The sequence below is a fragment of the Sphaeramia orbicularis genome, chromosome 11 (genome assembly GCF_902148855.1).
Source record: "Sphaeramia orbicularis chromosome 11, fSphaOr1.1, whole genome shotgun sequence".
In the NCBI taxonomy this organism is placed as follows: domain Eukaryota; kingdom Metazoa; phylum Chordata; class Actinopteri; order Kurtiformes; family Apogonidae; genus Sphaeramia; species Sphaeramia orbicularis.
Window position 1 is genome coordinate 46,666,209 of NC_043967.1, and position 288,358 is coordinate 46,954,566.

General features: G+C 36.4%; 13 protein-coding genes, 1 long non-coding RNA gene and 1 other non-coding gene across 35 annotated transcripts; 7 read left to right on the plus strand and 8 right to left on the minus strand.

The window, feature by feature from the left end:
- Nucleotides 1–1,057: 1,057 nt before the first annotated feature.
- On the plus strand, nt 1,058–4,063 carry s100s (S100 calcium binding protein S). Of its 3 annotated transcripts, none has more exons than XM_030147562.1 (4): nt 1,058–1,109; nt 2,462–2,508; nt 2,852–3,005; nt 3,261–4,063. In XM_030147562.1, the coding sequence occupies exons 2-4, from the start codon at nt 2,495–2,497 to the stop codon at nt 3,444–3,446; spliced, it is 354 nt and encodes a 117-aa protein (XP_030003422.1). In that variant the 5' UTR covers nt 1,058–1,109; nt 2,462–2,494; the 3' UTR covers nt 3,447–4,063. The 3 variants fall into 3 exon arrangements, with proteins under 3 accessions (XP_030003422.1, XP_030003423.1, XP_030003426.1); XM_030147566.1 differs by having other exon boundaries at nt 1,093–1,109; nt 2,462–2,512; XM_030147563.1 differs by lacking the exon at nt 2,462–2,508 and having other exon boundaries at nt 1,062–1,109.
- Nucleotides 4,064–19,188: 15,125 nt separating this feature from the next.
- Nucleotides 19,189–36,500, minus strand: LOC115428428 (SH2 domain-containing adapter protein E). Its single transcript, XM_030147471.1, has 6 exons — nt 35,517–36,500; nt 32,423–32,549; nt 28,603–28,839; nt 27,808–28,024; nt 22,417–22,536; nt 19,189–19,845 (listed from the first exon to the last, which is right to left on the minus strand). The coding sequence occupies exons 1-6, from the start codon at nt 36,018–36,020 to the stop codon at nt 19,662–19,664; spliced, it is 1,389 nt and encodes a 462-aa protein (XP_030003331.1). The 5' UTR covers nt 36,021–36,500; the 3' UTR covers nt 19,189–19,661.
- A 2,226-nt stretch (nt 36,501–38,726) lies between these two features.
- pygo2 (pygopus homolog 2 (Drosophila)) lies at nt 38,727–45,018 on the plus strand. Of its 2 annotated transcripts, XM_030147469.1 has the most exons (4): nt 38,727–38,915; nt 39,680–39,743; nt 40,357–40,409; nt 41,627–45,018. In XM_030147469.1, the coding sequence occupies exons 2-4, from the start codon at nt 39,692–39,694 to the stop codon at nt 43,301–43,303; spliced, it is 1,782 nt and encodes a 593-aa protein (XP_030003329.1). In that variant the 5' UTR covers nt 38,727–38,915; nt 39,680–39,691; the 3' UTR covers nt 43,304–45,018. The 2 variants fall into 2 exon arrangements, with proteins under 2 accessions (XP_030003329.1, XP_030003330.1); XM_030147470.1 differs by lacking the exon at nt 39,680–39,743.
- A 2,584-nt stretch (nt 45,019–47,602) lies between these two features.
- Nucleotides 47,603–118,333, plus strand: cgnb (cingulin b). 5 transcript variants are annotated; one of them, XM_030147384.1, is made up of 21 exons: nt 47,603–47,755; nt 58,689–59,804; nt 61,974–62,068; nt 62,165–62,231; nt 68,776–68,873; nt 69,010–69,142; nt 71,719–71,931; nt 84,853–85,001; nt 87,238–87,264; nt 89,750–89,867; nt 90,160–90,372; nt 91,342–91,437; nt 95,321–95,578; nt 99,787–99,957; nt 103,414–103,575; nt 103,768–103,857; nt 103,955–104,038; nt 108,510–108,628; nt 108,721–108,829; nt 112,187–112,350; nt 116,942–118,333. In XM_030147384.1, exons 2-21 carry the CDS (start codon nt 58,698–58,700, stop codon nt 117,066–117,068), a joined length of 3,600 nt encoding a protein of 1,199 aa, XP_030003244.1. In that variant the 5' UTR covers nt 47,603–47,755; nt 58,689–58,697; the 3' UTR covers nt 117,069–118,333. The 5 variants fall into 5 exon arrangements, with proteins under 5 accessions (XP_030003244.1, XP_030003247.1, XP_030003248.1 ...); XM_030147386.1 differs by lacking the exon at nt 47,603–47,755 and adding an exon at nt 48,185–48,287; XM_030147385.1 differs by lacking the exon at nt 47,603–47,755 and adding an exon at nt 48,203–48,322.
- A 7,889-nt stretch (nt 118,334–126,222) lies between these two features.
- tuft1b (tuftelin 1b) lies at nt 126,223–169,962 on the plus strand. Of its 4 annotated transcripts, none has more exons than XM_030147649.1 (13): nt 126,223–126,493; nt 129,025–129,072; nt 152,834–152,911; nt 152,995–153,093; nt 153,171–153,257; nt 153,390–153,458; nt 155,125–155,214; nt 157,484–157,594; nt 161,466–161,689; nt 166,074–166,179; nt 166,485–166,568; nt 168,746–168,840; nt 168,934–169,962. In XM_030147649.1, the coding sequence occupies exons 1-13, from the start codon at nt 126,383–126,385 to the stop codon at nt 169,004–169,006; spliced, it is 1,275 nt and encodes a 424-aa protein (XP_030003509.1). In that variant the 5' UTR covers nt 126,223–126,382; the 3' UTR covers nt 169,007–169,962. The 4 variants fall into 4 exon arrangements, with proteins under 4 accessions (XP_030003509.1, XP_030003510.1, XP_030003511.1 ...); XM_030147650.1 differs by having other exon boundaries at nt 129,028–129,072; XM_030147651.1 differs by lacking the exon at nt 129,025–129,072 and having other exon boundaries at nt 126,224–126,493.
- Nucleotides 169,963–170,094: 132 nt separating this feature from the next.
- Nucleotides 170,095–174,575, minus strand: LOC115428731 (uncharacterized protein C1orf43 homolog). Its single transcript, XM_030147925.1, has 7 exons — nt 174,205–174,575; nt 174,001–174,102; nt 173,038–173,146; nt 172,870–172,923; nt 172,589–172,755; nt 172,393–172,451; nt 170,095–170,792 (listed from the first exon to the last, which is right to left on the minus strand). Exons 1-7 carry the CDS (start codon nt 174,265–174,267, stop codon nt 170,585–170,587), a joined length of 762 nt encoding a protein of 253 aa, XP_030003785.1. The 5' UTR covers nt 174,268–174,575; the 3' UTR covers nt 170,095–170,584.
- A 681-nt stretch (nt 174,576–175,256) lies between these two features.
- ubap2l (ubiquitin associated protein 2-like) lies at nt 175,257–202,431 on the plus strand. 9 transcript variants are annotated; one of them, XM_030146824.1, is made up of 30 exons: nt 175,257–175,353; nt 176,711–176,848; nt 177,153–177,230; nt 178,011–178,121; nt 179,077–179,251; nt 180,069–180,170; nt 180,348–180,393; nt 182,583–182,627; nt 183,252–183,358; nt 183,646–183,705; nt 183,812–183,864; nt 184,004–184,089; nt 185,272–185,452; nt 185,627–185,822; nt 186,039–186,376; nt 188,118–188,290; nt 188,550–188,670; nt 189,316–189,391; nt 189,514–189,706; nt 190,180–190,246; nt 190,511–190,838; nt 192,166–192,254; nt 192,352–192,405; nt 192,521–192,602; nt 193,507–193,724; nt 193,865–193,970; nt 195,944–196,069; nt 198,745–198,812; nt 198,994–199,188; nt 201,000–202,431. In XM_030146824.1, exons 2-30 carry the CDS (start codon nt 176,753–176,755, stop codon nt 201,093–201,095), a joined length of 3,666 nt encoding a protein of 1,221 aa, XP_030002684.1. In that variant the 5' UTR covers nt 175,257–175,353; nt 176,711–176,752; the 3' UTR covers nt 201,096–202,431. The 9 variants fall into 9 exon arrangements, with proteins under 9 accessions (XP_030002684.1, XP_030002683.1, XP_030002685.1 ...); XM_030146823.1 differs by lacking the exon at nt 175,257–175,353 and adding an exon at nt 175,360–175,536; XM_030146825.1 differs by lacking the exon at nt 175,257–175,353 and adding an exon at nt 175,360–175,536 and having other exon boundaries at nt 188,580–188,670.
- Nucleotides 202,432–204,150: 1,719 nt separating this feature from the next.
- hax1 (HCLS1 associated protein X-1) lies at nt 204,151–211,787 on the plus strand. The gene is made up of 7 exons (XM_030146833.1): nt 204,151–204,315; nt 205,195–205,451; nt 208,199–208,425; nt 208,510–208,573; nt 208,682–208,815; nt 210,275–210,395; nt 211,354–211,787. The coding sequence occupies exons 1-7, from the start codon at nt 204,251–204,253 to the stop codon at nt 211,425–211,427; spliced, it is 942 nt and encodes a 313-aa protein (XP_030002693.1). The 5' UTR covers nt 204,151–204,250; the 3' UTR covers nt 211,428–211,787.
- A 3,630-nt stretch (nt 211,788–215,417) lies between these two features.
- On the plus strand, nt 215,418–229,118 carry aqp10b (aquaporin 10b). Its single transcript, XM_030148235.1, has 6 exons — nt 215,418–215,551; nt 222,068–222,194; nt 222,270–222,407; nt 224,542–224,660; nt 227,180–227,397; nt 228,838–229,118. The coding sequence occupies exons 1-6, from the start codon at nt 215,435–215,437 to the stop codon at nt 229,037–229,039; spliced, it is 921 nt and encodes a 306-aa protein (XP_030004095.1). The 5' UTR covers nt 215,418–215,434; the 3' UTR covers nt 229,040–229,118.
- Nucleotides 229,119–231,201: 2,083 nt separating this feature from the next.
- znf687b (zinc finger protein 687b) lies at nt 231,202–246,895 on the minus strand. Of its 2 annotated transcripts, none has more exons than XM_030148231.1 (10): nt 246,804–246,895; nt 243,725–246,079; nt 242,729–242,991; nt 242,444–242,628; nt 239,956–240,132; nt 239,706–239,868; nt 236,768–237,112; nt 236,556–236,656; nt 235,181–235,268; nt 231,202–233,172 (listed from the first exon to the last, which is right to left on the minus strand). In XM_030148231.1, exons 2-10 carry the CDS (start codon nt 246,063–246,065, stop codon nt 232,561–232,563), a joined length of 4,275 nt encoding a protein of 1,424 aa, XP_030004091.1. In that variant the 5' UTR covers nt 246,066–246,079; nt 246,804–246,895; the 3' UTR covers nt 231,202–232,560. The 2 variants fall into 2 exon arrangements, with proteins under 2 accessions (XP_030004091.1, XP_030004090.1); XM_030148230.1 differs by having other exon boundaries at nt 242,729–243,024.
- LOC115428991 (small nucleolar RNA SNORA13) lies at nt 239,506–239,640 on the minus strand. The gene has a single exon (XR_003936720.1). It is a non-coding gene; the product is annotated as a small nucleolar RNA SNORA13 (small nucleolar RNA).
- A 219-nt stretch (nt 246,896–247,114) lies between the features above and the next one.
- Nucleotides 247,115–250,738, minus strand: psmd4a (proteasome 26S subunit ubiquitin receptor, non-ATPase 4a). Its single transcript, XM_030148234.1, has 10 exons — nt 250,659–250,738; nt 249,964–250,104; nt 249,734–249,848; nt 249,560–249,646; nt 249,366–249,434; nt 249,037–249,252; nt 248,789–248,897; nt 248,570–248,701; nt 248,405–248,457; nt 247,115–247,731 (listed from the first exon to the last, which is right to left on the minus strand). The coding sequence occupies exons 1-10, from the start codon at nt 250,682–250,684 to the stop codon at nt 247,561–247,563; spliced, it is 1,119 nt and encodes a 372-aa protein (XP_030004094.1). The 5' UTR covers nt 250,685–250,738; the 3' UTR covers nt 247,115–247,560.
- A 2,921-nt stretch (nt 250,739–253,659) lies between these two features.
- Nucleotides 253,660–255,948, minus strand: LOC115428963 (uncharacterized). The gene is made up of 2 exons (XR_003936711.1): nt 254,800–255,948; nt 253,660–254,229 (listed from the first exon to the last, which is right to left on the minus strand). It is a non-coding gene; the product is annotated as an uncharacterized LOC115428963 (long non-coding RNA).
- Nucleotides 255,949–256,969: 1,021 nt separating this feature from the next.
- Nucleotides 256,970–271,953, minus strand: LOC115428960 (phosphatidylinositol 4-phosphate 5-kinase type-1 alpha-like). Of its 2 annotated transcripts, XM_030148232.1 has the most exons (16): nt 271,820–271,928; nt 270,312–270,353; nt 270,082–270,116; nt 269,781–269,867; nt 266,855–266,985; nt 266,604–266,721; nt 266,190–266,342; nt 263,724–264,023; nt 263,427–263,620; nt 263,201–263,284; nt 261,336–261,384; nt 261,159–261,243; nt 260,227–260,343; nt 259,925–260,072; nt 258,495–258,582; nt 256,970–258,407 (listed from the first exon to the last, which is right to left on the minus strand). In XM_030148232.1, exons 1-16 carry the CDS (start codon nt 271,866–271,868, stop codon nt 258,402–258,404), a joined length of 1,686 nt encoding a protein of 561 aa, XP_030004092.1. In that variant the 5' UTR covers nt 271,869–271,928; the 3' UTR covers nt 256,970–258,401. The 2 variants fall into 2 exon arrangements, with proteins under 2 accessions (XP_030004092.1, XP_030004093.1); XM_030148233.1 differs by lacking the exon at nt 270,312–270,353 and having other exon boundaries at nt 271,820–271,953.
- A 2,338-nt stretch (nt 271,954–274,291) lies between these two features.
- ecm1a (extracellular matrix protein 1a) lies at nt 274,292–276,483 on the minus strand. The gene is made up of 3 exons (XM_030147852.1): nt 276,363–276,483; nt 276,028–276,284; nt 274,292–274,748 (listed from the first exon to the last, which is right to left on the minus strand). The coding sequence occupies exons 1-3, from the start codon at nt 276,433–276,435 to the stop codon at nt 274,545–274,547; spliced, it is 534 nt and encodes a 177-aa protein (XP_030003712.1). The 5' UTR covers nt 276,436–276,483; the 3' UTR covers nt 274,292–274,544.
- Between the last annotated feature and the right edge of the window lie 11,875 nt (nt 276,484–288,358).

Consider the following 288,358-nt stretch of genomic DNA (forward strand, 5'->3'; position numbering starts at 1 on the left):
TAAAAGGTGCTATATGTTCGCAAAATAATAAAAATATCTCTGGTTTTTGACTTCACACATTTTTGCAGAGTTGTTTTAGCCTATATTCAAGAAATCTAATGTAATAGTCCTTCAATTGGAATAATAGGTTTGTTTTTCAGCATCAAACCAAACTTTTATGTTACTGTCACTGAGAAAAGTTTGTTTTTTTGTTGTCAGTCATTTAAATGCACCTTATTTCCTTATTCAAAGTGTAAACCAAACATTTCATGTGTCTTATTCTGACTCACATTTGCACACAAAAAATAGCCTTACATGTCACATTTATGACAAAAAAAATACAGTAAAGCAATTTTTATTATAAAGTTAATTATTCTATTTGCTGTATACGGCTGACTTTCATGAATAGTCTTTCCTGAAGATAGATATCCTCCTGAGACCCAGCAATGTATTTTTGTTCTCTGCAGTGGAGAAAAGTTTCACAGTTTTTCTTTAAAATGCTGTCTATTGCAAAGGGCATTCCATTAAAAAATAAATAAATAAATAAAAATTATTTTTTAAAAAATGTATCTGGAAAAAACTGTTGCATTATGTAGTTCCCATCAAGACAATTGTTTAATGTAAAAAAAAGCCCAAATTTTCACTGAAAATGGGTAAATTGTGTATTTTCAAGAATTTTTTTTTTTAAATCCTCCATTTACAAAAAAAAAGCACTAAAATGAATAAATACTGGAGTGAAATTATTAAAAATGTGTTGTCAGAACTGTTTAAAACTAAACTGATCTGGAAATAAAAGGTCAAAATGTTAAATAAAAATGAATTGAAAGGAGAACGTGCAGTGTTGTATATGTGTGTGTTTTGTTGTGTTTTTTCTTGTGAGTTTTTGTTTTTCTGTATACGTATGCTGAAAGGAGAACAGGAGAGAAAGCACCTGCAAAGAGAGAGGGGAGGATAGAGATACAGAGGCAGCATCTACGTAAGTGGGGGAAGTTGTTTGGGGTGGGGGTGGGGGTGGAGGGGGAGGACAGGTGATATTTAAGCCACTGGCAACTCTCTCCCCATCCATCTTTGCCTTGGCTCTGTCCCCTGCATCTCTTCAAAGACAAAGGAGGCCCTCCATCAACACTCAGGTAAGACAGACAGCTTGGAGCGCTTTCTTTGCTGTACTTTCTCCTCTTTATCTGATGATGGTTTTCTTTTAAAAGTAAATCAAGGAATGTATTTTCTCAGTTGTGCCGCAGCTGAGAAGAATATAAGAGTGACATAATAAACTTTAAAGGACTGGGACTTTGGGAGGACTCTGACAGACTGAGTTCAATGTTTTTGGAGAAACTATTTTGTTTTTTTTGTTTTTTTTTTTGTGGATTTTCACTGGAAAAGGGCATTGGAGTAAGATGCTCACAAAGAATACATGTTTAATATGTGCAATCAAGTGGTATTTGTCATGTCATATCGATGAATAATAAATGCTTTTATTGTAAAATGAAAATGTAAGGATTGACGGACAGTAATTATTGGCGTCGATTACAAGAAATCAGTGACAATGAAAGCATTATTTAGTCATTTCGTAGTATTAGTTAAATAATTTCATTAGTCTTTTGCAATCAAACCTCAGAAAAGCCAGTTTAAAGGTCAATCAGTGATCGATCAGTGGGTCATAAACATTCTGTCTGTATTCAGATTGTATTGTCATTTGCATTATTACCATACTCAATATTGTGTTACTGATGACATTTTGGTCTCCATGGTTTCCTATTGTATTGTGTCAGTCAATGAGACAGATGACCCCTATAGATTTTCCATTTAGCCAGCTTTGGTGTCCACTCCACTCCTCTTTTGTCTCTACACCCTACAACTCTGACCTCTCTAGGACAATGCTCTGCACATGAGCACGAGAGCCAATAATCATTGACTGACATTAGTATTCCTGTCTCCTTCTGTGATCAGTAGCACTTTATAAATCATGCACAGCAAGAGTGATAGCCAGGGCACATTGTTTTACGCATTAAGGATTTTTTTTTTTCCTTCCCAGACTTTCTGTCTTTGAATGAAAGGGCCTTAAACTTTACACTTGAGTTTCAAAGTTCAGTGACCGTCTGGCTAAGTGAGCGTAGAAATGAATGAGCTCATCTGTATACACAGTATGTGTGCACAAGTTGGTGTTTATGCCGCCACCTCAGGTTACTCGCCCCCAGACAAGTTTTGTATTTCACTTCTAGTTTCTATTTGAATGATAAGGCTGTTGTTACACAATCAACAGACACAGGACATGTTTTACACTGAGGCTTTTCACCAAAAGCACCAAGTGTTAGATGGGTTGCCAGTTCAACTTAACACAAGGACCCTTAAAGCAGCTCAAATGTCTGTTTGCAGAGACTGAATGAACGTACAGTTGTCTAGGTTTTTACATGCTGAGAAATGGAGTCTTTCACCGTAAAACTCTGCATAATTGACAGTGACTTCTGTGTCTGTGTGTGCACAGTCTCTCCACGAGCCCATCACAAGGAGTTCCAAGATGCCGGACACAATGTGTGTAAGATTGTTCGAATGCTTTTCCAAAGATTTTTTCCATCTTTTCATCCCAACCTCTGAAATGTAAAACCCAGTAAGGTCACACACGCACTGTCTAGAATACCAAAATTAGGGTCAACAATAGCCTCTGCTCTACACGTAGAGTGTTATTTGACCCCTTCTTTAGAAATGGGAAAACCTCTCTCCTGTTGTTTCCTACTGTCCATCCGTCTGCCTGTCCATCTATCACTTTGTCTTTGAGGTGGCTTCACCCTTGATTGCTATGTGACCGCACATGCAACTGGGGCTGGAGAGGGCATTTTGTAGCAGAACCTGACCTTTTGACTTGACATATTTGCAGCATGTCCAAGGAGCCCACTTCCAACTTGGAGAGCGCCATGCAGATGCTCATAAAGACCTTCCACAAGTACTCGGGGAAGGAGGGCGACAAGTACACGCTGAGCAGGGGTGAACTGAAGGAGCTGTTACTAGAGGAGCTGGGAAGTTACTTAGGGGTAAGAGAAGTGTGCAAAGACACAAATATGTGGTTTTACACAGTAACACACCAGTGCAGTTTGCAAATATGCACTGATGCTCTGAGACACAAGTGAAGGTATGCACTCACATAGTCCCACACAAGTACAGACAGGCCTCTGCACTGATGTATGCCCACACTCACATAACAGAGGACACATTCTTAACGCTCTCTCTCTCTCTCTCTCTCTCTCTCTCTCTCTCTCTCTCTCTCTCTCTGTATTCCCCGCTAACAGAGCTCCAAAGATAATGAAGCAGTTGAGAAGGTGATGAACGACTTGGACGCCAACAACGACGGGGAGGTGGACTTCACTGAGTTCATCATTCTGATGGGTGCTCTCACGGTCGCCTGCAACGACTTCTTCCTGGAGTACAAAACAGATGAAAAACCCACAGGCGAGTCGGCGGAGAAGAAAGATTGAATCAGTGCAAGAGAGGAGGGAGAATAGTGGGAGGGAAAGATGGAAAGAGGGAAGGAGGAGGGAAAATAACTGTAAATCAATGGAGATAGGGACAGTTTTGCAACAGATTTTTGTCTTATGCAATTTGTAAGCGCTCTAACTACACATGACTGGATGGCTGAGGGAAGAGTTCCAGCAGGGAGTTTGTGGGTCCACGAAATGTGGGACATTCAGCACAAGTAGTGTTTTCTCTCTGCAACTGTTTTTCATACCACAGCATATCCGGAACTAGTTGCACTGCTCTCAGAACAGTGACTGACTACGCATACACAACAGGGTATATTCAACTTTTATCTTCTTCTAACTCAAAATTCAACACATTTGACAGGTTCTGGTATGTTCTGAATGAGGCACTGGAAGGGAAGGTAGTGTTTTGCGGAATGCACAACAGGATGTTTGAGAATTTCTTGCATATGAGTAATGTCAACATATATTAAGTTACAGATGATCATATTATTGTATGTACTCAGTGTTGAAGATGAGAATATAATGTATCCCTTTTCTTGCACCTATTTTGTAATCTATTTTGGTAATAACCAATGCATTCTTCAAATTATTAAACATGGCATTTAACCAACTATTAACTGTGATCTGTTTGGTTTCAAATACTTTAAAATCCCCCATGCTGCACAAGTATGACTACCTCATTGGCTTATGGGGCTTAAATTTCTGCACCTGGAACTCCAGTTGAATGGTGCAGAGAGAAACAATGTCAGCAACCTGCGAGTGTGAGTTATTGTTTGAGTGTCCATGTCCGTGTCTTTGTGTGTGTGTGTGTGTGTGTGTGAGTGTGTGTGTTGGGGATTCCCACAGAGTAAACTGCTCCAGCTCACACATCCTGCCAACAATATCCTGCAAGTCTTGTTCCACTAGATATAAGCTGACCCAGATGTTTGACTTGGATCTGCATGGAAACCGTCTTCAAAAGCAAGAGACAGAGGGAGGAGAAAGAAAAAAGAAAAAAAAAAAGAGAAGGAAAGAGGGTGTGAGGAAAGACAAAGTGTGTTTGCATGCATGTGTGCCTCCGTGTGTGTTTGTGAATGAGAAACGGACAGAGAATTCAATTTATGGAGTACATCAGTCAAGTATGTAAGTTGGAGAGCAGTGGTATAATCACAGAGGAATGTTCAAGCTGCTGTGACTGTGAGCGTAGTAGCTGTGGCTCAGTGTCTCCACGCAGACACACGCAAGTAAATCAACACGTCTCTTCCACCTCATTGGCTTTTACAGCTGCTCATCAGTTTTCAAGTAGAAGAGGAAGAGGCGCTAAACAGACAAAGCATACGTCGGATCATTTCTACCAAAAAGCGTTTTCCACACCTCTGTGCTTCAACACTCATGAACTCTCCTTTTCTCACCTGCAGCAAAATTAACAAAACTGATTATAGGTCAGTCAGAGGCTATGGGCGTGGTCCAGCCTATCTGCTTTCATTCCTCTGCGCTCCATGTTCACCAAAAGCATCTTTTTGATTGGGTGGTTTGAATGTTTGAGCTCGCTCTATGTACACAGCTTGCAGATAGGTAAACAATTCAAAACAAAACACAGCCCGTGACTGTTAACCCATCGTGGCCTAAAGGGAAACAATCAACTGATGCATCTTTTAACCGCCTCGATTACCTGCCTTTTCATGTCAGAGAGTTCATGATTTCATCAGGCTGGACAAAAGATATTAAGTAAAACACTGCAAACATGCAACAACATGTGAGGATAAATGCTGTTAGGTTGCATTTGTTACACATAATGTTGTTTTTTAATTTGCTAATTCAGGTTTTATGCACAAGTCTTTCCTAAATTCTTATTTAATATGCTAAGAAGAACTGGTTCATTAGTGGGCGAGGTCAAGGGGGGTCACAGATGGACCGCCCACTACTTTTTGAATCAGACAAGTTTTAAGACAAAGATTACACATAATTACAAAGGTCTACATGCCATCTTAACATCCTCAAAGGGCAAAATATAGTTTCAATTTTTTTTAAATGAAAGATAAAAAAAAAAACCTCCGTCACAGATGGACAAAAAAATTAACATCTATTTTTTGCGAGAATTACAAAGTTCTCAAAAGTGAAGTTCCTCTGTCATTTTCATCCTAAAACGTATTCAGTGTAACCTTAAACCCTCAATTTTACAAACTAATAATTGGTTAGAGGGAAAAAAAAGCAAAAAAAACATTGTCACAGCATGGACAACAAAAGTAGATATCAAATCAAACATTTCTTATGCAAATTATCGATATCATATACTTTTTTTTAGTACACTATTTACAACATACAAATAATATTAGCATTATATTCAAATGTATTGTGCATAGATATGTGCATTCATTTATTTTAAATACTGTGTGTTTGGAATATGACATAAATAATGTAATAGTCAAATATCAATTTGGAATAAATGCAGTTTGTTTATCAGAGTTTATACAATGAACCCAGAATGACTGCCAAAAACGTCACTTTCCAAACATTCACATTCATAAAACAATTTTTTAAAAAATTTTCTTAAGTTTTTTTCTCATTGCAAAATTCATTTTCCTGAAAATATAAGTAATTACCTGCCCAAAAGTATAAGTTTGGTGTAGATTATTGTAATTGAACTTTTTTGACCAGATGTTAACCTTCCCTTGACTTCCCCCTAAAGTCATATTCAACACAAAAGAGCTACACAAGCAAAAAATAAAAGTACGTATTAAACATCTTTGTTGTACATATGACACTGCAAACATGCAACAACATGTGAGGATAAATACTGTTAAGTTGCATTTGTTGCTCATAATGTTGCCTTTCCGTTTGCTAATTCAGGTTTTATGCACAAGAACAGACAATGGAAAAGTCAGTCTTTCCAAAATTACTATGCAATATGCAAAGAGGAAACTGGTTCATTAGTGTCATATTCAACACAAAAGCATAACCCAAGCAAAAATTAAAAATGCACAGTAAACATCTTTCCTGTTCACATGACACTGCAAATGTGCAACAACATGTGAGGATAAATACTGTTAAGTTGCATTTGTTCATTCATTGCTAATTCAGGTTTGATGCACAAGAACAGACAAATGGAAAAGTCAGTCTTTCCTTTAATGTATTTAATAATGCTAAGAACTGGCTTATTAGTATCATATTCAACACAAAAGAGCAACACAAGCAAAAAATAAATGTGCACCGTAAACATCTTTGCTGTACATATGGCAGACACGCATTATCTGCTGGGAGATAAATGACGTCTGCATCTTTTTAGCAGTGTTTGTGCACATGCAGGAATCTGTTTAACACACTTTTGGCCATGATGAAGGCTCAAATATTTGTGTATATTAAAATTCATAAAGTGCTTATACGACACTTTCCATTTTCCAACACCTTGCAGAAACAAATGTAATGTAAAGCAGTTCTAGATAAATCCCCATATTTAGTATATAGTATAATAAGGTCGGGCTTTTGTTGTAACAGGTTGGGGAAGGTGACGATTCATTAAAGTCAGTAGATTAAAGATATACCTTGTATTAGCATAAAAAACCTGATTTATTTAGCGCAAGACTGAAGGATTTAATCAGATCTGGAGACTTTTTTTGGCATTTCTAAGAGGGCTTATCTGCATAAAAGATGAGGACATGACTGTTAGGACTCCTCTGTCATGCTGTGATGTATTTAGTTGCAGCCTTTAAATAATTAACATCGGTAAATATAATTGTAAAAATGTGGCAATAGGTGAACATAGTTTGAAGTGATGTTAAATTTTATCGCATTGTTACCTCTGGTTTCATCGTAACCTCCCTGATTGAAATGGTGTGGTTAAAATAAGTAACATATGTGCCAGTATAGTGCAGTATAATTCAAAGGCTCCACAAACTGCAGCCTCCAAAATGAGCACACAGTTACATCAACAACTTCATAAATTAATGAACACAAATACTGAAGATTACAAACTTCACAAGGGTTTGGAAATGTATTCAGCTGCACTAGTTAATTTGGTGTTGCAAGTAAACCGACAACTGAGTGTAGGTCCAGTGTCCTTCTGAAAAATGTAAAAGGGTTAAAAGTGAACTCAGTGAACTTTAGAGAGGTATGTGCAAGAACACTTTATATCCTTCTGCAGCCCCTGACAAAATTAAACATTCATTGTGCCAAAAATTATTGTCAAAAGAGCTTAATATGATAAGAAAAGCACCAGTGAAGCTCAAAGATGTATATAGTGATCATTTGTGTTGTGCATATGACAGATATGCATAAGATCTACAGACAGATAAAAAAAAAAAAAAAATACTGACTGATTTTCAACCTTTAATGGCTTTGTGGAAGCACTACAAACAGTTGTAGTACTTGCTTTTGTGCATAGGTGTGATAAGTGCAATATGTAAGATTTGTTTGCGCTCATGTGACGTTTGTGTTGGACTCGTTGTGCTGGGATCCGGTTGGTTGTTGGCGTAAATGGACTCTGTTTCTAAGATAACAGTAGCTAGTGTTGCAGACTGTTGATGCTTCAGAGAAACAGAGAAGAAATCTAACCTGAGTTCGCTACATAGAAATGAGTGTAGAGCTTGTTATCGTAGATTTCGGCACCTGAGATACTGCAAATTTTTAAGGTATATTACAATCTGGTCACACATTGAAAATAAATAAAGCTATTAATACGTGTATTAATGTGTTATCTGCACATATTGTAGCTTACAGGTGCAAATATTTGATTGGATTAAAGTCCATGAGGTGGCTTTTTTTTTTGTATTTCTTAACATTCTGGGTGGGATTAAATAAGTTCTACTTCCTCCCACTCCTTTTTGAATGTGCAGATGAAGTCATGTATATGTATAAGTTTTGGTTTTTTTGTTTTCTTTCATGACTTCTTACGAACAGTTTTATTTCTAAGGACTAAGTAAGATCACTTTTTCTTGTTGCATATTCGAAATAAACTAATAAATAAATAAATAAATAAATAAATAAATAATTCTAAAAGAGTCGGTGAGCTCAGTGAACCTTATTGAGTCAGACATCTGCAATGAGTTCTGCACAACACCAGTTATTTAACTCTCAGTCAAGGAGCCTTTTCAGCCCCGCTGTGACAAACAGAGGTTTCAGGATGTCCCGCAGACAGTATCTAAAAGCCCTCCTGCCCTTACCAGGTGAGTCGATTCAAATTAAAGGCAAGAGTCCATTCTCGTGGATCACACATGGCAGATGCTGCAACATGCTGCAACAGTAAGCCAGTCCATGTCACTGGCACTCAGTCTGATGTGTCCGATAAGGACGGCAGGAACACTTCGGTTACCAACAGAGCAGGTCAAGCGACACCCAGATGTCAAGCTACCATCTATCAGGTAGTCAAGCAGCGATCATGTCAAGACGTCATGAAAGCCTGAGAGGGTCAGTGATTGCATGAGAGTAGGGTAGCATGCATGTGAGAACGAAATGAAATTATTCATTCAAGTATACTGTAGCATAGGTGGCTTCAGGTCTATATCATCTGATGATTAATTCCTTCAGGTGTAGAATTTGAGAAGGCCCGCTTTCCTCATGTTCATGAAATCCATCTTGATAGAAGACCGCAGGGAAACCTTATGGCTACAGCGCACTGCCAGAGAGCAGTCAGCACACATATGAATTACCAGGCTTTCTTAATTCATAAAGATCAAGCTTTAAGTCACCTGCACTGTCACCTGATTCAGAAGGGCAACAAACAGAGGTTCATATAGGAGAGAGAGGCAGTAAAGGAGAGAGAGGCAGTAAAGGAGAGAGAGACTGCATAGGCCAAAAAACAGGGGTGTCAAACTCATTTTGGTTCAGGGGCCATATTTGGCCCAATTTGCTCTCAGACCAGTAAAATAATGACGTAATAACCTATAAATAATGACAAATCCAAGTTTTTCTTTTTGTTTTAGTACAAAAAACCCCCAATTAAATCATAAAAATATTTACATTTTACAAAAAAAAAAAAGAAATTTCATTTGAAAAATTAGTGCAATTTTAACAATATTATGCCTCGACTTATTATTTATTTTTTTCCAGCTATATTTATTGAACATTTTCAATGAACATGACAGACATATCAATTCGTAGCAGTCAATGCACAATCAAAAGTGACATATCTGACTGTCAGCACCCATCCCCCCCCCCCCCACCCAACCCACAGGCCAAAAAAAACCCCCCAAAAACAAACAAACAAAAAAAAATAAATAAATAAATAAATAAATAAATAAAAATTAATTAATTTAATTTAATTTAATTTAATTTAATTTAAAAATAAGGAAAAGCATAAAAGAAAATCAAAAACAGAAACCATAAATAATGATAAAGGAACTCAAATCATAAAAGTAAAAAATTAGTATAGTACACAGAAATAAGAGAAGAAAGGAAAAGACTACACATAATTTCTCATTCCCTCTTTTCCTCTCCTTTCCCCTCTTTCTCAGTAATCCTTAATCATCTATATTCTGAGGAAAATTTAAAGAATTGAAATACCGTAAAAATGGATCCAAAGTGGTATGAAATAATTTAATTGAGCCTCTAAGAGAAAATCTCAACTGTTCAACCTTAAGATTGTAAAGCACCTCACATACCCACCGGACATGTGAAGGGGGATGGGAGACCTTCCAATTAAGTAGAATCAACCTTCGGGCTAAGAGTGTGGTAAATGCTATAGCCCGTTTCAGCAGTTCGACTTATTATTTATACATGTACATTTACACACAGTGTTACATAAACATTTGGTAACAGGCAAAAATATTGTTAAAATTTTGGAGTTTGGAGCTAAAATTTGAACAATTTCTGCAATATTCCATCTCTTATTATTATATTAACACAACTCCAGATCACAGTGGATCCATAAATGCACCAAACATTTAGTAACAGGCAGAATACTGTTAAAATTACACATTTCGGGTTGTTCATCTTTGTTTTTAATTTATGTATTTATTTGCATTTTATTGTGAAAGAATAGTTTTGTAAATGTAAATATTTTCATAGTGTAATGTTGTTTTTTTTTCACTTCAATTTTGTCACATAATTTTTCCACAAAGAAAATTTGTCATTGTCATTATTTATGGGTTATTGTGTTGTTATTTTTACCGTAGATCACATTGGTCTGAATGTGGAACCTGAACTAAAATGATTTGGACAACCTGGACTGTTCAGGTTCATTTTTGCACTTTCATCCTGCGGGCCGGAATGAGACCTTTGGCGGGCCAGATTTAGCCCCCGCGCCGCATGTTTGACACCTGTGCCAAAAAAAATTAGAATTCTTGCTCATAGCAGCTGACTTTCATATACAGGGTGGGGAAGCAAAATTTACAATGAACAATTAGTTGTTTTTTCTCAGCAGGTACTACGTCAATTGTTTTGAAACCAAACATAATTGATGTCATAATCATACCTAACACTATTATCCATACCTTTTCACAAACTTTTGCCCATATGAGTAATCAGGAAAGCAAACGTCAAAGAGTGTGTGATTTGCTGAATGCACTCGTCACACCAAAGGAGATTTCAAAAATAGTTGGAGTGTCCATAAAGACTGTTTATAATGGAAAGAAGAGAATGACTATGAGCAAAACTATTACGAGAAAGTCTGGAAGATACTATTAAAGAAGAATGGGAGAAGGTTGTCACCCCAATATTTGAGGAACACTTGCGCAAGTTTCAGGAAGCGTGTGAAGGCAGTTATTGAGAAAGAAGGAGGACACATAGAATAAAAACATTTTCTATGATGTAAATTTTCTTGTGGCAAATAAATTCTCATGACTTTCAATAAACTAATTGGTCATACACTGTCTTTTAATCCCTGCCTCAAAATATTGTAAATTTGCTTCCCCACCCTGTATACATTTTTGGGTGTGTGTAGACCAAAACACACTGGAATACTCTGTCTGTACACTGTTGAAAACTAACAGAAGAGGGGGAGAGAACAAGGACAGGGAATAGAGAGGAGAGGAGAGAGACAGAGAGAAAGAGAGAAAGGGAGGGTGAGAGCGGTAGAGAGAAAGAAGATGGTGGAGAGACAGTTTTTCAGTACAAAAAGTCACCATTCAATTGTTACCAGTTCATTAAACTATGGGTTTACATTCATTGTACAAGGACGTTTACAGCCCCCTTTCTCTCTCCATCCTGTCATCCATCCTCTGTCCTTGTGCTCTCCCCCCTCTTCTGTTAGTTTTCAACAGTGTACAGACAGAGTATTCCAGTGTGTTTTGGCCTACACACACATACACACCCGTAAATGTATATGTAAAAGTCCCTCTGAAGCAGGGGTCTCAAACATGTTGCCAAGGGGCCAAGGTTCCAATGCAGACCGTGGAATGAAACTGCAAAGTCCAAAAATTCCACAGTCAAGGCTGAGGTTCCACATACAGACCGATATGATCTACAGTAAAATAATAGCATAATAACCTACAAAAACTTACATATTTTCTTCTGGTTTGATGTGGGAAAAAAAATTACACTAAGCCTCTAAATAATGACAACTTCAATTTTTTGTCTTTGTTTTTAGTACAAAAATAACATTAAATATATGAAAATATTACATTCACAAACTATCCTGAAACATAAATGTGAATAACCTGAACAAATGTGAACAACCTGAAATGTCTAAAGAAAAGCACTAATAAAGTAGTACTTTTAACATTTCCTTCCCTGTACTCAGTATTTAGTGTCTTTGTAGATCCGATCCATAATGTACTGTAGAATGGATAAGTTGAGGCATAATATTGTTAAATTTCACTTATTTTTTCTTGAGAAAATTTCTTTTTTTCAGGTTATTCAGCATCATTTTTGTTTGATACTCTATAAAAGTAAGTATTTTTTAAAATGTAATGGGTTTTTTTTTTTTGCACTAAACAAAGACAACAATTTGGAGTTGTCATTATTTATAGGTTATGATGTTATATTCTACTGGTCCGGCCCGCTGCGATCAAATCAGACTGAATGTGGCCCCTGAAAGAAAATGAGTTTTGAGAACCCCTGCTCTGTATTACGGTGGCCCAGAGGCGCAACAGCCCCAAGAATTATCCATGTAAGAAAAAAAAGAACCGCCCAAAAAAATTATCATATAAGAAAAAAAAGAACAGCCCAAAAAATTATCTACTATAAGAAAAAAACAGAACAGCCCAAAAAATTATCCACCATAAGAGAAAAAACACAACAGCCTAAAAAATTATCCATGAGCCCAAGAAATTATCCACTATAAGAAAAAAAGAGAACAGCCCAAAAAAAGTATCCACTATATAAGAAAGAGAACGCCCTAAAAATTATCCACTATATATTTTAGAATAACTTTATTTTTAGCGCACCGAACTCCACTTCTGTGGGGTTTCTTTGTTAGCATTAGCCACTTAGCTGAAGGCCTTAAAATTTTCAGCCTATGCTTTTATTTTTTGTGGTGGCCTTAATTTTAAAGCAAGCAGTTTGGGTAAACAGTGCCCCCGGAATTGAAAAGGTGGATGTTTTTTTTTTTGTTTTTTTTTTTTTGGTGGATAATTTTTTGGGCTGTTCTCTTTTTTTTCTTAATTGATATTTTTGGGCTGTTCTTTTTTTTTTTTTTTTCTTATGGTGAATAATTTTTTGGGCCGTTCTCTTTTTTTTTCTTATAGTGGATAATTTTTTGGGCTGTTCTCTCTTTTTTTTTCTTATAGTGGATAATTTTTTGGGCTGTTCTCTTTTTTTTCTTATAGTGGATAATTTGTTGGGCTGTTCTCTTTTTTTTCTTATGGTGGATAATTTTTTGGGCTGTTCTCTTTTTTTTCTTATAGTGGATAGTTTTTTGGGCTGTTCTCTTTTTTTTTCTTATAGTGGATAGTTTTTTTGGGCTGTTTCTCTCTTTTTTTCTTATAGTGGATCATTTTTTTGGGCCGTTGTCTCTTTTTTTTTCTTATAGTGGATCATTTTTTGGGCCGTTCTCTCTTGTTTTCTTATAGTGGATAATTTTTTGGGCCGTTGCTCTCTTTTTTTTCTTATAGTGGATAATTTTTTGGGCGTTCTCTCTTCTTTTTTCTTATAGAGGATAATTTTAGGGCTGTTCTCTTTTTTTTTCTTATGGTGGATCATTTTTTGGGCTAGTGGATAGTTTTTTGGGCTGTCTCTCCTGCTTTTTCTTAGAGTGGATCATTTTTTTGGGCCGTTCTCTCTTTTTTTCTTATAGTGGATCATTTTTTGGGCCGTTCTCTCTTTGTTTTCTTATAGTGGATAATTTTGGGCCGTTCTCCTCTTTTTTTTTTTTCTATAGTGGATAATTTTTTGGCTGTTCTCTCTTTTTTTTCTAATAGTGGATAATTCTTTGGGCTGCTCTCTTTTTTTCCTTATAATGGATCATTTTTTGGGCTGTTCTCTCTTTGTTTTCTTATAGTGGATCATTTTTTGGACCGTTCTCTCTTTTTTTCCTTATAATGGATCATTTTTTGGGCTGTTCTCTCTTTGTTTTCTTATAGTGGATCATTTTTTGGACCGTTCTCTCTTTTTTTCCTTATAATGGATCATTTTTTGGGCTGTTCTCTCTCTTTTTTTTTCTTATAGTGGATAATTCTTTGGGCTGCTCTCTTTTTGTCCTTATAATGGATCATTTTTTGGGCTGTTCTCTCTTTTTTTCTTTTATAGTGGATCATTTTTTGAGCCATTCTCTCTTTTTTTCCTTATAATGGATCATTTTTTGGGCTGTTCTCTCTTTGTTTTCTTATAGTGGATCATTTTTTGGACCGTTCTCTCTTTTTTTCCTTATAATGGATCATTTTTTGGGCTGTTCTCTCTTTGTTTTTCTTATAGTGGATCATTTTTGGACCGTTCTCTCTTTTTTTCCTTATAATGGATCATTTTTTGGGCTGTTCTCCTCTTTTTTTTTTTATAGTGGATAATTCTTTGGGCTGCTCTCTTTTTGTCCTTATAATGGATCATTTTTTGGGCTGTTCTCTCTTTTTTTTCTTTTATAGTGGATCATTTTTTGAGCCATTCTCTCTTTTTTTTCCTTATAATGGATCATTTTTTGGCCTGTTGCACCTCTGGGCCCACCCTACTGTAGTATTCCGAGACAGATTCAACAGATATGAAGAAGAATTCCAGTGTCTCTTGGCCTAAACGTCCTCTCATAGTTCATCCATGAGATAAGGCAGAGCAGGTGAAAAGATTGAAAGTTATCTCTGGTTTTAGGGTAATGAAACACAACCTGTGGGGCACTTGCCTACGTAAATTAAAGCACAAACTCTTGGCACCGAATAGAAGCAAACAGTGATAGTGTCCTCCCCGAGACTGGAGGAGAAGCAGGTGACAGACAGATATCAGCCTCGGATAACACCGACGAGCGAGGAAGGTAAAGGAGAGGGGCTGGAGATGCGAAAGAAAAGGAGGGAAAGAGAGAGGGATGGTGTCAATTGCTCTTTTTTCCCCCTTCACATTAAGTGTCCTTGACATGGGTGTAATGATACTACTCTTACTCTTTGTCTGTTTTTAGTGGCGCATTTACCTAGGATCGACACAAGCGGCTGGGGTGCTCATTGCAGGTACGTAAGCTGTTTGTCCTCAACATGATCCTCAGCTAAAACCTAATCTGGCCTGTAGACCTTTTCCCCCCCTAACCTTTTGGCTTCAATCTGGCATAATAATCAGCCCCTTTTAGCAAAATGGAGTACTAAACCTCCAGACTAATTACCCAAACACTTAAAGCCGCAATCAAGCTTTCACAGTTAAAGATTTATTATGTTCGAAAAACTGCCCTCATTCAGTCGTTGGGGTGTCTGTGGGGAGGCCGGTTGCGGTTGTTGGAGGACGCTTTGACGCTTTGATCACGTCTTCTCACAGCGGACGACTCCGACGTGTAGCGCCGTTTTGTGTTGTTGGAAGTGATTTATCGGGATCAAAGTAAAGCTCACAGGAGATCTTCTAGCATTGACATTCAGGACCTTTTTATTCCAGTCAGTTTCAACGCAACATCCATAACGGTTTCCCACATATCAAAAGACAACAGAGAAAAATGTATAGCAGGTGTGTCTCTTTGTATAACATCTGCTGCAGCCAAAAAATACAAAGTGGATTCCCCCTTAAATCTTTGGAGAGATTCAGACATGGCACGCCTCCAGAATCATACATCTCAAAAGTAGAACATGAGTTGGCCAAAGTTTTCCCAGCATATTACACAAATATTTTGGTTACATTTTGATTACACACATAAAAAATAAGATTTGACAGTAAATAGAATATTGGTCTCTTTCTTTCTGTCTGTTAGCACCAGTGGGCATTAAACTTTGAGGGGAAAAGAGCATCTGAATAAACAATGTTAAAAGGAGGGAGGTTACGACAAACTGACATTAACCCTTTCATGCATACTGGTCACTACAGTGGACAGCTGTTCAAAGTTGATCTCTTGTATATTTGTGGATTTTGTTGTTTTAGTTCCATATCAACCGACACAGTGGACGTTTATGCATCATCCCATACAGTACACTGTAATTTATACCATTACTATTCATACCTTCCTGTTCTTGATAAACCTGATCTGCAGGAAGATATTTGAGTGTAAATCAATTGCTATTAAGTAAGTAAAGCTTTATTTATATAGCACTTTCTAAAACAACATGTTGCAACAGTGCTTCACATAAAGGAGAGATAGATCAAATTAAATCAAATTAATTTTAAGCCAATTTACAGAAACCAAACAGACTTTAATTAACCCTTTCACGCATGAATTATGAGAACCTTAGTTGAGGGTTTGTTTTTTTTTTTTGAGTGTTTTTATTCCTCCTTAGGCATGAAAAAAACAATGAGAATGAGGTTTTTTTTTTTCATAGATTTACAAAAATGTCCACTCAGCTCCATCATGAATTTTATTCTTGAAGCAAAGAAACATATATTTAAAACCCAATATCATAAAGTGATATGAAATCAGTGAAATGAAACCATGTTTAATGCAGTTAATCTGATGTTTTCTCACATTTTAACATATTCTAATACTAGTTATCACTCACTTCATGGAGATAATATGTAAAAAATAACAATTAACAATTGATTTCCACTCAAGAACCAATCAACAACAGCAAAGTTAGAGTAATGGTATGAATTGCAGTTTATGAGATGATGCATAAGTGTCCACTGTGTTGGCTGATATGGAACTAAAACAACTAAACCCATGAATAAACAAGAGAACAGATGGAGAATAACTGTCCACTGGAGTGACCACTATGCATGAAAGGGTTAACAGGGATTTTTTAAACTTTTTTTTTTTGGCATATCTGATTGAGTAATAACTAGTGTTATCCTCCTGAGACCTAGGAAAGGAAAAGTTTTGGCTTTTTTACATTGAATAATTGTCTTGATTGGAAACAGCATGATGCAACGCTTTTTACAGATAGATTTTTTTTTTATCATTTATGGAATGTCCTTTGCAGTGGACAGCATTTTGTTTTGTTTTTTTGTTTTTTTTTAATAACAAAGCTGTAAAACTCTTGTCCCCTACAGAAGACAAAAATGCATTGCTGGCTCTCAGGAGGTTCTAGTACAGGGGTGTCAAACATGTGGCCCGAGGGCCAAAACCGGCCCGCCAAAGGGTCCAATCCGGCCTGTGGGATGAATTAGTGAAATACAAAAATTACACTGAAGATATTAACAGTCAAGGATGTAAAAATAAATTTAGCTCAATTCCATCTAAAGTGGGTCAGACCAGTAAAATACTATCATAATAAAGTATAAATAATGAAAACCACATATTTTTCTCTTTGTTTTAGTGTAAAAAAAGTAAAATTACACAAAAATGTTAACATTTACAGACTAGCCTTTTATAAAAAATGTGAAAAACCTGAACAAATATGAACCTGAAATATCTTAAGAGATTTAAGAGTAATTGTACCAATTACCAGTCTGTTATTAAATGTTTTGTGTATTTGTAGATCCACTGTGATCTGTACGTTGTAATGAACATGTAAAAATGAGAAGCTGAGGCCAAATAATGGCATAAACTGTTAAAATTACACTTTTTCTCTTAATAAATTTCATTTTGATCATGGTTCATGTTTTTCCATATTTTTTTAAAAGATAGTTTGTAGATGTAAACATTTTGATAATATAATCTTACTTTTTTCACTCTAAAACATAGAAATTAGACATACAAATTTTGGAATTGATATTATTTATGTATTATTATGTTATTATTTTAATGATCTGGCCCACTTCAGGTCATAACGGGCTTTATGTGACCCATGAACTAACATGAGTTTGACAACCCTGCTCTAGTATGTTAAAATGTGAGAACAGATTAACAGCATTTAAAAAATGTATTTCATAGTTTTCACACAGTATGTCAGTAAATGCATGGCGTCCAGCTGACCGGACATTTTTGTAACCCCATGAAAAATAAGCTCATTAAAAAAAAAAAAAAAAAAAAAATCAATCACATTGCTTTTTTCATGCCTAAAGAGGAATAAAAACACTCAGGAAAAAAAAAAATCTTGACTAAGGTTCTCATAACTCATGCATGAAAGGGTTAAACTAAAAATTGCTAGAAATGTCTTTATAGTTGTTATTTTTTAGGGCCATTTACTTGAAATGTCCCTCATTCATGAACCTAAATAAGTTTAACAAAAGCTTTTGTTTCCTTCCCACAAAAAACAATACTTTGCAGGATGTTTTAACAATCATTTCCCCCCAAATTGTTATAGTTTTCAAGTTGAAAATGAGCATTTAATTCACTTCAACAGAGTCAGTTCTTGTCATAAAAAGGCACTTACTATTGTCAAGCTTTTGCTCCTTTAAGCACATTGCATCAGGGTGAATCACTCGATGCTTCACAGTGCAGATAATTCAACAGAAACAACACCCTCATTCACAGTAAATCAGAGGAAATCCTCAAGGGACACTGGTAACGGAAAATGAACAAGAGAATAAGCGTTTAACAGAGGTCTGCCACAAAAATACAGATGAGAAAGATGGCTTTGAAGTGGAATGATTTGCTGCATGCACTGATTTTTTTGACAACTATTAACTTTATAGGACGAATAAAGTTCTTAGTGTTAGCCAGTCGGTGCAGTGTACCAGCACGTCCACCAGAGGGGGAGAAAATCCACAACTAAAAGTCACATCAAAGGTACTTCTGCTTCATTCTAGACCAAGGGTGTCGAACTCATTTTAGTTCAGGGGCCACATTCAGCCCAATATAATCTCCAGTGGGCCGGACCAGTAAAATAATAACAGTGAAAAAAGTAAAATTATATTATGAAAATGTTTACATCTACAACATTTCCTTAAAAATCTGAATAACATGAACAACCTGAAATGTCTTAAGAGAAACAAGTGCAATTTTACCAGTATTCTGCTTCAGTTTATCAGTTTTTCATTTACACATGTGCATTACAACTTACACACAACATTTAGTAACAGGCAGAATATTGGTCAAACTGCATGCACTTCTCCTAAGACATTTCAGGTTGTTCATATTTGTTCAGGTTATTCACATTTTTGTAAAAGGATAGTTTGTTAATATAAACATTTTCATGTACTTTTACTTTTTTTTTTATACTAAAACAAAGATAAAATCTGCTGTTTTCATTATTGATAATATTTTAACATGATAATATTTTACTGGTCTGACCCAATTGAGATCTAATTGTTCTGTATGTGGAACCTGAATTAAAATGATCTGTACACCATTGATTGTTAATATTTTCAGTGTATTTCATCCTACGGGCCGGATTGGACCCTTTGGCAGGTTGGATTTGGCCCCTAGGCCTTATGTTTGACACCTGTGCTTTAGATCAATAAAAAATAAACAATTAAAAAAAAACACATATAGAGTAAGCTTTAGAGTCACTTTGGATATCCATAATACCAAAACTGCATGTGAGTTGCATTCCAAATCCAAAAGAAGTCACATTTAATCGTTAAAAGTGCCTAAAGATGAGCTTCCCCCACATTCACATGTAAAACAGCAAGTCGAGATATTTTGCATCAAGTCAAAATAAAGAAAACAATCCAAGCGCTCCCAAAACTCAGAATGAGCTGCAAACGACTCTTAATGATGAATAAAAACAAAGATACGACATAACTTTGGATCCCAGGAACACATAATAATAATAATAATTAAAAAAAAGCTGCTGAAAATGGCACAGTTCGTCGTCGTATAAGCGTAGCACACACTGAGGTTATTTAATCAGTACTGGTGATATACGCATCTGTGCAGACCCAGAGGTGTGTGTTTGTTTAGTACACTAGGACGGAGCTGGGGTGGAGTCAGTAGATGCGAGGCACAGGGTGCAGCAGCGTCATGTGCTCGGCGCCGTTGAAAGGCAGGCGCTGAGTGCAGTAGTGGTGCACCACCTCTGGGATGCTGGGGAACACACAGCTGCTCTGGTCCAGGGTGAAGCCGTTCTCTTTGGTCTGAGCTACGATGATGTGAACACAGCCCTGGCTTGTTCTGAATCACAAAGAAAAGAAGGAAAAAGAGAACATTTAAGACAACATCCAAATCTGTTACACACGGAACGCAAAATATATACAGTTTTTTGTGGTCAGCGACGACAGATTCAGCAGTTTTAAAGCACTGTATCCATATAAGGAGCAAAATAAGTTAAATTACATGCATCACATACTGTGCATTGGGTTCAAAATGCACCTAAATATTGTGATGATCATGATTATAATGATGAATTACTCAAATTAAAGAATCACAACTACAATAGGCATCTTTACTGATATACTTACATGGACATTTATATTATATTATTATGATATTATCCTGTGATCCTCAAAAAAGTGTTGAAAATGGATAGATGAATGTTATATATGGTTGTGGAAAAAATTATTAGATTACCCTTTGTTTTCGTCAATTTCTTGTTCATTTTAATGCCTGATACAACTAAAGGTACATTTGTTTGGACAAATATAATGATAACAACAAAAATAGCTCATAAGAGTTTAACCCTTTCATACATGAATTATAAGAACTTTAATCAAGATTTTTTTTCCTGAGTGTTTTTATTCCTCTTTAGGCATAAAAAAAACAAAAACAAAGCGATTTAATTTTTTTTATGAACCTTACCCTTTTGAACCTTAGTTATAAAACTGTCCATTCAGCTGGACACCATACGTTTAATTTTAGAAGCAAAGAAACATGTATTTACTGATATACTGTGTGAAAAACATTTTCAATGCTGCTAATCTGATGTTTTCTCACATTTTAACATACTGTAATACTAGTTACTACTCACTTCATGGAGATAATATGCAAAAAAAGATAACTTTTTGTTTAAAAAAAAAAACCAAAAAACGTTAATAACAGTCTACTAACAATTAGAAATTTTTTACAATCAAACATGTTACTCCAGATCAGGTTTATGAATAACAGCAAAGTTACGGTAATGATATGAATGTCAGTGTATGGGATGGTGCGTAAGTGTCCACTGTGTTGGTTGATATGGAACTAAAACAACCAAAGCCTTGAATATACAAAAGAACATCTTTGAACAGCTGTCCACTGTCGTGACCACTATGCATGAAAGGGTTAATTTCAGAGCTGATATCTAGCCATTTTCCATGTTTTCTTGATAATAACCAAAATCACGCAAACAGGATTTAATGAGTGACTGACTCACAAACAGAGCCAATGTTCTCTATGATGAAAGAACATGTCACATCTGCTTTTAACCCATAAAGACCCAGTGTTACTTTTGTGGCAGTTTGCAAATGGATTTTTCTCTCTATTTAACATTTCTTAAGTGATTTATCACCATTTATGATAATATTTTCCTCTTTATTTTGCATTTTTTCAGTGAAAATCATGTATTTCCCAATATTTAATTCACTGATCATATAGATGTTCATAAAAGCACAGTTAAAGTTAAGGGCTATTATATCAAAAACAGAGAAAACTGATGAAAAAGTGACTTTTTGAGTCTAATCTATCATGAACTGAACATAAACCAAATGTCTCCATCCACTGACATTGATCCAACTCCATGTTGAATCAATGCTGAAGAAGATGACGGTGTTTCCATGGTAACTACAAAGCCTCTGAACATCCAAACGGGTCATATGTGATGACCGTGAAAAGATGACAAGCTGCATTTTACACCAATTATTAACATGTATTGATAGGATTAGTAAATCAGTAGGTATTAAACAGTTAAATCAGTAGATGGTTTTGTTCATCAGTGGCCTTTTGGGTCTTTATGGGATTGATTGATTGATTGATTGATTGATTGATTGATTGATTGATGTATTTATTTCGAACATGAATGTCAAACAGAAGAAAATAAACAAAACACTTAAACATAAGGCATATAATACATATTCGAAAAGGAGTGAGAAGAAGTACAACTTATAAACTCCCACCCCTTCTCCTTATATAATTTATAACAATAATAACCTTCCTCGTCTAATCATATCTATACACTATGCCATAATTTGACTGATACTTACTAGTAAATAATTAGGTTTCTGGCTTTATATTATTATGAACAAATATAATATAATTTACATAAGCACATAATACAATAACACGTATATGTAAATACATATTCATACACAGATCTATACACACATATACACCTACATATATACACACACACATACACACCTATACATACATTTACACACACTTATACATCTTTATCACACCCAGTGATCCCCAAGTCCTCCCTCATCCCTGTACCTCTGAAAAATTGTGTCTTTGTACCTCTTTTTTAATTTTTTCATGCTCTTTCATGCTTGGACATTGCATTGCATGGGTTAATATGTAATAAAGGTCAGAGGCATAAAGCTATAAAGTATGCCATGCCTAAACCATACAAACAATGCAAGGTATAATACAAGTTTTTTTTTGTAAATTAATAATCACATGCAACCCTTGAATATTGCTACTATTCTATATTTCCTCTGATTATTTCCTAGATGGTTGATTTACATGTTAAACTCTCTTAAACACTACATCATTAAAGACTATTTCAGCCTTCGAGACTCAGCTGACGCACTTTCAGATTACACTCACTTGAGGGCGATGGAGTACTTGCTGTTGTCCGATTCGCTGTTCCTCACCAGGAAGCTGGCTTCTTTACAGGACTGCAGCTGAAACTCCGCCTCCTGCCGAGTCACACAGCCATGGTACCAGCTGAGAGAGAGAGAGAGAGAGAGAGAGAGAGAGAGAGAGAGAGAGAGAGAGAGAGAGAGAGAGAGAGAGGGAGCAGTACATTTCATCTGTTATTGATCAAATGTGGAGCGTCAACTTAAACAAACCCTTTGGAAATGAACCTCACTATTACATAACGCCACAAATGTTTCAAAAATTCTGGGCTAAAGTTGATTGCGAGACTTAGAAACACATGCACGCACACACACTGTAGAAGAGTTGACATGCTGAACAGATTACACACATGCTTTTATTAAGTATTAAATATTTAGAATGTATGTTTGCACAAGGGAATCCCAACACTGATCATCATGGTCTGTGAGTCACTTTGTTTCTCATGAAAGTTTTTGGAGATTTGGAAATTAAAACAAAGCTTTACACTGACTGAACAGGACTCATTATCTTTATGTTCTGCATATTCACTGCTGTATAAAGTGTAATATATGTTTCCTTTTTTATTGTTTTTTCATCTTGGAAGACAGATCTTTCCCTCCTGAGTTGTCTCCCACTTTTTTCCATTAGAGTCAGTATGAAATCTTTAGTGAAGTGACAGATTGCAGTGATTTGCCTTCCACTCACCCTCCTCTACGGTGGCCGCTAAAACACAAAAGCACCAGATTAAAACTAGGATTTGCTTTGGTTTTTAACCCATAAAGACCCAAACATCCACCGGTGACACAAACCATCTACTGATTTAACCCTCCGGTATCCAGGTGCGCCTTTTAGGCACACTTTGCACTTCATGTTAAAAAACTTCATATTATTTTTCACAATTTAAATAAGGTCAGAATTCAAAAGTTGCTCTTTTTTGCATGATCTTTAAAATTCTGGCCACCAATTAAGATTTGCACATTGTAAACAAAAGAAAATTACAAGACTGGCAACTGTCTCCCAAGTGTGCCTAAAATGCACTATTTCTTCCATTTGATCTGTATGATTAGGGCTGACCTTGATTTACAAAAATAAAATCAAATTAGAGCAGAAAAATAAATCAGTACTTAATATTTAATGGCTTGATTTATAGGTGTGCATTTTACGCACACTTGGTGACAGATGCTAGTATTTTTGAACATTTGACCTAGCACCAAAAATAATCATGCAAATTAACCAATGTTGGAGTTAATCACTGACATATGCCAGGATGCAAAAATCAAATAATATGTGATCCACTTCTTATGTAGTATATTGAAAAAAAATATTTTTTTTGTGTGTTTTTTTGCACCTAAAAAATGGTTTGTTTACATTACAAACAAAGGGTTAAAGGGTTAAAAAAAAACCTGACAATTATTGAGTATTTGGTATTTTTATTTATGGCTCAAGTTGATGAAATAGAAAAAAGTGTAAAAGAATTAAAAACAAACTGTATGACAAATTTCTGGACATTATTCCACAAGTGTGCCAAAAAGGCACACTTGGTGTTCAGTAAGGGCCTTGCTAGACAGGATACCAGAGGGTTAACTGTTTAATACTTGTTAATCCACTAATCTTTTCAATACATGGTAATAATTGGTGTAAAATACAGTTTGTCATCTTTTCATGGTCATCAGATATGAGCCATTTGGACGTTCAGAGGCTCCATAGTTACCGCAGAAACACCATCATCTTCTACAACATTGATTCAGAAGTAAAACCCATGGAGTTGGATCAGTCACAGTGGATGGAGATGCATGTTTTTACATTCAGTTATGAATATCTTTGCTGAAAAAGTCATGTTTTCCTAATTTTTCTCTGTTTTGACATAATTAACTTTGAATTTAATCTGAGTTTTCATGAACATCTATATCTGTGAATTAAATATAGAACTAGAAAGTCATGATGATCACCACCAAAATGTAATCATTTGTTCTTTGTATCAGTGTCAACATTTCCTGAAAATTTCATGAAAATCCGTCCATAACTTTTTGAGACAGACCTACAAACAGACAAACAGACAAAGCCCAACGAAAACATAACCTCCACCATTCCTTGGCGGAGGTAAAAATACACGATTTACACCAAAAAATGCCAGATAAAGACTATAACATTCTTAAAAAAAAAAAAATGGTGATAAATCAGTAAAGAAAGGTAGAAATAGAGAAAAAAATCATTTGGGAACTGCCACAACAGTAGCACCGGGTCTTTATGGGTTAAATGAATAATAACTTAAACACTATAATAGATCATGATAATGCAAAAGCATAGATTCCATCTGCTATAAAACAGAAAAAGAAGAAAATAAAGTTTGTTTTAATCTACTATAGAATCATTTTCAGGTGATTTTACACCAATGAAAACACACTTATGCACATTATGTTCCATTTCTATATCTAGGGTATATTCTGCCTTTGCTGTTGGTAGCCAGGATAGACTCAGACCCTGCAGGAAAATGGATGGATGCATATTCTATTTATGTCATCACATCCTCCTAAATCTGTCCACTGGAGATGTCTGTCTGTGAACATTGCTCTAATACATTTACAGACATATTGGGTGCATCATATTCTGAACCACTTTTCCTTGACCTCACGATGTTTTCAATTGAGTTCAAGAAAAGATGGAGAATTAATAAGGATACTGTGGTGCTGAGGGAATTCCACTGCACTTAAACTCACTGACTGAGATGTGGGTCACCCTGGTCAAAGTGCAATGGTCCAGTGTTCTGCAGAGGGACTATAAAAAGCACAAATTGGATACTTCCTCTTGTCCATTCTCACTGTGTTGTTTATGCAGGATGTAAACATGGACAATGTGGTAAAAATGTGACCTTCATTACCAAGGCTGGAACTGAAGTAGGCTTAAATAAAGGCTAAAACTGCACTACCCATCAGCCAGACTCATCCTACTGCCCACATGTTTGTCAAAATGAACCCTGAATCAGCACAGTTGTACCAAAAAAAGGAAATGTATGCAAAGTACACATGAAGCTATAAATTATGTCTATGAATCTACTGTTATCCCATCGTCTGCCTGCTTTTGTGATAACAATTTAACCCAGAAATACACTTAATCGACTGCATTTTTCTGTCTGCTGAAGATCCAGTTTAGAGTTCACTGTTTATTACCCGAAGGGGAGGAAAGGGGTGGGGTTTTGGTTCAGTTTGTTTCTTTGTTTGTTTGTTAACACTCTAGCAGCACTACTATCGGTTAAATTCATATCAAATTTAGTTTATAGATTGCCAGTGACCCAGAATAGAACTGATTACATTTTGGGAAAAATAGGTCAAAGGTCAAATTTTTTTAATGAATTTTTTAAATCTTTTTTTCCCATTTAATTATAATCGGTGAAATTTCACGTCTGTAGCAGTAAAACTATTGGTTGAATTCATACCAAATTGGGTTTATAGATTGCCAGTGAACCAGAAAAGATGTGGTTACATTTTGGGAAAAGTAGGTCAAAGTTCACATTTTTATGAACTTTTATGTATTTTTTCAGTCTTCTGTTATAATGGGTGAAATTTCAAATGTCTATAAAAACATCAATTTTGTTTCAATTTACTTCAAACTTGGCACATATATAGAGGAAATTGATATGCTGACATCAGCACATGCATAGACATGATGACATCAGCTGGAGCGATGCCAAAATAAGCTACAATATGTGGAAGGGGCAGGGTTTGTTGTGCCTGACACCACATGTTTAGTTTGGTTTTATGGAAAAACCGTCATCTTCTACAACATTGATTCACCAGTAAAACCCATGGAGTCAGATCAATGACAGTGGATGGAGACACATGGTTTTATGTTCAGTTAATGACAGATTTTACGGAAAAAGTCACTATGTGTTCAGTTTTCATTGTTTCTGATAAAATAAGCTGTGAATTTACTCTGAGCTTTAACCCTCTAAAACCTGAACCATTAAATCATTGACAGAAAATTCCAGTTCTTTGAAACTGGAGCTTTTATTGGTCCTTCTGAACAGCCCCCCAAATTTTTTTTCAAATACCAATTTCCATGTATCAGTTTCAGTTTTGTATCATATTTGACACTCACTGCTCAAATATTATTATTTTTGAATAAACAAACAAAAACATAATGTAACACAAACATGTCTAACAATTTGGTAATTTCTTTTCAAAATTGTCGCAGTTCTGCCTCCTTCTACACTACAATCATGTAGTGTCACTGGAAAGGCCTCTGGTGGATGAATTTGTCCCCCCTGGTGGATTATCTGTGTATTGCATGTATCTAATTGTATACATCAGGTTTTTCAAGAAAAAAAATATCACACTGATCATGTAGAGCACAGGTGTCAAACATGTCAAGGGGCCAAATCCGGCCTGCCAAAGGGTCCAATTTGGCCCATAGGATGAATCTGTGACATGCAAAAATTACACTGAAGATATCAATCAATAGTGTAAAAATCATTTTATTTCAGGTTCCATATATACACATATAAACCAATTAGATCTTAAATGGGTCATAATAACCTATAAATAATGACAACTGCAGATTTTATCTTAGTTTTAGAGCAAAAAAACTTAAATTACATGAAAATGTTTACATTAACAAATTATCTGTAATTTGTAATCCTTTTACAAAAAAAGTGAATAACCTGAAGAAAAATGAATGTGAAATGTCTTGACAAAAGCAAATGCAATATTATTAATATTATACCTGCTACTAAATGTTTTGTGTATTTGTAATTGTAATGTAAGTTGTAATGTATACGTGTAAATGATAAACTAATAAACTGATGCAGAATATTATTAAAACTGCACTTGTTTTTCTTAAGACATTTCAAGTTGTCCACATTATTCAGTTTTTTAAGGAAAAGATGTAGATATAAACATCATCATAAAGTCTTTTTACTTTTTTCACTGGTATTATTTTACTGGTCTGGCCCACTTGAGATCATATTGGGGTGAATGTGGCCCCTGAACTGAAATGAGTTTGACACCCCTGATGTAGAGGGTTTCAAAACTCATGTATCAAATATGATACGTTTGGTGTTATAGGGTTAATTAACGTCTACATGATCAAGTGAATTAAATATAGGAAAATACATGATTCACACTGAAAAAAACTCAAACTGAAGAGGATAATAGTACAATAAATAGTGATGAATCACTTAAGAAATAAAATAAACATAGAGAAAAATTAATTTGGGAACTGCCACTAAAGTAGCACTGGGTCTTTATGGGTTAGTGTGAACTTGCTGATAACAGTCCTTGGAAATTTGGAAATCAGTCAGCTGACAGAACCAGATTATTTCTTAGTTATGAGAATTACAAATAAAGTCGCTGAGTCATTTCGCCTCGTCTCCGCTGGACTCACCTCTGTTTCTCCAGGGGGAGGGTGGGGTTGACGCAGCAGGCCTCGCTTTCAGGGCTGGAAGATGACGACAAGGAGGAAGAAGAGGATTTCAGGATCTTCTGAGTCCAACTTTTTTGCCTCAGATGCTGATGCTGAGCTGGCGGATGCTGCGGCTGCCTGGTGAGTGTGAGGTGGGGTGTTTCATCTTTGGCTGGGCGTTCAGGGCTGTCAAACTGCGCTGGAGGGATGAGGAGTGGCACCAAGACATGAATGTATGTAAATAAATGTCAAGAAACAGCTGACACTGTGCCAGAGCTTGAAGTGAGTGCTTGAAACCTTCAGTACATATGAAACAAGAACTTTGATGTTTCATGCAAGATCTTCTTCAGCATGCTGTTGGTATATGCAGTGTATAAAATATAAATGTAAGAGCATGCCTGAGTTATTTTTTGAACAAATATTTTCCATATCGATCCAAGACGCAGTGTTGGCACTTCACTGGTTCCAACTTCAGAAAAGCTCTAATTTTTTCCACCATCCAATCAGAATATAATCCAAGCCAGGGATTTGTTTCCATTCCAATTAGTTTGTGTTTCTTATGAGACGAGGAGCAGAGGAAAAAGTTAAAAATAGAACCTTTGTGAAATTCTGTCTGAGAGATGCAAACATTTCTCATTTGACACTTTTACTTTTTATCCCCTGACATCAACCAGCCCTAAGCTTATTTTCTGGCATCTCTGCATCGGGGAGGTTTGAATGCTTTTTATTTTATTTATTTTTTTTTTTAGGCAGTGCAACAAATTCAGACGGGCGTACCTGAGAGAGTTTTGACGATACGCTCCTTCTTCCACTCCCAAGGTAGTTCGTACTCGGTCGCAGGTCGAAGGTCAAGCTCCGGTCGTGTAACAGCTGTCTTGTCACTGTTGCTGTTTCCCTCATACGGGACGTCGTAGATCTGTAAGGGGGCCAGCGGAACATCCTCCGTCGTTCCCTCGCCCCCCTCCATCAGAACACACACCTTCAGCAGGTCCTTAGAGCCCCGACGTCGGATCTCTGTGGTCCAAAACAAGAGGCGGTTACAAAGATTTCAACTGACTCAGCTTCAAACCACTACTATATGTGGATGTTTGAGCTTTAATAATGGTACACACATAGTTTCCAAAAGCTGATAAAGCATTCAAAGACTATTGTCAGGCTGTAAAATCCAATAACCATAACTCGGTGGTTTCCAACCTTTTTTGTCTCATGACCCCATTTTAAAATCACAAATTTTTGCCGACCCCAGACATTCAAAACAGAGACTTTTTTTTGCTAAAATTAATTTGTTTTTGATCATGTAATACTTTGCTATTCTATGTTGCAAATAAATGTTAATTGTAGATGACATTTAGTCTATATAATGTATATTATTCTGGATGGAGGCAGAAAAACCAGGTGTAGATTACTGCAGAAAGTGAGAATTTGATTTTCCTTGGTCAGGATATGTATAGTCAGTCCAGCTTGGATTTACAAGGCTGACAATTAATACTGAACAAACAAGAACTCAAACTATGAATTATGAAAGAGCTGCAGCATCTGAAACCGACCACAATGAACATTTGACAGATAAACAGAACCACAGTGCTTCAGTTTCAGCTTCACAGTTTGTCATGTCTTTTATGTATTGGAATTATCTCTCTCAGCTCACCATATATTTTTATTCGTAAGTTTTTATTTTTTATTTTTATCAATTATGAGAAATTTCAGGCGACCCCATTTGCATTCCAGAAGACCCCACGTGGGGTCCCGACCCCAAGGTTGAAAAACACTGCCATAACTAGTCATGTGCAATAATGTGAAATTTGTTAAATGTGGATCTTGGTCAGGTATCCCTCGAAAAAGAAATTTTATTGCAAGGGACTTAGTGGTTAAATAAAGGTTAAGTAAGTTTGGGTGACTGGAGGTCAGTTATGGACACTTTTGTAATTCTGTTTATTTTACCCCTGTGCATTTAAAGGGGTGATATTTTGCTTTTTTTTTTAAAAATGGAATTATGCATTTTAAAACATTTCCCTGTGGTCTCCATAAACTGTAAATGCTCTGCTTGGGTCTGAATTCTTCATTAATTCAACTCCACAGGTCCATCTTCAACCCTATTTCTCAGTAATGACACCAGAAAGGTTGTTTTGAGCGCTAGCCCTTTAAATGCAAATTAGACACTGCATGCCCCGCCCCCTCCAGGTTTTTGGCGCTGTGCTGCTCTGTCCCGTTCAACCAACAACTGAACATTTTAGGAAATCGGCTCGAAGTTTGGACATATTTTCAGTTTTTATTACAACCGCTGCTGCTGATAAATAGTTATGTCATACTCAGAGAAATTTTCGTCAGAGGTCTTGACCTTATATGTGCAAATGTCATGACATAACTGGTTATAGCCGTAACAAATTAAGCAGGAATTAAAAGAGGTTGTAGAAATTCACTAAATTTTTTGCCAAAACGAATATAAAGATAGCTTTGCAGCACCTGGTGAGTTCAAATTCAAACTTTATGAACTATTAGGGTCCAAATACACAAAGAAATGAACCAAAGACTAATAAAAATGGGTTTAGCAAAATATGACCCCTTTAAATTTTCATAACTGACTCAATTCTGGTGTAGCCTAACTTTACCTTTTGGCTTCTTTTATTTCTCTTCTACCATGTTGTTTAGTAAGTTGTGTAATATTATTCAGAATTTAGTGTGTTACATAATTATTTCATTGTCAGTCCCACCACTTTATTATCTTACACAGTATGTTAGGGCCTCACAACTGATCAAATCGTAGTTATATTCACAATATTAGCCTATGCAATTATATAATCGACTGAAATTTAAAGGTCCAAATTTAGGAAGCTCCAGGGTGATTTACTGCAGAGATCACTAAAATAACCACCGTCTCTGTTGTATGATAAAGAAATTAAAAAAGAAGAAAGAAATGAAAGTTGTGACTTTTTTTTGTACTTTTTATGCTAGTTTTAATTTCTATGTTTGAACTGACAAATACATGACAATATATAATATAATAATGATAATGAGTGATCTATACAATGTCTTTGATAACTAACTCTTTCACTTTTAACTCAGTGTGAGAGGTTGGCTCTTATTGTTTTAATGTACAATCACTTTTATTGTTTTTATTGATTCTTTTATGTGTTTTATTTGTTTTTATATCTGTGAACAGCATTTGGGCCAAGTGTGTTGTTTTAAAGTGCTTTACAAATAAAGTTGACTTGAACTGATAAATGCAAATACAATAAAATTGCAGTACTGCCCTTAATAATCACAATTTTTCACTAAATTGCACTGCCCGGAGTATAGTATCATACACATATAGTATGTGTTTGTGTAACATTTGAGCAGTTTATTCACAATCCTGAGCCTTTTTCATCTGTCATTATTTACACTGTAGAACATATGAGTGACAGTAGGAAGTAGATGGTAAAGTTGATCTGTAATATCCTGCCATGTTAGTGTTTATTACATAATATTATTATTATTGTGAAGGTAAACTGGTGCCTTCTTGACACCACAGCTCACAAAGTCTGGAGAACACAACCCACCAAGAAATAGTTACACTTCTTTCCCTTGTTTCTATTCTCACGTTCAACATGTATTGGATTTAACGTTTCATATTTTTTACATCATTGTGCACATCACTCGTTTTCCACATAAAAATAAGGCTTTAAATCATCAAAAACTATTTAAACTGAAATAACTGTCAAGTCACAAACTCTGTGCTTGTGGTAAAATGAAAATGTTTCCCGTATCAGACGATGAGTCACAGTACAACTGGTGTAAACTGACATGTCTGACGGAAATAACAGATCTGATTGTGACTTCTGTCAGCTGCTTTATTGAATTTTAATAACAACAGACTGAATGAAAGCTGCTCCGCTCTATAGTCCTGATTAATGAGTCACACTGACATCAGATCCTTGTTGACTTCCTCTGCATGATTAAAGCCTCATAAATCGACTTAGTCACATCATGGTTTCCTCTGTCGACTTCTCTGCAGGAGGTCTGGAAGTAACGCAAGCACTGACTGAAATAAAACCTGCTCTAGAACACCGCAGTAAAACATTTTCACGTTCACAGCAGGCTATTGTGTTACCCTTTCAGTTAAAACAATGGAGTGATGGAATGAAAGGTCAGGAGAACATGTGATTGGACAACTGACCACCAGTCTTCCTGGTGGATGCTGGGAAGTTTTGATAAATGGTCAAACAGGTCCATATAGGGGGTTCCACAGCGTTGTGTCTGAGAGAGGGGGGAGGCACTGAGGGGCAACTTCCTTTACGGAGAATAGTACCAGGAAACAGAGACAGGAAAGAGGAAGCAGGGCCAGGAAACTGCACCCATTGTCCCAACGCAACACAGTTGCTGTGGCAACCCCATGGGGTACAGAGAGCACTGGGGAGCGAGTTCATGTTCTCACTCCTGTCCTGGAGAGACTGAAAATGTGAATCCTGTCATTCATACAGGGTTAGGTAGTAAAACACAGCTGTGAAGATTCAGCAGACGGTGTGTGAGTGAAATGTCACCTGTGTTAAGTCATTATCTGACGGCGTTTATACTGACATTTATCGGCATCACGTGAATCCACAGATGAAAGTCTTACCAGTGATCATCTGCTGGGCATCGTAAGGCTCCATGTAACCGTCGTTCTCCCCAACCCGCTCTGCTTCCCTCTGCTCTCTGGTCTTTTGAGCATCGAAAGGATCTGCATAATCCTCAAGTATGATCACCTAGACCAAGGAAAGAGAGAAATGATAGCACTGTTGTAGTTTTATGTACTTATTTATAGTTTTTAGTGTTTTTTTTTATTTATTTTTTTATTGTTTTTACGATTCTATGTGCAGCTCTTTGGAAATGTTCTTGTTGTTTAAATGTGCTATATAAATGAAGTGGATTGAATTGGAAATCAGTATTTGACTTATGCACATTAAGAACTAGAACACGGTTTGTCAGAGAAGCACCAAATAGTGTTGAGAATATTGCTTTCCAAGTTTATAGTAGGTCATTTTTTTTAATAAAGCACGTTCTAAAAATGATAACGCAAGGAAATAAGTAATAGTAGTAAATAAGGAGTAGTATAGATATGCATACATTAATATGCCATTTATATGTATATCAAAAGCAAGATGGCAGTCACTTAGGTCCACATATGCAGATAGGAGTCACATGTATCTAGAGCTGCAACAAATGATTCATTTCAATATCAATCTGCTAATAACTGGCAGAACAAATCAATTTCTTATTTAGTCTCTAAAATGCCACAAAATCATGAAAATATCACCAGTTGTTTCCTAAAGTCTTCAAGTGTCTTGTTTGATCAAAAGCCTAAACATACTCACAATAGTGTCTAAGAGAAGTAAAGAAACCAGAAAATACTCAAATTTAAAGTCTGAAATGTAGAATTTACATAAAAAACATTAAAAGACTGGTTGTGAAAATAGCTGACAACCAAATAATGTATCACTCTATATGCAACAGGTTTTAAAAAAGTACCAGACACCACAATTTACATTTTGTGTAAAGAAGCCATCTTTGTTTTAAAGACCATCCCTTTATTATTTATATGTGTGTTAACACCTCCTTTCCTTGTCATCTTATCAGTGCTGTATAATTTAGTGCTCATTTAACAGACACAGCACAAGCCAAGAGACAATAGTAAGTCATAAAATGAAGTTGTCTCTCTCTCAAACCACTTCCAGTCATGCTCCCTTGCCAAAGAAATTCTGGCATTTATTGGTGTTTGAAAAAAAAAAAAATGAAAAAAAAACAGTAGCAGATGCTTCACAGGCAGAAGTGCCTTCAAGGTGTTAAAGAAAGGGTTAGTAGGGCAGAAACAAACAAATGGATCCACATTAAGACTTTGTTCATGCTGAAATCTGAACCATGGTCAAGTCTAATGTTATACCTTCACCCCCTGGAGACTTAACATTTATATACTTTATTAACTGATAAACTTAAAACTGGGACAAAGGACTAACATATTTGACCAATCAAACTCTGTGGCTTCTGCAAACATTAATTTGAAAGAGATTTACTCCCTTCTGAAACATAAAACCGCTGTTTTATTCTTCCTGTCTTTTATCTGTCTTTTTTCTCACCACCTCTCCACTATCACCTCCCTCATGTCTCTATCTTTCTCCTGTTTTTCAAAGCCAGGCTGGAGGGGACTTGGGTTAGCGCCTGAGTGTCAAATAACATGATGCTTTTTATAACATGATAACCTTCACCAGGGGGCCCGAATCTAGTGAAAGAGAGGGATGAGGGAGGTGGAGGGGAACAGTGAGCCAGATTACATACACAAGAGGAAAGCAAGGCCTCTTGTCTGACCACAGCTTTGTATTCAAGGTGGAGAAGGTGGGTGTAAGGGTGAGGGGTGGAGAGGAAGAGACGGAGAGATAGGAAGACAGACTAGGAGCAGTGGACACAATGGGTAGCAGAGACAAAAGAGGGGGAGAAAATGAAACAATATCAATTTTCAGAGCTTGGACTGGATCCTGGCTACTTCATTGTCAGCAGTATTGATGACACCTTACGTTATTTTACCGTAGTAGAGCATGTCGTACTACTAGAATAGAAAATATTGAGGCCAGTTACTCATATAAAGCAGAATATTATTTAGAAAAAAGTCATATATTCATAAATTGAGAGCATTTCAATAAAAAGCACTTGCAAATCTCCAGGCTATGACCCCTGTGTGTGTTATATCATCACATCTTGTACAGTTGTATTATATTACCACATGTAATAACACCTATTTAACAGTTATAGGCCATGTGAAGTTGAGCTACACTAGATTTATCCTGTAATGAACTTGTGCATCGCAAAAGTAACTACGTGCAGAACAGTAAAGATTATATTTATAGGGAATTTAGTGCAATATAAAGCAGTATTAAATAGAAATACAAATACTCGTGGTTGCAGTTGATAATTTTTCTTATACTTTGTCATCACTGAATCTGTCCATAAAAGAAAATCAAGCAATTGTTGATGTTTATTCTTAGAAAAACACATTAATAAAGTGATTTACAGACTCCTACTTCTAACATTTTAAAGCTTAAGTCATGAATTTATGTTAAATGGAATGCAGAATTATGATTTGGTGAGACAGATTTAACATTATACAGCTGAAACTTGTGATTTGTAGTTGTATAGACAGGTTTTTGTGTGTATATCCTCTTGAGACCCTGCATTTTTGTCCTCTGTAGGGGACAGGAGTTTCACAGCTTTACTTAGAAAAAAAAATCCTGTCCACTGCAAAATCGATATTCAATAAAAACAACTATTGATGTTTAGTCTTAGAAAAGCCCATTTATAAAGTGATTTACAGACTCCTTCTAACATTTTAAAGCTTAAGTCATGGATTTATGTTAAATAGAATGCAGAATTATGATTTGCTGCCTCAGATTTAACATTATACAGCTGAAACTTGTGATTTCTAGTTGCATAGACAGGTTTTTATGTGTATATCCTCCTGAGACCCTGCATTTTTGTCCTCTGTAGGGGACAGGAGTTTCACAGCTTTACTTAGAAAAAAAAAAATCCTGTCCTCTGCAAAAAAGATATTCAATAAAAACAATTGTTGCATTATACTTTTTCCAATCAAGACAATTATTTAATGTAAAAAAAATAATAATAATAAGCCAAAACATTTACTTTTCTGGATCTGAGGAGGATATAAAGCTGAAATTGTAACTCACTGTTTCTGTTTTGCACTGGCTTGGCTTTTCTGCTTCAGGTACCACTTGGTTGTTGATGGTACCGCTGTTGAAGTTGTGGTTTTTGTCCTGTTTGTCCACTCGGATCAGCCTGTTGATGTAAGCATTGGCAGAGGAGGAGATCTTCATGTGTCTGTGCTGCTCCTCAAACACCGTCTCCGCTTTGGAGTTTTTGCGACTTTTCCCTGCAGACAACAGGTTGTCCCACACCTTCCCATCCTTGGTCGGAGATCCTCCACCGTTCCTGCTCAGATCCGCAGCTGAGTTCTTTCGGTTCCTTCCGGATAGGAGAGACCCGACTCCTCCACCTCCAGCCGGACTGTCAGAGGATGAGTTCTTTCTAGTTTTGGAGACTGTTTTAGTACCGATGCTGGCCACCAGTCCGGCTCTACTGGGTCTTTGCTGTGACCCGGATTCAGAGGCGGATCGGATCCTGTCGGTACCATTTTTCAGGTTGATGGGGAACTCCTTGAACCACTTTGCCATTGTAACTCAGATGGAAACCAGTAAACCTCTGTGGCTGCTCCGACACCTTTTAGCGCCATACACCAGGGCCCCAGAGACGCACCTTTAGAAATCACAGCCTTTTCTGACAAAAGACTTCCGCTGCTTTATTCTGAGATAGAGCCTGTGTAGACGACAGGATCTCCACTGTTCACTTTAAAGCATGTCATAAATACTCCAAGACAAACAAAAGTCCACTCAATGAAGTCACACAAAATGTTTGTAGGTAATAAACTTACAGGTTGCATGCCAATTTATAAGAAAAAACAAAACAAAACAAAAAAAAAGACTCCTGCTTTATCCCATTTGTGATCCCCTTACACCTGTTTCTTGTGATTGTTTAAAAGTTTATCCCCTTTGGATAAAGAAATGTCTTCTGACAGGGAACACCCGACCAAAAGGGAAGTTTTTCTTGTTTCTGATTCGTGGTCCCATTCCCAGAGACGCTGGACTGGACTTCACCATCCACTGTCGCAAAGAGGATCCTGACTGCGTCTGTAGTAGAGGGGAGGAGGAGGAGGAGGAGGGGGGTGGGGGGGTATGAAGTTGAGAATGGGCAGGCAAGGGAGGGTGGGTGGGCGGTGATAATAATATGTTAATAATCAGACTGTGGTGGAATAATAATTCTGACAGCTCAGTTTTCTGATTTTAAGCCAAGCACTCCAGTAAAAAGGAAAAAAGATCACATGGCTTCATATGCATAATTAACCCTTTCATGCAAACTGGTCACTACAGTGGACAGTTATTCTCCAGCTGTTCTCTTGTATATTCATGGGTTTTCTTTTTTTAGTTCTATATCAGTTAACACAGTGAACTGTAAGCCCGAAAGTTGTGTTTACTAAAATGCTTTAATTACAATGTACTTAAATGATTTAAGTTTAATGACATTACTGTAAAATGTTTGGTATATTCTACTAATTTGTAGACATAGTTGAAAGTACGAAAAAGTTTAAGTTGAATGGATTTAAATCACTAAGTTTTAGTCATGACCACACCTTTTTATCTGTGCATTGCATTGTGGGTATTGGGCATGTCATTGAAAATGTGTTATTTTTATGTGCAGGGGTTCAGCAGGGTTGTGGTGTCAGTGTTAATTTTGACTTAATGTGTGTATGTATGTCAGTGTTTATTGGCCTAATTTGTGTTTGTTTTTGTATTTTTGTAGAGCTGCACCATGAGTCAGAGCCATTGGAAGAACAATAGATTTACTGTTCATCCTAAATCAAGATGAATTGCATGAAATTTAGAGGCTTTGTTGATTAAAAGCCCTACTTGTATTGGCAAACACCATAAAGCTAAAGTGACCAAGTTCCATCTGTGTTACAACATAAGTTTCAATTATTAAATAAAGCACTTTGTATTGCAAAAGATCTTACTGTAAATCAACTTGGAATTGAGTAAAATAAACTGATATTAAGTCTTATGACTATACAAAGCAATTGACATTGCAACAAATTGTAAGTTAAAGAAACTCGGCATTTAGTGTGTTGTACTTAAAATAGCAATTCCATTCAAGTCAAGCATTTAAGTTTAATACACTCAAGTTTTCGTTACTCATTCAATTTTTTAAGGCAACGAGTTACCTGAGATTTTTTGAGTAAACTCAACTATCTGGTCTTACAGTGTGGACACTTATGCACCATCCCATACACTACAATTCATACAATTACTGTATCTGTGCTGTTCTTGATAAACCTGATCAGCACTAACATGTTTTAGTGTAAATCAATTGTCAGTTCTTATTAGACTGTAATTAACAGTTTTCTTAATTAAAAAGTTGGGGTTTTTTTGTGGCATTTTATCTCCATGAAGTAAGTAATAACAAGTATTAGACTATGTTAAAATGTGAGAAAACAACAGATTAGTTTCATTAAAAAAAAAACTGCATTTCATAGTTTTCACACAGTATATCACTTTCTGATATAGCATTTTAAATAGATGTTTCTTTGGTTCAAAAATTAAACACATGGTGTCTGGCTAAAAGGACATTTTTGTAACACCATTAAAAATAAGTTCATTTAGAAAATTTCAATCACATTGTTTTTTTCATGCCTAAAGAGGAATAAAAACACACAGGGTAAAAAAAAATCTTGACTAAGGTCCTCATAATTCATGCATCAAAGGGTTAATATAACAATATATGTCATAAATAAACATTCACAGACCAACCAAGCTGGATTTTGATGAAAGCAGCAGACACCCTCTAAAATATGGGTTCACACTTTTATTCTAACGCCTTTATAATGACCATGTTTACAGCAGCATCCGCCCGTCATACGACACTTCTTATTGGTGATCGACTTGAATCAAAGCTGACAGTTGTATTAACAATTTGTTGTCGGATTTTAATTCAATATTAATCATATGTCACTTGATAATGTGCTTAATTGGCTGGTTAATTAATGTCTACACCCGCTTAACTGTAGGGGAAATATTGGAAAGTGGTCCGCTCTGAGCTGCTCCATAACAGCAGTGGAAGGTAAAATGATAAATATACTGATGAAATAAAACTACAAATGAATTAATTATAACCAGCATACGTGTACCAAGTATACAATATTAGTATTTCAGTGATAAAATACAACGTTATTTCAATTTTCACTTGCAACACGATCTTAAAAATCGTTAAAGATTTTTACAGACACCCCCGTTTTTCACTTCAGATGTAACCTTCCATGCTGCGCGATACTCCTGCTAGTCCCTCTTTGTCCGGTTGCGATAGAAGGCCATGATAATTATGGCAAAATTTGCGTTTTTGAATGAATTATAGATGAATGGTGGATCAACAAGCATACACCGTGTGAGGACTGGTTTGCTGGCAATGACACACCAGAGAGTTTCAATTTAAAGGACAGCACAGCAAGCAACGGAGAAAGGGTACAGTTTGCTTCCAAGACAGTCTGCAAGATGGCTAGCTATCTTCAGTGGCATGCTAACGTTAGCTAACAAGCTAATGTTAGCATAGTAAACAACAGCTTTCAAAACGTGATCGGTTGCTTTTCTCTTATCCATGCTGTGATATATTAAATTAAGTGCACATTTCCAGAATTGAATGTGTGGAGATAAACCACAGTTTCGAGTGTCTGTTGAATTGTTGCGGCTTGTGGGTGAAATCTCAACGCTGCTATCTAGCCACATTGAGTAACGTGGCTAGCTAGTTAGCAGAGGTAGTAACTAGCTTGTGTTAGCTAGCTGGTCGAGAACTTAGCTACACACATCTGTAAGTGATCATTTTAGAAAGGGAGGGAGGGGTGCTCTGCAACTTGCTTGTACTGGCAGTCAAGCCAGGTAGCAAGCAACCAGTTTCACCTAGCTAGTAAAAGCTGGCTTACAACAAACTTCTGCTAAATAACGTGAACCAACGCATTTTATCTGACGTTATTTGGTGACCAAATCCCGGCGTGACAGACACCGTGGGGAAAGATTTGCAGCTGGAAAGGAGTTTGCAGACCTGGGCCGGTGATTTTAATACAATTTAGCTACCAATACGCGTTAGTTACTGCAGTGATGCAAACTATTTTAGAGTGATTAACATGACCTGAAGGCAGATACCACCTCCTCGGCTTAGAGCCTTCAAGACGTCGTCATTTTTAACTTTTTTTTTCTTGCATATGAACGGTGATATGCCACTTCACCGACAGTCATATTAGCTAATGGCTGCCGAATCGGGGAGACTACTGGCGGGACAAGGAAAACGAAGCAAAGGTAGGAATTATTTTCACCCATCTCCCAATCAGATCGGAATCATCCATTACTGCGCTGCAATGGGCTGCACTGGTGCTGTTAGCAAATCCCTTCTCGCCTCCCCCATATGTAAACTTCACGACTGTCTCCGGTGGTGGCTGTTTCTCACAGACTGGATCTGTGAAAGGGGTTCATGTCTATCTTGCTATCAATGTACCTTCAACTACGTTTCCTCGTTCTCATGTCTTCGTCTTTTCCTGTCTCCCTCATTGACCTTACCTCTTCTGCCTCTGTTTGCGGCCTCTCTCCCTCTCGCCTGGGTCATTTGGTCTGCCTGGGTCATTTGCGATTCAAGGCTTCATAACCTTGGTGATGATAACGCCTGGATGTTCAGCATCTTGTCCTCATGCCAGTCTATGTCCCATCATTGACTCCATCTCAACTGTTGGACTTGAAAAAGAGGCCCTAGGTCTAAAAGCTGCTCCACTCTGTCACTAAGGGGTATTGGCCAATCCAAATGTAATGATGTACTTAATTGGTGGTGAACCAAAATAAGTGAAAGAGGAGTAATAGTGTGGCTAATCATATATTTTTTTACCTTTCTATCCTTTCCCTCTGTTTGTCATTATTTCAGCTTCACAGATGAAGAGCCCAGAAAAGAAGAAGGCGAGGAAATCCACGACTCAGGTAATGTTTACAAATCTGCTCCATCTTCTGTCGGTGTCAGTGGTCGATCAGTGTGTAATTAATTATCAATAAGACCAGTAATCAATATTGAAACCCAGTGTACATAAGCGGTAAAAAATTAAAATGCTGTCAAATTTGAGAATAAATCCAACACTGAAGTTTGATTTTAAAAAAAGTCTTTAATAAAATAAGCATAATACCCAAATTTTCAACAGTACCAAGTGTCAATTTTGTTGCTGTAGAAGTGATGCCAGGAAGGCTGCCTTGTTTCTTCTCTCTGTACAGTAGAGGCAGATAGATTCTTAACGGTGATTGTCATGACAACAGTCACACCCCCAACCCCTCCACCCATGAAAATCATCTTGATAAGCAAGATTTTCTAAAGCCAGAAACATTGTCAAGAAGTGTTTGTTCTCAGAGCACTTGAATTGTCATATATGAAAGCTTATGGAATTATGGTGCAATAATTCCGAAGGTCTTGCCTTGTAAAGATTTCAATACAGTGGAAACTGCTCAGTGATCAACCACTAATGGATGGAAAAACCAGGGACAGAAATCATTCCTATGCAAATAACTTCCTCATACTAACAAAGTTGTCCATTTCCAGTATGCAGTTTAGGTCTTTTATACCGAAGGCATGTGCTGTATGCACTTTCATGAAATTTTTTCTGAACGAAAAATGATAGAACAAATTAGGGCCTGTGAAGCTGACCTCATTAAGTAGACTGATAATATATGGTGACATGATGCCCTTGTGCTGTGGTGAAAAGACAAAAGAGACAGAGAACACTTTCCATAGCCTTTGTGTATGTAAGAAGCTGCTAAAGGCTAATTAGAGTAATTGCTTTGCTCATGTCACATTCTCTGAACCATGAGCATCTGTGTGAAAAACCCCTGCCACATAATTTAGAGTTGGAGATACTGGATGTGTTTTTTTCATATTTACGACAGCATATATGAGTAATGTAACAGGATCCAAAATGTGTGTCAATGTATGTTTTTATCTGCCAGACTTGGAAACACCATGTTCAGTAACAAAAGGTGTTGTTTATAAAAAAAAAAAAAAAAAATCATCTGCTTGCAGTGACCAGTTTTATTTAGCAACTGGAACTGGTTTCCACATTACTGCTAGTATGAACATTTAAATGGTTTGTTCACATAAAAAGGAGCAAATTAAAATAAATCCAATGCTTTTTTTTCCCACTCATGTATTTCAGGCAGCAGGGTTTTCCCATCTCACTGAGTTTGCACCCCCTCCTACTCCCATGGTGGACCACCTGGTTGCGTCCAACCCCTTTGACGATGACTTTGGACCCCCATCTCGACCTGCTGGAGCAGGCGGACCAGGTGGTGCTCCATTTCTTTCCAGTCCAGGAGCAGGTGGCGGAGGTGGGTATGGAGGCGGAGGCAGGATGGGCGGAGGTATGGGTTTTATGGGAGGACCAGGGGGACCAGGTGGTGGCCAGCCTGGACGACGACCGCCATTTGGTCCTCCATCCAATGCTGGACCTCACCACCAGCTAGGTTTTGGAGGAATGCCTGGCTTTGGGGGTGGTGGTGGGGGTGGTGGTGGGGGAGGTGGAGGAGGAGGTGGTGGTGGATTTCCCCCTGGTGGTCCCTCCCAGTTCAATATGCCACCAAACTTTAGTCCACCCATGCATCCAGGGCCAGGATTCAATCCCATGTTGTCCCCCGGAGGTATGGGAGGTCCTGGAGGAGGGGGGCCACCCCACCCTAGATTTGGCATGCCTCCGCAACAACAACATGGACAAGGGGGACACCCCTTTAATAGCCCCCCATTACCTGGAGGTGGAGGGCCCAGAGGTCCCTCTCATGGTCCCATGAACTCCATGGGCGGCATGGGTCCTGGTATGAACATGATGGGTAGTATGGGTGGAGGCCCCGGAGGCAACATGGTTGGAGGATTACCAGGCATGCCCCCTCAAGGACAGTTCCCTCCCTCACAGGATGGTTCCTACCCTGGCCCCAGTCCTCCAGGACCTGGGAATGAGGAAGGAAAGAACTTTGGAGGAGCGGGGTCACAGCCTGGGCCTCAACAGCAGCAGCAACAGCAACAACAGCAGCTTAACTTAAACCCCAACGGCCCCCCTCCTAATAACACCACTCCTGGGCCTCCTTCCAACTCCGGCCCACCACAGCCTGGCGGTGGCTTCCCAGGTCATCCTGATGTCCAACAGCCCAACGCCAGTACACCCGGTCAGCCTCCCTCAGCACCGCCACAGCCTAACCCCAACTCCTCTCCAACCGGTCCACTGAATGGATCAGGACAACCTCCACATCCACCTCCCAGTCAGCTACAGCCCCCTAGCAATACAAACACCCCTAATTCTAATAACTCTAGCCAACAGCAGCAGCAACAGTCCACTCCACCCAACTCCACACCCGGCTCCACCCCCTACAACCAGCAGAACAACACTCCTGGCAGCAGTGGGCCCATGCCAAACGCTGCCCCCAATTCAAGTCAGAACAACATGACCAACAACAACGGGGGAAATACTCCTGGCAGCAACCCCAATCCCCCGTCTAACTCCACCTCTACCCCAAACACCCAGTCTCCGCTGCCCCCTGGTCCCGCCGCCCCCTCGACCGGACCCGGATCAGGTCCGGGGAAACTCGGCGGTCCGGGGATGGTCTTTCCTTGTGGCCTCTGTATGGCAGAGGTGCACGACGACCAGGACGCCATCCTGTGCGAAGCATCGTGCCAACGCTGGTTCCACCGTGACTGCACAGGCCTGACGGAGCCGGCGTACGGGCTGCTGACTCGAGAGAGCGCTGCCGTCTGGGCCTGTGACTTCTGCATCAAGACCAAGGACATCCAGGCTGTGTTTGTGCGCCAGGGATTAGGCCAGCTGGTGGCAGCTAATGAAAGCTGAGGAGTCGGCGACAAAGGAGCAGTATGGAGGTGCAACGTGTAAGGACGAACAGAGACAGTGTTTGGTCTGATCTGATTTATCTCAATGACCTGTGCGTCACGTCTGCTTCTCGCCCAACTTTCTCTTGACTAGCCCTTTACTTATTCACTACACAGAGAAATACACTCATTGACCTTCATGCTTATATACAGCACTTTGAGTGACTCTAGGCAAATTATTTTCTTCCCCCATATAGGAGTCAAATCATGATGAATGTTTAACTACACAATCCTTCAGACATCTAGCCTGCCAACCAGCAAAGCACTGACACCAACACACTACCTCACACAGTTTGTGACTGACTGGCATCGAAGCTCTCGCACTGACTGGCTGTGATCGACCTGCCGTACTCATGCGCCACATGAGTGTGATGATATTTTAGACGCATACACACTCACAAGAGGCAGGTTAATAAATCACTGTAGGTATGTTCAAATATGTCCCTGATGTTTGATACAGTGAGCCAATGTCAATGTAGTTTCACAGTTACATTAAACCCTACATGATCGATTAGTGCTTATAAGTTTAAAAAAAAAAATAAATAAAAATATTATGAGTGCCTAAAAAAAAAAGAAAAAAGTAAAAGGGCCTTGGATTTGATTTATTATGGCATTATTTTCCACCAGATTTTCCATGAGAGTGCTTAATGTCAGCACAGGCCTGTCATTTTTAGACTTTTTAATCACAAGCAAATAAGATGAAATGGACAAATAAAACAGCATATTGTGTAAAATCTCACTCTCAATGATATTGTGAAACAGTGTTAACTGGGGAAGTCTTTAACTAATTCCTGCATCTACACACATGCCTACATAACGGTACACACATTTTGACTCTGCTTGTTGTATAATTTTGACCCACTGCTGATTAATCCAAAGGAAACCCCGGCCGAGACACAAACACACACCTCACAGACAGAATTAACCATCAGTAGTTGTAAATATTAGGACAAATCATTTGTCTGGTATTCCATCATTTGTGAACATGCCGCAGAATCGACCAATGAACAAAAGAATGAGTTGGACTTCTGTGTCTTGGTTGTATACAGTAAGACGTTTTGGTTTTTATACAGTACATTTAAGTCAAGCGTTTCTTTTTATCTCTGCAGTACTCATGAATTGTGAAAACAGTGCTTTTGGATGGTGTTGGCATAGCAAGTAGTGACATCATGTCATATCAGATGTGCATAGTCCTTTTTCTGAAAAAAGAGGGGAGGGGGGTGCATGTGAACCAATGCAGTAACTGTCTGATCTGTTTATGTTTATATTCTGGCCCCTGCAACAGGCCTTGAAGTAGACCAAATAACTAAAGAGCGAAAATGCCCATTTTTCACATTTCTGTCATGGTATAAGGTGTTAAAACTATTCTTCCTTCTCTCTTTCCTTATTTTTTTCTTTATTCAGTGTCCAAGTTGCCTTTCTTTTCTTTCTCTCAGCTGTTCCTTTTTATTTTGTACTGGTATTTGTGGCGTGCTCTTGCTCCACTTTGGCGCCTCCTGGTGGAACCTGGAGGAGCCAGGAGTCCCACACCAGGTGGGGAAGGGAAAGGTACTGAACTTCGAAGTAAAAACAGATTTTTTTTGTACTTGTCCATGTCTGTTTTTATTCCTTTTTTAAAAATTTTTATTTGTTTGCTAACCGTTGTATTAAAATAAGGGTTGGACCCAGTAAAACTGATACCAATGTAATTGTTTTGTATCACAATCTGCAGAATTTTAGTCATAATCTAAACCTGTGGGAACTTTCCAGTTAAGGACATACTTTATATTTACAAATGAATTACCTTGTTTTGCAAAGCTTTTATCAGTTGAAAATAACGCAACACGTAATTTAACGAAAGTATATGTCAAAATAAGAACACTTAAAAAGTAATACAATTTTTAAAAAGAAAATCCATATTTTAGTCTTGTAGAAATGCAGAAGCTTAATCAGAAAAGAAGCCACGAAACAATATACTGTAAAACGTTTGTAACATTAAGTCAAAGTCCATAATTGTGTTTAGGAGAAACTCAGAAGTAAGTCTCGACTTCTGAAATACTTTGTGTTTTTTCTCAGAAAAGCTGGACAAATCAAGTATTTGTGGCCTGACATAACTATAGAAAACACATTCATTCAGAAATATAAATATTGTAGATATTGATATATAGATTAAACTAATAAGATATTTTTTATAAAAAGGCAAAGTCAAATTTGAAAAACTTTTAGTACCAAAAATTGCAACTCTTCACACAGTTTTAACAAAACAGAAAAATAAGAATATAACAAATTACTAAAAACTAAATGCCAAACTATTGTCATTCAGGGAAGCACATACCAGCAAATAGGCAAAGAGTTCAACTAATATACTGTTTACAATCTGTGGCAATAAGTTAACCTTGGTTATGGTGAAAGAAAATTCAGAAATGTATCTTTTCTTTCAGATAGAGGCGGTTTGGTGAGAATTGAAGCCAAATTTCTTTCAGTGTTATGATCAATTTATGATTTGAGTTCATTTGTAATTGCATGAACTGATTCCAAAACATGATTCAAACACACACTGCTTTAATCTCTTATCTGACAGGGGAAATACATTCAATATTCGCTCATATTAACAGTAATATACAGTATCATAACAGTAGCAAGAAATAAGTTGTATTCTGAATTTTTATTGAACAGGAAAACTTCAGGAATAATGTTTGATTTTACAATTTTGACAGTTTTCATCGAATCTTGACTCATCAAACGAATCTGATTCATCTATACTTTCAGAAAACTGGAAGAAAAATGTTTATATGAGCAAATATTGAAGATTATTTGTGGCTTAAATTTGTATGAAACATTTACATTTTTCAGATACATAGATATTTGTGGAGTAAATAAATCAGGGCGTTTGGCATAAAAATACAAAGCAAAAAAGAAAAGTGGAAGTTGCATCTATTTTTTTTTTCAAGTGATATTTCTTGATTTTACTGAGGTAAACCTGTAAAGCAAAGGCACAGTTTAGATAAATAAATCCTGAAATGACCCTGCAGAATAAGAAAAATCTGCATTATAATCTGCATGTTTCATTATTTCATTTAACCCTTTCATGCACAAATTATGAGAACCTTAATCAAAATTTTTTCCTGAGTGTTTTTATTTCTCTTTAGGCATGAAAAAAACAATGTGATTGAAAATTTTCTTCTGAAAAAAAAAAAAAAAAAAATCAAAAAAACATAAAAGAATGAAAAAAAAATTCTTATGAACCTATTTTTCATGAAGTTGCAAAAATGTCCACTCAGTTGGACACCACACGTTTAATTTTTGACGGACAGAAACATGTATTTACTGATAAATTGTGTGAAAACTATGGGGAGGACTTCTGATTCTAGGGGTTTATGCTCAGGAGAGATCTACATAATGTTACCAATTCATGTCAGAAAACATATGTAGTGTCTTAAAACTTTAACCCTTTCATGCATACTGGTCACTACAGTGGACAGCTATTCTACAGCTGTTCTCTTGTATATTCATGGATTTTGTTGTTTTTTTGTTTTTGTTTTTTTTTTAAACATATCTTTATTAAAAATTTAAGACACTATATATCTTTTCTGACATGAATTGGTAACATTATGTAGATCTCTCCTGAGTATAAACCCCCAGAATTACAAGCCCTCCCCATAGTTTTCACACAATTTATCAGTAAATACATGTTTCTGTCCGTCAAAAATTAAACATGTGGTGTCCAGCTGAGTGGACATTTTTGCAACTTCATGAAAAATAGGTTCATAAGAATTTTTTTTTTTAATGGATTTTTTTTTTTTTTTTTTAATTTTTATTTTATTTATTTCTCAGAAGAAAATTTTTAATCGCATTGTTTTTTTCATGCCTAAAGAGGAATAAAAACACTCAGGAAAAAATTTAGGTTAAGGTTCTCATAATTTGTGCATGAAAGGGTTAATAAAGCTATGTGTATAAAAAAAAATAAAAATAAAAAAATCCATGAATATACAAAAAAACAGCTGTAGAATAGCTGTCCAGAGTGACCAGTATGCATGAAAGGGTTCATCTGCGTGACTTCAAACACGGACACTACAAACCTAAACCGCACAGGGGACTATTTTTCAACTGATGGAGAATGAATTCCCTATAAAACCTTTCTGAAAATGGGTCACTCTTGCCTCTTTACCCGTGGGTACTGAGTAGAAACCGAGCCCACGGCAGGCACCGCCCATCGGGGAGCCGCCCACCAATGGAGTGGGTGCTGAGGCGGGACGTGGACGATCCGATCCGATCCACTGGCAACAGGTTGCATCGGTGAGAGAGAGCAGGAGAGAGAGAGCGGCGGAGAATTTCCCAGATGTCCTCAGTCCAGTAGTACCATCCTGACATCCCACGGAACCACTGTGGTTTGAGGAGTGACGCAGGACGCACGAACATCCACGGGATTGAGCAGGTGTAGTATGAGCAGTCCTCCTGGTGTGGGTGTTTACGCAGCTGCTGCATGTTTACTGTGGGTTTAGTTGGGTTGGAACCGGAGTGCGTACAGGGAAAGTACCGGACCAACACCGGGAGCGCGCATTTTTATTATAGTCCATTTATTTGTAGGCGCGCGGATGGACACCTGTGGCTTTGGGGTTGGATTTGGCAGCCGTGTTTTTACGCACAGCTTTTCCTGCTCGCGTTAATGACCCAAAGCAGCCTTCAGTTGTGCGCTCTCATGCTTATACCCACAGGTTTCGGATCCAGCTCTGTGTGCAGTCCGCCTTCGCCTATAATTGGATGTGACTGCGGTGCGTAAAGAGGATATGAGGGGTTATTAGAGCAGGTAGGCTGCAAACAGGAGGCGATGGTGTCTTCCTGGTGAGGCAGGTGCGTCGGTTGTTTATCTAGAGGCTGCACTTTGTGTGGCTTTATCCTGGGTCTCACTGGCTCATGTAAACAAACCCGGTGGTTTCGACGCGCACCGATACTGCCTTACCGGATAGGTGGGTGTGACGCAATTAATCCACGGAGCGGACAGGTGCTTACTCTAATGGTTTTGTCTTCTTTAAACTCTCTATAGTTGACAAATTGATAGGACTTGGATGCGATACGTGATACTATTTACGCGTCAAGCTGTGTAAATATCCACCGCTGCCAAGAAACTCCACTGTGAATGGTTCTGAATGACCTAAGACACAGGTGTCAAACATGTGGCACGGGGGCCAAATCCGGCCCGTAGGATGTATTTGTGAAATGCAAAAAATGACACTGAAGGTATTAACAATCAATAGTGTAAAAATCATTTTAATTCAGGTTCCACATACAGACACATACAGTCCAGTTAGGTTAAAAATGGGTCAGACCAGTAAAATATTATCAGAACTAGAAGCACTCGGAGAGCGCAGACCTCCGCCAAGGCTGATCAGTGCCCCCCCCCCCCCCCCCCCCCCCCATCACCACCAAAATTTAGTCATTTCTTCCTTATCCCATTTCCAACAAACCCTGAAAATTTCATCCAAATCTGTCCATAACTTTTTGAGTTATGTTGCACACTAACAGACAGACAGACAAACAAACAAACAAACAAACAAACCCTGGCAAAAACATAACCTCCTTGGCGGAGGTAATAATAACCTATAAATAAGGAAAACCCCCAATTTTGTCTTTGTTTTTTTTGGTGTAAAAAAGTAAAATTACATGGAAATGTTTACATTACCAAACTATACTTTTATTAAAAAAAAAAAAAAAAAAGTAGGACCAATGGCCCTGTAGCTTACCAGCCAAATTAAAAGCTTTGGGAAATGTATCCAGATGCCATTTATTACACCCAGTTCTGTGTATTTATTCAATTACAGAAATAGCCCATGTTTTGGTCATATTCCAATCAGATCTGTAAAAAATTCCAATTCCAACTTGATATCATTGATACTGATTTATTGGATCAATCCACTTCCTATCTGTTATAATGGGAAAATTTTCAAAGTGGTACCAAATCCAGAATCGGATCTAGATGGAAATAATTTGAATACCTTGTGTTGACATCATTGTACAGAAGCTGTATAACAAGTTTAAAGTCAATCAGAACTGGAGTTTGGGAGAAGAAGACGATAGAAATGTTTTCCCCATAAGAGCCCATGTTAAATTTTCCGTAAGTTCCCGGATCCAGAAGAAGATCCTGATCAGCATGTGGACATTATGTTTAGGTCATCTCCCCATCAGGGCTGGACTGTAGAAATTTACACTGGATATCATTTATATTTACTGAGTTATTGCATCGATCCACTTCCTATCGCTTATAATGGGGACATTTTTCAAAGTCACACCAAATCTAGAATCAGATCCGGATCCAAATAATTTCACTAACTTTTGTTGACATCATAAAGAAGCTGTATACCAAGTTTGAAGTCAATCGGAATTGTAGTTTCAAAGAAGACGATTGAAATTTTTGTAACGGACGACAGATGACGACAATAGCTAACAGCCTGTTGACCGGTAAGCTAAAAATGTGAATAAACTGAACAAATATGAACAAACAGAAATGTCTTAAGAAAAGTAAATGCAATTTTACCAATATTCTGCCTGTTACTAAATGTTTTGTGCGATTGTAATGAACGTGTAAATGAAAAACTGATAAACTGAGGCAGAATATCGTTAAAATTGCACTTGTTTTTCTTAAGACAATTCAAGTTGTTCATGTTATTCGGATTTTTAAGGAAACTTTGTAGATGTAAACCTGATCATAATATAATTTTACATTTTTCACTGTTCCACTTGGGATCAAATTGGGCTGAATGTGGCCCCCGAACTAAAATGAGTTTGACACCCCTGACCTAAGATAACCCTGATCCTGGGCAGTTTACAATTTACAGCTCTGATGAGAAGGAGCTGATGTTTATCTGCTTTCTCTTATATTTAAAATAAATTGCTCCAGAAATAGTCCTGACCTAAAACTTGTCCTTGGGGCCACTCTTCCACTTCTCTTTGAGGTATAAACACGTGCTTTAATGCTTTAATGAGGGAAAACTGTTGTAATGTGTGTGCTGTTTTCCACTGAACAACCTGCCTTTATCTCAGCCTCATTCATCCTTCCACAGAGGTAGTGTGGGTTTTATAACGTATAAAGAAATACCTCTGATTTAAGATGATAACTGCATTTATACATTATGATTTTGTTTACTATGATAAAAAAACAAAACAAAGCAAAACTAGATGTTACACATGTTATCAGTCTTGTACAATATCACTAATATATCCTCTAAAGCTGCAACAAAGGGTGATATTTAACTCATAAAAATAAAAAAAAATACAAAAAAAACATTTACTGATCTAAACTGTTTAATAACTTCCAAACCTCTAAATCTATCAACACGTTGAAATAATTGGTGTAAAATGTAGTTTGTCTCTTTTCATGGTCATCAGATATGACCCATTTGGACGTACAGAGGCTCTGTAGTTACCGTGGAAACACCGTCATCTTCTACAACATTGATTCACCAGTAAAACCCATGGAGTTGGATCAATGACAGTGGATGGAGATGGTTGTTTTTACATTCAGTTATTGATATCTTTGCTGAAATAGTCATTTTTTCTTCAATTTTCTCTGTTTCTGATAGAACAACCTTTGAATTTACTCAGACTATTTATGAAAATCTACATGATCAATAAATTAAATATCAGGAAATACATGATTGTCACTTAAGAATGCAAAATACTGAGCATAATATTAGAACAAATGGTGATACATCACTTAAGAAAAGTTAAAAATAGAGAAAAAATATTTGAGGAATGAGAGATTGGACTGAAAAAGACACCGTTTCTTTAGTTTTTTCTGTTTTTGGTATAATAACCCTCAACTTTAATCTGAGCTTTAACCCATAAAGACCCAGAGTGACTTTTGTGACAGTTCCAAAATATTTTTTTCTCTATATTTAACCTGTTTTTAGTGATTTATCACCATTTATTTATAATATTACTCTCTGTGTGTGTATGTGGGTTTTTTAAAAAAAATGAAAATCATATATTTTCTCATATTTAGTTCACTGATCATGTAGATGTTCATAAAAACTCAGATTAAAGTTGAGGGTTATTATATCAAAAACTGAGAGAACTGAAAAAAAAAGTGACTTTTTCAGAAAAATCTATCATTAACTGAACATAAACCAGGTATTTCCATCCACTGTCATTGATCCAATTCCATGAGTTTTACTGGTGAATCAATGTTGTAGAAGATGATGGTGTTTCCACGGTAACTACGGAGCCTCTGAACATCCAAATGGCTCATATCTGATGACCATGAAAAGATGAAAAACTACATTTTCACCAATTATTGACATGTATTGATAGGATTAATGGATCAACAGTTTAAATTATAAGATGGTTTTGGTCAACAGTAGATGTTTTTGTCTTCATGGGTTAATGAACACCTACATGATAGTGAATTAAATATAAGGAAAATACATGATTTACACTGAAAAATGCGAAATACAGAGGATAATATTACCATAAATGGTGATAAATCATTTCAGAAAGGAAAAACATATTTGGGAACTGACACAAAAGTAGCTGTGGGTCGTTATGGGTTAATATCAGTCTTTTGTTGGAAATTCCCTAGAGATGTTTCACTTACAAATATGAAAACAGAAACTTAATCTGAAGATGGAACCAGTGAAAGTTTGAGGCACTTTTCCTGACATTTCTAAGTTTTTTTTTTGTATGATATTACCAGCACTGACACTGATTCTCAAGCAGCAGAATCAAAGAAATTCAGCTCCGTGATCTGTTATCCAAAAGGCAGTGTAAAGTATGGGGGGAAAGCATGAGGATCGGACATGTGGTGCGAAACCAAGACGGGTGCAGGAACAGGGCCAGAGAAAATGAGACGCCACGGGTGAGGAGAAAGGGAAGAGTGACGGCGGATCGGCCCGTTTGGTGACATTCCTGTCTCTGTTGACACAGCCATTCCTTGTGACACAGACACAGGGACCATGAGAGGAGCTGAACCAGTTGTCGCCCAGTAGTCCTCGGCCACTGGTTCCTGAACTTGTACGACAACTGGGCCTTTGTTCAGATCTGTATTTACCAAAGGAACATATTTACACCTGGGAGCCAACGATCAGTGGTGAGAACTGAGCACCATGACAACAGGATGTTATCTTCTTTTTATAACCAGAGCCAGAAAACCAGAAAAAACACGATGCATGAATATCAAGTCCTGCCAGTTTAACCTTCTGATCATAGTTTTGATGTTTGGACAGAATCATTCATAACTCTGCGTGCTATTTTTAGTCTCCAGATTGTCTTCTATTAATAAATCTCTTCATTTTTTTATTTATTATATACAGTTTTCAGCATGTGCAGGTTTTTCCAGTTGATGTTGCCCCAGTTCTCAGTTTCCTCTTAATCTGTTCGTATTATACAAATGTAAACCACGAGCAAAGCTGAGTTTAGAGGCAACGGCTGGAATCCTAAGAATGTTTTTGAAAAAGACAAAGGCTGACTTTGATTCGCTAATCTAACCTCATTACTAGTCCAGGCGATGTGCGTTACATTATAACCAGTGTGTGGTCAGAGCTGGTTACTTTTTAATTCCTCAGGGGCACATCTGTACATCCTGCACAACCCCAGAAAAGCAAAACATCACAGCAGCGTATGGGTAACATATGCATAAGCAATAATGAGAATGTGTGTTAAGAAGCTGTTATTTGATCATATGCAGTGAAAAAAGTGTTTTTATGATGAATTCAAGTGAGTATTTTAACCCATAAAGGCCTAGTGCTACTTTTGTGTCCATTTCCAAATGAAATTTTCCATTTTTAAGTGATTTATCACTATTTATTATGATGTTATCCTCTATTTTTTTGGGGTGGTTTCAGTAAAAATCAGGTGTTTTCCTGTATTTAATTGACTGATCATGTAGATGTGCATAAAAGTTGAGTTATTATATCAGAAACAGAGAAAACTGAAGAAAAAGTGACTTTTTCAGCAAAGAAATCAAAAACTGAACATAAACTATGCCTCTCCATCCACTGTATTTTGCTTTTTTGGGTGTAAATCACGTATTTTCGTATATTTAATTCACAGATCGTGTAGATGTTCATGTAAACTCTGAGTAAATTCAAAGTTAATTATGAAAAAACATTTAAAAAACTTATTTTTTCAGCAAAGATGTTGCTAACTGAATGTCAAACCAAGTGTCTCCATTCACTGTCATTAATCCAACTCCATGGGTTTTACTGGTGAATCAATGTTGTAGAAGATGACGGTGTTTCCATGGTAACTACGGAGCCTCTGAACGTCCAAATGGGTCATATCTGATGACCATGAAAAGATGACAAACTGTATTTTACACCAATTATTTACATACTATATATTGATAGGATTAGTGCAGGGGTATCGAATTCATTTTCTTCCAGGGGCCACATTCAGCCCAATTTAATCTGAAGTGGGCTGGACCAGTAAAATAATAGCATGATAACCAATAAATAATGACAACTCCAAATGTTTTTAGTGCAAAAAATGACATTCAATTATGCCAAATTTACATTTACAAACAATCCAAACGAAAAGGATGTGAATAACCTGAAAAAAATGAAATTTGTTAAGAAATATAAGTACAAGTTTATCAATATTATGCCTCGACTTGTCATTTCTGCATGTGCATTACATATGAGATCTACAAAGGCACAAAACATTTAGTCACAGGCAGAATATTGTTAAAATTGCTCTTAATGTTCTTTAGACATTTCAGGTTGTTCATATTCGTTCAGGTTATTCACATTTTATTGTTAAAGGATAATTTGTTAATATAAACATTTTCATAATTTAATGTTTTTTAACTAAATCAAAGAGAAAAAATTGGTGTTGTCATTATTTATAGATTATTATGATATTATTTTTGAGTTTCATGCCCTAACTTCCACTTTGCAAATTCATCTCATGGGTCAGATTGGAACCTTTGGTTTTGGCCCCCGGGCCGCATGTTTGAGACCTGTGGATTAGTAGATCAACATGTATTCAACAGTTTAGATCAGTGTCCTGTTTGCTTTTTGGTTTTTTTGTACAGTTTATTTATATTTAACAAGGAATTCCCTTGAGATAAAATCTTGAGGAAGACCTGACCAAGAGACACGTCAGTACAAATACAAATGAACTAACAGAGTATAAAACTTACATACAGTTAAGACAACTTACATACAGTTGTTCTGTCTTTTTAAACTATTCTTTTCTTTTGTTTTTTGTTTTTTTAATTTATTCTTCTGTACAGCACTTTGGTCCGCTGCGGTTGTTTTAAAGTGCTTTACAAATAAAGTTGGATTGGATTTTAGATCAGTAGATGCTTTTGGTGCCATTTTGGCTCTTTATGGGTTAATGCTAATCAGATGGAGGAGGCTGCGAGCATGCACTGCTGCATTTCTGTGTGTGTGCATGCATTCGCTTGCATTGCATTAGTGCGTGTGCACATGCATTTGCCTGAGTCGGTGTGCTCGCCTGCACAGCTCAAAGTAAACAGTCTACGCCTGAGCGATTGGCCTCTGAAGTCTGGTGACTGGGAGACTCTGGCGAAGGCAGAGAGCGAGAAGGGGAGGCCCATTCCTGACATAGCCCCTAGTGTTTAATGCTCCACAGAGCCGGGACAAAAGGAGGAGTATTTCCCCCTCACATAGTGTCCATCACCACGTTCAGTTTCAGAGGACACGAGCAGGACATACTTAATTTATAACATATTACATGACATCGTGGCTGTTTAATTTTAAAACAGCAATAATGATTCGCTCCCATTGAAAGTGTAAGTGTGTATTCTATAGTCGACATGACAACAAACAAGAGTATTGCATTTATATCCAAAGCCTCTTACAGCTCTTTCATCTGCGCCTTTTAATTCAATAAATATGAACAATTAGTCACACTATGGCAGTGGCTGACACTGTTTTCATTACAGTAAACGTGGGTGTTGTAGTTTATTTTGGGTTGATCCAACAAACAGCGCTCTGGTGTCATAAATACTCACCAGTGCAAAATATCTGCAGCAGAAATTAGTCCCAAGAAATGAATTACTTATCCTGTGATACAATAAAATACTTCAGACCTGTAGAAAAGAAGTTTAGCTGATTCTTCGATTAGTTTAGTGAAAATAAAATCAGTAGGTTTGTTTCTCTGGGTCAAAATCCAAAAGATTTACACTGCAAAAATCAAAATCCTACCGAGTGTATTTTTGTCATTTCTAGTCAAAATGTCTCATCACACTTAAAATAAGACATAATCACCTAAAGAGTAACTTTTCAGTGAGATATAAGAACTTATTTTTAGACAATAGATCTTGAAAATCTTATTTCAAGAAATCTTACCAAGATAATTTTTACTTATTCCATTGGCAGATTTTTTTTTTGCTTGAATTAAGCAAAAGATCTTCAATTAAGCAAAAAAAAAAAAAAAAATCTGCCAATGACAAGAGAAAATTATCTTGGTAAGATTTCTTGAAATAAGATTTTCAAGATCTATTGTCTAAAAATAAGTTCTTATGTCTCACTGAAAAGTTCCTCTTCAGGTGATTATGTCTTATTTTAAGTGTGATGAGATATTTTGACCAGAAATGAAAAAAATACACTTGGTAAGATTTGGATTTTTGCAGTGTGTAGATTTATTATGTCTTATTTAGATATTATTTAGATATTTTACTTACTACTGACCCATTTGCCTTTCAGGTTCATATTAAAATAAAAGGTAAATGCCCAAATTAATACCAAAACCTTAAGAAAATAGGATGTTTTGAGTTGTTTTCTGACAATACGTCCAAAAAAGTGTGGACCTGATCTGTTTTTTCTAATGAACTGCAGTCTGTTCACCCAATTCATTATTTATTCTATGAAAATTAAATCCATCTAGCAGGTCTCTCAAACAAAATAAGAGGAAAAAACTTGATTATCCACTGTTTGAGACTTTATACATTGGATAAAACAAAAATTAATTTGTGTTCATCTCCTCACAGTTCCCGTAAGTCAAAGTTTTTAAGTAAAATCAAACTTGACTGAAATGAATATGAAGAACATAAGAGTCGAACAAAAATAATTTCCTTTTTTAATTTCTACTTATCTTCTCGCTTATCGGCCCCGTAGTAAATAAGGCTTTTCTCACACACTAACTTATATTCCCACTGTGTTTTTTCCTGCCCCCTGAACACACCCTCTGCAAAAGTAGGTCTGAACCTGCACAAAGAGGTTCCTTAGTGTCCTAGTGGCATATTTGGCATGACATGAATACAGCATGTTCTGGTTCAGGAAGAATTCAGCCAAGATGACAGCTTCATCAAGATATACCAGCGTTCTGACATTTTAGCCGAGTCAGAGTGACTCCACCTGTGAAGAAGTAGGTAATTCACAGAGAAAAAAACAGAACAGAAAAACAGAAAAACACAAAGATAATAGGATTTAAGAGGGTGTGACTAAGGTTTAACTGAGCCTATGTGTTTAGGAGGTAATCTACCAACAAGAGGCAGAAACAAACCAGAAAAACAGAGAAGATACAAAACAAAACAGGGTAAGATGACCAGATAGTACGGGGTCAGTCAGAATTTACAAATAACTGGTGATGCTTTTTCCTGTGAATTAGCCTGAACACCCTCTGGTGATGAAAAACATCTACTGATCTAACATGTTTAATGACTTTTCATCCACTAATCCTGTCAATATATGTAAATAAATCAGGTAAAATACAGTTTCAGATAACCCATGTAGACATCATAGATTAACCAGTAAAACTCATGTAGTTTGGTAAATGCCAGTGTTTGTAGATGTTTATTTTTATTTTCAGTTAATGATATATTTTGATGAAAAAGTCAATTTTTCTTCAGTTTTCTCTGTTTTGATAGAATAGCCTTCGACGTTTTTATGAACAGCTACATGATCAGTAAATGAAATGTAGGAAAATACTTGATTTTTACTGAAAAATGCAGAGGATAATATGATCAAAGGTGATAAGTCACTTTAAAAATGGTTAGATATTGTGAGAATAAATGTATTTGGAAGTTGCTCCAAAAATAGTTTAAAAATAGTCTTTAATTTAATTTAATGTAATTTTTTTTTTTATCTTTGTTTCGAACATGTAGACAGTGAAATCAAAACAAAACCAACCAACAAAATATCAGTAATGATGCATAAAAGGTTGATAAGTAAACAAGAGTTAAAATTAATAATGCGACCATATTGCCCAGACCAGGGGTGTCAAACTCCTTTTAGTTCAGGGGCCACATACAACCCAACATGAGCTCAGGTGGTTTAAGCCAGTAAAATAATAGTGTTAATAGGCTATAAATAATGAGAACTCCAAATTTTTCTCTTTTAGTGCAAAAATGTATAACTAAATTATGAAAATGTTGTCATTTACAAACTGTTCTTTCACCAAAAATTTAAATAACCTAAACTAGAAAAGCACTCAGACCTCCGCCAAGACAGATCTGCCCCCCCAATCACCACCAAAATTTAATCATTTGTTCCTTGTGCCAGTATCAACATTTCCTGAAAATTTCATGAAAATCCGTCCTTAACTTTTTGAGGTGTCTTGCTAACTAACCAACCAACAAACAAACAAACAAACAAACAAACAAACCCTGGCAAAAACATAACCTCCTTGGCGAAGGTAACCAGATAGAAACACATATAAACCAGCCAACCAATGAAAAATGTGGCGTAAATGGGATTTTCAATGTTAAATTGAAATGTCCACAGAGTCCACATTCCACAGTGGATGTGAACAATTTTGTGCCAGATACAAGATATTGTTCTAAGCTACAGGTGGATCAAATTGGAGGCTAATCGGAGTCGTCTTGAATTTTTATGAATTTTTAAAAATTGCTCAATGATGAGAGATAGGAAAATTTGAGATTGTGTGACCTTGCTGTGACCTTGAACTTTGGCCTACTTGGCTCAAAATTTAATGGGTTGGTCCCAGGGTCTAGGCCTATCTGTGGGTACAATTTGGTAAAGATGGTTGGAATAGTTTTCCTGTAAAGTTGCTAACAAACAAACAAACAAAGCAAAGTGATCACAGTACTTCCTAGCGGAGGTAAAAACCTGAACATTTTTAAGAAAATTTAGTGCAATTTTGACAATATTATACGTCAACTTATCATTTTTACATTTATACATTACAAATCACAGTGGATACAAAGGCACAAAACAGTAAAAGGCATAATGCAATTTTTTTTAGTTTGGATCTAAAATGAGTTTGACACTGTTAGTATCTTCAGTGTACTTTATTCATTCCGTGGGCCAGACTGGAGCTGGTTTTGGCCCGCGGGCCTTATGTTTCACACCTAGTAAACAAGTCGGCCTACATGTTTGTGTACTCATAACTTGTTCCGGTGAATCAGCACATTTTAATTTCTGCTTTTCCTCCTCCCTTTTTTCCAGGAAGTAAACATGAGCAGCCTCTCCACTGACAGGAAGCCGCTGGTAGACTACGGCGTCCAGATCCGCTTCATCAAAGACCTCCACGACACGGGTGGAGGTTACCCCGATAAGTCCAAAGGAAACGCCAGCACGCCTCCTGCTTCCAGTAAATATGGCGTGGCAGTGCGGGTGCAGGGCATCTCTGGGCAGCCTTATGTGGTCCTAAAAGACGGCGAGAAAGGTGACTCATACGGCGTTCAGCTAAACACCCCCACCCCCAGCTCAGGACCCCCCTCACCTTTTAACAGTCTCCCCAAAACCAAAGAACCGGCTGAATTTGCAAACCCCTACAGTCCTAGTGTGAGCGCAGTTCATTCACCTGTTCCCCCAGCAGAGGATGAAGATGGGGAGATCTTTGGGAGTCCCCTTAAGAGACCCCCAGGGGACGGTCAGGCAGGAACGCACGGGGAGGAGGAGGTTGTGGTGGGGAGGCACGTGGAGAGGACCAAGGCTGAACCCCAAGTCAAAGCCGGTAAAGACAGAGACCGGACCAGTAAGGAGGAGTACAATGAAGCAGGGCTGAAACCGGTCAAGTTTAATGGGGTGGGACCAAAAGGGGTCAAGCAGAGCAGCTCGGGTTACACAGGGTCTCAGGGGCCGTATGGGACTAAACAGAACGCAGACCCCCCCCCAAAGCCGTTTCCAGATCCTCCAGTGTCAGCCGGGGGGGAGCCTGCCCCTGCCATCGACACCAACTCCCTGGCTCCCATCAACAAGCTTATCAGCAAGTTCAACAGCGGGACCCCGGGCAGCGCCCCGCAGACCAGGGGCCGCACCGGGGCCAGGCAGCGGCTCCGCTTCGACGAGCGCAGGCGGTCCCGAAGCCTCGACGCTAGAAAAGAGGTCCAGCCCGAGGTTACCCCTCCCACTCGTACTTCTCCAACCCTGAACCCGTACGCCGCACCGCTGTCCTCTTCCTCTGATGGCCTGGTGTCGTCTGCTTCCACAAGTGGCAGCCTGGGAAGGAGCCCTGCATCTGTTGCCAAGGTGACGGCGCTGGAGGCCCCCAAGCCCAGCTTTAAGTCACCAGGGAAGTTCGTTGCTAAGGACACTCCTCCAGCTGTGGCCAAAAAGCCTGTAAGTAGCTTCAGATCCATATTCAGGTATTAATGTTGGTTTTGTGCAGTGGTGGAGGAAGAAAAGTAGGAATACTGCAGAGTAAAAATACCACTTATATTCTAAGATATGGACATTTTAGTGGTGGAGGAAGAAAAGTAGGAATACTACAGAGTAAAAATACTACTTATATTCTAAGATATGGACATTTTAGTGGTGGAGGAAGAAAAGTAGGAATACTACAGAGTAAAAATACCACTTATATTCTAAGAGATGGACATTTTAGTGGTGGAGGAAGAAAAGTAGGAATACTACAGAGTAAAAATACCACTTATATTCTAAGATATGGACATTTTAGTGGTGGAGGAAGAAAAGTAGGAATACTGCAGCGTAAAAATACTACTTACATTCTAAGATATGTACGTATTAGTGGTGAAGGAAGTACTCAGATGTGTTACACAAGTAAAAGTAGTAATATCACAGTGGAAAAATTCTCCTTACATGACAAAAAAAATCAATGATTTTAGTCGTGGATGAAGTGGTCATATTTGTTACACAAGTAAAATTAAGAATACTTTATTGTAAAAATACTATTTGCATCCTAAAATATGTACATTTTACATTTTAGTAAAAAATTGAGAATACTACAGCATAAAAATACTACTTACATTTTAAGATATGAACATTTCATTGGTGGAGGAAGTACTCAGATGTGTTACACAAGTAAAAGTAGTCATATCACAATGTAAAAATTTGCCTTACATGATAAAAAAACAGATATTTTAGTTGTGGATAAAGTGTACAGATCTGTTACACAAGTAAAATTAGGACTACTTTATTGTAAAAATACTATTTGCATCCAAAAACATGTACATTTTACATTTTAGTGCAAAATTAAGAACGCTACGGTGTAAAAATACTACATAGATTCTAAGATATGAACATTTCAGTGGTGGAGGAAGTACTCAGATGTGTTACACAAGTAAAAGTAATAATATCACATTGTAAAATTCTCCTTACATGACAAAAAATCAATGATTTTAGTTGTGGATGAAGTATTCAGATCTGTTACACAAGTAAAATTAGGAATATTTTAATGCAAAGATACTCTTTATATAATAAGATTTGAGCATTTCAGTGGTGGAGGAAGTACTCAGATGTGTTACACAAATAAAAATAGTAATATCACAGTGTAAAAATTCTCTTTTAATAAAAAAAAAAAAAAATCAATTGTTTTAGTTGTGGATGAAGTATTCAGATGTGTTGCACAAGTAAAATTAGGAATACTTTAGTGTAAAAATACTACTTGTATCCTAAAATATGAACATTTCAGTGGTGGAGGAAGTACTCAGATGTGTTAAACAAGTAAAACTACTAATGGATAAAGTGTACAGATCCGTTACACAAGTAAAATTAAGAATACTTTATTGTAAAAATACTTTTTGCATCCTAAAATATGTACATTTTACATTTTAGTGCAAAAATAAGAATGCTACAGTGTAAAAATACCACTTATAATCTAAGGAATGTACATTTCAGTGGTGGAGGAAGTACTCAGATGTGTTACACAAGTAAAAGTAGTAATATCACAGTGTAAAAATTCTCCTTACATGATAAAAATGAATATTTTAGTTGTGGATGAAGTGTTCATACTTGTTATACAAGTAAAATTAGGAATATTTTAGTGCAAAGATACTCCTTCCATAATAAAACATGAACATTTTAGTGGTGGATGGAGTATTCAGATCTGTAACACAAGTAAAAGTAGGAATGTCAGTGTAAAAATTATCCTCGCATAATAAAAAAAATTATATTTTAGTTGCGGATAAAGTGTTCAGATCTGTTACACAAGTAAAAATATGAATACTTTATTGTAAAAATACTACTTGCATCCTAGAATATGAACATTTCAGTGGTGAATGAAGTACTCAGATCTATTACACAAGCAAAATTAAGAATACTACGGTGTAAAAATACTCCTTACATTTTAAAATATTTGATCAATTGACAATTATGTGAATCTGCAAAATAACTATTAAATAAAAGGATTAAAAAGTACAACATCTGTCTCCAAAATGGGGTGGAGTAGAAGTGTAAAATAACCAAACTGTAAAGTACATAAGTGACGTACTAATACTATAAAACTGCACTTAAGAAAAGTACTTTAACCTTGTTGTTCTGTGTTTGAAGGAGATGCTACCAAGAAGCAAAAGTCTGAGTAAAGAGATACTTGGTGGAGAAGAAGCCCAGGTTAAACAAGATCTATTCAACATCCCCAAAGACAGGTAAATAAACAAAAACATGATGAGCATGAAGATTCAATGCCTTTTAATGTCTACTATAGTGTATTTTAATTACAATATCTGCCATTTCTCCATCAGCACCAGTGAAAATGAAGCATCCCTCAAACAGAAGGTCATGGTCTATGAATCTGCCAGAGGGTCTAAGGTATGTCTACATCACTTTTATCTACTACATACTTATGTGGAAAGGTGAAGACATGACTAATTTTATCATTTCTGTATGTGTTTGAGTAAAATAAAACTTCTCGTTGCTATAGAAACAACATTTCTCCTAACTTTCAAATAAAAATATCATCATTTGTTTGCATGTATTCACAAAAAAAGAATGACAAAATAACTGAAAACACCTTGAACAATGCATTTTAATCACATCTGTCATGCATCTTGACACGTTCTCCATCATTTTTCACATTGTGGAGTATTTTTATGCCAAAAAATGCAAACCGCTTGGCTTTGTTTGACTGTTTTTGACCATCCGTCTTCCTCTTGATCACATTCCAGAGGTTTTCAATGGGATTCAGGTCTGGGAAGTTGGACAGGTCTGTTTGGTTTTTCCAGAAAATACAGCATTTGAGAAGAAGATGGTTTTGTGTTCTGGCTGGAAACAAAGTATATCTGAATTAGCGTGAAAGTTGAGGATTTAGAGACAGTATGTGTGACAAAAAAATCTGAACTACAAGCTGTACTCTTATGCCTCGTTGTTAAATGGCAAGAGGCTCAAATCTGTTTAATTTTAGGATTTTCTAGTGGTGCTCACTGCGTTAAAGAACCTCAAGTGTGCACCAATTGAAAAATTAGAAGTGAAATGCTGATAGCACCACTTGACTAAAAGCAGAAATGCAACGGTAATAATTTGTGGTTGAACAACACTGTGGAATGAAAAGAACAGAACATTTGAATAGTGGAGCTCTAAATAGTTCCAGAATGTTTCAGACCGTCTCTTTTCTTGTGGTTGTGACACTTTCCTGTTCTGGAACCAACATTAATCGCCATCATGTTTGGGTTGAATCTCCTTGGTATCACATTTCATAAATATCTGGGCAAAATCAGTCTCCTGTTCATCACTTACATCATGTCCTCAACTTTATCATAATTTGTTGTTCTACAGTTGAACAGAAAATGTTGCACACATGAAGTTGTTAATTCTACAGGATGGAATGAGTTCTCCAATTGTGGGTTTTGTGAAAATTCCAGCTCAGATATCCACAGCATCTGCATTTTATCAGTTACAGTTTATAAAATTAAACCACTGGTGTGAAATGCTACAAATGGTGATACATGACTCTGAATCCTGAGGTGCTGAAGAAATAGCGGATTTAGGTAAAATCAGTTTTGTTTTGGGTTTTTTTCAGGTAGTAAAACCATTTCTGACCAGTGTTATTAACTATTCAGTTAGTGCAAACATTCAGAATTATTTTCTTATGAAAATTATTGGTGTGGTGTAACTATAGGCAACAGAAACCACATAAGAACTTAATTCCACAGCTGTCAAACGTAAGGGTTTGCCCCTTAAAAGACTGATATTTTCCTTTTTTAAATTAAATTATGTATTTTAAAACATTTCCCTGTGGTCTGCATAAACTGTAAATGCTCTGCTTGGGTCTGAATTCTTCATTAATTCAACTCCACAGGTCCATCTTCAACCCTATTTCTGAGTAATGACACCAGAAAGGTCGTTTTTGAGCGCTGGCCCTTTAAATGCAAATGAGCCACTTCAGGCCCCGCCCCCTCCAGGTTGTTGGCTGTGCTGCTCTGTCCCGTTCAACCAACAAACTGAACATTTTAGGTAATCAGCTCAAAGTTTGGTCATATTTTCAGTTTTTACAACTGCTGCTGCTGACAAACAATTATGGCGTACTCAGAGAGATGTTCGTCGGAAGTCTTGACCTTATATGTGCAAATATCATGACGCAACTAGTTATAAAACCTAAAAAATGAAGCAGGAATTAAAACAGGTTGTAGAAATCCACTTGATTTTTGCTGGAATGAATATAAAGATAGTTCTGCAGCATCTGGAGGGTTCAAATTTAAACTTTATGAACATTTTTTTTTTTTTTTTAATCATTTTATATTGTTTTAATTTCATGCCTGTACTTATTATTGCTTCCCTGCTGTAATGCTTTTAATGTTTTAGGGAAAGCACTTTGAATTGCTATATAAAAAATAAACCTGCCTTGCCTATTAGAGTCCCCAAATACACAAATAAATGTACCAGGAGACTAATAAAAGTGGGTTTAGCAAAATATGACCCCTTTAAAGTCAGTAAAGCATGGATAAATAATGAAAAAGATAAAGTTACGTTATGTATTTCTTTAACAAATTACACATAACATGAGTTGATTGGATTGTTTTACTAAAGACAGTCAAAAGAAAAGACTGTCAACAGATCAGACAACAAAAACATGCGTATACCGATGCAGAGTTCTAGATAAAATCAATGAGTAGCGTAAAAACAAATAAAAGGACCCACCAGGAGAGCACATTTAGTGACACCAGTTTAGATAAGAGCAGAGAAGAGAAGGGCCTGGAGCTGTTCTTATAGAAGTATAAAACAAATCAGCTAAAATTTGCTTAGAGGTCTTATTTATGTCTTTGTGCATAAGAAATCAATAGAAGTGAATCCCCAAAGGAACTTTGTGTTGGTAAATGCAAGTTATATAAATTTTACAGGATTTCAGTTCTGTTGCAACATGTTGATGCTCATATGAACTTTCTCCATCCAACTTCCATCCAACTTTCTCATGTTTTCAGCTCAAAAATGTTCAATTTCATCACAATTAATGCTATATTTTCGTGTCACAAATGGCCAAGTTATATTTTAACTGAATTTACCTGAAAAACAAATATTCTATTCTTTTAGATTCCCCAGTTTTTCTTACAAGACTAAATACTACATATCACATGTTTTATTTTTACAGGTTCAATATGGAGTATGGTGCTGATCCATCCTGCTTATGTTACGCCAATACATATATTAAGAATGTCACACGTCACTTTTTAAATTAACAGTTTTCTAATAATAAGCATTTTTATAGAGAAATAACAAGTCCATATTGTTATTTACTCTTTAGTATGATGATAAACTATACAATAAACAATTCTGATCCTGGTTTTTGCACAGGGATCATTAGTGGAAACAGTGACATGGCTGCCGAGCATCAGTATGATGGGATCTGGAACAACCATGTCACATCCGTCCACTGACACATTTTGTGTTTTTGTGTCAGCTGTTATTGTTTTAGATCCACAATACTAACATTTATGAATAAGAGGATAATTAGCAATAGTAAGTATATAAGTTTATTACTAATCAAGTACTGGTACTGACCAGAGCATCATGGGTAATGTCACATTCGTCCACCAGCAAAAGTTTTCACATACACGTGCTATTCCAAATCCAATATTTCTGAAAATATAGCTTCCACTGTCAAATAATATTAGTAGTCTGTGCACAAATGTATTAGCATTATTTCAACACAGTTCTATGCATTTCTTACAACTTGTTTTTTTTTTTTTTTTTGACAAAAATGGCCACTCATTTGACCCCCTAAGTGAATTTTAGCCGAAATTCACTTAAAGATCCTGTAAATAACCCCTGAAATGATTTTCATGGTGTTTTGGGGTCAGCGCTCTGGTCAAACAAAAGGCTGTGGTGTGTGGTTTACCAGGTAGGGGGTCTTCTTCTCAGCAGAGCAGTTCTTATAATGAAACTAACAGATGGTTGGCAGCTGATCCTCTTTTCTCCTTTCTGAGGATGTGAAGTTTCTATTTCATTCTCTTTGTCTCGGAGGATCCTCTTTTGGCAGACCAAAAAACGTGAAAATTAAGGGGCATGCTGTCAGTTTTGGAGCCGCCTCTGCTCCTTTGACACCTTATTAAAACGGCCTGTGTTGTTCTTAATAGAGAACTGACACATCACTTCCTTTAAATTTGCATACATTTGCATGCAGATGCTATTGCTTTGTCATTACCCTCTCATATTACATGCGCTTGATTATGTATGATCCCTTATTAAGTACTTCTCCGTGTTTGTGGCCATGGTTGCATGCGTGTTATTCGTCTTGTCTCTTGGCAACGTCGCACCTGCAGAGGAAAACTGCAGCGGGTCGAGTGTGTTGAGGGCGCAGTCATTGAGATCCATCAATAATTGAGTTGGACTGGAACCCTGCACCAGCTGGTGTTCGGCCGTCCAGCAGGGACAGATCCTTCTTCCCCGATGTACAAAGCGTCCGTGTGTTTCGCTGCAGTAACCACACTGTCCACTTTAGTTGATTTAGTGGGAGGAATTCTTTACAAGGAGTCATCTCAGGCTCTTCAGAAGCAATAAAGCTACTGATGCATTCACTGACAGCATCAGAACGCAGGATAAAGAGGCTTCCACTGTGTTTCTGCCCGAGGATATTTCTTTTCCAGCACTGCCTCTAAGCCAAAACATTGCATTTGTCTGTATAAAACCAAAACATGAGATCAGAGAGCAGGATCAGATGATGAGTGTATGTACACCACAGGGCCAAGCCAAAGAATATCTTTTGCCTTTGGAACATTGTTTGATGTTTGTGTCCACTTTCCAGAATTTGATGCTTAGGCTTTTATTTCAGGCTTATATTTATTTTATGTAAAGCAGAGTTTACATTCCCTCTGCGTATGTTGCTCTCTCCGAGTGCTTGTGATCTGTTTTGACTGGTTTGCCGCAGTGTTAATGTTACCGTCGTAGTGGGAGACTGATGGAGTTAATGCACCGACACCTTGTTTGTTTCCCCCGGTTAATTGAGGATACATGCAGTGTCGAGTAACCGGAGTCAGACGGCTGATGAACATGCAGATCGCGTGTTCAAAATGACAAAGAGCTGGAGGTTATCAGCGATACAACGATACCAAATCAGGTCACTACTGTATTTAACACCATTGATTTATCGCATCTCATTTACAACAGTGCACCATCTATAGTACGGGTGTCAAACATGCGGCCCTCGAGCCAAAACTGACCCACCAAAGGTTCCAGTCAGGCCTGTGGGATGAATTTATGAAATGCAAAAATGACACTGAAGCAGAGATGTAACGATATGAAATTTCATATCACGGTTATTGTGAGCAAAATTATCACGGTTATCCTGGGGCACCATAAACATGACAAATTCATGGGGCCCAGCATTTGTGGGGGGTCCATAGACCATGTCCATGGTTGGGGGAGCAGAGGATTGGGGGGATTTCTGGGATATACTCTTGCTGTCGACCCCCGACAGTGTAAGCCTCTTTATACTATGACTTTACCGGTCCAGCCCACTGGAGATCAAACTGGGCTGAATGTGACCCCTGAGCTAAATTTTTTATTATTTTTTTGTAATTTAATCTTTATTTACCCAGGCAAGCAATTAAGAACAGATTCTTATTTGCAAAAGCAGCCTGATCACAGAGCAATGGCTCTTTGAGGGGTAGGGGGTGGACAGGCTAAAAGTAAAAACAAGGTTAAACAATTACAGAAACTAGAAAAACACTCGGAGAGCGCAGACCTCCGGCAAGGCAGATCAGTCATCCTGATCACAACCAAAATTTAATCATTTGTTCCTTGTGCCAGTATCAACATTTTCTGAAAATTTCATCAAAACCTGCCCCCCTCCATTGTCGCCCCGCCCCCAATCACCACCAAAATGTAATTGTTTGTTCCTTGTTCCAGTATCAACATTTCCTGAAAATTTTATCCAAATCCGTCCATAACCTTTTGACTTATCTTGCTAACAGACAGACAGACAGACAGACAGACAGACAGACAGATAGACAGATAGACACACCCCGATGAAAACAAAACCTCCGCCGTTCCTTGGCAGAGGTAACAAACAGTTGATAAATGAGTACATTCCAACAAAAACAGTGAGACGTGAGACAAATACTCAACAGTTCGACACATGTGCTCTACAGTCTTTCAGCAGGACATGACTTTGTTTTTCATTGAGATATTTGATAAACAGCTGATGCAACAGCTGATGCAAGTGAATCAAAGTGCCTCAAACAGGCTTATGTTTCCTCTCACATATGTTATCTTCATTATCTTTCTGTGAGGACAGAGAGAAATGTCCCAGAATGGGATTATCTACAAACTGTCCTGCAGGGTAGAAGAACAAAATGAGCCTAATCAGTAAGAAGTATATCTTTATATTTCGTCGCTGATAAGATAAATGGTAACAGCAAACGCGAAGACCCCTGAGGAGCAGAACTGTTCATGATCCTCGCTTTTTGTCTCGTCTGTTTCTGAGTGTACGTCCCTGTAATGAGCATGTAGGAGGATAAGAGAGGTTTCATGGGCAGGCTTATACTTCCCTTTCAGTGAGAGTGAGGCTTTGGCGAACGGCGGAGTGGTGTGGGCGACGGCGGAGCAGCAGCGATCCGGCTGCACTCCCCTGCAGCCTGTCAGAAAGTGTTGTTTATGGAGATTGTCTTTTTTGATGATGTCTGAGCTCACTGATAGGGCCTTTTTCTCCCAAACATTTTTTGACTGTCAGAAACTAGGGCAAGGAACCCAAGGCAGGGTTTTTAAAGATAATACAGAGCGCATAATGTATATCCTAGGTCTGCTCTGAGTCTCTGCAAAAGTTTCTAGTCCTCTTTGTCCTCTTTCTCTCTCCATCTCCATCTCCATCTCCTCCTCGGCGCCTTATTTCATATACTTTGTGCGTTCGTATTTTTGTGCACAGAAAGGAGGGTCGGATGGAAGCCTGAAAAAGGAGACGCACGAGGAGATTCAGGAGCAACTCAACCGCTGCAAAAGGGAGTTGCAGCAGGCCCATGATGAGTAAGGATCTTCACCGTTCATTTCCAGTCGTTATTCCTGCGGCATTTCTGTCAAAGGATCGTTTCACCGTTGGCTGATTGATCACGTCGCTAATGAGTCCACTGTTGCAATATTCATAGTGTCTTTGTTTGTGTAGGTTGGCCGGGGAGCGTATGGCCAGGGAGGCGGCCGAGTCCCGCGTGCGTCTCCACGAGGATCAACTGGCCGAGCTTCAGGAGGAGCTGAGGAGGGTTTCCGAAAACTCCCCCCATTCAGACTCACTGCAGACGGTACTGACACTGGGACGTACAGTCACATATGACAAACAAGACGTTTTTTAGTGGGTTATTGTAAATGTATTAATAAGGTTGAAAACACTTTATTACTACAACTAAGGCACAGAAAAAGCCCATCAGTAAAACTGTATTCATGGTTAGGAAATGAATAGGAAGTACATTTTCAAGTATGGAAACCACTGAAAAAGGCATAAAGCATCATGTATGAAGAGTCGTCCCTTTGTTCTATCATTTTAATGGTTGAGATCAACAAGTTTTTACATGTTAAAACACATATTTACACTGAAATTGCAATAGTTATACAGTCAGGTCCACATATATTTGGACAGTGGCGCAAATGTTGTAGTTTTGCCTCCATATATAATCACTGTGGATCTGAAATAAAGCAATTGAGATGACCAATCCAGTCCAACTTTATTTGTAAAGCACTTTAAAACAGCCGCAGTGGACCAAAGTGCTGTACAGAAGAATAATTAAAACCAAAATAGAAGAAAAAAATACAGAATAGATTTAAAGACATAGAAATTGTACAAAAAGAAAATAGTGCTACACAGAAGAATAAATAAAACGCAAATAAAAGAATAAAATACAAGAAGAGATTTTAAAAAAAACAAAAAACATAAAAAGCCATACAATTTAAAAACAACAAAATAAATAAATAAATAGATAAATAAGAACAATAAACCACTACCAAATAAAAACAACAGAATGTGACTGAAGTGTGAATTTTCAGCTTTATTTCAAAAATACTGTTTAGGAATTACAACCATTTTATACAAAGTCCTTCCATTTTAGAGGCTCAACAGTAACTGGACAAACTAAGATTGGTATAACTATAAGGACTATTTGATGAGGACTGTCTTACTATGAAGTGCTGTTTTTTTTTTTGTTTTGTTTTGTTTTTACAAAAGGATGCAGCAAAACTACAAATAACCCAATAACCGAATAATAGTCCAGGGATGTCAATCTCATTTTGGTTCAGGGGCCATATTTAGCCCAATTTGATCCAAGCGGGCCAGACCAGTAAAATAATGACTTAATAACCTATAAATAATGACAAATCCGAGTTTTTCTTTTTGTTTTACTACAGAAAAACCCCAATTAAATTGTGAAAATGTTTACATTTCACCAAAAAAGATGTGAATAACCTGAAAAAACAGAAATTTCATTTGAAAAATTAGTGCAATTTTAACAATATTATGTCTCGACTTGTTATTTATACATGTACATTACACACAGTGTTACATAAACATTTGGTAACAGGCAGAATATTGTTAAAATTTCTCTAGTTTGGAACTAAAATTTGAACAATTTCTACAATATTCCATCTCTTATTATATTAACACAACTACAGATCACAGTGGATCCACAAATGCACCAAACATTTAGTAACAGGCAGAATATTGTTAAAATTGCACATTTCGGGTTGTTCATCTTTTTTATTTATGTGTTTATGTGTATTTTATTGTGAAAGAATAGTTTTGTAAATGCAAATATTTTCACAGTGAAATGTTATTTTTTTCACTTCAATTTTTCCACATAATTTTTCACAAAGATAATTTGTAGTTGTCATTATTTATGGGTTATTGTGTTGTTATTTTTACTGTAGATCACATTGGTCTGTATGTGGAACCTGAACCAAAATGATTTAGACAACCTTAACAGTTCAGGTTAATTTTTGCACTTACACCTGGCGGGCCGGAATGGAACTTTTGGCGGGCCAGATTTGGCCCCCGGACCGCATGTTTGACGCCTGTGACATAGTCCAACAAACAGCTGGTTCATCTCTCCATATGTTTTATTGATGGAATTATATTCAGTTCATTCAGGAACAGATCAGTTGTCATCTCCTGGGGTTACAAATAAAATCTACTTTTTCAATAAATAACACTGGGTTACAAAAAAATGTTTTTCGCAAGTTGTCTAGGTTTTTTCAACTGAATTAGGACCATTTTGCACCGCTAAATCCTAAAATGACATCTGTTTTTTTCAATCAGGTCAGGTTTTTTTGCTAATTTGATTTAGAAAAATTTGATCTTCCCACAAAATATAATAATTAATACCAAAATAAGATTGGTAAGCACACTTTATGAAACTTGTGACTTGATTCCTGTTAGGTACAATGGTGTATTCACTGCAGATGTAGCAGAATACGTCAGGCTTATTTTTGCAAGATCTTTTAGTCGAAGCCATTTCATTCACCTGTGATATTAAAAAAAAAAACATTAATCATAAATTGGCAAAAGTAAAATCTTCAGAACTTGTTTATTGCAAGAAATATGAAAGAATTTTGTATCATATGATGTGAAAATGCCCATAAATGTAAGCAAAAATGTTAAAAAGCCAATATGTAGCATAGTTCAGAAAGTTGACCTGATTGAGCAAAATTAATGTGATTTTTGGATTCAGCACACCAAAATTATCCTAAATCAGCTCAAAAAACTTAAACAATAACTTTGTTGTTGACCAGTGTTATCAGTAGATTTCTCTAAAAAACTCCACAAACCTAAAACATCATGTCTGTTTATGTGCTGTAGTCGTTTCATCTGTGCCTGTTTGTGTTTTTGCAGGATCTGATGACTCTGCAGGCGGAGCTGGCCGAAGCCACCCTGTTGCGCCAGCGGCAGGAGGACACTCTTCACCAAAGAGAACGTGAGCTGACGGCCCTGAAGGGGGCGCTGAAGGAGGAGGTGGAGTGCCACGACAGGGAGATGGAGATGCTGAGGGAGCAGTACAGCCAGGACATGGAGAACCTGAGGAGAACCATGGAGCAGGTCACACAGGTGGATCCGCTTCTACCAGTCAGTCTGTGCATGCGTTACTACGTTACAGCACGTTTTAAGGCTGTTCTATGTATGAAAAACAGTCAGAGCTCAGTGTTTCTCTATAAGTCTTCTGGGGACTGAATGGTAGTGCATCAGGGGTTCAATGAACATGGTATTAAAAAAAACAAAAAAAACACTTGGAATTGAATGGATGGATATGTTCAGAGGTCTGACAAAGCCTTTTAGCAACAACATTAAAGAAAACGCAGATAAAAGGGATAAATATTGCGCAGCTAAGACAGTTCATAAGGGACAGTCTCACCAACAGGGGCCTGATGAAGAATGAAAGAAAACTACAGGGTGGGGAAGCAAAATGTACAATATTTTGAGGCAGGGATTGAAAGACAGTGTATGACCAATTAGTTTATTGAAAGTCATGAGAATTTATTTGCCACAAGAAAATTGACATAATAGAAAATGTTTTTATTCTATGTGTCCTCCTTCTTTCTCAATAACTGCCTTCACACGCTTCCTGAAACTTGCGCAAGTGTTCCTCAAATATTTGGGTGACAACTTCTCCCATTCTTCTTTAATAGTATCTTCCAGACTTTCTGGTAATAGTTTTGCTCATAGTCATTCTCTTCTTTCCATTATAAACAGTCTTTATGGACACTCCAACTATTTTTGAAATCTCCTTTGGTGTGACGAGTGCATTCAGCAAATCACACACTCTTTGACGTTTGCTTTCCTGATTACTCATATGGGCAAAAGTTTGTGAAAAGGTATGGATAATAGTGTTAGGTATGATTATGACATCAATATATGTTTGGTTTCAAAACAATTGACGTAGTGCCTGCTGAGAAAAAACAACTAAATGTTCATTGTAAATTTTGCTTCCCCACCCTGTAGTCCCATTCAGCACTTAAATACCTTTATTTAATACTAGCCTTTAACCCTTTCATGCATAGCAGTCACTACAGTGGACAGTTATTCTACAGCTGTTCTCTTGTATATTCATGGATTTTGTTGTTTTACTTGCATATCAACCAACACAGTGGATACTTATGCACCATCCCATAATACACTGCAATTTATACTGTTACTGTAACATTCCTGTTCTTGATAAACCTGATCTGCAGCAACATATTTAAGTATAAATCAATTGCTAATTGTTATTAGACTGTAATTAACAGTTTTGTTTTGTTTTTTAAGTTGTTGTGTTTTGGGGTTTTTTGCATATTATTTGAGTGAGTAATAACAACTATTATAGTATGTTAAAATGTGAGAAAACATCAGATTAGCAACATTAAAAAAAAACATTTATTTCATAGTTTTCACACAGTATGACCGTAAATACATGTTTCTTTGCTTCAAAAATTAAACGCATGGTGTCCGGCTGAGTGGACATTTTTGTAACTCCATGAAAAATAGGTTCAGTAAAAAAAAAAAAAAAAAAAAATTCAATCACATTGTTTTTTTCATGCCTAAAGAGGAATAAAAACACACAGGAAAAAAATCTTGATTAAGGTTCTCATAATTCATGCATGAAAGGGTTAAAATAGTTTGGAGTGTTTTTGTCAGGATAAAAGCTGTCTTGAAGGGGCTTGTAAATTCCATCTTGGTTTCAGTCACATTTTCTTTGATGTAGAATGAATATGTTTGGTACCTTAACTAAAAATGTTCTCTTAGTAATTGTTAGGTCACAAAACAAACATTTGATTTAATAAACTGGACTAAGAGGAGGAACACTTTAACCCATAAAGACCCATTGCTACTTTTGTGGCAGTTCCCAAATGAATATTTCTCTCTATTTGAGTGATTTAAGCACCATTTATCAAAATTTTATCCTCTGTATTTTGCTTTTTTTTCAGGGAAAATCAGGTATTTTCTTATATTTAATTTAATTATCATGTAGATGTCGATAAAAGCTCAGATTAAAGTTGAGGGTTATTATATCAGAAACAGAGAAAACTGAAGAAAAGGGCACTTTTTCTGCAAAGATGTAAAAACAAGTGTGTCCATTCACTGTCATTTGTCAAACTTTCATGGGTTTTACTGGAGAATCAATGTTGAAGATGAGTTTGTTTCCACATTCACTACGAAGCCTCTGAACAACCAAAAGGGTCATATCTGATGACCATGAAAAGATGAAAAACTGTATTTTACACCAATTATTTACATGTATTGATAGAATTAGTGGATCAGCAGTAGTTAGACACTTTTGATCAGTGGATGATTTTGGTCACCAGTGTCTGTTTAGGTCTTTATGGTTGAAATAGAATGGGCTTATGGGGCTAATTTTCCTTAAAATTCTACTTGATCTCACATATTATCATGAAATATTTGCAGAAAAATCTTTTTTGTGTTTCAAAAGGTGTGGCTGCATCAGACAGACACAAACAAAGGCTTTTTTTGTTGTTGTTGTTTATTGTTAACGAGAAAAGAAAACAGCAAAACTAAATTCTTGACGGTTTCAACATGTCAGACACATCCAGGTGTTTCATTATCTTGCTTAAATATCCGGTTTTGACCTCAATGGAACAGAGTATATGCAGAGGGGACCATTTGGGATTGGAGAATGGAACAAAATGTGGTGTAGTTCAATGACTTACACTGGAAAAAATCAAAATCTTACCAAGTGTATTTTTCTCATTTCTACTCAAAACATCTCACACTTAAAATAAGACAAAATCACCTAAAGAGGAACTTTTCAGTGAGATATAAGAACTTATTTTTAGACCAGGGGTGTCAAACTCATTTTAGTTCAGGGGCCACATACAGCCTCATATGAAATAAAATGGGCCGGACCAGTAAAATAAATAATGTAAATTATAGGATAAGAACTTAGAAATAATATCAACTCCAAAGTTTTCTCTGTTTTTGAGTGAAGAAAGTAAAATTCCGTAACTAAAATGTTTACATCTACGAACCGTACTTGAACATAACATGAACAAATATGAACAACCTGAAAATTCTTAAGAAAAATAAGTGTAATTTTAACAATATTACACCTCAGTTTGTCATTTATACATGTGCATAACAACGTACAGATCACAGTGGATCTGCAAATACACAACCATTTGATAATAGGCAGAATATTGTTAAAATACTACATACTTCTCTAAGACATTTCAGGTTGTTCATATTTTTTGTGAAAAGCCAGTCTGTAAATGTACACATTTTTATGTAATTTTACTGTTTTGACACTAAAACAAAAAGAAAAAATTAGCTTTTTGTCATTATTTATAGCTTATTATGATAGTATTTTACTGGTCTGACCCACTTTAGATTGAACATCCTTGATTGTTAATAACTTCAGAGTAATTTTTACATTTCACAAATTCATCCCAGGGGCCAGATTGGACCCTTTGGCGGACCGGATTTGGCCCCCAGGCCACGTGTTTGACACCTGTGTTTTAGACAATAGATCGTTTTGCTTGAATTAAGCAAAAAAAAACTCTTGAGTTAAGCAACAAAAATCTGCCAATGGAAGAAGTGAAAATTATCTTAGTAAGATTTCTTGAAATTAGATTTTCTAGATCTGTTGTCTAAAAATAAATTCTTATATCTCACTGAAAAATTACTCTTTAGGTGATTATGTCTTATTTTAAAGTGTGATGAAATATTTTGTTTAGAAACACTGGTCTACAAGGAAAATGTTTCCAGAATAAAAGTAATGAAATTTTACCACGAGTCACTGATAAAGAAAAATCATGTAAAAAATGCTGGTTGGCTGAACTTTCCAAGATACAGCCTTGGGTCAAAATGTGAAATTCGAGAATTAATGAGAGAATGGGTTTGACTCAAAAGGAATATTTGTCTCAGAGCTACAAGATCTACTTCACAACACTGTCTGCACATTAGAATACATTCACTTTACAGGTTCTATTTAGTGGAAGATTTATAAAACTATTATATAAATGTACATAAACCAATATATATGTGTAATAACACTTAATCATATACCTTGAAAACATCAGCAAACTGGCACTTTTGTCATTTATTTTCCAATTAATCTTATTAAAATACGTAACATTTAGCACATTTAACCCTTTCATGCACAAATTATGAGAACCTTAATCAAAATTGTGTGAGTGTTTTTATTCCTCTTTAGGCATGAAAAAAACAATGTGATGGAAAATTTTCTTCTGAAAAATAAATGAAAAAAAAAAATTAAAATTAAAAAAAGAAAAAATATTTTTTAAAAAATGAAAAAAAAAAAAATCTTATGAACCTATTTTTCATGAAGATGCAAAAATGTCCACTCAGCTGGACACCACACGTTTAATTTTTGACGCACAGAAACATGTATTTACTGATAAATTGTGTGAGAACTATGGGGAGGACTTGAGATTCTGGGGGTTTATGCTCAGGAGAGATCTACATAATGTTACCAATTCATGTCAGAAAAGATATGTAGTGTCTTAAAACTTTATTAAAGCTATGTGTAAAAAAAAACAATGAAAAGAACAACAAAATCCATGAATATACAAGAAAACAGCTGTAGAATAGCTGTCCACTGTAGTGACCAGTATGCATGAAAGGGTTCATCTCTGAAGCAAATCATTTCTAAAAAATTGTAGACCAGTGAAATTAGAAAAATGTTCTCAATAAGATTTAGATTTTTGCAGTGTAACAGTGATTCTTAATGCATTATATGACAAATGCATGGGGTGAACAAAAACTGTATAGTGAGATTTTCTTATAGACACACAAACCTGAAACATAACAAATGCAGTCACTTCCACACAGATGCACTGAACGGTACATTGAACAATTAAAATCCCATCATGCTCTGCAGCTCGTATAAAATGCTGTGAAGGCCCAGGTAGTTCTGATTATGGATCAACATAGTAAGAGGAAAAGATCTAAGTGACTTTGAAAGAGGGTTGATTGCAGACGAACAGATGGTACGAGTCAGAAACACAGACTGGCTGGTGTTTCAGCAGAGACGGTGACATTTAGATGTGTGGGAAAGACTTCAGGAAACAACTGTCAACAGTGCACGTACAGGTTTGTAAGGAGAAACAGCAGGTGATTTCCTCAGGTGGCTGCGAACGCCAGTGCAGGATGTGATCAGACTGTCAGCCAGAAGAGTCTGTCAACACCTGCATGTATGGAGTTATTACAGTAGAGGTGCAGCGCATCTACCACTCTGAACAAAGACAAATGCATGTTTAAGACTTCAGTGGTGCAAAAACCATCAGCAGTGGTCGACAGAGACGTGGAAAACGGTGATCCTAGTATGCTGGAGCCCATACACTGCAAAAATCTAAAAATGTTCAAAAAAAAAAAGGTCAAATGTTCTTAACCTGTTTAACCCTGACCATATTTTCAGGGGAATGTGAAAAAAATGAAGGAAGGTCCGCACAACCAGTGAGCTCCCAAACCATTTAATAGTGACGTTTCGGGCCGAGGCCCTTCATCAGACTGAGGACAGAAACTTTCACAGGTGTTTTATATGTGGCGTCTAATCACAACACGTGACCCGCGTTATACGTCATAACAGAAAAAAATATGCATGTGTGCACGGTTCAATAAGAACCGTGCACATCACCACAGCATGTGTGCACGGTTCTTATTGAACCGTGCACACATGCGGTGGTGTTTGTCACCACATTCAGATGGACAGTATAACTACATGGACCTGTAGAAATTTGATTAATATCTGTTTACAAATATGAGTGCAAAGCAATTTGATCATTAAAAATCATGTATATTTGTAGACATTTGTAACACTTTATGATTTATGATTGATTGTACGTATGATTAGGCTTTACAAGTTATTTTCTGATCTTCTAAGATGACGAATATTGCATGTCACGTGCTATTTTGGTCGGACACTGCATATAAAACACCTGTGTATTTTGTATTTGTGGATACTTTGAAATGTGTGACTCTTGATCATTTACAATTGATCATATGTTTGAAAAGTTTTAATATTTTTTTCTGTCATGACGTATAACGCAGGTCACGTGTTCTGATTAGACGCCACATATAAAACACCTGTGAAAGTTTCTGTCCTCAGTCTGATGAAGGGCCTCGGCCCAAAACGTCACGATTAAATGGTTTGGGAGCTCACTGGTTGTGCGGACCTTCCTTCATTTTTTTCACGTTCTACTTTTTTGGGATCCTGCACACCTCTAATTTTGGATGTTCACCTTTTTTCATATTTTCAGGGGAAAAAGGCCTAAAAAGACATACCCAAAGTAAATGAAGAATTACTCCACAATATTAAGGTTCATATGGATGTTCCTGGTGTCTATGGACATTTAGAGACCTCACAGAATCTATTCCCATTGTCTAAAATATTGTATCTATTACTATGCCTGAGTAAACTGTAACAAACTAAAAGAGAAATTAGAATTTTTTTATCCTCGCCTGTTTTTTTTTTCGGCTGGATTGACGATGATATGCATAAATTAATTGTTCGTGTCGGAAATTTTTAGTAGCGTATATTTCACCCCACAAAGATTAAAAATCATGTTTGAACATTAAAGTTTGCACTAAAATACACTTTTGATGTACTTTTATTAACATTAGGGTCTAAACTTTGAGCAAAAGTTGAAAAAAAAACATCCATTGTCCTGATTTATTATATTTTTATAGTAGATGAATATTAATATAATGTTTTCGGCCTGCAGGCAGGCTGATAGGGCTAAAGGGGGTCATATTTTGTTAAACCCACTTTTATTAGTCTTTGGTTCATTTATTTGTGTATTTGGACCCTTATGGTTCAAAAAGTTAGAATTTGAACCCTCCAGGTGCTGCAAAGCTAGTTTTATATTCATTCTGACAAAAAAATCAAGTGGATTTCTACAACCTGTTTTAATTCCTGCTTAATTTGTTACATCTATAACTAGTTATGTCACAACATATTCACTTATAAGGTCAAGTCTTCCGATTAACATTTCTCCGAGTATGACATAACTGTTTGTCACACTGGCAAAAATCTAAATCTTACCAAGTGTGTTTTTCTCATTTCTAGTCAAAATATCTTATTGCACTTAAAATAAGACATAATCACCTAAAGAGTAACTTTTCAGTGAGATGTAAGAACTTATTTTTAGACAATAGATCTGGAAAATCTGATTTCACACAAGATGGTATATGGATGTTTGGTGGTGGTCGGAGGGGCTGTAGGCGCAAATTGGCAGCCACGCTTCTATCAGCCTGTCCCAGGGCAGCTGTGGCTACAAATGTAGTTTACCACCACCAGAGTGTGATTGTGAGAGCGAATGAATAATGGGTCAATAATGTAAAGCGCTTTGGGTGTCTAGAAAAGCGCTATATAAATCCAATCCATTATTATTATTATTATTATTATTATTATTATTATTATTATTATTATTATTATTATTATTATTATTATTAAGATCTAATGGACTTGACTTCGTATATTATGCAAGGTAAGAAGCTAAAGGATAGACTGTTGTGTGGAGAAGGGGTGGGATTAAATACGTTTTACTTCCTCCCACTCTTTTTTGAATGTGCAAATGAAGTCATGTATATGTATAAGTTTTGTTTTTGGTTTTTTGTTTTCTTCTATGAATTCTTAATGCTTGTTTTATTTCTGAGGACTAAGTAAGATTACTTTGTCTTGTTGCATATTTGAAATAAACTAAACTAAGAAAAAAAAAAAAAAAGAAAAGAAAAGAAATCTTACTAAGATAATTTTCAATTGTTTCATTTGCTGATTTTTTTGTTTGAATTAAGCAAAAAAAAAATCTTGAATTAAGCAGAAAAAAAATCTGGCAATGCAACAAGTGAAAATTATCTTGGTAAGATTTCTTGAAATGAGATTTTCCAGATCTATTGTCTAAAAATAAGTTCTTATATCTCACTTGAAAGTTACTCTTTAGGTGATTATGTCATTTTTTAAGTGTGATAAGATATTTTGACTAGAAATGAAAAAAAAAAAGAAAACACTTGGTAAGGTTTAGATTTTTTTCCAGTGTACTGAGGGGATCTGGTGGCTCAGACAGAATGACCTGATATTTGTTGTGGAACATCTTTGGGGTAAGGTCTACCATGTTTGTTCAAAACATTGGGAAATATTGATTTTTGAATTTTTTGTGAATTTTTGGCATTTTTAAAATCCCCATTGGTTTATTATGGGATACATTTCAAAGGGCTATAACTTCAAAACAGTTGAAGATATTGATATAATTACTGTTGTCAGTAGATAGGAAGTCACATATGGGCTATCTGGCATATTTTGTGAATTGCACTATTTTCATTATGTGCCACTCTTGTTGAATTTGTGATTTAGTGATTTATTCTGAACATGCAATGAAATTTAACATATATGCAAACTAGCAAAACATGCATAATAATACAAATATTAAGAATCATAACAATCTTAGACAGAAGAACAGCACAATAGTTCCATTTACATGCCCGAAAAGGGATGGGAAGAATTTGCATGGCAATAATATTAAAAATAATAGCAATATAATAGCTACAAATACACATCACACTTGATTTTGCTGAAATTCTTTATAGTTTCAGTTACAGATTCATTGAGTACTTACTGTGGCGACACAGTGGTGCAGTGGATAGCACTGGTGCCTCACAGCAAGAAGGTCCTGGGTCCCATTCCAACACCAGTCAATGGGGGTGGGACCTTTCTATGTGGTGTTCATTGGTTCATCTGCATTGCCCATAGGTGTGATTGGTTGTTTGCCTCTATATGTCAGCCCTGTGATGAACTGGTGACATGTCCAGGGTGTACCCCACCTTCGCACATAAGTAGCTGGGATAGGCTCCAGTGACCCCCATGACCCTAGTGAGGATGAATGAATAAATGATTACTTACTTCGGGGTATGATTTTAGCCTTTTAGCCCCCCCACCCCCTACCCCTCAAGGAGCCATTGCTCTTTGATCAGACTGCTTTTGTAAATAAGAATCTGTTCTTAATTGCTTGTCTGGGTAATTTTTTTTTTTTTTTAACTGATTTATCTCGAATATGGAAATGATACAAGCTTCCTGATTGTTACTAACTGACTTCTCTGCACATAATAATATAGACATGAAAATTCAAGGAAGCATAAAATAATGATACATGGAAAAAGAAAAAGAAAGTCATATTCGAAAAGCAGTGAGAAGAAGCATAGCTTATTAGCTCTCACCCCTTTGTCTAAACCAACAGTATGTACAGTATGTACATGTATAATAAAGGTTATATAGAAATACAGGGTGGGGAAGCAAAATGTACAATATTTTGAGGCAGGGATTGAAAGACAGTGTATGATCAATTAGTTTATTGAAAGTCATGAGAATTTATTTGCCACAAGAAAATTTACATCATAGAAAATGTTTTTATTCTATGTGTCCTCCTTCTTTCTCAATAACTGCCTTCACACACTTCCTGAAACTTGCGCAAGTGTTCCTCAAATATTCGGGTGACAACTTCTCCCATTCTTCTTTAATAGTGTCTTCCAGACTTTCTCGTAATAGTTTTGCTCATAGTCATTCTCTTCTTTCCATTATAAACAGTCTTTATGGACACTCCAACTATTTTTGAAATCTCCTTTGGTATGACGAGTGCATTCAGCAAATCACACACTCTTTGACGTTTGCTTTCCTGATTACTCATATGGGCAAAAGTTTGTGAAAAGGTATGGATAATAGTGTTAGGTATGATTATGACATCAATATCTGTTTGGTTTCAAAACAACTGACGTAGTGCCTGCTGAGAAAAAACAACTAAATGTTCATTGTAAATTTTGCTTCCCCACCCTGTATATATATATATATATATATATATATATATATATATATATATATATATATATATATATGTGTGTATATACATCATTTGTTATCATATGGGCTCAAAAAAATCCACAATGTATACAAGAATGTTTACTTTTAACAAAGGAGAAACTACCAGAAAGTATAGTACAACCTTCAGTAATAATTATGTGTATTTCTCAGTTTTTGATCTTATTTTATACACTTTAAAGTTATTTTTATATGGCACTTCTATAAATGTGTCAGTTTCCAACTGCAGTCTGTTTAACAGGTATAATTAAATCCACAAAATACTTAAAATGAACTAAAACAAGGACATGAACAAGAGAATTATACATAAAACATAAAAACAAGGCATGCTTCAGTTTAACGGAGTAAATAAATCATTTTTTCCCGTACATCATAGCTTACTAATTCACACTTCTGAGCATTTGTTTGAGAGGGGCTGTTTTTCTATGTATATATGCTGGGAGAACAGTCGGGTTCTACCTGTCAGGCAGTTCTGTGTTCTGCATGCGTTATTAAGGCGATATTAAAGTGTGCTTTGATGTTGCATCCGCCTATTATACACCCAGGCTTTGTCTTGTCATTCAGTTTTATGTGTCAGCATAATAAGTGCAGTTTCCAAACTCTGAGCCGGGGTACTTTTAGGTCACGCTGAGCCCAGTGTGCACCAACAGACAATTCAGCTACTTATCATTTCCATGTCATGTAAAACTTTCCCCACCGGAGGATTTTGTGGAGAGTTACTTTTTTTTTTTTTAACTTTTTTACTAAAGTATTTTTGGAGTGCAGCAAGTGCACGCAGTGAAGAGGAATTGGGTGATATAAATGTATATACAGAAACAGATCATTATGCAGAAACAGGAAAATGTAACAGCGGTGTCAGGAAAAAAGTGGAATGCAGCCTGAGTGCAGGAAGTGAGCAGACAGGTTGGCAGCAGCTTTGATGAGGTGATTTACACGGCGAGAGGAGGATTAAAGCAGTTGGATCCCTGTTTGTGATGAATGCACCGTACTTCATGGTGTTATTTCTTATCTGGGAGTGTTTTTTGAAAGCTGAAGACACTGATGAAGGCATAAGATGAACTATCCCCATCCTTCTTTAACCTTGGGCTTGAAAAAGAAACTGGAGTTAAAGGAGTGATATTTTACTTTTTTTTAAATGAAATTATTCATTTTAAAACATTTCTCTGTGGTCTACATAAACTGTAAATGCTATACTTGGGTTTGAATTCTTCATTAATTCAACTCCACAGGTCCATCTTCAACCCTATTTCTCAGTAATGACACCAGAAAGGTCGTTTTGAGCGCTGGACCTTTAAATGCAAATGAGACACTTCATGCCCCGCCCCCTCTAGGTTGTTGGCTGTGCTGCTCTGTCCCGTTCAACCACTTGTGTTCGTTAATACAACCAACAACTGAACATTTAAGATAATCAGCACAAAGTTTGGACATATTTTCAGTTTTTACTACAATCACTGCTGCTGATAAACAATTATGTCGTACTCGGAGAAATGTTCATCAGAAGTCTTGACCTTATATGTGCAAATGTTGTGACATAACTAGTTATAGATGTAACAAATTAAGCAGGAATTAAAACAAGTTGTGGAAATCCACTTGATTTTTTTTGCCAGAATGAATTTAAATACAGCTTTGCAGCACCTGGAGGGTTCAAATTCTAACTTTTTGAACTCCAAATACACAAATAAATGAACCAAAGATGAATGCACTGCAAAAATCAAAATGTTGCCAAGTGTATTTTTGTCATTTCTAGTCAAAATATCTCATCACACTTAAAATAAGACATAATCACCTACAGAGTAACATTTCAGTGAGATATAAGAACGTATTTTTAGACAAGAGTTCTTGAAAATCTTATTTCAAGAAACTTGCAAAGATCATTTTCACTTGTTCTATTGGCAGATTTTTTTTTTGCGTAATTCAAGATTTTTTTTTGCTTAATTCAAGCAAAAAATCTGCCAAAGTGAAAATTATCTTGGTAAGATTTCTTGAAATAAGATTGTCAAGATCTATAATCTAAAAATAAGTTCTTATATCTCACTGAAAAGTTACAGTTTAGGTGATTATGTAGTAGTAGTAGTAGTAGTAGTAGTAGTAGTAGTAGTAGTTTATTCGGTCGTTAATTACTTTAAACAACAAACAAAAACGACATATCCGTTGTTCCATATACAATGCGACCAATAATGTTTAGGCTGAAGTACAGACGGATTTTGCCTTATTTACCCTATTTACAATTAACACAATATTCTACATGAAAACAAACAATAAAAATGTTTAATGTAATCATTGCTAAATATACAACAGAAGAGAATACACATTTAATTTAATTCAGGTAAATCATGTCCTTATCTCAACTACCAATATTGATCCTAGTTTTTTAAACAAGTATTTTCTTTAATCAATCCTCAGCTCTATATTTTTGAATAACAGTTAATTTGTACACCTTTTTAGAAGTTGTAATTGTTTTAGACTGTTTGAATTGATCTTCCAGGTTTTATTTCAAGTGTTATGAGATATTTTGACTAGAAATAAGAAAAATACACTTGGTAAGATTTAGATTTTTTTCAGTGTTAAGAGTGGGTTTAGCAAAATATGTTGTAATTATCCAAATTATGTCCAAAAATAAGGAAGCGAGACTCTCGGTTTAAAAAGACGCATTCCTCTTTACTGCGTGCCGCTAATTGAAACACATACAACTTTTCACAACTCATGGCATACATTCATCTTACTTCCGTGAAAATTCCTAAGCCTTTTGGGTAATGCTAAGCCTCATGGGAAATGTAGTTATCTTCTTAGCATTTACTATTGCTTATTTTAACACAACTTTTAACATCAGTCACAAATGAAATATACTGTATATTTTATTCAGAAACAAATAAACATGCAATTTCATATGCATCACGAAATTTTAATAAATCCAAACACAAATAACTTATACTTTATATTCCCAAATAAAGTCACAATAAAATATGACCCCTTTACAAACATTTGACTGAGTTGTGTGAGCGAAGCCCGTATAAAATCTAGTTGATTCTATTTTAATGGTAATAATGATGGAAGTGGTTGGATCCATGTTGTGCATTGCATGTGTTTTCATGCTTTGTGCACAAATCCTTAATATGATTTTGTTTGTGTGTTTGCGTGTGGTCATGCTTCAGTCCCAGGAGCAGATAGAAGAGGAGAGGCAGAGGGTCAATGCCTCCATGTTGACCCTGGAGGAAGAGCTGGAGAGCTGCAGAGACGACGGGGAGCAGTGGAAGTCCCAGCTGGAGACCACCACCAAGGAGCTGCAAAGCACCAGAGAACAGTTCGTGTCTTTACATTTCCACGGTTCTTTAAAAGATGTCAAATGGGTTTAACAAATGAATTCTAAAACCTGTCTCGCAGCTGCACAGATTGCATGTCGCCGAAACAAAGCAGACTTAAGTTTCGTGCAGACACAGAACTATTTTCTGCTGTGCTTTGAGACGTTTTGTATGGACGTGACTCACGTGGGAAACCCTTTCAACAGTATGAATCAACATATTACTCACACCATCACACAAATGATCCATTTAAGAACCATGAACATGTAGAGCAGGGGTGTCAAACTCATTTTAGTTCAATGGCCACATACAGCCTAATATGATCTAAAGTGGGTCAGACCAGTTAAATAATATAAATAATAGGTGAAGAACTTATAAATAATGTCAACTCAGTAACACTTTACTTGAAGGTCTAGTTTATAATGCATTAAGCGCACATTCATAAGACATTATAATGCATTTATAATGCATTATAAAAGTCATTACAACAGTTTATGATCATGTACAACTACTTATACCACGGTTAATAAAGTATTATAAGTGTAGGTATAATGTATTATAAATTCAGCGTTCATAAAGTTTTATACATCCATACCAAAGCAGTGTGAAGGAATTTATTTTTTTAGGTGGGGAACTTTTGTTAGGTTTTGTCACTGGTCCCTATACCCATCTATTTTAGGGATTTAATATTTATTTAAAAAAAAAAAAAAAAAAAAAAAAGGATGTAATTGAATTAACAAAGATTTAGAGCTGCCACATTATTTTTTATTTAAGTATAAAGCAGCATGTAACACTTCTATTTACTGACTCTGTTCTTTTAATGCTTTGTTTTTGCAAAATAAAGAGTTATTAGGAACACATCGATGTATAATTTTTGACTTACACTTTACTTAGAGCCAGTAGATACTGCTCGTAAGTCATCATACTTGCGTTATAATATCATCAGTCATCAGTCATCCTGTAACTTATTATTGATGTTTCTAAGGCATTATTCCATTTCAGAAACTACATGTCAGAGCAGTTTTCTGTGTCTTTATAACTGGCTAGAGTTATGATGGTTAGAATGTGTTACGTAACCCAGGACCTGAGATTCTTCCTACAAACACTGTTGTCACTTTGGTATGGATGTATAAAACATAATGAAAGCTGAATTTATAATACATTATGCCTACACTTATAATACTTTATTAACCTTGGTATAAGTTGTTGTACATGATCATAAACTGTTGTAATGACTTTTATGATGCATTATAATGTCTTATGAATGTGCGCTTAATGCATTATAAACTAGACCCTCAAGTGTTACCGTCAACTCCAAAGTTTTTTCTCTGTTTTTGAGTGAAAAAGTCAAATTCCGTAATGAAAATGTTTACGTCTACGAACTATACTTGAACATAACGTGAACAAATATGAACCTGAAAATTCTTAAGAAAAATAAGTGCAATTTTAACAATATTACACCTTAGTTTATCATTTATACAAATGCATCACAACTTACAGATCCCAGTGGATCTACAAATACACAAAACATTTAGAAAGAGGCAGAATATTGGTACAATTCCACAAACTTCTCTTAAGAAATTCCAGGTTATTCACATTTTTTGCAAAAGGCTAGTCTGTAAATGTAAACATTTTTGTGTAATTTTACTTTTTTTTTTTTTTTTACACTACAACAAAGAGAAAAATTTGTAGTTTTCATTATTTATATGTTATTATGATGGTCTGACCCACTTGAGATTGAATTGACCTAAAATGATTCGAACATCCTTGATTGTTAATATCTTCAGTGTAATTTCTGCATTTCACAAATTCATCCCGGGGGCCAGATTGGACCCTTTGGCGGGCCGGATTTGGCCCCCGGGCCGCATGTTTGACACCTCTGATGTAGAGAAATCCACATTTCAGTTAAAAGATGTCAGACTAAATCTTATATTTCAGGCTCGTGTGCTGAACCATTAGTCATCTGAACAGGAAAAGGTTACTTCATCTCTTGTATTTACAGATCCATCTTTTTTGAACATGTACTTAAGTTTTCTCAGCCTCGGTGAAGCATCAAACACTCTGTCATGTTTTTAAGGTTATTACATCTTTCAGTAATTTTCCCAAAAAAAAAAAAAAAAAATTGAATTGCTTGCAGAAAACCTACAAAACTGTACTGTCAGAGGGGTCTCGTTTATCATATTTCTCTTGAGTCATTTTTAATGCATGCCCTCTTTCACTTGACTTTTCATTTGGCAGGAACTGGAAGCACTGCAGCAGTCAAAAGTGAGAAAGAGAATTAATCCCACTTTGTTTGATTTGAGTAGTTTTAGCCTAGTTTCCAATCAGCAATTTCAACTTCAGATACATGTCCTGAAAAAAGTAGATGTTGTACCAGATGTTCCTTGTTTTGGTCGCAGATCAGTGAACCTTTACTAACCAGCGATAATAATCCTAATCATCAGTCAGTCCTGCAGCATTTAGCGGCTGACTTTCTTGATTTAGCCTCAATCATCTTATGGTAACACTTTATATTCACCGTTAACTTGTTGCTTTTCATAGTGTCATATTGGCTTTAGAAAGCACTTATAAACATATTTATTAACACAGGTGACAGAAACAAGACATAAAACAGCCAACATTAATACGTCACTCGTTCGCTATTAATTTAAAAAAAAATAATTACAAATAATGATGACATAGGCATCATCAAAACAAATAAGCAAAAACAAATAGACATCACAGGGGCGTTAGCCTATTCATTCACCTCTATACTTACAACTAAACAGAGACAGTGTATAGGTGATAAAATGTATGCCAATTAAAAATTAGTGCATTTGTGGTTTTCTAGGAGCCACTGTTTTAAGTGAGTTTTACAAGTGTCGTATGTTGGACATTGTCTTATTGGGAGGGGCAGGCTATTTAAGTTTACCTCCTACGACTGACACTATGTTTTGTCCAAAAGTGGTGCATCTGAGTGATATCACACAATTCCCATGACTATATTCTGCATCTACTTTGCCCATATTGCACAGTTTCCCCCTAATAACCACCTCAGTTAGGGTATCTTTTGGTAATTAGATTTTCTTTTCAGAAACAAAAGAGCAACTAGCGGTTAATTGATTTTCATTCTAAAACAGACAAATTAAAATTGAATTTCAAGGCTTGTTTCTCTTTTTCAGTGTCAAAACAGATAAACCCAATTTAAAAAAACGGATTGATTTTTGTTTTCTCTTTCTAATGACAGAAAAGAAAGTTACTACTTGACAGGGTCGGTGTGTCTTTTTGGTAATTGGATTTTCTTTTCAGAAACAAAAGAGAAACTAGTGGTTAATTGATTTTTGTTCTAAAATAGACAGAATTTAATTTCAAGGCATTTTTCTTTTTCAGTGTCAAAACAGATAAACCAAACTTTAAAAACAGATAAATTTTCATTGTCTTTTCATATTAACAAAAAAACAAAGTTACTACCTGACAGAAATGGAAAAACAAACCAAAAACTGATTTTTTTTTTAATTTTCTGAGACCGGATGTTGTCATTTTCAAGGAATTTTTTATTTTATTTTTATTTATTTATTTATTTATTTGCACATACAGTATAAAATAAGACAAATACATGTACATATCTCTCTAGATAGAGAGAAGGGTACGAAAATGTGCAGGTGAGGTCGGAAACCCAAAAGGCTTATAGACTGACCTCAGCTTGACTTATTTTAAACAAAATAAAAGAATGGGAGGGATAAATAAAAATGATGTAAAAGTAAAAGAAGTGATGGTTACATATCTATAAACATCATTTCTTTCATTAACATAAAGAGTAAAAAGAAATGAGTAATAATGATAATGCAATAATACTAGTTGTAATCGAAACATTGTTAACACAGATAGATAAATAAATAGATGGATGGGAAGAAGTGAGATTCCAAAGGGAAAAGAACCCTAAAACAGCTAAATGAAGTTCAAATAACACACTAAAAAGAAAAATCTAATTCATGAGCAACAGTGTATGTTGAAAAAATGCTTTAGTGAATGAATACTGTAAACATAATCATCAGATAATCCAACTAAAATATCAGTGTCGATCTTTTTTTCATCAGGCAGTGTATATTTAGTTTGTAATTCATACACAGCTTCAGTATTTACAATCAATAACCAGTGATCGGGAGGTTGTTGATGTAAATTTCTTAGTCGACAACACACACTACAAACAAAAAGTTAAGGATATTTTTAGTTTTTCTGCTATTTTTTTCAGTTGGGATTCTTGCACAGCACTTTTTACTTTTTTTGAGTGTGAATTGAATTGAAGCACATTTTTTTTAATGACCAGACATTTTTATTTACAAATAGCAAAAAAATTACCAAAAAAAGTGAAATATCCTTAACTTTTTGTTTGTAGTGTAGTATCTGTAGAATATGGTGCTTTATAATGAATAACAAAGCACCAATACTCAAGTAAATAAACGAATAGTTAATGGTGAATATGTGTTTTTTTAATATAAAGTGTTACCCTGCTTATAACCTTATGTCGTTGCTTTTTTCAATCATCCCGTCTAAACAATATTTCCTGATTTTACCTCCTGCCAGTATTTGTGTTTTGGAATTGTTGTCCTTAAAGAACCAGTCAAAGTGTAGCTGTGGTGGTGTGCTGGTGTTTAAGTGTCTGTTTGAAAGTGTGTGTTGATGCTTCTGGTCTTTCAGCGTGTGCATGTGTTTAGTACAGACGGAGGCTGTTTCCACCGTACGCTCTTTAAGCTCTGCTTTCTTTCCGCAGGCTGCAGAAATCCCGTTTGGAAAAGGAGGAATTTGAGAGCGAGCTGAAGGATCTTCAGGACTCGCTCCTCGTCATGAAGAAACAAATGCCTGCCTCTGACGATAACCGTGTAGCAGAGGTAATTCACACCAAGCACAGCGCAGATTAGACTGACTGTGTGGGTGAAGTACACAGGCTCATCTCCTCTTGTACACTATTTTCCATTTTATTTTTTCATTTCTGTCAGTAATAATGCAGCCATCAACATCCCCTTTTGTCTGAAGCTTAGATCACCGCTCATCCTTTTCATTCAGTTTTTTTTTTTTTGTCTGCACACAAACACACATACACTCATATCAACACATTATTATTCACCCCGGCAAATTCCTCTCACTCACACACATTATTCATCTCTGATTGCTTATCCCAAGGAGCTTCGGCGTTGCCATGACGACCTGAAGCGGACTCACGCAGATCTGGACAAACAAAAGGCCGAGTTAGAGGAGAAGACTGAGGCACTTGAAGCGCTGAGGAAAGAGAGCGCCGCCAGAGAAACCGAGCTGCTGTCTGAGATCAGCAAGTTGAAGGAACAGTCGCAGAAAGACAAAGAGGAGCTGGAAAAGGCACTGGAGAGGGTGAAAGAGGTGAAGCATCATCTGGAATTTAAGCAACAGAGATGATACGAGTGGTTGAAAACAGACAAATGCAAAATAAAACAACACTGAGGCTTGTAAACAGCAGTTAACCCTGTAAAGCCTGAACCACTAAATCACTGACAGAAAATTCAGGTTGTTTGAAACTGGAGCCTTTATTGGTCCTTCTGAACAACCAAAAAAACTGTTTTTCAAATGTCAATTTCTATGTATGAGTTTCAATTTTGTATCATATTGGATACATCGGGTCTCAGTGCTCAAATATTATTATTTTTGAGCTAGAAAAGCACTCGGAGAGCGCAGACCTCCACCAAGGCAGATCAGTCCCCCCCCCAATCACCATCAAAATTTAATCATTTGTTCCTTGTGCCAGTATCAACATTTCCTGAAAATTTCATGAAGATTTGTCAATAACTTTTTGAGTTATCTTGATAACAGACAGACAAACAAACAGAAATCCCCCCCCAATCACCACCAAAATTCAGCCATTTTTTCCTTGTGCGAGTATCAACATTTCCTGAAAATTTCATCACAGTCTGTCCATAACTTTTTGAGTTATCTTGCTAATAAACAGACAAACACACAGACAAACCCCGCTGAAAACATAACCTCCCTGGTGGAGGTAACAAACAAAAACATAGTATAACACAAACATGTCTAACAAATTGGTAATTCCTTTTCAAAATTGTCAAAGTTCTGCCTCCTTCCTCATTATTGACAGTCTTGTAGTGTCACTGGAAAGGCCTCTGGTGAACGAATTCCTCCCCCTGGTGGATTATATGTGTATTGCATGTATCCAATTATGTACATCAGGTTTTTAAAGAAAAAAAATATCACACTGATCATGTAGAGGGCTTCAAAAGTCATGTAACAAATATGATACATTCGATATTATGGGGTTAAAAACCAAATTTCTAATATTTTATGCACAATAAATGACCATTTTTCTTCCCTCTTCAGTCGCCAGCTGGGTCTTCAGGGAAGTCTGTTGTAGACGGAACAAACTTGGAACTGCAAGAAGCAAACACTCGTCTCAGAGAGAGGCTGGCCCGCATGGTACTGCACCAAAAAAAAAGACACAATGCATTTCTGAACACACAATTACACAAACAGGCATAAAAGTGAGATAAATGGCCTCCCACGCAGAATGAGTGATCCAGTGGAAAACACCATGTAAGCTCAGAAAATAATCCCTAAGAGACACATTTGCATAACATATACAATCTGCATCCATATGCTTTTTTTAACAGTCGTATATTACAGCAGGTTTACTAGCTATAATAATATAGTGAAATGGTGTTGAAGTGGAAAAAACATAGATAGATAGCTAGATAGCTAGATAGATAGATAGATAGATAGATAGATAGATAGATAGACAAACCCCGCCCCTCGCATGTATTGTTTATTCGTCCTTCACAGGGAAATTGTTTTCACTATCATTCACAAGAAACATATAACATAACACAAATCATGGCCTAGATGGCTGGAGAATTGGCTTGTGACCAAAGGGTTGCCAGTTCGATTCCATGGACTGGTGGAGAGTTGTTGGCTGATGTGCCCTTGAGCAAGGCATTTAACCCCACCCCCATTTGCTCCCCTGCTCCTAGCATGCAGTGTGTGTGTGATGCAAGATCTAGTGATGGGTTAAAGCAGGGGTGTCAAACTCATGTCAGTTCATGGGTCACATAAAGCCCATTATGACCCGAAGTGGGCCGGATCATTAAAATAATAACATAATAATACATAAATAATATCAATTCCAAAATTTGTATGTCTAATTTCTATGTTTTAGAGTGAAAAAAGTAAGAACATATTATCAAAATTTCAACATCTATAAACTATCTTTTAAAAAAATATGGAAAAACATGAACCATGACCTAAATGAAATTTTTTTTTTTTTTTTTTAAGTGCAGTTTTTACAATTTATGCCATTATTTGGCCTCAGCTTCTCATTTTTACATGTTCATTACAACGTACAGATCACAGTGGATCTACAAATACACAAAACATTTAATAACAGACAGAATATTGGTACAATTACTCTTAAATCTCTTAAGACATTTCAGGTTCATATTTGTTCAGGTTTTTCACATTTTTTGTAAAAGGCTAGTCTGTAAATGTTAACATTTTTGTGTAATTTTACTTTTTTTTTTACACTAAAACAAAGAGAAAAAAATGTGGTTTTCGTTATTTATACTGTATTGTGATAGTATTTTACTGGTCTGACCCACTTCAGATGGAATTGAACTAAATTTATTTTGACATCCTTGACTGTTAATATCTTGAGTGTAATTTTTGTATTTCACTAATACATCCCGCGGGTCGGATTGGACCCTTTGGCGGGCTGGTTTTGGCCCCTGGGCCGCATGTTTGACACCCCTGGGTTAAAGGCAAATTTCGGTGTGTGGTGCATGTTTACGTATGTGACAAACTACTACTGACAAAAATAAAGATTCTATCTATCTTAAAAACAGCAATTCCACACCATAGCAGCAAAGACAACAGTTCCACCACCATAAACCCACCACCACACATGTCCAACTAACACGTTACAGTCACTTTAATAATTTGTTGAGTAGTGTTATTGCGTTTGGAATGAAACTTTTGCTGAATTTAACTTTTTTCCTGTAGCGGTGACCAGAAGGAAGCAGTATGAAACATGGGTTAAGGGGGTGGCTGGGGTCAAGTGCAGTGGCTGCGTTATTGAAGTCTGAGAGTTTGGGGGTGGGGGTGGGGGGGTGCAATGATTTTTGCAGGTTTATGTGTGATCTGGATGAGTCTGTTCTTGTTGGGGCTGACAGCATGGTGAAGAAACAGGGAGAGTGGTAAAGGAAGGATGGGCGGGACAATGCTTTTATAGAGGAGTAGCAGAAGGGGGGGGGGGGGGGGGGGGGGGGGGCAACTGAAAGTGTGTGTGAAGAGTTAGAATTAAAACGTTGTGCTGTGTCTGATGATAGTGTTTAGGGTCAAAACGTGCATGATCCGCTTCAAAATGAGTTTGAACAAATAATATTTACAGGCAAAACAATAAGAGATAAAACACACAGTTCAAACCCAAAATAAAGGGGATGTCCGCACCAGTCAGAACATGGTGAAGTTCTGTAGGATTCATAATATAGCAACAGAAAAGGGGTTCTATGTAGTGTTGATGTTTCAAAGTCTCAACAGCAGGAGGCGATCATGTACAAGAACACACTCAACACCAAAACCACTAGTAAATTAACGCTATGTATCCACAGATGATATAAGTCAGCGAATGAAGTATAAAGCACATGTTTACACGCATCTGTTTTAAGGTATCGTCAAGTTTTCGTCTTTAAACTAAAGCTCACAGACATTTATTTTGACTGTTGTTTCTTATCATCTTCATGTGCTGTCTTTACTGATAGTTTACATCATAGCTCTGTTAGCTTTACTTTATTTTTAGACAGAAAACAGCCACATTAAAACCACAAATCACCTGTTTGTCAGTAGCTGCACTAAAGATCTGTTTGGATCCATCAAACAAAGTCAGTGGATCAACAAACGACAACGTTGTAAAGATAATAACATCCCATAATAAATTTATACCTTCATAAACCTAATAATCAAACTCATCCATGTAGAAGAAACGCTGTTATTTCAGCATCAAACTCCATTCTTTTTGTTTAAAGCTGTGTCCAGTGGAGAAAAAAACAGTAATTCTAGTTTTTATCCTTTTGTCACTTACATACTTATTATTTACTACTTTACCATTTGTTTCTACTTGTACTTTTATTGTGTGATACACTTTATATACATTATGCATACTATAATATTATATTATACCATAATAATCGACTAATTATTATTATTATTATTATTATTATTATTATTATTATTATTATTATTATTATTATTATTATTATTATTATTACTTTGTCACTTGTTTCTACTGGTACTTTTATTCTGTGATACACTTCTATAAATTATGCATACTATAATATTATATTATAACATAATAATCTACTTATTATTATTATTATTATTATTATTATTATTATTATTATTATTACTTTGTCACTTGTTTCTACCGGTACTTTTATTCTGTGATACACTTCTATAAATTATGCATACTGTAATATTATATTATAACATAATAATCTAATTATTATTATTATTATTATTATTACTACTACTTTGTCACTTGTTTCTACTGGTACTTTCCGAGGTACAATTGCAGTTTTTCACTACTGTTTTTTATAGTTATTGTGTTGCTTTTGTTTTCTTGTGGTATTTCTTGTGTTTATATTCGGTGTTGTGCTGCTTTTGGAACCTCAATTTCCTGAGGGTTCTGCCCAAAGTATCAATAAAGTTCTATCTAGGATTCTGTTGGGTCTCTGTAAATTGGCTTAGAGTCTGGTTTTTACCAACTCTATATATAAAGTGTCGTGAGATAACTTTTGTAGTGATCTGGCGCTATATAAATAAAATTTGATTGATTGATTGATTTGATTGGTTTTCCCCTGTAAGTCGCTTTGGAAAAAAGCGTCTGCCAAATGCATAAATGTAAATGTATCTAATTTAATCTAATCTAATCTAATCTAATCTAATCTAATCTAATCTATTCTTCCTTTGACTGTGAATGTTGTTTCTTTGTGGTTCTCATCCCTTTGGTCACTTTCTGATGCTTTAGTCAAAGGCCCTATGGTGTTAATTTTCCTCACCATGGGAGACCAGCAGAGTGACTCACTACTCCCTCTAGTGGTCATATAAAACCACCAAACCGTTAATGTAAATAAATTAACTTCATATCTTTTTAATCCAACACATTTGCATCTTTGGCAGAACTTCAGAGCTCTTTAATCTTAACACTCTAATGATAATTTTAGGTCATGTTTAATATTTGAAAGTAGAAATACTACATCTAAGCACTTTAAATAAGACAAAACCTAACAGTGTTTTATTTATCGTTCTCCAGACGAGGCTTCACTCCAGCGTACCCCGGAGCTCGGATGCCGAGGAGGCGATGGAGGCTCTGGAGGACGAGAACCGGGCCCTGAAGTCACAGCTGGAGGAGACGAAGAGAGGAGTCACCCGAGTGAGCAAAGAGAGAGACGAGCTGACGAGACGACTGGAGGAGAGAGACCTGGAGAGGGAGGCGCTGCGACGAGGAAAGAGCGACCTGGAGGAGCAGAAGAGGCTGTTGGACCGAGCTCTGGAGAAGATCAACAAAGAGGTGAGATGGTGGTGGACTGGAATGTACGAGTGTCAGTGGGAGGTTTTAGGATTTCCATTTGATCCTATTTTATGTATTTCTACTACATTACATCACTGAGGTGAATATAATACGGCTAAAATTTGCTTAGAGGTCTTATTTATGTCTTTGTGCATAAGAAATCAATATAAGTGAATCCCCAAAGGAACTTTGTGTTGGTAAATGCAAGTTATGCAAATGTACAGGATTTCAGTTCTGTTGCAACATGTTGATGCTCATATGAACTATGTTTTCAGCCCAAAAATGTCCAATTTCATCACAATTAATGCTATATTTTCATGTCACAAATGGCCAAGTTATATTTGAACTGAATTTACCTGAAAAACAAATGTTCTGTTCTTTTAGATTCCCCAATTTTTCTACAAGATTCTCTCCTACATATCACATGTTTTATTTTTACAGGTTCAATAAGGAGTATGGTGCTGATCCATCCTGCTTATGTTTCACCAAAACATACATGAAGAATGTCACACGTCACTTTTTAAATCAACAGTTTTCTAATAATAAGCATTTTTTTTATAAAGAAATAACAATTCTATATTGTTATTTACTCTTTAGTATGATGATAAACTATACAATAAATAATTCTGATCCTAGTTTTTGCACAGGGATCATTAGTGTAAACGCTGACATGGCTGCCGAGCATCAGTATGATGGGATCTGTAACAACCATGTCACATCCGTCCACTGCCACATTTTGTGTTTTTGTGTCAGCTGTTATTGTTTTAGATCCACAATACTAACATTTATGAATAAGAGGAGAATTAGCAATAGTAAGTATATAAGTTTATTACTAATAAAGTACTGGTACTGACCAGAGCATCATGGGTAATGTCACGTCCGTCCACCAGCAAAAGTTTTCACATACACGTGCTATTCAAAATCCAATATTTCTGAAAATAGAGCTTCCACTGTCAAATAATATCAGTAGTCTGTGCACAAATGGATTAGCATTATTTCAACACAGTTCTAAGCATTTCTTACTTTTTTTTTTGACAAAAATGGCCACTCATTTGACCCCCTAAGTAAATTTTAGCCGAATACTTTTTACTCCACTACTGCATTTGTCTGAGCTCCTTATCAGTTTACAATTTCTAATCTCTATTCTAGCTAGTGAACCAAATATACACAAATGCATTATTTTATTATGTTTAAGTGGAAAACTGAAGCATTAACGCTGCAGTGCTTTAATTGAACTTTTTTTGCATCATCAAGCAAAAATTCCTTTCAACATTATGTAATTGAAGTGGTCTGAGAAGACATGAGAATTTAATTTGCTCTTTTCCTGTGATTTGTCTAGATTATGTCCAGTCACATGTGTTTTCAGACAAGTAGGAAAGTTAAATATCTTTAGCCTCATAGCATAATTGTGTCAGTCATATTTTAAGATTTTCAGAAAAGAAGAAAAACTACACTTTGCAGCAAACTTTTTATTATTTATTCGGTAACAGTAACTTCAACCAGATGTGTGAACAAGTTTGCAAAAACAAAAAAGGGAAGAAAAAAAGAAAAAAGAGACTAAACAATAGCAGAAAATATGATTTTGGCAATTATGCGATGAGGATAACGTGTGATTGACAGCTGTAATAACCAATCACTGATCAGATTCTATCAAATACGACCTGGATGTGATTCTGCTGCTCTACTTTGTGTCTCAACATAAAAACTTGGAAAAATGACTTTTGCATGATAGCATAAAACAATGTCATGTCATCCATGTTTATATTTAGTCTTTTGACTTTGACTGAAATGAGAGCAGCAGAAAAAAGTGTGTGTTACAGCCGTATTTTAGAGTTTACATACATGAATATATTATTACATGTCTTCTTTAATATTTTTTGACAACTTTTATAGGTAGTGATTATTTTTCTAGGGCTTTGTTTTTGTTTGTTTTGTCTTATTATTCGTTAATTTATTTAGAGTGAGGGTGAACTGGAGGAATAACCATCACATGTACTGAAAGGAAGGGAAGGGGTTAATAGGGAAGTAGGTTTGGGATAGAAAAAAAGACCAATATGGTCTTTATCCACACTCTGTTACATCCTATGTGAAACTTAAAAATAAAAATAAAACATTGGATAATGTGCAACACCAGAAGGATGGCACGAATACAAAGATCCAAACAGGAACAATAAAAATGGCCTGGATAGCTTGTATTTTTCAGATCCAGTATTTTTTTTTCTCCCCTTAATTTAATCTCCTACAGCTTTAACTGTTCCTTATGGGTTGATAGAATTATCCTCCTAAATTATATTAACTCTGTAAAACCCTCATGGATTTGATGGAGAATTTATTGTGATAAAACTAATAGAAAAGGCCAGATTTTCTGCTTTTCACGGAATACTGACTTTAGAGATACATCACAGGACATTTACAGTACACACATAATAATTTAATTCACAGGTGTCAAACATGCGGCCCAGGGGCCAAAACAGGCCCTCCAAAGGTTCCAAAATGGCCCGCGGTGCAAAAATGACACTGAAGATATTAACAGTCCAGGGTGTTGAACTGGTTTTAGTTCAGGGGCCACGTTCAGCCCAGTGTGATGTCAAGTAAAAGAATAAAATAAACAATAAAATGTAAACCTGAAAATGAAGTACAATTTTAACAATATTCTAGTAAATGTTTTACACATTTTTAGTTCAGATCTGTAAATTGTTAATAATAATCTGACACGTGATATTGTAGAAATCATTCTTATTTTAGATCCAAATTTCAAAATGTTAACAACATTATGCATATTAGCAAATCTTTGTGTAACACTGTGTGAAATTCACATGTACAAATGACAAGGCAAAAGTAATGTAACAATTGCTCTTATTGTTCTACAGAATTTTTTTTTTTTTTTTGGTCATTCACATCTTTTTAACGAGAGGACAGTTTCTAAATGTAAATATATTTATAATTTAGTTCTTTTTATTGCACTAAAACGAGGAGAAAAAGTTATTTATTTATGCGTTATTATGTCATGTTAATAGTTTGGCCCACTTCAGATCAAACTGGACTGAATGTGGCCCCTGAACTAAAATGAGTTTGACACCCCTGATTTAATTTAATAATAATTTAAGATTTTGATATGTGTGAGTGGATTAGAGTGGGGGCAGATGTGAAGTCTAAATGAATTGAGATTGTGGGTGTGAAATTATGGAATGGACCTTATGATGCATTTAAGTTATCCACTCCTTTGGTGAAGTTAAAAAAGAAAAAAAAAAGTACTTTAAGTTAATTCTTAATATTTTTAATTAATTCTTAATTATTTTTAATATTTTTAATAATTTTTAATTAAAATTATTCAGAAATATTGAATTGAGATGGTAGATGTGTTTTTGTTGTACAGTAGACTTTTTTTTTTTTTTAATTTGTTATTATTATGGTGTAAATGCTCGAAGCTGTACACATTTAAGTTGACATAAGCAGTGTATTAGTTGAAAAGGATAGGCAAAAAAATAAGCTTTTGCTTCTAGCCTATTCCTTTTTTGGTTTTTATGTTTATTACAATTGATGTACTGAGTACAATGACTGATGTAAAACCAAAAATAAATTTATTCATTCATCCTAATAATAATAATAATAATAATAATAATAATAATAATAATAATGCATTTTATTTATAGGCGCCTTTCAGGATACTCAAGGTCACCATACAAAGTTGTAAAAATAAATGAAACACAATTAAAATTACACACTGCATATATAAAACACACAGGTACAAATGGCAGCAGATAATAGTGAAATTATGGAATAGAGTAGGCCTATCTGAATAAATAAGTTTTAAGCTTGGATTTGAAGGAGGTAACAGAGTCTGATTTTTTTATGTGTTCCGAAAGGGCATTCCAGAGGTGTGTGGGGGGACTGAAAGCACATAAAATAGTACATAAAGTAGTCAAAAAGACCTCAATATTAAAAAGGAGTGAAATGCAACAAAACAATCAAAAAGATCATATAATTGTAAATATACATTTTACTGATACAGCTAAGATGTTTTTACTTCAGTAAGGCTTTGAATGCAAAACCTTTACTTGTACTGGAATATTTTCACAATGAGGTACTTGTACTTTTTATGTAAAGTACCTGAGTATTTCCCCACCGCTGGGTGACAGTGGGTTCAGGTTTCTTTGCAGGTGATTATAAATGTTTTCATTCACTGTAGTTTCTCTCTTTCGTACCAGATGGAGATGATGATGGGAGATTCACGTCAGTCGGTTGCGGTTCTCCAGTCACAGCTGGATGACTACAGGGAACGATCGAGGAAAGACCTGATGGAGGCTCAGCGTAACAGTAAAGACCGACTGGCTGAGCTGCAGAGAGCTCAGAACAACCTGAAGGCCCAGCAGGAGGAGGTACGACAAATATGGGCCGTACGCTTTTAAGTTGTTTTGTTTTACGTAGTGTATAAGTAGTTTCAGTTTGAGAATTCAACAGTTTTAGTTCAGGTTGAGTGTTAGATTAAATGTTTTATGTATTATAATGAAATTCTTAACATATAGAAGACAAAAAAATGAGGAACTGGAAAAGCACTTGGAGAGTGCAGACCTTCACCAAGACAGATCAGACCCCCCCCACCCATCACCACCAAAATGTAATCATTTCTTCCTTGTGCCAGAATCAACATTTCCTGAAAATTTCATCAGAATCCTTCCATAATTTTTTGAGTTATCTTGCTAACACACATACAAACAAACAAACAAACAAACAGACAAACCACAATTTTTACCTCCTTGGTGGAGGTAAAAAAAAAAAGATGAATGGCATCAAATAAATTTTTTCAAAACCATGAGCTACAGAAAGACCAGAGCACTAACTGAGTTAATTTCTTTGAGCGGTTATGAGTCCAAACTGGGAGTTCTTGAGGCCGACTCGGTAACTTGCACTCGTTTTTCTTCATCTGCTTGTAAATATTTTGTTTTACTGTTTATTGTCGAATGTGTCTGTTCTTTGTGTTTTAACTGTGTAATCCTGTAACTGTGGGTTGTATTTGCTGCTGCCCATCTCAGCCAGGACTTCTTTGTAAAAGAGGTTCTTTATCTTAATGGGATATTTCCTGGTTAAATGAATGTTAAATTAAAATACAGAGGACCTAAAATATGGAATAATCTGCCTACTCATTTTACGGAGCGAGTTAAACTGCAACTCTTCTTTCTTTTATTTCTTTTTGTATTGGTTATTATAGTTTTTTGTATTTTTGTTGGTCGTCATTTTCATTTTTATTTCAGTCAAATAATTTTTTGCCTTGTTTTAACAAAGAAAAAGGTCTGTAAACTTTACACCTTTAATTTAGTTTGGTTTATTAGTTTATTGTAACGTGGACAATCCCAATTAATTAACTGTATCAATAACAGTAAAAAGGGGCAGCTTTAGCCCACAGTATTCTGCTGTAGTCCCCGGCCTGATAACAATAGGCACCCTAAAAAAATATACAGGGGTTGGACAAAATAATGGAAACACCTTAAAAAATCAACAAAATATAATTGAATATGGTGTAGGTCCGCCTTTTGCGGCAATTACAGCCTCAATTCTCCGAGGTATTGGTTCATACAACTTGTGAATTGTTTCCAAAGGAATTTTAAGCCATTCTTCAGTTAGAATACCCTCCAACTCTTTTAGAGACGATGGCGGTGGAAATCGACGTCTTACTTGAATCTCTAAAACTGACCATAAATGCTCAATAATGTTGAGGTCTGGGGACTGTGCCGGCCATACGAGATGCTCAACTTCATTAGAATGTTCCTCATGCCATTCTTTAACAATTCTAGCTGTATGGATTGGGGCATTATCATCTTGAGGTGAAGGTGTTTCCATTATTTTGTCCAACCCCTGTATATATTACAGCACATTAATTAAAAAGAGAGAGTTAAGACAGCTAAGAGACAAAATAAATCAATAAAGATACAAAAAAAGATAAAAGAGGACAGTGAAGCATCAGTACGATCATACATAGACAGCACATATTATCCAAACATACAAAACCGGCACATACAATATAATCACACACACATCCGCACACAATCACAGACAGGGATGTAAACAGACATCACATATGGATAGACAGCATCCATGATCGTGACACAGATAACACACAGCCATATGTTAGTGTGTGCAGGTGTAGTTGTCAGCAATCTATGTTTTAACTTTGCTGTAAAAGTGGAGTATGTATGTGTGTCTTTAATGTGGGTGGGAAGTGAGTTCCAGTTCTGTGTTGCTTTAACACAGAATAACTGACCAAATGTGCTTTCTTTCTTTCTTTCTTTCTTTCTTTCTTTCTTTCTTTCTTTCTTTCTTTCTTTCTTTCTTTCTTTCTTTATTTATTTTATTTTATGTTATTTTATTTTGTAGGGGCAACAACAGATGTAAATACGGTACATTTTGCATCCATAGGCCCTTGGCAAGTAACAGAAAATGCCTCAATTAAACCATGCAAACGAAAAAATACAATAAAAGTTCAACGCAGTAAAAGTATGATGCATTAAAAATTCCAGCAACTACATGATTAAAATGATCACAAGACTGGTTTACTGTTTGAAATGACAAACTGAGACTGTGCAGTTATCATTCTGCTGAAAATGTATGTATAAATCAGGAGTATCTGGAAAATACACACAAAAAAATACATAACAGTATTTAAAGATACAGAAAAGGTGAAAACCCCCCTCTGACCCTCTGACCATCACTCTGAACTCACACATGCACTGACTTCTCAGTCCAACCCCCCTGACCCCCGAGACGACCTCTCAACCACCTACTGTGCAATCAATACTTAATACTTCTGTGCAATATCATTCTGACCACAATACTGTGCAATTTTAAAGTTTCATACTGTATATATAACTTATTTTATCTGAGGACACACACATTTTATTATGGAAATCTATTGTTTTTATGCTGTTTATTCTATGTATGTATATGTTTGCACTGAAGGAGCTGCTCTTAAATCTCATTGTACATGTGTATACACTGTAAGCCCGGACTTTGTATTTACTAAAATGCTTTAATTACAATGTACTTTAGGATTTAAGTTTTATCACATTACTATAAAACGTTAAGTATATTCTACTAATTTGTAGAAATAGTCAAAAGTGCGAGAAAGTTTAAGCTGAATGGAATTAAATCACTAAGTTTTAGTCATGACCACACCTTTTTATCTCCGTATTGCATTGTGGGTATTGGCCTTGTTGTTGAAAATGTGTTGTTTTTATGTGCAGGGGTTCGGCAAGGTTGTAGTGTCAGTGTTAATTTTGACTTAATGTGTGTATGGCAATGTTTATTGGCCTTTTTGTGTTTGTTTTTGTATTTTTGTAGAGCTGCACCATGAGTGAGAGCCATAGGCCGAACAATGGCTTACCTGTTCATCTATGAAAATTTTTTGTTAATGCAGATCTTTATGTCCTGTCAAATAAAAAGCACACCTTGTACCATCCAAGTATATTGAGATAGTTTCTCCCCTAATTTCCATCTACAGTATATGAAATTGAATAATTACACAAAGCAATTTAAATTGCACAAGATTTTAATTTAAATTAACTTGGAATTGAGTAGAGTAAACTGATATTAAGCCTGATGATTACACAAAGCAATTGACATTGCAACAAATTTTAAGTTAAATGAACTTAGCATTAAGTGTGTTGTACTTAAAATAGCAATTCCATTCAAATCAAGCATTTAAGTTTAATACACTCAAGTTTTCATTACTTAAATTATCTAAGGCGATCAGTTTCCTCAAAAACCCTTCCTTACAGTGTAGTGACAATAAAGGCCTTCTATTCTTCTTCTAAAAACCTGTATCTGTGTGTTGTTTTCAGGTTTCTCGTCTGAAGAAGGAGCTGTTGGTTTGCAGCGAGGAGCGAGACAGCGCCCAGTTGGAGAGAGACCTCCTCAACAACCGCCTCAAACACTTGGAGAGCGAACTGGAAGCAGAGAAAAGCACCTACACCGACCGCCACAGGGAGATCAGGGCACTAGAGGTGAGGCGTCAGAGGGGGAGGGGTCAAAGGTCACGAGGTGGGAAGCCTAAACATAGGAGTAAATGAGGGGAACAGAGATGTGCAGAGCAGGTGGAGGTTAAAAAAAGAGATTCAAGTGAAGCGACGGGTCAGTTTGGACTCTTCTGGAAATACACGGTACTTATTTATTTATACTTATGTGTGTGTGTCCAGGATAAAATTAAAACACTGGAAATTGAGTTGGATGAAGAGAAGGGCGGCGTGGAGCTGCTGAACGACCGCATCACACGCAGCAGAGATCAGGTACCAGAAATATCTGCACAAAGTATTTGAATACACATGCAAAGCAGCCGAAGGTACGTGTGTGTGATAGTGTGGCATCCACTCTTCCTGCTCTCAGGTGGACCAGCTTCGTTCAGAGTTGATGCAGGAACGTTCGGCGAGACATGACCTGGAAATGGACAAGAGTGCACTGGAGAGACAGGTATATGAGAATACTGTCCTATCATCTAGTGCATGGGGGTCAAACATGTGGCCCGGGGGCCAAAACCGGCCCGCCAAAGGTTCCATTCCGGCCCACGGGGTGAAAGTGCAAAAATTAACCTGAACAGTCAAGGTTGTTCCACATACAGACCAACGTGATCGACAGTAAAATAATAACAGCAGAATAACCCATAAATAATGACAACTACAGCTTTTCTTTGTGAAAAATTTAAGTGGAGAAAAAATAAGATTACACCGTGAAAATATTTGCATTTACAAAACTATTTTTTCCATAATAAAACGCAAATAAATACATTAATATAAAGAAAGATGAACAACCCAAAATGTGCAATTTTAACAATATTCTGCCTGTTACTAAATGTTTTGTGCATTTATGGATCCACTGTGATCTGGAGTTGTGTTAATATAATAATAAGAGATGTTATATGGTAGAAATTGTTCAAATTTCAGTTCCAGACTCCAAAATTTTAACAATATTCTGCCTGTTACTAAATGTTTATTTAACATTGTGTGTAATGTACATGTATAAATAATAAGTTGAGGCATAATATTGTTAAAATTGCACTAACTTTTCTACTGAAATATCTGTTTTTTTCAGGTTATTCACATCTTTTTTGTACAATTTAATCGGGTTTTTTTTTGTACTAAAACAAAATGAAAAACTTAGATTTGTCATTATTTATAGGTTATTAAGTCATTATTTTACTGGTCTGGCCCACTTGAGATCAAATTGAGCTAAATATGGCCCCTGAACCAAAATGAGTTTGACAACCCTGATCTAGTGCATGGGGGTCAAACATACGGTCCAGGGGCCAAAACCGGCCGACCAAAGGGTCCATTCCGGCTCACGGGGTGAAAGTGCAAAAATTAACCTGAACAGTCAAGGTTGTTCCACATACAGACCAACGTGATAGACAGTAAAATAATAACAGCAGAATAACCCATAAATAATGACAACTACAAATTTTCTTTGTGAATAATTTAAGTAAAAAAAAAAAAAGATTACACCGTGAAAATATTTACATTTACAAAACTATTTTTTCCACAATAAATAAATACATAAATATAAAGAAAGATGAACAACCCAAAATGTGCAATTTTAACAATATTCTGCCTGTTATTAAATGTTTATGTAACATTGTGTGTAATGTACATGTATAAATAATAAGTCGAGGCATAATATTGTTAAAATTGCACTAACTTTTCAAATGAAATGTCTGTTTTTTTTCAGGTTATTCACATCTTTTTTGTACAATGTAAATATTTTCATAATTTAATTGGGGGGTTTTGTACTAAAACAAAATGGAAAAACTTGGATTTGTCATTATTTCTAGGTTATTAAGTCATTATTTTACTGGTCTGGCCCACTTGAGATCAAGTTGGGCTAAATGTGGCCCCTGAACTAAAATGAGTTTGACACCCCTGATCTAGTGCATGGGGGTCAAACATACGGTCTAGGGGCCAAAACCAGCCCCCCAAAGGGTCCAATGCAACCTGTGGGATGAATTAGTAAGGCGAAAAAATTCCACTGAACATATTAAGAATCATTTTAGTTCAGGTTCCATATTCAGCACAATTCAATCTCAAGGGTTTCAGACCAGTAAAATATTATCATAATAAGTATAAATGAGGCCAACTCCAAATTCTCTTTGTTTTAATGTTTAGAAAAAAAAGCTAAATTACATCAGACTGTTTACATTTACAAACTATCTTTTCACCAAAAATATGAATAACCTGAAATGTATTAACCCTTTTATTCTTTTATTCTTCTTTTATTCTTTTATTCCTTCAGCTGTCACACTTTTAAAATCTGACCACTGTCATTTTAGTCATTTTATGAGATTTTTTTATGTTAGCAGAACCAACAGGGTCTTTTAGTCTTTTTGCCTGCATTGGTATTTATTGATTATTTATTGTTGATTATTTAATGCATTTATTTGTAATTGCTTCCAGTGGTCTTGTAGTTGTACACTGACTTATGTTTGTCACATTGCACTTTAGTGTGGGCTGATGTCTGTGGTAAGCTGCAAATGAACTGCCCGTCTGCGATAAATGAAGTTTTCTGAATCTGAATCTGAATCCCATCAAGACCCACTGTTAGTTTTGTGACACCTCCAAAATATATTTTTCTCTATATTTAACCTTTCTTAAGTGATTTATCAACATTATTATAATATTATCCTCTGTATTTTGTGGTTTTTCAGCGTAAATCATGTATTTTCATATATTTAATTTACTGATCATGTAGATGTTCGTTAAAGCTCAGAGTAAATTCAAAGGTTATTATATCAAAACTGGAAAAAAATAGGAAAAATAGACTTAAAGACTAAACATAAAAAGTGTCCTCATCCACTGTCATTTATCAAAGTCCAGAGGTTTTACTGATGAATCAATGTTGTAGAACATTACGGCGTTTCCACGGTAACTACGGACCCTCTGAACATCCAAATGGGTCATATCTGATGACCATTAAAAGATGAAAAACTGTATTTTACACCAATTATTTACATGGATTGATAGGATTAGTGGATCAGAAGTTATTAAACATTTTAGTTCAGTAGATGTGTTTTGGTCACCAGTGACTGTTTGGGTCTTTATGAGTTAAGAGATGTGTAATTTTAATGTGTATTTGCAGATCTACTGTGATCTGTATGTTGTAATGCACATGTGTAAATGATAAACTGAAGCAGAATATGGTTAAAATTGCATTTATTTTTCTTAGAAATTTTCATTTTTTTCCATAGTTGTTCATGTTATTCAGACTTTTTTAAAGGATTGTTTGTAGATGTAAATGTTTTCATCACATAATATTACTTTCTTCACACTAAAACCAAGAGAAAAGTTTAGAATTGACATTATTCCTATATTATTATGTTCTTATTTTTACTGGTCCAGCCCACTTCAGATCATACTGGGAGGATGTGGCCCCTGAACTAAAATGAGTTTGACATCCCTGCTCTAGTGCCTGTGTGATAGGTCAGTACGACTGGGCTAAAAATAGATTAAATATATAAACAGCTGGGGGAGAAAATGATCCAATTAGTAGGATTTTCCTTGCTGAAATCTGCATGAAGCTCAAAGATCCCCTGTGTCTGAATGAAGCCTGTTAAAGCAATAAACTCTGCACAGGAGATTCTACTACCAAGCGACAACTCCATCCAAATGGACTTTACAGCATTCCATTTTCTGTAACTCCTGAACCGTTTATGCCATCCACAAAATTCCAATGGCATCTGAAAGCTGAGATCCTGAGCTTTCCAACGCTAGATAACACTTTATGGTACCAGAGAGGAACTGATTCAGAGACTTCGACACAGTCTAAAAAACGCATGGAAATAGTAAAAAAAAAGTAAAATAATAATAATAATAATAATAATAATGACTAGAAGCACTCGGAGAGCGCAGACCTCCGCCAAGGCTGATCAGTGGCCCCCCCCCGTGGGCCCCCCCACCCCCGATCACCACCAAAATTTAATCATTTCTTCCTTATCCCATTTCCAACAAACCCTGAAAATTTCATCCAAATCTGTCCATAACTTTTTGAGTTATGTTGCACACTAACGGACAGACAAACAAACAAACAGACAAACAAACAAACAAACCCTAGCAAAAACATAACCTCCTTGGCGGAGGTAATAATAATAATAATAATAAAAATAATAATAATAATAATAATAATAATAATAATAATAATAATAATAATAATAATAATAATATGAAGCCATAATATGAATACTGAATGTTCAAGAGCAAAAAGCATGTTTAAGCAGATGTCAAATAGTTGAAATTTTATTTCAGTAATCTCAAAAAGTTTTGTTATGGACAGTTATAGTTGTTCTGATAATTAATATGCTACAAAGAAGTCCATTTTTTGTTTGGTTTTTTTCACTAAAACACACTGTTTTAAGCCTTTATTAATTATAATAATGATCATTAATGGCCAGATATTAAAAGTTGAGTTCTTCCTGAAAGCAAAGGTGCAAAAGAATCGGCAAAAAGGCATGTGAGAGTCTGGTTTCGACCGGCCCGATATGTAAAGTGTCATGGAAAAACTTTTGTTATGATTTGACGCTATATAAACAAAATACGATTGATTGATTGATTGGTTGGTTGGTTGGTTGGTTGGTTGGATGGTTGGTTGGTTGATTGATTGATTGATGTTCAGACACTTTTATTGCAAAGAAAACATGAAGACACCTAGACGGCCTGTTATAATGGCAGTCTAAAAAGGGTTAATTCATAAAAGACAAACATGTTTAATGCGATATTTTTGTTAAACTCTTTGAATTAAAGCTGAAAGTCCACACTTCAATCACATCTTAATTGTTTCATTTCACACCCACTATGATGATGTAAAACTCTGTCCAAATACATGTAGACCTGTGTGTGTAAAACTAATCTTCAGTATGATTTGTCTTGTTCTAAATCCACTTTTCTCATTCTTATCCCAGCTGAAGGAGCTGAGGACTCGCGTGGCGGACATGGAGGCGCAGACTCGGCCTTCAGCTGGTATCACTCTGCTGGAAAACAAGATTCAGGAGCTGGAGGAGAGACTACACAGTGAGGAAAGGTACGATCAAACACACTGGGCAAGTTCAAATTAAAAACCTCCTGAGAAATGTCATTAAAAATGAAGTGTGAATTCTGGTTTTGTTCGCTCAGGGAGAAGGCCAGTATCCAGGCGGCTCAGAGGCGAACGGAGCGGAAACTGAAGGAGGTGAACGCAACATTAGACCAGGAGAGAAACCAGCATGTGGAGCAGAGAGACCAAGTAAGAAGGAGAATGAAGCCCCCGCTGTTTGTTTGTTGAACCAAGTCACCTTCACAGCTTTAATTACGCCCTCGGAAATATGTGTAGTTAACTTTTATCCAGCCCCTGTTATAGTTTAACCCATAAAGACCCAGCACTACTTTTGTGTCAGTTCCCAAATGAAAATGTCTCTATATCTAACCTTTCTTAAGTGATTTATCTCCATTTATTTTAATATTATCCTCTGTATTTTGCATTTCATCAGTATAAATCACATGTTGTCCTGCATTTAATTCACTGACCATGAAAATGTTCATGAAAGCTCAGATTGACATTGAGGTTTATTAAATCAAAAACAGAGAAAACTGCAGGAAAGGGACTTTTTCAGTAAAATCTGACAATAACTGAACATGAATCGTGCATTTCCATTGACTGTCATTGATACAACTCCATGGGTTTTACTGGTGAATCAATGTTGTATTAGATGATGGTGTTTCCATGGTAACTACGGAGCCTCTGAACGTCCAAATCTGATGACCATGAAAAGATGAAAAACTCTATTTCACACTAATTATTATTTATATGTATTGATAGGTTTAGTGGATGAAGTGGTATTAAACAGTTTAAATCAGTAGATGCTTTTGGTCGGTGATGGATGTTTGGGTCTTTAGGGGTGAAACATTAACCCTTTATCGGGCAAGTGACTATTTTTGATCATTTCTGCATACATTACAATACAGTGACAGCAACAGTTACAGTGAGTCAGCAGTCTCAGGTCCAATGTGGTCTACAGGGTCTGTAAGGTCCAATGTGGTCTACAGGGTCTGTAGGGTCCAATGTGGTCTACAGGGTCTGTAAGGTCCAATGCGATCTACGGGGTCTGTAAGGTCCCATGTGGTCTACAGGGTCTGTAGGGTCCAATGTGGTCTACAGGGTCTGTAAGGTCCAATGTGGTCTACAGGGTCTGTAAGGTCCAATGTGGTCTACAGGGTCTGTAAGGTCCATCTCTGCATGAACAGTGAGTGGACCTGCTTTGTTCGGTACCATGCAGTAATGGTACTAATGTAAGGACTGATGTTCAAAGGGATCATGTGGATGTGGACAGGGGTCTGGATCAGCACGCATGTTGGTCTAATGTTCTAAAATACATGTTCTTTTCACCTTACATGTTTTTTTTTTTTTTCATATATACTTCTTGGATTTTTTTTTTTTTTTTTTTGCAACTTATGGGTAAGGAACCAAATATGGTAACTTCATTAACTAGGGCTGCATGATATTGGCAAAACTTGCAATATGGGTGTACAGCATTGCGATAACGATAATACTGCGATATTTCTCGTTCACCTAAAGAAATAAAAATTTCATCTACAAAGAAAAATGTTCCTTAACAATATTAAAATGAGCCAATTGTTTGTATGCTGACTCAGTTATTTAGAAATTAACACACAATACTTCTACAATCAGTTACACAGTTCTGTCCAGGAGCCTGGTGACGCTGCTACCATAGACCTTCAGACACAAACATAGGCAAATATTTTTTCATTTATTCACATATAACAATGTGTAAATGACATGGATGTATTTCATAATAACAGATGTGCCAGGGTAAGAGCTTTAACAAAACAATATTCCATCGCTTGCCTGGTTTGGTAAATACTGCATATAAAAATAAAATCTTTAAATATAAGTGTTCAGGCCTTGCCCAAAGTTGTGCTCGGAAAATATTCTCATTTTTTCAACATTAATAACACGTAAACTTGCATTCAACCAACATTAGTAGCATTATTTCAGGTTTTTTTTTGCTAGAAAAACTAGTATGTTAGAGTGGTTGACTAAACCATTCTGGTACCCCATGGCATGTAAAACAGAAAGTTAATGAAAAAAAGAAAGAAAATAAAGTATTGCACATCTTTGTGATATGAATATTGCACACTCCATTATTGCAATAACAATATTTTTTCAATATATTGTGCAGCCCTATTATTATTCTTGATTTTCTACAAAATAATTTAAAAAAAAAATTGGAAAAATGTCCTCCAATAACACACTAGGCAAGGCAAATGTATTTGTATAGCACAATTCATACACAGGGCAGTTCACAGTGCTTTACAAAAATGGAAAAGAGACAGGTTGAAAATATACAATCACAATTAAAACATAATCAATAAAACATAAATTATAACACTGGTCAACAACAAATTTATTGTTTAAGTTTTTTGAGCTGATTTAGGATAGTTTTGGTGTGCTGAATCCAAAAATCACATTAATTTTGCTCAATCAGGTCAACTTTCTGAACTATGCTACATATTGGCTTTTTAACATTTTTGCTTACATTTATGGGCATTTTCACATCATATGATACAAAATTCTTTCATATTTCTTGCAATAAACGAGTTCTGAAGATTTTACTTTTGCCAATTTATGATTAATATTTTTTTTAACATTACAGGTGAATGAAATGGCTTCGACTAGAAGATCTTGCAAAAATAAGCCTGACGTATTCTGCTACGTCTGCGGTGAATACACCATTGTACCTAACAGGAATCCTGTTAGAAAATTGTTTTTTTTTCACTTAAAACCTATGTTGGGTGAGAACTATATAAAAAAATCAACTGATAAAGTCACAAAAATGTAATCAATTTTGTGAAAAGATCAAATTTTTCAAAATCAAATGAGCAAAAAAAACCTGACCTGATTGAGAAAAACAGATGTCATTTTTGGATTTAGCGGTGCAAAATGGTCCTAATTCAGTTGAAAAAACCTAGACAACTTGCAAAAAACATTTTTTTGTAACCCAGTGTAATCAGTTACAATAAAGTAAAAGAGAAGGGTGCAGATAGAACCCTTTCAGTTGTTTCATGCCCAGTTGAACAGAGCCGTTTTCAGCCTGGACTTAAACATTATCAGAGTAGACGTCTGTCTCACAACATCAGGGAGACCGTTTCAGAGTTTAGCTGCATGGAACTGAAACACAGCTTCACCTAAAAAATGTAGGACTTCAGAGTATTTCTATGAGTGTCCTATAAAGGGTTAATTATGCCCTGTAGTTCACTTTTAGCCACCCCCTGTTGTCCTTTAATCAATAATACATTTGAGACGGTGCTTAAATGCTTCTTTTACATCGGACTAACCTCAGCTGTGACCCCCTCTGACCCAAACCCCACCTCATTTGGCCACCAGAACGCTCCCTGACCCCCCTCCACCCCCGTCCCTGATCCTCTTTCTGCTGCATTTGCTATTTTTAAGGATGCGTTCCTTTTTACCCCTGTCCGTCCTGCTTCTCCCCTCTACCCCCTCCCCTTTTCCCACTGCCCACGTCGTCACCTCTGACCTCCTCTGTTCCCCTCTAACCCCCTGCCTGTCCCTCTCCGTTACCAGCTGTCTCTGCGGGTGAAGGCCCTGAAGCGGCAGTTGGACGAGAGCGAGGGCGAGGTGGAGCGCCTGGAGGGGGTCCGCCGGAAGGTTCTCAGGGACTTGGAGGAGCAGCAGGAGCTCCAGGAGGCGCTGCAGGCCAAAGTCACAGCGCTGGAGAGTGAACTAAAGTGAGACTTCAAATATTTCCTCAGTGAAATTATGTTGAACCAAGGTATTACATTTAACATCAGGGCCGCTCTGAGCTTTATAACTCCAACTTCTGCAGAATTTGGAAAAGAGCAATAAATCAACGTCTATGGCAAGGTTATTACACTGGTCTAGAATTTTTTAGAAATGATTTGCTTCAGAGATTAAATGTGCTAAATGTTACGTATTTTAATAAGATTAATTGGAAAATAAATGACAAAAGTGCCGGTTTGCTGATGTTTTCAAGGTATATGATTAAGTGTTATTACACATATATATTGGTTTATGTACATTTATATAATAGTTTTATAAATCTTCCACTAAATAGAACCTGTAAAGTGAACGTATTCTAATGTGCAGACAGTGTTTTGAAGTAGATCTTGTAGCTCTGAGACAAATATTCCTTTTGAGTCAAACCCATTCTCTCGTTAATTCTTGAATTTCACATTTTGACCCAAGGCTGTATCTTGGAAAGTTCAGCCAACCAGCATTTTTTACTTGATTTTTTCTTTATCAGTGACTCTCATGTGGTAAAATTTCATTACTTCTATTCTGGAAGCATTTTCCTTGTAGACCAGTGTTATCGTCTACGAAAACTAACGAAATGACGAAAACTAGAATTGTAAAAACATTTTCGTTAACTGAAATAAATAAAAACTATAATTGAAAGAAAAAAAACAACTAACTGAAACTGTATTGTGTGCTTACAAAACTAACTAAAACGTATAAAAATTATGGATAAAATTCCCTTAGTTTTCGTCTTTGTCAATGTCGGATTGATAAGAAATCGATTTATTTCCCTCAAGCAATTTTAGCTGCTGGCACCATATGATATTTAACGGTCCGTCACTTGTGGTTTAGAGTCGTCTTCTGGTCTCCACTCTACCTGGAAACATGGAGACTAAAGTTGGGAGAAAGCAGCAGAGTCCTGAATGGGATTTATTTGAATATGAAGGAGAAGAAGAGAAAAAATATGAAAAAACTAAAACTGAACTAAAACTAAGTATTTAGAAAATAACAAAAACTAATAAAAACTAGCAAACCTGCTCTAAAAACGAATTAAAACTGACTGAATTAGAGAAAAAAAAGTCAAAACTAAATAAAACTAAACTATAATGAAAAATCCAAAACTATTATAACCTTGGTCTATGGCAGGGGTGTCAAACTCATTTTCTTCCGTGGGCCACATTCAGACCAATTTAATCTGAAGTGGGTCGGACCAGTAAAATAATAGCATGACAGCCAATAAATACTGACTGCTCCAAACTGTTTTAGTGCAAAAAATAACATTCAATTATACCAGTATGTATATTTACAAACAATCCAAACAAAAAGGATGTGAATAACCTGAAAAAAATGAAATTTGTTAAGAAATATGAGTAAAATTTTATCAATATTATGCCTCAATTTACCATTTATACACGTGCATTACAAATTGGATCTACAAACACTAAACACTTAGTAACAGGCGGAATATTGTTAAAAATTGCACTTAATTTTCTTTAGACATTTCAGGTTGTTCATCTTTGTTCAGGTTATTCACATTTTATTGCTAACCCTTTCATGCATGAATTATGAGAACATTAATGAAGATTTTTTTTAAGTGTGAGTATTTTTATTTGTTTTTACGCATGAAAAAAAGAAAAAAAATCATGAACCTATTTTTCATGGAATGACAAAAACGTCCACTCAGCTGGACACCATTCATTCAATTTTAGAAGCAAAGAAACATGTATTTACAGATATACTGTGTGAAAATTATGAAATAAAAACAAGTTTAATGCTGCTATTCTGATGTTTTCTCACATTTTAACAGCCTTTTTGTTTAAAAAAAAAATCCCAAAACTGTTAATTACAGTCTAATAACAATTAGCTTTTCTTTTTTTTTTTTTTTTCACAGTCAAACGTGTAACTGCAGATCAGGTTTATCTAGAACAGCAAACTTACAGTCATGGTATGAATTACAGTGTATGGGATGATGCATAAGTGTCCTCTGTGTTAGCCGATATGGAACTAAAACAACAAAACCCATAAATATACAAGAGAATACCTTTGAACAGCTGTCCACTGTAGTGACCACTATGCATGAAAGGGTTAAAGCAGGGGTGTCAAACATGCGGCCCAGGGGCCAAAACCGGCCCGCCAAAGGGTCTAATCCGGCCCGCGGGATGAATTAGTGAAATACAAAAATTACATTGAAGATATTAACAATCAAGGATGTCAAAACAAATTTAGTTCAGTTCCATCTAAAGTGGGTCAGACCAGTAAAACACTATCATAATAAACTATTAACAATGAAAACCACATATTTTTCTCTTTGTTTTAGTGTAAAAAAAAAAAGTAAAATTACACAAAAATGTTAAAATTTACAGACTAGCCTTTTACAAAAAATGTGAAAAACCTGAACAAATATGAACAACCTGAAATGTCTTAAGAGATTTAAGAGTAATTGTACCAATATTCTGTCTGTTATTAAATGTTTTGTGTGTTTGTAGATCCACTGTGATCTGTAAGTTATAATGTGCATGTATAAATGATAAACTGAGGCAGAATATTGTTAAAATTACACTTATTTTTTCAGTTTGTTCATGTTATTCACATCTTTTGAAAGGATAGTTTGTAGATGTAAACCTTTCATAATGTAAATTTACTTTTTTCACTCATAAACAGAGAAAAGTTTGGAGTTGACATTATTTATATACTATTATGTTATTATTTTACTGGTTCAGCCCACTTCAGATCAAATTTAGCTGAATGTGGCCCCTGAACTAAAATGAGTTTGACACCCCTGAGTTAAAGGATAGTTTGTCAATGTAAACATTTTCATAATTTAATGTTTTTTGCACTAAATCAAAGAGAAAAAAAAAAAAAGTTGTTGTCATCATTTATAGGTTATTTTGATATTATTTTTCAGTTTGATGGCCTAACTTGCACTTTGCAAATTCATCCCGTGGGCCGGATTGGAGCCTTTGGCGGGCCGGTTTTGGCCCCCGGGCCACATGTTTAACACCTGTGGTCTATGCCATCTACAGGATTCAAGGAGACTTTTATTGTCATTCCATATAAGTACGCGGTGCATGAGAGGAATGGAATTATATACTAAGGTCCTATTAAAAGAGGCAATTACATAACCATTGTTTTTGATGACTTTTGATGGTCTAATAATTTTTTCCAGGACTGTATATTGTCCTACCCCAGTTTTACATGGTTTAGTTAATCAGCTAACACTCCCCATGCATTCACACTAGAGTCATTGAAATCATTCTGTAAATAAAAAACATGCTTTTTTTGTGCAGTATTTGTCTTTAACTCAGTGTTTTTCAACCTTGGTCGTGGGGTCGCCTGGAATTCAAATGGGGTCGCCTGACATTTCTAGAAATTGATAAAATAAAAACAATAATAATAAAAAAAAATATATGGTGAGTTGACAGAGACAATCCCAATCCATAAAAGACATGACAAACTGTGAAGGTGAAACTGAAGCACTGTGGTACTGTTTATCTGTCAAATGTTCATTGTGGTCGGTTTCAGATGCTGCAGCTCTTTCATAATTCATAGTTTGAGTTCTTGTTTGTTCAGTATTAATTGTCAGCCTTGGAAATCCAAGCTGGACTGACTGTACATATCCTGACCAAGGAAAATAAAATTCTCCCTTTGTGTAGTAATCTACACTTGGTTTTTCTGCCTCCATCCATAATAATATGCATTATAAAGACTAAATGTCCTCTGAAATTAACATTTATTTGCAACATAGTATAGCAAACTATTACATGATCAAAAACAAATTAATTTTAGCAAAAAAAAATAAAAGTCTCTGTTTGAATATTTGGGGTCGCCAGAAATGTGTGATGTTAACCCTTTCATCCATTGTGGTCACTACAGTGGACAGTTCTTCTCCAGCTGTTCTCTTGTATATTCATAGGTTTTGTTGTTTTAGTTCCATATGAGCCAATACAGTGGACACTTACGCAACATCCCATAATACACTGCAATTCATACAATTACTATAACTTTGCTGTTTTTGATAAACCTGGTCTGCAGTAACATATTTAAGTGTAAATCAGTTATTTGTTTAGACAAAAAGAGTTGTTTTTTGCATATTATATGAGGTAATAACTAGCATTAGAGTATGTTAAAATGTGAGAAAACATCAAATTAGCAGCCTTAAAAATGTTTTTATTTCATTGTTTTCATTTTACTTTCTGTTATTGGGTTTTAAATACATATTTCTTTACTTAAAAAATTAAATGCATGGACATTTTTGTAACTCCACGAAAAAAAAAAAAAAAACTCAATCATAATTTTTTTTTATGCCTAAGGAGGTATAAAACCACTCCAGAAAAAAAAAAAAACTTGACTAAGGTTCTCATAATTCATGCATGAAAGGGTTAAAATGGGGTCATGAGCCAAAAAAGGTTGGAAACCACTGCTTTAACTGTAACCACTTTAATACCATAGATGATCTTCCCACTAGGTGGCAGTCTATAGTAATGAGATGGACATGCTTTTATTCACTGAGCTAAAACCACTGAACTTTTTTTTTTTTTTTTTTTGCTGTTTGTTCCCTTACAGACGGAAGGTGCCGACACACCGCACGACTCTGGGCTCAACGTTAAGCTCCGAGGATGAGGACGGTTTCTATGACACCAACCTCACCTCCATCCTGAACGAAAGCCACCTACAGACCTCCAACTGCTGAGGAAAGTGAGGGCGAGAGGAGAGAAAAAAAAAAACACACCTATAAAAAGATTCTTTTTTTTTTTTTTTCTTTTTTTTTTGCAGTGCAGAACTTGTCAGAGAAAGGTACTCAGGGCATCACAGACTCACTCGTATGAAGACGACGGTTGCCATGCAGTTCAGCCTTGCCTTGCAGTTGCTCTCCACTTTATTTTTAGTGCAGCGGTCCAACAGTTGTCAGGATAATTCAATTGCATTTTGTAGCCTTCAGCTGTGATTATCATTACTTCACTGCTTTCTGTCTTGAGATCTGATGTTATTTTAATGAGAAGAATCACAGTTCAATTACACACTTTTACTGCATCTCATATACCTTCAGCTGTAACATGAAGCCTTTTAACTTGTGCATTATATTAACAGGACATTACTGAGGCATGGTTTACTGTAGCGTGGTGTTGTATTTTATTAGTTAAGCTCCAATGATGCCAGACCTGCAACTTCATACCACTTTTAAAACCAAAAAGCAGCTTTTTTTTTTCTAATTCTTACACTTATTTCTGTGCTTGCTTACGCATGAAAAGTCACGTCTGTCAGTGTTTTTAGCAGCTGTGTGTATTAGAATTGATGTTTTGTCATTTTTATTGCCGTTGAATGTGACAATGACGGGCCATTTTAAGCTGAGCCTGTATTTTTACACTGTATTAGCTGTTTAAGACAATCAAAAATCAAATATTCATATAGTAGCACTGTGGAGATCAGTCTCGGAGATCAATCGTCTCCTTATACATTTTCTACTTTCATGACTGTACGTCTGATTATAGCCCAGTTTATCTCTTTATATTTAGCTTGGTTCATGTGCATGTCCCACTGAAATGCCTTAAAAATCAGCTCTGTGTACGTTTGTGTTATTTACTGCATGTTTTCTGTTCAAACTGCTGCTGTAACGTCTTATTAGTCGTATCCCCAGTGCTTGCCTCTGCTTGAATCTTCCTACATTCCCACTAAAAGAGACATTTGCTCAGATTTGGAAGCTTTCCACACCGTTTTTGGCTGATGAATGTTTATTATACTCTAAATGACATTTTGATAATGTCATCATGTGTCACTTTTAACATTTTTATTGGAGCAGTAACTGTACACGAAACGATGCTATGAAGTTTATTAAGCTGCTGGTAGCGTTTGATATGTGGTGCAGAGCTTTGTAAGCTTTCCCTGAAATTTTAACAATATTTTAAGAACATTTTGGACCATATAGAAATACAATAAAACAAATATTCTATTATACTAGTCTTGCGTTTGATGTTTTAATGTGTGCAAATAGTGTGATTTCTTCTTTGCTATGTGAGCCTTAAGGACTGATGTTATCACTGACTGTTTGCTTTGTTCATTTTTTCATTAGATGGATCTGTTGAAACATCTTCTCTATGCCGTTAAATTATGGGAAGGAAATTAACTATCTGATCCCATGAGTGTTGCATCACACTTGGCTCCTTTGTGGATTAACAGCAAAGAGTGGCAGGTTAAAACCCCGTAGTGGGTTCAGTTTTGTGTTACTGTTTTACATTTGGTGACTTCTCATATCCAACTTTTCATCCCCTTCCAGTTCAATGAAAACTACATATCGACTGATTCTTAGAATATTTGTGGCAAAATGAAAAATTAAATGTTACTGTATGGGTTGAGAGAAACAAGAGCAGGGGAAAAAATTCGACATTACAAAGATAAAATATTCTTTTGGTTGATGTTTTAGACATACTGTAAGTGTTTCTCACAGTTTTTTAATTTATAGTGAATAAGTGATGTATTAATTTTGGCTGTCTTATGTTTTGTTTTGTTTGTTTGCAGACGAAAATTAGTTATTTTTTACTAATTCTGGCATATTTACATGGATGTATTTTTTTTTATACAGCAATGTTCATAAATGTGCATGGTCCCTATTAAATAAACCAGTAAAATAAAATATAAGAACAGCAACACTGCAAACATACAAGGATCTCATATAATATGATGCATTATTGTAGATTAAACTATCAACAGTCCATAAAGTAGTTCAAAGGAGGTTAGTTTTTAAACATGTGAAGCAGTAAAATGTAACATGCACATAATTAACACATCATGTAAAATTTATCAAAAACATCACATAAACACTCATACGGACCATTTTACTGCAGTATGAGTACTTTCACTTCACACTTCATATTGTGCTGATACTATTTCCATCACTGAAATCTAGTTTATTAACTCCCCTGACAATAATATTAAAAATTCCAGGATTGATTGATTGATTGATTGGTTGGTTGGTTGGTTGGTTGGTAGATTGATTGATTTCAGATATGCAAAGAAACAAAATAAAACAAAACAAAGCAAAATAAGACCAAAACAAAATAACTTTTAAATGAACAGAATCTATCTTCAAGTATGTGCAAGTCTGAATTTTGCATGGTCAAAAAGGAGTAGGAAGAAGTATAAACTTATTTAATCCTACGCCTCAAGTGCTTTTACACCTTTATCACTAACTTAATACAAGAATTAAACAATATTTTTTTTCCAAATTTTAGCATTCAACCACAATAAATATATAATGCAGTAATTGAATTATACACAACAGTTGAGGATTATTATCTTATTCTCTATACTTTGCTTACTTTATTTTTGTAACTCCATACTTTATTTACCCTGAAAATGTTTAGATTTATTAGTACACTGTAAAAAATCAAAATCTTACCAAGTGTATTTTTCTCATTTCTAGTCAAAATATCTCATCACACTTAAATTAAGACATAAAGAGTAACTTTTCAGTGAAATATAACCACTTATTTTAGACAATATATCTTGAAAATCTTATTTCAAGAAATCTTACCAAGATAATTTTCACTTGTGCCATTGGCAGATTTTTTTTTTTTTGCTTGAATTAAGCAAAAAAAAAAATATATATTGAATTAAGCAAAAAAAAAATCTTAAATTAAGCAAAACAAAATCTGCCAATGGAACAAGTGAAAATTATCTTGGTAAGATTTCTTGGAATAAGATTTTCCAGATCTATTGCCTAAAAGTAAGTTCTTATATCTCACTGAAAAGTTACTCTTTAGGTGTTTATGTCTTATTTTAATCATGAGATATTTTGACTAGAAATGAGAAAAATACACTTGGTAAGATTTTGATTTTTTACAGTGTACCTGTCTTTATTACCTGCAAGGATTTTATACAGTGCATCTGGTACTTATTCATATTGTATGTTGCACTTCCAATGCTGCTGTTATATCTAGGTTAAATAAATAAACTTTATCTAACTTTATCTACTTGGTTATGTGAAAAATAAAGAATGCGTTTTCCATTATATAAAGTTGGTGCTGTTTCTGATCCGGGTTCAAATGTACCTGGCACTTGTCTAGGAGTTTGTTTCTTTTAGCCCTGGCTGAATTTCTTCCTCCAGACTCAACGCCTGTAATCCTTTGTTGGTTTACTGTAATTACTGAAGACATCAAGCTGTAATCATGACTCCTCCCTTGTCTTCCTCCTAAATTTAACCTCTGATTATCCGAGGTTAAGACTTTCCTTTACTCATTCCTTAAACTTGTTTTGGATTCTACACATTCAGAGTTTGACATAATGTCTGTAAATGCTGCTCACATGTGGGTGGGTCAAAACACGGTATTCGAAATCTCTCTGACAGGACATTTTAGAGACAATTTGACAGATTAGTGTTGTTAAATGACTCACGTTTTTACTTTTAAATTAATTTTTGCTTTAGTTGGACCATAAAGGATTATCCAAAAAAAGGAGCTACTTTATATTGAAATAAATGTTGGAATGGCAATCAATTAAAGTTCGCTCTCTGATGGGACATTACTGTGTTTTGACCCGGGTGCGTTCATAGAGAATCTTCTCTGTAGATGACATATGATTCTGTACTGTATTGAACAACGTCATACAATTTGCTGTACTCAAAATATTAGTGCGATCAGCAAATATTCCGCATTTATGTTCATATTTTTCCAAAGATGTGTTGGTTTTTATGCACAGTGACAATCATTTTATTATTTATGGGCTTTACTTCTCATTTAAAACTTAGAAAAACAGGGGATGTACAGGTTTTAAACACAGAAACATATTAATTTCTCAGCCTAGTTTTGTGTATATGACTTTCAGCTGCATATTACAAGTTTAAATCCTTTGACATCTAACCCTTAACGTGCTTTAAAATAACGTACACAGCTTCCATTGTACATTTATAAAAGTGGCTAGAGATCAAACATCGACTAAACCATACAAAAATATTAGTGCGATCAGCAAATATTCCATATTTATGTTCATATTTTTCAAAAGACGTGTTGGTTTTTATGCACAGTGACAATCATTTTATCATTTATGGGCTTTACTTCTCATTTAAAACTTAGAAAAACAGGGAATGTACAGGTTTTAAACACAGAAAAATATTAATTTGTCAGCCCAGTCCTGTGTATATGACTTTTAGGTGCATATTACAAGCTTAAATCTTTGACATCTAACCCTTAACGTACTTTAAAATAAGGTAAAGAGCTTCCATTGTACATTTATAAAAGTGGCTACTGATCAAACAACGACCAAACCATACAAAAATATTAGTGCGATCTGCAAATATTCAGCATTTACATTGATGTTTTTCAAAAGACGTGTTGGTTTTTATGCACAGTGACAATCAGTTTATCCTTGTATGGGCTCTACTTCTCATTTAAAGCTTAGAAAAACAGGGACTGTACAGGTTTTAAACACAGAAAAATACTAATTTGTCAGCCCAGTCCTGTGTATATGACTTTCAGCTGCATATTATAAGCTTAACTCCTTGACATCTAACCCTTAACATGCTTTAAAATAAGGTACAGAGCTTCCATTGTACATTTGTAAAAGTGGCTACTGATCAAACAACGACCAAACCATACAAAAATATTAGTGCGATCAGCAAATATTCCGTATTTATGTTCATATTTTTCAAAAGACGTGTTGGTTTTTATGCACAGTGACAATCATTTTATCATTTATTGGCTTTACTTCTCATTTAAAACTTAGAAAAACAGGGAATGTACAGGTTTTAAACACAGAAAAATATTAATTTCTCAGCCTAGTTTTGTGTATACGACTTTCAGCTGCATATTATAAGCTTAAATCCTTGACATCTAACCCTTAACGTGCTTTAAAATAAAGTACAGAGCTTCCATTGTACATTTATAAAAGTGGCTACTGATCAAACAACGACCAAACCATACGTGCATTAAGTCAGTGTGTGTTTACTTTGGGTTGGGTTTTTCTGAGTGCGATGTACTTGAATGAACTTCATTCACACACTTGACTCTTTACTCTGAGAGGGAGTTGACAAAGCAGATGAGCTGTAGTTATTGTAGGTTATTGTGTTGAACTCATTTGTATAACGTGAGTACTTAAGCCACTTAGAATAATGATATATAGAGTTAAACTGAGAGCAGACAAAGAGATATGTTGTCAAAACAAGCAGAAGGACATTGGAGTGTGATAATAAAGTAGAGTTAAATGTTTGGATCCGATGCGAGGATTATGCTTCGGCCTGCCTTAATAATAATCCTGCGTTTTGGTTTTGACACACCTCTGTCTCAAGCAAGCAACAACATGACTAGACAGCATGTTGTAGCTTCAGTACAGTACAACACATTTTAGATTTTTGAGCAATTACTTACATGAAACTATGTTCAATATACAGTGGTGGAAAAAGGTTTTTAGACTCCCCATGCATTTGTGATATTTTGCATTATGAATCACTCTTAAATCATTAAATTCTGCCAAGTATTGTTCCATTCTATAAACCCACATGCCTCCTTCTGCACATGCTCTGTTCCATCAAGGTCAAAACTGGGTGTTTCGACAAAACAATGAAAAACATCCAGGGCATGAAATGTTGAAACTGTCAAGAATGTAGTTTTGTTATTTTTTTCTTGTTAACAACAGACAGACCAAAAAAAAGAAAGAAAAAAAAATGCATTTGATTGTGTTTGTCTGATGCAGCCATATTTCATGGTAATATCTGAACTTTTCTACAACTTTATGCTGATAAACACTGGTTTATAGTGATAGACTTAATATTGTGCCTATATTTTCTTGTGTTGCTAATGCTAATGCTAACTTTCAGACTAATTTGTTTATGAACGCATAAATAAATGTGAATGACCAGTGAAAAGTTGATAACATTATGTGCTGCTCACTTTTAATCCCCCTCAACCAAATAGTTACTGCTCTATAATTTAGATTAGATTGTCTTTGTGTTAAACCTATTACATACATATTTATATTTGAAAGTACTCAGATATTATAATTGCACAAGGCCATTTGACCATGAAAAAGTAGGTCATGGTCAAATATTTTTAATAGGCTTCTGCTCCATGTCAAGAAGCATCCACAGTATAAATTTGGTGCAAATATGTCAATGCATTCTTCAGATAATGTGATTATGTCGAATGTTGAATGGACAGACAGACAGATGGACGGACAGATGGACGACAAAACGATTACAATACCTCTCAGCCAAGGAATAATAAAAAACCAAAAACCTTTTCCACTTCTGTATGATGATAAACACTGATTTATGGTGATAGACTTGATATTTGTGCCTATATTTTCTTGTGCTGCTAATGCTAATGCTAATTTACAGACTAATTTGCTTATGAACTCTTAAATAAATGTGAATGACCTGTGAAAAGTTGATAGAAACCTAAAACCTTTGTCCACTAATGTATGCTGATAAACTGATTCATGGTGATAGACTTGACATTTGTGCCTAAATTTTCTTGCTGCTAATGCTAATGCTAATTTACAGACTAATTTGCTTATGAACACAAATGTGAATGACCTGTGAAAAGCTGAGAGAAACCAAAAACCTTTTCCCACTACTGTATGCTGATAAACACTGATTTATGGTGATAGACTTGATATTTGTGCCTATATTTTCTTGTGTTGCTAATGCTAAAGGTAATGCTAATTTACAGACTAATTTGCTTATGAACACAAATGTGAATGACCTATGAAAAGTTGATAGAAACCAAAAACCTTTTTCCACTACTGTATGTTGATAAACACTGATTTATAGACTTGGTATTTGTGCCTATATTTTCTTGTGTTGCTAATGCTAATGTTAATTTACAGCCTAATTTGCTTATGAACTCTTAAATAAATGTGAATGACCTGTGAAAAGTTGATAGAAACCTAAAATCTTTGTCCACTAATGTATGCTGATAAACTGATTCATGGTGATAGACTTGATATTTGTGCCTACATTTTCTTGCTGCTAATGCTAATGCTAATTTACAGACTAATTTGCTTATGAACACAAATGTGACTGACCTGTGAAAAGTTGATAGAAACCAAAAACCTTTTTCCACTACTGTATGCTGATAAACACTGATTTATAGACTTGTTATTTGTGCCTATATTTTCTTGTGTTGCTAATGCTAATGTTAATTTACAGCCTAATTTGCTTATGAACTCTTAAATAAATGTGAATGACCTGTGAAAAGTTGATAGAAACCTAAAATCTTTGTCCACTAATGTATGCTGATAAACTGATTCATGGTGATAGACTTGATATTTGTGCCTACATTTTCTTGCTGCTAATGCTAATGCTAATTTACAGACTAATTTGCTTATGAACACAAATGTGACTGACCTGTGAAAAGTTGATAAAAACCAAAAACCTTTTTCCACTACTGTATGCTGATAAACACTGATTTATGGTGATAGACTTGATATTTGTGCCTATATTTTCTTGTGTTGCTAATACTAATTGCTAATTTACAGACTAATTTGCTTATGAACACTTAAATAAATGTGAATGACCTGTGAAAAGTTGATAGAAACCTAAAATCTTTGTCCACTAATGTATGCTGATAAACTGATTCATGGTGATAGACTTGATATTTGTGCCTAAATTTTCTTGCTGCTAATGCTAATGCTAATTTACAGACTAATTTGCATATGAACACAAATGTGACTGACCTGTGAAAAGTTGATAAAAACCAAAAACCTTTTTCCACTACTGTATGCTGATAAACACTGATTTATAGACTTGGCATTTGTGCCTACATTTTCTTGTGTTGCTAATGCTAATGCTAATTGACAGACTAATTTGCTTATGAACACATAAATAAATGTAACTGACCTGTGAAAAGTTGATAAAAACGGAAAACTGTATTCCACTACTGTATACTGATAAACACTGATTTATGGTGATAGACTTGGTTTTTTGAGTCTATATTTTCTTGTGTTGCTAATGCTAATGCTAATTTATAGACTAATTTGCTTATGAACACATAAATAAATGTGACTGACCTGTGAAAAGTTGATAAAAACCAAAAACCTTTTTCCACTACTGTATGCTGATAAACACTGATTTATAGACTTGGCATTTGTGCCTACATTTTCTTGTGTTGCTAATGCTAATTGACAGACTAATTTGCTTATAGACACATAAATAAATGTAACTGACCTGTGAAAAGTTGATAAAAACGGAAAACTGTATTCCACTACTGTATACTGATAAACACTGATTTATGGTGATAGACTTGGTTTTTTGAGTCTCTATTTTCTTGTGTTGCTAATGCTAATGCTAATTTACAGACTAATTTGCTTATAAACTCTTAAATAAATGTGACTGACCTGTGAAAAGTTGATAGAAACCAAAAACCTTTTTCCACTATTGTATGCTAAACACTGATTTATAGACTTGGCATTTGCGCCGATATTTTCTTGTGTTGCTAATGCTAATTGACCGACTAATTTGCTTATGAACACATAAATAAATGTGACTGACCCGTGAAAAGTTGATAAAAAAAAACCAAAAACCTTTTTCCACTACTGTATGCTGATGTGGATCAGAATTAATTTACAAAATCAATCTGATAAATAAAACAAACCCTTGAAATAATGATATTTCCCCCTGTTTAATGCATTATATATTATTGTTTTGATACATTATTTAGTATTTTCACATTGTCAGACACTGAAAGTAGGACTGTCTTTGTCGTCTCAAACTTGACTGTGACAAAAGCTGTAAATCCTATGTGGTCCAAAGGTGACCGAGTCCATCCTTCAGGTGATGTGAGGACATACTTCTAGAGTAGCCCTCTGTAAACCTCACATGTGACACACACTGTTATCAAACAGGACTACATCCTATTTATAAGTCTGACACAGAGTTAGCTGCAGAGGAAGTGCATAGCAGTGGCAGGGGTTCCACAATGTTGTTGTATTCCTAACAGATTTACTGGTGGGAAAATGGGACAAAGACGACTCAGTATTTGTTGAAAAAAGGGACATCTGAAGAGACAGAGACACCACATGGGTCCAGTGTGGAAGAAGATCAGGCAGGTGACTGAAAACAAAATGATGTGGATTAAAGGTGCGCAGACCAAATGTTTACCGGACAGAGATGTTATCAACTTTTCACAGGTCAGTCACATTTATTTAAGTGTTCATAAGCAATTTAGTCTGTAAATTAGCATTAGCATTAACAACATAGGAAAATATAGGCACAAATACAAAGTCTAGTACTATAAATCAGTGTTATCATGTTTGTGCTGAATCAATCATGTGTTTTTTATGGACAGGTCAAAGTCACATTTTGGATTATCAGATAAACATTTACACACACATACACATACAGTTCTGTGTAAAAGTCTTAGTCCAACATTAGGTTTGTTGGTTTAGTTAAGTTCTATAAACCACACAGATGCATTTCTCAGCCTCTATATTTTGATTCAGTCTGATATATGTCAAATATATACAACAGTAAAAAAAAAAAAAAAAGAAACAGTTTCATGCTAAAAACAGCTTCTCTAAACTAAAGTTGGTCGTATTTTGTGTGACCTCCCTAACATGTTTTTAACCCTTTTATTCAGACAATATGAGGTGTACTGTGTTCATTTTCTGATGTTTTATACCAGGTTTCATTTAACACGTCAGATGTTTTTATAATTGTTTTTGTTGCTTCTTGTCATGGGGTCAGAGGTCACAGTAAATAGTGACTTTAACCTTTACAACATATTTAGTTCAGGTTTATTGTAATGTTGTGCACATATTTCCTGTATTTTTATGTTGTATTTGAAGAAAATGAATGAGAAATAAATGTGTATGATCATTTCAACCCTGAAAAACAACAAAGGTAAAGGTGACCTAAGCCTTTTGCACGGTACTGTGTATATCAGGGATGTCAAACATACAGACCATGGGCAAAAACCAGCCCTCCAAAGGGTCTGATCTGACCTGTGAGATGAATTTGTGAAATAAAACCAGTCAAGGGTGTTAAAGTCATTTTAGTTTAGGGGGCACATACAGAACAATATGATCTGAAATGGCTCAGACCAGTAAAATAATAGAATAATAACCTATAAATAATAACAACTCCAAATTCTTCTCTTTGGTTTAGTGTAAAAAATGTAAAATTACACAAAAATGTTTACATTTATACATCATCCTTTCACAAAAAAAATGTGGATAACCAGAGCAAATATGAACAACCTGAAATGTCTTAGAAAAGTAAGTGTAATTTAAACAACATTATGCCTGTTGTGTTTTTTTTTTTTTTTTTTTTAGATCCACTCTGATCTGGAAATTACATGTAAATGATAAAATGAGGCATAATATTACTGAAATTGCATGTATTTTTCTTAACAAGTGTCAGGTTGTTTGCAGTTGTTCATGTTAGTCATATTTTTAAAAGATACTTTGTAGATGTAAACTTTTTTACAATGCAATTTTACTTATTTTTCACTGTTATTATTTTACTGGTTCGACCCATTTGAGATTATATTGGGCTGTATATGGCCCCTGAATTATGATGATGATGATGATGAAATTCTTTATTCACAAAATACAACCAGTGTCAACACTACAAACATTACCAACAGGTTAGTGACTGAAAAGGCCCAGGCAAAAGCAGAATGCTTATATTAATGCCTGTCCTACTTAACAAATTCAGTTACCCAGCATTCAATATAGGAAAAACAAAAAAAACACCAACAATGCATACAACCAAACAAACAAGCAAAAACATAAAAAAGTGAAACTAAACCAGAAAAATAGAAAACTTAACCAGCCAAATTCATGATAATTTAATGTAGAGTCAAAAATAAATTATTTACCTATAACTTATTAAAGCTTAACAGTTGTATCCTTCAAAAATTGCCCTATGTACCATTTTTTTAAATATCAAAAATGAGCTACACATTCTTAAATCCATGCTGGCCTCATTCCATAGTTTAACTCCAACAACAGATATACATCTTCTTTTAGTCTCTTTTCTAGCTTCTAGCTAACTAAAATGAGTATGACACACTTATGATTTCAGTTTTAGCTCTAATTATTGCTTTATAATCTAATTTTTATAACTGGGTCAAAACTGACCCCAACAACACAAAGGTCATAATTTTAACCAGAGCATTTCATAATTAAGTGATTTTTTTTTTAATCTATTTTTTTTATTATTATTATTATTTTGTTGAAATAGAGGTTCCTGACAAAGTTAAAAAGCCTTGATGCAATACACAAATTTTATATGGTTCATTTATGGATTTAAAACCTAAAATGGGTCGGTGCTGACCCTGACACAAGAGGAAAGTTAAGAATATGTCTGTGATGCGCCCTTTAAAATAGAAGATTTCACTCTGCAGTCATCTTTTTCCAGCATAGAATGTACAGAATGTGTATTTATGAGGCTCATGCTTCTTCCATCCTGATTTCATGTTCAGTACATTCCATTGAACTGAGCTGCAGACTTCAGGGCTGCAGGCTGTGACTTCACTACCTGGTCAGACAGGAGGCAGCACCAGGTGGCTCCTCTGCGTCACTTATTACCTGTCTGCGCACAGGAGATGCGTTCAAAGATGCACAGAGGAAACACCGATCTGCCCAGAAACTTCGAAGAGGTTTAATTTCTTATCGTTTTTATTTTTATATCTTTAATTTACGACTTTGACATGGAGGAGATGAGCGGTGGTGCGACGCGGACGGTGAAACATGAGGATAAGAAAGTAAGTGTTCATGAAAGCAGCATCAGGTTTATTTTAAAGGTTCATTTGTGTCACAGAAAATACCATTATAGTGACTTTATCTGAATATTTCACATGGTAGAAAGCTGCGATTTAGAAGTGAGTGTTTAATATAGTGTTTAGGTGAGGTTTATTCTCTGAAAATCAGCTATTTAATGTTTTTAGACGCATTCACTGTCGCCTACAAAAACACGCAAACTCAGATGTGTAGGTTTGTGAATCTCCTTTTTTTTAAAATATGTTTTATAGTTTTATAGTGATGTGTGGCTTCTCGAACATCGAGTTTTCATTAATCACACTGGGGGGGGGGGGGGAGTGAAAAATTCGCACCTGAAAGCTTATTGTTTCGAAGCCAAACCGCGCATGTGCAGTTCACACACGTGTAACCATTATGCATTTGCTATATTCGGCACATTTGTGTTAGTTTTTTCCCCCCAATATAACTCAATGTTTAGTTCCTGACCTTTGCAAACAAGCATGTTTTTACGATTTTATTGAATTATTGAATTTAAACTACTTAAAGGACAAGTGCTCCATGTTGTAGATTTAAAAACAATATTATTATGATTCATCTAGTGATTCAAATTATTAGATGTATTGATAATTCGATAATAATTAGATGTAATGACTCTGATTCGTTCATTCTTTCTTTTTTATTTTATTTTATTGAGCTGGTTAAGAAAGTGAATTTCCCCCTGGGGTTCAGTAGAATTCATCTCTACCAGTGTCAGTACAACATCTGAAAAAAAAAAAAGTCATGCGTGAGTAAATAAAATAGCTAATAATGGCAAATAATCACATATGGTGTGATCAAAATTAAATACATAAAAATACCCCCCCAGAAAACAAAAAAAAAAAGACATACATTTATTCTTTGTGATACAGAAGGACTGTTTTCTTTGCATTTATGATTTTATTGTTTTAAAATATTAAAATAAATCATTCAGAAATACAGTGAGACCTGTTTTTCTTCCTGTTTTCCTTACAAATATGTTTGCAAACAACCGTGAGTCTGAAACCTCACATCATTTATTCAAACATTAAGAAATAAGTTCAGTTTTTAAAATTAATTTATTGATTTATTTTGGTAATTCAGTTCAAACAGTGACATTTTCATATATTCTAGGTACACGCAGAGACATTTGTTTCCACTGATTACAGTTTACAGCTTCAGCTTATGGAAAAAAAAAAAAAAAAAAAAACTAAACTAAAATGTTCACTTATGCATATACAGGGTGTCCCATAAGTCTCCATACATAGGAAAAATAAACATGTCTTGACATAAACCATTTTTATTTCTATAATATGCTCTATATGACTGCCATTTTGTCGGGAACACATTTCAATGCGTGTCTGCTGAAGAACTATAAAGAAGAAATATAAAGAAATACATGTTAGAACCATATATGTATGGAATGTATTATGTCTCCCATGTATGGAGACTTATGGGACACCCTGTTGTACTAAGTGGCTGAGTCACATGTTGCATCAGTGACATTAACTTTTACTACAGCGTTTATCTGTGTCACTTATGTCACTGTATAATTAAATTTTCAGCAGGACCTGTTTATTGTGTTTGAACCAAGAGCTCATCTCAGGTTATGGCTAACATATGCACACCACAAAAGCCAGTGTAATATGAGGTTACATTTGTGCCAAATTATGTTCATACTTGCACCGTATGTGTCTGAGCATGTGACCAAACATGTAGAACATCCTGTAATTCAGTTAAAGGTGAGCGTCAGCCCTGTGATGAACTGGAAACACATCCAGGATGAACCCGCCTTTACCTGTTGGTGGCCAGGATGGACTCTGGCATCCCCCACCACCTCCAGTGGACTAAACAAATGAAATAAATGAGCGAATGATACAGTAACAAGTACACACACATATTCACCAACATCCGTTATCAGTATCATATAGCGATGCATTCATAAGTTGAATCATCCTCCACTAAGTTTCACTAAAATCAGTGCAGTAGTTTCTGTTTAATCCTACAGACAGACAGACAAATCGTTAGCCTGATAACATAATTGTCATATTTTTGGCCAAATTGTGATATCTGCATACCTTTCCTCTCCTAACACTGCTGCTTCATTATATGCAGATATCACAATTTGGCCAAAAATATAACAATTATGCCATGAGGCTGATGACATGTGAGTGATCACATATAATCTCATTGGTGGAAGTTTACCATATGGATAATGATATGGGCAAGGAGAACATATTAACATTTGAGGCACATTAATATTAATATATCACCAACAGGGACGGTGACATGGTACAGGTAGTAAAGTTCAGTTTAACCCATAAAGACCCAGTGCTATTTTTATGGCCATTCCAAAATATTTTTTTCTCCATATATAACTTTTCTTAAGTGATTTATCACCATTTATTATGACATTATCCTCTGTATTCTGAGTTTTTTCAGTTAACATCATGTATTTTCTCATATTTAGTTCACTGATTACATGGATGTTAATTAAAGATCAGATTAACCCTTTTAACCCTTAGCCTAAAATGGTCCATCTGGACTTTTTTTTTTTCTTATTTTGACTATAAAAAGGTTAGAAACTATGCTGTGAGTGAGTCCTTTTGCCCATTTTTCCAGAGCACTTAGAACTTTCCAGTCTAGCAATTGTTTACAATTGACTGCATGTTATAATTCTGCTAAAACAGCTTCTTCTTCAGCTTCTAGCACAGGCATGAGTGAAATCACCATAATGACACAATAAAGCCTATAAAGTGTAACATCTCAGGTTTCAGAAACCGTTGGAATTTTTCCACTTGCACAAACAGTGAAAGAGTTACAGTCATCCAAACTGCATATGCACAGGGTGTGTCAGCGATGACACATCAGATTTTAAAGAGTTAAAGCTGACGTTATTATATCAAAAACAGAGAAAATTGAAGGAGTAAGGACTCTTTCTGTGAAATATATCATTGACTGAACATAAAAAAGTGTCTCCATCCACTGTCAGTGATCCAACTCCATGGGTTTTACTGGTGAATCAATGTTGTAGAAGATGGTGTTTCCACGGTAACTACAGAGCCTCTGACTGTCCAAATGGGTCATATCTGATGACCATGGAAAGACAAATGACTGCATTTTACACCAATTATTTACATGCATTGATAGTATTAGTGGATCAACAGGTGTTAAACAGTTTACATTAGCAGATGTTTTTGGTCGTCAGTGACTGTTTGGGTCTTTAAGGGTTAAAGTTGGACTGACACTGATAAATGTTCAAAAGATGATCAGATAAACGTTTGCCACATGTTTAGTGTCATGATCTAAAATATACAGATGAACTTTACTGATGCCTAGGGGAAGATTCATGTATTTCATCAGCTCAGTCAAAGAATGAAAGAAAACTAAACAAAAATGAGTAATCATTAACCCACAAACCATTAGACTGAGAGGTAAAAGGGTTCTAAAAACAGTATTAAAAAATGTATCAGGACGTTGAAACAACTGGGGTCTCAATCATCATTAGAAAAAATGAAATAATTGCACCCTCCAGCTTCTTTTTGCAGCTTAAGAATATTTTAACAATTAAAGCCATGGTTGAACTTTGATGGTAATCCTTCATGATAAGAAAACAATCGAGCTGACACGTTGGAATGCAGATTTTGAAGAGTCCCCTGTCAGGAGTTCAGCCTAACCTGAACTCCAACCACCAGGCTAAATCATTGAACTCCTAAGGATGACGCCCTGTCATAATGGCCTCATGTGCACCAGGACAGTGACATGAATGAACGGATCATTTGTTTATACAGATACCAGGCAAGAAGAAGAAGAAACAGTCATGCCCAGACAAATACGCTTTAGTTGCAAATGAATTTTTGCGTCGGCTGCCAACTGCAGTGTCAGCCTGTGGTGTTATTTAACAGCACATGGCAGCAATTTAATTAAATCAGTGATGTGCATGTGTCAATATAACTGTTTATGTGCAACCTGTTTATTATCTAATAAATAGATCTCATATGTAATAAACAAAATGACTCCATTTAAACAGACAAGCCTTTGTAGTGTATTGTTATGTGTATGTAGATAAGGTCAAATAGATGTCAACAAAAAATAGACATTACTGTGTAGTGATATTGACACTGAATACTACGGTGGCCCAGAGGTGCAACAGCCCAAAAAATTCTCCACTATAAGAAAAGAACAGAGGACAGCCCAAAAAATTATCCACTGTAAGAAAAAAAAGAGAACAGCCCAAAAACTTATTCACTAGCCCAAAAAATTATCTAAAAAATTTTCAGCCTATGCTTTTATTTTTGTGGTCACCTTAATTTTAAAGCAAGAGATGTTTTGGGGAAACAGTGCCCCCTTAATTGAAAAGGTGGATGATGTTTTTTTTCTTATAGTGGATAATTTTTTGGCCTGTTCTCTTTTTTTTCTTGTATGGATAATTTTTTGGGCTGTTCTCTTTTTTCCTACAGTATATTAGATAATTTTTGTGTTCTCTTTTTTTTCTTATACTGGATAATTTTTTGGACTGTTCTCTTTTTTCTGTTATTAGATAATTTTTTGGGCTGTTCTCTTCTTTTTCTTATAGTGGATAATTTTTTGGGCTGTTCTCTTTTTTTCTTATATGGATAATTTTTTGGCCTGTTCTCTTTTTTTCTTGTATGGATAATTTTTTTGGGCTGTTCTCTTTTTTCCTACAGTATATTAGATAATTTTTGTGTTCTCTTTTTTTTTCTTATAGTGGATAATTTTTTGGACTGTTCTCTTTTTTTTCTGTTATTAGATAATTTTTTGGGCTGTTCTCTTCTTTTTCTTATAGTGAATAATTTTTTGGGCTGTTCTCTTTTTTTCTTATATGGATAATTTTTTGGCCTGTTCTCTTTTTTTCCTACGGTATATTAGATAATTTTTGTGTTCTCTTTTTTTTCTTATACTGGATAATTTTTTGGACTGTTCTCTTTTTTTCTGTTATTAGATAATTTTTTGGGCTGTTCTCTTCTTTTTCTTATAGTGGATAATTTTTTGGGCTGTTCTCTTTTTTTCTTATATAGATAATTTTTTGGCCTGTTCTCTTTTTTTCTTGTATGGATAATTTTTTTGGGCTGTTCTCTTTTTCCTACAGTATATTAGATAATTTTTGTGTTCTCTTTTTTTTCTTATAGTGGATAATTTTTTGGACTGTTCTCTTTTTTTTCTGTTATTAGATAATTTTTTTGGGCTGTTCTCTTTTTTTTCTTGTATGGATTATTTTTTGGGGCTGTTGCACCTCTGGGCCACCGCAGAATACAGAAAGGTAGTGTAAAAAATATTCAAGTCTTTGTATATTTGTATGATAATTTGTGGCAGCAGGAGCCAAAACTTGGAGATAAAAATTTGCACATGTCTCTTCTCTGTCCAAATCAAAAGAATAAATATAAATAAATCTGTTTCACTGCAGCAGAAATGAGAAAACACTTTTACAAATGTCTATGCTGAACCACAGAGCAGTAGAGTCATGGTTTAGGGTTAGGGTTAGGGTTGACGTTTCAACTACTGCTGCCTACAGTTTTTCACTTCATGTAACCAGAAAGCAGCTGATTAACGTCCTAAATCATAACAATGAAAGATTTAAGTATTCGCTTATGTCACTCAAGGTTATCGTTAATGAAAACTAACAAAATGACGAAAACTAGAATTGAAAAAACATTTTCATTAACTGAAATAAATAAAAACTATAATTAAAAGAAAAAAATAACTAACCGAAACTGTATTGTGTGTTTACAAAACTAACTAAAACAAATAGAAATTATGGATAAAATTCCCTTCGTTTTCATTTTTGTTAATGTCGGACTGATATGAAATCGATTTATTTCACTCGAGCAATTTTAGCTGGTGACACCGTCCGTCACTTCTCGTCACATCTCGTCACATCTCATCACTTGTCGTTTAGAGTCGTCTTCTCGTCCCCACTCTACCTGACAACATGGAGATTAGAAGCAGAGTCCTGTATGGGATTTATTTGACTACGACAGCTAAGAAGATAAGATATAAAAAAAAACAAACTAAAACTAATACTAGAGCTAAACTGAAACTAAGCATTTAGAAAAAAAATCAAAACTAATAAAAACCAGCAAACCTGCTCTAAAAGCTAATTAAAACTAACTGAATTAGAGAAAAAAAAAGTCAAAACTAAATAAAACTAAACTATAAAGAAAAATCCAAAACTATTATAACCTTGATGTCACTGAACTCGACCTCCAGCTGTTTGTCTTTAATTATCATGAAATAGAACAAGGAGATAGATGAAGATCCACAGCCTTAACTGATAGTAGAGTCATTATGATGGAGTTCAGCGACTGGTTTTAATATAAATTCACATACAAATGTTAATGTGTTTCTGCTGTAACTTAACCTGTTACACTGTTTGTGTTGCTAAACCTACATCTAATGTTCAGCTTCACAATGCTTTTTCCATCTGATCTAGAAGGTATTTATTTCCTTTTTTCCATTGTTGAAAGACCAAACTCTGTGTCTTTGTCGCTGTAGTTGTGATACACTTCCGTTACCACAGCCTTGTCTGTACGACAGTCAGAAACCAGGATAAGACATACACATGTAACAGTATCCTGGTTATTATCGGAGCGCTCCTAACAGAGTATCCGGGTTTCTTAAAACTGGGATAAGGTCGTATCCAGGATACTGAAATTGGGATATGGTGTTTATATGTGAAGCACAAAGATGAGATACTTCAAAAACCCGACAATAACCGGGTTATGGATGTGCATGTTAACAGTTACATATTTAACCCCCTACATGACTTAGATTAGCAAAGTCTGCATCATTTCCTTATAAAACGTTCATGTTTTTGGATCAGACAACTTGAATTAGAATAATCTGACAGGTGTAATAGTGGAATTCTTTTTTTTTTTTTTTTTTTACTTTATTTTTATTGTTTGATTTCAGTACAATAGAAAACAAACATGAGGGACATTTGGGATACACTGACCAAAATAAACCTTTGTGACTAACAAATGGTTTTAGTCATGTGACGCTGAAATGAAAATTGTCCATTTCTCCCATTCATCACGACACTGCTCTTTGTCAGTCCTCAGTCTATGCGTCAGAATCTCCATCTCAAATATTCCATTCACAGTTTGAATCCAGTCGTTAGTTGTAGGTTGTTCTAATTTGCAACATTTTTTGGTAACAGCTTTTTTACAGACTTCTAATAGAATTTTAAACAAACATCTATCATTTTTTCTGACATTATCACCAATAATACAGTATGTCTGGAATACATCACCAAACATGATTTAGGGATTGCATAATCCAGTGGTTCCCAAACTTTTTTGGCTCATGACCCCATTTTAACATCACAAATTTCTGGTGACCCCAGACATTCAAAACTCAGACTTTTTTTTTTTTTTTTTTTTTTTGCTAAAATTAATTTGTTTTTGATCATGTAATAGTTTGCTATACTATGTTACAGATAAACGTTAATTTTAGATGACATTTAGGCTATGTAATGTATATTATTATGGACGGAGGCAGAAAAGCCAGGTGTAGATTACTGCACAAAGTAAGAATTTTATTTCCCTTGGTCAGGATATGTACAATCAGTCCAGCTTGGATTTACAAGGCTGACAATTAATACTGAACAAACAAGAACTCAAACTATGAATTATGAAAGAGCTGCAGCATCGGAAACCGACCACAATGAACATTTGACAGATAAACAGAACCACAGTGCTTCAGTTTTGGTCTTTTATGGATTGTGATTGTCTCTCTCAACTCACCATATATTTTTTATTAGTAAGTTGTTTTTTCGGTTTTTTTTTTATCAATTACTAGAAATTTCAGGCAACCCCCATTTGAATTCCAGGTGACCCCATGTGGGGTCCCGACCCCAAGGTTGAAAAACACTGGCATAACCCAATATCTTAATCACTGAATATACATGATCCCAAAATGATGCAAGTTTAGGACACAACCAAAAGACATGTGCATGATTTACATTGACATTTCTACATTCTCTCCAACAAGGATTGAACTCTGGACACATTTAGCTTTAATTTTAGGTGTTGTGAAAAATTGAATTATATTTTTCCAGCAATGTTCCCTCCATGTTCTTGAAGAAGTGGTTGACTGTTGAGTTCTCCAGATATTGATCCATTCCTCCTCTGAGACACACATTCTTAGTTCTTTTACGGTAATAGTGGAATTCTTGACACCAAAAACTATCGCTGCAGCTTTGGTTTCTACGTTAAAGCTTGAAACAGTACATTTCCAAATGATCAGAAATCTGCACATTTTTCCAATAGACTCAAATCCTTTAAATAACCTTTGAACCTATATTTGTCATGATGTCATTTATGTGGTGACATCTTTAACGCTGACCTCTGTGAACTTCAGTGTACCATTTCTGTCCCTCACTAATTACACTCTGAGGATCTTTTGGTTACTGGTTGTAGAGGAATGTGTTGTTTTGACAGTGAGTCCTGTGATTTCTGTACAAACATGAGCTCTGACCTCCTTTGTATCCTGTTCTACAAATCCCCCCAGTTTGCCGTTTCCAGAGCGAAACCAGTTTTTCATCCACCGTAAGCACATTTAAGAGTGTAATTGTTTATTCTGAACTTGGCATGTGATGTTGAACTAGATGTGCGTGCAAACAGCGTGTGAATTTGCTTGGAAGACCTACAACATTTGAGTCGAAGTTATTATTAAAATAGCTTAGCTGGGTAGTTGTGGGTTTGTTGTCAGCTCTCCTGTTGATTTACATGGTGGCGACCAAGAAGAGAGATACACTTTTAGCTCCTTGTGTGTGATCCTACATTGTTAAGTGGTATGTTTGTGTTGTTTAGGTGTAAACAAAAGAATAAGCAACTAAAAACAGACAGAGAAATGAGGGTGTTTATTATACTCAGGCAAAAACTGTGACTCCGTCCTCTGTAACTCACAGTAAGAAGAACAAAAGTAAAAGAAAAAGTTTGCAGTTTCTAAGATAAGTCTCACATTTGATACACTGGTACAGAAAATAAACCGCAAAAAATTTACATCAGCTACTTTAGATTTAGAATTGAAGGTAATTATCAGGTAATGATATAAAATCATAGACTGTATATAATTATTTTATTTTTATTGGTTTATTTAAGAGGGACCATGCACATTTATGAACATTGCTGTATAAACTAGAAAAGCACTCGGAGAACGCAGACCTCCGTCAAGACACCCCCACCCCCGATCACCACCAAAATTGAATCATTTGTACCTTGTGCCAGTTACGCTTATGTCAAATTCAGAAACTGCAGACAATAAAACCTTCTGTTTGATCTGAGATCTAATCAGTGGAGGAAAAAGTTACAGATGGGCCACCAAATCTGTTATTATAGGGTCCAAATAAATAGAATGAGACCAGAATGAGTCCTGGGGGAAAAAAATTACTAACTTAGTATTTTTGGAGAGAAGTTCAATGCATGTCTTTGGGAACTGTGGCATTCTGGAGCCAATCCTAGTGGCTGTTAGAGGTATTACAACTTAAAGATCCTTCTCCATTGGCTTCATCTTCTATAAAAGGTGAAAATTGCTTGACAAAATTGCTAATTTTCCTAAATAAGAATACACATATGGCTTCATTACAGGGATCTTTATTCTTGTAAACCCATTTGTAACCTTGGTCTTTGTAAGTAAGTAAATAAAGTTTATTTATAAAGCCCTTTTCACAGATAAAAATCACAAAGTGCTGTACATAAAATGGGTGCAATAAAACAACATAAGAATAGTTTCGTAAAATAGATAAAAAGGATAAATCCATCAGCCAAAAGCTTTCCTAAATAAAAACATCATGAGCTGCTTTTTTTTTTTTTTTTTTTTTTGAAATTCAAGTTTTTATTGAACTTTTTTTAAGACCTTGGTACATGGCACACAAGAACATGTAGTATACAATCAACATTTAGCTCTAGCTAGAGACAGACTCGACATAGGCTTCATCTCACAAACACAAAAGATCAAAAGATTAAAAAAAATAATAAAAAAATAGAAAAATTATAATAATATAAAATAAATTTTAAAAAAAATAAGTAGACAGGCAGCAAACACAAAAGAAAGTGGCTACATAAAAACATCAACCAGCAGTTATCTGTACAGACATATACACCTGCACATGCACTCATATATTCATACATACTGACCTATCTACTTTTATGTAATCCCAAAACGTGTCCCAAAGGGTCTCCCCCTTCCCTCTGTCATCGCTTAATCTACTAAGCATAGATTCATTGGATGCAGTTTCAGTCATTGCATCACAAAGTGTTGTACATAAAATGGGTACAATAAAACAACATAAGAATAATTTCATAAAATAGATAAAAAGGATAAATCCATCAACCAAAAGCTTTCCTAAATAAAAACGTCATGAGCTGCTTTTTAAAAGAGTCCACGGAGTCGACCGCATGGAGGGACAGGGGCAGCTTAGGACATTTTGTAGCATAAATATATAATGAAAATGACTTAACAGCTACAAGTTAAATTGTAAATTTGCAACAAACCTGTGTTTAAAAAAAAAAAAGAAAGTTCTGTAAAGCTAAGTTAGAGGTAGTGTCAGCGGTAAAATGTTTTGGAAGTTGTTTGCACAGTTTTGTTTACACTGGACACACATACTGTGCCAGCAACTGTTATATAAAGACGCTTCATTAATCTGTGTTATATAACTCACACCACGCATTCCTCACAGGCCTGTGACCAACCAACCACTGTCACTACCAGCAGATAAATGAAGCACTCATTCCAAAGGTTTTATTTACCAGTCACTTACGGGAAAATCACATAAAAGTCCTAAAACTCCTGAACATTTCGTACTTTCATTGTTGTTGAAGTAATGATTTATTAGGTAACACTATTCCAAATCAATGCTACTAAGTGGTGAGAAATGTAATGAAATATAAACAAATAAGTGGCATTTTAATTATTATGACATCCTGGACATTATATGAACTTGTATGAGGTTTATGTTTCAAGAAAAGTTACTCCTCAGCCTTCAAAGAAACAGTCAAAATATGCAGAAAAAGACTCAAGAACAGTTTGTTCCCCGAGACATTCTGTCCTCAAAACCTACCTGAAAATGAAAAACCATTGATGTGCAATAAATCATGGCGTATTCAGTAATGTCGTTCTACTGGGTCACTTACGATCTATTTATCCATGACCTCAGGCTTTGACAAGAGTATGTGTTACTGTGGATTTTGCTTTAAGTTTGTTTTGTCACATAACTGAATGGACCTGTTCTGTGGCATCCATCATATCAAGTACACTACTGTTTTTGGTAAAAGTATGTGTTTATTGGGTTTAACAGCAAAAATCATGCACCTGGAAACACATAGGCCTGTCCAATGTTGTTTTATATCCTCATGAGACCCAGGAAAGTACAAATTTTGTTTTTGTTTTTTTTTTTTTTACATGAAATAATTGTCTTGTTTTTGGATTTTTTGTTTTTTTGTTGTTGTTTTTTTTGAGTGGGCAGAATTTTCGTTTTCTTTCTTTTTTTAAAGTAAAAGATATTACAATCTTGTCCCCTACAGAGGAAAAAAAATGCATTGCTGGGTCTCAAGAGGTTAATGTGCGTGCGACTTCGGTGTAGGGTTCCAAATTTCATTGTATTTTTGCGCGATGCTGTGACATAAGTTTTATATTTCTAAGTCTAAGGGAAAAAAAAGAAAGTAGGTAGCAAGACTGCAATGATTAAAACTAGGAGCAGGCTAACAATAAAAATAAGACAAGATGTCATCCAGAAATGCAGTTTTTGTGTAAAGGTTTGTTTTTTGCAAACTTGTTCACACATCTGGTCCAACTTACGATGACAATATAACTAAAAAATTTGCTGAAAAATGATATTTTACCTTCTTTCCCGTCTGAAAACACCTGTGATTGGACAATATCTAGACAAATCGCAGGAAACTCAGAAAACTTAAAGGGGTCATATTTTGTTAAACCCACTTTTATTAGTCTTTGGTTCATTTATTTGTGTATTTAGACCCTAATAGTTCATAAAGTTTGAATTTGAACCCTCCAGGTGCTGCAAAGCTATCTTTATATTCATTTTGGCAAAAATCGAGTGGATTTCTACAACTCGTTTCAATTCCTGCTTAATTTGTCACTTTTTCTAGCTTGTTACGTCATGACATTTGCACATATAAGGTCAAGACTTCCGTCGAACATTTCTCCGAGTACGATATAATTGTTTGTCAGTAGCAGTGGTTGTAGTAAAAACTGAAAATATGTCCAAACTTTGAGCCGATTACCTAAAATATTCAGTTGTTGGTTGTATTAACAAACACAAGTGACTGAACGAGACAGAAAGCACGGTCAACAACCTGGAGGGGGCGGGGCATAAAGTGGCTCATTTGCATTTAAAGGGCCAGCGCTCAAAACAACCTTTCTGGTGTCATTACTCAGAAATAGGGTTGAAGATGGACCTGTGGAGTTGAATTAATGAAGAATTCAGACCCAAGCAGAGCATTTACAGTTTATGTAGACCACAGGAAATGTTTTAAAATGCATAATTCCATTTCAAAAAAGCAAAATATCGCTCCTTTAATTCAATCTTCATCTTGTTCTTCACTTAGCAATGTCTGCTTCTATCAATGTGAATTCTATTTAAAAAAAAAAAAAACAAGTAAAATATTGCTGCTTTAATGTATAAGAGCAAAAAATCACTATCCAACTTGGCTACAAAGAAGAAATTAATCTTTGTTTTCTCCTTTTTATTTGAATAAATGTGTGAAATTCACGCTAAACATACTTCCTGACTGTCAGAATGTTAACAAATTTAGATTCTTCTGTCAGTGGAAATGCCTAATTGTTTGTCAACAGCAGCGGTTGTTGTAAAAACTGAAAATATTTCCAAACTTTGAGGCGATTACCTAAAATGTTCAGTTGTTGGTTGTATTAACGAACACAAGTGGCTGAACAGGACAGAAAGCACGGCCAACAACCTGGAGGGGGCGGGGCATAAAGTGGCTCATTTGCATTTAAAGGGCCAGCACTCAAAACAACCTTTCTGGTGTCATTACTCAGAAATAGGGTTGAAGATGGACCTGTGGAGTTGAATTAATGAAGAATTCAGACCCAAGCAGAGCATTTACAGTTCATGTAGACCACAGGGAAATATTTTAAAATGCATAATTCCATTTTAAAAAAGCAAAATATCACTCCTTTAATGTTTAAGAGCCGAAAATCGCTATCCAACTTGACTACAAAGAAGATATTAGTCTTTTTTTCTCCTTTTTATTTGAATAAATGTGTGAAATTCACGTTACAGATACTTCCTGACCGTCAGAATGTTACCAAATTTAGATTCTTCTGTCAGTGGAACTGCCTCTTCTTGTCCTTTCCACTGTGTACTTGGCCACGTAGTCCTGCAGGGGAGGCTAACAACTATGCACGCCTGCTTTGACTGGCACCACAGCGCTGTGACGGGAGAACAATCTGGAGGCAAAAAGGGTTGGGCAGCTGGCGGAGCCTCACCCAGCCATGTAAGGCAAGACAGCCGAGGCTTCCCACACACTTAGTCACACACACCGAGACAGACGACAGCGCAGTTCACAGATCATCAGGGGGATCGGGGAGTCCTGGACATCTTCGTCTGCACAGGTACATATCACACTGATCCCATGGGAGATAAGTGTTTGCATGGTGGTTGTTTTGTCTGCGTCATAATTAACCCTGAGATCCTTCTAGTGGAGGTATTGCATTAAAAGTATGAGTCAAGTGCAGAAAATCTCATATCCTCTTGTGACCCAGCAACGCATTTTTGTCCTTTGTAGGGGACAAGAGTTTCACAGCTTTACTTTATAAAAAAAAACAAAACAAAACTGTCCACTGCAAAGGACATTCTGAAAAAACTGTATTATGATATTTCCAATTAAGACAATCAAAACTTTGACTTTCCTGAGTCTCAAGAGGATATAAAACAACACTAGACAGACTTAAAATGTGCTTCTAGTTACATGATTTTTGCAGTTAAACCAAATAAACACATACTTTTACTAGAAAATGTCATATCCTCTTGTAACCCAGCAATGCATTTTGTCCTGTGTAGGGGACAAAAGTTTCACGGCTTTACTTTATAAAAAAATACTGTCCACTGCAAAATGACATTTTGAAAAAACTGTATCATAATATTTCCAATCAAGACAATTATTTAATGTAAAAAAGCCAAAACTTTTACTTTCCTGGGTCTCAAGAAGATACAAAACACTACAGACCTAAAATGTGCTTATATTTGCATGATTTTTGCAGTTAAACCGAATAAACACATACTTTTACCAGAAAATGTCATATCCTCCTGTGACCCAGTAATGCACTTTTGTCCTCTGTAGGGAACAAAAGTTTCAGGGCTTTACTTTATAAAAATACTGTCCACTGCAAAATGACATTCTGAAAAAACTGTATCATAATATTTCCAATCAAGACAATTATTTAATGTAAAAAAGCCAAAACTTTTACTTTCTTGGGTCTCAAGAAGATATAAAACACTAGACAGACCTAAAATGTGCTTATATTTGCATGATTTTTGCAGTTAAACCGAATAAACACATACTTTTACCAGAAAATGTCATATCCTCTTGTAACCCAGTATTGCATTTTTGTCCTCTGTAGGGGGCAAGAGTTTCACAGCTTTACACAGGACATTCTGTAAAAAAAAAAATGTATATGAAAAAACTGTATCAGGATATTTCCAATCAAGACAATCAAAAGTCTGACTTTCCTGGGTCTCAAAAGGATGTAAAACAACATTGAACAGACCTAAAATGTGCTTCCAGTTGCATGAATTTTGCAGTTAAACCAAATAAACACATACTTTTACCAGAAACAGTACTGTATTCAACATAGTGTGTGCCATGGTTTGTTAAATTATGTAATGAAGCAAACTGAATGCATTTCAGAGCAGCTCCCATTTATCTGTTGCTGCTTGTGTCGTGGAAAATCGATTCAGGTTTTCTTGTCCTGATGACGCACTCACTTGGTATTAATCATAACAAAAGCCTTTATAATTATCACGTTGTTGTCCAGAGCAGGAGTTAGTCATATCAGCGAGGTGCCATGACGTTTCAGATGTTTTATGGCTCACCTTCTGAGCAGTTTCAGCGTGTGAACTTATGCTGTTTGATAATGAAACGCCTCTGTTTTGACTGCACTTAAAGATGGATGGACTTCACACTTAGCTGTAATCTTTGTTGGTACTCAGGTTGGGAATTTAGAAATTGCGTTGCCTGCTTATAGTATTTTATAGCCTTATCAACTAGGTGATAAATCGCAACACATTTCCTTACCCATCAAGATAAGATAATTTTTTTTTAGGTTTATTGCTTAGATTTACAGCTGCAGTGCTGACCTCTCAGTTCTTCAGTCACTTAAGTACAGCAGTGATACCATCTCTAAATCAGTGAGCAGTGACATGGAGGAGGCTGTAGGTCGATAAACAGGGGCTATTTGTTGTGCATTGATTGTGGGTGGTCACTGACTGTATGTGAATACACACGGACGCTTTCATGTCACCTCCAGAGCTGCACAGATTTGCAAGTTGGCGTTTCCTTATGTATTTTTCACGTTGATCAGATGTGTATGATGTGTACTATAGTGTGATGTGCACTGTACAGTCGCGGAAACAATGATTAGACCATCAAAAGTCATCAAAAACAAAGGTTATGCAATCCAGTACTAACTCCTGTGTGTATCATGTGACTAAAACAGACAGAAAAGAAAACATGGAATGCCTAAAAGCACTGTTTTTGGCAGTTCAATGCCATATTATTGATGTAAGAACTGAAGTGATGTTGGTTATTATCAAAAGACCATGGAAAATGGATAGATATCAGCTCTGAAATGAAACTCTTATGAGCTATTTTTGTTGTTCTCCAAACAAATGTACCTTTAGTTGTACCAGGCATGAAAATTAACAAGAAATTGAAGAAAACAAGGGATGGTCTGATAATTTTTTCCGCAACTGTATATAGAACCACTTTTTGCAAATGACATACTTGTATTTGCACTTTAAACTACATCATTCCTTTTAGAGCAGCAACAGTTATTCCATCTGTCATTTTCTCATCAACTATTACATTAATCTGCAGTTATTTTCATCATAAATTAGCTGGTATAAGTAATTGTTATGAAAGTAGGTCAAAATTCTCTGATTCAAGCCTCTTAAATGTGACTTGTCTTGTTTTTCTTGAATTCTCTGTGACAGAAAACTGAATGTCTTTGGGTTAACACAGGGATTGGCAGCCTTCAAACAATCTAAAAAGACATTTAGGACTAGAAAAAGAGAGGAAAATCTGTCTGGAGCCACAAAACAATGTTCAGCCCATCGATTTCTAACACAAGGTAGTCTATTTATGATTGTCTGGTACTTTAACTGTACATTGCCAGTACATTACTGCAATGTTTGGTGCATTTATGGTGCAGTATAGTTTAAATCTGATTCTGAATACTGAGTCTGAAACTGGTTTATTGTGTAATAGAGTAAAACTCCCCTGGTGTGGCACAAATTTTGTTTTCGCAATTTTTACTGTTATGTTTTTTTTTCCATGTGGTTATAATTTAGTGTATTGAAGAAGCATAATTACAGGCAAGAAAAGTTTTTATAGGCAAATAAATACATTTATGTAAAGAGTCAGTTAAAACTTTTTGCCACAACTGTATGTAGAAACAATTGTGAATGCTGGAAACTGAGTTTGTCATATTGAGTTTGGTATATATCAGTAAGTAGATGGGTAAATGCATAGACAGACAGACAAATGAACAAATAAACGCATAAATAAAAGGCACCAGACCTTAGTACAGTGGACGTATAACATGTATTTTGGTTGTTGAGTATAGGCTGCACATTTTTACAGATGGACAGTCTTAGAATGGCTTTAATCCTATGACAATAAATAAAAAAAATCTTAATTTTGCTCCTTATTTTTTTTTTAACAAAGTCACTGCAGAGAAGTCAGGGAGATCTGGGTTAACTAAACCAATCTAAGAATGTCATCTTGGGCTTGAATGTCATCTTGGGCTATGGGATACTCTGATAAACCATTCTCACCTGTTTAAACACCAAACAACTATTAGACACATTAACCCACTATGAAAATAATCCTTAGTTGCAGCCCTAATTACTTATCTTCATACTTTTTTATATAGATGTTTTTGTCCCATGCTCTGTATTCCGGTTTCTGAGAAAGATACAGCGCCACTGTGTCTTTGAGTTCTGTTGTCTAAAGTGGCAAAGACACAACACTAGAGACAGAAAACAGACTCTCCCTGTGGGCCTTGGCTGAGGCGCTGACCGGCGACGAGACACGTGAATGGATACTGCATGTCCGCTGGTAACCACCGACCAGGTTGTTTATTTCAGTATCTTTGTTTGTGGTGTGAGAAAGCAGTGTGGTATCAGTTTAGTGGACTGGGTATTATGGAGCAAAGCATGGAGGTCTGAAAATATGTTGTTTTGGCCAAGATGGCTCCTGTTTATTAAAAAACACTGATGATGGAGGTACCTGCAGCTCACACCATGTACAGACATGAGTTCTGGCATATAAACTATATTTTGATGGAATCCAATTATCCACAAATAATTGATTCATTTAAAAGTTACAGTTGTTAAAAAAAAATCATTTGATATTCCATGTGTTGCCAAGATGAATTGTGCAATCTGCTGAGTATTAAGCAAACACCCAGGTAGATTACAGGTTGAATTTTTGATTTTATCAAACTGATTGACGTAGATTCATGACTTGGAACCACAGATGAACAGTTTAATTACTGTGGTCAGTATTAACTCTAAAATCTTCTTAAATCATAAACCGCCAATTGAACTACATTGTGAAATTAATCTACATTTCATAATGGAGACAAAAATACAATGCATTTGTATCATAAAGGAAGAGATTAAAAAAATGGCAATATCCCAGTTTTTTCCTTCTGTTCTTCAAAGGTACATGTTCTTTAATGAAAGATGCCATTGAAATGGAAACAAAGTGTTCTCTGAGCTGCATGGACAAGCCTAGAAGAGCTGCACGCTGGAGGCAGGAATCTATGGCATTGTAAATGCAAAGTGCATATAAATGATCACATTATGTACATTAGAGGAGTGTTTGCACATGCCGACAAGGTGGAGACTGGTTCACCTTTTAAACAAAACAGAAACAGTTTCAAGCTGTGGTGAAATGGCAGCACAACCTGTTTACTTAGAAAACCACCCTCATATTCTACATTGCACACATTTTCTGGATTTAATCACTTGTATTTATATTTATCTTGGAACCTCAGGGTTGTTGCATCAGAACTGACTTCACAGATGTGCACATTTTAATTTGAGAACCAAGAAGCACAGAATGATCTTATGTTTGAACATGATCACAGGTACAGGCCACTCGGTCTGTAATAACATTTAATAACACATAATAAGCACCTTCAGCAGAGCTTCACCCTTTATAATAGGATGTGCTGCTGACTTAAGCACATACACCATAATACATAAGTGTTTTCTTTTTTTCCTTAGATTTGTGACACTTGTGGAGATAAACATAGACTAGTTTGATGTTCACCGTTCCATGTCTGTGCCATTATGATAAAATCTTATCTTTCAAACTCACACTGGAGTTTCCCATCTTCCTTTTGTTCATCCAAACACGCTGTTGTTGTCTGCATTGTGTTTCCGTGTACATCAGGTACGTTCTAAGGTGTGTCCACCCCGCGATCCGTTCTGGATCTTTAGGACAGAAAAGCCCTGGGGCGCTCGCTCCTTCAGATCACAGTCTGATATGTTTGACGGGCCTGTCACGGATGGTTTTCAGACCCTGCAATTACACACAAAGAACTGCCAGTCAAACTAAAGCATTAAGCCCGAGCTCAAAATGCAAAGCAGAGAACTGGTTGCTTACGTAAGTAACCAAATGAGCTTTCACATGTGGCGTGCTGGGATGTCCCCGTCTGTGCATGTATTGTGTGTCTGAATGACTTATGAGTGGCAGGTTCGTTACACTTAAAAAACATAAACTGCGGTTGACTGGTAAGTTTGGTTTGTTTCACAAAGCAGCTTATGCAAATATAATACCAGTTTAGATTGTTTACCTCCGCCAAGCAACAGCGGAGGTTATGTTTTCACCAGGGTTTGTTTGTCTGTTAGCAAGATAACTCAAAAAGTTATGGGCGGATTTGGATGAAGTTTGTAGGAAATGTTGATACTGGCACAAGGAACAAATGATGAAAGTTTGGTGATGATCAGGGTGGGGGTGGGGAGGACTGATTTGCCTTGGCAGAGGTCTGCGCTCTGAGTGCTTTTCTAGTTTCTTTTTATTTCAACAGAATCCAATATTAAACACTGATAAATATGGAAATCTGTTAATGGATTGTTGATTTTTATTCAGAAAGAAGAAAACGTATGGCACTTTCTTTGGTACTTATTAATTATCATAAAAAAAAAAGTGATTGCACATTTGCTGCAGGGTGTTACTGTTCTCATAGACTTTAAGTGGGACAGTCGCTGCTCAGTTTGACATGAACTGACTGAATGAAGAAGTTAAACTGTGGGTGCTTGTGCCTTACTTGGAAATCAGATAAAGATACAGGCTGTTCTCTGGAAACAGGAAGTGACTGGATGAAATGAATTTGTCATCTGGTATTTCATGTATTAGTTACAGAACAGAATGGTATTAACAACTACAAAATGTATCACTGGTGTACTTTCTACAATCTAATGGTAATTCTTTTACTTTTTTACATGTGTTTTTAGTGTAATGCAAGTATTGATATTCCAAACTCGTAACAGTCACGTACTAGAACACACAACTAAACCCACCAGTGAACTAATGCTATGAATCCACAGACTGTATCACTCACTGAATAAAGTGTGAAGGTCTTTTTTTTAATCCTATATGCATCTGTACTCAGGCATCATCAAGTTTTTTTTCCTTCAAATCAGTGAAAATCTGGCATTTTCCTACACTTAATTTACTAATTGTGCAGATGTTCATAAAAGCTCAGAGTAAAGTTAAAGATTATTATATCAAAAACTAGAGAAAACTGAAGAAAAAGTGACTTTTCTCAGTAAAATCTCTCATTAACTGAACATAAACCCAGTGTGTTCATCCACTGTCATTGATCCAACTCCATGGGTTTTACTGGTGGATCAATGTTGTAGAAGATGACTGTGTTTCCACGGTAACTACGGAGCCGCTGAACGTCCAAATGGGTCATATCTGATGACCATTGAAAAGATGACAAACTGTATTTTACACCAATTATTTACATGTATTATTGGATCAACAGGGATTAAACAGTTTATTTCCGTAGATGATTTTGGTAGATTTTGGATGTTTGGGTCTTTATGGGTTAAGGTCATATTTTAATGCTTTAAGTAGAAATAATGCATATCACTCCTTATAATTTAAAGACATCATAAAGGTGTACCTGTCCTACTGCGGTTCTAATTACACCAGTGGATGTAAATTAAGTCTGACAGCAGGCTGTGGTATGTACAGATCATTCCTGCGCTGTTACCACAGGTGTCATTATCACAATGATCAGTTGGAGCTGTATCAAATACAGTTCAGTCGCTGTTTGAGAAAAGCCGCTTTGTTGTGTAACAAAATATTTTGGCTTTTTACCATCTGGCATGAGTCAAAGAGGATTCTAATGAATACTTAAAAAGCAATTTAACAACAGACAACTTTAACAAGCGCTAAGAATTGTACTGTGTGAATATCAGGTAAAATGTAGATTCAGGATACACCTGAGCTGTTTTACATCTGTGACAGCTGGTTTAGGGGTAATTTATGGGCTATGGAAGAGTCACACCTACCTGTAAATCTTGTAAAAATACCTCGAGGACTGAAAATAAAGGGCCAGTCCTGGAAAACACTTTTTATGAGGAACGTTTCAGTCACCAATAGTATAAGATTCGTGAGCATTATGTGTCAGCACCTGATGTTTTTACTGCACACAAACAATGAAACCCATGCTTATTTAGGAAATAATGGATGAAAATGCAAGATTAAGTTGTTTGTCACATACCATTCTAATAAATGTCATAGTAATGTCACAACACAGTGTTGTTTACCAAGGATTCACATCTATTTTATGAACAAACCCACTAATGTTTATATAATCACATTAAAAGCATTTGAAGCATTTTCCACCAGTACCTGCGCTGGTATGTGTTCTATCTACATACGTGCATAAAACCACATAGATGCCGGGATTTTACGTACTGTAAGTTTATGATAAGATAAAAGTCAACAACAGCTGTGTTACATAACTGACCTTATCCTCCACCTGAAGTGGATTTCGAGTCTCAAAGAGCCAAATGTTTTGTTGTTTTTACGTATTCAAAAAAAGAACAACACAACGTCTGAAAATGTTCCTCCAGTTATTTAAGTTACATGGGTGTCTCCAAGGAGGATTATAGGCTCTGAAGACAAGTGTTTGTTTTTGGGTGACGTCAGATGCCCCGAATTATGTTACAAATGCATAGAATAGAATAGAATAGAATAGAATAGAATAGAATAGAATAGAATAGAATAGAATAGAATAGAATAGAATAGAATTTTTTTTCCAAGGAACCCTCTTTTAAAAATGATAAACAATTGTCATTATGATTCAAAATGGACCTATAAATCATGAGAAAAGAACGTTTGTGCATATATTATCTTTACATAATGTTCAAGTTGTAAAATATCTTGAATATTTACCATGTTTGAGTCACTAATAAAGAAAAAAATAAGTGAAAAATGCTGGTTGGCTGTAGTTTCCAAGTTATAGTCTTGGGTCAAAATGTGAAATTCTGAGAATTAATGAAAGAATGGGTTTTACTTTATAGGACTGTTTGTCTCAGAGCTACCAGATCTATTTGAAAACACTGTCTGTACATTACAATACATTCACTTTACAGGTTCTGTCTAATGGAAGATTTATTAATCAGTTGTATAAATGTATATAAATCAATTTATATGTAATAACACTTCATCATATTCACTGAAACACCAGCTAAAAGGCACTTTTTCAATTAATCTTATTAAAGTATGTCAGATTTAGCACATTTACTCCCTGAGGCAGATGATATTTTTTTAAACCATGTAGACCAGTGTAAGTGAACAAGTCGACTCCTTTTCTCTCTGATTTCTATGAATTTTCTATAGCTGTCTGTTGTCTTCTTCTGCCTTTGTCACCTGTGTTTGTTGTCTTCCTGCTCAGGTGTTTACTCCGTCTACTTTGGGAATATTATTTACTCCATTACACCATGAAAAGGGCTTTTCTCTTCCACTACACGTGTTTTAATAAACATGACCTGTAGTCACAGTTAAATGTTTTGGCAGGGTTTTCTTAAACTTTGCTGCTTCAGTTTCAGTTTTGAGTTTTTTGTCCATGTTTTTCAGATAGACCGAACAACAATGAAGTGTTTTAGAAATTTCACAGACTTTTATTGGCAGATAAATCACATTTACACAAAGAGTTTATTTGTATAAATGCCAAACTTTTGGTACTGATTTTATAATGTCATGAAGTGGTCATCTAAACAAAGGTTTCTTTAATTTGGCCATGAAAGTGTTAAAGACAAAGTAGTTCTTTTGAAGATACATACTGTAAATTGGATGAATCACAACTTTGTCTACATTTCTATATCTGTGCACATGTTACTAAATATATTTGACATAAAGTGACTGCATTAACATGGAATTAACAGGTTTCAACTTTGTATCTTCTCATCAGTAAAACAGTATCTTATTAGACCTAGTGTGTCTTTCCTAGTTCTATTTGATATTTAACTTAACTCCTTTTGGGTTTCTACTCAAAAACTGACTAACTCTAAAAATCTGTATCTTATTTTACAATCAAAACACTGTAGTTGCTGTTGTACAGTTCGACTTATTTTCAGTTTATTTTCCATGTCAAAACAAAATCACACCTTTTCTCATCACACATCTATTTTTCTATTAATTTTGAACAGTGGTTTCCACCCCTCCTTAACACACAGGTGTTAACATTAACATAATTTGAGGTATATTAATAAATAAAATGACAATTTCTTAAAACAGTTTCATAAGTTCTTTAAATGTAATGATTGTTCATAGAAGTTAATTATCTAATACTCATATAGGTTCAAAATATGATTCTAATAATAACTTATAACTCATATAATCAGACTAATATGAACAAATGAATCCGTGTTGTCAAAACGTGCTTATGTTTTTCATATTTATTTGGTGACTCGTGTATAATTTCTTATGACCCACATCTTTAGGGAATGGAGAAAATAGACTGATCTTAGTCAGACAGTTACATTTTTCTATTCTGTCTCCGTTGTGGACACAAAATTTCCCATAAATACTTATGTTTTTGTTGCTATGGTGACCAACTTCAGCGTGAGAATGACTAAGCAGTCACAGATAATTTCAGCGTTGGTATTTTTGGTGCAACTACAGAGAGGGTTTCGTTCCTCCAGTGAGTGTGTGGTCATGACCACCAGACCGGCCCTGAGGATGCAGTGGAAATGTCTGCTCATTGTGGGTTGCTAAGAGTTACCGTAAAACTATGCAGCATCTATGGAAGAACTTGACTATGGGGAGTTTTATGGGTAAAACTACCCCTCTCTCATTCTTTGTGCTCCACCCTCTTTCCCTCTGACTTTCATTTTGTGCCCCTCCTTTCCTCTGATTGGCTCAGTCTGTTCTTTTTTTCAGAATCCCCACTGCTCTTTTAGTCATTTAGTTCCTCTTATCCTCTCATGTTTCATTTCAGGACACATGCAAGCAGCTTCGACTTACTCCACCAGATCAGAATCAGTCAGGGAACACCTCAGAGAGACACAGCACCAAGGTACACAAAAAAAAACCCTTAAGAAAACAATCAGTCATTCATGTAAGTGATTTCCTTTAGTGAAACTCCCCGTTTTTCTTCAGGAAAGTAGCATCGCAGTAGTGCTGCCACAAAAACCAGCAGACCAGGAACGAACAGTTGAGCTCATCACACCGACAGAAGAAAAAGTGGAAGTAATCAAGGTACGTGAGTGTTTCTGTGTAGTTGTTTGTTAGCTCCTGACCTCTCCTCACCTGTTTTATCTGCCTACGTTCCCCAGGTTTACCTTGAGACCCGTCCAGACACAACAGAAACCCACCAGAACAACCTCAGGATGCTCACTGACGAGGTGTCGCAGATCCAGGAGGTTAGTGCACGACAGTCACAGCTGCAAACATATTTAGACAATGAGTCAACATTGAGCTGTTAGTATTAAGTGGGTTTTTGTGGGGCACACACACACACACCACACATCTCTGAAATATGTTTGTGTTTGTAGGTGAGGTACTGTCTGAAGACTCTGAGGGAGCAGATGGCAGCCAGACAGAACAGTCAGAACAACAACAAGGTACACACCCACATGGTGAAGGTGTCTCAGTTAATGAAGTTCTGAAATATTCAAGGACATTTTGTACTTTTGGTTTATGGATACAAGTTTCATCAATAGTCACTTTTGCACTGATGGTTTTACAGGAAAAATATCAGATGAAGCACCATCTGTTTAAAGCTCATCATCTTTGGGGACTTTCTACTTTTATGTCACTTAAATTCATTATATTTTGACAAAACAAATCATTAAAACGCCACCTTTGGACAATTCTATTAGGAATCAGCTGATGTTTTTCTGGGCCAATAATGACATTGATTATTAGTAATCAAAGAGTCCAATTACACATAGTTGTACCTGATTTGCTGTAAAAATGAAAAATGTTGGTGTGAATGTTTATAGTAATTTTAATATAAAACCTTGGTTGAAACTGTCAGAGTAATTTTTTTTTAAATTCATGTTTTTTGAGCCATGTAACAGTAGAACAACGAAGAAGTGGAATTACAGTGCATACACTATACATTTCCTTTTATATAATTTCCCCCCCGTGCCCAAACCAACCCCAAGGCCCTCTGAGAAGGGGCAACAGCAGGAAAAATAACATAACAAAGTCTCTGTGCAGAAGAAAATCAGTTAAGTACAAACTGTCAAAGGAATTTAAATATTTTGATGATTTAAGCTACCAAATCAAGTGAAAGTACATTTTAACAATATTTCAACACTATTTATCGTCAGTTTTCACACTGAACTGGATGGATTGCAAATATTAAGTAATAGTAACAATGTTTTTTTATTATTATTATTATTATTATTATTATTATTATTTTCTTATTATTATTAAAAACATTGCTGCTCAGTCAAAATACCAGATTTTTAGTATTCACTAAAAAAAAAAAAAAAAAACATGAATATTGGATCCATTTATCAGTCAGCCTCTAATTTGTATGTAGTAGTCGTAGCAGTAGTAGTAGTAGTAGTTTATTTGGTGGTTAATTACTTTAAACAACAACAAAAAACTACATATCCATTGTTACATATATAATGCGACCGAAAGGGTTTAGGCTGAAGTACAGACTTATTTTGCCTAACTCTATTTACAATTAACCTAATATTTCCACATAAAAGCAAACAAACAAAAAAGAAGTCATTGTTATCATTGCAAGATATACAACAGAAGAGAATACACATTTCATTTAATTCAGGTAAATCATGTCCTTACCTCAACTACCAATATTGATCCTAGTCTTTTAAACAAGTATTTTCTTTAGTCAATCCTGAGCTCTATATTTTTGAATAATTGTTCATTTGTACATCTTTTTAAACGTTGTAATTGTTTTAGACTGTTTGAATTGATGTTCCAGGCCATTCCAAACATTAAGCCCTCTAACAGAAACACATCTACTTTTTTATGTGCATTTTCATGATTTTCTGGCCTTTTATTCACCAAAACAATGAATCTCAGTATTGTGTCTGAGTGTATTTTATGGTGCAAAAAGAGGTGAACACATGCTAAGAGCAAGTACTTTTAGATTTTAATGATTAAAACGATGAGTCACACACTGCCTTCGCTTGCTATTGGTAATGTTTTTAACATGCCCAGCTTTCATTAGGAATGTATATTTTAAGGATAAAAGCTAAACTTGAGTCTTAACTGCACTAACAAGCCGCTGCTTTCTCTGCTCTTCAGTATCCAGCCAATGGCTACAGAGTCAACATGCCCAGCATCCAACCAGCTGTCACCAACGGCAACACTGTTCTCATTGAGTCAGACGCTAATGTAAGCTAATCCCAATTCAGCCTCCTCTAACATCTTCAGAAGAATGTGTGAAGGGCTTTTATGATCTGATTATTCATCTGCGTGATATAAATGAAGCAGGGGAAAAGGCTGGATTGTGTCTGCAGAAGCCAGTTTCAGCCCAAACCACTCTGAGCCCATTCTAATTTGTATTTAGATGACAGGCATAACATTCATAACGGAAAATTTGTCAGGCCCTCCAGCTGTTTCTCGGTCGCACCAGCCAACTACCCACTGTTCCAAAAAACAGCGCCAGGCTCTCAGAAGCCGATAACATGGTTACCACATGCAGCGCCAGGGCTCACTTACATTCCAACTAATGGCACAAACAAAAACACACCACCCACACACAGCACAATATCATGTTCCCTGTGCATTATTTTCGACTCAGCACATCATAACATCATCTGCTACTGAACACCATTATGTTCCATGGAAGTAATCAGAGTAGAGAGGGTGGGTGTGTGTGTGTGTGTGTGTGTGTGTGTGTGTGTGTGTGTGTGTGTGTGTGTGTGTGTGTGTGTGTGTGTGTGTGTTGTGTGTGTGTGTGTGTGTGTGTGTGTGTGTATGACCTGTATGTGTGGTATGTAGGTAAGTGAGCCTGGCTCAGTTTACACTGTCCTCTATTCTAAACTAAGGGGTGTCGGATTAAACAGAAAAGTGCTCTGTTTTCTGCTACAACACCAGCCCTGAGGTGGAGATTATCTCTGCACAATTTAACATGCAGCTTCTTGACTGCTTATTTAGACTCCTGGAACAATCCCACTAACTAGAAAAAAAAGCCAATTACCCTGAAGTTGACAAAATGTTGTTTGGTTACATTTGTTAAAACTAGAATAAAAGTCTAGGAACTGAAAAACTGATGGTTAAGTGTGTAAGATTTAGGAGGATTTAGGAGGATCTGATATCAGAAATGGAATATGATATTCATAGGCGAGTTGATTTATATAGTGTAGTCCGATTAGGTTCTTAATGTCTACTGAATTTATAAAGATTTATTTTTCTTTTTTGTCAGACAGGTGGAAAAAAGTAGATTTTTTACCTTGACATGTTTCAGCTCCAACCTGAAGCCTTCCTCAGAAGGGTCACTTTATCCCATACCAGGGATGCTGTCCTCTGTGGGACACCAGGCAGAAGGGGGCATAATCGTCCTCTGTTGTCTGGCAAACTTGGATGAAACAGCTGACAATGACACTTCACAGTAACATCAAGTGACCCTTCTGAGGAAGGCTACAGGTTGGAGCCAAAACATGTCAATGTAAAAAATCTGCTTTTTTTCCACCTGTCTGACAAAAAAAAAAAGAAATCTTTATTTACATAGTGTGTTTCAGACACAAAAGCAATTCATTGTGCTTTACATGAATAAAGGGAACATCCAGAGGGAATAAAAAGTGAATAAACAGTGAATAAACAAAAAAAAAGATATATCTTATTAGAAGAGTAGAATAGCAAAAAAAATAATAGTTCCCTAAGACCGATATTAAAATAATTAAAAGAATAGACTGTCCTCTAGACTTGCATAGCAATAAGAATAAATTTTGTCTCATACTACAATAAAAATAAAGTCCAAATTATAGAGTTCATTCATTGGCACATTAAAAGAGCAATATTTTCAACCTGGTTTAAAACATATTTATATTTTTTGCATCTGTTGGCTGCAATCTGCAACTTTGCCACTTGATGTCACTAAATAATACACAATGAGCCTTTACACAAAAAAAGGCAAAAATGCTGAATAACTTTGGAACCAATGATCTTATCGATATGTAGTGAAACACTGTCATCTTCTCCTGCATTGATGCACCATTACAGCCCATGTAGTCTGATAAATGACAGTTGCTGCAGATGCTTATTTTTATAATCCGTTAATGATAAATTTTGCTGAAAAGTCATGTTTTCTTCAGTTTCCTCTGTTTTGGTATAATAACATTTAAATTTACTCTGAGCTTCTATACACATCAGTTTCTATCAGTAAATTGAATACAGGAAAATAACTAATTTTAACTGAAAGATGCAAAACACAGAGGATGGTCTGATGATAAATGTTGAAAAATAATTTGGGAAAGGTCAAATGTAGAAGAATATTAATTTGACAGTCACCATAAAAACAGTTCCTGGTGTTGAAGGGTTAAACACATGAAAACTGTCCTTCCACCAGTCTGTCTTCTGTTTGTTAGTGCGTGCCTTGCCCTCAGGTTCGAGTCAGATTAAGTCTAATTGAACCGGTCACTTTGTGTCGCCCTCTGCTCAGGTGGGGGATAATCAAGAGGAAACTGTGAGGCTCCGGGAGGCGACCAAGCGTCTGTACGCCCAGCTGAAGGAGATGGAGAAGAGGCATCAGGAGGAGAGGGAGCGGCTGCAGGTCGGTGTAATGAGATGAGGAACATGACACCATTTCCTGTCTGCAGCTATGACTCAGTGCTCTGCTGCTCGACTTCCTGAAATTATCATCATTACCCGTCAGTATTATCCTTGGGTTTCATCCCTCATCCTGGCATCCTTTACTGTTTGGGTCTTTACGCCACATTACATTAATCACCCAGGTCATGTACGAACACTGTGGAGTCTGGATAAAGTTCATAGATTATTGATCCTTTCAGCATTATTTAAGCTTCAAAAGGTTTATTCAAAACAACCATCCAATGAAATTCTTACTTTGCACCGTTCCCTTCACATTGATAGAAGAACACATTGCTAAGTGAAGAACAAGATAAAGATTGAATTATAGGAAATGTGCAAAGTGACTTATCTAATACAAGGGAGAGTCAGTCATTTAAAACACTGGAATATTTGGTCGTTAAACTGAAACATACATGTGAATAAACCACCAACTTTAAAATATACATACATATCATTTAAGAGCCTGTGCTAGATTTGTTATGTGCTGTTTTATACATCTTGTACTTTGCCCTATGTGTGACATTAAACTGATGTAAGAAAAACACATTAAACTATATAATTTGAACCATTTCTCATATTTTTGTAGTCAACAATAATGAATGGTCATGTCTGAGATAGGATTTAGCACACAAAATACAAAACAAAACTGAAAAATAATAAGTGAATACGAGGATTAAATCCGCAACTGTCATTTGTAAAGAACAAACAGCGATAATTTAGGTTAAAATGGGCAAACATGACAAAACCAAGCATGTTCCTTTAAATGTTTGGCTTGAAACTGGTTAAATCTAGCTCAATATTAGTTAGAATATGTTTATAATGAGATTGTTTTTCTAAGGAAGTAGATGTTTACAAGGTCAGAACAGTTCAGCACACAAACACTGGAAAAAAATGCCCCTCTAAAAACAAGTTAAAAAAAATAATACTAGATGTTGCTTGAATTAAGCAAAAAAAATCTGCCAATGGAACAAGTGAAAATTATCTTGGTAAGATTTCTTGAAATAAGATTTTCCAGATCTATTGTCTAAAAATAAGTTCTTATATTGAACTGAAAAGTTACTGTTTTGTGATTATGTCTTATTTTAAGTGCGATGAGATATTTTGACTAGAAATGAAAAAAATACACTTGGTAATATTTAGATTTTTTCCAGTGAAAGACAAATAAAACTGAGAAATAAAAAGTAAATATAAAGATTCCTGTGTAAGTTTTCGTTTGCTCTGGTCGTCGTTCATCCTTATTTTTTTGAAGTTCAACTGGGCTGGTTTTATTCTTGAAAATATCTCATCTCCTCCAAGAGACTTCATCAGTTCAAGAACTTGGAAATAATTTCACTTCCACCTAAACCAACATAAACCTATGCAGCACACACTTTGATAATAAAAGTTTCAGTTAAGCTTGTGTGGGAAGGTTTTCCAGGGTTACTTGCAGAATCTGAAATGAGCTTCTTTAAAAAGGTCAAAGTAAAGAAGAAGAACTGATGAAGTCTCTTGGATGAGAACAAAACCAGCTCAGTTCAAGTAAAAAAAAAAAAAAACTACTAAGGGTAAATACAAAGATTAAATGTTAACTGTCAGAAATGCAGATCATCTGTAAAGAAGAAAACGCACATTCTACAAACCCATGTAGTGTAAGACTTTATTACAGAGAAGGAAAAACTGACACATTCTGTCTCCTTCTGCATTTCCTCAAGATAATTCCAAAGAATGTGTCTAATGTCTCTAATCTGCTTCTACTTGGGGCTGCTCCCTTTAGAGGCCACCACAGCAAATCATCTGCTTCCATCTGACTCCATCTCCTACCTGCATGTCCTCCTTCTCCACTCCCATAAATCTCCTCAGGTCTTCCTCTTTGCCTCCATCTTCATCATCCGTCTACCAATATATTCACTCTCCCTCCTCTGCACACATCCTAATCATCTTAATCTGGACTCTCTCACTTTGTCCCTAAAACATCTGATCCTTTTCCTCAGTTCTAATCCTGTCCATTCTTGTCACAATCAAAGAAAATCTCCACATCTTCAGCTCTGCCTCCTGTCTTTTCATTAGTGCAGGAGTCTCTAAACTAGGGGCTCCGGGGCCACGTATGGCTCTTTATCCTCTCTCTATGGCTTCTCTCGTCAAAAAACAAAAGGAATATTTTGAAATTAACTGAATGAGTCTTTACTTTTTAACAATGTTATAGGCCTAAATCTACTTTTAACATTGTCCATCTGCAAAAATGTGCAGGCTTTACACGGAATAAAATAATTTTTTGACAGCTTATAAACTAAAATGGATTATTTCCTTGCCAAAATTCAATACAAGATGCTCAATTTGCATTTGTTTGTAGTTTGTAAGTACGCCACTATACATGAAAGTTGCGCTTTTTCTCCATCACACAACATAATTATGTTTTGGAAATAGTGTCCATCATTTTTTTTTAAAAATGTACAAATCTTGAATGTTTTCTTTCTTGTAGTTGTATGATTTCATAAATGCACCAGACATTGCATTATTGTAATGGAAATACAAAGTTAAATAGCAAACTAATCAACTAAATAGGCTACAGCAGAGCAGCCACTTCATTGTAAAATGTAGATGGGTTTAAATATTTTTTTCATGGTGTTACGCCCCGGCCTAGGGGTTTACCAGGGCGAACATAATGTGCTCTACTTTGTCCCCTCCCAGCTCCCAAGCACACACGTCAGTCAAAACTAAAGTTTACAATGTTTATTACAATTATTTTTTTCTAAACAACTAAGGAAGGGTAAGGGGAGGGAGTGGCTAAAACAACAAACAAAATATCTTCTGTAAAGTTTAAACTAAATTACCTACTCAAAATAAATGCAAGAAATAAAATACAGAAAACTAACCTGAACTTCCTAACCAAAAACAGGAGAAAACGTTGAGAAACAAAAGAGCTGACCTCCCCGACCAGAAAAAGGTTCAATTTAACAAAACTATTTACAACTAGAAGCACTCGGAGAGCGCAGACCTCCGCCAAGGCTGATCAGTGGGCCCCCCCGCCCCCGAATACCACCAAAATTTAATCATTTCTTCCTTATCCCATTTCCAACAAACCCTGAAAATTTCATCCAAATCTGTCCATAACTTTTTGAGTTATGTTGCACACTAACGGACAGACAAACAAACAAACAAACAAACAAACCCTGGCAAAAACATAACCTCCTTGGCGGAGGTAACTATAAATGTACAATCGAATTATCACACGAAGACTGACGGTCACACACGAACACAGGGTTGGAAGCTGGCAGAAGGCAAGAGAGAGCATGGACGGAAGCTCCAGGGCCATTTTTAAAGGGGCCGGGTAATCCTGTTCCACCAATCAGCACCTGCAACACAAACAGACACAAAAGGGCGCAGCACACCTACAGGACGGGGGAGAACACATACACACACACTAAACAGGAAACATATATACATATACCGATAAATAGACAACTTATGACCCAGGGTCATAACACATGGGTCCAATCAGATTTCTGTCTTTGTTCGAGACAAAAACAGCTGTTTAGGTTGTAAAGGTTGTCGACCCCTGGTCTAAACCCTCACTACCAACTAACATGTCCCTAATGTCTTTAATCTATTAAAAGAGAAATGCATATGCAACCAGAATATGCAGCACTTTTGTTCAACTCTTAATTCTACTTCCACTGATCACCTCACTACAGTTCTGTGTGTGTGGTACTTTTCCATTAAACATCCATTACATTCCAGCAGTGGCCAAACCTGTAAAATGTTAATGCTAATGGTTCTCTAAGTTAAAACCATTAACAGTGTCATTATGTTGTAACAAACACCAGTGAGTCTTGACTCTGCGGCTTCTTTCGCAGGCGGAGAATAACAAGTACCGCGCTCGTCTGACCGAACAGTCTGAGCGTCTTGAGAAGGCAGAGGAGCAGTCCAAGGAGAGAGGTCAGCAGCTGGAGGAGCTGCAAAGGCTGCTGGGAAGCATGGAGATCGAGAGCAGCATCCTCAAAGACAAGATGGCCGCAGGGGAGGAAGAACTGCTGCAGCTCAAAGCGGAGAGGGAGGAAGGCCAGGAGGGTGAGCAGAGGTGAGAGGAGAAAAAAGTTGGACTGAATAAAACATAGATGTAGGTCTCACCATGAATTAGATTAGATGTCCTGCAAATATTATACTCCTTTTATACTTCTATTATGTAACTGAATGTACTGTATACGTCTTAGGGTGAAGTATATAAATCATATAAGTAGCATGTTTAATTTATGTCACAATTATAAAGCAATGTATTCATTAACTCATAAAGACCCAAACATCCACTGGTGACCAAAATCAACTACTGATATAAAATGTTTAATACCTGTTGATCCACTAATCTTATCAATGCATGTAAATAATTGGTGTAAAACACAGTTTGTCATCTTTTCATGGTCATCAGATATGACCCATTTGGATGTTCAAAGGTTTTGTGGTTACCATGGAAACACTGTCATCTTCTACAACACTGATTCACCCGTAAAGCCCATGGAGTTGGATCAATGACAGTGGATGGAGATGCTTGTTTTTATGCTCAGCTACTGATATATTTTTACTGAAAAAGTCACTTTTTCTTCCGTTTTCTCTGATTTTGATATATTAACCCTCAATTTTAGTTTGAGCTTTTATGAACATCTACATAATCAGTAAATTAAATATAGGAAAATACCTGATTTTTACTAAAAGAATGCAAAATACTGCGCATAATATTAGAATAAATGGTGATAAATTACTTAAGAAAAGTTAAAAGTAGGGAGAAAATCATTTGGGAACCGCCACAAAAATAGCACTGGGTCTTTATGGGTTAAAGTCACTTGTTTTTTTTTGGTTTTAAACTTGAGATGTACTTCACTAAAATTAATGGCAGACTGAACTAGACTTAAACTTTGTATTCACTTGTAAGGTATAAATCCCTCAAAGTACCATTGATGTATAATACTGAAGTAAAAATACACTATTGCCTGTAAAGTTTGAATAATTTTGTTTTCAGACACATAGCTGTTTTTAATCCTATTTACACACAACACAGTATTCACCGCTTACTAAGTGTAATGATTACATACTTAGTTACACTTTATCTGCCAAAAATAAATCACTTTGTCACAATCACTTCACGAAAAGAGGTAAAAATACTCTATTACCTAGGTTAAAATAATTCCAACTTTATGGCCAACAGTGTAGTTAATCACACTCCACCACTGTCAATAATCTGTTATAGATGACTTCATAGTTTGTTCTTTGGATGTAATATTTGTTTTGGTGAAAAAACAACCAAAAATAATTACTTGTATGTAATGGAGTTGTATTTTAATGTCAGTGCTCTAGCTTCTGTTGTTACTCATCAAAGTCTTGTCACTGATGGCTCAACTTTTGCGTCAGACAGATCATCTGAAGTTCATATGATTTGACTCACCACTTTCTTGACCCGAACAGTGACTCAGTTAGTTTTGCCCGGGTTTGAACTCGACCTGACTTGCATGGTTTTCACCACACAAGCTTAGATGTAAAAGTTTAGACTTAATAGTTGATTACACATGTGACTTACTCTCGTCTCTGGTATTGAAATTGTTTACCTATGTAAAAGTGCAAGTAAAGTTCTGCATTCAAAACCCTAGGAGAAAGTTTTTATAAGTCATGTGTAGTGTTCTAGTCAAACATTTTGTGTTGATATTGAATGAGATTGGGTTTTAGGTACAGTATCCAAACCAACTTTATTTGCAAAGCACTTTAAAACAACCACAGTGGACCAAAGTGCTGTACAGAAGAATAAATAAAAACCAAAATAACAGAGTAAAATACAGGAATAGATTAAAACACATAGAACAACTGTAAAAAAATTGGATGGATGGATGGATGGATGGATAGATGGATGGATAGATGGATGGATAGATAGATAGATAGATAGATAGATAGATAGATAGATAGATAGATAGATAGATAGATAGATAGATAGATAGATAGATAGATAGATAGATAGATAGATAGATAGATAGATAGATAGATAGATAGATAGATTAAACCTAAATAAAGAATAAAGTAATAAAGTACAGGAATAGATTAAAAGACATAGAACTGTACAAAATAAAAAAAATTTAAAAAAAAAATCAATTAATCCTATGAATACATGTAAACAATACAAGTAAAATGCACTTTCTCTGCTTTTCATGGTCATCAGACGTTCAGAGGCTCCGTAGTGAACATGGAAACACTGTCATCTTCTACAGCATCGATGTAACAACACAACCAGTGTAGTCTGACAAATGACTGGTTGTTGTTGCTTATTTTTAATCACTTTTTCATCAGTTTTCTCTGATTTTGGTTTAATAACCCTTGAATTTACTCTGAAATTTTATGAACATCTACATAATCAGTGAATGAAATACAAGAAAATATCGGATTTTCACCAAAATGTAAAGGATAACATTATAATACATTTTGAGAAATCACTAAATGTAGAGAAAAACTCATTTTCAAGTTGCCACTAAAACAGTTCGAGGTTTTTAATGGTTAACACAGTGAATGTGTTAAAATCACCAAAAGTCCAAAGTCATACCCACTGATGTGTTTAAATATAATCTTGTTTTTGTCAGCATTTAACACACCCTTAGAGTCTAAGTATGGTATTAATTTGTATGTTGCTTTTTATTGCTGTAGATGTTTAACCCATAAAGACCCAAATATCTACCAGTGACCAAAATCCTTTACTGATATAAAAAGGTAAACCACTGCTGATCCATTAATCCTATCAATCCATGGAAATAACTGGTGTAAAATACAGTTTTTCATCTTTTCATGGTCATCAGATATGACCCATTTGGATGTTCAGAGGCTCCGTGGTTACCATGGAAATACCATCATCTTTTACAACATTGATTCACCAGTAAAACCCATGGAGTTGGATCAATGACAGTGGATGGAGACAATTGGTTTATGTTCATTTATTGATATACTTCACTGAAAAAGTTAGTTTTTCTTAAGTTTTCTCTGTTTTTGGTGTAATAACCTTCAAATGTAGTCTCAGCGTGATGATTACAGTACATGATCAGTAAATTAAATATCGAAAAATACCTGATTTTCACTGAAAAAATGTAAAACGGAGAGAATAATATTATGATAAATGCAGATAAGTCACTTAAGAAAGGTTAAATCTAGAGAAAAATTTATTTGGGAATTGTCACAAAAGTAGCGCTGGGTCTTTATGGGTTAATATTAGGTTAAATTATTGAATATACTGTTGGAAGTTAAATCTACAGCAGTGCATAATATTCTATAAGATCATCATGTGTTTGTAACATTGTCTTGTGAGAGCCGCATATCTTTATTTTACATGAGTTCAGAAATACTATTGTGAAACTGCATTTTCCAGTGAATCCAAGGAGGTTTTTTTAGGAGTTCATTCATTTTTCTCAGCCTGTAGAGAAACGCTTAATCCTTTGGTTTATTGGACAGGAAGAGAGTGAGAAAGTGCAATTTAAAACCATCAAACAAATGTAAAAAGTTACAATAGTAGCCTCTTTTCTTAGCTGTGTTGTTAATGTAAAACAGCTAAAACTGTCAATTTCCTGGGTGTCAGGAGGATATTATCTCCATGAAATGAGTAATAACACTGGTCTACAGTTTTTTAGAAATGATTTGCTTCAGAGATTAAATGCGCTAAATGTTACGTATTTTAATAAGATTAATTGGAAAATAAATGACAAAAGTGCCGGTTTGCTGATGTTTTCAAGGTATATGATTAAGTGTTATTACACATATATAATGATTTATGTACATTTATAGAATAGTTTTATAAATCTTCCACTAAATAGAACCTGTAAAGTGAACGCATTCTAATGTGCAGACAGTGTTTTAAAGTAGATCTTGTAGCTCTGAGACAAATATTCCTTTTGAGTCAAACCCATTCTCTCATTACTTCTTGAATTTCACATTTTAACCCGAGGCTGTATCTTGGAAAGTTCAGCCAACCAGCATTTTTGACTTGATTTTTCTTTATCAGTGACTCTCATGTGGTAAAATTTCATTACTTTTATTCTGGAAGTATTTTCCTTGTAGACCAGTGTAACTAATATTAGAGTATGATAAAATGTGAGAAAACATTAGCAATTTAGCAATTAGCAGAATTAAAAATGTTTTTATTTCATAGTTTTCACACAGTTTATCACTTTCTGATATTGAGTTTTAAATACATATTTCTTTGCTTCAAAAATAAATGCATGGTGTCCAGGTGAGTGGACATTTTTGTAACTCCAGGAAAAATAGCGTCATAAAAAAAAAAAAAAATTCAATTACATTGTTTTTGTCATGCCTAAAGAGGAATAAAATCACTCAAGAAAAAAATATTGACTAAGGTTCTCATAATTTATGCATGAAAGGGTTAAGGTTAGGATGTGAGTTAAGGAGTGTCCTCAGAAATATTCAGAGACGTGACTGTGCATTTGTAGGTGTGCGGAACTGGAGCAGGAAGTGGCCACCCTGAAGGAAAAGATTCATCACCTTGACGACATGTTAAAGAGTCAGCAGAGGAAGGTCCGCCACATGATCGAACAGGTATTAACACACAAGTAGATGCACGCACACAAGGCCGTGCACTCACACAAATGCACACACAAAGCAAATGATATCGTGTTCCCACAAATTCCCCGAAAGCCATTAATGGGGAAATTAGATTCTGAGGAGGCAGACACATCAAGCTTGGCTGATTTGAGAGAATGGAGCCGAGCGGAAATGAGTGGTGAAATAAAACTCACTTGTCATGAATAAGTGATGGTGCATCTGCTCTTGTTAGAGAAGTGAGTCGTGTCTCTTTTGAGCGTCTGACAACGTTTGCTCGTCTGTGTCTGTGTCGAACGCAGCTGCAGAACTCCAGGACGGTTCTACAGGAGAGGGATCGAGTCATCGGGGATCTGGAGGAGAGGGTGGCTTTCCTGGAGGCTGAGGTTAGAGGCTTCTCAATATAGTGTTTTTGTCATTTTCTGGTCTACATTTGGAGCTGTGCATAGTGAAATAAGAGCCGAGAATCAAGAAAATAAATAAAAATATAAACAAGTGGTGCCAGGTACAACAAACCCCACCCCTCACACATATTGTAGCTTATTCTGGCATCGATCCAGCTGATGTCATCATGTCAATGCGTGTGGTGATGTCAACATATCAATCACATCTATATATGTGCCAAGTGTGAAGAAAATTGAAACAAAATTGATAATTTTATAAATGTGAAATTTCGCCCACTATAAGTAAATGGGAGAAGAAAAAAAAAAGATTAAACTCAGACCTACTTTTCCCAAAATGTAACCATATCTATTCTGCATCACTGGCAATCTAAAATCCCAATTTGGTATGAATTCACCCAATAGTTTTGCTGCTACAGACATTTGAAATTTTGCCCATTATAAGTAAATGGGGAAAAAAAAAGATTTTAAAAATTCATAAAAATTGTAACTTTGACCTACTGTTCCCAGAATGTAATGTCATCTATTCTGGGTCACTGGCAATCTATAAACTAAATTTGGTATGAATTCAACCAATTGTTTTGCTGCTAGAGAGTTAACAAACAAACATACAAACCGAACCAAAAACAATAAGCCTTCTCCTCCCCTTCAGGAGGTGGGGTAATAAAAGTTAAATCAAGTTTCTCAATTTTGAGGGTTTCCCTGAAATTGAGTTTTTGTTTTGTTTAAAAGTGAGGTTTTGTATGTTTAAGTCAAACATCTAAGACCGAGGGCCCAATCCTGGTCCTCAAGATCTACTATCCTGCATGTTTTAGATGTGTCCCTCTTTCAGCACACCTGATGGTCGTTATTAGGCTTCTGCAGAGCTTGATGGTAGGCTTATCATTTGAATCAGGTGTGTTGGAAGAGGGATACATCTAAAACATGCAGGATAGTGGCCCTCGAGGACCGGAGTTTGAGACCCCTGATCTAAAACATGCAGGATAGGGGCTCTAGAGGACTAGGATTGGGCACCCCTGATCTAAGCCATTCATGATATACACTAGTCAACATTTGCTAGGGATCAGGAGTATAACTTTGCTATATTCGGGGGTGTAATTCTGGAAACTTGAAAATTTACTTTCCCAGTGGAGTATAGCCTGCGGATGCGGATGGTGGCCACACATATTATTGATATCACACCGTATGTGTTTCAGAACATTCTGAGTGGTTTCAGTGAAAACAAAATTGGAAGAGTAATTGTTGTGAACTCTATTTTCTAGGGTTGTATCACCCTTTTGCCAGAAAGTGCAATAAAAATTTGTTTTTTTTACCTTTTAGTCCATTTTTCTTTACATGACTAGCCAAAGTACACACATAATATATGAAGTCACCCAAAATATTATACAACATCAATTATTGTGCAAATATAAAACTGATCCCTAGCAAATGTTGACTAGTATATATGGATTTGTGCCATCAGTGCTGCTGAGACATTAAAGAAATCCACCAAACTTATCCTCCCTGACCATATGCCAATGCAGAAGCTATACAACATCAAACCCAGTATTAATTTTATTTTTTTTTTAACACCAAAGGATCCTTTACTCCACAGATAACGATACATTTTACACATACAGTATGCTAATTATAAAATGCGTGCAAGTCTGACTCTAGAAATCATGTAATAATATTGTTGTATAGTGAGTTTTGTCTATAATAAGTGATTAAAATATACACTTTGCTATTCAATGTCAGAATGAACCACAGACATCAGAAGATTTGCACTGGCAAAGTTAAAGTAGGAGCACTTTCAAGTCTGAACTGGTGTAGAAGCCTTGGTTTGATGATTGTTTTTGTTGACATCAGTGAAAAGATTTCATGATAGCACACTTAATGTGTACATGTGCAACCACAATGTAAAGTATGCAAATAATGGAAATACCATTTACATTTTAAGAATGTTTTTATTCTGAATTCTCTATTTATTTATTTATTTATTTATTTATTTAAATACTAAAATTCTCATTTTCCTTTGTATTTCACTCTCGCTTATGGTTTTTTCTACCTGTTTTTTCCACTGGTGTGCTGTATGTTGCTGCTGTCAACTGTGAAATTTCCCCATGGTGGGATCAATAAAGTCTTATCTTTATCTTATGTTAAGTGTCCTTTTCTGTCTACAGAACAGAGAAATGCATGACCACCTGGAGTACCTTATGGCAGGTCAGGACCCCCCACCTCTCACTATCACTGAGAACAAGCCAGAGGTGGTTTACAGGTAAACATGGACCTCATGACCTCCAGTTCTCATATCATCCACCAAACTGTCACAACAAAACTCATAAGCATTTCTCGTTTCTTTTCTGAACAGCAAAACCCTCACACCAACAACACAGAGCAACAAGTCCCTTCCATTCATCAAGGTCATCGAGATTAAGTCCTAAATGGATGGACCATCGTTCTCAAGGGAGACTCTGTAAATATGTATTTAACCTACCAGTATACATGGGCAGTACTTCAAAAGCTGCCCTCTTGGTGACAAAGCACACATTTGTTAGTACCTCAGAGTGGATTTTGAGGCTTTTATCAGCTTCCACAAACACAAGAAGATGAGATTCATTGACTGGGATTGTTTAAAAGGAGGAATCCTTGAATGGAAACAGGGAGCTGTGCATTTGCAAATAATTTAACTTTCACCTTAAACAACACAAACCCATGCAGCACACACTTTGTTGATACGTTTCAGTTAAGCATATGTTGTGAAGTTTTCCAGGCTTACTTGTTGAATCTGAAATGAGCTTCTTTCAAAAGGTCAGAGTAAAGGAGAGTGAAAATGGAGGCTGAACTGTTAATATTGTAAAGGTCACTGTTATATATAACATGTAATATATAAATTATCACATGATGGTGAGTGTTTTCATTACTTCATACTTCTACAGCCTGCTTGACTTGAGTCCTGAGCACAGGGTTCTAAGGTCAAATTGCTGACTACTTTGCACCACATTGCCAATTTTGCAGTTGTCTTTGAATTGAAATATGATTGATTTTTTTTCTTTTTAACTTCAGTAAATACTCCCCATATTACAGTGGAGTAAACGTGTATTAAGAGTGGTATTTTATGTTGCTGATGTAAATAACATGTAGACTAGTTCACTGTGCTGCCAAGTGCTGCCTCAGCACACTCTGAAAACCATTTAAAGGATGTGTATATTGTCATTTTTCTTAGATACATTGGTTTCTTTTCATTTTTTTAAATAATACCCACAGCAATGCAGGATGAACTGAGTAACTACTGTGATAACTGTAAATAGATACACTGAAGTTCAGTTTGTATCCTATATTATAGACTGTAAATTCTATTAGGGTGTTATTAAATATTATTAAAATATATAAAAAGGTCCAAATGTGTCTGTGTTTGTTTAAAAAAAAAACAAAAAAAAAACAAAAAAAAAAACTTGCTGTTGCATGTAAACCTACTCATATCATCATACTGCCACCTAGTGGAACTATGAAAGAAGCAAAACAAAAACTAGGATTGAAAGGTTTTTTTTTTTTGTCAAACCACAAAACTGTACAATTTCACATAAATACAAACCACACAATATCAATTAAATAAATTGCCATATTTCATATAAATATATATACAAAAGACACAATGAAACATGGTACATTCATATTTACATTTGGACTTTTAGGTAAAATAAAAACTAAACGGACTTTGCCATCTATTTTGCATTTCTTATAAAAATTACATTGTTATTTAACATTTGCCAGGAGGGCTACAATCATATTTGTCTTCACGCTACGCTCTTCAGGTCCAAAATAAGAATGAAGGCTGCAAGGGAAATAAGTGGAGAACACCATGACTGCGACATTTTTACAACTGCTATGAAATGTCTTTCCTTACATTTTTGTTAAACATGTTGAAAAATGAAGAGGACAGTGGTTCGATGTGTACAATGTTCCTTTAAGTCTGAATGTTTTAATGCAGTTCCAGTCCTGTTCAGTTCCCCTGCAGTCTCTCACAGGGTGCTCTCCAGTGTGTTGTAGTTGTCTTTGAAACTTTTAAGTTCCAGGAAGTGTTTGGGCCTCTTGCTGCGTTGTCCAGTCGAGGGCAGGTAGGTGACTTGTATGGTGGAGGGAGTACTGCGCACAGGGGAACCGGTCAGGTCCTTGGCTGCAGACTGGTGGTGCTGGTCGAGGCTGGTGGTGCTGGAATAGGCCTTCACGCTAAGGAGGAACAGGAAAACATTGGTATTTTCATAAACATAAGGCTCGTGGTATAAGCTTGATGGAATTTGGTATTTTAATATGGTGTGGAGCATCTGTAAGAACAAATATCACAGTTTCCTCGATTCTAAATTGCTGGATAATCTTATAATTTGTGGTATCCTGAACATTTTATTACAAACAAACACCAGATATTGACAATATTTATAGGCATTACCACTCATTGTAAGCACAAGCAAATATTTTTGGGTTTTGTGCATGTACAGGAGTGAAGTGTACTGTACACCACTGTACACACTTGAGGTCAAACTATGCACTGTAATAAAGCTAGTTTATAATGATATTCTGAGGAGACCTACATGGAGTAGTGCAATGAAACATTTGTGAGAAGTAAACTTATTAAGAAATATCCCTTTCATGGGCTAGAAAAGTCAGATGAGATCAAGTAGATTTAGATTTTTCCAATTACAGTAGAGACAGAATAAGTACTTTTCTGTATAAATGTATCCTATGTATTAGAAGCAGCGGACAGCCACTGTGTAACACCCAGTTCTACACCAGTACCGTGGTCAAAGACACTGACAGGAGAATGAAAAAAGCACACATGATTCTAATGGTACGAGAAACCTGGAGGTGGAAAATTATTATAAATACTGGTAATCGGTGTGTAACATTTCACACACACATTTCAATGCTACCGAACTCTGGAATGTGCATCTCTTCTTCTGATGAAAGTGGTTTATACACAGGCCAATGTTATGACAATAGTTTACAATAGGAAAAATCTGAAAACCAACCAACTATCCCCCATGTCTGAAATTAACCCTCACTTCATTAGAAATTAGACACATAATAATCACTGATGTGTCTGTTATGCACACTCCATACTGGCCAGGATGTGAACTCAGGATCTACTTGTTTTGAAGTTCCATTGTAGACAACTCTACTTCCTGAGAGGAAACCTATCAGGTCCCATGTGACTCTTTAAGAGGCCTAGAACAGGCCCAGCTCCTGTCTTTGTTTACTGGTACAGATTGTTGTATGTGAATCCATTTGCTTCCTGCTGACTAGATGTAGATGCATATTTAAGTAAGTTGTGAATTTGTGTAGTGATTATTCCTGTTTGTGTAAATTTATGCCCAGTTGTTTGATTTGAGTCGATGATTATTTTTTGTTTTGTTGCCCATCTTTAAGTCAAACACCATCTAAAACAATCATATAACTGGATATGTATGGATTTGAGACATTAAATTAAAGAAATCAACCAAATCATCCTCCCTGACCATATGCCAGTGCAGAAGCTATACGTCATCAAACCCAGTATTCATATTGTATTGTTTTTTACAACCACAGGATCATTTACTCCACAGATAACAATATATTTACACATACAGTCTGCTAAAAATAAAATGGGTGCAAATCTGACTTAAAATCATGTATTCATTTTGTTGTAAAGTGAGTTATGTCTATAATAAGCGATTAAAACATGCACTTTGCTATTCAATGTCAGAGTGAACCACAAACATCAGAAGATTTGCACTGGCAATGTTACAGTAGGAGCACTTTCAAGTCTGAACTGGTCTAAAACTGTATCACTTACACATCAGCCAGTTCACTCAGGGCTTGTTGGTACTCAAGAAATTCAGCTTCCCCAAACACCTGAAAGAGAGAGTTAAAGTGAAATCAGTAGCAGGTCATAACAAGACAGAAAAACAAAAGTTGAACTATTTGTCCATATTATATTCAACTCTTCGTCATCCATCACTTCCTCACTTATACAGTCTGCAGATACACACCCCTGTTCCATGGCGAGCGCTGTCGTAGCCTTCAAGCAAACGGTCAATGAGTGCACTATGGCTGCTCTTAATCAGAGAGTGAGAGTTACGAAGCTCCAGCAGCCAATTCCTAAAATTTCGTCCGGTAAATGCGCTGGGACTGCAACTTATCTCCTGTAGAGGAATTCCTGGGGTCCAAACAAGAAGAGACACAAATAAAGAGGTGTTTGTATTGCTACTGCTTTACAAAAAGTTTAAGATCACTGCAACTGTAGATTCAGGAGCATTAAGCGTCATCTCACCTGAGTCACGGATGGCATCCAAAGCTTTCATTCTGTACAGGTAGTTGTAGCAACCTTTAAAATACAAGACAGTGTTCAGTCCACTTACACTGTATTATGACAATATACACTTAAGGATAACATCAACTTGAAAGTCATCAGCTGACAACAGACAAGACAGTGACTGACTAATCTGTGATTCGTGCTTCAGCCTGTCGTCTTCTTCCGACAGGAGACGGGGTTCAAAGCGAATCTCCTGAACCTTGGACAGTCGCGAGTCAATCTCCTCCCTCAGACCCTGGAATTTAATCAGGAAACACAAACTAATTAATCATCTATGACACAAAAGACAGCTCCAATTCTACATATTCCCTGATACGATGTTGCCTATAAAAGAACTTCAGGAGTGTGTAGTGGTGTTGAATACATCCAATCAACGACAGTATAATTTTAAGGTATTTTCCATGAGTTTCAGAGGATAATTATGTACATTCTACATCCCTGCATTACACTGGCAGTCTTAGTTAACAGTTTTTACTATGATGTGGATTTTACGCAACAGATCTTGTTAAACTTCAATACCTGATTAAAAATTAAACCAGTGCATTCCAATCTTCTGATGCCTTACAAAAGTACACACATTTCAGATGTCCTTTTAACATTTTCATTGAATAGTGATATTTCCCTCAAAACCTCTCATGCTGTTTAATTTAGATAAACAATAACATCATCCAATACCTCACAAAAACTTACTGAGAAAGTTTCTATACTATGACTTTTTTTTTTTTTGCTCTTCTTTTCTCTTCCATTCATCATGTAATAAGCTCTTAGATTTACCTGGTGTCCATGTAAATAAAATGGACATAAGAATGGACATTTTAAAAAATCTCCACCCTCAGAAGTTTAAACAGCAACATATCACTCTTACCCTGATGGTTCAGTATTCATAATCCAACAATATCTTATATATATGGTGCAAATTAGTAACCATTAACTTCAAAACTTAATTTGCTATTAAAACTCTGAAGTAGGATACTTCATGCAGGACTTTCTCTATTGTGGAATGTTCTTATATGATTGCACTGATACTTTTACTCATGCTAATGACATGAACACATCTTCCATCACTGTGCACAAAACCCTGCAGCTAACCTTAGGTGCATTGTGTCCAATAGGTGCATGGGGTCCACGGCGGGATCTCATTGCAAAACGCATGATTTGCCTTTTGACAAAGATGAACAGCAGCACAAACACCTGCACACAAAAAACAAATGTGACAGGACATGTTTTCAATGTAAACATCATCAAAGAGCCGTTAGCTTAGCAGTTAGCCACAGATGGACAAACTTAACTTACCAAGCTTCCATAAGCCATGACGAGTACGACATTAACCCCTGATAAAGGAGACGATTCTGCCATGTTATATTCCAAGTGTAGTTTTTTTGTTTGTTTTTTTTTCTCAGGGCGACTAGCTAGCTAGCTAGCTAAGGAACTAAATGCTACACTGCTACAATAGCATGGTAGCTAGCTAAACCTGTATTTACCTATAGTTACGCACTACAATAAAGACCTAAAACTACAAATTACTCTAGAGGATTTTCTATTTGGTATCTTGGGTGGAAACTCTATAAAGTCAATGATGTTATTCCTCTTCCTGTTCGACTACATAATGCATGTACGCAGCTAAGCTAGCCCGACACAAAACAGCGACAGCTCCATTTGCGGCGTCAGACATTACCGTAACCAATGTATAAGCACGAACCGTGTCCGAAGAACCACATGTTGTTGTTTATGTTTTTATCATGGAATTTTACGTCTACTACTACTGTTTTTAAAAATTAATAACTTAAAGCACATCGTCCAAAATGAGCAACATGATGATTATGAGGAGAACACAATTTCCATCTATTTATACCTTTAATTTATCATATAAATAGACTATTTTTAATCGCATAACTATCACCTTTTTGTAGTAGTCTGTCTCTGTTGTCAGTTCTTTGATTTATTACAAACGAACTACAATTAGCGTACCATAGATATTGTGTCTTCTGGTAAATAATTTGCATTGTTCTATAAACAAATAATTTGTTGGAACCTATTATAAATATTACTAAAATGTTGGAGGGAAAAAAAATTTCTGGAATTCTAAAACATAACAAAATACCCAGACGCAGTGTTTACCTGTTGGACAACCGTTTAACCCAAACTTGTCATTAAAATAGGCCCATTTCTAAACATAAATATTAAGTATATACCTTGAATAGGCTACATCTTGTTGATTTTAATTTGAAATATTTATAGACATATTTTCAGACAATCCCACACGCATCATTGACTTTTACCGCTGTATGTGACTTGTGTAATATGTGATTGTGGCATGTCATCAGTCGGTTCCTTATACACATACATTAATGTGTGATCACATGTTGTGGCTTCAGTTTCCTCGAAGCGCTCCGCGGACCACGTGACTCAGCTCTCCGTGGTGTCAGAGGGGAAAAGAAACAGGTAAATTCACAGTCTCTCTCGCTTATTGTGTGAGCGAGTCGGTTCGTTATATTTTCCAACTTAGTTTTATCAACTTAGGGTTCAGGATATTTTTTCTGTCCTAAATCCGACTAGAAGGCCGACGACGAGAGCTCTTGTCGGTCGGTTGTGTAGCAGAGTATCTAATATTGAGCCGGGTTTCTGGTCAGTATCGCCTGTTATTTATTTTCATTTTAGGGGCCTGCAGGCCTACCTTTAGCCTCGGTCTTTTCTGTGTCTACAGCCCAACTGTCATATATTACCGGGGTCAAATGACTGATGATGTTGCAGAGTGGTTGTGGAGTTTAGGAAGCTGCTATAACTAACGTAGCAAACTAGCTAACGCTCCCTAGCTGACGACGTTAGTTTGTTACGTTAGCATAGCTAATACTCGTTAGCTGACAACTAGTGGCAATGGAATGAAATGGGCGTTTTTGGTGTGTCTGGTTCAACATGAACGCCGTACTGCTCGGTAGTAGCTGATTAGCTGGTTAACTTGCTGGCTATCGGGCTAAGTCGGCTAACGCTAACAACTCAGCCTGTCTAGCCAGTTTTCGGTTAGCTAGTTAGCTTGCGGCTGTTAAAGTTAGCCTCGTCGCCATGAGGTGAAGCCGTGAGAAGCGGAAGCTCGCCGAGACTTCAAAGCTGGATGATTTCCCCTCAACTATTAGCTAGTTGGCTAGCCTTTTGGCCATGTGGTTGGCTAGTGGAATTAGCGTTAGATATGTTCGACAGGCCCTGGCTTTAGGCTCGATTGTGGGCTAGTACAAACAGGGCTTTACGTAACGTATGCTAGATTAAGGAGTCGCTGTCGACAACAAGGTTAACAGTTTGTTATTGAGCAGAGATGTTGTCGGCTGTGTTAACTGTGTGTTTGTATGTTGACCCTCTCATTTAATGTATAATAAAATACACCTGCCATTATTCTGCGATGATGCACAGTCGTCTTAAAATATATCAACATCATCAACGCTAATTGGGATGGCAAAGGATTGCTTCATGGTCTGATGATGTAAATAAGTTTGGTTATGGCTGCACACTGGTAGTCCTCTGTACAGCAGCAGCCATTGAACCGTACCACTCACTTCCCGGGTCAAACCCGCGGGTAGCACTGGTTTTAGACATTGCGTGCAAAATGGCCAATAAGATTCTCATGGGTAACTGTTTATCACAAGCGTCAGTGGAAACGAAGCGGGCGCTACTGTTGACTTTCTCCCCACTGAGCAATGAGTAAACAGGCAGTTTGGGGAAGTAGAATTCAAGTATAGTGGACATGTACATGTGATAAATAGGTCACAGTCATATGTGTGTAATGCCTGTCCATTTTTTTCATCCTCAGGTGTTATTCCCTTGTAAATACTGTTATTTGTATATACTGTAAATGATGACGTCCATGGGCGGGAACCGAGCCCGGGGCAGCTGGGAGCAGACACAGGGCCAGACACAGAGCCAGACACAGCACAAGCAGAGGCCTCAGGTACCCCCACGCCCACTCCCATTACCTGTCACACCATCCAGGTGCACACTGATATGTATTGTAACTGAAGATGGGCATAACAAGTATTTGTAAATGTCACTTGAAGCATTTGATGTGGTGAGGAGACCACGCAAGTTCAGTACATGGATTTATAAACATGTGCATGCATAGTGCAGTGATATATCAAAATAGATGATTATTTTAAATGGTGTTGAATTTCACAAGAGGTACATCCCTATTTAGTACGAGTTTGTGCTTCTCTTTGATTGCACAAGTGTTGATTATATCACTCCTGTTGAAACAGGCTACCGCAGAGCAGATTCGACTCGCACAGATGATTTCAGACCACAATGATGCGGACTTTGAAGAGAAGGTCAAACAGGTGAGAAGATGCACAGCATCCTGTAGTAACACTTCATTCCTACTCGTCTTTCGGGGGGTAGCTTCAGTTTCTGTGTGAAAATGGTGAAGTCACACAACTTTCTAGTATGATATGTATATAGATTTTCAAAGGGTGTGAAGTATGTATGAATCTTATATTTGTACAGTTTGTTGATTAAAAGCAAACAAACCCATAAAGCTGATGGCAAAGTATTCTTTGCATTAGATTAGACCTTTGAAGTTAATGGCTTATCTGAACTATACAGACTCAAAGCTTCATAGACACTTTTCACATGCAGATGTAAAATTATGTGAATTGCCTAATTTTGAATATTATTCGATGTAAAATCTGGCATTCAGTTGCATTTGGCTTTTAAATCTTGTTGCATAGAAGTAAAAACAATAAAGCTTAGAAAAAATCAAGAAGTTTAAAAGTGGGCTCAAAGTTCTGCACACAGGTCAAGACTCTTCTGATAGCACCTTGTCTTTTGTATACTAAACTGTACTTTGCAATAATTTAAAAATAATTTGGATAAGGCATTGATTTATTCCGCACAGAAAATACTCTTCAAATGTTACATGCACACAAGCTTCCTGTGTCTTTTCTTTGATCCTGTGCACTTTATTGCTTCATAAAATAAGAATAAACCTTTAAAAAATTGAAATAAATCCTTTATAGTGAAGTGAACATCCTTCACCTTTACATAATATTTTCTCTTTTGCCATGTTCAATTATGCAGCACAGACTGTCACAGATTCATGCCTCTCCTCTATTTCCCAGCTGATTGACATCACAGGCAAGGACCAGGATGAGTCTATGATCGCACTGCACGACTGCAACGGGGATGTCAACAGAGCCATTAACGTGTTGCTGGAGGGTAGCCCAGACACTGTGAGTATTGGCTTTGTGTGATGGCTTAATGCTGTGAGGGCCTGATTCTGGAGAAATCAGTGTCTCACTGGGTTAGACACCAATGTGATACAGGATTTATGGAGACTTGTTTGTAACATGAACCTTATTCAAGGGAGCATGGATGTCCTGTTCATGCACTCATGCTAACTGCATGGAAAAGTGCGCACGTGGATCATTGTTTGACAGGTTTTCATCCATTCTCTGTTGTTTGTTTTTCTGTAGTTTAATACCTATCAGTATAAACATAAGGGGTAAATGCAGTGATTTGTAGTAGATGAATTCAAAATGTGTGAAGAATTAAATACTGGATTTGATAAACATAATAGTTGATGATGGGAAGGCAGAGTGCATTTTGTCAACATTTATTGGATCAGATAAAAGGTTATCTGTTTGGATTGTTGACATTGTAACTTTGTAACATTGTAAGTTTGTAAATACTTAAAAATGAACTGGTTCAGCATAGTGTAGTAGAAAATGATTGCAAAGTGGAACATAATTGTTTTTCCTTACATTCTATTTAGTTCTGATCACAGTATAAGATTTTAAGACAGTGTTTTTAGAGTTAATTTGCCCTCTTTTTCACACTTCTTCATAAATCTTGCTTTTTGATGCATCAGTGCAGAGGTAATGTCCCTTGCAGGACAGTCAGTGAAATCAAATGAAGTTACTTTAATTTATATTGGCCAGTATCACTAATTTGTCTCAATGGACTTCACTGTCTATAGAATTTAAAATGCTCTCTTTCCTGACCCTGTGTTCAAGTGAAGACAAAAGCCTTTTTTAATGGGGGTAAAATGAGACGATGGCTCAGGAACAGCAAGTAATGTTTGTGTAGAATTTTGCACATATACAGAAAATGCATAGCACTTATTGCAAAGAATGTAAGTGAATTGAAAGGAACAACAATGTAATACTGTCTGTACATCTTCCCAAGGACTCCTGGGAAATGGTGGGGAAGAAGAAAGGGGTGTCAGGCCAGAAGGAGGCTAGCCAGGCAGAGACCGGAGAGGAAGGAAAAGAGAACAGGGAGAAGGGTGGAGAAAAAGATGTAGCACGTCGTCGAGGTGGAGCTCCACGCAAGGGCCGTGGAGCCAGCAGGGGCCGAGAGTGTAAGTGTCAACCACACTACGACTTTACTGTTATTTAGTGATGTTAGTATATACAGTGAGTAAATGAAACAAAAAAGGGTTGTGCTGAAGCTGCTTTTCTTTTTTTTTTTTTTGGTCTATTTTTTTGCTTTCTATTTTTGGCTTGTTTTCTCTTTAACAGCATTTAATTTAATTTTTCTTTATGGATGAGATACCCACCCAGTGAGTAAACATAAAGAGAGTTTGTAATGCTGCAGTGGCACACTTTTCTAAGTAGGGATGGCACATTAAAAGGCTGTGCTTATCTTTTACAAGGAGGTGAACTCAGACTGCTGTTGTCTGGAGCTCTTCATCTCTATGGCTGCAGTATTTCAAACTACTCACTGGTCGAGTTATTTTACTAACAATGACAAAATAAAAGCCCTTCTGTTTAGTTGTTTTGCCTTTGCAGAACCATTTAGAGCAGTATTATGTTAATCATGGCTAACATGTTGCTAATCAGCACCAATATCCCCTCTGGTCAACGGGCAGAGAGCTGCACCAGACATATTTAAGTGTCTTGTTTTTAGTTAATGCCAGACTTCCAATCTCTGGTACCAGACCATTAGCGTTTTGTGTTACAGGAATTGTTTTATTGCACGTTTATGATGCTCGGTAGTGTCACTTGAACCACACCAGCAGACCCTCCTTCACCTTAACTCTGGTCCTAAAGGGAGAGAGTGAGTGCTACTGCAAAGCAGTGGTCATTAGTCATGTCAATTTTAGTTGACAGGCCACGTTGGGCACTCATACTTATTAAATATTTATTGATACAAATTTTCTCTAAACTGCTGCATAGTTCGGGGTCAGGAGAATGGCCTGGATGGAGGCAAGGCTGGAGTAGCTGGAAGAGGAGCAGAACGAGGCCGAAGGGGAAGAGGCAGAGGAAGAGGGGCTGTGGGTAAGTGGTTGTAATCATTTTTAGTAGAACTCCTGGGTGAAAGAAAGGTGTCATTCAAAGAAAATGGGCTCTTTTCTTCTTTTTTTTGTTTCTTTCTTTTGCTGCTACCATTCTTTTTTTGTGACAAAAGCTGGAAAAAAAAACAAGAATCTGAAGTAAGCACTACTTGTCTTTCAGGAGTATCTGGACGGCGAGGAGGCAGATTTTCGGCGCAGGGCATGGGGTAAGAGAACACCTGCATTGCCTAAAACCAGAAGGCCTTTTGTTTCACTTTTACCTGTTGCCATGGTCACCAGAGAGCAGGACCCCGTCCTATTGTTGAGCTTTAATCCAAAGAAGGGAGGGCATATGTGAGCCAGTTGAATTGAATGGTGTGGGCTGAGTATCTTTCAAGAGTGCATGGTGTCTAAACATTTTGTTTAGAGTAACGTTTGGATAGATCCACTCAGACCCAGTTGTTTAATTGTGAGACCATCTCAGTTCCCTGGATTCTGGTGTATTTAGTCAGTATTTTGGTGCTTTTTCAGATCATTGTTTGTATGCACGCAACATGGCACTGAATTAATTTGCATCTTGTACTAGCAGCTTCATTCTAAAGTTTTACAACAGAGGAAGTAAGTTTTCTTTCAACTACAAAATGCTGCTTGCTAATTTAATCCTTGAACAACTATGGCTGTCTTGAGAATCTGACAAATTTAGGTGTAATCTCATCTCATACTGGTTGTGGATGTTTATGGTCTTGTGGGCTGTTGAAGTAATGCATATTGGTGGGAGTAGAGATGGAAGTAAACAGTGTTTAAATTTGCTCAAAGTCAAAAATCTGCAACAAAAACCCAAGCAAATGCATAAGGTTAGGTGTCATTTAGAATGATCATACTGAAGTACAAGTCACACTTTGCTCCTCAGAGGCAATCAGCACAGTTTATAAGTAATAAAATGTAAACCATGACCAGTATGCTTGTGTTTCCCTGCCCATACCCTACAGCTGTTGAGTAAAGCAGATGCTCTGTCCTTATCCAATCCAAGGCTCGCCCTCCATCACTGACACAGTTCACTTGGAACCCAAAATTTTCCCACACAGCTGATTTGAAGGAAACAGGCATGTCTTTTCGCTTCTGTGTGTAATTTGCACTTTCCATGGTGTGACTGACTCAGTCAGATGTCAGTCAGATTGAGTTAAACTTAGCATGGTGTGTTGTTAACTTGCAAACAGGTTACATCTTAAAGTTTCAGTGGAACTCTCACTTGTGACATTTGCTTCCACATCACCTTAATCATTCCTATAGCCTATTGTGTAATGTCTGATCCATATTCTGGGCAAAATATACCACTATACCTTTAATATGTAATGAGGTCAACACCTGAGCCTGTGATAAATCGGTGTAATAATTTGTGATTCAAAGTCAGTAACAGGCTCATAAATTAAGTGTACAGAGACCCCAGACCAGAATGATAATATTTTGTTGTAATTTCTGAGTTGAATATATGAACAGATGCTTTCATAAGTAATGTAAAAAGATTACTTACTAAAGGCATTTTTATGGTTTGTGGTTGTCAGATTGTGTGAAATTGACCAACAGTAGTAAGCATATCCGCAGCATGTGGATGCAGATATTAAGTTTCCTATGTCACCATAAAATACTTACTTTTTTCCCCCTCACTGGGCTCAAACCAAGCTTTTGATTGTGAGCTGGGACTTCCCAACTGTAAAGGTATGCAGGGCTAGTTGAGATGTTATTAAATATCCTAGCCCTCCTTCTTAACACCAGGCAACAGTTTTGTGATTGCTTTAGCTTCTTGTTGCTACCAGATACAGTTTAACAGCTTGACGTCAGTATGAGTGAATTAAAAGAAACACAAGATTTTAATGGAGGAAAACTCAAAGCAGATTATGTGTTTGAACATTTTATTACTGTGATTATCTTTTTGTGTGTTTTTTAATTGATATTGTGTGCTAGTGCTTCTTGGATCATGTTGAGTCTCATCTCAGACACACATAATCCACATGTGTTTTGTTTCACCAAATTAAGACTAATGCATTAGAGCTGAAATGATTAATCAATTAGTCATGGATTATTTGTCATGTAAGACTTTCTCTGGTTGTAGCTGACATGTTAAGTTTGTCATATCTGATTACAAACAATATATCTGTGTTTTTGGATTGTGTATTGCAGTCTTACTTCCTGTGAGTTTCTTAGACTGTAATGGCCTGCCTTGACTAAAAGCATATTGGCTGTCCTGCATTGTGTTGTGACTGATGACTATTGAGTAATTGTCATGATGCCAACACGGGCAAACTGAAGACATAATGCTTATGCTGCTGCTCTGGATTGTAGTCTAAAAACACAAGCTTTGTTTCACTTGTACTTTGTCGGGCGTCTTGTAATTGTTACCATCATTTTTCCTCTAAAGCCAGATTGATAAGGGGCGGAGATATGATATTGCAGAGGGTGAAAGGTGAGTGCATCTGACGTGTCTGTTGTTTTTGCTTTCTGTAGGGGGATGGCCATCAAATAGCATCACAATCGGAAACGATTACCCCTTCTATTTATAGGACTTGGAGTTGTTAACCTGTTATGAAAATTGACATTAAAAGTGTTCACACAAGTCATTAATGTGTCCAGATTTGCAATACAAGTATCCTCATCAAATAATAAAACTTGCTTGCCTTGGCATAAGAAGTGTTGTACTTCATGTTGCTAGGTTGCACAAGCTGTAGATTTTCCAAGTCTACACAGATGTGTGGGTCTTGAGGACCATAGTGGTTTGCTTCAGTCTGCCGTTTTCTCTTCCTGTCTTCAAGCCACAACCTCATTGTTTCTGACGTTTATCATTTGAGTAAAATGCTTGTGATATATATGGCAGTACTGGTGATTAATACAAACTACAAGCATTGTGTAATGTGCAGACGGAGAAAACTGAAGAAAATTAAGGAATAGTGGTTTGAAGTTGACTTGTGCTTAAACCTGAAAAACTTAAACGGTGTGTGTGAATGTGGCTAATGTTTGTGTTTGTCCTGGTGGCTCTTAAACTGTTTGCATCAATCTCAAGCCACCTTTATTCCCCCATCATCTCTTCCAGAACATTCAACCCTGCTGACTATGCTGAGCCAACCCAGACAGAAGAAAACTATGGAGGGGGCAGCACCTGGAACAACACAGGAAATATGGAGCTGGAGGAAGGAGCCAGTAAGTGAATTTATTAAGAAATGTTATCATGCTATAAGAGAAGTTAATCTTATCAATGAAGCATCTGTTTCCTATCATACGAATTTTAAAATCATGTTTAGCATCTCATAAAAGTTCCTGTAGTAAAGATGGAAGGGAGGTTTAGACAACATTCACTTTTTGATGTTGGACTTTCATCACCATTTGCACAGACATATTGCGTTTCCAGAAATCCTTGTCACTAGATGATTAAAGGAGAATGTATCTTTCCATTACATTCAGCTGATTTTCTCTGTCTTTCCTCAAAGGGTTGGAATACTCTGCAGGAGAGGGAACAAATTACCCGCCTAAGTTTGACTCTGCTCCAGGTAAGTCTGTCTTCAGTTCACTAATGTTTTGTTTTTAAACATTCTGTATTCTGTTTGAATCCTTCTTTGCCCACCTCGATGGTATTGAACTGTTTTACTGACTCAGGTGCCTGGAGGACTTCCACAGAGGAGTGGGGCACTGAGGACTGGAATGAAGATGTGGGTATTTCTCATTTTAACCTTGTGCAAGTGCTTAAGCTTTGTTAAGCACTTCTTAAAACAATGCCAAACTCATACATCCATTAATCTGACTGATTAGACCCTGCATCAGTTTCTAAGTCTGTCTCCTCTTATGTAGCTTTCAGAGACCAAGATATTCACAGCTTCCAGTGTGGCGACTGTGCCGCTTCCTCAAGAGAATGTGACCATCACCAAAGGACAGAGGTGAGTCACTAATCCATTTCTTAGTACAACTTAATGATGTGCACTGCTGTTTTTTTTAAGGTTTTTTGATAATAGTGTTATCTGCCCATTATATAGTACAGGGGGCAACTGGAGAACATGCTTTTTTTTTTTTTCACCAAACTTGCTACAGTATAAGTTATGTATTGCCTTCTATCACTTTCCATCTGCACTGTTCATCCATTTGCCATTATTTTATTTCCAAAGCAGAACTAGAAAATCTCTTTTTTTTCCAACAAACAAATGGAATTGGAAAGGGCAAACTCAAAGATGCCAAGCTAACATCATTAACCACTAGGACTTGTCAATCCGTGGTAGTTGATATACAGAATGAAATGGCATTGATTTTATTTTGATATTGCATCACTTTACGTGTTTCTTCTATTGAGGCGTGACAGTGTTTGCATCTCTCTTCATCCCAGCATGTCAATGTCTAATTTAATTCTAATACCATTTCATAACAAGTGGTGCCAGGCACAACAAACCCCACCCCTCACATGTATTGTAGCTTATTTTGTCATCGATCCAGCTGAGTGTCATCATGTCTACATGTGTGTTGATGTCAGCATAGACATAGACAGCATAGACCACTTTCACCCATTATAAGTAAATGGTATAAAAAAAAAAAAAAAGATTTTAAAAATTTGAACTTTGACCTACTTTTCCCAAAATGTAATCGCATCTTTTCCGGGTCACTGGCAATCTATAAACCCAATTTCGTATGAATTCAACCAATAGTTTTGCTGCTACAGTGTTAAAGAAAGAAACAAATCGAATCAAAAGCAATACCCCTTACCTCCCCTTCGGGGGGCTGTGGTAATAAACCAAAAATCTTTCAACACTTCTTAGTGTCCAAATGGAGTTGATGGAGAAAGGTTAACTATGCATTTGCTGGTTACATTTTAATCAGTAAAAGGAGATATCAGGCTTAAAATGATTACGAATCTTCTAATACAGTGTCAAACTACATTAGAAACATCGTATCTTATTGAGATCATTGCTTTTGACTAGGGTGACTTCTCACATGCAGTGACATGTCTGAAATAACAGACAAAATGAAATGGTCACCGATCGACAGTTATTGCAGAACTTTTCCTTCCAGGTAGACAGACACATTTCCTACCTCACCTTTAATATATTTTATTCACCTCTGCCATGATATAGGATTGACCTAGCAGTGCTCCTGGGGAAGACCCCGCCATCCTCCTCTTCAGAGACAGAGAATCCCCCAATGGAGGCCACCCAACCCCCCTCCTTGTCTCAGTCACTGGTTTTCAGCAATTCCAAGCAAGGGGTGCCACTGTCCCAAACATCCTCCACAACCCCTTACACTCAGCACAGCATGGTGAGACAAAGAAAACACAGCAGCTTCTTATTTTGACATTTGCACCAAGGCTCTTTTTTTGCAACTAGAATACTATCTTTATACCTACAGAGAAATACAGTACATAATCATAATGTTACAATTATGCTGGTGGAGCCCCTTTTAATAATATTGATATGTATTCTGTCATTGTAGGTCAGCATGCTGAGCAAAGGATTTGGGGATGTGGGGGACCCTAAAGGAGGAAGCACAGGGACCACTGGCTCCCAGTTTCTGGAGCAGTATAAAACAGCCCAGGCACTGGCCCAGCTCGCTGCACAGCACTCTCAGACTGGACCTCCCAACACAGCCCCCTCATCATGGGACACCAGTGCCTCACTGGGACAATATGGTGAGAGAACACGTCAGAATAATTATTTTACTAATTACTTTAGAGGCTGCAAATCTTACCAAATCCCATTTTAAAAGACTTTATGACCTGATTTAGCTTTTTAAATATCTCTGACGACTATCTGTTAGTATATTCAAATAATGGAAGGCATTTTAGAGGACATTTGAGCTACTGCCATTATTGTCTTTTCCTTAGCTTTCCGTTGCTCTTTTCCAGATATGAAGGCTCAGCCTGAGTCTGCAGTCCATACACCCTTTACGAAGCGGCAGCCCTACCAGGCTACCACCTCAACCTCGTCCATGTTGGATGTTTTCCTGCAGGACAAAGGCCTGCCCCCTTCCTCTGTCTCTTCATCTTCTTCCTTGCCCCAACAAACAACATCCTCACCCCATGTGGCACCTCCACCTGCTTCCTCCCTTCCCAAAATGGCAGCAGTTCCATCTCTTGGTCAGCAGGTTTCTCCTAGTTCCTCAGATGCCCAGGGTTCAAGTCCACTGCCTTTGCAACAGCATAAACTCAAACAGCAGAAGAAGAGAACTTCCATTACAACAAAGGTAACGTTCAAATTAGAAAAGCACTTATTTGAGTAAAATGTGCAGGATGTCTTTGAATGTGGTGTTAATTGGTTCATAATCTGGGCATGTCAATAAATCCCATTTATAAACTAGCAATCAACTGATACAGGTTCTTCAGTGGCTGATTCTGATTATTTAGGGAAGGATTTGAGGTCTCACAAGTAGGGGTGTTAGAAAATATCAGTTCTGCAATATATCGCGATATTTCATTTCACAATACTGTATCAGTATTAAAAAGTACTGTATCGATATTTTTAGGTATTTATTCAAATGCAGATATTGTGGAGGTTCTTTTTTTTGTTTGTATTATATTTATTATTATTTAACACTCTTTTATTAAATAATGTTTGTTCCTTTGTTGGGATTGCACAAAAATAATGTTCTGATGTTGGTTCTGAACTAATAGAATATGAACATTTGAACAGGATTTTAAACTGTAATGTCTGTAAAACAGAATTTCAGTTTGAACACGGGAACATTTTGTGATATAGCATTAGATCCTGTTCTGAGCAAATAAAAATGTGTTTAGAATTTGTGCATATTTCTGGTGTAATTCAATTCTTCATGGAAATAATCATTTAAAAAAAGAAACAAACCAAAATTTGCCTTTTTAGCAGTATCATGATATATTGTGAAATATCGTATCGTGATCCTAGTATTGTGATTTGTATCATATCGCCAGATTCTTGCCAATACACAGCCCTACTCACAAGCATTAAGTGGTTATTTGGACCCTCTAGTAAGCTTCTGGTGGTCCATCTTTTTCCTCTAGTATTTATATCTCAGGATAAATGGAAGCTTGTCTAATAGATTCTCACGTGCTGTCAGAAAATTTCAGGTTATTCAATGTAATGCATTTTCTTTTCCTCAGCTCAACGGTTGTTAATAGGCTCCACTAACAATACTGTAAAATTACTTTGTTGCGTTTTTACCAAGTCAGTAAGCTAGCAGTTAGCATTAGCATACCTTTTTACCGAGTCAATAAGCTAGCAGTTAGCATTAGCATACCTTTTTACCGAGTCAATAAGCTAGCAGTTAGCATTAGCATACCTTTTTACCGAGTCAATAAGATAGCAGTTAGCATTAGCATACCTTTTTACTGAGTCAGTAAGCTAGCAGTTAGCATTAGTACTTGACCCCCTTAATTTCACACCTTTTGCCCAGATGTGGTCACTTGTGGCTCCAAAAATCCCACATGGTGACAGCCAAATCACTAACTCCTGGCTTTAAAACAGCAGTTAAGAAACCAATGAGTGACATTACAGTTCTTCCATCCAGTAATTATGTACAGCCTATCTTACAAACATAAGAGAGAAACTTGACATATTTTGCCTTTTGGGGGGAAAAAGTTAATAAATTAGAACTACGGACATTGTTTGACAGCAGCTACACAGCCGAAGTCTATGCTCCCTGCACTGCAGATGTATCTGCGTTAACTTGGTGGTTACCACTTAATGCAGTGGAAAATTCAGACCTTACAAATTATCTGAAAGTGGAATTTTATTTGTATCTTGAAAGAAAGCAAATGCACAATATGATACACATCTTAACATGACTGGTTTTAATGCTTTTCCTGTAGCAGAGTCAGGAGCTCTTTGTCTACAAGATGGGACTGTTAAATCCTGTGTGCAGAAACGAACCTTTCAGCCCCTGATCCTGGGATTGAAGAATCAATCCTCAAGTGTCAGGCCAGTCTAAAAATGCTCTTAATCCCCCACAGATTCCAGCAATGGCAGTGGAGATGCCCGGTTCAACAGACATCTCGGGTCTCAATCTTCAGTTTGGAGCGCTGCAGTTTGGATCAGAACCAGTACTACCAGAGTACGAGTCCACCCCCACCACCACAACACCAGCCAACCAGGTTCAGAACAGTCTCTACACTAGCCCGAGCAGGTTTGTACAGCTACACAAAATAATCACGTGTAGTAATCCACCGTGGATGTATCATGAAATAGAACAACCACATCAGTTTGGATCTAATTTCTTAATACTTTTGTAAATGTTGCAAAAGAAAAAAAAAAAAAAAAAAAGCATAGTCACATGAATCAGACATGTGGGGTCACAAAAGTGCACTTGGTCACAAATTGAAGTTAATGATTATAACTTGTGACGCTTTTCAACTTGGTCTTGTCAATGCCATTATGATCTGCAGTGAGTCAACTCCAGCTCTTTCCAACTCCAGCCAAATGGACCTTTATGATCAGAGGGCGCCACAGACACGACGCTACCCTCCCTCTGTCTCCTCCTCCCCTCAGAAGGACATGCAGCCCAAGGTGAGTCCAAATCTGCCTGTTTTGCTTTAAACTGAACATTTATTTTAGTGCAATGGTTGGCCAATGTGATCCGGTATAGCGTTTTTTTATTATTCGCTGCTCTGTTTAAAAAAGCAATCATCTTGTTTGATTCAGAAGCACCCTGTGTGTATATCTGCTGGCCAAAACAGAAGTGAGACATTTTATTCAGTCAGTAAAAGGCTACTTTTGCTACTCTAAATTCAGTGCACACAGAACAGCACACTGAGGGCCAGTATATTATCATTTTTGGTAAAGATAGTAAGGATATTAGAAACCAACTGTCATGTATTGAATCAAACAAGCTTTTTTTTACATTTCTGTTATTTCTCATTCACCGCCTTAATTCCTTCATTCATTGCTAAGCCCATATTTAAAGATGACTCATGCTAAGAGTTAATTTTTAAGACAATACCAGGTGTTCTTAATAAAACTGTGCACTTGGCAGATGGTGTTATTCTGGCCTGTCATTGTTCCAGCCTTTGTTTTATTATGTTGCAGTCATTGTAATGCGTTACTGGTTTCAAACAGGACTTAAAATGCTCTGAATATCAAACAAGGTTCTTGGTGACTTGCTTCCAAGAGCCCAACACCCTTTAACTTCTTATCAATGGGCTGTTTCCATAGAAACCTGTGAGCTCACCTTCATTCTTGGTTTTACAGAATGGCTTCAGTTCAATACAAGCAACACAATCTGTGGAAGGTTAGTGTCTATTTTTCAAACTTTTTTTTTTCACCCCTCTAAAAGCATTGTTGGAATATCTGAGAAATTTGTCACACAACTTTTCCTGATTGCGATGAATTCTATTTTCTTTTTTTCTCTAGCTGCAGCAGGCTCTGTAGTGAAGTCCACCCCTGATTCGGTCACACCCGCATCGGTCTCCAGTATGGGTACTTTGACGGACAGCGGCTCAGGCCCCGCCTCCTTGTTGACTACATCTAATCAGACATCCCTTAGTGCTTTGGGGCACAGTGAAGACCTGCCGCCAAGCACACATCCCCCTCCTCAACACAACAAGTGAGATTTTACTTGGCTTTTGTATTGGCAAGAATGTGTCAGTACTATGTGGAATGTACTGGGTGTATGATTCAATACATTGCGATACTGTGAAGCAAGGTGATTTGTAAATTACTTCTAGGGAAACAGTCACCATATAAAGAAAACGCATGTCCCATTAACATCCAACTTCAAAACACTACTACATGATCAATCTGTGCAAAATTTGTCTGTAAAAAACAAAATTCTGTGACAATTCTTTGCATTTGAACACATTTAGATCAGTGCAGTCAGGAAAGTGTATCTGTTTATATTTGATCCATGTACTGTACTGCTCCCTGAACTTGTCTTTCTTGGTTAAAAAAACACATTTTTTACTCTCCCAATGGATAGTAACACAAAAAAATCTTAATGTGACCTCTAAGGAATCCCATGTATTATTAAATGTGATGTAATTGTTCAAATGTTTTCTGAATTTCCATGCGCTTCTGCAGCTCTCTGCCATCACAACAGAACAGCCTTGGACCGTCTTCAGTCAGAACGTCTAACTCAAGCTTATTGGTGAGTTCTTTGTATGTCTGTATTTTTACCTCTCCTTATGACATTGATTAAGAATGCTGTCTTTTTGCCCGTTTTAGTATTGAAAGAGTGACTTTTTTCTTTACAAGGTAGAAAAAATTGCTTTTCAGTAGTGGTGGCATACATCCCTCTGTCTCTGACCACATAAAGCTGAATTTCCTGTAATTGGCCGGACACATTAGACATTCATTCACCCCAATGGAAATGTAACATCCAGTCTTTCTCTCCTTTGTTTTGTCATTACAGCATCCCAGTGTAGACGGTGACTCTAGTCTACACTCCTCCTTCCCCTCCTCTGTCTCAGCTGTGCCGTCTTCGTCAGTACCCTCCTCTTCCTCTGTGGCTGCTGCAGCACAGGTGTCCTTAGGGGCCCCCCAGGCTTCCTCGGTAGTTTCTGCCACAGTTTCAGCCCCTTCCGGCCTCGGCCCTGTAAGCAGTCTGGCCATGGGCCTCAACACTGCCTCCATGGGTGCCCCAGCCGCAGCAGCTGCAACCATTTCAGTTTCCACAACGGCCTCGACCATTCCCTCTTCAGCTACTTCCTCATCCTCACGCAGCTCTGCAGCATCCTCAGGTTAGCAATAAGCAGTGACGCAGAAAAATAAACACACTACGTTTTTCTTTTTTTTTTTGGTAAGATGTTAATTTAATTGCATCATTAGTGTGGTGAGTGCCTCATTCTGTATTGTAACTTGTGTTATTGTGGCTTATTTTAACTTTGTGTAGCAGGTATATGAAGGTGGGGTGTTTTTTGATGTTAGAAGGCGAAGCCACAGCACGCCAGCTATTTTTGGCACCAAATCGATGTAAAATCAATATTGACAACATCAAAACGGACTAAAATTACTTGTAACTGATGCATTGGTTGCACGTATTCCCTGTAGATGTCTTTAGTAATTTTTGTTTTGAGATTTCTGAGTTGCAATTTTTCCAGTTTTTGTACACAGATATTCTAAATTGTTAAAAAAATAAATAAATAAATACCCCCCATTTTGAAAGCTGTTGATATTGAATGTCAGGCTTTCCGGAATCATCAGCTCTGTTTTCATTCTTATTTGGCAAATTGTATAGTTGGTTGTTGTTTTTATCTTTATGTTGAGCTATAACATGATATCGGGTGATATTATTTTCTGTGGCTTTGATGGTTTGATTATTTTTGGGTGTTATGCTGGTCTGTACAAGTGGTCACATTTTAATCTTGCAACAAGAAAACATCTACTTTGTTCTTTGTTTGGAGGCATTTTAAGCTTTTATTTAGTTGAACAGACAGACGGGAAATAAAGGTAGAGAAAGGGAGGCACCTAGACTGGGAATGCTGTGACTGATTTTTCACAGAATGCTTTAGAAATCTTTTGACTCGCATCTTCTTTAATTTCATAAATGAACAACAAACTGTTAGTGTATTTGAGGTGAGCACAACATTTTATAATATCTTGTGTGGGTATCAATTGGTTTCCATTTCCTTACTGTAATCAGTGAGGTCTTCGTGGCTCTGACTCATCTAACTCTGCTTGGTTTTTCCTTTGACGCTTTTTCTTTTCCTGTCTGACATGTTAATTTGTTTTTGTTCTCTGGCAGTGAACGATGCGTCATGTGGTGTAATGTCATCTTGTTATTTATTGATGCGGCTTTGGGAGAAATTAGTAGCACTTGGTTTGATACAAATGATGTCTGGTAATTGAAATGAGGCAGAACAACTGTCTAAAGTACAAAACACATTGAAAAAGGTATTGGCTGTGATGAAGCCCTGGTTTTATTTGTATATTTTAGTTTGTAATTTAGGAATATCGTGATATATTTTGACTTGTGCTGCTGTGAGACGAGTAATGTGTTTTACAGTTTTTGACTTCTTGTGCAAAGCAATTAATTCTTTTGTATTTTATATGACTTTGTAAATTCAGGGAAAGCACCTCCAAACCTGCCACCTGGAGTGCCCCCTCTACTGCCCAACCCTTACATCATGGCCCCTGGACTACTGCACGCCTACCCTGTAACTATCCAAACCAATAGTATCTGCAGTCTAGGCTGTATCAAGTCATCACTGAAAATGAACCGTCGTTATTTCTAATACGTTTGTTTATTTGCAGCCTCAAGTGTACGGCTATGATGACCTACAGATGCTGCAGACAAGAATACCGCTGGTGAGTACTGATGTAATAGTTTACGTACGAGTGACATTCAAGCGGTGCACGACCTGATATTATTCCTTATTGAATGACAATGAGACATTTTCTGTCTGCACTTATTCCACTCCAGGATTATTACAGCATCCCATTCGCAACCCCCACAACTGCACTGACTGGCAGAGAGGGCAGCCTGACAAGCAACCCTTATTCTGGTGAGCCATTCATTTTAATCTGTTTTTGCAAAAGAATAACAGTTTGCTCTGTTCAGCAGCATCAGTCTTGATGTGTTTAGTGGCTAAATGTCTTTGTGTACCGAGTTAACTCACAATCAATAGTTCCATTTAAAAAAAATAACACTTAAGCTTTGCCACTGGCCAGTGATACAGATCTTTAAGTAATGAATCTTAATTACATGCTTTGCGATGGCACTGGCTGTTTTCTGTAGTAAACGTTTGAGATGAGTTTCTTCAAGGCTTGAATAATGTAACATATCCACTCTACAACAAACTGAAAAAGTATTAGGGGAGTAATTCTCCTTTCTTTAGGTCTTATGTTTATGTTGGTCTGACTCACAGGAGGTTGTTTCTTTCCAATGGCTGAGTTTTTCCAGTCACTATTCTTCTCAATTTCTGCTATTGAGGACGATATGAACAGGATATTAAATGGCTCCATCTGAGCTTATTCACGCTTAAAATTGCAAGTTTTGCTGGAGTTTAGATAGTATGATAAGGCAGATCTGTGTGTTTCTTTGTGGCATTTTCTTTAGCGAGGACTTTGCCATCCTAATGCCAGGGTTCGACTCTCCACATGCAGCAAAACGGGTGTCTCCATGCTCTTTACAAAGGCACTGTTGCTGCATCTTTTTGACTCGAAGCTGCCCCATGCAGGTGTGATTGATTTAAGAAATCGAAACAAGCCGGAGCTTTCCCACTCCCTTTTTTCAGATTGATAATGGGTTCAGCCAGACCTTTCCCAAGCGCTGGCACAGTACTAAAACGAAGTGTGGAGATTGGTCTGGCTATGTGACACTAACTTGGTCATAATCTTTTATGCTATCTCTATCCTTTAACTTTAATATAATATCCTCCTCTGTCCTCCTCCATCTTCCCTTTGCAGGAGACTTATCAAAATTTGGGCGAGGCGATGCATCATCCCCGGCTCCAGCCACCACATTAGCTCAGACACAACAGAATCAGACCCAGACTCATCACACCACCCAGCAGCCCTTCCTGAACCCAGCGCTGCCACCTGGCTACAGCTACACAAGCCTCCCATACTACACTGGCATGCCAGGCCTGCCCAATACCTTCCAGTACGGACCTGCTGTATTTCCGGTGAGAAATCCTTAAATTGATGGATACTATTACAGTCATGCTGCCTGTTATTCTCAGGGGGCAAAGACTTGAGCTAAACAGTTGATTCTTTTCTGCTTTTCTACATTCTCTTGACATTTTATGGTATGATTCGTTGTCAGGTGGCTCCTACCTCGTCAAAGCAGCATGGTGTGAATGTCGGCGTCAACGCATCAGCCACACCCTTCCAGCAGGCTAGTGGCTATGGTTCCCATGGATACAGCACTGGTGAGGCACTAAATATTGAATCGGCATGTTTTGAAGGCTCATACAGGTTCTCCTAGGTATACCAATAACTCTGCAGATTCTCACAATGAGCCAATTTCTCATTGATGCGGAGTGCACAAGTTATGTATACTTTGTCATTTTTACAAAGAGGACATCTTTGTCAATTCAATTGTTGATGGTTCGTGAACATATTGATTACTTGCACTTGAACTGTTGCCCCTCATAAGCAAATTCTGCTACCAGCATGGATTTTTCTTTCCTGGTTTAGTCAGAATATGGCATTCTGTACGCAAATTTTCATTTCATTGCTTATGCACACAAGGAACTTTTCAGCTGTTTTGCAATGGAAAGAAATGTTGAATTTTTCAGAAGGTTTTCCGCAACACGATATATGAGATTACCATTTAAACTGGATGGGAAAGGGACGAGGGTCTTGAAAAGTGGTTACTCCAGTTTAACTCCATAAGAGGTGTTAGAGTGCAGTCTTGCTGTCTTCCATGGCTTGCTTTGCTCATTTCAGGAAGTGGAGTTTGTTCCCGGGCTTTACCACGTACTTCATCTCCAGAACAAACACTCAAACACATCAACAAATGGAGCACCCATCAGTCACATGTTTCTTAATATGACTTTGTGTCCATTTACTTTTGGCAGTGGCCTTCTGTTATCTTGCTGTTATTTTCTTTTCATTTTTAGCTATGCTTTATTTTACATTCATGCCTCAGTTCATTACTCAGTATCCACCACACGTGCAACACCTATTTGTTCTTAGCTGCACCATCTGCTGCTTTCTGCCATCACCCAACTCAAGCTCACTCTCCACCCCCACCCCCTCCCACACACACCCTGCCTGCCCCCTCACTCCCCCTCCTCTCCCCTCAGACTTGGGTCATATAGTATTCGCAAATGATGGTTAGCGTTGTACGATTTCTTGTACCACATGCGCACAATTTACCACAGAGACAATACATTTGTTGTCTAAGTTCAGAGGGTTTCTGCAGGTCCTTTAAGAAAATCTAGAACCCAATAATCAGGATTTTAGACCCCATTAAATCAAATGCAATATGCTCACCTATATGTTCATAGTTGGTTCACAAAGTCAGTTTGTAGGTATTTGTCATGGTATTTTAGAGTTTGTCATTTCCTGGAAAATGATTAAAAATAATAGTAGTTCATCTGGCACTTGAGGGCAAAAACTCATTTTACATTACACTCTTTCTTGAATTTTTGTGTCCCCTGCTGTGTAACTAATGAGCTATTTGGCAGTTATGGATTGTTGGTCCACAAGTGGAGTTGATAAAATGGAGCAGACTTCTGAGAGGGGAGGGGGAACCTTCTTAGAATGGTGTTCTTACAGGCAGTGCTTAAGTATGCAAAAGCACATAGCACTCTGCCATGTGTTTCAGTGAGATTAGTTTTTTGATGTGTTATTAGGAAGGTAACACTAGTTATACAAAGTCTAAAATCAATCTCATTTTTGGAGAAAAATTTTTATTTGTGATGCCATGACAAAACTATAAAATGAAATGAATGTGGAACCAACAAATACCAATAACTGTGCAGTGAGGCCAGTCAGTGCACATGCAGCTTGTGGGTTGTGATGTAGTATGTGGGCTGACATTAAATAAATATCCTAGAGCCAATAAATTCCAGTTAATGTTACTTTTCATGTTGCTTGAATAGTGCATTTAGGGCTTGTTGGAAGCCTGCTGAAAATAATTAAATTCCACTTGTCAATACATAGTGAATATATTTTTAGTGCTCTTAATTTTAATTTGTGGAAGGACTCAGAAACCCGGTGGCTCATGTTCGACTTGACACTGTATCTATTGTCATCATTCGGTAAATTGTCGATGTGGTACAAGGGTTCAAATACACGCTACAACTTATTTGCGAATGCTATCTGAGGCAGGTCTGCCTCCCCTGCCTGGTGTGTCTAACGCTGTGGGCTGCGGCTGTGTGTCTGACTGTTGCAGGCTATGAGGATGTGGGCCAGGCTTCAGGGAGTGGGGATTTCTGTAAAGGCGGATACGGCACTGCCGTGGCCGCTGCCGCTTCTGCACAAAACAAGCCAACCAGCTCTGTCACCGGGCCTGGAGTCGGTGAGTGCCGCCACATGCCAAATTAAACAGAAAGAAAAGCACCCTGTCCCTCCCGTCTTCCTCCTTGTGTCAACAACCATCCTTCTCCCCCTCTTTGCTGTCGTTCCTTTGCCTCATTGCTGATGAGCTCCGCTGTAGGAAGACCCGGGACAACACATCTGCTTTTAGACTGTCCAATGCAGCTTGCCTCTCTTACAAGCCCCGTCTGCCAGTCTGTTCTCTTCCGGGGCAACTCGTAGTCAATCCAATTTATATTTCAGACAGTGAGGCTGTCACAAAAAGTGTTAGATCACAAAGGCTGCCCCAAATGGATGAGTTGCTGTGGATGATACTGTCCCATTTTTCCTCTGTGGTGCTTGCTCTTCACTCATGTTGTCATTGCCGGTATGTCTTGTTTCCAGAGTAACAGGCTTGCTGTCCTGTGTGAGTGTATGAAGTAGGTTTTAACCCAGGAGAGAAAGAAACAAACAAAAAATCTCTCCAGCACTTGATCAAGATACCGCTGTGCTCTGAGAGAACGTGTCCGTGTAGCATTGAAAGAACTTTGCATCCAAAGTGGCTACAAGGGTGTGCATTCAGTCATTCACATCTGGTAACCGAGGAGGACACCGCTCTTCCTGGTTTGAACAGTGCCTGAGCGTTTGATCATCAGTATTTGTGTTCTGAGAATTGAGTGTTGTGTCATTTCCAAGACAAATCACACATGAGAGTTAAAGAGGTGTTAAACCCAAACAGGCCTGGCCTTGAGTTCTGGAAGTATCAACAGTGGCAGCTTATGCAACAGAGGCAGTTATTTTGTTTTCATAGTCATGGTGTGTATCGTTTTTTTCTTGTTTTTCTCACAGCAGACATTTTGGTTTGTTACAGCAGAGTTAGCACAGTTGTTGTTGATAATGTTAACAGTGGCTGTGTTGCACTTGATCTTTAATTCCACTTAAGGGGTATGCATACTCCAGTCGGACAAAGATGGAGCTAAATATAATGCAGCCACTGTTATTGATAATGATTACACTAAGGATTTTCAGTCTGTAATGAAAAAATACTGTTTTTCATACATGACTGTCATGTCCACAAGAATACAGATACTGCTTTAAATTAGTATTTTCCACTTCTGTTTATAAAAAGAAAACGCAACGTCTCCAAATTAGTAACACATGGAGAAACCATTGTTAGTAGCAGACTTTAAACTGTAGACGCCACAGATATTAGTGAATGCAGCAGATGCAGAAGTCATGACATTTTGCAACAGCAGGTTAAGATTTAAGCTTCATTTACTTTAAGTGTTGGTTCGGGTGGTTAAAGTGTATTCTTTTATTATGAGGGTTTCGACAACAACGATTCATATCCGGTCCATCTCCCAAAAGTGTACAACTTGTATACCTACAATATAGAACCTATATGTGATGTTTTAAGGTCCAGGTTCATTACACCAAACAATAATGTTGGGGTGAGACACCTGTTTGTTTGTTTATTTATTTATTTTCCATGTCCACGTGGATACATGCTTACCAAAGTTTTTAAGATCTCCTCTTTGGAAAATGTTTTTCTGACCTAAAGTGGTGTTTATGTGTAGAAGAAAACTGTTTTGCAATGAGGAGTGTTTTCAGTCCAGTGTTCCAGAGGGGTAGGGTGGGGGGGCTGTGCACGAGTTGGTCTGTTTCTGTTATCCATTTTTAAGGAAAGAAAAGAACTACATTGTAACAGCATTTAATAACTTAATAATGACATTTAATAAAGAAAATGGTATGAATTATTGAGTCATGATACACTCACTGACATAGTCGCCTGCAGTGCAGAATGACTCTGAACGTCTCTGGCAACACATTACAGGTCGTTTGTCCAAGTAGAGTTACCATCGTGCATGCACGAATGGGCGTTTGATCCGGTAGTGACAGGCAGCAGAACCAACCCATAAAGATGAAAGATGCTACCACTGCAACCGCTGTTCCATGTTGTAAAACCTTAAAGTTTTAAATTCAAGACTTTAATATGCATACCCTAATGTGTAGGCCTATTACTATTATTATTTCCTTTTTTTTGTATCAAATGTATGGTGTGGCAGCAAGGATTTTGCCGTGGCGTTGTGTTATCTGTTGTGGTGTTGTGCCATGGCAAAACCTTCCCAGCAGAAACACTACAGTCCGTAGTTGGGGAGCGTGTCATGAAAATGCCACAAGGAAGGTCTTTAAAATACTTACTTTCAGTTTCCATCTTACTTTGCGCATGGGTTGACCCTGTTTGGCGTTTCCATAGCAATACCAGGGGGTCAGTGTGTGCCAGAACAGTGAGAGCTGTAATGCTCAGATCCAGTCAGACTTGAACCTTGTCAGTCGTCTGGAACTGATAACGCCGTTCCACCATTTGTGTGTCACCTCTCATCCTGTCCATCTCATCCCTACTCACTCTGTTTCTTTCTTGGCTGTTCAGATTCTCCTGAAACATCTGTGAATTTAGGCTTTCAGAGATGTTTGTACCTGAGATTTCCCGGGGTTTGATTTGTTTTAAAAGCCATTTGTAGATACTAGATCTTCTGTCTCTGCCACGGACTTTGCTATAGCAGTCCACAGCAAACATGGTGGATAAAACAAGATCACAAGGTTGTCCTATTTGCCCTTAATGGCTGTTTTTTCCAAATTTTACACTAAATCTTCGTCCTGTTTTCTCTGTTTCTGCAGGAGTCTCTGTGACGTCAAGCAACACGGGGGTACCAGATATTTCAGGGTCTGTTTACACAAAGACGCAGGTAAATATAGTGTGTGAAATATGGCTTTTTAGTTGGTGTTCATGTTTGCTTAAATACATTGAGCTCTGCCATAGAAGGAAGTGGTTGTAAATAGAAGTTGGATTTATTTGTGGTGCAGGAACTGACTGACTAAATATAGTCTGAATCTGAATTCTAATTTCTGTTTTCATTTCCTGTTCAGTCATTTGAGAAGCAGGGTTTCCATGCTGGCACGCCGGCAGCGTCCTTCAGCCTGCCCTCCGCCCTGGGGAGTGGGGGACCCATCAACCCCCCGGCTGCTGCTGGCTACGCCCCGGCCCCCTTCATGCACATCCTGGCACCGCACCAACAACCCCACTCTCAAATTCTCCACCACCACCTGCAGCAAGATGGACAGGTAGACTCACATCACACACACACACACTGGCTCTGCTGTTTTGGCTGTATGTACATGTATGAACTTTAAAAGGAAGCAAGGGTTTTTAGTCGGTTTTTAAACAGTAACCACTAGTCCTGGGTGATTGGATGATGAATACCAAGTGGCAGATGATTAATTTAAGCAGAAATATCTTCTTTTTTTTTTTTGTGCATGTGTTCTGTCTGCAGAGAAGTGATAAGAATTTGGGAGACTTGTGATGAAAAGATAATGGATTACTCCACTTTGCTCTGGTTCATTCTCTGCAGTTTAAAGTAGTTTTACTTTTAGTTTTGTTACTTTTAAATGAAATATGATGGATTCTTATATGTTACATCTAAGGATGTAACGATTACCAGTAAACCGATAAACCGCGGTAAAATTGCAGACGGTTAGTATTACCGTTTAAATTCTAATTATCATGATAACCATGTTTGATTACACAACTTTTCCAGAGAAAACGCCTATGTAAAGATCTGCTTTTATGTCAAATATTTGAGTATAGTTTTGATTTATTACAATTTTAATTGTATATACCCAATATCTGGAACCAATATTCACTTTTAAAGTCTTTGAAAAGGTTCGTTAAGCATCTGTGTGTTATTTATGCAATAAATTATATACATTTTTCAAATCAGATTTTATATATTTTTTTGTTTTCAGCCTTTTATGTTTTATAGTAGGTTAAAGTGAAAAAATAATAGGCAGATGATATAGATGATGAAGTTGTGCTGAAAAAAAGATCCCAAACGTGGATTTAGTAAACATTTGTTTATATAGTATATAAAGGCAAATTCAATAGGACTGAAAAATGGACAAAATAGGCTCAGACCACTAAGGGTTAATATTTGAATGTTTCTGCCAACAGAAGGTACACTGTACCAATTATTTTATTTGTTTTGTTTGTTGTTTTTTTGGGGGTTTTTTTGTTTGGTTTTTTTTTTTTTTTTTTTTAAATACAACTTGGTTAAATTATTTCAGTGTGTGTATTAGTACTTTTTAACATTTTCAGCACAATTTCAGTAATACCACGATAATGATGATAACCGTGATATGAAATTTTCATATCGTTACATCCCTCGTTACATCTCAAGATAAGCATTTTGTAATTGTTTTGTTTCATCTGGAGTCCATCTTGGTAAATGGTGCAGCACTGAGCAGGTTCATATGAATTGTTCTAAACCTTATAACACAATGAAGATGCTTTTTTTTTAAAAAAATATATAATATGGGACCTTTAAGTCTCTTCAAATTCTTTTCATGCCAACTCTCTCAACTTGTTAGTCTGGATTCAAAAGTGTGTTGAGGAGTAGTTTTCATATTCTGGAGATTTCTGATTTAAATTGTGAATGTTTAGGTGTCTGATGGTGGACTTTTATTTTTGACAAATGTGCAAGACAGATGGACAGGAGTCTGTTGCCGTGGTAACCACCATTTGATCAAATGTTTGCAGTTCAAGCTATGGTTTGAAGGATGTTGCTGAAATGCAACTATGACCTAAAGTCTACTGAGTATGGATTTACATATATTGATGAACTGATTGCATTTATTGTATTTTACTCATTTTCATTGAAATCAGCAGCACCTGTTTGTATTTAGAGCGCATTACTCGAATGATAAAATTAATAATGAACATTACAAACAGTATTAATGAAAATGTAAATATACTGTCTTTGGATTCTGTTCTATGGGTCAGAACCTGGAGACAATGAGAACCACTGGGGTAGTTTACCGTAGGAATACGTTTAAGGTCTCACAGATGAACCATGTCTCGTCTCCTCTCGTCTCTCTAGAGCGGCACTGGACAACGCAGCCAGAACGCCACCATTCAACAGAAGTCTCAGATCAACAAGTCGGCGTACAACAGCTACAATTGGGGCGCCAACTAACATCCACTGTAGGGCCCCCACTCCGAAGACGAACGGGGGCTCGTCACTCCCTCTGCAAACGGTCTCCACATATAAACTCCCTCTTTCTCCTGCTGAGATTCCCTCCCCAGTCTCTTGGCCCAGCACTCCTGCAGCTCTGACCGCGGTCGGAGGAGGTGCTGTGCCGAGAGAACGAGCACTGTAATGATGCATGGATGGGTGAGGGGAGGGGAGGGCCAGGAGGGGCTTAGAAGAGAGGGGAGATGGAAGCTAAAATGGTTAGTGAAATACACCATCAAAAGGTGAAATATTGAGTGTTGGGAATTTGTATCGTGTTAATCCTACCGCCCCACCCCTTTGCTTTCACTTGTATGTAACATAGAACTGTTTTCTAAAAGAATGAGCGTTTCCTGTACGGTCTTTTCAGTTTTGTTTTGGTTTTTTTTTTTCCTTTTTTGGTCTGTTTCTCCCCCTTTCTTTCTTGCTGATGGGGAGGAATGAAGTAATATCTGAAGGTGGGGGGACAGGCTGGTTTTGTATTTCTCACCCTCAACTCCCCACTTAATTTTGGTGGAAAGTCTTCTCTCAACGGAAAAAAGCCCACTCAATTTGCTTAATTGCCATTTCTTTTCTTGTTTTTTTTATGCAATTTTAAGTTTTAAGAAACAATTCTCTAAATTGGTAGAGTTGTAAGTTTATTTTTTACCAAATATAGATATATTATATATAAAGACATATAATAAGCTCACTGGCTTGGACTGTGAGGAAAGTGTGTTTGTCATGTGATTGCGTGCATGTTTGTACACACGGAGGCTGTGGTTGTGTACTGTGCTTTGTTTTTTGCCTAGCACAGGATTTTTCATGGTGTAAAATTTTTTTTCCATTAATCCCACACTTGTACAGTAACTGTTGTCATTAATTATGAAGATGTTGCTTAAGTCCCACCTGTTATGCAAGAGAAGTTGAATGATTTCCAAGGCCAATACACACCCAGTCTGCCTTCCAGTGTGTTTTATTTTGTTCGAGGCCCCCCCACCTGCTCCGCCGCCTGTCCCCTGACATAAGGAAACCTGCAGCATTGAATACTGATGGACAGAATTGTACTATGGGTTTTTTTTTTTTTCTTTTGTCAGTGATTTATTTTTCTTTTTGTACTGTGCGTTTTAAAAAAAAATTTAAATGGATAAACTTGTCTTGTACATATATAAAAAAACACAAGTACTGTAGTCCCTGTTTGTTCGATGGCTTTCTCCTTTTCCTTCTCAAATCCTTGCAGACTTGTTAGCTTTTTGTTTCATATATTTTTTTTATTTTGTAAAAATATATAAATATTAAGTAAATAAACAATAAAAAGACATTTTCATCATTTTGGATGTGAATGTCTTTTAAGAAATTATATTTGCTTCTCATGTGGCTTCTAAATACAGCAGCGGTCCTTCCAGACGTTCCATGCTCCAGCGACGCCCAGTGTTTGGTGTGTGTTCCTCTGCACGCTGTACTGACTGGTCTAACAGTTCCAGCATTAATTCACTGTCACCTGATAACACCCTCACACCTAAATTCACAGGAGGAGGAGGCTTTACCATGAACTCGAGCTTTAGCTTTGTCTGCTGATATTGGCCATAGTCATCACTGACTCCTGGGGATCTGCAACTGAAACCCTACATACACCACTTCCTTTGATTTTAATTGTATTTACAACTTAAGTTTAAATTACTTTCCTACCGGTGTGATTCACAGGCTTTCAGACTTTGAAAAACCTTGGAAATGGATCTAAACTATTTTATTATTCATAAGTGTAAATAATGTAGTCTCAAACAGTAATGACCTCCACCTCAACTTCAACTGGAAACGATATTTAGAACGTTGGTTAAAAAAATAAATTAAAAAAAATACTTAAAAAAAAAAAAAAAAACTCCCTCACTTTTCTCACTGCTTGGCCCCAGGGTAATTTTATTTATTAAAGCAGCAGACAGACTAAAGAAAGCAACACTTTTCTTTCCAAAGTATGACCATTTAGATGTGTGTAACCAAATCACAATTTAGTTACACACACCTTAACTCACAGGTGTCAAACATGCGGCCTGGGGCCAAATCTGGCCCGTAGGATGGATTTGTGAAATAGAAAAGTTACACTGAAGATATGAACAATCAAGGACGTCAAAATAATTTTAATTCTGAGTCCACATACAGACCAATTAGATCTCAAGTGTGTCAAACCAGTAAAATACTTTCACGTTAAATCTATAAATAATGAAAACAGCAAATTTTGTCTTTGTTTTAGTGTAAAAAAAAAAAAAAGTAAAATTACATGAAAATGTTTATATTTAAAAAAAACTTATTTTACAAAAAATGTGAAAAACCTGAAATGTCTTAAGATAAGTAATTGCAGTTTTACCAATATTCTGCCTGTTATTAAATGTTTCGTGCATTTGTAAATGTAATATAAATTGTAATGCACATCTGTAAAGGATAAACTGATAATCTGAGGCATAATATTGTTAAAATTGTACTTGTTTTTCTTGAGACATTTCCAGTTATTCATGTTATTCAGATTTTTGTAGATGTTAAAATTATCATAATAAAATTTAAATTTTTCCCTCTTATTATTTTACTGGTTTGGCCCACTTGAGATCATATTGGGCTGAATGTGGCCCCTGAACTAAAATGAGTTTGACACCCCTGCCTTAACTAGTTGTATCATGACGAAATGTGAGCATTAACCTAAACAACCTAATCGTTTCTAATGTCTAAACTAATTCCAGTTAACCAGATAAAACTAACCATCCTGAATGGGGATGAAGTACGGTTTCTATAGCAACCACAGGTTCCTTTTAGCAACACATTAGTCATTAAAGTCTCTATTTTATGTAAATGTCTTGTTTATAACATTATATAATATAGTTTCGCATGTGAATGTTCAAAGTTTTACATTAAATCGCGGAACATTTCCTTGAAACATGACCATTCTTGACCCGACGGTTTGTTGCTACTACTCCGCTGCGCATTGCTTCTGCGTAATACGGTAACGTATTGCTGCGTAAGGTGTCGTCATAATGAAACGTCTAGAGAGATTTACGACACTGTTGTCAATCGTAGCCATCCTGTTGAGAAGTGCGTACCTGCAGTGCGTGGATTTCAGCTATGATCTAGGTTTCGTAAATAGCTGTAATTAAATGAGTGTTTTTGATTTGTTTCGTGGGTTCTTCGGGGTCCCTGGAGGCCACCACCGGGGCAGAGGGTAAGTTTACGGAACCGAAGTCACGAAACTCAGCTGCGTCGACCTTAGTTAGCTAATAAGCTAACAGAAGTTCTGATGCTAACTCTGCTTCACTGTTGATTTTAGGAAACAGCTTCGACTACCTTTATCTGTGTCAAGGACAAGATTAGTGTTTCAGTGCCAGGAGAACCACAGGGGTCCGTGTTAGTAGCTATAGTTAGTTACACATGCAGAGATAGCAGTGTATTTATGATGATGGTTGAGTATTTAATCCTTTCATGCATGAATTATGAGAACCTTAGTTAAGATTTTTTTCCTGAGTGTTTTTAGTCCTCTTTAGGCATGAAAACACAATGTGGTTGAAATCTTTCTAATGAACCTATTTTTTTATGGAGTTACAAAAATGTCCACTCGGCTAGACACCATGTGTTTAATTTTTGAAGCAAAGAAACAATATCAGAAAGTGATATACTCTATGAAAACTATGAAATAAAAACATTTTTCAAGCAGCTAATCTGATGTTTTGTCACATTTTAACATGATCTAATGCTAGTTATTACTCACTTCATGGAGATAATATGCAAAAAACCTTTTTGATTAAGAAAACAGTTAATTACAGTCTAATAACAATTAGCAATTAAATTACACTCAAACATGTTACTGCAGATCAGGTTTATCAAGAACAGCAAAGTTACAGTAATGGTATGAATTGCAGTGTATGGGATGATGGATAAGTTTCCACTGTGTTGGTTGAAATGGAACTAAAACAACAAAATCCATGAATATACAAGAGAACGCCTTTGAACAGCGGTCCACTGTAGTGACCACTTTGCATGAAAGGGTTAATATCAGTTAATACTCTATAAAAACATGGATAACTGTCACTACTCAATCTTACAGCGACCCCTTCTTTGATGCCATGACACATGATGAAGATGACGATGATGATGAAGATGAAGATGAAGATGGGTTCTATTATGATGGGTTCCGAGGAGAGCAGCAGGACCCCTTTGACAGTGCCTGGAGGTTTGGCTTCAGCTTTGGTCCGGACGGGATGAGGATCCAGGAACCTCCAGTGTTTGGACAGGTTTTCAAGGAGATGGAGGAGATATTTTCTCAGCTGGGCCGCTGGGAGAGACAGGAGTCTGGACACTTCGGTACGAAACTGAGCCTATTATCCACTAAATATGAGCTAATGCATTTAGCACTTAGTCTGAGCCAGGCTGCTCTTACACCATGGGTGTCAAACTCATTTTAGTTCAGGGGCCAAATTCAGCCAAATTTGGTTTGAAGTGGGCCGGACCAGTAAAATAATAACATAATTATATATAAATAATGTCAACTCCTAACTTTACTTGCATGATGAAAATGTTTGCATCTACACGCTGTCCTTTAAAACAATGTGAACATGAACAACCTAAAATTTCTAAAGAAAAAAAATAAGTGCAATTTTACCAATATTCTGCCTCAGTTTATCATTTACACATGTTAATTACTACCTATAGATCTCAGTGGATCTACAAATACACAAAACATTTAATAACCGACAGAATATTGGTAAAATTACACTCACTTCTCTTGACATTTCAGGTTATTCATATTTGTTCAGGCTATTTAAGTTTTTGTGAAATGATAGTTTGTTTTAGTGTAAATACAGAAAAATTACATGAAAACATTTACATTTACAAGAGAAAAATTTGGGGTTGTGAGTATTGGGGTTGTGAGTAGTTGTGAGAACAAAAATTTTTGTGAATATCTTCAGTGTAATTTTTGTATTTCACAAATTCATCCCACGGGCCGGACTGGAACCTTTGGTGGGCCGCATTTGGCCCCCTGGCCGCATGTTTGACACCCCGTCTTACACAATAATAACTACTTTTAGCCTATTACTGTAGCATAAACAGGACTGTATCATCTTATTGTGAACTAGAAAAGCACTTGGACAGCGCAGAACTCCGCCAAGGCAGATCACCCCCCCCCCCCCCCCCCCAAATTATCACCAAAATTTAATCATTTGTTCCTTGTGCTAGTTGTTGTGCCAAATTCTGGTCCCTGCCGAAAACTGCATCATCAGCCCAGGGTGATGTAGTTTTCGGCAGTATCTGTTTTTATTGTTATATATTTTGAGTGTTTTCTATGTAAGATTTAACGTTTTAAAGTTTTATATACCTAACAGTTTGCACATTCTTTGATATTAAACAGGTAAAAAACGTAACTGTAGTATCTTACAATATTATTAATTAATTGCTACAAAGTTATGATGGTGTTCAGAGGATGAATAATTCACGATTAATTTCATACCCTACAGTCAAAAAAGAGAAAAATTAACTGTGAAAATTAACTAAAGTGAATTTGGTGCACATTGTCCTCTTCGTGGCTGACTTAGGAAGGGGGAGCAGTTTTCGGCAGGGAGTAGAATTCGGCACAACACCAGTATCAACATTTCCTGAAAATTTCATCCAAATCCGTCCATAGCTTTTTGACTTATCTTGCTAACAGACAGACAAACCAACAAACCCTGATGAAAACATAACTTTCGTCGTTCCTTGGCGGAGGTAATAATAATGAAGCTCAAAAATGCAGATACACTGATGTCATTCCTGCCACTTCTCTCAAAATTTGAAACTGAAAACATATTCATGCCAAAAATGTCTTAGACCTGAAGTCAGAAATTGCTCAGTAAATAAATCAAACATACATAATCAGTCCCAAGTAATTAATCAAAATATGTGTAACTGAGCATCAAGCTCACTGTAAAAATGACAGCAAAAGATATTTATTTATTTATTTATTTATTTATTTATTTATTTATAGCTACTGAACTAGCATTTTCCCTCAAAGTCAGTAATTCCAGTTTAGACTCATATTAACCATCAGTAACTACTGGCACCAACTTCTACTGATAGCAGGAGTTTCAGTGACGATTAATCATCTTATCTCTAATTTCTATAATTTTTCCAAACCCTTTCACAATATCACAATAACCCTTTTTTATTTGATTTGGTTGATGTATATGATACATAACACTGGTCTACAATTTTTTAGAAATGATTTGCTTCAGACATTAAATTTGCTAAATGTTACATATTTTAATAAGATTAATTGGAAAATAAATGACAAAAGTGCCGGTTTGCTGATGTTTTCAAGGTATATGATTAAGTGTTATTACACATATATATTGGTTTATGTACATTTATATAATAGTTTTATAAATCTTCCACTAAATAGAACCTGTAAAGTGAACGTATTATAATGTGCAGACAGTGTTTTGAAGTAGATCTTGTAGCTCTGAGACAAATATTCCTTTTGAGTCAAACCCATTCTCTCGTTAATTCTTGAGTTTCAAATTTTGACCCAAGGCTGTATCTTGGAAAGTTCAGCCAACCAGCATTTTTAACTTGATTTTTCTTTATCAGTGACTCTCATGTGGTAAAATTTCGTTACTTTTATTCTGGAAGCATTTTCCTTGTAGACCAGTGTAATCAAATAGCATATTGTACGTAACTTGGATACATAAAATATAAGAAAGTGCTTTAAATAATAAGGCAAACAGATCATGACTCATGTTGCAAGTAAACAAACCTTTGGTGCATGTAGTAAAGGTCGACAGTTTTTTCAGAGAAACTGTAAACTGACTTACACTTGTTAGCTTAGCATTCCTGTCATTCTGTAAAAAGCACATGACAACACCCTATATTCTGAAAAATAATGTATTTACCCTGAGTCTTGGCCCATTTAAAGGAATATTTGTGTGAGAGGAGGAGAACTGGAGATGTAAAAGGCCAAAAGTGAGTCCTGTTGCTTAAAAATGTTGTGGTAATTTGTGCTTATACGTAATCATCGATCACATCTCATGTAGAACAATCCCTCTCTTAATAATGTGTTCCTCATCCTCATGTCCTAGGTGTTCCTAGTATTATGCCACCTCCACCACCTCACGGCAGAGCAGAACAGGAGGGCAGAGGATCCAGTGGGAACCCCTTAAGAGACTTTATGCTCAAATCTCCTGACAGTAATCCTCGAGGACCCCATACAGTGCAGCCTAGAGAGCCCAGTAACGATGGCGGCCCCTCCTATGAGTCTCCAGAGTATCCCAGTTCACGCTTTCACAGGTGGACTCCATTTTCAAAGGTAAATGAGCAACTACTTCCATTTCAGAGCCCTTGCTTTTTTCTGTAATAGCTGCTCTAATAACTTCTATCTTCTGTTCTTAAGTATAATGATATTTGGAAACGAGGACCACAGAAAGATCCAGCAGAAGATCGCAAAGAAGACAGAGGTGGGGGATATTTTTTTTTTTTTTTTTTTTTTTTTTTTAAAGATGAGTAAGGACAGAAATCTAGTGCACACCATATTCTAACTGTGGTCCCATCTCATTTTTCCTCAGACCTGGACTCTGCAGTGTCCTCTGGAGGTCTGGACCAGATTCTGACGCCACCTGCTGGTCAGGCACCAAATCAGCCCAGGACCAGATCCTACTATAAGTCAGTCAGGGTCACCAAGGTGGTGAAACCTGATGGGGTGAGAGGAATCAGCTGATTTTGATTATGAATCACGGTATATATTGCAGGTTCCCAAGATGATTTGAAGTTTAAACATTAAATAAAATAATTCAGTGGAGACCAGTGGGAGTAGAAAAACAGTCCCCATCTGGATTTATCTAAGTAAACAAATGAAAGAGTTTTTCAGGGAGCATGACACTTCATTTTCACACATGGACTCTCCATCATCAATACAAGATCTTGGCAAAAAATGAATGCAACTATGGGAGGAAATATTTGTTGCAGGGCCTGGCCAAACGAGTAACGGAGTGAGAAAGCACTGTGCAGCAATACCAATAATTCCATATTTCTTTTTAAAAAATAATTTGGCGGCAACCATAATACCTCAAATTGTAGGTCTAAGCAAGTACTTTAACATGCCATTAAGGAATAATAACCAAATATTTAATAATTTTTTTGTTTCTCTCATGCCTAATGCTTTGAATGTTTTTTGTAAAGCACTTTGAATTGTCTTGTACATGAAATGTGCTATAGCACAGGTGTCAAACATGCGGCCCGGGGGCCAAATCCGGCCCGCCAAAGGGTCCAGTCCGGCCCTCGGGATGAATTTGTGAAATGTAAAAATTACACTAAGATATTAACAATCCTCTTAGTTCAGGTTCCACATTCGGAACAATTCAATCTCAAGTGGGTCAGAACAGTAAAATACTATCATAATAACATATAAATAATGACAACTCCAAATTTTTCTCTTTGTAAATGTAAATATTTTCATGTATTTACACTAAAACAAAATATAATTTTGCAAAAAATGTGACTAACCTGAAATGTCTTAAGAGAAGTAAGTACAATTTTAACAATATTCTGCCTGTTACTCAATGTTTTGTGTATTTGTAGATCCACTGTGATCTGTAAGTTATAATGTACATGAGTAAATGAAAAACTGAGGCCTAATATTGTTAAAATTATACTTATTTTTTCAGTTTGTTCATGTTATTCACATTTTTTGAAAGGGTAGTTTGTAGATGTAAACCTTTTCATAATATAAATTTACTTTTTTCGCTCTAAAACATAGAGAAAAGTTTGGAGTTGACATTATTTATATATTATTATGTTATTATTTTACTGGTTCGGCCCACTGCAGATCAAATTTAGCTGAATCTGGCTTCTGAACTAAAAGGAGTTTGACACCCCTGTGCTATAGAAATAAACCTGCCTTGCCTAAAAAACATGAATTGGAAAGTAACGGAGTGAGGAAAAATATACAGCAGTCATTCAAGGTTTGGAAAAAATGCCAAAAAGTGGTGTTCCTCAAGGAAAGTGAAAATATTTAGCATAGCACACTTTTCTTAATATATGAGAGTACATTAGATCCAAAAAGAAAACTGATGTCATGTTTATGAGATGTCACTATTTCTGTTGAAGTTTTGATGAAGAAAAGCTGAGGTTTTTCCTTGTTGTTTGGTGCTGTTTGACAGACTGTGGAAGAGCGCCGAACAGTTAGAGACGGTCAGGGGAACGAGGAGACCACGGTGACCCGGTCAGGAGGCCCCGGGACTCTGGAGGGTCCAGACCGTGAAGGTGGACCAGTTTTACCTGGTGGGTGTTTTTTTAACTGTCAGCTATTTGTAAAAAAAATTTGACCGGCATAAGAGCTGAAAGGAGTGATATTTAGCTTTTGTAAATGGAATTATGCGTTTTCAAACATTTCCCTGTGGTCTACATAAACTGTAAATGCTCTGCTTGGGTCTGAATTCTTCATTAATTCAGCTCCACAGGTCCATCTTCAACCCTGTTTCTGAGTAATGACACCAGAAAGGTCATTTTGAGCGCTGGCCCTTTAAATACAAATGAGCCACTTAACGCCCCACCCCCTCCAGGTTATTGACTGTGCTTTCTGTCCCGTTCAACCACTTGTGTTCGTTAATTCAACCAAAAACTGAACATTTTAGATAATCAGCTCGAAGTTTGGACATATTTTCAGTTTTTGCTACAACCGCTGCTGCTGACAAACAGTTATGTCGTACTCAGAGAAATGTTCGTCAGAAATCTTGACCTTATATGTGTAAATGTCATGACGTAACTAGTTATAAAACGTAACAAATTTAGCAGGAATTAAAACGGGTTGTAGAAATCCACTTGATTTTTGCCAGAATGAATATAAAGAAAGCTTTGCAGCACCTGGAGGGTTCCAATTCAAACTTTATGAACTATTAGGGTCCAAACACACAAATAAATGAACCAAAGACTAATAAAAGTGGGTTTAGCAAAATATGAGCCCTTAAGTAAAGCTTGATCATAATCACAGTATCAGCCTGCGGTTTATAATCACAAGAGGCTGATATTAAAGGTGTAGATTTATGAGAATTTAAGTACATATAATTTCAGAAATTGGGAAAAACTATCAAAACGTCTGTTAAAAGGTGATATTCAAAGTCAAACTTTATGAACTATTAGGGTCCAAATACACAAATAAATGAACCAAAGACTAATAAAAGTAGATTTAACAAAATATGACCCCTTTAATCTAAACCATTCTTCTTGTTTTTTATCTCAGGTCATCCACATCCCTTTTCAGACATGAGGGACGACGACTCATTATTCTCCAAGTTTTTTGGTGGGTTTAAATAAAAAAGCGAAGTGAAGAATCCTGTCAGGACCGGCTGAACATCACAACCCAAGTGTCTCTAGAGCTGCCAGTTGGCATATTTATATTTATATATAGAGAGAGAGGATGTAGCCTTTATTAAATGTTTCCCCTTCTCTGTTTATGGACTAAATCCTTTCATTTTGCCAAAACTTGTTGCAGCAAAAATCAGGATCATTGGGCCTGTTGACAGCATTAAGGTTCAGAGTAACTGCCACAAAATGGAGACACTTCAGTCAGTAAACAATCTGCTATTTCATATTTTATTTTTGTACTGTCCCGTAGACAGGCCTGTATGAATGTGAGTGTGATGAGTCAAATAAAGGATATTAATATATTGACTTCACTGATGTTTGACTGCTTATTTTTGGTCTAGTTAAAGGGGGAAGTACCTGTACCAGAACACACCCAGGAAACCAAAACCACCAGCGAATCTGGGTCCACAGACTAGCACTCACTTAATAGTAGTAGTAGTAGTAGTAGTAGTAGAAGTAGTTGTAGCAGTAGAAGTAGTTGTAGCAGTAGAAGTAGTAGCAGTAGTTGTAGTAGTAGTAGTAGTAGTTGTAGCAGTAGTAGTAGTAATAGTAGTAGTGGTAATAGTTGTAGTAGTAGTAGTAGCAGTAGTAGTAGTGGTAATAGTTGTAGTAGTAGCAGCAGTAGTAGTAGTAATAATAGTAGTAGTAGCAGTAGTAGTAATAATAGTAGTAGTAGCAGTAGTAGTAATAATAGTAGTAGTAGTAGTAATAGTAGTAGTAATTGTAATAATAGTAGTAGTAGCAGTAATAGTAGTAGTAGCAGTAGTAGTAATAATAGTAGCAGTAGTAGTAATAGTAGCAGTAGTAGTAGTAGTAATAATAGTAGTAGTAGTAGCAGTAGTAGGTATAGAGCTCATTGTTTACACACATCTGTATTAAGGAATCATCAAGTTTTATCACCAGTTTTTTTTTTTGTTTTTTGTTTTTTTTTATTTAATAGGGACAGTGCATATTAATGAACATCTACAACAATTGCAGCTGTAAATATGCCCGATTGTAGCAGCAGTGCTAATTTCCATCTGTAGTCCCTAGGCAGGTGACAAAAAAGACAATTGACAAAAAGGCAAAATAATGTAAAAGACATCATAGAAAGACAGTTTTACAGTTGGTCAGAACACTGTGTCTTTTAATCTTCACATTACAGCTCTGTTAGCTTAGCTCTGTTTTTAGTCAGAAAACAGACAGTAAAACCACAGATCACCTGTTTTCTGTGCAGTTTGTGTTGTTAATAGCTGCACTAAAGATCTGTTTGGAATCGAACAAACAAGGTCTGAACTGTCACAGTTTAGTCTGAACTGTGGATCAACAAATGACAGCAAACATAATTACATTCATTCTATATTATAAAAGGGAAGGGGACTCTGTGTGTGCGTGTGTGTGTGCGTGTGTGTGTGTGTGTCCAGGGATTCACACAAAATCCAGAAAGAGCTGGCTGCTGCAGTTTGGCGTTTTTATGTATTTTTGGTCAAGGAAGACAGTAGCAAAAACAGCAAGTTGATAAGACCAAAATTTTGGGAGATATTAGTCATTTTGGAATACAATAGCCTTAGTCACGTTGCTATGGCCAGAATGCATTGGCAGTGACTGCTGGACAAATGCGGTACAGCATGTGTGAATACACAACAGCATAAAAACTACAACATCTACAACCCATGGATCCCCATAGGTCAACGCCAGTGGCGATTGCTCACAGACTGTAAGGGAAGCTCAGCTTCCCCTAAAATTAGGAAAATTAAATGGTTAAATATGTACGGCTGTGTTGACATTTCATCAACTACAAATGTGTTAGAACACGTTCATCTCACAGACGAGTTCGTTCAGAATCAGCTTTATCACAAATCAACAGACTCGGTGTTGTTCACTTCTCCTCCATTCCCATGTCTGTTTTCTCCTCCATCTCTGCTCAGTGCATTTGTCCGTAGACTGCGGGCGTCTGTGGGCTTCAATGGGACTGAGTGGAACAGTTTTTTTCATTGCCTCAAAACTGGACGGTAATTGGATAAATACTACGATGTTGTCCCGCCCCCGGATGCCAGGCGTCTCTGGGGGTGAATGGAGCTGTGGGCGGAGCTCGGCTGGGCTGGACGCCAGAATCCCACGTGCTGATTGGAGGATCAGTTGAAAGGCTGAATCCCATTTGATTGACAGCTGTTTTCAGATCTCCTCCTTCACTGACAGTTCAGTTTAATACCGTCGCACATTCTGCTGTGAAATCAAGAGAGAAACCACTACGAAATTACTCGTTCATTTCTTGCACTGTAAATAAAACACACTCATTGGACTTCCTTGTTTCAATTTAACATAATTTCAGCGTTTTCTTGTTTCAGTTACATAATTAAATCATTTCTTGTTCAGTTTAATATTGTTTTGTAGATAGTTAAATCAGTCATACTGTCGGCTAGGTCGGAGTGAAAGGAGCTTCTGTAGTTTAAAAAGGCTGAAGTCTTACACCCACAACACACTGGGCCAAGGCAATCTAAGCAGCCTAGCTCTGCTGGACATTCAGAGGACACTGGTCCAGTCCCTGGAAAAGACGCCTACTGGGTACGATAAGGTCACTGAGCATTTTCTTAAAAAGGAACGGAGGGCCGAATGTATGTTTAAATAACCTGACAATATTTTTTTTAATGTAAGCCGACAATGAGCTTCCCCTGTCTGAAACACCAGCAGCTGCCACTGGCCAACGCACTAGTATATTATAATAATTCAGGTAAAATACAGTTTGTCATCTTTTCATGGTGATCAGATATGACCCATTTGGACGTTCAGAGGCTCCGTAGTTACCATGGAAACACTGTCATCGTCTGCAACACTGATTCACCAGTAAAACCCATGGAGTTGGATCAATGACAGTGGATGGAGACTTGTTTTTACATTCACTTAGCATTTTTTTTTTCTACAAAAAAAGTAAGTCTTTCTTCATTTTTCTATGTCTTGATTTAATTAACTTTGAATTTACTCTGAGTTTTCATGAACATCTACATGATCTGTGAATTAGATATCAGAAAATACATTATTTACACCAAAAAATGCAAAATACAGAAGATAATATTTAAATACTAGAAAAGCACTAGGAGAGTGCAGACCTCCGCCAAGGGAGATCTGCCCCCCACCCCCCCACCCCCACCAAAATTTAATCATTTGTTCCTTGTGCCAGTATCAACATTTCATGAAAATGTCATGAAAATCCATCCATAACTTTTTGAGTTATCTTGCTAACTAACCGACCAACAAACAAACAAACCCTGGCAAAAACATAACCTCCTTGGCAGTTGAAGGGAAAAAAAAAAAAAAAAAAAAAAAAAAAGGTGATAAATCAGTTAAGAAAGGTAGAAATGAAAAAAAAAATCATTTGGGAACTGCCACAATAGTAGCAGTGGGTCTTTATGGATTAAGGGTTAAACAATTAAATGCATCTTCATCTTCATATCTCAGCTGTACTGTCTTATCAGTGCATTTTATTTCCTTCTCTGCTTTATCTTCCTGTGGTCATTCCAACAGATAACGACAGAATTAGGGGTAAATCACAATCACTGCCAACTTGCTGAAAAGTTTCAATCTGTGACGCAAGCAGATTAAATATATTTTCTTGTGACCCAATACTTTGATAAATCCTGCTCTGAAGTGTAACACAGAGGTCAGATCCTGACCTGAGAACCCCTGTGGATGTTTAATGAGCAGTCCAATGGGAGGGGCTAGTTCCAGGTAATGTCATTCAGGTGTGATCATCAGCCAGGTGAGCTCCCATCAGGCCTGTGTGCAGGACTTTCTGACCGTGAACACTGTGGTTTGAGTCAAAGGATGTCTTACCCTAACTGAACTCCTTTTCCCTCCTGCGTGCATACGTACTACTGCCTCATTCACGCCATAAAAAGTGTGTGTGTGACGTCGCAGTTCAGTTTGAAAGGGCGAACTCTGCTCAGTCAGACAGCGGCTGAACGCTCACCCATGGACGGATGACCCAGGAAAAAGAAAAAGAATCAAGCATGGAGAAACTTTTGAAGAAGTGTCAGATCAGAAACAAACTGGTCAGGGAGTGTTTGGCCGAATGCCTGGGGGTCTACATCCTGATTGTAAGTGTTTTCTTCAGTTAAATATCAGCAGCTCTTTGGTTTCAGAGGAGTTTCACGTCTGTCTTTGTGCAGTGTGTGAACATGTGTCTGCAGAACTGTCACTGCAGGAACATACTCACCATTTTCAATATCTAAATAAGAAAATGTGCAGGAAAAAAAGACTCCTGCAGCTTCTCTGTGTTGTAGTAATAGTTATATTTAGCTTTGTTTTAATCATTTAATATCAGATATGAATTCTCTACGAGTCCAACCAAATGTACGCTTTATCAGTACTTGCAGTTTCTCCAGAGATTTGCACTTTTCCGCTTGTTTTTTTGAAGCCGTCAGTGAATTCTCAATGTGTAACCGAGGACTTTGGCCTGAAAAAAAGACAGAAAATAAAGACAGGGAATGAGTGAATGAATGAAAGGGAAGGACAGAGGCGAAAGGATGAGGAAGTTCGTCTACGATTTGGGAAAAACAATGATATGTTTTTGTTTTTGTTGATACTTCAGATTTTAGTTTGATGAACTTGTTGCTGTTTTGTGTCATATCTAACAGCCGCCTCACCTGTCAACGCAATTCACCTTTACAACACAAATCATAAAGCAGTTCTGTAGAAGTGCAGTTCATAAAAGACAGATTACACCATATGATTACACTGGGTTACAAAAAAATGTTTTTTGCAAGTTGTCTAGGTTTTTTCAACTGAATTAGGACCATTTTGCACCGCTAAAAAGTAGAAAGACCTTTCACTTTGACTGCAACTAAAGGTCTTCATATAAAAATATTCAACATTTAAAGAGGTTTTATGTAGTATTAACCCTTAGGCACCGTTTTTTTTTTTTTTGTTTGTTTTTTTAACATTCAATTTTGATATCAAGATTTCAAAAAGCAGTCCATTTGTGCAGTTGTCCAGTGTATATGATGATGTTTTATAAGTCCTTTAAACTTCTAACACTCATTTTTTATGCTGCTTTTTTTATATTTATGTTGTCAGGGTTTAGCTTTTGTATTTTAATTTTTATACTCTTTTATATACATTACACTGGATTACAAAAAAATGTTTTTTGCAAGTTGTCTAGGTTTTTTCAACTGAATTAGGACCATTTTGCACCGCTAAAAAGTAGAAAGACCTTTCACTTTGACTGCAACTAAAGGTCTTCATATAAAAATATTCAACATTTAAAGAGGTTTTATGTAGTATTAACCCTTAGGCACCGTTTTTTTTTTTTTGTTTTTTTTTTTGTTTTTTTAACATTCAATTTTGATATCAAGATTTCAAAAAGCAGTCCATTTGTGCAGTTGTCCAGTGTATATGATGATGTTTTATATGTCCTTTAAACTTCTACTAACACTCATTTTTTATGCTGCTTTTTTTTTTAGATTTATGTTGTCAGGGTTTAGCTTTTGTATTTTAATTTTTATACTCTTTTATAGACATTACACTGGATTACAAAAAAATGTTTTTTTTGCAAGTTGTCTAGGTTTTTTCAACTGAATTAGGACCATTTTGCACCGCTAAATCCAAAAATGACATCTGTTTTTCTCAATCGGGTCAGGTTTTTTTTGCTAATTTGATTTTGAAAAATTGGATCTTCTCACAAAATATAATAATTAATACCAAAATAAGATTGGTAAGCACACTTTATGAAACTTGTGACTTGATTCCTGTTAGGTACAATGGTGTATTCACTGCAGATGTAGCAGAATACGTCAGGCTTATTTTTGCAAGACCATCTAGTCGAAGCCATTTCATTCACCTGTAATATTAAAAAAACCATTAATCATAAATTGGCAAAAGTAAAATCTTCAGAACTCGTTTATTGCAAGAAATATGAAAGAATTTTGTATCATATGATGTGAAAATGCCCATAAATGTAAGCAAAAATGTTAAAAAGCCAATATGTAGCATAGTTCAGAAAGTTGACCTGATTGAGCAAAATTAATGTGATTTTTGGATTCAGCACACCAAAATTATCCGAAATCAGCTCAAAAAACTTAAACAATAACTTTGTTGTTGACCAGTGTTATCAGTAGATTTCTGTAAAAAACTCCACAAACCTAAAACATCATGTCTGTTTATGTGCTGTAGTTGTCTCATCTGTGCCTGTTTGTGTTTTTGCAGGATCTGATGACTCAAAATGATGCAAAATTCATGTGATTTTTGGATTCAGCGCACCAAAATTATCCTAAATCAGCTCAAAAAACTTAAACAATAAATTTGTTGTTGACCAGTGTTATTTGTGCCAGAGCAGCATTATTTACGTACTGCAATGACGCTGTGAGCACAATTTAAAAGGCAAGTTGTGTTTTTAGGATTAACCCTCTATAGCAGGGGGCTCGAACTCATTTTCTTTCAGGGGCCACATTTAATTCAGTCCGATTTGATCTCCAGTGGGCCGGACCAGTAAAATAATAACATAATAACCTATAAATAATGACAACTCCAATTTTTTTGTCTTTGTTTTAGTACAAAAAAAAAATTATGAAAATACTTAATTTTATAAACTATCAAAAAAATATATATATATATATTGAAATTGAAATAAAAAATACTTAAATTTAGTGCAATTTTAACAACATTATGCATCAACTTATCATTTCTGCATGTGCATTATGGATCAGATCTACAAAGACACTAAACACGTAGTAACAGGCAGAAAATTGTGAATATTGTGCTTAATTTTCTTTAGACATTGCAGGTTCTTATTTGTTCAGGTTATTCACATTTTATTGTTTCAGGATAGTTAGTAAATATAGATATTTTCATAATTTAATGGGTTTTTTTTGCAGTAAAACAAAGAAAAAAAATGCGAGGTTTGTATTATTTATAGGCATAATGTAATGTTGTTTTTTTCACATCAAACCGAGAAGAAAATATGGAGTCATTATTTTTTTGTAAGTTCTTCTGCTGTTATTATTTGACTGTAGATCATATTGGTCTGTATGTGGAGCCTGAACTACAATGAGTTCCACAGCCTTGACTGTGGAATTTTTGCACTTTGTAAATTCATCCCACGGGCCGGATTGGAACCTTTGTTGGGCTGCATTTGGCCCCCGGGCCACATGTTTGAGACCCCTGCTTTATAGGACACTCATAGACATACTCTGAAATTCAAATTTTCAACTATAGTGTGTTATTGGAGGACATAACAAGACTTTATTACGTTTGTGAAATTAAAAAAAAAAAAAAAAGTATTGTCATGTGGGAAATCGAGGTCAATAAAGTTACCATATTTAGTTCCTTGCAGGTAAGTGGCAAAAAAAAAAATCCAAGAATATTTAAAAAAAAAAAAAAAAAAAAAGTATTGTCATGTGGAAAATCAAGGTCAATAAAGTTACCATATTTAGTTCCTTGCAGGTAAGTGGCAAAAAAAAATCCAAGAATATTAAAAAAAAAAAAAAAAGTACTGTCATGTGGAAAATCAAGGTCAATAAAGTTACCATATTTAGTTCCTTGCAGGTAAGTGGCAAAAAATACAAGAATATTAAAAAAAAAAAAAAATACAAGAAAAACACATGTAAGGTGAAAGGAACGTGCATTTTAGAACATTAGAACTTACAATAACACACACCTGTCAACACACACAGTCACTTTGAACGTCATTAGTTATATCAGTACTGTTACTTCATGGAACGTTGGTGAAGTCAAAGGGAAGGTTAACATCTGGTCAAACAAATTAAATTACGATAATCTACACCAAACTTATATTTTCAGGAAAATGTATTTTGAAATGAGAAAAAATTTGTGGGAAAAAAAAAGAAAATGAGGAGTGTGAATGTTTGGAAAGTGACAAAGTTTTCTGCCGTCGTTCTGGTTCATTTTATAAACTCTCATAAATAAACTAAATTTATTCCAAATACATTGATATTTGACAATTATATTATTTACGTCATATTCAAAACACAGTGTTTAAAATTAATAAATGCATATATCTATGCAAAATACATTTGAATATAATGTTAATATTATTTGTATGTTGAAAATACTGCCAAAAAAGGATGATATTAATAATTGAAATAAAAAATGTTTAATTTGATATTTACTTTTGTTGTCCATTTGTCAAAACTCTTTCTATTTAGGTGTGATCAAATACTTTTCCTCTAACCAATTATTCGGTTGTAAAATAGAGGGTTTAAGGTTTACACTGAATACATTTAAGGATGAAAATGTCACTTTTGAGAACTTTGTAATTCTTGCAAAAAATAGACTTTAATTTTTGGTCCATCTGTGACGCAGTAGTTTTTGATTTTTTTTCATTTGAAAATATTTGAAACTAAATTTTGCCCTCTGAGTCTGTTTAAGACGGTATTTAGACCTTTTCAATTATGTGGAATATTTGTCTGAAACTTGTCTGATTCAGAAGTTATGAATCAAAAAGTTGTGGGCGGTCTATCTGTGATGTTCTTGACCCCGCCCACCAAACAGAGCAGGTCCACTCACTGTTCATGCAGAGGTGGACCTTCCAGACCCTATAGACCACATTGGACCTTCCAGACCCTATAGACCACATTGGACCTTCCAGACCCTGTAGACCTCATTAGACCTTCCAGACCCTGTAGACCACATTGGACCTTCCAGACCCTGTAGACCACATTAGACACTTCCAGACCCTGCAGACTTCATTAGACCTTCCAGACCCTGTAGACCTCATTAGACCTTCCAGACCCTGTAGACCACATTGGACCTTCCAGACCCTGTAGACCACATTGGACCTTCCAGACCCTGTAGACCACATTAGACACTTCCAGACCCTGCAGACTTCATTAGACCTTCCAGACCCTGTAGACCTCATTGGACCTTCCAGACCCTGTAGACCACATTGGATCTTCCAGACCCTGTAGACCTCATTAGACCTTCCAGACCCTGTAGACCACATTGGACCTTCCAGACCCTGTAGACCACATTAGACACTTCCAGACCCTGCAGACTTCATTAGACCTTCCAGACCCTGTAGACCTCATTGGACCTTCCAGACCCTGTAGACCACATTGGATCTTCCAGACCCTGTAGACCTCATTAGACCTTCCAGACCCTGTAGACCACATTGGACCTTCCAGACCCTGTAAACCACATTTGGACCTTCCAGACCCTGTAGATCACATTGGACCTTCCAGACCCTGTAGACCACATTGGACACTTCCAGACCCTGTAGACCACATTGGACCCTGTAGACCACATTGGGCCTTCCAGACCCTGTAGACCACATTGGACTTTCCAGACCCTGTAGACCACGTTGGACTTTCCAGACCCTGTAGACCACATTGGACCTTTACAGACCCTGTAGACCACATTGGACCTTCCAGACCCTGCAGACCACATTGGATCTTCCAGACCCTGTAGACCTCATTAGACCTTCCAGACCCTGTAGACCACATTGGACCTAAGATTATTACCTCATTGTTGTCACTGTCTTGTAATGTGTGTGGAAATGACCAAAAATAGTCACTTTCCTGATAAAGGGTTCATGTTATTAACTACAGTGCTTTCAGTCAATCCAAAATGTTAATAAATCTCAAACCTGAATATTCAAGAGGATAAAAGTGAGGTTTTGGTTTCTTAGGAGAATATCTATGTTTGGATGTAACGATATGAAAATTTAATATCTTGGTAATTGTGACCAAAATTATCATGGCTATCATTATTATCATGGTATTATTGAAACTGTGCTCAAAATGTTCAAAAAGTACTAATACACACACTGAAATAATTTAACGAAGTTATATTTTTTAAAAAATAATAATAACATAAAATAATCGGCACAATGTACTTTCTGTTGCAGAAACATTCAAATATTAACCCTTAGTGGTCTGAGCCTATTTTGTCTGTTTTTCAGTACTTTTGATTTTGCCTTTATATACTATATACACACGTTTACTATACCCATGTTTGGGATCTTTTTATTTTCAGCACAACTTCATTTATATCATCTGCCTAATTTTTTTTTTCATTTTAATCTACTATATCGACACAAAAGGACAGAAAACACACACACAAAAAAATCCGATTTGAAAAAATTCTATACTTTATTGCATAAATAACACAAAGATGATTTTGAACCTTTTCATAGACTTTAAAAGTGAATATTGGTTCCAAATATTAGGTATATATAATGAAAATTGTAATAAATTAAAACTATACTCAGATATTTGACATAAAAGCTGATCTTTACATAGGCGTAAAAGTGCGGTAATCAAACATGGTTATCGTGATAATTAGATTTTAAACGGTAATACTAACCGTCTGCAATTTTACTGCGGTTTATTGTTATACTGGTAATCGTTACATCCCTAGTGTGTAGAAGGCTGTTGATCTCCTTTGGCCACATTCTACTATGAACACAAAAACAGATCAGCTGATATGACTGAACCAGACAAACATTCAACAGTTTGGAAATGGAAAATCTGCATAAAAAATATAATACAGTTAAAATATTCATCTGCCTAATAATGTTGCACACAGTGTAAATGTCGAGGTCTTTTTTGCGGACTTATTCTTTTCTGATGTTTTGGGGTTTTTTCATGTTTTTTCAGTTATTCGGATGTGGCTCCGTTGCCCAAGTAACAACATCCCAGGATAAGAAAGGCCAGTACCTGTCCATCAACCTGGGTTTTGCTCTGGGAGTCACATTTGGAGTGTTTGCATCTCGTGGAGTTTCAGGTAAAGTGTGAGTGGATGCTTTTCTGGATCAGTTCATGTTTTCCTCCCAGGACTCAGGTGTGTGTTTCCTCTCAGGTGCTCATCTGAACCCTGCTGTGTCTCTGAGTTTGTGTTTCCTGGGCAGACATCCCTGGATAAAGCTGCCTTTCTACGTCTTCTTTCAAGTGCTGGGAGCTTTTCTGGCTGCAGCTACAGTCGGTCTACAGTACTACGGTCAGATGATCAGTTCTTATGAATGGAAAGCATGGGTTTGTTTATTATATTGAATTAACTTCACAGGCTAAGTTAGCATCCTACTGCTAATGTGTTAAGTATGTGTTGAACCTGGTGTCATACATGGTCATTTATTTGTTAAACATTTTACTGAGGCATGTTCATGTTGTACGAGGTAATTTTGACAATTTGAGTCATAAAGAAACGCAGGAACAAGAAGGATTCATCCTTGCTTCTGTCCATTATTATTCCCCTGTTTCAGAGCTTCTTCACTACAGTACAGAAGTGTAGTGCATTCACATGAAAAAATAAAAATCAGCTCTGTTTTTCTGAATTAACAAGATAATTATCTCCTAAAAACAGAGCCAGAGTGTATTTAACATACACTACAAACAAAAGGTTAAGGATATTTCTTTTTTTTTTGGTCATTTTTTTTGTAATTTTTGCCACTTGTAAATAAAACTGTCTGGTCATTAAAAAAATGTTTCAATTCACACGGAAAAAAGTAAAAAGCGTAGTGCAAGAGTCCCAACTGAAATTATCTCCTAAAAACAGAGCCTTTTTTTTTTCCCATAAAACCCTTTCTCTAATTATGAGATAATTATCTCATTAATTCAGGAAAACAGCTGATTTTTATTTTTTCATCGTCTGTATGATCGTAGTGTGTTCTGTGATGTGTAACACTTTAACATGAAAACTGAATTTCCTACATTTAATGTCAACAACACTGCTCATATTTGGATGAGGATGGATTATTTTCCTGATGAAGTAACGGGATAATTATCTCATAATTACAAGAAACGGTTTTATTTAAAAAAAAAAAAAAAGGCTCTGTTTTTATGGGATAATTATCTCGCTAATTCCCAAAAACAGCCAATTTTTATTTTTTCATCTGAATCAAGGTCAAGGTTACTTTATTTATACCCGTAGGTAGATTTGTTTTGCAGTCTAGGTGATTGCCTTGGCATTACAACAACACATACATTGAACATGCAAGACAGGCACTTGATCACGCTTACAGACAGGACAAAAAGTGTTCAGTGTTCCACCATTCATTGGTATAGCAGCATGGATAAGTAAAAGAATAAAATAAATAAGATCAAATAAATAAAAACAAGATGCAATAAAAACACAATAAAAACCAGAAAAGATAAAATAAAAACGATCTGGGATAAAAACCAGGATAAGAACATAAAATTTAAAAATTTAAAAATTTGATGTCACAATAATAATAAATAGAGCAAAGAAATGGAATAAATAACTAAATAAGGTAGTAAAGTGCAATGTCACTATTTCTTATTGAGCTCAGTGACGGCGACAGGAACAAAGCTTTTTATAACGCTGTGTCCTGCACTTTGGGACTAGGAACCTCCGTCCAGAGGAAAGGAGTTGAAATTCACCTCGCAAAGGATGGGAATGCCAAAAAAAAAAAAAAAAAAAAAAATTTCATGTGAATGCCGGTGACACGGTGGTGCAGCGGTTAGCACTCGTGCCTCACAACAAGAAGGTCTTGGGTTCGATTCCAACACCAGTCGACGGGGGGTGGGACCTTTCTGTGTGGAGTTTGCACGTTCTCTCCGTGTCTGCGTGGGTTCTCTCCGGGTACTCCGGCTACCTCCCACCATCCAAACACATGCACTAATAGGTTAATTGGTTAATCTAAATTGCCCATTGGTGTGAATGTGACAGTGATTGTTTGTCTCTATATGTTCAGTCTGTGATGAACTGGTGACATGTCCAGGGTGTACCCCGCCTTCGCCCCTATGTAGCTGGGATAGGCTCCAAGCGACCCCCGTGACCCTAGTGAGGATAAAGCGGGTTCAGAAAATGAATGAATCATGTGAATGCCATACACTTCTGTACTACAGTCTGTATTTGGGATGCTGGTATTTTCTGCAGCAGGTTGACACGTATGGGACTGACTCAAAACAATGTCTATGATGATGGAAACAAGTCATTCTCCACATTAAAGTATTAGGTACAGACTGAAGTCTACAACACACCATGGTAGCCTAATATTTTTGGTTTTGTGTTTTGGATGAATAATCCACACTTTCGTTGAACTCTAGATTTTGATTAATATGAATATTTTCCCAGAATGCCTTACTTGTGTTGTGTGTGTGTGTGGCTGCAGATGCCATCCAGGCGTACAGTGGGGGTAAACTGACAGTGACAGGCCCCACTGCCACAGCGGGCATTTTCTCCACTTACCCAGCTGACTACCTCAGTGTGTGGGGAGGCGTCATGGACCAGGTCAGGATCTGTCACTCACATCTGTTTGTCCTACATTTACAGGAGGCTTTGTCTGGAGTCTGTGCACCACATCATAAACTGTTTAGACTCTGTAATAACTGTAAAGGGGCTTTATGTAGGATTTCCACTTTCAGATATTAACAAATGACTGAAAACTGTCATTAGAATGTTTACAATAAAGAGCTGTGAAGTCTGTCAAAGATGCGTATTGAATTGTCGAGATATGTAGTAAATTTATTTACATTGATGTGACCACTAGAGGGAGTAGTGAGTCACTGGGGACTGATGTTGAGGAAAATGTCACAGGGTCTTCAAAGTGGTCAGATGGGATGAGAACCATTAAGAAACAACTTTTAGAGTAAAAGAAAGTGAACTGTTAATGAAAAGCCTAGAGTTTGATGCTGAATGCTGAATTTTTTTCTATATTGTTGAGTTTGAGGCTTATGAAGGTATAAAGTTATTATGGGATGTTATTATCTTTGCTAAATTACTGTTTGTTGATCCACAGTTCAGACTAAACTGTGACAGTTCTGACCTTATTGGTTTGATTCAAAACCGATATTTAGTTCAGCTACTGACAACACAAACTGTGCAGAAAACAGAGGTGATTAGTGGTTTTACTGTGGCTTTTTTGTCTAAAAACAGAGCTAAGCTAACAGCTATAATGTAAACTATCAGCTGACACAAAGGTTCTAATAGTTTTGGATTTTTCATTATAGTTTAGTTTTATTTAGTTTGATTTTTTTTTTTTCCCTCTAATTCTGTTTTAATTAGTTTTTAGAGCAGGTTTGCTAGTTTGTATTAGTTTTCATTATTTTCTAATGCTTTAAGTTTTTTTTTTTATATCTTTTATCTTCTTCACCGTCGAATTCAAATAAATCACAGACAGGACTCTAGTGCTTTCTCACAACTTTAGTCTCCATGTTTCCAGGTAGAGGTAAACGACAAGTGACAAAAAGTGACGAACCGTTAAATATCATATGGTGCCAGCAGCTAAAATTGCTTGAGGGAAATCAATCGATTTCATATCAATCCGACATTGACAAAGATGAAAACGAAGAGAATTTTTTATAGGTTTTAGTTAGTTTTGTAAACACGCAACACAGTTTCACTTAGTTATCGTTTTTTTTTTGTTTTAATTGTAGTTTCTTACAATTCTAGTTTTTGTCATTTCGTTAGTTTTCGTTAATGATAATAACCTTGGCTGACACAACACGTGAAGATTATTAGACTGTGTGAAGATTATTGAGCGACTGTTGAAATAATTACCCACAGTTTTAGTTTGAAGAATAAAACTTGATGATACTATAATACAGATGTGTGGAAACATTGAGCTTTATACTTTATTTAGTGAGTGATTTGAGTCTGTGGAGCCACTGCTTTGATTCGTTCGTTGGTGTTTTTGGTAGAACTAAGTGTGTTCTGGGACATGAATTCCCCCTGCTAGTGACAGTTTGGAATATTAACCCTTTAAATGCTAAAGTCTCAATATTGTTACAAGCAACAGAACTGAATGAATAGAATAGGATGTCTTTGTTGTCATCGTACAGGTACAACAAAATTTAAAAAGTGTAATCATCCTAGGTGCCATTTAAAAAAAAAAAAAAAAAAAAAAGTATAAATAACACTGGTCAACAACAAATTTATTTAAGTTTTTTGAGCTGATTTAGGATCATTTTGGTGTGCTGAATCCAAAAATCACATGAATTTTGCTCAATCAGGTCAACTTTGTGAACTATGCTACATATTGGCTTTTTAACATTTTTGCTTACATTTATGGGCATTTTCACATCATATGATACAAAATTCTTTCATATTTCTTGCAATAAACGAGTTCTGAAGATTTTACTTTTGCCAATATATGATTAATGTTTTTTTTAATATTACAGGTGAATGAAATGGCTTCGACTAGATGGTCTTGCAAAAATAAGCCTGACGTATTCTGCTACATCTGCGGTGAATACACCATTGTACCTAACAGGAATCAAGTCACAAGTTTCATAAAGTGTGCTTACCAATCTTATTTTGGTATTAATTATTATATTTTGTGAGAAGATCCAATTTTTCAAAATCAAATTAGCAAAAAAACCTGACCTGATTGAGAAAAAAAATGTCATTTTTGGATTTAGCGGTGCAAAATGGTCCTAATTCAGTTGAAAAAAACCTAGACAACTTGCAAACAACATTTTTTTGTAATCCAGTGTAATGTATATAAAAGAGTATAAAAACTAAAATACAAAAGCTAAACCCTGACAACATAAATATAAAAAAGCAGCATAAAAAATGAGTGTTAGTAGAAGTTTAAAGGACATATAAAACATCATCGTATACACTGGACAACTGCACAAATGGACTGCTTTTTGAAATCTTGATATCAAAATTGAATGTTTAAAAAAAAAAAAAAAAAAACGGTGCCTAAGGGTTAATACTACATAAAACCTCTTTAAAAGTTGAATATTTTTGTATGAAGACCTTTAGTTGCAGTCAGAGTGAAAGGTCTTTCTACTCCGTGTATCCAGGTGATCGGCACCGCTGCCCTGCTGCTCTGTGTCCTGGCTCTCGGGGATCAGGGACACGGGCCCCTCCCTGATGGTCTCCAGCCTATTCTGGTGGGGGGGGTGGTCCTGGTCATTGGTATCTCCATGGGCTCCAACAGTGGCTACGCCCTCAACCCGGCCAGGGATCTGGGCCCCCGGCTGTTCACATTCATCGCTGGCTGGGGAGTCGAAGTGTTCAGGTAAGAAGATCATTCATTTTAGATCAGGGGTCTCCAACTCATTTTCCTTCAGGGGCCACAGTCAGCCCGATTTGATCTGAAGTGGGCCGGACCAGAAAAATAAAAGCATAATTACACTGGGTTACAAAAAAATGTTTTTTGCAAGTTGTCTAGGTTTTTTCAACTGAATTAGGACCATTTTGCACCGCTAAATCCAAAAATGACATCTGTGTTTTTCAATCAGGTCAGGTTTTTTTTGCTAATTTGATTTTGAAAAATTTGATCTTCTCACAAAATTGATTACATTTTTGTGACTTTATCAGTTGATTTTTTTATATAGTTCTCATCCAAAATAGGTTTTAAGAGAAAAAAAATCATTTTCTAACAGGATTCCTGTTAGGTCCAATGGTGTATTCACCGCAGATGTAGCAGAATACGTCAGGCTTATTTTTGCAAGATCTTCTAGTCGAAGCCATTTCATTCACCTGTAATATTAAAAAAACCATTAATCATAAATTGGCAAAAGTAAAATCTTCAGAACTCGTTTATTGCAAGAAATATGAAAGAATTTTGTATCATATGATGTGAAAATGCCCATAAATGTAAGCAAAAATGTTAAAAAGCCAATATGTAGCATAGTTCAGAAAGTTGACCTGATTGAGCAAAATTCATGTGATTTTTGGATTCAGCACACCAAAATTATCCTAAATCAGCTCAAAAAACTTAAACAATAAATTTGTTGTTGACCAGTGTAATCAATAAATAATGACTACTCCAATTTTTGTCTTTGTTTTAGTGAAAAAAAAAAAAGCGAAATTTTGAAAATACTTACTTTTATAAACTATCCAAAAAAAAAAAAAAAAAAAAAAGAATAGCCTGAAATAACTGAAATTTCTTTAGAAAAATAAGTGCAGTTTTAACAATATTATACTTCAACTTACCATTTCTACATGTGCATTATGGATCAGATCTACAAAGACACTAAACACTTAGTAACAGGCAGAAAATAGTTCAAATTGTGCTTAATTTTCTTTAGACATTTCAGGTTGTTCATATTTGTTCAGGTTATTCACATTTTATTGTTACAGGATAGTTTGTAAATGTTAATATTTTCATATTTTAATGTTATTTTTTGCACTAAAACAAAGACAAATATTTGAAGTTGTCATTATTTATAGGCATAATGTAATTTTTTTTTTTTTTTTCACATCAAAATGAGAAGAAAATATGGAGTCATTATTTTTTGTCGGTTCTTCTGCTGTTATTATTTGACTGTAGATCATACTGGTCTGTATGTGGAACTTGAACGAAAATGAGTTCCACAGCCTTGACTGTGGAATTTTTGCACTTTACAAATTCATCCCACGGGCCAGATTGGAACCTTTGGCGGGCCGCATGTTTGAGACCCCTGTTTTAGACTGAAGTGTGGAACAGAAGGCTGTAAGGCTGCTGTCTGTGCAGGGCCGGAGGTGGGTGGTGGTGGGTGCCCATAGTGGCCCCCTGTGTGGGGGCACTGCTGGGAACCCTGATCTACGAGCTGATGATTGAAGTTCACCATCCGACCAGTTCATCTGAGCAGCAGAGTCCAGGTCAGGGGGTCATAGAGGGAAAACCAGTGCTGGAGCTGGAGGGGGTGGAGCCAGACTCTGGAAAAACCACATAAGGAACCAGTTATATAATGGACTAAAGACAATTAATACTATTTAGTCTGAAAACACTGGAGTTATGTGACCGTCACCAACTGAAGATGGAGAATGATTATAATTAAATTATGTAGGTCACATGTTTTCATGAATATTAATTAGAAATGAACCGACTGTGAAATTTAGATCCGATAACATGTATATAAATGACAATATGATCAATACCTACATTATTTTGTTTATTTAGCCTTTTCTTCAGCCCTGTGTCGCATCTTTGGATGGAAATCAATCATACAAATTAATGAAGCAACCTTTAATTACAAACCAAATAAACACCTGTCAGTCCCATCCATGAAATGATGCTGATGTTCGGCCAGTGTTTCCATGTATCAATAATATCTCATCGGTCTGTAGCTAAAAATATCCATTCGGTCTTACCCATAGCACAGTTCTCCAGTTTCTAGTGATAGTAAAAAAAAAAATAAAAATTTGATAAGAAAATAAATCCACCTGTATTTATTCAGAAGGAAACGTAACCAACCAAACGCAGCTAAAATGTTAGTACCTCTTGTACATAAACAAGTTGATTGTGTTTTATGTAGACATGTCTATAAGGTGGTAAATATAAAACTGACCTGTGATTATATGTAAAATGTGGACTTTTGCTTCTATATGGTTTTGTACAAATACCTAATACTGAAAGAGTGGCTTACTTTAGTATTTTAATACTAAATGTATACATTTAAAATAATTTCATATATATATTTTATATATGTGTAAAGGGTAGATGTAAACGTTTCAGCCAATAGTATTCCTCTTCCTCATCATGTAATGTCCAGTATTTCCTTGTGCATTTATTCTGAAAACATTGCATTGCTGTTCAGAGTAACTGGTGAATTGGCTTGGTCTATTAAAAAGCAGCTGAAATAAACAATTGATAAAAGTTGATTTGTATGAAAATAATATGTATTAGTGTTTTTAAATATTGTTGCTGTCGGGCAGAAAAGTCGTAATTCCATATTTGGTCTTTTTTTTTTTTTGGTCATAAAACAAGTCTCTGTTGGACAGTTTTAGAATAGAGGTCAACCGATATCAGTTTTTCTAAGACAGATGCAATTTTTTTTTTTTTTTTAATTTGGTCAGCTGATGGCTGATAACTACAGCTGATTTTCAAGGCCGATATTTAAGGACAATTTTTTTTATTTTTTTAAAAGCACATTGACTGTAAAATACAATTGAAACACTCAGGTAATTAAGATTTTTATGCAGCAATATAAGTGAATTTATTAATACACGTACACCTAGTAGTTTTAACATTTATCGAACTTCAAGTGCTGCCCAGTCAAATATCTTATAATATTTTTACTACTGATCAAATATCGGTTTTCAAAAAAAAATTAAGGCCGATAGCAGATATTGAAAAAAAATCAATATATCTGTCTACCTTTACTTTATAAATATTTAACCAATGAAAAGTGTGGAAAACAGCTTGTGACTACATTTCTTAACCTTATTAATTTATTTAGAATATTCATGGTTTTTCAGATTTCCTGAAAAATAACTGTTTTGGACAAAAGAGTTTTCCATCAGACAGCAACGATATGTTAAATCCTTAAAAGCAGAATTTAGTGTTTCAGTTCAGGGCAGACTTATCTGACTGCAGACTTCACTCACACCTGAAAACCACTAATAGAATGAATCCAAAGCTAAATTTGACTTTAATGATATTTTTGGAGGCCTTTTTGGTCAAATTTAAGACCTTAGTCACATAAATAACAGTAGAACAGGCCTCATAGTTAGGGTGTTGAACCAGTCTTCACCATGTTTCACTCCAGTTAACGTTACATTTCCAATTGACTGTTTCTGCTACTGATGTTCAAGCTGCTAAAACTCATACCTGAACCCCTCCACCAATCCCCATCTTTTAGGTTAAAATGATCAATACCAATTACAAATTTGACAAATTAGTTTGTAAATATTGCTATATTTGTGTCTGTGGAATTTTCAAGTCCTCCAAGTGTCAGATTTAAGGATTAATTAAACATTTCTGAGGATAATTGGGGCCTTACCTCACATTTCAGACTTTAATGATCTGTGACACCCTATTATTGATCTGTACACAAACCACTGTTCCTTCGATGAGCCTTAACTCTGCAGATGAAGCCGCTGCAGGAGTCACTCGTCTCTTTTACACATTTATTTCGAAACGGCACAAAAGTGTATGGCATTTCAGCAAGCAGACCACAACCATGGAAAAGAAAATGACATGAAATTTCCACTATTGAGCTATATAAATATGATATCATGACATATAAAAGATACAAACAAAAAAAATCCACCCATAGGCCTCCACCACATGACTTATGAAGGCTGTTTTTGTAACATACAAAAGAAATGTGAGGACAGCAAGCACTGATTCTGTAGATAAAAAAGAACTGTCTCAAAGAGATAAACATTTGTATTCATACACATTAAGACAACACAACCCCCACACACTCCCTCTGTTTTGTAATTACAATGTATAGCTACCTCTGGGGGGGGGATTTTTTTTTCTTTTATACTTCAATGTGTTTGGAAAAAGGGAACAGTACAAGTACAAATACTATACGTATTCACATTATCATAGCAAGTTACTAAAACCAGAGCACTTTCCTTTAGTGTAATTATATGTATTTACATGGCAAAACTCGTACACATATACTACTGGCAATAAGCCTGACCTCTCTTCTTCTTCTTCTAGCTTAACGATTAACGACATCACACAGTATTCACACCGAACAGGTTACAGACCTTCAATAAACTCATCTCCTAATAAAATGCCTTCAGATATTCTCTTCCCTGTTGCAGGTAAATCGCGCTACGCCCACAGTTGCGTCCGGATTTAACGCAACGGACTCGCACAGATACCAACAGCAGCAATGTGCATCGTATAAATAAACATTTCAGCAACATAAAAATCAGTGTCAATTTCTTAAAGCAAAACCCCTTTTGGGTTTTCTATGTACTAGGATCAGGTGAGAGGAGATCAGTTTTAGCAGCTTCTGATGCAGAGACGGAGCTGAGAAAACTGATCCGAAAATCAGCACAGACTGGAGGCGAATGATAAGTATGAATACGAGGGGGGAAGTACAAAAAGTATGGGCACAGGAGTACAGTGGGAGGGGCTACGTGTTACGTAAACAAACAGGCAGGTGGCTACAGTCAGTGCAGTGATGGAAATGGGAGGACATATGGACATATTAGACGTGGTATGGCTGATACGATATAAATGCTTTACTCTGAGGGCTGTTGGCGCGCCGTTCCACTCTACGAGTCTATCACAGACTGTGTTCAGTTAAGTGACCAGTAACATGACCAAACATGCAGTTACAATCGCACAGAAGAAGTGCCATAGATAGAGTAAAAGTGTTAATGGTGACTAAAAAACTGCACAGGAGCAGCTCTCTTTCATCGACATTCATTTTCTACATCTTCTGGTCTCGGTCGAACGAGACGCCCTCTTTAACCACGAGTGTCTGTTCTGGAGGGTCCGCCCCCCTCTCTATTGGGGCTTGTCAGTCTTGTGGGCAGTGAGGAAGGCCATGCCATGGGTCCTGAAGTGGGTGTTGAGGTCCGAGGCTTTGTCGAAACGCCGTCCGCACACCTTACAGTTCAGGTTCCCGTCCGCGTCCTCGCCCTGCGCCTGCGGCGAGGCGGCGGGCGAACCGTCAGGGGAGCCGTGGCCGCGCGGGGTGCTGCGGTCCGCGTCGCTCTGGGTGTCCCGTACGCGGTGGGTGATGAAGCGGTGCCTGCCCAGGGAACCCGCCGACGCGAAGCAGACACCGCACTGCAGGCACTGGAAGGAGGCGGTGTCTGCTCGGTGCTGGGGGATGTGCCGCTGAAACTCCGCCCCGTCCTCTGTGGAGAAGCCGCAGGGGACGCAACGAAAAATGTCTTCTTCCTCCAGCTCACCGGGCGTCAACGATGATGACGAGGCCACGGACGCCCTGGTTCGCTTTGCGGGACCGCCCCCATCCTCACCGCCGTCCTCTGTGGTGTTTTCTTCTTCGTCTCCTGTTCGGCCTCCGGGAGGTCCGCCCTCGCCGTCGTGCTCTGACGAACTGCCCGGACCCTCTCCCCCTGTGGCTGCACGCTTCCTGGTCAAGGGCGGACCCTGAAACGACAGTGAGACATTTACATGTTGATGAAAAGTGTTTACTGTTTTTAACTAGATTTAACTGTCATCACCTATACTTTGTTATTTATGGACAGATTTTCCTTCAACATCCATGTTCTTAAATTGCTGTTTCATAAAGCCCCTCCCCACAGTTGAAGTTTACAACATGACAAAATCATTTTTCTTAGTCAACCATAAATCCTTATTCGTCAATGTACAGTTATTGCACTTATGCAGTATATTTTGTAAATTCTTCAAACTGCATGTATCATGGTGGTCAGGGGTGTCAAACATATGGCCCACAGGCCAAAACTGGCCCTCCAAAAGTTAAAGCTGGGGGAGACTTTGGTCACCATTTTTTCATCAAATCTGTCAAACCTCAGTCATAGCCTAAGCATTACGAGTCCGTAAGTCTTTCTGTGATTACTCACTTGAATCTCTTCCCTCACAGTGAACAATTTCAAAGTGCCATCCACCATAAAACAAACCATGTGTTTTCAAACAGAGCCGGTAGGTAATTCAGGCATCTTCTGAATTTTGTCGCAACGTGCATTGTGGGAAGTGGAGATTCACGCAGCTGCCTGGCAGCGGCAGTGCAACCATATGATATCATATGGCTGCAACAAACACAACGCAGAAACGGCTGGAGCTCCGCTTCCCACAATGCATGTCGCAACAAAATTCTGAAGATGCCCGAGTTACCTCCTGGCTCTGTCTGTAAACACATGGTTTGTTTATGGTGGATGGCACTGCGAAACTGTTGACCATGAGGGAAGAGATTCAGGTGAGTAATCATAGAAAGACTTACGGACTCGTAATGCTTGGGTTATGACTGAGGTTTTACAAATTTGATGAAAAATTGGTGACCAAAGTCTCCTGCAGCTTTAATGGTCAAGGGGGTCAAACTCAAGTCATCAGAATGTTAACATTATGCCTGTTACTGTTTTGTACATTTGTAGATCCACTGTGGTCTATAACGCAGATGTATAAATGATAAGATGAGTCATTATTTCTAGGTTATTATGATAGTATTTTACTGGTCTGACCTACCTGTGATCACACTGGGCTGTATGTGGCCCCTGAACTAAAATGAGTTTGACAGCCCTGATGTAAAACAACTGGTCTTAAGACAATTGTTCATTTTAGTACTCCCTTATCTCTCTATTTAGTTACTCAATTTGTATGTTTTTGTTTATGTTCTCAATACTCAAGCTACTTGGATAATTCAATAAAACCCTGAATTTTTATCAACAAAAGACAAGTGCTTGAACTGTGGCTTAATAAATATTGAGTTCTGAGTCTAACTATAGCCTTATTCACATGGGACCAGTGCTACCTGTGGATGTCTGGTGATTTGCATTAGTAGGTCATCTGTGATCTTAAGCCCATGCAAAATGTACCACGTCTGAAATTTGTTAAGTAAAAAATTCCTAAACTGCAAATTTCCTACCTTTATTCAGCAAACCACAGATGTCCTGTGATAATATCAGACCCGTGTAAATCGACATCTCTAATTTGGTTGGACATGCAACATTTTAGTTTCCTCTGAGCATTTATTCAGCTTATTTCCTGGTTGAGGATTATGGGAGTTGCGATGGTAATAAATCAAAGTTTCAAGCATTTAAGGCGGAAATCTGATGAAGCTCATATCACAACATAACATCTTTAAGAAGAGCCACATCTGAAAAAGTGGATGGATGACATGACAGTGACATTAAGGAACATTTTTCTAAAAACAGTTTCCTGTACGTGGTGAACCTGCCCTTGACATTGGAATCATGTCGGTAAATACGCGTTAAAAACACACTTCTCTTATCCTGTGTAAATGCATCACGGGCACATGGGGGTTAATTTCCAAATCACCAGAGGTCCACAGGTTAAGGGGGTCCCATATGAATAAGGCTTATGAAACCATTATTCCAGTGTATGTGTTTAGAGGAGGACTATTTTAGACTAGAAATGCAGAAACCTACTTAAGCCCAGGAACACAGCGCTCATGACTCACCTGTCCATCTGTGGTTCTGTGATGAAGACGAATGTGCTTGTCCAATAAGAACCGACTACCAAAGGTGCGTTTACCTTCTGTGCAATATCTGCAAAGCAATCACAACAAGTTACATTACTTATTACAACCTACTCAGCTCAGAAAGACAGTAAAAACATCCAACATCAACACTAATGCTACTTTCAGGTCTTAATGCTCAATTCTGATTTTTTTTTTTTTTTTTTTTTTTTTTTGCGTGGTTCACGTAATTTTTTAAAATGTGATGCCATCAGCCTCATGTGTGAAGAAGTCTACAGCCCTGAAGTGACATCACATGCTGCACACTGTTTACTGAACTAATTATGGGTCTATGTGGGTCACACCTCCAGCGCAGAATTATGATATTTGTCACATTTCAGTGACTTAAAAGTTGGACGAAATGCAACATTACCGTTCAAACTGAAGTCACACTGCAAAACAACATATTTCAGGGTTCATAGACATTTTTCAAGGTTAAATTCAAACACTTCTAAGGGTCATTTTCAAATTTTTCACTTTCTTTTGTTTTTGCAATGATGTACATTGTATTAGGTTGTAAACATCTAAAATTATGTTTCATAATAGCAAAAAGTTTAGAAAAAAAAAGAACACAAAGTTTTATCCAAAAAAAGGGAAGCCACTTGTTCTTCAGACACACTCGCACTGAAACAAAGATTAAGATAAAACTGTACCTGGAGTTGACCTGAGAACACACGCTAATTTGTTAATTCTGTTGGGTTTCTGTAAATTGGCTTAGAGTCTGGTTTTGACCAACTCTATACATAAAGTGTCATGAGATAGCTTTTTTGTTGTGATCTGGCACTATATAAATAAAATTTGATTGATTGAGTGATTTGATTGGTTTTCCCCTGTAAGTCGCTTTGGAAAAAAGCATCTGCCAAATGCATAAACATAAACAATTTTCTTTTTTGACAGTTATATTTTTCTAAATGTGTCACCTCTCTGTAAATAGCTTTGGCTTGGCATCTAACCTGGCACAGTTAATATTAACAATAAATAAATCACATCACAGTTAGAATTGCAAGCACTTACAGTAAAACTCAAGCACTTTTCAGTCCTTGAAAATACAATAGTGAAATTCAAGCATTTTCAAGGATTTCAAGCACCCGTACGAACCCTGATAATTGTGCTGTTCAGACAGTCATAAAAAATCAGATATGAGTCACATATGGGCAAAAAAAGTCAGATTTGGCCCACTTTTACATGCAGTGTGAATGTAATAGTGTAGTAACAGGTGGTTTTATTTCTATACAAAAATGGGATCACATGTTACGTCGTAGTTTTAAGATTAGTTTGTGTCTTAAAGGAACATTGGAGTTGTACAGGCTGGACTTACTGGCAATGGAAGACTCGTTTGTTGCCCTCGTGAATGACACGTTCGTGGCGTCTCAGGCTAGAAGACGTGCTGAACGTACCTCCACAAATACGGCAGGGGAACTTCAGACGCACATTAAAGAAGAAAACAGAAAAAACATAATAAACCTCTTATATTAACTTCTATTTAAATCTACAATAAGTCGTGGTTAAAGGTGTTGAATGTTGCCACACCTTGCCGTGCTCCATCTTCACGTGACTCAGGTAGTCTTCGTTGTCAGTGAAGGTGGTCTGACACTGGGGGCAGGTCCACTCAGACTGGGCCGTGGGGTTAGCTCCGCCTCCTGCAGCAGCGGCGTGACCCCCGGGCGCTTCGTAGTCGTCGTCATCATCGTCCTCCTCGTCTTCTTCGTCCTCTTCCTCCTGTTCCCTGCCCCAGTCCTCTCCGTCGGAGTTGTCAGTTTTTCCTGAGGTTTTGGACTTGAGGCCGGAGGGTCCGGATGTGTTGGCCGGAGCTGAGGCAGGGTTCGAGGCGTCGGTCTGAGCTTCCTGTTTGGCTGATGGACCTCTGTGAGCAGTCTGAGGAAAAGAAGAACAGGAATGAAACTGTTAATCCCCCAAAAAGACGAACAGAGCAAACTCACCTGGGTCGATCTGTTCAGTTCATGTCATGAATTAGAAAACTTTAATTAAGTTCAGTAGAAAATCCTAAAGCTTCTAAAGGGTTTTTATTCCACTTTGGTACTTTTCATGATTTTTCACATATTTTGCACAGAATGAGGTTGAAATGGGCACTGGAAATGTATTTATATAACAGTTATTGCAGAAACAAAATGACTAAATATAAGTAGTGTGTTAACTGATTGAAGAACTTATCATTTGGAAAAATCTGTCAATTTCAATCTCATTCACAATGGAATTATTTGGTCTTTGTTTTAATATTATCATAACGTATTACAATATTCATAACAAATGCAAAGCACATAGAAAATGTGATTAAAGGTTCTGATATCACTGTTATTCCACTAATCACTACATCTTAATCCTTCTTGCACTCAGTCTCCATGCATGTCTTGTGTTTTTACTTTTTTATGCTGGACAGATTTCTGTAAATTATGCATATTTTCTTCTGCTTTGTGTTTTTACTGGTGTCAAAAAAATGCAGCAAAATGTGCTTCAATATTAATTTAATCCATATTTCAATAATATTAAAAGCTCTCATATTTCTCTATGTTGCATGTTTAAAATAGTATTTTAAATTAACTTTCTGCATATTTATAAATGATCCACAAGTTTGTAATTTTAATGGGATATTTTTCTTTCTTTCTGTAACATCAGTCCAAGGACAGCAGATGATAAACAGCTGTTTGGTGCATTTACAGCAGTTTTGCTTTAATGCTTACAGTCTCTGTCAAATAAACTAATTAACCCTTTCATGCATACTGGTCACTATAGTGGACAGCTATTCTACAGCTGTTCTGTTGTATATTCAAGGATTTTTTTTTTTTTTTTTACACATATCTATATTAAAGTTTTAAGACACTACATATCTTTTCTGACATGAATTAGTAACCTTGTATAGATCTCCCCTGAGCATAAACCCGCAGAATCACAAGCCCCCCCCCCCCCCCCATAGTTTTCACACAATTTATCAGTAAATACATGTTTCTTTGCTTCAAAAATTAAACACATGGTGTCCAGCTGATTATTATTATTATATTTTTTTTTTTTTACTTTTTATTTATTTTATCTATTTATTTATTTAATTTTTTTTTTTTATGAGAAATTTTTCAATCACATTGTTTTTTTCATGTTTAAAGAGAAATGAAAACACTCAGGGAAAAAAATCTTGATTAAGGTTCTCATAATTCGTGCATGAAAGGGTTAAATAAAAAAGAAAATAAAGAAATGTGTATTATTTTTTATTTAGGTACAATATTGACTTAAATGTTCTCTGTGTCTGTGTGTTACCTACTGAACCCGGCCGTAAAAATTAAAGATATTAATTAATGGAAATATGAAAAAAAAAAAAAAATTTAAAGATGAAAGATTCAAGTGATAAATTATTTGTTACAAATTGCAAATTATCCTTTAGGGTTCTTGGATGATCAGTACTATTTAAGTCTAATTCATTGGAAAATAAACAACTGATGAGGTTTAAATTTCAATACTGATGATGAAATTCAGCTCTGAGGCCAATACTAGTCACTTTTCCATTGAACATATACGCAAAACTTTACCCATATTTACTAACTGTCGAAAAAACAGAAGTGCGTAATGTCGGTTTTTCCATGAAAACACAAATGCGATGGTTTGTTTATTTATTATCGTGAGATGACACGAGAACTCGTTCCATAAACATGGTGATGAACGTAAATATTGTGTTGATTTACAGATATATTCATTATTATTATATTATTATATATTACCCCTCGATCCCGTACTAAATTAAAAAATTATTCGGGTTCTTGGTGTGTCCACACATACCACGCCATGTTTCTTTTAAAACCTTCCGTCAACATTATTTTTTTTTTTTTTTATTCACGTGACTAGTTGTGGAAAAAGGACTTTGGCACAAAAACTTTAAATTGAAAAATAAGACTTTGGGCGAAATTGTCTTTTTTCCATTAGGTAAATTTTTATGCACAAGTTATATTCGCGCAATTTGAGGGTCAATGGAAAAACGACTACTGACAAACTCCATCACTAAATATTACAACTACAGCTAAATCTTAAGTTTTCATGTGATTATTTTCTAGAAAATCCATGACATAAGTTGGGAAGTTTAGGAGAGTTGATATGAAATGACACAATTCTAAGCAGGAAATAAGTAAAATAAATATAAAGACATAATTCAGATTAATGCGCAAGGTTAGTGTCAAATCTTAACATTCTAACACATATTTGAATATTTAATATTTGAATCAGGAATAGTGGCACAAAAACCCACTTATTTTTACTATTAAAATAAGGAGTGTACTTGGGATAGAACTTAGGACAAGGTCACCGGAGAGGAGCCCTGCTAAGGCCGATCCAAGAGTTATTGTATGCCTTCGTTGACACCACATTCACTGTGAAAAGCAATGAATGGGCAACACATAAAGGCAACAGACGAGTTTATGACATGTTGAATGAATCTGATGAACAAACAAAAAGGGGAAAAAAAACTCACCTTGATATGTTCCATCATGGAACCTTTCTGGGCGTAGAGCTTGGTGCAGTCAGGACACTTAAACACATGCACTTTCTGCTTGGCTAAATGAGTGTCGAAGTGCATGTACAGCAAGGGTTTTTGGGTAAAAACTGTATCGCACATCACACATTTGTAGATCATTCTGTAAAAAGGAAAGAAACACAGACAGTGGGTTAATATTTCAGTGGAAGTTGACCGTGGGTGTTTTTCGTAGTGGGATCGTACGTACTTGGCCTGGCCTCCGGTTAGCGTCGGGTGTTGGGTGCTGATGTGGCTCTGGGCGCTCGGGGAAGACTTGAAGGCCATGGGGCAGCTGGGGCACTTATGGAAGACCTCGCAGTGAGCCGTCTGAATGTGGGACTTGATGGAGTTTAACCCACCGAACACAACCTGGCAGCTCGAACACCTGGACGACAGCCACAGCAGTTTTAGAGAGGTTTTCAGAACAGGTGAACAGAAGTAGAGCCTTTTAATAAAGCAGTCATGTAGATAACTAAAACAAGAACCAGGATTACCGTTTCATTTGGTAGCCTGTGGTCTATACATCAGGGTTCGTGCACATTTTTTAGGTCAAATTTAAGCACTTTTAAGACTCATTTTCAAATTTTTCCAACATAGCACCTTATCACTAGTGTAAAATATCTATCTATCTATCTAATTTTCACATAGTAAAAAAACATACACATATATACATGTTGGTTAAAAATTGTGATGGATGGTTACCAAAAACCCTCAAGGGGCTTAACAAGTGGCAACCTCCAGATTTCAAAGATAATTTACATATGCAATTAAAAATATTGAAAAAATATTTGCAAGCTGCACAAAAGTACATTTTCTACCAATAAAATTCCACAATATACCAAGCTTAGAAGTATATCCCATGTGGAAAAATTAGAGGTGCAACCGATTAATCGACTCAAAGTGATAAAAAAAAAACCATTCAACCACAATTCTCCTGAATCAAAGCTTTGTTTCCTTCATTTCTCTGCTGTTAAACATCTGTTCCACTGTTGAGTTTCACACGGGCGCTTATTGTGACGCACAAAGAAGCTTCAGTTCAGGAAAACTGCAATAGAATATTTCCCTTCAATCAATTCGAGTCGATTAATCAAATCGTGAATTTTTGCATTCGCTTCAAGCACCTAATCGATTAATTGGTTGCAGCTCTAAGAAAAATACAGTCACATCTATCTACATGAATACATATACTCATGATTATTTTTTCATTTTTTAACCACAATGATGTACATTGTATTATGCTATAAACATCTAAAATGATGTGATTAAAGCAAAAAGTTTAGAAATTAAAGGAGAACACAATGATTTATCCAAAAAAGGGAAGCCTCTTGGTGTTCTTCAAGCACATTCACACAAAGCCAAAGATTAAGATGAACATTTACCTACTTCGACCTAAGAACACCCGGTAACTTTCTTAAAGTTTAATAAAGTCTTATTTTTCAAAATGTATCACCTCTGTAAGTAGCTTTGGTTTGCCACCTAACCTGGCAGAGTTGATATTAAAAATAAGTACATAAATCACATCACAGATTTATAATTGCAAGCACTTTCAAGCATTTACAAAGATTTCAAGCACCTGTACAAACCCTGATACATACATGACAGGATTAAAGGGTTAGCGGGGTAACTTCAGGTTTAACCCCGGGTTTTCACTTTAACATCACTATGGTAACTTGAGCTGAACACCAACCCCCTCTGAAGGATGTTATGCCCAAAATAACAGATCAACACAAAAACACTGCCGGACAGCTCTGGTTATTAACACCTTCATTGTGCTCTACAGGTCTTTCTATGTGGAAATTAACAGAAACTTAGGCACTAAAGCCTTGTATTTGTTAACCTTTTAGAGTTGACACTAACCCTGCACATCGACATGAATTATGTGTTCATATTTGTTATTATATTTATTTTATGCTTATTTACTTGCTCTCAGACTATATAAAGAATAAGGTTGAAACTCTCTTAAATCTCAAAGGAATACATCTTAGTAACACACACATTTAATGGAATACGCAACTAATTAAAATCACATCCATCTGCGTGATTTAGGGAAGAATTCATACTGTAATTATTGCTGAAAAGACAGCAAGGAAAAAAACACATCAACTTTACATATGACTTTCTTTGTATTCAATGTCATTAAATACAAAATATCACCTTTTAGCAGAAGTTTTGATAGTTTTTCCCAATTTCTGAAATTATATGTACTTAAATCCTCATAAATCTGCACCTTTAATATCAGCCTTTTGTGATAATAAATCGCAGGCTAATACTGCGATAATGATCAAGATTCATTAACTGAACTGAGTTACAGATTCACACAGTTCCACAGTTACAGTCTTACAGTGTGATGCTTTTACCCTGTATTATATTTTTTTCAGATTTGTTAAAGATTATAATTTACAGTTATTTTTGTTCGATTTATACACCTCCAGACTGGTCTGTGTTTGCATCATATTCTATGTGAACACACTCATAACTAGACTCAATAAACCTGGGTTGACTGAACACGTTTATAACCACCATCCCGATACAGTTTCTATATAATTGCAGTTATTAAGCATAGTTTATCCCATGAATGAAAAGACTATGTTCAACATGGTTTGTAGTACAGGCCACAGGTGGTTTGGGCCTTAAGAAGAAAAGAAAAGCCTGATTGTTTACAAGTACAATTGAGCCTCATGGGAAGAATCTCCTACCGGTAGCCGATTCGTCTTGCAAAATGTAGACAGGCCTCCTCCAGGTGGGTCTGGAAACTGGCCTGGCGGGCTGTACCCCCACATTCTGGGCAGACGTGAGGGGCTCTGTGTTTATGGATCCTCTGGTGAGCGGACACAGCGCACGAGTTCGGCAGCATCATGGGAGGCGAGCACTGCGTACATGTCTGAAACAGAAGAAAATGAAAGTCAGTTCAGGTGAAGACGGAACAGCATTACAGCAGAAACAGCACCATGACAGACTGTGGTCTCATCAGCAACACTCACTGAGTTAGGAGCTGCACGGATCTGCTGGAAGTGTGTGACCAGTTCAGCCTTGCCAGAGAATTGTGTTTGGCACTCTGGACATTTGAAATTGTTGTACTGTAGTCCCTCGGCCTTCTTGCAAGGTAGAGGCATCAGCGCTTGGGGGCCCTGAGGTGCACGGCGGACTGGACGAGACTGGGCTGATGCAGGAGTTGTAGGGTCCTTCATCGGGCTGGAGTTGGCGGAGACGGCGGGGGCCCCGGGAGTGTTAGAGGGGGAGGAGACTGGAGGAGAGGAGGACGAAGAGGAGAGCAGACCTGGTCAGGCAGGAGGTGGGCATCAAAGAGACAAATGGGAGTTTGTCAATGAGGATGATCACAAATGAATGGAACATGCAAAAAAAATACCTCCTCTACATTTTTATGGTTCATTCATGGGCTGCACTCTGCACAAATACAAATGTATAAATTAACAACTGCATTAGACTTGAAAACAGCATTTCTGCAGTGTTCAACTAGTTATATTTACTTTTAAAACATGTCAACAGATTATAAATTTAAAGAGCCATTTCACCCTCATACCAAACAAAACAGCTCATACTTCACAAAAGCAAAACAGAAGTTTGACTTTGTGAACACAGAACAATACTCTATCCTCCTGATGCCAAGGAAAGTAAAAGTGTGAGCTTTTATACATTAAATTATTGTCTTTATTGGAAACAGTTTTTTCAGATACATTTTATATTTTTTTATGGAATGTTTTTTTTTTTTTTTTTTTTTTTTAAAGTAAAACTGTGAAACTCTTGTCCCCTACAGAGGACAACAATGCATGATATGATAACATGAGTTTTCTGGTGGTTTTCAGTGTCTTTATGATTCTTCTTATATCTCATTCAACTCTAAAACTGTTACAACCATATTTTAAGGCCTAAAATTCTGATTATGGGATTTTAGACTTTCAGAATGGCAGAAGTCTTGTGATAACAACTAAAACATAATTTGCACATAACTTTCTTACCACCAATGGGTGTAATGTCCTGCTGTCCAATCATCTGCTCCACAGTGACAGGCCTCATAACCAGGTGTGAGCACTGCATGACCAGCCCACGCTCCTTATGCTCCCTGGCATGCAGCAACAGGCTGCACTTATTGAAGAAGGCCAGCCTCTTAGCACAGTGGTTGCATGTCACTTCAATTCGCAGTGATCGTCTGTCGTAGTGTCGTGCCAGACTGCGTTCCAGGGCGAAAGCATCTCCGCACTCCAAACAGCGGTATCCAGTGGCTGGGAGTGGGAGTCCCCATTCTGGAGGTGGAGGCGCTGAGAGGTCAGGTTTGTAGCTCGGCAAAAGGTTCTTACTGTTCAGGATTTTGTTAAAAGCTTCTACCAGACTTGATTGACTGCGAGAGATGACGGCGCCCGTACTGTTGACGATGGACGCAGGCTTGTTTGGTTGCAGGCTGCCAGTTATGATGGCGCCGCCACCTCCGTTGGCGGTCTTATTAGTGGCTGTTCTCACACTGATTCCACCAGCAGCAACTGAAAACTTTGGAGATGAGGCCACAGCGGGAGTTACAGGCAGCGCAGCAGACTTAGTGATGCTAACAGCAGTGGCGGACACCTTGGCTTTGTCAGATGCAGCCATTTTGTTTTGAACCTTCGTAGCAGCAGCGAGCATGACGCTGCTGGCTGCGAGTGTGGACACTGGCAGAGCATTGAGGGCACTTACTTTCTGGGATGATGTTGTCATATGTCCAGCATCAACTTTCTGGGCTTTATTTGCTAATATTTTACGTTCCCCAGCTTGAGCTTTAGGGTCCAAATTTTTTCCCGCCCCAGCACCACCTTTAGCTGCAACTCTTGTGACAGTTCTGGTGATTCCACCTGTGGATGTTTTAATGGTTTTTATTCTAACTTTAAGGGGTCGTGATGGGGTCCCAGAAGCTGCTGGTGCAGCAACACCAGCATCTCCTCCTACAGCTGAGGTGCTTTTAGGCTTGCTATAATCTACCTCCATTTTGTCCTCACCTGTTCTGGCATTTTCTCCCTTTCCTGCATCAGCTTTTCCATCAACAACCCTATCTATGCCATTACCCACTTCCATTTCTTCTTCCTCCTCCTTAGGCTCCCGAAGTTCAGAAGGCGGTGGACTGGAGGCCACGGCAGGACTGGAGCACCTCTTGGCTGCACCTTGGGCTGTAGATTTTGGCATCTCTGGTTCAGGGCTCTCAGGTGAGTCTCTCTCCTCTATGACATGCTCTGGATGCCGGTCCTCCAGCTGTGGACTCTCTGTTGAACCAGACTGCGGGGTAGATGAAGTCAGAGATGTCCCAGAAGGAGTGTCACCAGGTTTAGGATGAGATGCTGTAGAGGATGTGGGCTGAGCTGACTCAGACTTGTAGCGCCGGCTCAACTGAGTGCAAGTTGGTGAGTCTGGGTTCTCCTGGATTACCAGTGGACTCCCCAGGTCTGGATCTGAATCATCTTCCTCCATCTGCTGGTGTTGAAATCCAGCAGGGCCCCCTTTGGGAGCTCCATTAAAAGGCTGAGATGAATGCAGTGGATGTGATGAAAGGGCAGAGGGCGGAGTAGGAAGCAGAGGTTTGGAAGGCGGATAAAAGGGAGAAGCTAGTCCAACAGGTCCTCCTGCAGCCAGGGGAGAAGAAGACCCCGCTGATAAAGAGGAGGATGAAGGTAATGATGCTTTAACCCCGTCTGCTCTCTCTTGACCTGTATCCTGCTGCTGTTGGTGTTGCTGCTGTAGAAGCTGCATCTTCCTCGCTCGGCCCATTGGATCCCCAGAACCCTGTGCCACAAGCGGTTTGAGTCTGTTGAAAATGTTCCCGCCCTGCTTGTGTGGCTTAGCTGCACCAGTGCTTGATGCCTCTGAAGACACTTTAGGGGTGTTCATCGACCAAGGCGCTCCATTCGATTGAGCCTGGCCAATTGCAAGGGAACTAGAGACACCAGATGCCCCGAAACCATTGTGGTTCAGAGCTTCAGATTCACCCATTCCAGGTGCACATGCACCCAAACGAGGACCCACGTCTACTCCTGTGATTACATCAATGGGGTCCTGGTCTGTGTCTCCTTCCCCTCCATCTGCAGTCTCTAGCCGAACTTTATTCTTTACAATCACACTGACAATTGAAGTGTCTGCCTGTGGATCCGAGGGGCTTGGGGGCCTTAAGGATGACCCCACACCCACCACACTATCCGGCTTTCCCAGGGGTGCTCCTGTGGCTCCATGGGGACCCTCTGCCTCATCTGGGGCAGACTGGATGGCCTCTTTGGCATCTATGTCAGGAATGTCAAATGCTGCCAATAGGTCATCAAAATCTGGGGTCTTCATGTCCCCCATGCCGGGATTAACTCCTGTAAAAACACGTTTATTTATATTTATATATATTCGTTGACACAGAAGCAAAACACACTAGCGTGAATCTCTGATGCTCCCCAACAGCCTCAGCTCTACCATGCTAGCAATAATATCCTACAGCACTTTAACATGCAAAATACTCCTTGACGACGTCTGGCTGTCGGCTAAATGTTCATATTTTTTAGGTAAATCACAGACAGGAAATTTCGTTTTGAATCATACTGAGCCATAGCAGGTTAGCTTGTTATCATGGAACCTGCTAACCTAGCTGCTGCACTAGCATTTACCATTAGCAACATAGCAAGCTAGCGACGGCGTTTCTGCAACCAATCCCCTTCTAAGGTAACAGGTTCAACACTAATTTACTCTGAATGGAAATCATTAATTTGTGGTTGCTTTAACCGCATGCACCACAGCACATATAACTGGGGCAACAGCTGCACCAGGACAATATGTTGGAGCAGCGACCTCGGCTATTTTGAGCTAACGATATTCCTTCCCAACCGAGGATGGCTAGCTGGCCGCTGAGCTCCAGCCAAGACAGAGAGGGGTCATTTAGCTAACTAGCTAGCGCTCGCCATTTAAAAGGAACCACGGCGATTTGCAGAAGGATGGTTTGACAAGGATATAAACCCAGTTATCGCAGGGTCGACAATGTGCTAGAAATGATGATTTGGATGGGGATATTAGTTTAATATTTCATGGATTTTGATTGTTTACCTGGATATGCGATTCCCGACTATCCTAGCTCGTTTTCAGCTGAAAATGCTGCGCTTCCCGTCACGTGACCGGAGACATCCTATCAGACTGTGATAGCGTTGGAAAAATGCATGGAGGATGCTGCAAACGACACGTACATTTATTTCTACCGGAGAAAATATAAAACCCCTATGATTTATCTTCACTAGATCACAATTTCACGTCATGCCAAACCATCTGGAGATACTACGTGCATTTTTATCTCCCAGGTCACGAACTGCACTGCAGAACACCAGGTTGTCAATGTATGGAAACAAAAACACCAACAGACATTGTGTTTGTACATAGTTTTTATTGCAAAAAACACAAAGACTTTACAGGAGGATGGCTAAATGTTTAGTTTCACTCAATTCTTCCTCTTCTTGAAGGCCAATCAGTATTTAAACCGTAAAGAGACGTGTAGGGTAAAGTGTGCACAAGAGTAAACCCATATTATATTGTTAGGTGATGAAATCATTTAACGTTAAGGGGCAGTCAGATTTGACACTAAATAGGTTTTCAATAACGTAACTTTTACTTCTTCTATGTTGGTGCTTTTGTACCTGACAGAAAAAGACAGTATTAAAATGTCAGAGTGCTGTCTCATGCTCGGCTCTTGGTTTGACGACGATGCATCAGCAATCTGTTTATGAAAGTTTTTTGCATTAGTATGCAATTGTTCATTTGTCTAGTTGATGTCTGAAGTTATTGGCCTATTTTGTCCATTTAATCCTCTTCCTCATTTCTTCTTCTCTTCATCTTTTTTGCCATCTGGTTTGTTTCCTGTCTGGGAGGCTAAGGACCCCATGGCGTTGCGGATGGCCTCGTTGTTAGGGTCAACACCAGGCAAGTTCTCCAAAACACTCTGAAGGAACTCTGGGTCTTGCATCACATCATAGTCATCTTCCTCCTGTTATTTAGATGATTGGATTAAGTCTTCAGTAAATAATTTATACATTTAAAATGTCGTATACTGTATGTGTCCCTTTTTGTGAATGTAAACACTAGATTAGAGTCAACATGAAAAACTATCATTTTTTGTTTTATCCAACTTCTGTATCTCAGGCTTTTCCATTAATTGCATTCAAAGTGGAAGTGAAAGAAGAATTTGATTGCAAAGGGAAACTTGTTTTAACCTGTCCATGATGATAAATGCCTTGGTGTGGCTTCGATAATAGTACTTCCATGACAGCAGAGTTTTTGACAATTATTTTTACAAAACAAACATATCTTCGAAATGTCTTTGAATCAACAGCTAATTTCTTAGATTTATTATTTATCTGTTTCACATATGAATAGTTTGGGTCGATTAAACAACTTTTAATGGTACAGAATTACATGAGTCTATTGCATTTCTGATGTCTTACCTGAGTTACATGACTAGTTAGAAACAGTTATAAGGTCTGAACTTCTAGTATATTTTGTTTCATCAACAGAATAGAATAGAATAGAATAGAATAGAATAGAATAGAATAGAAACATCAGCTAACCTGGCTGGTATGTTGGGTATTATTTAAACCAAAAAGCTGAATGTATTGTAACTAAGAAGAATAAGAACAAGTACATTTTTATTGAATACTCACCTTGGCTGACTCTGCAGTGTCCATGGCAGCTCCTGTGTCCATTTCTCCATACTCTGTATACAAACACAAGAGAAAAACACCTCACCAAATAGCAATAATAATTGAAAATATGAGCGGCTAATATGACTAACAGTAATAATACGTAATATGATGAGATGATCTAACCTCCTCCAGCCAGAGACATCTGCATGGCATATGCTATCTGCTCCTCTTCTGTCATGCTGCTGAAGTCAGGAAGCACCGCTGCACCCGTCTCAGGCTGAGACACTGACATCTTCAATAAGGCTTCCTCTGATTCTACAAGAAAAATCAATCACACCAAAGTGAAAATTTCATTCTGAAGAATAAGAACACACACAAAAAAATCCTTATTCATCCTTTTACCATCTGCGCTGGGTGTGGGCATGCCTGCCTCAGCTGCAGAAGCAGCAGCAGCTCTACGGGCCTCTTCCTCCTGCCTTTGTCTCTGCTCCTCCATTGATACACGTAAGGCCTAAAGCGATACACAGAGACAGCACTTTGAGAAATGTCAGGAAACAATTACATCGCTTAAAAATGGGTTTACAACATACCTACTGGGCACCAACGTATACAATTATCTTCCATTTGACATACTTCCTTGTGAGTCTTACCAGGGCAAGCTCTGGGTCAGCACTAGGATCCACACCAAACTCAAAGTCGCTGGCACCAAGACCCATCATAGAACCTCCCTCACCGGCCAGGATCGGGGATGAGAGCAGTGCGTCAGCCAGACTAGGACCTGGAGGGACTGTGACCAGATGGGAGCCCGTCCCCTCCTTTCCATTTAGAGTGTTTATGAAGGCAGTCAGCTTCTCTGTGTTCACTTCCTAAATTAAAATTTAGACAGAGGGTAATAAAAAATGAAGTGTGTTTTTTCAAGGTGACACAACAATTGACTCAGGCCTAATGGGGTACTAAGATAAATAAATCTATTCCTCACCTCTTCTCCAAAGTTAATAATATCCACATTCACTTTCTCTTTTTTCAAGCGTTTTGCCAGCTTCACAAGCTGCAGAGGTAAACAAAAGAAATGTGAATAAATACATAACGCAACAGAAGTATGTTCAACATTACGCAAAATCAGTAAGAATGGACATACTTTTTCTGGAATGAAGTAATGTAATAATATCTTACATCTTTTTCATTATCCTCCACTGGACTCCCAACAAAGGCAATGATCCTCATCTTGTGGTTTTTGCCTTGTCTGTGTTTCAGGGCCAACTACACAGAAATAACACACATATTAACTAAATGACAGATACACACTTAACTTAGAACAAATGCAAAAGACTCAGTCATATTACATACATGAGCCACCCTGATGCCAGTGCAGAAGGAGATCTTTCCTCTTGGCTGGACAGCGTGGAGTTTAGACAGGATGCGGCCTGAATCTGGGGTCAGTGTTGTCAGGACCTCACAGTTACTAACAGAAACATAAACTATTAGAACATCCATGGTCACCTGTAGTCATCACAAATATTTAGACACTACATGGAAGTCTACATATCATTAGTTTAGTATGAGAAAAAAAACCTTACTTTGCCATGGTAATGAGGCCCACGTTGTTTTCTGGATTGCTTCGTGTTTTGGAGTGACATACAATGTTAACAGCATCTTGTTGAGCCTGTAGTCTTGTAGGTAAAAAATCTCCATTTCTCATGTATTCACTGTTGTCCACACTGAAGGGGAAAAATACCCGTTTAACAACCTAAGATTAGCATATGACATGTCACTCTCAATTCACACAAGGGTTCGTTGTACCTAATAGTTACTTCATTAAAGTAAGACTGCCCATTGTCACTTCTTTGAAGAGCAGCAACATTGAAACAACGAACACAACACAAAACATAATGTTAGCTGGACTTGCTAGCGTTAGCAAGATACCAATTAGCAGGGACGTCTCTGTTCGAAACAATCAAATCACCGTAACTGTCAGTTCATGGTTTAAAGAGTAAATGTATCATTAAAAAATCATAACTACTCTTACCGCTTATAACATAATTAATAACAGTTAGTTCACAAATTAATGTAAGCTAACTTTAGCTACAATGACTCAGCCGCTCGGATATGCGTTAGCTGGGTTGACGGTCAGTTATCAACCCTCCGAACAAAAAACTATACACGAAAAATATATGTCCTTGAAAAACCTAATCATGTAAATATACAAAGAGGCTTTATGCGGCTCGTTAATGAGTCAAACACTGTATAAAAAGGCTTTTTAAAGGGTTCTTACCAGACCATAGTACTTTCAAGCACCATTTTGGAAACTTCTTGTTGCTTTCTGTCGTAATCTTACAACCTCGCAGACTATTGGACAAAGCGCTGAGTAAGACGAGACGTGATTGGTCAGATTTGTAGAAGCCCAGACAAACACATTCTTAATGCTTTGCATAATAGGAAAATTCCTTATTGACAGTAGAGCGAGTTACAAAATAAGATGAAAACACGTTGTTCGTTTAAGGGCTTCTGTAGATCTTTAAAGCTCCACTACTTTGAACCTCAGTGCTTTTTTACTGGTCGAATGGTCAGGAAATTCAATAAAGACCAAAATCAAAGCATCCACTAACTTGCCTGATTAGTTTGAACATTTGTGTAAAACTCTACAATGCAGAACTTTTACCATAAAAATGAAGCTACATTAAAATGTCGGTGGGACAGACGAGTGAGTTCTATTCAGAGGGCAACACTGACAAGCTGTTAAAATACAGAATGAATGTTTGCCAGTTCCAGTGATCTACAAGTAAAATCTATGGAAGTAAATCTGTCTCATCAGATTTTGAATTATAAAAGCCATTGAATTTATAGCACTGAGATTAAGTATCTAATTTTTTTTGCACTGAAATTAAGTATCTGAGTTTTTTTTTTTGCACTAATATTAAGTATCTGATTTTTTTTTTTGCACTGAAATTAAGTATCTGATTTTTTTTTTTGCACTGAAATTAAGTATCTGATTTTTTTGCACTGAAATTAAGTATCTGAATTTTTTTTTGCACTGAAATTAAGTATCTGAAATTTTTTTGCACAGAAATTAAGTATATGAATTTTTTTTTGCACTGAAATCAAGTATCTGATTTTTTTTGCACTGAAATCAAGTATCTGAATTTTTTTTTGCACTGAAATTAAGTATTTGAATTTCTTTTTTGCACCGAAATTAAGTATCTGACATTTCTTTTGCACTGAAATTAAGTATCTGATTTTTTTTTTGCACTGAAATCAAGTATCTGATTTTTTTTTTTTTTTGCACTAAAATTAAGTATTTGCATTTTTTTTGCGCTGAAATCAAGTATCTGATTTTTTTTTTTTTTTTTTTTTTGCACTGAAATTAAGTATCTGAATTTTTTTTTGCACTGAAATTAAGTATCTGATTTTTTTGCACTGAAATTAAGTATCTGATTTTTTTGCACTGAAATTAAGTATCTGAATTTTTTTTTGCACTGAAATTAAGTATCTGAAATTTTTTTGCACAGAAATTAAGTATATGAATTTTTTTTTGCACTGAAATCAAGTATCTGATTTTTTTTGCACTGAAATCAAGTATCTGAATTTTTTTTTGCACTGAAATTAAGTATTTGAATTTCTTTTTTGCACCGAAATTAAGTATCTGACATTTCTTTTGCACTGAAATTAAGTATCTGATTTTTTTTTGCACTGAAATCAAGTATCTGATTTTTTTTTTTTTTTTGCACTAAAATTAAGTATTTGCATTTTTTTTGCGCTGAAATCAAGTATCTGATTTTTTTTTTTTTTTTTTGCACTGAAATTAAGTATCTGAATTTTTTTTTGCACTGAAATTAAGTATCTGAATTATTTTTTTTTTGCACTAAAATTAAGTATCTGAATTTTTTTTTGCACTGAAATCAAGTATCTGAATTTTTTTTTTTTTTGCACTGAAATTAAGTATTTGCATTTTTTTGCACTGAAATCAAGTATCTGAATTTTTTTTTGCACTGACATTAAGTATTTGAAATTTTTTTTTTTGCACTGAAATTAAGTATCTGAATTTTTTTTGCCTCTCAATTTTACTATGTTCAAAAATTTAGAATAAAAAAAAAATCAAATGCAAAAATTCAGATGCAAAAAATTCAGATCACACATCTGGGACACCAAGGATAAGCAATGATTCTATCTCAAGTCAAAACGACAGCCAGCCAATCAACTTACATTAGGTTGATCATGTGACGCCGAAAAAATTCAGATACTGAATTTCAGTGCAAAAAAATTCAGTGCTAGAAATTCAGTGGCTTTTATAATTCAAAATCTGATGAGACAGATTTACTTCCATAAAAATCCCTCCAAAATAAAAGTAGTGGAACTTTATCATGTTTGAGTCATGAATCGGAGAATTAATTTGAGAATTTTGTATTTTATTTTTATTGGTTTATTTAATAGAGACCATGCATATTTATGAACATTGTTGTATAAAAAAATACACCCACGTGTGTATGCCAGAATTAGTAAAAATAACTACATTTCATCTGCAGTCCCTCGGCACGTGACAGAACAAGACAAATCAGCCAACACTGATACAGCACTCATTCAGAATGGGTTTTCACCAAAAGGAATATTTTTCTCAGAGCTACCAGACTGACTTCAAAACACTGTTTGCAAATTGCAACACATTAGCTTTTCAGGTAATTTCTAGTGGAAGATTTATAAGTTTATTGTATAAATGTACATAAACCAAGATATATGTAATAACACTTCGTCATTTGCGTTGAAAATGTAAGATAACCAATACTTTTGTCATTTATTTTCCAATTCATCTCATTAAAATATGTAGGATTTAGCACATTTAATTCTTAGTAAACTTCTATAAATGCTTGTCTTTTTTTTTTTTTTTTTTTTTTTAAAGGCTCAAGAAAAATATCTCATCCTTAAACCTAGCAGATTAATATGGTGCAAAGAAATCAACAAGAACTTCTCTATGCAACAAATGAGCGGTGAAAGTAATCATAGGACCTTAAAAACAGGTTTGTCACTCCAAAAACAACCAGAAGAGGGCACAGTTGTGCATTGATCTTCAGAACTTAAAATAGAATTCAACCTCAGTGTTGGTGTTACATTGAAAAGGAATTCTGTAAAGACACTCCATGACAAATGGGTAAAACTCACCTGCTGGAGAAATATACCTAAAATGATCAAAACAGTTTACAAATTGACCTCATGAGCTTTTTGCTTCAGCAACAAAATCAGATAAAATAAAATATATCCAATAATAAAAAGTCAAACACAAGCAATGTCTTTTTAATCTTTATTAACCTCGATGTATGATAACATTACAACACCAAAAGGACAAAGAAAAACAGGTAATTATATCTTGCGACAAGGCATCAATGTGATTCTTACAGACAGATGCATAAACATTTATTGTAGTAAGTCATGTACAAGTGACTGACAATTAACATCACAGTGAGGAATATACAGGATCATAGAACAGTGGTTATGACCAAAATATACAGGTCCATTGTGCTGCAGAAGCCCCTTTAAAACCCATCATAACAAGAAACAACCATTTTGGACCACAGAGCCACACATACAATAAATACTAATGTAATAATAAATATGACTATTTACATGTTTGGTTCATAGGCTGCGTGTGTTAACGGCTTTTAGTTCTTTTTTTTTAATCAGTAAGGCACAATTTCACTGAGAAGGCTGTGGATGAGCCTCATCTACTAACCACATGAATAAAATGTATTACAATGTTTAAAATATTTAAAAAAAGCCAAATGATATGTGCTCATCTTGTTTGGTGAATTGTTCATTTACGTATTGCACCAAAAGGCATAAACAGGGGTGTCAAACTCATTTTCTTCCGGGGGCCACATTCAGCCCAATTTAATCTGAAGTGGGCCGGACCAGTAAAATAACAGCGTGACAGCCAATAAATAATGACAACTCCAAATTATTTTAGTGCAAAAAATAACATTCAATTACTCCAATATTTACATTTACAAATTATCCAAACAAAAAGGATGTGGATAAGCTGAAAAAAATGAGTTTTGTTAAGAAATATAAGTACAGTTTTATCAATATTATGCCTCGCCTCATCATTGATACATATGCATTACAGATCAGATCTACAAAGGCACAGAACATTTCGTAACAGGCAGAATAATGTTAAAATTGCACTTCATTTTCTTAAGACATTTCAGGTTGTTCATATTTGTTCAGGTTATTCACATTTTATTGTTTTTTCATGTAAATATTTTCAGAATTTAATGTTTTTTTTGCACTAAGTCAAAGGGGAAAAATGGTGTTGTCATTATTTATAGGTTATTATGATATTATTTCTGAGTTTGATGCCCTTACTTGCACCTTTGGTGGGCCAGTTTTGGCCCCTGGGCCTCATGTTTGACACCTGTGGCATAAACAAACTATTTTATTGCATAGTTAAACTACCAAACCCTTTTATTTCATCTATGTGCAGTGTGTGCTCTTCAGATAGTAAAAGCCACCTGTTTGACTGGTAAATCCTATTAGAACAGAAATACCAATAAAATGTGTTTTGAGTTTTTTTGTTCGTTCACACAGCCGTCAGCCATCACCGTGTTTTCCTACTGAAGAGAAGTTATGACAAACAGAGCGGGGGGCCTGTCTCATAAAGACCTCTTTAACACATCGACCTAAACATGAGTTACTCTGTATTTATTAGTCCAGCTGAGTTTGTGCCCCTGAATGAGGCATAGTTTGTAACAACAGATCATTAGCAGCACAGTTTTTGCTAAATGTAAAAATAAAAAAAGCAGGCAGAGGGTAGGGAAAAAACTGAAAATTAAGAATAAAATAGCAGGGTTTTATAACACTTAGTCACAGTGCCCAAGTCAAAATGTAACCGGAAAAAACATGCTAAGTTTCTCTGACTATAGTTCAGTCCCTTCACATTCAGCACAGCTCCAGTTTCACTACAGTTTAATCACTGTTGTTTAGTGATTATTATTTTAACTGCACTGAAAAATGTGAAGGTCTACTTCAACACATTATACTTTTCTTATCCATAAGCATAGTTGTTTCACTTTTTTCCTGCTAATTTCTTAGTGTACTGTGAAAATCTATGATATACGTACATATTTTTTATATAAATATTGTAATAATAGTCAAATATTATAGGTAGTGACCCCTTGATTGCAACCGGAAAACCCAACCCAAAGAAACTAAGGGATTTATTGAACTGAATTATATTGAATACTGAAGGCAATACATCTGAGACAAGTGTCAAAATATTCATTCATTCACTCATTGAACTTAATCCTCAAGAGGGTCCCGAGGGTGCGGGTGCCCCTCCTGTCTACCAATGGGTGAAGGGGGGGGGTTCACCCATTTCACCATAGGACTGACATACAGTCATGGAAAAAAGCTTTCAAACATCCTAAAATTTTACATAACCTCAAATATTACCATGAAATATTTGCAGAAAAATCTTTTTTGTGTTCCAAAAGGTGTGGCTGCATCACACAGACACAAACAAATGCAAATCATTATTTTTTTGTTTATTGTTAACTAAAAACAAAAAACAAAACTAAATTCTGGACAGTTTCAACATGTTATGTCCTGGATGCGTTTCATTATCTGCTGAAACATCCCATTTTGACCTCGATGGAACAGAGCATGTGCAGAAGGGAGCATGAAGGTTTGGAGAATGGAAATGAATAGGGTGGCCAAAACCTGACTGTACACACACCAACAACCACTCACACCTACGGGTGATTTAGACCGACCAGTTAACCCATTAAGGCGCACGTGTTTGGACAGTGGGAGGAAGAACCCACCACGTCAAAATACATGTGCTTTAATATGTCAGTGACATAAACAACCTGGGGTGAAAGTTGTAATTCAGGCATCAAATCTGAATGTTATACTTTTATACAAAAATAAAAAAAGCCATAATATCTAAGTTTATGGTTTAAATTTGACTGTTGGATAAATCACACCTGATGAAGAGGAAAGTATTTCAACTCTACAACTTATTTTGTGTCGTTAACGTGTAAAACATAGAGCTAAGGTCCACTGACACAAACTCAAACCTGGCTACTATGAATTCCCAGGCCTGTGAATCGTGCACATCAGCATTTCTACATCTGCAGGTCTAAATTGCTGCTTTTGTTTGTTTTTTCCCCTCAGGTGTTGTGAACTGGACTGGATGTGCAGGTTGAGAGAGGCAGATCTGAATGCCCTAGAGCTGCATTTACCTGGTTTCAGGTGATAATATGCAACCATATGTGATAGGATGGTATATATCATAAGTTCAGATCTAGAATAAGATTATTTACAATGTCATGTCATGTAACTTGGGGTGACAGCAAACCAGAACTGAACCTGCAGAGTACAGAGTTTTGGATAAAAGCACTAAAGTAGACAGTTGCTTAGTAGCTAGGCTTTGCTTTTCTACTTGTTGCTGGTTAAAATGCAAAAATTCACAATATTCCAGTACTATAAATTATAAAGGAAGTTAAAGTGATTGTACCAATGTGAAAATGTCAAGCCTTGCTCTTTGGTAAGTGTCTTTGTCTGCATGTTGATTCATGAACATTAACAATAAGTATGTTTTTTTAGGTTTGGTTTGTGGTATCTGTTACTGCGGAAACACCAATCAGGCCATTGCCTCGACAACAAAAAGACAGGGTTCTCCCCCGCAGTAAGCGTGTTAAAGGTGGAGTAACGAGAGTTGACCGCATTCCAGTACACGTCGGAAAACCGCTAACAATACGAGTTCTATCCAGGTTAGGTTGTAACATGTCCACAGACGGATGTTGAAGTGAAACAGAGGTTGAATTTAACAGAACATTACTACAGTTTTCACAAATATTGACGCACAGAGAAGCCATCTTGAATTTGCAAGTCAGGTTGGTCAAAGAAATCCAACTGTAGGGAAAATTCCAGTCGGGATTTCCAAGTTAAAATACCATTCCTGAGAAGCCAAACAAACACATACCTTCCTCAAATCCAGCCTCAAAAGCTCCTTTCCAACAAATTCATGGATGCACATTGTGGTTACACGCAATTGAATGCATTTGTTGCTGCTAGCGAATAATTTTATACGTATTGAGATTTATTTCAGCTAACACCAAACAAACAGCTAAGAGGCACTCACTGAATTCAACTAAATAAAGTGTGTTGGATCAGTTCTTCCACTTTAACTGCCAACAGTGCTTCATAAGACAGGCCCCATGTCAACAACAAACAGTTTCATTTGCAGTGCTTAGCCCACAAACATTTTAAGAATCAGTGTTTTGGTCACATTCAATCCTAAGCTGGTTTACACGCCAACACCCACATCATGTCGCACAGTGTATAAATATAAAACACAACCTCAGTTCAGGGCAAAACCCTTAAACTGAGCATGACAACTGAGCATCACACTAATGATTCACAGGTACATTATAAGAGCTGGTTAAATAGCACAAAAGGATCAGGATCATCTAGATTTCCAGCATGAGTTGCATTCATGGGTAAGTTTGGAACAGGTGACTTTCCATGAACGACTACAGTAAGTCATTAAGAAAAACATTTTATTTAAAATCGTGTTCCCTATTGGAATGATCAGTGACAGCGCTCCAGGCACAGTTCACTTAAGACTCGTGCCATTAAGGATGATCTACAGCACTAAGGAGGAGTGGCTTCAAAAAAAAGACACAGTGAATTTGGCATTATCAAGCTCATGGCGATAAAAAAAGTCTTGTTCTGACATAAGGCAAAGTCATCACACTACAAAGGTCATCAGTAACTCCTAACATATACTTCTGAGATGAATAGTGTACAGCATTAACTACTAGTGTCAGAACACAGCCGAACACTTTAACGCTCATATTATGTTGAGATTCGGAAACCAAAGTGCAAAAACAACAACCCCAGGGAAGAAAACACTAATACTCATATTGGTACCTTGAACCACACCAAAGGGGGTTGTAACATTTCATCCAAGCTCATATCATCCTCTGAATTTGCTTCGACTTTTCTCGTTTCCTCCTTCCAACATCTACACCTGTAAAGCAAAGGGTCAAAACTGTTAGAAAACAACTCGGTTCAAGTAAAAAGACTCAAGTGAAAGTTTAGAGAAAAGCTAACTTACGGAACATTTGCCTGCCTGAGGAACGATGTCGCTCAGTGAGATTACATCCTCTGAACCAAAGCTTTCTTCAAAGGCCCCATGCTGAGCTCTGCAAGCAGCAAAGAAGAAATGTTAGAACATAATTAAAAAAAAAATACTAGGTTTATGTCAAGATGGAAAAGAACACTAACTATCCAAGACAAACAAAATGTCTATAGGTATCAGACACTAAAATAAAGACTTTTTAGCACAAATGATTTTATGTATAAATATAAAAGTACTTAGTATATGTGCGGTCCATTGCAGTGGGTTTTAATGAAGCATATGTTCATAGAGTGACTCATGTTCATATAAATAGTGCGAGTATGAAGTAAAAACTCATAAATTCAAAAGTTTGTAACATCAGCAGTGTGGACTTTCTTGTGGTAGAACCCAACTTTGATAGATGTACAGCAAAATCAATGAAATCAAATTAATATTAATGAATGTTAGGGCTTAAATGTTATTGAACTGAACTTATGGCATTTTAAAGGTTTGTAAGTACATCATGACATATGTTTTTTAACTAAATCTCTTCTTTAAAAAGTATCTGTAGTAAAATTTAGCATGACATGCTTTCTTCTTCCACTAGGGGCTGCACAGACATGGCATCACATAATGCTGACTTGTTGGTGCATCTAGTTCAGTTTGTGTTACGTTCATCCTCTCAAACAGCTTTCACTGGAAATGTGAATGAATCATGAAGGCATATAGACAGTATATATATAAATAGTCTATGTACTAACCAAGGATTGGACAGATTCAGGCAGAAAATACTGAGAAAAACTAGACATCAATTTAAGCTTCAAACCCCCGGATGTAAGAAAAACAGAAAAAAAAAACATCACTTACACTTGTAACCTTCAAAAACACATCTTTTTGACAACTAAAGGCCAATAACAAAAATCAGTTTTTGAGTTATGATGATATTATTCATTGATTTACGCCAACATGCATTTCCACTAATGTAACAAACACTTTTTGGATCATATTTTCTCCTCTGTATAAAACAACAACTGTAGTAGATCAAAGTCAAATTAGACCTCTGTTTTTAATGCAAATAGGTGGAAAAAATACTTGAGGATAAACCCAAAATACCTAAATTCATAATTTAAATATTCATTAGTGATGTCAAAACCCCACACATCCATTTTTATTTGGACAAATAACATAATACTGAAGATAGAAGTAACACAAAGTCTCTGCTCTTCTACAATAAATGCTTCTTTCAATAAAACTGGTTAAAATATAAAACAGAAAAGTCACATCCTCAAATATCCATCTCCTTAAATTATATTTGCTGCCTTATATCTAAAAGAACCTTAGCACAGAGTCTGGGATCAACCAGCAGTAGAATTAGGCCCCAGGTCTGTGCTCTTATTCTTGTGTTGTTTAGATCCACTCCCACTGACCTGTGTGGGTCCACAGACTGAGGTGGAGTCTGACTTGTGGAAGCAGAGTTTTCCGTGGAGGTGGAGGCAGTGGTTTCTGCGGCCTTGTCAACAGTTTTGCTGGGTGGTAAAGTGTTAGGGAGGAGGTCAGGACGACCCGACTGCATGACTGGAACAACAGGAGAAAACAGTGTGAGTGCTGGGTTGTAAAGGCAGCCCGGTGCATGCTGGTACATGTTGACTGACTGAGTCTCCAGGAGTATCAGTAAACATAGATTGCTTCCAGCATGCTAACAGACACTCCCTGGTTTTTATTTCCTTACCGCTGTCTCCCTCAGATTCTGTTTTGGATTCAGAGCTGAATTGGTGCTGGAGTGCAGTGGTCTTCCTCAGAGGACCATGACCCACTGCGCGACGCTTCTTAGTTGGAGAAGGTTTTTCTGAAGAAAAGAATAAAACACAGTTCATTAAAACCAAAGTCAGGCTGATGTTTTGTATTAATGTTCATGCACATTACAGGGTTCGTACGCACTTTTCAAAGTAAAATTCAAGAACTTTTCAAGCACTTATAAGGGTCATTTTCAAATTTTTCCATACATCTACAGGAATACATAGACCCATGATAATTTTTTTCACTTTTTTTCACATTGACGTACATTGTATTATGCTATAAACATCTATAACAAGTGGTGCAAGGCACAATAAACCCCGCCCCTTGTATGTATTGTAGCTTATTTTGGCATCGATCCAGCTGATGTTATGTCTGTGTGTGCTGATGTCAGCGTATCAATTGCCTGTATATATGTGCCAAGTTTGACTTAAATTGAAACAAAATTGATGTTTTTATAGACATTAGACACATCTGACATTGAAATTTCACCCATTATAAGTGAGAGAAAAAAAAAAAGATTAAAAAATTCATGAAAATTTGGAACTTTGACCTACTTTTCCCAGAATGTAATCAGATCTATTCTGGGTCACTAGCAATTTATAAAAATAATTTGGTATGAATTCAACCAAGAGTTTTGCTGCTAGTGTTAAACAAACAAAGAAACAAACCGAACCAAAAACAATACCCCTTGCCTCCCCTTTGTGGGCGGGGTAATAAATAAATCAAATCACAGAGTTATAATTGCAAACACTTAAACTAGAATTCAAGCACTTTTCAGAACCTTGAAAACACAACATTGAAATTCAAGCATTTTCAAGGATTTCAAGAACCTGTACAAACCCTGACATAAAGATATGCACTCACGTGAGACCCTCTTAAAGACTGTATTGCACATGAACTTCTGAAACCGCTCTGCGTAGAAACTTGGTCTATGTACCGATACAGTATCCTGAAGAGAAGAAAACAGCATGGATGCACGTAAGATAAGGGTCTTTTTTTTATTTAAAGCATGATTTAATAAGTCCAGCAGAGACACCTTACCCCATCATGAACCAGTGCTTTCCACGAGTGTTCAAGTTTTTTGACTAATCTGAAACACGATACACACAGCCAGGGTTATTTCAAGTACGATCATGATCACCACCATTCAGTTTGTTTTAATGACCCCACATACGCACTTATCAGTCACATTATCTTGATACAACCAGAAAATACAGGAAATATGTATTTAAAAAAAGACATTTAAGAAAAAAAATGGTTTATGGTATGTGGTTTCTATAAACCACACAAAATATTTAGTGTGACTTTCCTTTGCCCTTAATATGTATTGAACTCTTTTATGCAGAAAATGAATGAGAAGTTTAACTAGTAATTTTCAATTGTTTTATACCAATTCTCTTTCAACATGTATCAAACATTTCATATTGTTTAGGTTATTTTTTGTCATGTGAACATACATCAGACTAAATACTGACTTTCAGTTGCAGCAGCCATTTATTGCTCATTTATTACGAGTGTTATGTACATATTTGTGCACAAATACAGTCACGGAAAAAATTATTAGACCATCAAAAGTCATCAAAAACAATGGTTATGCAATAAAGTACTAACTCCTGTGTGTATCATGCGACTAAAACAGACAGAAAACAAAAAAGTGGAATGCCTAAAAGCACTGTTTTTGTCAGTACAATGCCACAGATATTGATGTAAGAACTGAAGTGATTTTGGCTATTATCAAGAAAACATGGAAAATGGATAGATATCAGCTCTTAAATTAAACTATTATGAGCTATTTTTGTTGTTATCATTATATTTGTCCAAACAAATGTACCTTTAGTTGTACCAGGCATTAAAATGAACAAGAAATTCAAGAAAACAAGGGTGGTCTAATCATTTTTTCCACAACTGTATTCCTGTTGCTTAACAAAGAGACCAGTAAATACATATGTAATCTATTTACAGCCCTGCAAAAACAACAACCCTAATTATGGCTTAAGCCTCTTGCAGAGGACTGTACATAACAAACTGAGGGAAGAAACATTAAAGTCTGGCTCATCTGGCTTCTGTAGAACAAACAGATGCTTAGAACTGATTCAAGAGCCCAAAAAAACTGGATTTTTTTTTTTGCGCAAATATTGTAGGAATGTATCCATCAAATGTTTATTAAATATAAAAGAGAGACAGAATATTTTGCAGTTTAATAATAAACATCATGAACCCAAATGAGCTTGACATCAGTGCACTGACATTTAACTTTGCTTGTTATAAGTAAAAACATATACAACAAAAAAAAAAAAATAGACATACATATAACCTGATTTATGAAATAAATAGGTTAAAAAATATACAGGGTTCCTACAGGTTTTTACGAGTTAAATTTAAGACTTTTTAAGACTGCTTAGAACACAATTCAATGCCCATTTCATGGCCATACTGGCTCCTAGACTCCTAGAATTTAGGAAAATTTGTTTATTTACTCCAATGCCTTGAGTCCCATCGTTCTGAGTCATTTCTCACCGAGGGCTGCGAAGTTAGCAATAATTGGTTCCTAATTTCAAAATAAATTGTCGGGTTGGAACGGGTGAAACTGAGTCAGCTGATGTTACTTTCTTTGCAGCTTGGACATTTAACAAGTGAACAAGTTTACAGAAACATAACTTAAGACCTACCATATTAAATGTAATACCTTTTATAGACTTTTTAAGACCCTGTGGGAACCCTGATATATTTACACACCAGAGAGAGAACAGGGAAATGTAAACCTAGATACTGTTACATATCTGTCATCCTATCTCTGTTTACACTGAAGTAAGGGCAGGGCACTGAAATGGTGCAAGAACAAATTTGACCGACTTCCTTTGTCTGACTGAACTGAGAGACCACACACACATATATAACAAGCATACCTGTACGACTGCAAAATGTCAATGATACCGATGTACACCAGTAACCTCTGGCCCTTTGCGTTCCGTGCTGGGATTCCTCCAGTTCTGCAAAACAAAACAAGCAATAAAGAGTTCTGTCATTTTTTCAGCTTTAATAAAATTCCCTTTCTCTGTCGTAACACTTGTGAGGAACAGATCCCTGTATTCTACGGGATCATTCTGTGGTCACTGAAACGCTGCCACTCACCTGTCCTCAGTGTCCATCGACCCCATACTTCCAGCCTCAGCTTGAATGGCCTCTATCGCTGTACTGTACAAGGACTTCTGACCCTGGGGTCTTCTCTGGTCCACAGCCATTGCCCCGGCCTCCTCTCTGGCCTGATCCAAGTTATGGACTCCCACCAGAAGGCTGTAGTCCATAATCTTAAAACTCTGCAAGAGCTGCACATTTATGAAAGAGTAAATCCTGAAGTTAGAAAACTGGGTTTTTTTCCCCTTTATAACAGAATCACTCTGACTGTTTGATAGTTAAGACTCCTCTCACCAGACAGTCTCTTTGGATGGTCTTACACAATGCGCTGTACTTGTCCGCCTCCAGCAGCAGACCATCAGGCATGTCCTGAATGAAATCCAGGTCCTTGAACGTGGGTACTTTCTTGTCTCTCTCTTTAGCTGATGCCCTTCGCTTGTAAGTGGAGCCTTTTAGGTCGTACTTCAGATGCATCTGCACCGAGATCGGGAGCAGGTTGTTCATGACCACAATACGGATGTTCTTACCCCCGGCCTGGACGCAGTAGAGTCCGTAAAACTTTGGTAATAAGGTCCGTTTATTCTGGTTCAGGTTCTGGAGAATATAGTGGTTGGAAAAGAAAAGGGGGGGGGGGCAAAGGAATGATTCAATGAGCCAAGTTGTCCAGCAAATGTCAAATAACAAATCTTTTTTTTTGTTTTGTTTTTGTTTGTTTTGTTTTTTTTTTACATTAGATTAAAAGGACACATATTCAATATCATTCTCTCACAGATAAATAATGCAGAAAAATTATGCAACAGACAGTATTGTTACAAAAATATCAGATCAAAATATATGATGCATCATTTCCCTATTCTCTATCACAAAAGGTGGACTATAAGATAAGTGCATTTGACTCTGATAGTCAGGTATGTCAGAAACATTTAATCTGCAGATACCAATTTATAGCACGTTACCAAGACTGTTCAGCTACTGTACAACTCACACATCGTCTTCTGTTAAAACTTTTTTTAAAAAATAAACTCACCATTTTTGAACTGCCTTTACTGATTTAGTTCATTTATTGATTGATTTTACTATTTTATTGATTTTTCTATTTAAAATTTTAATTCTTTTTGTCATACTTGTACCATAATTATCTGCTTTAAGTAAAGTGTCTTTGAGTATCATGAAAAGCACTATACAAATAAAATGGATTACTATTATTATTATTATTATTATTATTATTATTATTATGATGATGATGATGATGATGATGATGATGATGCTGTATTTACTGTTGCTTGAGTTTCTTGGCCTTAAACAGCAAAAAAAAAAAAAAAAGTTTGAGCATACTGTAATTTATTTTGTCTGACGGGAAACTTTTGTAAGTAGGGGGGATTAAATATGTGATTAGCAGCTGTAATTACTGTTGCTGATCAGATTCAGTATATTATAGCTTATATTTAGTCTTATGATTTGGACTGAGGGGAGAGAGCTGCAGAAGGAAACTGTCAGACTGCTGTTTTTCCCCCTATTTTCAGCTCCTGTAGCTCTAATGTCTTTTCAGTTGTATGTCTTCTTTGTAACTAGTTTTGAAAAGGTACATACTGTGTTTTCTCAAACAAATCCCACAAGTCAAATATAAGACAGGTCTGACATAACTGCCGGCGTCAAGACTGACGCAAACAAATATTAGCCCGTCTTCAAATAAAGGCAAAAAGTAATACAAATAATAGGTGTAATAGATAATAGATAGGTGTCTGTCATATAGTGTGTTGCCACTTAAGCACAATGTTCAGTTCTACACATTTGCTTTAATACATTCAACAATACATTCCAGGTATTTTCCACATACACCATTTTATCACTCATCTGAAGGGTTATTGTCTGATTTCAGGCACTGCAGGTATGTGTCTTACTTTTTCTGTGCAACAGACAGATACTTTTTACATTATAAAAGATATGTTCGGCAGTAAATAGATTATTTCCACTGGAACACTAAAGGGATTTTATTTTGTTACAGTTAAGGAAGTATTTCATTTGTAGAAAACCATAATTTTTGAACTACTTAATATGACTATTTCTATTTATTAAATAGAGGAAATTAAAGAAAAAGGCCTGGTACCATCTAGAGGTCGACCGATATGGGGTTTTCTAAGGCGATTTTTTAAAAATTTGGTGAGCCGATGGCCGATATCTACAGCCGATTTTTGAGGCCGATATTTAAGCTTATTTTTTTAAAGTGCATTGACAGTAAAATACAATTGAAACACTCAGAAAATTAAGATTATTATACAGCAATATAAATGAACTTACAAATAGACATACACATAGTGTTCTATCCGCACTCTTCTTTTACTTTATTTTAACTGATTATTTGTGTTTTATTGATCATGTTTTAATTGTGTGTTTTTAACTCGTCTCTTTTCCATTTTTGTAAAGCACTGTGAATTGCCCTGTGTATGAATAATGCTATACAAATAAATTTGCCTTGCCCACGCTTAACATTTATTGAACTTCAAGTGCTGCCTACACAGGTGCCTGATAAAATATCTTATAACATTTTTACTACTGATCAAAGCTTTAAAAAATGATTAAAGCTTTATAAAAAATTAAGACCGATACTGAAAAAAAAAAAAAAAAAATTCAATATATCGGCTCAGTATATTGGTCTACCTCTAGTACCGTCTGCAGCTGAGAGAAATAAAGGCCCGGGCCACTATTTGAGGAGATATGGTAAGTACACGTTTTATTCTCACAGTTGTGAATCCATCTCACCATAAAGTATCCTGGCAGAAGTTTTTGCAGAAATTCAGCCTCTTTGTGCTGCACCGTCTTAATAATAAACTCGTCATCTCTAGAGACGTAGAAGAGAGATCCACTGGCCCCTGAGTTCGACAGCTCGATCAGCGTCTCGTTACACAGAGAATACTGTAACCACACAAGGGTGAACTGGTTAGACATGTCCAAACTAAACCAAACCACTGTAAAGAGCAGACTTACAAAATTAAAGTTATATTTGGCTGCATGTAATCCGTCTGCAGCTCCACCTCAAGTATGTCAACACTTCATTGTCTCACACTTCCTTAATGTTACTCTCTACACTTCCTTCTTTTCTCTTTCTCTAGCTGTTCTGCATTTTAAAATATATTTCAAGGATAACATGCACTGAGAAAAAAAAAAAAGTAGTACCATGTAGTCATCAGGTCGGATGCCAAACATCTCCCTGAAGTAGCGAAAGGCGATCGGAGCGTACGTCTTGAACCTGAAGTCACCATAATGATGTGCTGGAGTCAGATTACTGCCCTCACTGTCAGGAAAGAAACAGAAAAGGTAGAAGATTAAACCTCATGCAAGGGAGATAAAATAAAAAAGAATTAAACATATGAAAGCTCCAGATCCAGGAAATGAAACATATGTCAGCTGTGTTTATCAGTACTCACCAGGGGAAAAAGATGCTCTCCACCACTTCAAAGTCCTGCAGTAACACATCTCTCTCAGGTTTCTGACTTAAGCTTCCTACAGTGTGTGTGATGCCTAACTGAATCGCACCTTTGAGGGCTGATGATGTTGTCTGGAAAACAAAATAAGAAATACTTGAAGAGAAATACAGCGTGATCCTACATTTGCAGTTTTAATTGAAATTATAAAGTTTCAAATTTCAACAAGGGATTGATGATATGATTTGGAGTTTGTCTTAGTTAAGGCACTTTCTGTTTGTGTTTTGTAAAACTGGGCTTTTACACAGGTTTGTCTGATGTAAAGAGTACATACTATATAAAGAGATTTTGATTTCCTCACATATATAATGAAGGTTTGGAGTAATCTAGGATTTGCTTAGTGTCACAACATGAATATATGAAGTAAAAAGATGACATGAAACAGTTGGAAACCTCAACATTTTATGTAAGCAGAAAGTTAATAAATCCCATCAGCATTTGCAACAAAATATTATGATGAAAGAGTTGTGATGTTCCAGGCTTTACTGACAGAAATGGGAAGTAATAAAGTATACATACTTTGTTACTGTGCTTAGGTACATTTTCCAGGTATCTGTACTTTGAGTATTGATTTTTCTGACAACTTTTCAGTTTCAGTTCAGTGAAATGGGGTTTTAGTCTGATCCTCTCTCAACCCTTAAAACTTCAAATACATAAATAGTCTGTACAAAAACAACACCTGTAAATAATTAAATAAAATTCTCAAATTAACCATAACAACAAGGATGAAGAAAACACAAGACAGAGTAGGTGAAGGTACTCCCTACATTTAAATTTATGCATATTCTAAAACACACTTTCTATTTTCAAAGTATGTTTGTTACTTATAATTCTCTTTTTTATTTTAAATCAATGCACAATGTCCAAAAGCTTAAACTGATTTCAGCATTGCAGGCTATAAAAATAACACATAGAAAAGACAACCTTGGTGTACAGAGCAGTGAGTGAATCAATACTTTGACTTTTTAGTATTTTTAACACAAGTATGTTTGTTGCTACTTGAGTAAATAACTGGATGTTTGCTACTTCTGTTTACTGAGAATTAAAATACACGTCATCCAGTGGATTCTCCGAATGCCATTTACAGCTGCCATCAAATCCATGTGTTGGATGAACGGGCAGTGCTGCCTAATAAATCGTATTATAGCTAAGTTCATGATCCTATTAAACACAGTTGGTGACCTGTTGGGATAAAGGGAGGCACTTTGTGTTGAAGTGTTTTTGAATTAATTTTTGTGAACATTCTGAAATAACCAAGAACATATGTTTAGAAATATGTAGTGCAACACTTATTTTCATTCAAGGGTAGGTGGATGAATAAACCTTTTTTCTTGTCATTTCTTTTCTGAGGTTTGTGGATACAAAGTGAGAAACACATGTTAATGTACTGTTCACATCTACACACAGTTTATATCCTACAATATGTGAACAGGATTCATTTAGATGCAGACACAGCTGAGTGGAGCTAATATGATGCAGCTATGTGAACATTATTGTAAGGTATTATTATATATTACATATTTAATTTACTTTAACTTGAAGATCATTGAGAGTTGACCCTCATTTGTATCAACATTGACTGGCAGTGACATAAGTAAAAGATTACAAGTAAAAATAAATATTCTCAAATAAGTACACGAAAGGACAAAAATACACGAATCATTTGAAGCCCCTTCAGACAGAAGATGAGTGATATGGAACCATGGGATTAAAGATACTAAATAAGTTCAAAGTGTTCAGTTTTAGGCTGCTTTAAAAAAAACATAAAAACTAACATTTAGACTTGTCATACTTAGTATTGGCGGGCATAACTATTGCCAATTCGATGGAAGCTCTGACGTTAGCTTCTATATTTATCACATGCTGTGTCATCAGTGTAATAATAAACAGTGGTATCACATAACGCATGTTGATTTTCATAGCGTAAAGTTTTGTTAATTTATTTATTGTGAATATTGCATTAAAATGAAACAACAAAAGAATTATATGAAAAGAAAGTCAAACATCCGAAAAGGAGTGGGATGAAATTTCATTTATAATCTCCCACCCCCTTATCCCATCCTTCACCTATCCTAAACTCCTATGTCAGGTTCCCTAAGTGACTCAAAAATCCTCACATATCAGACTAAACTCTGACAATGCAAAAACCACAAAATTGCTGTATATATCAAGGATAGACTGTCCATTTTGCAGCAGCATTTGACATTAAACCGAAGTAGCCTTGTTTGTCTTTTCATGCATGTATTGTACCTTGTTTGTGTTGTCCTTTCTAATGAACTCTTTGCCTGTAGAGTTGAACTGAAACTGAACTGAAGTGTGATAAGCTTAACTCAACACACGGTGGCTGATAAGATAATGCACGCCGAAACAAGTAGTGGATTTTTTGTCCAGACAACTGTGTGTAAGGGCAGCCTCAAGAAACATTTCAAATCAACCAATCAGCAGCTTTCCCACTGACAAGACAAAGATGAAACATGTTTTTTCAGCGTGTACAGGTAATTGACAAGGTTTTAAAGGCCTTTGAGACAATTTGGACATTTACGACAAAGTTTGAGAAAGTTTGTTCTTATTCAGATGTTGCAGATAAATATAAAGGCATGCATTTTCATACACAGGTAGGTTTTATGTAGGAATATGATTATTAGGTTAATATACATTTTACATTAAGAGAAACATGGTAAAAAGACTGTATTAGGCTAAACTGGTTTAAAGCTTAGTAATGTCAGAAGTGTGGCCTTTGAGACATCACAAATAAAAATGTATGGTAAAGTAATGACTTCTGTGGCCACCCTGTGTTTCCATTATCTTTTAAAGGATTTCTAGTTGTTATTCATGGGATTGAACTGGAGTAAATGTTCAGTTTTCCCACCTTCTTGTATGTGGTTTCACCAGTGTGATCAATTCCACGATGACCAATTGTTTTTTTCATAGCCTGAGAGGAACTGGTGCCAGGTCCCTGTAAGCAGAAACATGAAAATGAAGAGAAAAATGAGTAGTTACATGACAGCAGCAAGTTTCTGTGGTGGTCATATTACAAAGAGGAAGTAAGAGAGGATGTGTCAGTTAAATATTGGTTAATTCCTAACTGTCAGGGTGAACACGGTGTGATTTTCCTAAATGACACAGAGCAACAATACGCACTTCCTTCAATCTGATATGTTCCCTCTTACCTCTGCAGAAACATTTTTTCGGGTTCCTGTCGAATCTGGAGGAAAAAGGGAGAAAGAAAAAGATTATAGAAGAAATCCTAAAGAAAAAACACTGATACAATTTCACACTGGATGCCTTCAAATCAAACAAACCAGCTACAAACAGGTCATATCATTCCCTAATGTGGAACACAGAAAGTGCGGAGTGCAGCTGAGCTTTAACACACATGCAGACACACCTCGTTCATTACCTCTGAAAGAAGACAGCCTCCTCCAGAACTGACTCTGCAGATCTTTGTGTGGCATGGGAGGAATTAATAGTATGTTGTTATAATTTAAGTGACTTCATACAAGGCCAGTGAAAGTCCCGATCACTGTGAGACCAACGTCACGCTCTTAGAAACTTAATGTCAACATCAAACTTATAAGAACTAATATTTCAGCTACAAAGAACCATAATGGCAGAATTTGATTTCATAGTGGATATCTAACTGGGTTTAGAGTGATTTAAAAAGTGAAAGTAAACTCTGCTTCTGCTTCATTAGCATCATATCATAACAGAAAACATGTGATAAAGGATGGGCATTAGGTTTAGTATTCTGGAGTTTGAACTTGGGTTTGGTGAATGTTCATATCAGTCAATATCTATAAATGTCATTATAAATGTGAAGTCGCAAATATTGACAACAGAGAGGTCATTAGTTGTTCTCTAAAATAATTCAATCACCTCACTTTCAGGCATGTATCATATGCTCAAATAGTACAATGTAATATTTCATGGACATAAAATGACCTATATTAGGATGAGATGTTCATCAGATTGCCAGGGTTCCTGAATTTTTTTTACAGGCAAAATGTAACAACATCTCACAAGGGTGGACAATATAACTTTCATAATCATCTACAACCTTGAAGTACATGAACGATAAATGTATGAAAACACTTATTTTCATACTTGTTTCAAATACTTTGAAGGACTAATAAGCGAATGATCTATATCTTAAGGGCTATACAAATACAAATACTCAAGTGTGCAAAAAATTCTGAGTCTTGTGTCATATGAGGACAGCAAAATATCTTCTAGCACGTAAGCCTCCACAAAGTGCTAAACCCCTGAGATGGGTTTTATTTTTAACATTTCTCCTCAGCGTCTCCCTTGAGAGGAAGTTTGTTATTTTAAATGTGGATTCAGATCAGTAATTTTATTTAAATATTTGTGAAGTCAACACAGAAATGACTTTGCTTGCATGTGGTCATTCTGTATACTAGGCTGGATGTTTACGCTTATTTTAAGCCTCGGTCTTTAACTATTTGGAAGTTATTTATACCTCATCTGTGTTCTTCATTGACGTTTCACTTTTGATTGTCAGTTGTTCATGAGGTTGTTCTCAGACCTGCACATATCTCACAGATAACCAACTATGATCTCAAAACAGCTAATTTTACCAAAAGATGAGGAGCTTGCATCCCCAAAAGTTAACTTCCAGGCCTTTTCTTTATTTTATTTTTTTTTAATTTCAGTTAATTGCATGACTTTTCCAGACTTACAAAATGAGAAACCATATATTGCACTGCAGCCATATACATGTGATGTTATTTTCAGTAGTAAAGAAGGAAAGAAAGGTGAGTCTGCCAATGCTTTATGGTGCAATATTATGATCCACTAATTACAATGAATGAATAAAACCTTATCTGAAACCATCTTATCTGTTTTTTCTGTGGGGGAAAGTGTAAGGTGTACAAATGAAGTGATACTTACTGCCAGTGTGGCCCTGCAGCCCTGGAGGCTCCTCTGCAGCTGTGGCCATTCAGCCCAGAAACCAAACCCGGACCGGTTTAGTGGAACTCAGACAAGACCTGGACTCGACAACAGATGTTCTGGAACACTGGGCCTCCACTAACTATTGTGGAAAAGTAGATGATTAGGGATTAGGATGACTTCATGGCACAAGTATTGACAACAGCCACGTTGACTTGTTCTAATAATGGAGTCAAAAATCAGTTTAGCCTGGATTGGTCTGTTAATTCTAGTCTTTAACTAAGTCTTCTCTCTATAATAATGTAGGAAATGGCGGTAAAGTTAAGACAGTGTAGATGAGGCAATTTAACAAAAGAAATACCAACAGAGTTGCGACATTTAGCCTGAAACTAAAGCTAGCTGCTATATACGTGTGAACTTTCCCGATTTTAATCAAACTAACTCAAACGAAAACGAACATAAACACACAACAGACAGGTGACTCACTGAGAAATGCGGAGGAGGATATGTTGTCGATGTTTCCAAACGAGAACTACAAACTTTTCTTCTCTTCTGAAGTTACTCCTCTTCAACTAATAAACAAGGAAGCAGTGCGGAAGTACAGTTAGCTACTGCGAGCGCGAGCACTACTTCCGGTTTTCTTCTTCTTCTTCTTCTTCTTCTTCTTTTTATTACTACAAACACCATAAAAAGATACATTCACTTGACACATTTTTAGGTCAGAACTATGAAAGAAGAGACAACAACAAAAGACAAACTTAAAGAAAATAACAAATCAATACTCATGATGTAATTTAGTTGTTTTGATTCATTTATTGTTTTTGTTGTTTAAATTTTCAATATTGTTCCAATAAGTTTTGAGATCTGTTATTCTAATTTTTTAGAGGGAGAGTATTTTTTTTCCAAATCATTTTTTGTAAGTAATATTTTGCTAAAATAATGATTAGATTAATTATATATTTTTTTATTAGCCAATAAACTTGGATTGTTAACCATAAGAAGAATTTCAAATTTGCCTTCTTCTTCTTCTTCTTCTTCTTCTTCTTCTTCTTCTTCTTCTTCTTCTTCATTTTTATTAATCATCAAGTTTAATGTACAAAACATTAATGGTGTAAATTATTTTACAAATCGGAACAGGAAGAGGTGCAAAGGGCATGGAAGAGATTAAAAAAAATCATAACAAATAAAGTTAAACAGAGGCTAAGGCTTTTTTTGTAAGTCATATTTTCCAATCATATTAAAAAGTTTGCAGGCATTTTTCTTTTTAATGACATTCAGGGCTTTTACAAAATGAAGAAACTCAATACGAAAAATGTAAAATCTGGGTTTTGTTTTTAAATATTTGCATTTGTGTTTATGGAATTTTGCAAGGATTAGAATGTTATTTATCAGAAAGTCCTTTTCATTATTGTTCGTGATCAGTCTGAATATGATGTCTTCATGAGAGAAAGGTTCCAGGTGAATCTTTGTATGAAGTCAGTCATGTACATCAAACCACTGAGCTTCAGAAAATTTACAGTGAAAAAATAAATGATCATAAGTCTCAATACCATCACAAAACACACACTGGTTAATTTCAAAACCAAACCGCTGATGCAACAGTTCCCCAGATGGATACATGCCATTCAATATTCTAAAGTGAATTTCTTCTTTTTCTTCTTCTTCTTCTTCTTCTTCTTCTTCTGTGCATAAATTCACCATCCCAAACTAGCTACACATTCTGCACCACATAACAATTTGACTAAAAAGATTAGAAAGTGAAAATCAAACACCAGTGCATATATTATAATTGATCATTTACACAAATATCTGACATTGAAGACAACACTTTGGTATTTATATGAGTAAAAGTTTTGAGAATTTATTCTACCGCCACAGGAAAGTCACTAAATAGGAATGAAGAATAACATTAAGCGGTATAAACGATGTCACAGATGTAATTTAATAGTGTGGGTCAGTGTCAGTGATGTGATATTTGTGGTTTGATATGCAGAACACAATGAAGATACTTTAAGAGTTGAATTTTTATGTTTTACATGCAAAGTCTTATCTTTCAAGTGTTGCAGTCAGTTATTGTTTTTATGTGTATGTGCTTGTAAGGTTTTGGAAGCTTGGGCACTGATTTTAACTGAAAGCATTCTTTTATTTTGAAGGAATACCGGAAGTGACTTGACTCAATCTGTCTATCTACCTACATCAAATGATTTTTACCCTGAGCTGCTTAAAGTAAAACACACTCCAGGCTATAAGTTATTCAAACAGTCTTAATGTGTGTCTCTGAAGTTTTTAATTCTGAGTATTATGTATTTTACCAAATATCAGTAGTTATTGTGTAACAGTTTCACATCTAACTTTGACAATCAACAGTAACTTCTCCTGGTAGAGATGAAAACTCAGATGAATTCCTCTGCAAATGTGAATGAAAATATGACCAAAAAAAACCCAAAAAACATGGAAGATAATTTTTGCTTTATTCCTTTAACCACATGTAATACAGTGAAAAATGCATTTTATTTGAGATATAATAAAAAATAAAAAAAAAAGCATGGAACTACATTAAAATGATGAAGTTGCATAAGAAAGTCTGATTAATATCATCTCTACAGAGCATGAGCCAAACCAGTAAGTCCTGTTCAGGTCTGGAAACCTGCAGGATAGGAAGCAGTATTTACCTTAATGTTTTTACAAAGCCATCAGTTATTTTTTGGCTTTTGTCTCTTTCAGTCTAGCAGTCTTGGGGGTTGAATGTGAATCCCGGCTGTGGAGGGACTGTGGGTGCAGTGTACCCTGGTGTGGGGCTGTAGTGGGGGTTCGGCAGGTCGCTGTTGAAGCATATCCATTTTTCGTTTCCACTTTTCTGACAACACTCATAAGCGGGACTCATGGTGGAGTATTCTTCCTGGCAGAACTGGGACAAGGCTTGTTTCCACTGTAGAAAACACAAAGAAAAGGAGTTGGTTATTCTTTTATTTTTCATTACTAGTTATTAGTTCTTGTGTTAGCTAATCTTCGTTATTATTTGGTTTAGACTTTTATTTTTATATAAAAAGGATGCATTTTGTCTTCACCCATAAAGATCCAAACATCCAGCATCAACCAAAACCATCTACTGATCTAAACTGTTTAATACCTGTTGATCCACTAATCCTATCAATACATGTAATTAATTGATGTAAAATACAGTTTGTCATCTTTTCATGGTCATCAGATATGACCCATTTGGACATTCAGAGGCTCCATAGTTACCATGGAAACCGTCATCTTCTGCAACACTGATTCACTAATGAAGTCCATGGAGTTTGATTAATGACACTTGTTGTAGACACTTGGTTTATGTTCAGTTAATGATAGATTTGACTGAAAATGTCACTTTTTTTCAGTTTTCTCTGTTTTGATATAATAACCCTCAACTTTATTTTGAGCTTTTATGCACATCTACATGATCAATGAATTAAATATGGGAAAATATATGATTTTCACTGAAAAAACACAAAGTGAAGAAGATAATATTACAATAAATGGTGATAAATCACTGAAGAAAGTTTCAATAGAGAGACATGTTCATTTGGGAATTATCATCGAATAAGCACTGAGACTTCATGGGTTAAATGAAGGAAAATACCTCATTTTCATCGAAAAAACACAAAATACAGAGGATAATATTATAATAAATGGTAATAAATCACTTTTGGTTGGTTAAATATAACGAAACATTCATTTGCATGGCAAAACCAAAATCATACCAAGTGTATTTTTTCTCTTTCTAGTCAAAATATCTCATCACACTTAAAATTAGACATAATCACCTAAAGAGTAACTTTTCAGTGAGATATAAAGACTAATTTTTAGACCAAAGTTCTGGAAAATCTTATTTCAAGAAATCTTACTGGGATAATTTTCACTTGTTCCATTGGCAGATTTTTTTTTTTTTTTTTTTTGCTTAATTCAAGCAAATGCCAATGGTACAAGTAAAAATTATCTTGGTAAGAATTCTTGAAATAAGATTTTCAAGATCTGTTTCCTCAAAATAAGTTCTAATATCTCGCTTACAAGTAACTCTTTATGTCTTATTTTAAGTGTGATGAGATATTTTGACTAGAAAAGAGAAAAATATACTTGGTGACATTTTGATTTTTGCAGTGTGGGAGCTGACACCAAAGTAACACTGTGGCCTTATGGGTTAGATCCAGTCCATGTTCTGGACTCACCGCTTGAACGGCGCAGCAGAGGATCTTGTCGCTCTGCTGTGCTACTTGCCCACTGCAGCACACGCTGAACCAGGACTCCAGGTGATTGATGGCTTTTCCACGGCGGATGAAGTGGCTGGCACCTGAGCGTGGGAAGTAGCTGGCTGTGTATCTGGGACGACCATGACTGGAATGACAAATGGCCGCCAGGTTTTGAGGAGTGGGACAGGCAGGTGGGAAGGGGACGTCCGGCTCATTCAAGGAGTTTCTTCTAGTTTCTGTGAAAACAGGTAGAGAAGGTAAAATCACTGGAGTTGGTAGAGCCAAAAGAATAAAAAAAAAAAACAGGCAATTACCTCCCAGATCGGCACTGTGAAGAGTCAGCAGTGTCATCATCCAAAGTCCTGTGAGACTTCCAGTGGAAATCATGGCTGTGTTTAGGAACTGGAAAGGCAGTCAAGTTGTTTCCTCTCTGTCAAGTTGACTTCAGATAATATGAGTGAATCACAGCTGGTTTATATGGAGTAAGACAGAGGAGTGGGTGTGTGGGAGTGAAATGTCTGGATGTTATTTGTGGGTGGAAGTGGGATGTGTGGTCAAGAGTGACGAGTAACATGACGTAAAGAGCTGTTCAGATAAAAACGACATGACTCTGACCTTGAGTGATATCTGCTGTACACACCATGAAAAAACATCAACAACATGAACAACAACATATAGAATACAGAATAAATGGCATGGACAGGAATAAATGTGTGGTATGTAGTATATAAAACTATAAACCATAGAAAATATGATGTATATTAACGTAGAGCAATAAAATACTCAGTTGAATTAGATGATTAGTTAAAAAAATATCTTTGGACTGGAGATGAACAAAATAATTACACACAAAATATAATATTGAATATAATATTAAACCTGTAAACACTGGACTGGACTGTTGGATGTAGTATATATTATACTATACATCCACTATACTCTATATTACACAGGGTACTAGTACTTTTACTGCATTGATCTGGTTAATTGTGCAGTTCTACTTGACTTGAGTTTATATATTTAAGTATAAGACAAGGGGATTGGAGGTGTTTTGCTCATATAACTATAATTTCTGGCTTAAAAGTGTTTAAATTTACACTGTTTTTATTGTTGCAATGCTTTGTACTAAGTTATTTTAACCCATAAAGACCCCGCGCTACTTTGGAGGCCGTTCCCAAATGAATTTTTCTCTATATTTAACAATTTTTTAGTGATTTAAGTGCCCTTTTTCAGGCATGTAAATGGAACTATTGTGCTATTCTTCTGTCTGAGATTGTTATGATTGTTGATATTTGTATTATTATGTATGTTTTGCTTGTTTGCATATACTGTATGTTAAATTTCATTGCATGTTCGGAATAAATCACTAAATCAAATCATTTATCACCATTTATTATAATATTATCCTCTGTATTTTGCATTTTTCAATGTTAATCATGTATTTTCATATATTTAATTCACTGATGTTCATGTGAACGTAGAGTAAATTCAAAGGAAATTCTATCAGAAACAGAAAAAAAATGAAAAAAAAGTGACTTTTTCACCAAAGATATCAATAACTGAATGTAAAAACCAAGTGTGTCCATCCACTGTCATTAATCCGACTCCATGGGTTTTACTGGTAAATCGATGTTGTAGAAGATGACGGTGTTTCCACGGTAACTACAGAGCCTCTGAACGTCCGAATGGGTCATATCTGATGATAATATAAAGCTGAGAAATGGCATTTTACACCAATTATTTACATGTATTGATAGGATTAGTGGATCAACAGGTTTTAAACAGTTTAGATGAGTAAATGCTTTGGGTTGCCGGTGACTGTTTGAGTATTTATGGGTTAATAGGTGTCAGACCCCAGAAAGAACAGCTAAAGAGGTTCGTTATAAAAAAAAAAAATAATAATAATAATAATAAATGTAAAATAAATAAAGAAAGAAAAAAAAAAGAAAAAAAAAGATTCATTATAAAATAAACAAACTAAACTCACAACAATTCTAGAGATAATCAGGAAAGGATATTTCTTTATAGTACATGAAATACATTTATATGGGATGCAGAGAAAATAAGAGTTAAATAGCAATTATTTTATCTTGAGGGTTTTGTTGTTACATCTGAGTCACAAAGGTTTTGGTGGTTACATGACGTCGACACAAAATGTCACGCTTATCAAAACCATCATAATATTCCTAAACTTAACCGACTGTGAGGTAAACTCCCCTGATCGTTGTTTTTGTAAACTAAGGGGGGGTTTGCTGAGTGTCTTATCTCATCCAACTGTTTCTGATACTTTACAGCAGTGTTTTGACTTTTCTGGGAGTAGAATGATGCACTCCTTAAACTCTGTGAATCAGCTCTGGTTTCACTCCCTAGAATTAAACTGTTATCACCATTATTTATGCTGACTTTATTGTGGTGTTAGAGGTTGATGAATTGCAAATTGTTATCCTCATAGTATAATTGCATAAGTCTTTTTTTTTTGGCCACATAGAATAGAATAGAATAGAATAGAATAGAATAGAATGGATCTTTACTGTCACTGTCACAGGGACAATGAAAATCAGTTTAGCAGCTCAGTTTATTGATTGATTGATTGATTGATTGATTGATTGATTGATTGATTGATTTGCACATCATAAAACAGAAAGAGAAAAATTAAAAAAACAACACTCAAACAAGTAACCTCATTGTACAGGGGAGGATAGAAGCCAAAAAAGGCTTATGTGAATACCTCCCTGGAAATAAACAATACACAGGAAAAAAAAAAAAAAAAAAGAGAGAGAAAAAAGAATTAAAAATACAATATATCTGAATTAATAAACTAAAGTAAAAACAATAAAAATGCCAGTCAAATTACAAATCATCAAATACAAATCAAATTGTCATGTCAGCTCCCAGACTATGTCTGGATTTTGTCTGTCTTTTATGTTGTCTGTCATTTCCTGTTTTATTTTGTTAAGTTTCCCTCATGTGTCATGTCTGGTGTCTTTACTTCCCCTCCTTGATTGTTTCACCTGTGTCTGATTGCCTGACTCCACCCTGATGTGTTCCACCTGTGTCTAATTGTCTTCCCGCCCTCTTGTGTATTTAAACCCTGTGTCTTCCCCAGTTTCTTTGCTACACTCTTGTGCTTACTCACCAGTGTTTTTAGATCCTGTCAGTCTGTCTGCCGATCACCGATTCTGCCTGTTCCTGATCTGCCTGCTCATCTGTTTGTGACCTGGTTCGTTCATCCGACTTCTGATTCTGCCTTTTCCCCTGGATACCTCAGCCTCCAACGATTACCTGTGTGTTTTGACCCTCGCCTGGATTTTGACTGTGAGTAAGCCTGTCCCTCATGTACCGTTGCTTTCTGTTCTGCTCTCCCGTGTATGACCTGGCCTGTTTTTTGACTTCCCTCTGTTCTGCCCTAGTCAGGTTGCTGTCAGGATTACTCTGGCTCGGCCGTGCGGATCGCCCGCTGACCCCGCTCACAGCCCGGATGTCGAGTCCAGATTCCCATGCCTTCACAGACGTGTTAACCATTCTGTGTTGTGTTGTTTTCCCTGTCACTGTGTTTAATAAACACTCAACTTTTCATCTGTCTACTGGTCTTGCAATTGGGTTCAGCCTCTGTACTAAGTCTGTTACACAAATGATATACAGCCTTACATTTCTCATGAATTAGTCCTTTTCAGATGCTTTCAGTTCAATTTCGCAGCAAAACACTTGGTGCAGTGTTTATCAACCTTGGGGTCTGGATCCCACGTGGGGTTGCCTGGAGTTCAAATGGGGTCACCTGAAATTTCTAGTAACTGCTTAAAGGAAAAAAACCAAAAAAAAAAAACTTGCAAATAAAAGATGTGGTGTGTTGACAGACAATCCCAATCCATAAGACATGACAAACTGTGAAACTGAAGCACTGTGGTTCTGTTTATCTGTCAAATGTTCATTGTGGTCGGTTTCAGATGCTGCAGTTCTTTCATAATTCATAGTTTGAGTTCTTGTTCAGTATTAATTGTCAGCCTTGTAAATCCAAGCTGGACTGACTGTACATATCCTGACCAAGGAAAATAAAATTCTCACTTTGTGCAGTAATCTACACCTGGCTTTTCTGCCTCCGTCCATAATATACATTATATAGACTAAATGTCATCTAAAATTAATGTTTATTTGCAACATAGTATAGCAAACTATTACATGTTCAAAAAAAAAAAATAGTAATTTTACAAAAAAAAAAGTCTGTTTTGAATGTCTGGGGTTGCCAGAAATTTGTGATGTTAAAATGGGGTCACAAGCCAAAAAAGGTTGACATTCACTGCCTTAGTGCAAAAGGGACTGTATGAGAAAAATAAAATAAAATGCAAATATCAGTGTTAAGAGGAAGTTAACCTTCAAGGATCATAACCTGTGGTGTCTACTCTGTATGCAAACACAAAAGCTGACAGGTGTTTTCATTGCATACTGTCTCTGTACTTCCTGGTGGATAACTAACTTCTGTTGAGTTGAATTTCAGTGGCTAAAAGCAGAACATTCATTTCATACATTTTCTTCAAATAAAATCCTTCAGCTGTTCAGACCCTGTCTCTGAATCCTGGTTAGATAAGGGTGTGAACAGTGTAACTCCAGTTAGTTCGGTGTTACAGTACATCGACCTATCACATGAATGTTAAACATGTTGCTCAACCTGTTTGACCGAATCAGGAAACCAGCCTTTAGGAAAAGAAGGAGGGCAAACGAATGAGAAAAAGTGAAACTGACATTGTTGAATTTAGTTATAACGTACATTTGGAAGCACTTTGACAGGAGTTTACTGTGGAGGAAGAACAAAGCTCCACGTTAGAAACTAGAAGAGACAAAAACAAGAGCTAAAGTGGACTAAACAGGAGGGAAGGTAAGAGAATATTTAATTAGGAGTTGGAACGAGTGATGAATGAAGTACTTTTAACCTAGAAGGATCCGGTGGGACTTTAGTGTCAGTTCCCAAATGAATTTTTCTTTCTTATTTAGGCTAACCTTTCCAAAGTGATTTATCACCATTTATTATAATATCTGCTAAATTTTGCATTTTTTCTGTGAAAATAATCTATTTTCCTATGTTTCATTGACTGATCATGTAGATCAGGGGTGTCAAACTCATTTTAGTTCAGGGGCCACATTAAGCCAAATTTGATCTGCAGTGGGCCGGACCAGTTAAATAATAACATAATAATATATAAATAATGTCAACTCCAAACTTTCCTCTATGTTTTAGAGCGGGAAAAAAAAGTAAAATTATGCAATGAGAATGTTTACATCTGCCAACTATCCTTTAAAACAATATGAATAATATGAACAAACTGAAATTTCTTAAGAAAACTAAGTGCAATTTTAACAATATTATGTCTCAGTTTATCATTTACACATTAAATTACAACATACAGTGGATCAACGAATACATGAAACATTTAATAACTAATAGAATATTGGTAAAATTACACTTCAGACATTTCAAAATGTTCATATTTGTTCAGGTTTTATGCGTTTTTGTGAAATGTTAGTTTGTTGTAGTGTAGATTGTAATGGAATTTTCTGATTCCCTTCTTTGTTTCCATATCCATTCCTGACTACCCTTCCCCAATACATGCTAACTTTCTCGAATACCCCCCACTGCATGCTAATTTTCCCATATCCTTACCCATATCCCCCTACTGTGTGTGTAAATTTTCTTGCAAGGTAACAAAAGGTGACTGATTGTTAAAGCTGTGAGTTCATCATTCAGTCAAAAGGCCGTTTGAGGAGACTGGAGGTGTCACTTGCAAATGTGATTCACCCTATAAAAGGTGGACCTTGTGAGAAGCTCTTTGTCTTTTCTTCACCATTGCCACTCGTGTGCAGAACTAACCTTTCTTGACAAAGAAATAAAATATTGTCGGCCAGCAGATGTCTCTATTTCATCATTCACCAGCAGCAGAGAAAAATTTCCATAACAAGATATAGTAAAATGACATGAAAATGTTTACATTTTTTGCGGAAAAAATTTAGATTTGTGAGTATTTATAGGTTATTATGATAGTATTTTACTGATCCGACCCACTGGAAATTAAATTGGTCTGTTTGTGGAACCTGAATTAAAATGATTAATATCTTCATTGTAATTTTTGCATTTCACAAATTCCCAGGGGCCAGAATGGAGCCTTTGGCGGGCCGGATTTGGCCCCCAGGCCGCATGTTTGACACTTGTAATGTAGATGTTCATAAAAGCTCAGATTAAAGTCAAAGGTCAACATATTAAAACAGAAAAAACTGCAGGAAAAGGTGACTATTTCAGTAAAATCCCTCTTTAACTGAAAATAGACCCAGTGTGTCCATCCACTGTCACTGATCCAACTCCATGGGTTTTACTGGGGAATCAATGTTGTAGAAGATGACAGTGTTTCCACAGTAACTACGGAGCCTCTGAACGTCCAAATAGGTCATATTTGATTATAATTTAAAGCTGAGAAACTGTATTTTACACCAATTATTTACATGTATTGATAGGATTAATGGATCAACAGGTATTAAACAGTTTAGATCAGGAGATGGTTTTGGTCGCCAGTCGCTGTTTGGGTCTTTATGGGTTAAGACTCATCATTATTTTGAGATCCTGAAAACTTTATTTTGATTTACGGGTTCTTTGTTTTCAAGACCGCAGCAGAAACAGGCTTCCACAGAAACTGCTTTGAATTGTGCTGCATAAACAAAATGTATATACTTAAAGGTTCAGTGCTTAAAACATGGTGACATCTACACTGCAAAAATCTAAATCTTACCAAGTGTATTTTTCTCATTTCTAGTCAAAATATCTCATCACACTTAAAATAAGACATAATCACCTAAAGAGGAATTTTTCAGTGAGATGTAAGAACTCATTTTTAGACAACAGATCTTGAAAATCTGATTTCAAGAAATCTTACCAAGACAATTTTCAGTTGTTCCATTGGTAGATTTTTTTGCTTAATTCAAGATTTTTTTTATTTTTCATTTTTTTGCTTAATTCAAGCAAAAAATCTGCCAATGGAACAAGTGAAAATTATCTTGGTAAGATTTCTTGAAATGACATTTTCAAGATCTATTGTCTAAAACTTAACTTTTACTGGTGAATCAATGTTGTAGAAGATGACTGTGTTTCCATGGTAACTATGGAGCCTCTGAACATCCAAATGGGTCATATTTGATGACCATGAAAAGATAATAAACTGTATTTTACACCAATTTTTTACATGTATTGATAGGATTAGTGGATCAACAGGTATTAAACAGTTTAGAACAGTAGATGCTTTTGGTCATCAGTGGCTGTTTGGGTCTTCGTGGCTTAAACATGTATTTCTGTGTCTGATTTACTGACTGTTTTTGCTCCACAGCAAACCAAACAGCACCAATGCATTGTCTGTGGATTGTAGTGATTTCAAGCACCTTGATATCGCTGGGAGCGCTGATAGTCATTACAGTTCAAGATCAGATGATAACCATTGGAAAAGAGCAGCAGCGAAACCTAAGCTCTCTGCTGGAGTCAGTTAAGAGAGAACAGACAGATGCAGAGTTCTTCAAAGACGGACTAGAAAACCTGATGACGTTGGGGAACGCAAAACTGAAGCCGTTGGAGGCTGAAATGGAAAAACTGGATTCAGAGCAGAAGAAGAAGAAGCCTGAGGCTGACACGTGCCAAACGGAAAAGGTGAAAAGAATGTTTTACAGCAGCTCCTACACATTATTTCACAGAAAGAGTGGTTCTATGTATGAGTGCAATTCTCCACTTCAGCTGCTAATGTATAATGTGCAGAAAAAGAAGTCCATCCCATTCCATTCATTTGCTTGGTTTAGCGCTTGTTGCTCAGGTGTCTGTTTCCTATTGTTGATTGTAGCTGGGTGCTTCTGTGAAACTGGGTTCATTTTGGTGCCTGCCAGCATTTTAGGTCCAATAACAAAAGAGGAATTTAAACATATTTCCCCCCAAGATAACCTCAGATAAATGCAAAAAACAAAAAAAAATTATACTCTTCCTCTGAGCCATCCTAAAATGAATGAATTTCTAATAAAATATTACGGCCAAAAATAGGATCAAAACTGGGACATGAAAACTACCTTAGGTGTCAGTGCATTTGATCTGGAAAACATGGTTTGAAATGGTCTTACATTGCGCTATAAATATAGACAGTGTTAAATTTGTCGATCCTAGTGGTTTTTCTGATCCAGACATGTGGGTTTTCATGAATCTCAGTCTCACTCCAGGTTTCACGTGTAACCCATCGTGTCCACTCATGTTACATACAAAACCTGCCCATTTACACACAAATAAATTACAAATGGTTTTGCAACATTTTGGTTTTGCGTCATTTTGTGAAACATTCTGCCTTGCATAATTAGTTAAATTCCCAAAATGTACCTGTGAGAGAATAAAGAGATATTCAATAGTAGCGTGTAATTTTTGTGTCCTTTTTACCGTGTTACATGCAGATTTTTGTATAAAAATAATGTAAAATTAATATAAAAATATGTTTTCTCTGAAAAACAGTTTCTTTTTCATCTCAGTAAGTATTTACCCAAAGTGCTTCCAAACTTGCTTCATAACATTAGTCTACATCTGGTTTGAATTTTTAGCCCCTCTGACCAGTTTCTTAGTAGCACCCCAGCTGTAAAAAGATGACTTTTTACGTGTTAAAGTCTTTGGACGCCATTATGGTTGTTTTAAAACTGTCAAACCTGAAGGTGGTTTCAGATCATTGCTCAGTCAGATTAACCCATAAAAACCCAGTGCTACTTTAGTGGCAGTTCCCAACTGATTTTTTCTCTATTTCTACCTTTCTCAACTGATTTATCACCAGTTATTTATATAATATGGTCCTCTGTATTTAGCATTTTTTGGTGTAAATCATGTATTTTCTGGTATTTAATTCACTGATCATGTAGATGTTCATGAAGAGTCAGAGTAAATTCAAAGTTAATTATGTCAAAACAGAGAAAAATTAAGAAAAAGTTGCTTTTTCAGCAAAGATATTGCTAACTGAATGTAAAAACATTCATATCCATCCACTGTCATGGATCCAACTCCATGGGTTTTACTGGTGAATCAGTGTTGTCGAAGATGACAGTGTTTCCATGGTAACTACAGAGCCTCTTAAAGTCCAAATGGGTCATATCTAATGACCATGAAAAGATGACAAACTGTACTTTACACCAATTATTTATATGTATAAATAGGATTAGTGGATCATCAGTATTAACCAGTTCAGATCAGCAGATGGTTTGTGTCACTGGTGGCTGATTTGGTCTCTGTGGGTTAAATCAATAATGGCAACAATATGAGGTGTGACTGTGTGTATTTAGTCCGTTTCATGTTCAGTGTTTGTGCAACAGCATTTCATTTTAACTAATGCTGTTTCCTTCATTCACAGGAAGTCAAACAACACGAGCTGGAAGAAGTAGAGCAGACGATGAGTATGACAGGACAGGGCTTCATATATATTTACCTTTTCACTGCTGTCATCATGTGGCAAAACAGTAGAATGACTAAAACAAGTCTGACTGTGGTTTCTGTCATCTGTTTCTGTCATTTAGAAAGCTTACAAGAAACTTTAAAGGCAGAGTCTGACGTCTGGAGTAGAGACAAAGAAACCCTGAGGGGACAACTGACAGGATACAGAGAAATCTGTAAATATGTGAGGAACAACACCATCGCAATGTGAGTTACAGTCAGGTTTATGACCCCAGAATTAAGCATTTAATGAATTAATATTGTAATAAAATAATGTGGAACTTTTTTTTTCTTCAGGAAAAGGTGTGGGACCCCTCCATCAGTAAAGACAATTCCGCAGCAGGGATAAAAGCTTGTTTTAAGCATTAAATTCAGCATTTTAATACTGTATAATATGTGTTTTTTAGCTCAAATGCTTGTATGTGTCAATATAGTCTATTAACCCTTTCATGCATCCTGGTCACTACAGTGGACATCTCTTCTCCAGCTGTTCTCTTGTATATTCATGGGTTTTCTTGTTTTATTTGCATATCAGCCAACACAGTGGACGCTTATTGATCCATCCCATTCACTGCAATTCACACAATTACTGTAACTTTGCTGTTGTTGATAAATCTGATCTGCACTAACATATTTGAGTGTAAATCAATTGCTAGTTGTTATTAGACTGTAATTAGCAGTTTTCTTAAACTTTTTTTTTTCATATTATCTCCATAAAGTAATTAATAACTAGTATTAGAGTATGATAAAATGTGAGAAAACATCAGATTAGCTGCATTAACTATGTTTTTATTTCATCGTTTTCATATCACTTTCTGTTATTGCATTTAACCCTTTCATGTACAAATTATGAGAACCTTAATCAAAATTTTTTCCTGAGTGTTTTTATTCCTCTTTAGGCATGAAAAAAACAATGCGATTGAAAATTTTCTTCTGAAAAATAAATAAAAAATAAATAATTAAATAAAAATTATTTAATAAAAAAAAAATACATACAAAAAATAATAATGAAAAAAACAAATTCTAATGAACCTATTTTTCATGAAGTTGCAAAAATGTTCACTCAGCTGGACACCAACACGTTTAATTTTTGACGCACAGAAACATGTATTTACTGATAAATTGTGTGAAAACTATGGAGAGGGCTTGTGATTCTGGGGGTTTATGCTCAGGGGAGATCTACATAATGTTACCAATTCATGTCAGAAAAGATATGTAGTGTCTTAATTTAATAAAGATATGTGTAAAAAAAACAAAAAAAAAACAAACAAACAATGAAAAGAACAACAAAACCCATGAATATACAAGAGAACAGCTGTAGAAGAGCTGTCCACTGGAGTGACCACTGTGCATGAAAGGGTTAAATACATGTTTCTTTGCTTCAACAATTAAACGCATGGTGTCCAGCTGAGTGGAGATTTTTGTAACTCCATAAAAAATGGGTTCATTAAAAAAAAAAATTCAATCACATTGTTTGTTTTTTTTCATGCCTAAAGAGGAATAAAAACACTCAGGAAAAAAAATCTTGACTAAGGTTCTTATCATTCATGCATCAGAGGGTTAATATTGTTTGGTAAATTCCATATCCATAAATGTAAATTGCTGAAAATGACCCCAAGTTTACACAGACTCCTGGCTGAATTTGAACAGTATATTTGTAGTATTAAGCTTACAGACTCCCCTAAATGTGATAAAACTGTCAAACTATATGGAAAAACTTTTTACCGAGAACTAATGTCTAAGAATCCCTTTGTATTTGTTTGTTTTTGTTTGTATGTTAAGGTTGTTATAAGTTCTTGCAGCCTTGTCGATTGTATATTTGAGTCTTGTTAATGTAATCTTTGAAATAAAGGTTTATTTAAAGTGTTTATAGTGTTTAGTATAAGAAGTTTTATATTTAACTGGTGTGGTAGCACCTCAAACCCCCATATTCTGTCCGCCATTTGCCTCATCAATTGATCATGATGCTGCTGAAGTCACTATTTATTTCGCTGCTGCTTCATGCACTACTTTCACTGTTACTGTTGCTGTATATGGTGTAATTTTGTACATATTTAGAAGCTATTTTTTGTTATTTCTTTCATGGTAGTTTCTATTCTATTTAGCTTTTATATGTTCTATTTTCTATTTTATCTGTTCTCATGCTACAAACACAGAGACCTGGGTAACTACATTTCATTCTATCATTTACTATTAATTGAATGACAATAAATCTGAGACAAGTTCTATGACAAATAAACTTGTCTGTACTCACCTGTTCTGGAGTTTATATCTGTTAGGAGGTTTGATTCTGTTTATTCTGCAGGATGAGGTTTTAAAACAGAAGTACAGTGAAAAATACATGAATTGTAAGTCATGCAAGAAACCTTACCTTACCACAGGTGTCAAACATGTGGCCCGGGGGCCAAATCTGGCCCGCCAAAGGGTCCAGTCTGGCCCTTGGGATGAATTTGCGAAATGCAAAAATTACATTAAGATATTAACAATCCTTTTAATTCAGGTTAACAATCACAATTACACAATTATTAACAATCCTTTGAATTCAACTTTATACAAAAAAAGAAGGAAAAAAAAACTGTCCACTACAAAGGACATTCCATAAAAATTTTAAAAACTGCATCTGGAAAAACTGTTGCATCATGATGTTTCCAATATAGGCACTTATTTAATAATAATAAAAAAAAAAAAGCTTGTACTTTGCTGACATTTCCTGGGTCTTAGGAGGATAATGAAATATATATTGAATCATTAAAAAATTTTTATTAGTACTTTTTTTTTCAATCACTAGAAATTTCAGGCAACCCTATTTGAATTCCAGGTGACCCCAAGGTTGAAAAA

What these genes read in the sequence shown, in the direction of transcription:
- LOC115428428 (XM_030147471.1), bottom strand. Translation starts at nt 36,020, where the DNA reads ATGGCAAAGTGGTTCAAGGAGTTCCCCATCAACCTGAAAAATGGTACC. An exon ending in TATCGTCAAAACTCTCTCAG is followed by an intron (nt 28,025 to 28,602) that starts GTACGCCCGTCT and finishes TCATCCCTCCAG; the next exon opens with CGCAGTTTGACAGCCCTGAA. An exon ending in CTCCCCCTGGAGAAACAGAG is followed by an intron (nt 22,537 to 27,807) that starts GTGAGTCCAGCG and finishes TCTCTCTCTCAG; the next exon opens with CTGGTACCATGGCTGTGTGA.
- LOC115428731 (XM_030147925.1), bottom strand. Translation starts at nt 174,267, where the DNA reads ATGGCAGAATCGTCTCCTTTATCAGGGGTTAATGTCGTACTCGTCATG. An exon ending in GCGCTCGCCATGGAACAGGG is followed by an intron (nt 172,452 to 172,588) that starts GTGTGTATCTGC and finishes TCTCTCTTTCAG; the next exon opens with GTGTTTGGGGAAGCTGAATT. An exon ending in CTGAGTGAACTGGCTGATGT is followed by an intron (nt 170,793 to 172,392) that starts GTAAGTGATACA and finishes GTTCCTCCTTAG; the next exon opens with CGTGAAGGCCTATTCCAGCA.
- ubap2l (XM_030146824.1), top strand. Translation starts at nt 176,753, where the DNA reads ATGATGACGTCCATGGGCGGGAACCGAGCCCGGGGCAGCTGGGAGCAG. An exon ending in CAGAGGAAGAGGGGCTGTGG is followed by an intron (nt 180,171 to 180,347) that starts GTAAGTGGTTGT and finishes CTTGTCTTTCAG; the next exon opens with GAGTATCTGGACGGCGAGGA. An exon ending in TAAGTTTGACTCTGCTCCAG is followed by an intron (nt 183,706 to 183,811) that starts GTAAGTCTGTCT and finishes TTACTGACTCAG; the next exon opens with GTGCCTGGAGGACTTCCACA.
- pygo2 (XM_030147469.1), top strand. Translation starts at nt 39,692, where the DNA reads ATGGCTGCCGAATCGGGGAGACTACTGGCGGGACAAGGAAAACGAAGC. An exon ending in ACAAGGAAAACGAAGCAAAG is followed by an intron (nt 39,744 to 40,356) that starts GTAGGAATTATT and finishes TCATTATTTCAG; the next exon opens with CTTCACAGATGAAGAGCCCA. An exon ending in CGAGGAAATCCACGACTCAG is followed by an intron (nt 40,410 to 41,626) that starts GTAATGTTTACA and finishes CATGTATTTCAG; the next exon opens with GCAGCAGGGTTTTCCCATCT.
- znf687b (XM_030148230.1), bottom strand. Translation starts at nt 246,065, where the DNA reads ATGGGGGACATGAAGACCCCAGATTTTGATGACCTATTGGCAGCATTT. An exon ending in CTAACCGGAGGCCAGGCCAA is followed by an intron (nt 239,869 to 239,955) that starts GTACGTACGATC and finishes TCCTTTTTACAG; the next exon opens with AATGATCTACAAATGTGTGA. An exon ending in TGAAGATGGAGCACGGCAAG is followed by an intron (nt 236,657 to 236,767) that starts GTGTGGCAACAT and finishes GTGCGTCTGAAG; the next exon opens with TTCCCCTGCCGTATTTGTGG.
- psmd4a (XM_030148234.1), bottom strand. Translation starts at nt 250,684, where the DNA reads ATGGTGCTTGAAAGTACTATGGTCTG. An exon ending in TGGAGGATAATGAAAAAGAT is followed by an intron (nt 249,435 to 249,559) that starts GTAAGATATTAT and finishes TTACCTCTGCAG; the next exon opens with CTTGTGAAGCTGGCAAAACG. An exon ending in ACACTGCAGAGTCAGCCAAG is followed by an intron (nt 247,732 to 248,404) that starts GTGAGTATTCAA and finishes TCTAAATAACAG; the next exon opens with GAGGAAGATGACTATGATGT.
- hax1 (XM_030146833.1), top strand. Translation starts at nt 204,251, where the DNA reads ATGAGTGTTTTTGATTTGTTTCGTGGGTTCTTCGGGGTCCCTGGAGGC. An exon ending in ACAGGAGTCTGGACACTTCG is followed by an intron (nt 205,452 to 208,198) that starts GTACGAAACTGA and finishes CTCATGTCCTAG; the next exon opens with GTGTTCCTAGTATTATGCCA. An exon ending in GGTGGACTCCATTTTCAAAG is followed by an intron (nt 208,426 to 208,509) that starts GTAAATGAGCAA and finishes TCTGTTCTTAAG; the next exon opens with TATAATGATATTTGGAAACG.
- tuft1b (XM_030147649.1), top strand. Translation starts at nt 126,383, where the DNA reads ATGGGTCCAGTGTGGAAGAAGATCAGGCAGGTGACTGAAAACAAAATG. An exon ending in ATGTTATCAACTTTTCACAG is followed by an intron (nt 126,494 to 129,024) that starts GTCAGTCACATT and finishes TTTGACATGGAG; the next exon opens with GAGATGAGCGGTGGTGCGAC. An exon ending in TCCGCCACATGATCGAACAG is followed by an intron (nt 166,180 to 166,484) that starts GTATTAACACAC and finishes TGTCGAACGCAG; the next exon opens with CTGCAGAACTCCAGGACGGT.
- aqp10b (XM_030148235.1), top strand. Translation starts at nt 215,435, where the DNA reads ATGACCCAGGAAAAAGAAAAAGAATCAAGCATGGAGAAACTTTTGAAG. An exon ending in GGGGAGGCGTCATGGACCAG is followed by an intron (nt 224,661 to 227,179) that starts GTCAGGATCTGT and finishes CCGTGTATCCAG; the next exon opens with GTGATCGGCACCGCTGCCCT. An exon ending in TGGGGAGTCGAAGTGTTCAG is followed by an intron (nt 227,398 to 228,837) that starts GTAAGAAGATCA and finishes CTGTCTGTGCAG; the next exon opens with GGCCGGAGGTGGGTGGTGGT.
- ecm1a (XM_030147852.1), bottom strand. Translation starts at nt 276,435, where the DNA reads ATGATTTCCACTGGAAGTCTCACAGGACTTTGGATGATGACACTGCTG. An exon ending in TCACAGTGCCGATCTGGGAG is followed by an intron (nt 276,285 to 276,362) that starts GTAATTGCCTGT and finishes CTGTTTTCACAG; the next exon opens with AAACTAGAAGAAACTCCTTG. An exon ending in TCTGCTGCGCCGTTCAAGCG is followed by an intron (nt 274,749 to 276,027) that starts GTGAGTCCAGAA and finishes TGTTTTCTACAG; the next exon opens with TGGAAACAAGCCTTGTCCCA.
- s100s (XM_030147562.1), top strand. An exon ending in AGCTGGGAAGTTACTTAGGG is followed by an intron (nt 3,006 to 3,260) that starts GTAAGAGAAGTG and finishes CCCCGCTAACAG; the next exon opens with AGCTCCAAAGATAATGAAGC.
- LOC115428960 (XM_030148232.1), bottom strand. Translation starts at nt 271,868, where the DNA reads ATGGCCACAGCTGCAGAGGAGCCTCCAGGGCTGCAGGGCCACACTGGC. An exon ending in GTGAAACCACATACAAGAAG is followed by an intron (nt 266,986 to 269,780) that starts GTGGGAAAACTG and finishes TTTGTTTTCCAG; the next exon opens with ACAACATCATCAGCCCTCAA. An exon ending in GAGAGCATCTTTTTCCCCTG is followed by an intron (nt 266,722 to 266,854) that starts GTGAGTACTGAT and finishes CTTTCCTGACAG; the next exon opens with TGAGGGCAGTAATCTGACTC.
- cgnb (XM_030147384.1), top strand. Translation starts at nt 58,698, where the DNA reads ATGAGCAGCCTCTCCACTGACAGGAAGCCGCTGGTAGACTACGGCGTC. An exon ending in TTGCAGCAGGCCCATGATGA is followed by an intron (nt 68,874 to 69,009) that starts GTAAGGATCTTC and finishes TTGTTTGTGTAG; the next exon opens with GTTGGCCGGGGAGCGTATGG. An exon ending in GGGAGATCAGGGCACTAGAG is followed by an intron (nt 103,576 to 103,767) that starts GTGAGGCGTCAG and finishes GTGTGTGTCCAG; the next exon opens with GATAAAATTAAAACACTGGA.